The sequence below is a fragment of the Eublepharis macularius genome, chromosome 2 (assembly GCF_028583425.1).
Source record: "Eublepharis macularius isolate TG4126 chromosome 2, MPM_Emac_v1.0, whole genome shotgun sequence".
Taxonomy (NCBI): Eukaryota; Metazoa; Chordata; class Lepidosauria; order Squamata; family Eublepharidae; genus Eublepharis; species Eublepharis macularius.
Window position 1 is genome coordinate 192,279,013 of NC_072791.1, and position 234,760 is coordinate 192,513,772.

Sequence of the window (234,760 nt, forward strand, 5' to 3'; positions counted from 1 at the left end):
ACTTAGTGTCTCTGTATCTCTTCATGAACCTAGCTAGTATCGCAACCAGTTTTTGCCATCACTTCTCAAAACGATGCTGCTCACTGCATAAGTGCAAAAGGAAGGTAATTCATTCTGTGTACTGTTGGTCATGTAAGTGATTCATCTGTCTATGTAGGCACAAATTGGGGAAGAATTGTGAGGGATTCCATGCTTCATCCAAGTTGGTTAGTATCTTGACCTGAGTCACTATAACCTTGGGAGATTGTGCCTCTTTTCCAATTAATGAGATAATTTAGTTCTTGAACTGGGCAAATTAGCAGTAAGCTTCAACAGCCACACAGCTCACATGCAGGTACAAAGCTGATCAGCATAGCAATGCACTCAGCAACAAACTTTGCTAGGGACCATTAAGCCTATTGAATCAGAAGCTTGCCTCTCACACAGTCGAGAGAATTTGAACAAGGTATGCAACGGGTGAGCAAGTTTTTCACAGGGTTCTTGTAATAATCTTATACTTTAAGAACTTGCTCCAAATGACGTACAATCATTTGAGGGTAAAAGTTCTCTGGGTTCTGCTTCCTTAAAGCACATATTAAAAAGCCCAATTCAGATGACTTGGTGTATGCAATGAATTTGTGGATCTCTGGCAGGGATTTTGCTGCTGACCTTCAAACAGCCATCTGAAATTCTGGGATAGAGCTAGCAGGCATAGTCCTGAACAGCCTTCAATGCATTCATTATACTTGTTGTGTTGTGTTGTGTTGTGTTGTGTTAGAAAGATCATTGGGGCAGATTACTAAGACCTGTGATCTCTCTGAGTTATGTCTTACTAAGCAATCTCCAGAGATCTTTGGAGACCTCCTTGATGAATGTCGCACACATACTACCTCACATGTGCATTATATTTTTCATGGAGAATTTTTTTCTTTTGTGCGCCTGGAGCAGTTTTTCAGAATTTGGGTTCATCATTTTAAGGACCTATGAACAGCTGCGCTGGATCAGACCAATGCTTCATCTGTCCCAGCATCCTGTTTCAGACAGTGGCCAACTAGAAGGACTACCAATAGGCCATTAAGGCAAAAGCCTCCCTTTCTGATATTCAAACAGTGCAATCCTATGCAGAGTTACTTCCATTGAAATCAATGGGCTTTGACTGGAGTAACTCTCCATAGGATTGTACTGAAAGTCTTATGCTATCTGAACATGGAGACTCCATTTAGTCAGTGTGACTACGGAAGGATCTGCCCTTCATGTATGTGTCTAATCTTTGAAACCAACTGGACGGATGTTTATACTCTGACTCATCCTCAGTGGGCGCAAGCATCATTTTTTTCCTCCAAATGTGTTGAGAATAGTGATATCAGAGCAAACTCCTCTGTGCTGATGGGAAGTTTATCCTGCTGTAGAGCTATATATTTGGGATGGGTGCAGACAAAGTCCTAGTTCCTTCTTTAATATTAGCAGCACTATTTGTTCCTGATTTTTAAAATTTATTTAGATATTTGTACCGTTTTGTTCTTCCCAAAGCAGATTATAATAGTCCCTCTTTCTCCATTTTATCCTCACAACAGCAACCCTTTGAGGTAGGTTAAGGTGAGACTGAGTGACTGGCCAAAGGTCACTGAATGAAATTCCATGTCAAATTGGGTCTCCCAGATCCTGATCTGACAATGTAATCATTACACCACAGTGGCTCAGCTTTCAGCTCTAGTGCAGGTGACTGCTAATTCTATATATGATAAACATCCGCATACGTTGCACAAATTTAACAGAGCTTGTTTTGGGCTTCTTCAGGAGATATAAAAAGCAAAATTTTGTTATTTGATCCAGTGTCAGTAGTGTGAAATCTCATTTGCATCTAATGGAGAGGAGGAGACTTGATTTTCTGAGTAAAGAACACTGAAACGTGTTTTAAAAAAAAGATACCTAAGGAAAGATATAAATCTATTTAAGAAGCCAGTTTAGATGTGCAGTCTAGCACTGGAGAGTTCGAGTGCTGGGAAGATACAAATCCCTGCAAGTAAAATGCTATCCTGATGGAAGATGTCTAGATTTCCTGTAATAAATGTGTGGCAATTGCGCAATTATTTAAAATCAAGAGAACATAGAAAGCTCTAGATATGTGTTACTGGATTTGTTGAGGGGAGCCTGTGGCTCGTTTTAGAGGCTTAGGTAATAGGTGATGTGAAAGACCCCAGAGAGTTGGTGCCAGTCAGTATCAACAATGACCTTGGTAGATCTCCAACTAGGGGGAACTCTTACCTCTTCAAGGAGCCTATTCCACCCAATGAGAGCTGCTGTGGAGAAGCCCTGGGCTTTGGCCAATGTCAGGTGTGCCACTCAAAGTGTGGAAACAGTCAGAAGGTGGCAGCCGGTAGGCTGTAGTTAGCACACTGATATGGTTCACTGATATTGGTTCACTAGGCCAAGAGAACACATTTTCAAAATGTGATTGCCTGCACTGTGGCCCCCTGCTGGGGTATTCGCAAGACTGGTTCAGCATGCCAGAATCCATGAAAGCAGTCAAAATTGATTTTGGCACAAAATAGTAATCAAAGGTGAACACATGATGCTGTCTTCTACTCAGTCCACTAGTCTATCCAGGTTAGTATTATCTACTATGACTGGCAGCAGCTCTTCAGGGTCTCAGGTGGACCCTGATGCTTTTAACTAGAGCTGCTGAGGACTGAATCTGGGGCGTTCTGAATACCGAGCAGATGCTCTATCGCTGAGCCACAGGAAATAGACAAAATGGCTATCCAGAGTATTCATTTTCATGACAGATTATCCTCACTGGTCCTGCTTAACATGTAGATGGACACAGGAACTGTGCAGAGCCTGAAAACACTTGCAAACTATATGACTCCCAGATCTAGGTAGTGCTTTGGTAAGAGACTTTCTGGGAATCCCATGTACTGCACCTTGAATTCTGCAGTGGAGGAAAAATAGAATGCATAATCTGAACAGCAGAAACTGGAGGTACATATTATATATATATCGAGAGCCCCCACAAAACTAACATTGCTCATTATTATTTTATTATGTAATATTTGACATTTCAGTAAAACGGGGAATTCATTCTCCTGTTGGTGTCAGCTATCAATATTACAAGAAGTTCCGATTTGGTACCAGTTCCACATAACAATGAAAAATGGTTAGCTCCATACATTTTCTTTCATGATGTACATTTTCTGATGGAGGCTTTGTACCAGATACTGTGCCGACTCTGGGTTGTTGTTTTTTAGCAAAGCTGTGTGCTATCATGTAAGTATGAAATTGCCAGGGTTTGACATCTATGAAAAGCATTCAGAAGGAAGAAGAAGAAGAAGAAATAACAGTTTGAAGTTGGCAGTGCAATCAATGATCGTTGCAAATGGTTTCTAATCTTCCTCCCCGACAGCTGTATGTGGACCTCCCTTTTGTTTAGTGTCAGAAAAAAAAGTCTGTATTTGTCTTGTGCATGCCCCGATCTAGGCAGGCAAACTTTCAGTAGAGAGCTTCCAGAACAGGTCGGTAAACTTCTCCCCATTCTGAGCAAAGCTGAGTTGTCATAGAGAGATCCAGCTGAAGATCCCTGGCTCAGTAGGAAAGCATCTGCCTTGTGTACAGAAGTCTCAGGTTCAATCTGCAGCTTCTCCCAAAGGATTGGATAGCAGGTAATGTGAAATGCCTCTACCAGCTTGCTAGTGCAGGTCAGAGTAGAGAATGCGGTCCCTGATCTGGTCTGCCTCAGAGATAAACTAGACGAGATGAATTACACGAGGTCATTCTAGTGTCTAGAATCATGTCTGTTCCTACCTGGCCGTGTCCATTTTACCCCTGATGAACACGTGTTCTGTAGTCCTAGTCCGTGCATGTGTTGGGTAACTGGTGTAGTCGCGGTTGCGAGTGTCCATAGACATAATCAGTCAGTTGCCATTGCATAGCGTTGATTTTGAGTGGCTTCCGTTTCCATCTCTCCTCTTTTTGTTTTTTTCTTAGATCCAGCTTACACTCAAACTGTTTTGCTTTTAATCTGGCAAGTTTTAAATTCTCCCATTTTCTTGTTGACGCTGCCTCCTCCCCTACTCCTTCTTCCTGCACCCTCCTTCCCTCTTAACTTTCTCCTCCTCCTCTTCTTGTAGTGTTTTCAGTCTGGATAAGGAGGAGGTGGAAAGATCATGGCAACAGAGTTAAGCATCTGAGCAAGCCACTTTCAATCTCCATTATTCCCTAAGGGGAAAACTAGGGGAGCTATCTAGGGAGATAGGGGTGGCATTTTGCAACCAAAATCCACCAAATTTGCAGGGGAGCTAGTCATATTTGTCCCCTAAATAACCCCCAAGGTTCAGGGAGAATCAACCCCGGGAAAGGCATGATCCATGGTTTCCCCAGTTCCTGTCATTTTCTCTTCACAATAGTAAAAAGCAGGGTAGCTGATGGCACCTACTTTGAGGGGCTTCAAAATGACCTCCCCAAGGTCCAAAACCCACCAAATTTGCAGGAGACCTAATCCTCACTGTTTCCTAAAGATACCCCCCCCCCCAAGTTTCAGAGAGAATCGACCCTGGGAAAGGCATGATCCATGGGTTTCCCCAGTTTCTGTCTTGTGTTTCTTCACAGTAGGAAAAAGTGGGGTGGCTGATGGCATCTTCTTTGGGGGGCTCTAAAATAACCTTCCCAAGGTCCACAATCTGCCAAATTTGCAGAGGAGCTACTCCTCACTGTCCTCTAAAGACCCTCCAAATTTCAGGGAGAATTGACCCCAGAAAAGGCATGATCGATGGGTTTCCCCAGTTCCTGTCATTTTTTCTTCACAATAGTAAAAAATGGAGTGGCTGATTACACCTTCTTTGGGGGGGGGGGCCTAAAATGGCTCCCCAAGGTCCAATCTCCCTGAAAGACCCTTGGGAGGTCTTTAGGTGACAGTTGGCAGTTGGTCCCCTGAAAATTTTGTAGATTTATTTTGCAAAATGCAACCCCCATCTTCCTGGATAGCCCCCATAGTGTTCTCCATGGATACTAATGGAGATTGGAGGTGGCTGAGGACAAACAGGCAGGAAAGAGTTGATTCTGGCTGACAGCAAGAAACGCTGCCATGGCTTCCAACATGGGGATTGCCCACCCCCCTGTGCATTGATGCCCCCCTTCCTGGCAGGCTAAGCTGCAAGTTTTCAGCAGAGGTGTGGAATCCCTGTTTTCAGCCCCCCAGGAAACCCGGCGGGGTTTTTTCCCTGATATGTCCAATTGAGTAAACAAGTCTCAGAAAAGCTGCAGAGGAAGGTTTGTGCATGCGCAAAGAGAAGGTGCATCATGGGATACTGTCTCTTGTCTGGGAAGAATGGGGAAGAAACAAATGCCAATCTGAGCATAGGATCGAGTGCAGTGTAGCCGCACAGGGAAATGTGTAAGTGCATTCACGTGTCATAGACATGTAATTCATCTTGTGTAGTTTGGTTCTCAGTATGAGGTTATTTCAAGTGTTCATTTTGTCCCCCCAATCAAAGCAATCAAACACTCCATAGAAATTCAGATGATGGAAAGGCCCATAAGGTCCATAATCTCTGTGTGTATGTCGGGGTGGGGGGTGGATAATAAAATGGGAGAGGTAGAAAAATCCAGAAGCGCAGAACGAAACATGAGGGCTGAATTAGTATGATTGTGAGAGGTGGAAAGATCTCCTTCAGGAGTAATGTATCATGTAAAATGTATCTCTGCTTTATAATAAAAAATGTTAACGCAAAAGCTACAACACCAGTCAATTTCGTACTTATTTTCACATGGATAATGGATGTGCTCATCTGAATACACTAAAATTTCTCAGTCATCTTTGAACATATTTTCATTTGTTTTAAATGCTTTCCACCTTTATTACTTATCGAATATACTGAATCTAAATTACAGTTTTCTTTTTAGACTGACCTGATTCCCCTTTCCCATCTTGTTTAATCTTCTTGAATGCCTGTTCTGATCATATTGAAATAAATAAATAAATAAATAAATAATAGAAACAGCAGGGAGGAAGAGATCATGCATTTAAAAATGTGTTTCTCTTTGTAATTGTGTTTATTCTTAATGGTAGAAATCTTTGGTGGTTTATGTTCAATGGGATACCTCAGTAACAACATTTCTTTTCATAAATCATCCTTTGTAATTATGTGTGAAATACTGCATTTTGAGTGTGGAATGATACTATTGATTTTAAAATCTAATCAGCGCTTAGCTCTGGAGTCTAGAATCTGTGCATGGCAGAAGCCCGGTCCGCTAAGGAATTGCAGGAATCTCCCACCATGAATTTGCAGGGGCAAGTGGAAAAGACTTTCCAAGTAATCAAAGCTCAAATTTTGTGCAGACTTGATTATGGTCACATCTCATTTGATGTACTGGCATACTTAGTAATGTTCGATCAGGATTGATTCTCATGACCATTTTTAATCAAGCAATTTCAGTCCCAAAGAGGTGTGATCGACACTTTCTGTTTCTAGAGGAACCTAGCCTTCTGGGTAGTGAGAGACTCATCCAGGCAAAATGGACACAGCGCTACTATCCCAATCAGTTTCAAGGACTTTCTGCCCAAATGGCGTTTTTTATCCTCCTTCTACACTTATTCTTCCTCCAGTTTAAGAAGCATTTCTCCAATGGAATCTAATCCAGTGGTAGCACTGGACAGAGCACAGGGAAAAAGATTAGCCATAACTATGTAGACAGTCCCCTGCTTTCATGAACCCTGCTGAAACAAATATATTCATTTCAAGAGCTGCTTCTGTTGGAGGAAGGCTCCTGCGGCTGGAGGGAGGCTTCAGACTTTGCCAAGAAGAGCGGTAGGATAGTTTTCAAATTCAAACAGGAATTTGTTTTTCTGTGGATCATTCAGTGGACATACAATAACAAAGAGTGATCTAGTCACTGTGCTTATGAATGGTCCAATGTGTTGCCATTTTGGTTTCCTTTTGTCATTGTTACAGTTGTTAGAATGCTTCATAATACAAGGTGAACAACAGTCTTGACCTGCAGAAGAGCATTCACTAACTGCTGATGCTCAGTTTCTAAAAAAAGCAGATGCTGCCGGAACTTGAAAGGGGTTGGAACTTAGAACTCAAAGCCCCTCTCTCCTGTAATCCCAGATGTGTATAGGGGTTGGCTGTACAGATATGAATGGGGGGTGGGGGAACCACTCAGCTGATGTTCAAAGGTACTCTTTAATATCAGTTTGCAAGTTCTAGGGGCTAGCCTTATCAGTGACAGCTGGATGTTAGGCCAAGCCTTGATATGCCCCGGCTCAGGCCACGTGCTGCTAATAGGCATGCCAAAGTCATCTCAAAGTGAAATTCAGTCATGGTTTCATTGTGTAACCACTGTATCAAAAATGACTGTGTGGTTTTGAGGCACAAAGTGTTTGATAACCTACGTGAGCCATTGTTGAGTAGTTGTTAGAATGTTGGAGCAGGACTTGGCAGACCCTACTCTGCCATGGAAGTGGACTGGGTTTATTTTTATCAAGGTAAAATAGAGGAGGGGGGAATGTTGCAAGTCCCTTTGGGTTCCCATTGTGGAGAAAGGTAGAGTATAAATGAAGTAAATAAAGTTGCACCGGATCAAAGTCAAGGAAAGCCTTGGATAATTCCAGTAGTCTAGATGTCATCCCAAGCAGAGTTACTCCCTTTTCAGCCCACAGAAGGGTGCAGTCCCCCTTGAGATAGCACTGCAAATGCTGTATTAAAAAAAATCAGTAGTGGGATGAAATGGGAGAAGCACCAGCCAGTGAGTTCTGTGAGGATACTAATCAATAATGCCACTTGCAGTGTTACAGAATAAAAAAAACCAAATCTTCCTAGTGCAGAACAGCCAATTATAAATAAGTTGCTTTGCACATGCAGTTAAAAAAAAACAGTCCCCCCAAATCTTGAGATTTTTAATCACTGTGTCCTGGTTCACTCTGTGCTTTTGATATTGTGGAGGAAGCTGTACAAAAATACTGAGTAGGCAGGAGGTTACAATGCTTTGCTTTTTTGGAATAGGATTTCTAGGCATTAGGGTTTGACCTGAAATTCCACTGTTTGTGCCTCCTTTGGTGCAAGAATCGAGGGGCCCCAAGTTGAACCTGCAAGAGTATTATGTGAGATTGTGAAAGGCAAGCAGAGCAAGGTGGCCAGAAAACAGGCCCAATTGCATTCTAGAATAAGGGGTATCCTTTCACTGGGGCTGCAAGCCTTGATCTTGATCCCGTGGCCTGTACTATGGAGCATAGCATCAGTCTCAGAGTTTCTTTGAGCAAGGCTATTCTGGCTCTGATTTAACTAACACAACTTTCTCTTGTCCCCTTTGTCTGAAGAGCATAACTTTTGAAATACTGGAGGAGATTAGTCTACCTCTATGTGCCATACATGGGACTGCCCTTGAAAACAACAGCTTGTATAAAATAAAGTTGCTGAGCTTTTAATGAGGTCATGTCCATTTGAGCATACAACACTCTTTCTGGAGGAGGTGCCTTGGTTTCTGATATGCTTCTTAGTTCAGTTGCTGGTTCTTTCCTTTAAAGCCATTTATGCCCATGGACCCTGAAAAGCTGCTCCTACTGGCACGAGCCCATACATCAGTTGCCCTCTGTCTAGCAAAATCTATTGATTGTGCAGCGAGTTAAAGTGGCATGTTTGGTGGTTACCTATATCTGAGCTGATTCAAACCCAGGCCCCTGCCCTTTGGAATGAGCTAGCAGCTGAGGTCTGCATGGTTTCCATATTCCAGGTTTTCAGAAGGGCGCGCGAAAATATTTTGTTTCATCAGGCTCTTTCTTAAAGTGGTACAACGAAGTCTGGGGTGATAGCATTGTCTCCTGGGTTTTTCATGGTAGCTTGCATGAAAGGATGTACATTTATGTCTGTGGTATCTGAGCTTTTTGCATGCTTTTTATGATGTTTGTTTTTATGATGTGGTCCTTGTGTCTAAGTTGTGAACTGCCTTAGGCTACTAAGGAAAGGGAAGATGGAAATGCTTCAGATCAGAGTAACAAGACCGACCATGTCCATGCATTAGCATTGTATAAATGGCTTCTTTTAAGCATTGGGAGGAATGCAACCAGTATCCCTGCAGCTTGGAATGATGTTCCAGAAGAATCAAGTAGGCTATCTGTGCGCAGGAAACACTGATGGTAATAGCAGCATTGCAGACTGAAGTCTCTAAGAGGAAAACTATCTGAGAACCAATTCCTGTAAAAAAGACAGAAAGCATATCCTGTTTGCTGTGAGAGAATGGCCAGTGTACCATGTGAAGTATACAGAATAAGAAAAAAAAGTGAAAGATTCTTGATAGCTCACAGGAGGCTGCATCTCTATATGAGTTACTGTTCTGGATTGCCTTCATCCAATCAAGAGGCACTCCTGTGACTCCTGAACTCCAGCTGAAGTTCAGAAGACCTTTGGAACTCCAGAAGACCTTTGATGAGGAGATGGGTTGTTACTAAGCTTACATGTGCTAAAACTCATTCTTTTCAGATGTAAGAGAGAAGTGGGCCTCCAAAGTTGAAAACAGACTTTGCTGTGTTCAGCAGTTGCATAAGAGGTGTCCAGTTTTCCCCGAGAAAGAATGCAGAGGTTTGAAACACAGTGGGAATTCAGAGAGATTTCAAAACCAGTAGATTATTTCTTTGCACTAATTCATGGTGCCTATTCATCCCTTTTCTGTCTCCAGTCTCATACAGAAAAATACATAACGCTTCAACGTCAATCAACCACATGATGTTGGAGTTCCATAACTGGAACCCCCAGAATTTTAATTTACCTGCCGCAGGGGACACACCCACCAGTGGCTTTTAAGGGCAAATTCTTGCTGGTTCCATCCTCCTGCATATTTCTGACTCCTTCTTTATGTTGTTCCTGGGGGGTGCGAGGGTCCCTTGTCCCCTGGGAGCAGCATTTGGGGAAGAATTTTGTCTGCTGTGGGAAGGGGAACCAAGGAAGTCACGTTCAGTGGATCATGCAACTCCAGTGTCGTATACAGTTTAATACTTAGCTTATCCATTATAAAAGAATGGAAAGAAAATATTTCAGGGATTTCATATCAAAATAACACCAATGTGTGAAGTATAGCTAAAGTGGAATTCATAGCAATTGAGAAGAGAATTCCTTTTTATGTTCCCATTTTTTCATAAATTCCAGATAGACCGGGAAGAGGCCTGTAGCCAGACTTGTGCTAATGTTATCAAATAAGCAGACTTTATAGAGTCTGAGGCAACTGGGTGAATATAACATGTGAATGGGGATGTATGCCTCCTAGCATACATTCCTTTCTCCCCCCTCAGTGACATGGAAAAGCTAAGAAACTGGACTTTAGTAACAAATATTACAAGGAGCGGGGAATGATCCCCCTAACAAGTGAGCGGCACTGTCATATTGACACATTGAGTGGTATAAATAATTCCTTTCTCAGGAGAAATATGAGAGAGGGAGATACATGTGTGCAGCAGCAGGCACACAGATGCATGTGTTAGGGTTAGAGTTGCCGACTCCTGGTCAGGAAATTCCTGGAGATTTGGGAACCCTGGGGAGGGTGGGGTTTGGGAGGGGAGGGACCCCAGAGGGGTATAATGCCATGAAGTCTAGCCTCCACGGCAGCTACTTTATGTATGGGAACTAATCTCTGTAGCCTGGGGATAATTTGTCATTCCAGAAGGTCACTAGGTTTCACCTGGAGGTTGGCAAACCTAGGTTGGGTTGCTGACTCCAGCATAGGAAATTTCTGGAGTTTGGTGGCAGTGCCTTGGGAGGATGTAGTCTGGGGAGGAGAAGGAGCTCAGCAGTTATGTAAAGCCATAAAGTCCACCTTCCAAATACAACAGAAAATCCATATTAAGAAAAATACAACAGATGCTACGATCAGCAAAAGACAGTAGAGACCCCCTCACCTCTGCAGGAGTATACCGCATACCCTGCAGCTGTGGACAAGTTTACATCGGGACCACACAGTGTAGCATTCAGACAAGAATAAAAGAACATGAAATACACTGCAGAGTTGGCCATTCGGAAAACTCAGCAGTGGCTGAACATAGCCTAACTCAAACAGGACAGAGTATCCTATTCCAGGATGCTAAAATACTGGACAACACTTCCAACTACTTCATCAGATTGCACAGGGAAGCCATCGAAATTCATAAGCATAAGCACAATTTCAACAGGAAAGAAGAGACTTTAAGAATGAATAGAGCATGGTTTCCAGTCCTGAAAAACACCAGGCTAACAAAATACTCTACATCCTACAATAGCCCTGCAGAGAAGATTAGCATATCAAGCGCCAATGCATATGCAAAAGAACCTCCTCAGGATATAGTGAAGCCTCCCGCCATTAGCATTCCACACCCTGGGAAACTCTTACAAAATGAGTCAGCCCAAACCCACCTTCCTGAGTAGATATAAATTACCTGCCAACATCTTTTCCACACTGTGACACTGAGAGATCTCTGTCTTTTGGTACAACACCTCTGAAGATGCCAGTCGCAGCTGCTGGCGAAACGTCAGGAACTACAGTGCCAAGACCACGGCTATACAACCTGGAAAATCCACAACAACCATTGTTCTCCGGCCGTGAAAGCCTTCGACAATATATCCACCTTCCAAAGTTGACATTTCCTCCAGGGTGAATTTCTGTATCAGTTGTAATTCTGGGAGAACTTCAAGGCCCTCCTTAGTGTTGGTAACCTTAGTTTGTGACTATGTGTGTTCGTGTTTGTAAGAGTGATTTTTTAGTTTGAGCTGGAATAAGATCCCACAGGAGGATCACTATAAGGCTGAGACAACACAGGGAAATAACAGTGCAGTTTTCCATAGTTCAGTCTGGGGAAGGGCCCGGTATTACTGGTATTTGCGAAGATCTGCAAAGGTGGCGCATTTCATCAGAGAAATGATCATGCAAAATACAGTAGCGTTAAATGTTTACTGTCCCACTGGTAGACTGAATACATTTCCCTCCCTAAAATTCCTTTTAAAAGTTCAGCTTCTTGCAGATATTTTGCTTCTCCAAGAAGTGTTGATGAGAAGTGCTGGGAAGTGTAGATTACCATATACATTATATTCATTTAGTTGTCATTAATCCCAGACTCCTTATCATTTGTTTACTTGAAATCATTATCACGAGTCTGACTACTTAAACAAATTGCTTTGACAATTCATGGTGGGGGGGGAGAGGGGGAAAACAACTCAAAGCAAGTATTTACCTTGTTTGTATCCAATCTGGCACACAAAATTCTTAAGCAATATATGAAGTGTAATGGACCACAGACACTGAAGTGTTTTCCTTTTAAAATCAGCAATAGGATAATGTAATCTCTTACAAGATTAAATGCATCTTGCAAGTATTATCGGTAACAGAGCTCTGCATTATCCCTTGTCAACACAAAGCCATGGACAGGGCCAGCAAACCCCCTTAGGCACCGAGCCCAGTAGGTAACACTTTTGTTTCTGCAGACTGCACCCAGATGAAAACAGCTGCCTTCATCATTGGAAAATGCTTGACTTGGAATCTCTCAACATTCTCTGGAACCTCTCAGTAGTTTATGATTGGAACCTGTCCTTGTAGCAGCTGTTTTATGATTGGTACTTCCCTTCAGTTGATATTTTGTTGTGGCTACCTGTTCTCAAAATTCCTAAAGTTTCCATGGGTTCAACAAAGTAGGGGAGCCTTACTCTGGGGGGTCAAGCATGCTGTTTGTGGGAGGATGAATTCTGCTTAGAGGTGCTAGACCTCCCAACCCAGGTTTTCCTGCTGCTGCTAAGCTGAGTGGTGGGAGAAAATAGGGGCCAATTAGTGTCACTGGTGACACTAGTATTTGGCAAAAACTCTGTGGTTAAACTATAGAGATGTGGCCACATGCTAGAGTATCACTGGTGATGTGATGACATCGCTTCTGGTGGCAATGGAAATGATGTCATTGCATTGCTGGGGCATCACTGTGTCACTGGCAAGGGCTCCTACTAGACTGATGAGTCTCCTGTCAGTTGCCAGTCTGGTGCTGGCAACCCTAATCCCAATAGAACTGTATCTAGAGTTAGGAATGCCGGGATGAATTCAGAGGTGGTCTGGGGCAGAACCTATGAATCAGCAACATGTAACATGTAAATTTAGACCAGAGAGAAGAGTATCAGAGTATCCAAGCCTTTGAGTCAGTTTCTGTTTTTGATGCTGAAGGGGGTACAAGATGGGTGCATTAGCCTCTGATATTGCACCCATCTTGTAAAAACTAGTGGGAATAAAGAGGTACATTGGCAGGAAATGAGTTATTGTGCCTCTGTCGGAGTGCTAGATTTGAAGGGTGTGTTTATCTGGCTTCGCCTTGGAAAATTGTAGTTAATAAGGGTGCCAAATGATAGACAGATGAAACACGTTGCCTGTTTTTGAGAAAGGTAGATGTGATGGACTAGATGGTCATCATTCCTAGATAAGGTAACTGCCCCCACCAATTCCTGGCCATAGGACCAAGCTAGTTTTAGTAGTTCTGGTACACACTGCATCTGGAGTTGAGCAGGGAGAGATTTCCTAGTTGATTATCCTAGACCCTTCCATTGCTTGTGATATAGTAAATCCTCCGATTCTGCTAAGTTGGGAGTGGGAGATACAACCATAGGGATGATTCATGTTACATTTCCTAGTCATGAAGTCAGGCCCTCTTAAAGAGGCCAAGGCTGGTTCTAACTTTGGAGGCCCCTAACCATAATAAAAAAACATAACCATAAGTCCTCAGGGTCAGATGAGCTGCATCCTAGGGTACTAAAGGAACTTGCTGATGTAATTTCGGAGCCTCTATCTATGAGCTTTGAGAATTCTTGGAGAACAGGTGAGGTGCCAGGTGATTGGAGGTTGGCAAATTTTGTCCCCATCTTCAAGAAGGGGAAAAAAAGAGGATTCAGGTAACTACCCACCTGTCCATATCTGGAAAACTTCTAGAACAAATCATCAGGCAGCCATTCCTTCAGCATTTAGAAAAAGAGACCATGATTACTAAGAGCCAGCATGGGTTCCTCAAGAACAAGTCATGTCAGACTAACCTTATCTCCTTTTTTGATAGAGTTCCTTCTTTGGAAGATCTGGGGAATGCTGTGTACATAGTTTATCTTGATTTCAGTAAGACTTTTTCATACGGTTCTGCATGATATTGTTGTTGACAACTTGGTACTATGTGGATTGGATGACACTACCCTTAGGTGGATTTGGACAGATCATACCCAAAGAGTGCTTGTAAATGGATCCTTATCCTCTTGGAGAGGATTGACGAGTGCCTCAAGGATCAGTCTTGGGCCCTGTGTTGTTCAACATCTTTATAAAGAACTTGGCTGAAGAAATAGAGGGGATGCTCATTAAATTTGCAGATGATGCTAAATTGGGAGGAAGATTCAGTGTTCCTACTGAAGTACAATCACACCAGTCAGATATGCCTTTATATACCTGCCATCTGCACAGCTGTACCACATAAAACTTTCTCCTGCCAAGCAATTTATTTGACTTTTCAGCTGTGGTGCTACTGATCATCCCTTGGAGGAAATTGACAGGTGTGTGTGTTGGATTGCAGGACCTTAAAAAATAATATGCTCTGTTGGACCTGGTAGTAATGTCCATTTGTTTGGCAATGGACGAATTGTACAGAATTGCTCAATATGCTGTCTGGATGCTGGTCCCTGATTACCTTCTGCGCTTGTGGATGGAGACTTAGAACAGTAATACTTTCTCACCAACCTGTCTATGTCTGTGGACCGTCCTTGGGCAAATGTGAAAACATCCTTACACAAATTAATAGTATCTGTAAATGATTCCATGACTAGAAAATGTTAAAAATGAGCTGAATGTATGTTTATATTGCCATGTTGCCAGTGTGCCACATCTGCCTTCAAAACAGCTATTTAATTTAGCACGGAAATCTGGAGTAGATGGATTTAAAGGCAGCCAGCCATTGTTCTGGAAGCTCAGGGTATAAAACTTTAAGAGGATTGGTAGGCATTTGGGTTCAGATATGGATTGGGTACAAATATGGCCTGTAAGAGAGATTATATATGCACAGGATTGATTTCAAGTTAATGGCCTCTGATCCTGAGCTCCTTGTGCATTGTTGAAATGCACGTGGAGCTCCAGCCAAGGTGGCTTCCCCATTAGCTGCAGGAGAAGGAGTTTCATGCATGCCTTTCTTGATGGTGAACAATGCAGTGTTTTAGAGGAGTGTAGCTCTGTGCCAACAGGGAATTGTTGGATTAAAGTTTATGTCTTTGTTCATGCCAAGCTTCATAGGATTAGGGGATGAGGACTATTAGGTATGGGCAGATCATCTGTAATAATTGCATTTACCACTACTCTGTTAATTAATAGCTGCCTGTTTTCTGCAAAATAGGACTTTATGGAAGAAGCCTGAGATTATTGGAAAGCTGGTTTGGTTCCCCTCCCTCCTTTATTCTGACCTGAGAGATCTGATACTTCCCAACTTGCCTTGAATACAAAAGGTTAATTTATATTTCTGTTGGAACCGAATTTTCCCATCCAAATTTAATTTGATCAACAAACTTCTTAAAAAGTGAGGCTGTTCTTAGCATTGCTTTGCTAAATAGTTTGTGATGCAGAATTCATATGTATCAGGAGCTAACTGCATATAATTAGGTAAGTTCCTGAATGCTAAATGACAGGCTCTTTGTATTCTAGAGTTTGCATATTTAATCAGCACTTTAAATGCAAGTTCTCAGCATGAGAATTTTTACTGTTTGGGGGGGAATCTGAAATTTACTGTGAACGTTTTGTTCTAGTGTGAGTTCAGTTCTGCAGCTATTTCCTTGAGAGTAATCATATTGGATTTAAATACTTGGAAAACTCTCATCAGTTCACAAATGAGCCTAAATTACATCCAAAAATAAAGGGAAGTCTTGTGGCACCATAAAGACTAACACAGTTTTTATTCCAGCATAAACTTTGTATGCCATGTCTTCAGAAGCTGAGCGTGGATTCTCTTTGTGCAGACCTTGTGATGCCCTCCTCGCATCAGCGGGCTCATATTATATATTAGTATATAATATTGATGTATTAAGATTCAAAAGAAAACTTTATGAAACTTTCATTTTTTTCTTGTGGTTCAGCTCAAATCCTTGCGGACTATTGTTTGAATTTTCTTATTTGAGTTTTAGGGCCCCCCTTTTTCCACCTTACAGTTTTATAGGACTGAGATGCAGTTTTTTGTTTGTTAGAACTTTTTATTTGGCTATTAAAATATGTCAGCTGCAGTTCAATATCATTTGTAAATAGACAGGTTTTTAAAAAATTGATTCTGTAGTACTTTTGGAGGAAGGGGAAGAATTGATCCTGGTTGATTTGTAACATGCATAACCTTTTCTTCTTGCCCGGATCCATAAAGCCTGTGGCCTTATTTGCAGTATATCTTTGTTGCTGTTTGTCATTTATTTTTGAAGAGCTGTAGCAAGCCGCAGCCCATATAAAAACAAAAGTGGCCTATCACTTGATGACAACTGATGCCAAATTCTAGAATGTAGTCTTGTGTAATTAAAGCCAGGTGCTTCTCTGTTAAGTGGCATGGCTCTTATGAGTAAATTTATTAAAGAGGGAAAGTGGGGTTCAAGTCTACCTGGCTTAGTCTAGAAGGCTTGACCCATCTTCCAAGGAAGTACACTCTGCCTGTAGTTGGGAGAATGACATTTCCTATCATCACTGCTTTCCTGGCCATATTCGTTGAATCATCTTCATTATTGGGGTAATGTTTTTGCTACAGGGTGACAGATATGCTGGCCACAATGGTGCCAGCCAGCCTGGCTCCTGGCAAAAGTTTGGTTGGTTCTGATCCAGATCCACGTGTCCAAATGAAGTCCTGGCTTTGGTGTTTTGTGGCTAAACCACATGCCCCGTGTTGGATTGTTCCAAGCTTATATTCCTGGTATGTTTCAGGTAGGCAGCCATGTTGGTTTGCAGCTGAAGAAGAGAACTTTGACTCTAGTAAGCTTATACCCTGAAAAGGTGCTACTGGACTCTTTTTGATTTTGCTACCACAGACTAACATGGCTAACTTCTCTGCACCTGAAAATCTTGTTGGTTTCTAAGGTGCCACTGGACTCTAATCTTGCGGTTGGTTTTTTTTTTTTTTTAAGTTTTCAGTTCCTGAGCCATTTGATCAGAAATGACCTTCCCTCCCCCTGATATTAAGAATGTCCCCGAGTATCTGACAGGATCGCAGCAGACCATAAGAAATCAAGGTACACGCTTCCTCGTTACATCAAAGTTATCAGTTGAGGGCGCAAATATCCCACCTCAGCAATCCCAACAATTCATTTTCAGCGCTGAGATGATAGAAGAAAATAGGTTTCCATGACATCTGTTTTGTACAAAGCAAGCAAGAGGCATTGGTCAATTTTGTCTTGATGTCACACTGTCAGTCTGAATATAAGCTAAAACAAAGAATTAAAAACCAAGCTAATCCGGAGGTTTATAAAATGGCAAATGTATCATGCATTTTAAGGCTAAAACTATTACACTAATCTCTTCTGGCTTTTTCACAGATGATGAGTTATAGAAGATTGTTCGTGATTCTAACTATCTGCTATTTGTTTGCGTCTTTTAATGGTTTCATTTTTAAGAAATTGGTTTCCTCCTCCTCCTCACACATTGTTGACTTGTATGACATATAAAAAGAACAGAGAACGAGGGCCACAAATGCTGGATTCTATAAATCCTTGCCATTCCATCATGGCAAATGTGATTCATGCGGGAAGCTTGAGGGCCATGGTATTTACAGCCTTTCTGAAAGGAACACCATTTATTTATTTAAAATACATATGCCTCATTCTTTTAGCTATACCAACTCTGTAGGTGGCTCAGTATATATTTGGGGGTTTAACAGTAATTTCCAAATCTAGGGAAGTCTGGGAATTGTAGTCTGTGAGTATAAATGTTATCAAGATCTGTAAGAATTTTCAACACCTGACCAAATTACAATTCCCTACAATTTAGGTGAAGTCATGGTGATTGTGGCATGTTACGGATACGGGTTTATAAGGTGCAAGGGCCTGAAAGGACAGCTCTTCTCTTTTTAATGTTCCAGCTTCTTGTGGCACAGGCACAATTAGATGCTTTCAGAATTTTATGTCACTCTAGTCACATGTAGTACAACACAATGCATGGTGTGTTGTCACCATGGTGTGCATTTCTCAGTCATTGCCTCACATCTTGGCTGTTCCTAGTGGTGGTGGTAGGGTTGATGGGGTGTGTGTGGGGAACGGCACTTATCTTGTGTCCCGAGCATGGTTCTCTTTGCTCGTGCAAAGCGCATGTGCACTCCCGCGCTTGCATGATGACGACACTTCTGGGAAGTGACAACATCATGCTAGCCACCGGCATGCTTCTACGCTTTGTGCGGGGTTAGTTCTAGACCATTTGGGGCCAAAATTGGTTCCAACAAAGCGTAGGAACATGCCCGTGGCCAGTGTGATGATGTCACTTCATCGTCACACTCTCCAGGAGCTGTTGCACCACACATGTTCCTGGAATGCCTGCCAGTGGTGGGTGATCTCTGCAGGCAGCCCAAAACCTCCCACCAGTCACCAATGACTGGTGGGCAAGAAGGTAAACCGCTGGGAAATTGCCCGCCACCAGTGGGCACCTGGGATCCCTAGGTAATGGATATAGGCCAACACACAGCAAGATGATATTAGGTCACACATTGGGTTATACTACAAGTTACCAAGAAGATCAGAGAAATCCCGAGGCCATATTATATAAAAATGTAGACTGCCCAAGATAAACTGCCCAGGAGCTTCATGTGATTGTGATAATTGCTCTAGGAGACCTTCTACAACATACTTCCTTATGAATTCTGCATATTTGAAGAAGGTTCTTTGGCACTTCTAGACCTGTAGTTGTGTTATATAGCAAAGGGACTGTATTTGGTTTTGTTTTCTTGGTCCATTAATAAAACCAACATTTTTGTGAAAGGGCCAAGCTGCAATGTTACTAAGTGGGGTTGCCAGCCCCCCACCTGCATCTGCCACCCCTCAGCTCTGCTCACCTGGTGGGCAGGGGGAGGCACCTGGGTGGGGGGAATGTATGAGTACTAAAAATCACATCCAGATCAGTGTTTGGAGGTGATTTTTAACTAACTGTGCTTAGCTGCTACCTGTGGTGCCCCCGTAGTGCAAGAGTGATGAGGGAGTGCAGGAGTGTGTGCACGAGGAGTAAGGACCCCGCTGCTGCCCCATGTTTTTGTACCCAACGCACCTGGCATCCCTATTATTACGGATTAGGGACCCCTGTTATTAGGAGTCCCAGACGTGCAGTTGTCCTAGGCCTACCACTTGCCTGCTTATTGCTGGAAGGCTCCAAGTAATTTTCTCTGTTTTTCACAGCTGTTTAGAGCAGCAGCAGGAGAAAAATAAATACAAATAAGGCTCCAGTCTAGTTGCTGGCATATCACTTCCAGGTCGTACCCTGGAAGTGACAAATGTAGCTCTAGGAATTTCTGGAATTTACTTTAGTTCTGCAGTTCCTAGAGCTGCCCATTGTCACTTCCGGAAAGCACCTAGGAAGGAGCCTCATAACAACGTAGTGATATACTAAATAGTTCCAAAATTGGCCTGAGGGAAGAAATAAATCTGCTTCCTCTCTCGGCGGTACTCACACACTCCAGAAGAGTCCCAATTCTCTTTGTTTAGTGGCAGGCAGGAAATGTCCTATCAGAGTCAGTGGCCATTTTCACACGCCTGTAACCTCTGGAAAATCGTGCAAAACTCACAGCACGAAGCATCTTCTTAGTGCAATTTCCCATCACGGTCCCATTTAATGGATCGTGATGGGAAATCACGCTAGGAAGATGCTTCGTGCTGTGAGTTTTGTGCGATTTTCCGGAGGTTACGGGCATGTGAAAACAGCCAGTGTCTCCCTTCATTTAAGTGTTATGCTGGAGACCAGCCTTTCCTTACAGTAGCAGAAGATCCAGAGCAGCTGGAGAACAAAAATAAGGGAGGAAAGTTTTTGCGCAGCCAACTTCTGAATTTCTCCACTGGTTTCCTTCTTCTCTGGAATAGCTGTATTTCTCCTCCAACAGAAATCACTGAGCTCTTCAGTAACCCTTCAGCTGTCTCCTCCACTGGCTCTGCCTATCACTCTTCTCAAGAGTGAAGCACAGGTCCCTTTTTTCCTGTTTCCAGTCAACCTACTAGAAGGGCGCTCCAGAATTACCTTCCACTAGATGGCAGTGTTCCTAAACCTGGACCCATCATCTAGGGAAAAGTGAGCTATAAATACATTCTCCATGATGAATACTAATTTAGGTAAAATGTTCATTTTAAAGCAATTCATCACTCTATCCAAGAAGGATTTAATATTGCCATTCCTGTAGTTATTCTGACAATAACATTAAATTAAAAGAGAGAGTTGTATTTTAACAGGTCTTCTCTCTAACAGAATTACAAAAATTATTAAGTATCTTATAGTTTTAGTAACTCAAGTTAGGCTTAGTAACTTAAGTTACATCATTAGATAAATTAATGTCAAATTGATTTTTAAACCATTAATTTTGTGTCGTAATAATTTAGGAAATAACAGTATAGCATGAATACTGGCACAATAAATTATTTGTCATGGTAACCACTGTCATCCATGTAAAGTGAATTTTTGTAAAGTGATTTTAAAAAAAAAAACTTGCTTATTTTAACTCCCAGTGTATGCTCATTAGATTGTATATGTAGAGAAAGTGGTTATACAAATGTAGCAAATAAAAATGTAGAAAAAGAAAGTTATGTTGAATTCGTCTTTGCAGTTGTATAACTTCCAAACAATATCCTATAATCTTTAAACTAGTTTTTGGTGTTTTGTATGCTGCTTTCATGCACGTGCTAAAAGGGTTACCAAATTCAAACATTTAATTAAAAAATGGCCACTCAACTTGGTCCTCTACTTTGATTCGTTGAAGTTTGTTCTTTTGGACTGCTTCCTCTGCTGGCAATAAGGAATTTGTCTCAGATACAGCTGTATGAGTTCAGGAGAGGCAACAGTAGCAAAACGACTCACCTACTGGTTAATTTCTGCACTCTTCAATAAGTCATGTTTAATTTCTTGTGCTTTGTTTCAGCTGTGTATCGAATTTTTGCTTGTTTGTTGCAAGTCTTTCTATATCAGATTTTTTGCAAATTTCTGTAAATGTTGTGCTTGTATGCCCTGTTGCGTTGTTTATTGAGTGCCCCAGCTGGTGACCATATTGACTTACACTGTGTAATCCTTCTTGAGTCTCAGTGAGAAAGACATAAGTAACATTAAATAAATAAATATGGTAAGTTTTTCATCATTGATTTATATCCCATTTTTCTCCCCAGCGGTGACCCAAAATGACATACAACATCATTCTCCTCTTTATTTTATCTTCACAACAACCTTGTGAGGTAGGACAGGTGGAAAAAGTGTGACTGGCTCAAAAAACTTCCATAGCAGAGTGGGAGCCAGGGTCGTCCAAATCCTTGTCTTAAGGACTTCAGTGCACTGGCTGTTTATTGTAGCTTGCCTGTGTGAAGACATATATGCTTCTGAGCCTGTGCTGAACAAGGTTTACTTATTAGTGGAAACTGCTGTCAAGCCCTTCTCCCCCAGACCTGGGCCAAATCCACACGCCCTTGGAGCGTCCCGGCGTTGCGCTAAATGTTCACTAAACATCTGGAAGTATAGCGTCTTTCTAGCGCGATTTCTGAAATCGTGCTAGAAAGACGCTATACTTCTGGGTGTTTAGCGAACATTTAGTGCAATGCCAGGACGTGCCAAGGGCGTGTGGATTTGTCCTGGTGCACAGGTAGACTTTAACCTCAGAACCTTTCACCAGAAAGAAGCTCTTCACCGCACAAGGCCAAAGGGCTGAGGGGGACATAATATCCAGGTAGTTTTAAGTCCACAATGTTTCACTACAGAAAAATGTGGGTTAGAGGTAGGGTTGACATATCTGGGTTGGAAATTCCTGGCGATTTGAGGGGAGGAGCCTGAAGAAGATGAGGTTTGGGGAGGGCAGGGACCTCAGCTGGGGTATAATGCCATAGAGTTTATCTTCCAAAGCAGCCATTTTCTCCAGGGGAACAGATCTCTGTCACGTGGATGTTACTTGTAATTCTGAGAGATCTCCTCCACTCTCTGGAGGCTAGCAATCCTAGTTGGAGGGTTGGATATTGCAGTATATTTCCACCATTGCAAAGGCACTTCTACTAGTGAAGAGGGAAATTCTCTCTGTTTCCCTCTTCCCACCGCAAACCCCCTCACATTGTACCCAGTGCTTTTCCTGGGTGTTTCCTGAACTTCAGTGGCAATATTTGGGAGGCTACAGTGGGAATAGGAAGGCAGCGCTCTGTTCTACTGGTGGAGCTGACCATTGGCTTCAGTTCAGGGTTTGGGGAAGATCTAAATACATTTGAAGCAAGGACAGTCCTCAGTCTGAACATGTGCAAAATACCTTTCCCTCACTACAGATTTTTTGCATAAGAGGAATGAAAAGAAAGCAGACACCTTTCCGGCGGCGTCAACAAGGGCCCCCTTTGACCTGGGGCGCCCTTTGATCCTGCGTGATGATGTCACTTGTGGAATTGACATCATCATGTGAGCCATGAGCACACGCGCGTGCGCTACGCATGCACACAAGCGGAGAAAGGAAGCCAGGGTAAGTACCGGCTCCTAATCCCCCGCTGGGAGACTACAGGGATCTGGGGATCCCCTTTGAGGGACTCCAGGTCCCTGGCGACCCTAATGTGAAGTGCAAACATTGTTTAGTCAGGTAATGTAACTTTTACACATGGTTCCTCTCTGCTGTGAGTAGGATATCAGTCAATGGTCACCTTAGAATATAGGGCTTACATGAATTTTGGGCACCTGAAAATTTTTAAGTAATTTGAAGCACATCAGAATTATATTTAGGGGTTTTTTTTTGTCTTTCAGCAATATGACAATATGGCAGCCTGCCTCCCTTGAAACTACCCTTATACCCTTTCCACATAAAATTTTTGACTATGGACTTGCATCAGCTTTGCAGCCTATTAATCATACGCCATTAAGATATAGCAAATGTAAAAAAAGTTAATCAGTTAAAGTTCTTTTACAAACATGCCCAAATACTTGACTGGAGAATTTTACCTCGCTCCAAAATGAAAGCTATGAAGGAAATGGGCCAATACGATGGTATAAAGTATTCCCTATCAACCCAGGGAATGGCAGGAATTTAATCAATACAATGACCTTGGAGAATCAAAGCGGGTCTAGGTCTGGTTGCACCTGGATGGATGAACCTCCGGAAATCCTAAGTATGCCACCTTGAGTACCCTCATGGAAGAGATATCAGAGATGAGTCATGTTTGTTTACATGATTTATAGCCTGCCTTTCTTACTGAAACTCAAGGAGAATTTCACAGTGTAGTTCAATATGATCGACAGCTGGGGCATTTAACAAACAATACAGAAGGGTATAGATAGTGGAAATTTGAAAATAAGCAGAAATCTGATACAGAGCTGAAACAATGTTGAAACAGAACATAAACAATTTGATGTGATATAATAAATGACAGTAACAGTTTAGTCTGCCATCCCTGTCCCTTTATTGAAGCATCTCTTTGAACCATTTCCTTACAGCAGAGTTTTATTATCTGTGTAAGAAAGTCCTCCTGCATGATCCGGGTTTGCACAGTTTGCAGGAAAGCCAGGAGACTGGAAGCTTTCCTGACCTTTTTGGGCAGGCTGTTCCATAAGGCAGGGACACTACAGAAAATGCGCATGTATGTGCAACTGTTGATTTTGCCCAAGTGCAGGGTGGCACCTGCAGAAGGCCCTGTTCAGATGAGCTAAGCTGCTGTGGTACAGCATAGGGGGAGAGGCACTCCAGTGCCTGTGGTGGCAAACAAGCCTATGGGCCACTTTTCTTGTGGCCATTGCAATATCTGTTCCATGGCTGCTAATGTAGATAAATTCTCACATCCCGTGACCAAAGAGAAGTTGCAAACATGGGATTTCTCTACTTGCAGCACACCAGGGGTAATTTATGGTATCAAGTGTACTTGCTACCTCCTATATATTGGCAGTACAACTAGGACAGTGAGGCTCCGTATACAGGAGCATATGTCTAAAATTAGAAGTGCTGTTACAGATGCACCTTTGACACAGCACTTTATTCAGCATCACAGAAATGAGCGGGAATTTGTCTACACAGTCCTTCAGGTACTAAAACCAAATGGTGGGAAAATAGATCGAAAAGCACTTCTTCGGTTGGAAGCTAAATGGATTTTTAACCTCAGGACAATGGCTCCTAATGGTCTTAACCAGGAGATAGATTTCACCCCATTTTTGGGGTAGCTTTCTAATGCAAAGTTGGTCTGGTTTTCCCTTTAAACCTGATTCCTTGAGTCACAAATTGGATGTTTGGCAGGCTACTTAATGGCTGCCCGCCCACACAACTGCCGACAAGAGAGGAAATTTTGTTTAACTAAAATTAAGAAGAAACTTGATTCTTGTCCAGCAGGTTATTTTGCAGTAAAGGAAATACGCTTTACACCAAGGTAATGTTTTGTTGCAATCTTTATTGAAATTTTGTTACACTGTTTAAAATAAAATGTACATTGTTTTGTTTCAGTTTGTGATGTAACCAACATATGTATTGTATATTTCATTGTAGAGTTTATTTGTGGCTTTTGATGAAGCTGTGAGCCTTGCGAAAGGGGACAATTTAGCCAGGCAAACCCGTTGCCAATCTCCTGCTGGGAGCAGCCGGAGAGAGTGGGCGCTCCCCTGTCCTTTTGATTTGACCCTCGGCATTTATGAATAAAGCTTTGGATTGCAGCAGCGGTCTTTTGGCGTGTCCTTAGTGTGCCTTTGTCTTGGAGTTTGGGACTGTTCCCCCTGTCTTTTTGCCTTGAGTACATTACTGTAGTCAAATCTTGATGTTACCACATGTATATCCCTGCTTTTATTTTTATGTAGCTACTAGCAACAAAGCCCGTTGTGGGAAAAAATACAACGGGCTCTAGAAAGGGGAGGACGGGCAGGCAGGCATTTCCTCCTCCTCCGTCACTGATCTCAGCTGGCTGATGGTGGGGGGGGCATTGCCACCTGCTCCGTTCCTGATCCCAGCTGGGTGAAGGTGGAGGGCGGACATTTCCACCTGCTCTGCTCCTGATCTCAGCTGGGTGAAGGTGGGGGATGGGCATTGTCACCTGTTCTGCTCCTAATCCCAGTGGGGTGAAGGTGGGGGTGGGGGAGGCATTTCCACCTGCTCTGCTCCTGATCCCAGCTGGGTGAAGATGAGGGGCGGACATTGGCACCTGTTCTGCTCCTAATCCCAGCTGGGTGAAGGTGGGGCAGGCATTGCTGTCTGCTCCGCGCCTGATTCTGGCCTGGGCTTTCCACTGTGACACACTCTCTGGAGATCTGGCTGCCTCATCTGGACTTCCCTCCACAGCAGCGCCCTCTGGTGGCGCACCAGGGTAGGAAGTGAGTTGTCTTGAATACACTTAGCCTTTTATATAGTAGGATTTATACCCTACTTTTCTCTCCAATGGAAACTTGAAACAGTCCCCTCAATGTTATCCTCACAGCAAAAATCCTGTGACTAGTGTGAACTTCCATGGGGGAGTGGGGATTTCAACCTCCTTCTCCCAAGTCCTGGTCCGACACTCTAACCACTACACTGGTATGGCTTTCCTAGTAGATTCCAGTTTTGTATCTCCCCAAGATGGCACCTTCTGAGTAGAGTCTCATCCTCTTTTGAAATGTTTTCTTTAAATCTTTCTTATAGCTGCGTGATGGGAATACCTGAGGAGCCATTGGTCAGTCTTATGGTGAGAAGTGGCTTGTTCTTAGTTTAAGTATGGTAGAGATGTTGTGCTTGAACAAGGTGTTCCTATTCTCCTCCCAGGAACTGCACAGAGCAAATATGTCTGGAGGATGAAGATGATCACACAGAGCTTGCTGTTTCTTTGGCTTGTGGCTGTCATCCTTGAATTATTTCAAGACAACCAGAATGACCTGAACGACATAATGTACTGCTCTTTATAAGGAAAAATATGGTCATTTCAGTGAATAACATGAATTTTAAAAAAAATGTTGCCGAACAGGACAGAAGGCCTGCAGGGAGGGGAGGGGGGAAATCTTTCAGGAAAATATTCCTAACACTCTGATCCTAAATATATTCATGATAGAGTGGATCCTATCCATTACATTGGATTTCTGGGTGACCTCGGGCCAGTCACATGCTCTCAGCCTAACCGACCTCAGAGGTTAGGTTAAAAGGATAAAATGGAGGAGGATAAAATGGAGGAGAGGAGAAATATATAAACTGCTTTAGGTTCCCACAAGGGGAAAAGCCAGGCTATAAACGAAGAAAATAAATGTAAATATGCTCATTATAATCATTGCCATGTATGTTTTACATTTAAATGTTGCTTCCTGTTCACATGATTTTGTTATTTATTAGACATGTCCCTATTGTTACAAAGGCAACTGAAGGGGAAAAAAAGATGAGACTCATATTAATCTAGAGGCAGGGCTTCAGTTAACTGCAAGGCCTTGGGAGTGGAATGTCTTCCCTGCCTTGGTTAACTTGGCATCTAGCTTTCTGAATAGAGTTGTCAGTCCCCTTCTGGCAATCCCAGGGAGACAAGGCGGGGGGCTTATCAAAATGGTGTTGCTGGATGCCATTTTGCTCCCCACCTTGCTGCCCGTATGGAGTGGCTAGGGACTAATACAGAAAGTGGCAACTTGGCCACCATACGTCTGAACATAATGCACTAGGTAAAACATTTCCCATTATTCACAGGCTTTTAAAAGATGTGCATAGTTTTTCTCCTTGCCGTTTGTTTAAATTTATATTGAGCTCATGTCCCTAGTTTAATTCTTTCTTGTCTGGCCTATACTATCCTCATTCTTATTTTTTAAACTTGTATTTATTTTAAAAATGTGTATGCTGCCTTTCCACCTGATTAGAGTCCTTGAAGGAGCAAATAGTAAAAAAGACATTAAAATAAACTTTTAAAAACAATACATATATATAATCAGCAATTAAAACAAACATTGAAACCAGTTTTTAAAAACAATGCAGATATGTAAACACCCGTAATTAAAACAAACAAGAAGGAGTGGACAGTAAGGAAATACCAAATGAAACAGAAAACTCTTCACAGTGATCAAAGGGGATAGATAAATCTGCCTGAGGAAGGAATTCTGTATGTTTGGTGCTACGACCAAGAAGGCCCTTTCTTGGATTATCACCCGGTCTAGCCTCAGATGGTGGGGGAGCCCAAAAAAATGCCCCTAAATTTGAACATATTGGTTGGGTAGAGATTTGTATGGAAGTCAGCAGTCCTTACGCTGTGCAGTTCCCAGGCCACATAGGGCTTTAAAGGTCAATACCAGCCCCTTGAATTGGGCCTGGAAACAGGTTGGAAGCCAATGTAGATGGAACTGTTCACGGTGTTATATTTTCCATTTTCACTTTGTGGAAGACAGGGTGGGATTAGAGCAGCAGGTTCAGCCCCCAACCTACATACGTTAATGGGAATGTACATCCTTGCTTTCCGGACATATCCAGATGGAAAGAATGTGCATAGATGAAAGAGTAGCAATGAGTGCCAAGGCTCTGCCCCATCCTGTGTATGATCATATGTGTAAACTCTGTGCACATCATGTCCTTGTGACTGAGAGCATTAAAAAGTAGCCATGTTTTCAGTTGGGGGGGCAGGGGAATGGAGCCTGCTTATGTAGAGTTTGTACATGAGTGGGTGCTGTGCTCCTGTTGATACATGACAGAGATTGGGACCAACATGCCTGTTTCTGCCTTCCCTTATTGCGCGTTGTCTTCACTCTAGATAGGTTGAATGAACAGTGCTTGAGTATAGATCCCAGCTGCATGCTGTATAGGAGTACGTATATATGTACACTGACTGACCTGTGCTCCAATGAATGTGCATAGGTTGGGGATAAAGCTGATGGCCACGATCCTGCTCCCTGCTTCCATGTGTGTTCTTTCTACCTGTTTTATGACATCTGAAAAGGGCTTAGTAGTTAACTCTCCCATATGACCTGGAAGATACTGTTCCTGGTTTCTTTTTCAGCACTGTTCCCCATGCACAGGGCTGGCACACTGACAACTCACCGATAAGCCTCCCACAACCGTCTGTCAAAGCTTTACCGTCGTTTGGGAATCGCTCTGCAAACCAATTCTGATATAGCCCATTATTAATAGGCTTGATGCTTGTGCCAATAAAATGATGAATTCATTAGTTTTACATCAAGTACTTTTCAATGTGAACAGAAGTACCATATGGTAGTCCTAGTCTGTAGATATCAGGAACAATTTTCGAGCTCAGGTTGTTCTGCATTTCAGTATCCTTCCGCTTTCTTCCTGTTTTTGCTAGCGATTGTAAAGGAATTCACATGTATCAGCAGAGTAATCAACACAATTTAGTTGATTAATTGTTGGGCGAGGCTGGTCCAAATTCTGCAAGTGAGGGTTGCCACCCTCCAGGTGGGACCTGGAGACCTTCTGGGATTACAACTGCTCTCCAGACTATAAAGATCAGTTTCCCTGGAGCAAATGGTTCTTTGAAGGGAGAGCATTGAAGCCTGCTGAGGTCCCTCCTTTCCCCAAACCCTGCCCTCCTCAGGCTCCAACCCTAAATCTTCAAGAATTTCCCAACTTGAAATTGGCAGTCCTAAAGTCCCCACCAGGTACAAGTTTACATGCGAGTTCCCATCTCTGTCCTTTTAGTTGTTTGGCTGCTCACATCATTTGCTTGAGAGCAAATTTGGTGGTTGGGAATTTCTGTCCGGGAAATGGTGGTTTGAATAACACTCCTCAGCACTACATTCTCAGTCCATATAGCTGCTTCTTAAAAAAAAGAAATGATTAACAATAACATGTAGTTTGGCCAAGGCATAGAAGGGGAGAAAGGTGTTTAATTTTCTTTCGTTCTCTGCTTCCAAACTTAAAAGTTCTTTTCTCTCCAATTTCTAAGGGCTGTTCTGTCCAGGGCCTGTGCAGGCCAAACTGAAAGGGCAATTTTTAGGACTGTGTGTTGAGGGCAATTTTATTTTTGGTATCTTGCATATTACTGTAATAAGGAATTGGAAGAGAACCTTGATTATGGTCTTTTGTTCTGACAATTAACTTTTATTTTATGTTATCTTTCTATTCCTTCAGGATCTCAACCCCCCTTCTATATTGATATTTTGATAATATGTAAATGTATTTTAATTTTAATTGAAGATTCAGTCATAAACAGATGTTTCAACTAATTCTTTAATTGTCCATAATAAAGACACCTGTGCCTAATAGGTGTATCCAAATTGTGAAGGCACTTTCAGCACAAGAAAGCTGAAATTTTGTACACGTAGGCTCCACACAGGTGTGACATTCAGAGATCTGCGAATAGATCTTAGAATTTCGAAAGGAAAATAGATTGTGAGACCTAAACTTGGATGAGCACTGTGTTTTGTGTGTCTTCCCCCTAACCTTACTGTAACCCTCTGAGTCCCAAGCACCAGGTTCAAATTCTAGCATAATATTCACAAATTCAAAATGTAAATCCAATTTACTTAACTACATTCCCAAAGCTATCAATCCTGGTTCACTAACCAGTGACCCCAGAGTGGAGTCCTACTCACAATCCACTTTGTAGAGGGTGCAGATGTACTGTGGGTTCGTTCAGACACGATGCCTGGAACAGAGTCCCAGATACCCAGAAGGCCTTCTGGCAACAGCAGGAACTCTTCTTGTGAAGTTGCTTGATGAATCTTCAAGCATGTTTGCTGCCCTAGGAGCAGTTCCCCCTTTCCTCCTGGCAAGATGAAGTGGGGCAAATCTGTACTAGGGTGTTGATGTCAGGCTGTCAATGAAGAGTTCAGTTGTCAGCAATTCCCGCCCTTTGCTCTTCCCAGCTTCTTCTGCTCTTCCTAGCCACTACTGCTCTCCCAAGGAGGAACATTCAATTCTCCCCGGCTAGCAGTTTCAGCTCTGTGTCCTATTTGAATCCACAGCTTGGAAACAAGCTTTGCCTTTCAGCAAGCACTACATTCAGCATATCTGTCTCCCTTGTCCTTTTAGCTAGCCAAGTCCCGCTTTTATACCACCTCATAGTCATGGTGGCCTTTTTCAAAAACATGTCCCATGAGCCTTTGCTAAACATGCAAATGAATACAAGCCTCTGTACACATTAGCTATCTGCTAGTCTGGTCTGGTTTATAGTCTATTGAAGTATCTGCAGTCTACTAATCAGACCTAGGTCCCAAACCCTTTTTTCAGTAAAAGCTTACATTGCATTCAAGTGGGAGACGGTTCCTTCCCCATTTTTACATGAATTATCTGGCAAGGTGGATGGTTGTCCAGAGAATCTCCATTTGGATGCCATTTCTTCTGGCATGCCATTGTTGGAGGCTGCTTGAGTGTCATGACCCCTTCTGATCAGTCCTCATACCCACCAAGGGACTCAGATGGCTCAGAGGAAGAGCCTGAGGAGCCAAGGCCAGGAAACACGAAAGGCCTACGGGATCAGGAAGCTCTGGTGCTGCAGAGGCACCTGCAGATCATATTCGAGCAGTGCCGGAGGCTACTCTGCCGAATCTGCAAGTGAGCCATTGCCACTGAGATAACCACTAGGACTTTGCCAGGCAGGACAGGAACCCAGGCCACAGCCCCCCAGGACCCAATCCCACTGTGCAGGAATGGAGGCAGAAAGCCCAAGCGGAGGTGGTAAAAAGGAGGTGAAGTGCCAAATTGGCGGCACACAATCTCCCTCTTGATCCAGAGCAGAGTGCTGAGAGTGGTACTTCCTTGCAGAATCTCGGCCAGAGCACAGCACAGCACAGCCTGAAGTGCTCCAACACCTGCCAGCATGTGCAGGTGTTAGCCTGATCAACACCCAGTCTATTTAGGCTGAGGGTTAAGAAGGCTGCCTTGCTGGAGCAACCAGTCCACTCGGTGCAAACCCTGTGCTCCAGCTCGCAGCGCCATGCTCCAGTCTGCCCTCCAAAGTCTAGCCAGCCGAGCCGGCAGCCCTGCTGCGAAGGAGCCCAGACCTGACCAGCCTGCAGAGTGCAGGACAATTTAGGCAAGGAGGTGGATCTCATTCCCGATGGGTCCAGCACTCTTCAGCGGGACAAGGCTTTCCCTTTCGTGTGCAGTAATAGCTCAAGCTCCTCAGGCAGCCCCCGGAAAAAAGGAATAGCATTCGAAGCATGGGCAAGCAGGAGTTCAGGTGAAGGGCAAGGAGAGCAGAGACAAAGGCAGCCTAGCAACACCAGGCAGCTTGCTTTAGACCTCCTATCTGGGGGAAGGTTTAATAAAAGAACTCACAGCTTGGCAAGTCCGAACTGCGACTCGTAGAAGCACAGAATGATCATAGCACAAACATGGCTATAGCAAAAGGACTCGAAAAAGCTGGATGATGGTGTGAAATGCAAGTGAGGGAGGGTATGCAAGCCTAGACTACCCTGCCATTTGAAAATGTGTGTGAATTTGTCAGGAACTCCAGAGTCTGTTGATAGGACCAGTCCTAATAACAGCTATGGATCATATGGCCTCAAAGCCCTTTTTGGGCCCAGAAAGAAAGAGGGGTGTACATTAGCCCTGCAGAAAGCTTTCGGGTTTGCCGTGCTTGGTATAAGCAGTCTTACAAATCTGCTGCTTTCCTGCCATCTTCTTTGTGGTTTGGTATTATACCTACAGTCCTAAATCATCTATGGACTCTTTTTAGGTGGGTAACCATGTTGGTCTGCAATAAAATAGTAGGATTTGAGTCCAGTGGCACCTTAAGAGAGCAACAAGATTTTCAGAGTGTGAGCTTTCAAGAGTCAGAGCTCCCTTCCTCAGAGACCAACAAGATTTTCAGGGCATAAGCTTTTGAGAGTTAGAGCTCCCTTCTTCAGATACTGTGTCTGAAGAAGGGAGCTCTGACTCGCAAAAGCTTACGCCCTGAACATTTTGTTGGTCTCTAAGGTGCCTCTGGATTCAAAATCTTGCTATTCATCTATGGATTCATTAGTGTAGTTTATGTTCATGAAGCAAATGTAAATATTTGTCATCTGTTGAAAGAAGCATAGAATTGGATGCTAAAGCCAGGAGAATGGTGCCGTGCCACCTCTCGAATTTGTTGACTTTCCCTGAGAATAATTGTAGTGACTGAGCTGTTATCTTTTCTGGTCATGTAATAACATCACAAACTGCAGCCCCTATGATGGGCTAGAGGCTCAAAGACCAAAAAAGGTATTATTCTTGAAAGAGGGCGTAAGAAAAGATCCTGAAATATATTTTTATACACTGATACACTGTAGAAGTGGCTTATCTCATATGACTTAAACTCATGTATTTAGTATGCAGACTGACTGACAATATTCCTCTTGTCCTAATAACGTTAAACATTTTCTGTAATAATAATTCATCAGAGTTATGGACTGAAAATGTTTTATGGATGGTAGAGGGATAATTACATTCTTGCTGCCCCCCCCTTCATTTCCAGCAGAGGAAGGAAATGTCTACATGAGCATGTCCTTTTAAAAAATGTATTTAATTCCAAGGGCTTATATTATGAGGTATCATTGAATACTTGTGATCAGACTGATTTTGATTCAATGAAATGTCTGTATATTTTTTTTAAAAATTTCAGTGCTGAACTCCTTGGTTTTGTCAATGAAATTAATACATTATCAAGGGCAGGGCTTTTTTTCTGAGAAAAGAGGTGGTGGAACTCAGTGGGTTGCCCTCAGAGAAAATGGTCACATGGCTGGTGGCCCCGCCCCCTGATCCCCAGACGAGGGGAGTTTAGATTGCCGTCAATCTAAACTCCCCTCTGTCTGGAGATCAGGGGGCGGGGCCACCAGCCATGTGACCATTTTCAAGAGGTTCCGGAACTCCATTCCCCCACATTCCCCCTGAAAAAAAGCCCTGATCAAGGGTCCCCAAATCTTTGAGGAGCCTAAGAAAGAGAGTCAAAAAGCACAACACACTTTTAGGAAGCAATGGCCCTTGCAATCCAAGGTAACAAACTGCTACCAGTTTGCCGTCTAGCTAATTCTTAAATTTAGTGACTGTAGCAACAAAATGTCTAGCCATACTGGGTGCTAATCAAGAAGATCACCCTGCAAGGTAGGACAGCTGCAGACTGGGTTCCACAAAGGCAGGTATTTGGTAGCTGAGGCCAAATAGACTACGACATTGGGTTCAGATTGAAGAGCCCAAACCCAATAACACTATGACAATTAATAAAGTTTATTAAAATTGTGCAGAAGATTACATATATAGAAATTGGATTTGCAGGGGGAAGGGAGGAACTGGGAGAAATGGCCACCGCCTCTTTTGCAAATGGATATGCCATTCAATTGGAGGAGCTGACTCCAGTATGGAATATTCCTGGAGATTTGGGGGCAGTGTCTGGGGAGGGTGGAGTTTGGGGAGGGGAGGAAGTTCAATGGAGATGTGATGCCATAGATTCCACCCTCCAAATTGCCATTTCCTCCAGGGAACTGATCTCTGTAGTTTGGAGATAGTAATCTGAGGTAAACTCCAGGCCCCACGTTATCTTGGTAATCCTATGTTAGATACATGCATTCCCTATATAAATATAACATTCTAAGAACCCAATTGACACTTCTGTGGCCTTCTAAAAACAAAAATAGTATATTTTATAGTATATTTTATAGTATAGTATATTTTATAGGCAACTGTTTCATGATCCTGTCATACATAAATTCACTTATCTCACGAGCAGGCATTGACAATTTTCTTTGGATTTAGGAGCCACCCCCCAAATTTTGGAGCTAGACTTTTTCAGCCTTCAGAGTTTCATATTTTAATAACCATAGATTCTAATTATTGATAATCCTAAAATCCTCAGTTACTTATTTTTAAAAAGGTATAAAAATCTCGTAGTGTTTAAATAAATATAGGGTAACCCTTAGAGTTGCCAGGTCCCCTTACCCTCCCAGTGGGAGCAAGACCCAGCACTTACCTTGTCCCAGCTCCATGACTGTTTTCGTGTGCACTCCTGGCGTGTGCATGATGATGTCACTTCTGGGAAGTGATGTTATCATGCTGGCTGCTGGTGTGCTCCCACGCTTAGTGTGGGGCTAATTCTGGCCTGTTTGGGGCCAAAATTGGCCTCAGCAAAGCCCGGGAGCATTCCTGCCACCAGCACGACAACGTCACTTCAGGAAGTGACGTCGTTGCACCCACCAGGAGCTCGCACAACACACATGCTCCCGGGGTGCCTGCCAGTGGAGGGCTTGCCACTTCCCACTGATCACTGGTGGATGAGCAGGCAATGTGACACACCTCCAGAAGTTTGCCCACCACCAACAGGCACCTAGTAATCCTGGTTGTCATCATAACAAAAAGCTACCTTCTATCCCTCACTTAAGTAAGCTTAGTATTTCTACTGACAACCACCAAGAAACACTTAAAATAAAGGTATTATGAAAATACTCGGCACCACAATGAAATTTCTAGGTGCCATGGTGCTCTTGCATCTGGGATTTGTTGGACCCTGCTCATCGTGAGTCCATTAATTTGCGTGTAGAGTTAGTACCCTGTGGTCAGGTGAGCTGCTCCTAACTGTGCAGGACTGGGCCAACTGACATTCTAAGTGTTACTCCCTGATTATTTATCTTGTCATGAAAAAGAACTCTTTCCAGTCTTCCTCACTATGATGTGTGATTGGTGTCTCATCTTCTAGGTATTAGTACCGTTGACTTCTTTCTATGTCTTCTTGGGAGAGGCGGGGGAGTAAACACAAACATTGTTCCTCATTTAATCACTTTCTCCTTTGATCCTTTTGTGACTCACATGCAATGATTCATTGATAGTGTTCCCATTAGCCTATTCTGACATGTGTTCAACACTGGGAACTTCTCAAACTCTGACTTAAAGCTTCTGTTGCGAAGAGAAATTCTGAGCATGCCTTTCCAAAATTTGATAGTGTCCATTGTTTCACAGCTAGTTCAGGTGAACCACTGGGTTTTGAGAGCCAAGCTACAAGTGACGCCTTACACAGGTTGGACACTTGTCAGCTTATCTGGGAAATGTAGGCGTCCTGGTTTTACAGCTTGGCTCACCGTTACCGAAACAAACAATATAACCGTCACCTACTAACTAATATAACACTAAAGATACTTGACACAGTTCTATGCAAAAATACAAAATTTACTAGTACATAAAGTGAACTCTAAGTAGACAATAAAGCAAATTCTGTTTAAACAAGCATGGTAGAACGTATATCACACCCTCACCTCAACAAAAAAGGGGGGGGGGAAACATTCAAACCAATCTCCGGTGTCCACAGAGCCAATACAATTATAATAGGGCTGGAAAGCCTCTACAAAAATTCATCCAAGTACCAGTATACTTCTTACAGAATGTCGCCAGAATCACTGATCAATAAGAATTCGATTTCTGAATTGTAATGAACATATTCAAATTGTAACCGCAACGGGTCAGCTAGCAAGAGGTCCCATTTCCTGTTTCCCCTTCTTCAGAGCAGTTACAAATCCAGCGAATCAAAACAATTCATACTCCACATCTAACATAGTTATGGCTCGCTCACCAGCATACACCGGTGTAATTCTGTAAGAAGTTGAGGTGAGGGTGTGATATACGTTCTACCATGCTTGTTTAAACAGAATTTGCTTTATTGTCTACTTAGAGTTCACTTTATGTACTAGTAAATTTTGTATTTTTGCATAGAACTGTGTCAAGTATCTTTAGTGTTATATTAGTTAGTAGGTGACGGTTATATTGTTTGTTTCGGTGGCTCACCATTACAGCTGCAAAACCAGGATGCCTACATTTCCCATCAAAACTTGAGGGAAGCTGACAAGAGTCCAACCTGTGTCAGGCGTCACTTGTAGCTTGGCTCTCAGGTGTAACATTAGCATGCTTTGATACTTGGTTGGATCCTGACTGTGTTTTCCATTGATGGAAGATGACTTCACCAGAAAAAGAAAGGGAACTGTTTTTCACTGATTCCCCCTCTTGCTGTAGTCCCTCAGTTTGCTCCTCGTTCTATTCCTGGGGGCTTGTCAACCTCTTGGATCATCAGTTCAAGAGCATTACAAGCAACAGTAGGCAGGAGGAAAGTTTGCTTCCATAAGTCTCTCTCCACTGATCCTACACTGGGTCTCCTGCACTGGACTGTCCACTCAGTAAAAAGGCAAGGAACTTGAGCCTACCTAAAAAATTAAGGCCACCCCCTTGCCTGATCAGAAAACGTTTTGATGCAGAACTGTGCATGTTGTGCTGTTTGTAAATAGGCTTGCACAGTCCCTGATTGCTAATGGTGAAATAATGGGACTTGGACAAAAGAGCAAAACGTTTCCAAAGAAGTACAATAATTTAGGTGTGTGTGTACACACATAAATAGTTGTGTGCACGTGTGTGCACACACATACATGCACCAATGGAGCTTAAGAAAATAATTTTGGCTGAAAGTCTGCAGTGTGTTTGCAGTGTGAAAATCAGCAGACCAATGGCTAAACTTTCCCAAGAAGCCCAAAGTTTTCATCCCAAGCCATATGAGCTCCTAGAAGCATTGTATGTTGTCCTTTCATTCCCTCCCTTGTTTACGCAACAAGAGGGCTTTCTACCCAGATTATAGGGCTGTGTCATAAGAAATAGCTCAGAGAGATGCCTTGGTAGGGACAAGAACTATAGATTACACCATTGGGTACTGTCTGCTGATGTAGATATGCTCCTGCCAGAGAGATTCCACATTGCGAAACATTCCGTGTTAACTAGTAACGCTTTAAGATGGGTAGATGTGTTAGTCTGTCTGTAGCGGTAGAAAAGAGCAAGAGTCCAGTAGCACCTATGAGAGCCGAAACAGACGTTAAGAATTACACGTGGTTGTGCAAGTGCCAGCGTTCCTGTCTGTTTTGGCCCGCCTGTGCCCGTTCCCGGGTTTTTGCGCGTGTCCTGCCCCCGCCGAACCTGTGTGTGTGTGTCCGCATCTGCACGTGTCCCTCTTCACGACCAGCGAGTTGCCCACACTGAGCAGCTCTTTTACATTCCAGTGGTTGTATACATTTAACTGACTGCCAGATGGCGCTATTGCCCGTGCCTCGCGAGTGAATGGGTGACGCAAGCCACGGCCTCCCTTGGCGCGATGCCCTCTTCTGTGGGCCTGCTCCGATTGGCTGAATTTTGTGGGTCGTGTCAGAGGCGCCACCGCGGTTGAGCCCCCCCTCCAGGGTGCCCTGCTATTTAGGCCTGCAAAGTAGGGGGGGGGGGTCCTGACTGTCCCTCGCCGGCTTGCCGGTGTTCTGGCTTCTGCTCACGTTCATCCCGTGTGTGCTCAAGCATGCCCCATGCAAACTTCTACCGGTTTTTATTTGTATTTTACAAATTTTATTTGTGGCTTTCACTTTGTTTGTGGTTTATAATTTATATACGGGGTGGCCGAAACACAGGGTTGGAAAAGAAACTCAGGTCCCCCCAGGCTTGGGGCATACAGTGCCCGGTCTTTCCGCCTGGTCTACCGTGACTGTTGCAGCGACTGTTGCAGCGTTGCGGCCGCTTTGAAGTTCCGGGCTCCAGGAGGTTTCTGGATGCCAAATCAGCTCTAAGCGGCGCGTGTTGACCTGTGAGATGTCTCCGGACCTACCAGCTTCCAGCGGCCGTGCCGTGCCCCGCGATTGGCTGCCTCGCTCATTTGCCCGCGCACACAACGCTAGGCTTCCCGTGTCCAGCGCCAGTAGCCTCGGTGGAAAGCATGGCGGAGTGGGTGCCGAGCAACTGGGGGGAGGAGTGGGCTGAGCAGGCAGCTACGGCCATGGAGGACAAGGGACTGACTGCACACGAGCGTGACACGGCTGAGGAGACCATGGTGCCGTTCCACCTTGAGTCTCTCTTCCCAGACCGTGCTGAGCTCGCGCACATGGTCCGCCAGTCGATGACCACAGCCTTATTTTTCGGCTGTGGGTTGTGAGCATGCGCCAACGGAAGCGCGTCACAGAAGCACAGCCAAGAACCTGTGGACGCTCGAACGCGAACACGTGTAGGACGGGGTGCCGATTCTGCCAAAACACATGGACAGCACGTGAACAGCAAAACCCACAGGAGACACGTGTAAGTACAATCGCGTGGAGAACGCGTGAAATTCGTATCATCTGTTTCGGCTCTAAGACTAACAAAATGTGTGGTAGGGAATGTGCTTTTGTGAGCCGCAGCTCACTTCTTCAGAATACAGATAGATAATGCGTTGCTTCAGAATAATTTCATCTCTGTGCTCAGCTTTGTGTTTGTTCCAGATTTTCTGCTACCATACTCTAGTGTTAGCTGCTCATGTGGAGAACACTAGATTTTTCTCACAAGGTTACCTGGGAAGTGAAGTCCGAGTGGTCCTTCCCCTCTCTGTTAGAACTGCTGCCTGAAGAGCCACAAGAGGGCTTTGTTTGGGGGGCGGGCAGCTGCTACTTTCTCCCAGGGCGTCCTGCAGGCTGCCTGCTCTAGGAGAGCTGCTCTGGAGAAAGCAGCCGCGTCGGTGAAGCTCCAGCTGCAGCGACAGTGGAAGGATCTGCTGCAGATTCTTCTGCTGTCGCTGCGGCTGGAGCTTCACCAATGCTGCCGCTTTCTCCAGAGCAGCTCCCTGGGAGGGGTCACAGTGAGAAATTGGACTATAAATATATAATAATAAATAGAACTATGGCTTAGTATAAGAGCCAAGAAAAATAGTTTTGGGGAAGCACAGCCTCCCTTTATCTCTTCAGGATGGAAAAAAATCAAGAAAGGTGAAGGGAATGTCTTCTTTCATACTGGGATTCACTGGCATTCACACAGACCACATGCTAAGAGCTTGTTTCCTGAGGTAAAATATCCAAATAGCCCCCTTGCATTTCATCATGATAGGCTGGATTTCCCCAGTAAGTGTGCCTTTGCGACCCCACTGAAATGAGCAGTGCTGTGTTTATTGCACAATTATTTTTTATTTCAGTTTGAATTAGGGGTGCTATTCCACTACCCGGGGCAGGGGATCCCCAGCTCCCACCACCATCCCCCTCATCCCCACTTACTTGTCCAGTGTGGCCCACACTTCCTGGGGTGCCCCTCAGGTGGCATGGTGCACCCCCATGCTCACAGCAGCCCAATTCAAGCCAAATCGCACCCAGCAGTGGGCCGATTCAGCCCCTTGGTGAGTGCGGGAGTGCTCCCAGGCCACCCTTTGACCCGCGTGATGACATCACTTCCCAGAAGGGACATCGTGCATGCCAGGAGTGCATGCGCATGCAAAAACAGGCACAAGAATGCAGCAAGGTAAGTGCCGGGCTCCCAATCTCCTGCTGGGGAAATCTGGGGACCTGGCAACCCTAGTTTGAATTAGCACAGGAGAACTTCCCAATGGATTGTGTTCCCTTCGGTCAGATTTGTTTTCCACTCTGCCAACCTTTATAGAGCTCTAAAGCTATCACCTGAAACAGCTATATTACCTTTCTGCATGGTAGGGCAACCTCTGATTTGTCATACAGTTGTTCTTACCCTGGGGATTGAAATGCAGTAAAAGTTCTTGAATAGTTGGATGTTTATTTCATAGAGGCTAGCCAAAGAAATGCACTTGGCTTTATAGATGGCATCTATCAAGGTTCATTAGTAATTTTCTCAGATCTATTATTTTACTAATATCTGTTGTTATGATTATCGACTCTGGTCAGTTTATCCAAGGCAAAGTGAATGAACATATTAGTAGGAGTATTATTATTTCTCCTGAGATTATATAATTTGCCTAAACTACCAAAGGTACTGTTTTAGGACCAAAATAGCAGTACTACCTGCAGTTCAGGTACACACTTCTCTTTCTCTGAATTTTGCAGGTCACATGATCCCAACTTTGTTGAGTGTGAAAGGAACACTGCTATGTTTTTAAAAAATATTTTGGAGTAAAGGTTGGTCAATGTTGTAAATGTTTAGAAATGATTGTAGCTATCCATTTCAGACTTTCTGATAGTAGACAGCATGATTTCAGTCCAGTGGCTCTTCAGAGATCAACAGGATTTTCAGAGTATAAGCATTTGTGAGGCAAACCTCCCTTCTTCAGATATCTGTTTAGGAATGAGTTATCTTTCATTTCTAAAAGGAGGCCAACTGTTGCAAAAAAAGTTCAAAGAAAAAAAGTGATGCAAGATGCATACCATGTGAATAATTTATTTTTGCCTTGATTTGATACTTTATTGCATCTCCATGCTGTAAATATCCTAGATGAAATTATAAATGAAAATAACCGATAACCAAGTACTAGGTTCTTTCCCCCACTCCTGCTGGTAGGATTGAGGGACCTGACAACTCTAGTTCCCTGTCCTACAGCGCCATCCAGGAATGGCAGTGACAACCACGAGGGGCAGATGGTTCTATGACAAGCCCCTCCTGTTCGCCTCCCTTTTTCGCCTCCCTGGAAATCGCTGCTTCCGCCACTGCTAGGTGGCTTTCCCTTTGCCCCAACCTCACCTCCCAGTGGCAATGTCGCCCACCGGTAATTTGGCGAGCCTCTTTGCCCCTGTTCCCCTGTTCCATGCAGCCCCTTCTGCTGTCCTGTTGTTACAGTTTTAAATGTAACATTTGTTTTGTTCTGTTAGGTATAATTATAATAATACACTTTATATTGTTACATGTTTTAAATTTTGCAATGAGCTTGGTCTGCATCCAACGACACAGTTACATATACTTATTTTCCTTAAGTGGGGGCAGCAAATTTTACTGATTTCTCCGTAATGTGAGGCAGCCCCTTTAGGACATGGAAATTTTGTTGGAGGAGAAGAGTCAGCAGAACTTCAGGGCAGACTCTAGTTGGGAGTCTGCAGTGGAAGGGGGAAATGAGCAAACATCACCCCTTCTTAAGAAAGCTTAAGGGCACTTATGTTTTCTTAATATCATTGGATCCAGGCGTCTTAGGAACATGAAGAGTGTAAAAACGTTTTGGTGTAGTGGTTAAGAATGGCAGGACTCTAATCTAGAGAACCGGGTTTGATTCCCCACTCCTCCACTGAAGCCAGCTGGGTGACCCTGGGTCAGTCACAGCTGTCTCAGAGCTCTCTCAGCCTCACCCACCTCACAGAGTGATTGTTGTGAGGATAATACACACTTTGTAAACTGCTTTTAGTGAGCATTAAGTTGTCCTTAGAGGCGGTATATAAATTGAATGTTATTATTGTATTATTATTAAATAAATAGATATATGGCCGTAAAAGTTGTGAGGAGTTTCGCTGTTGTCAGATTATCAAGTGACAGAGACTGATAATGAATTGGGTCCACCAGATTATGACTGGGCAGTTGGATGGAAATGAATGGTTCTGTTCTCCTAGAGAAATTAATTTAAGAGTGGACTTCACTTAGACGAGAGAACTGCATCCACAGCTCCCAGAAAAATGGTATTTTTCTTAAGAACTAAAAATGCGAAATCTGCAATCTTCTAACAGTAGTAATTTGGTCACATTAGAGTTTTAGTTCATGTGAACCCAGCAGGGCAACAGTGTCAGCAAATGGATTGTGTAGCCCCCAAAGGGTTAAACCCTGGCTCATATTTAGATAGTCTAGCTATTAGCCAACTATAGTCATTGTGAGATTAATTGTAGTTGGATTAGGTCAGCTGAATTTTGTAAGAACTCAAATAGAAGTTACATGGGGCTGTATTATATCTGTGTCCACAAAAGTATCAAAATAGTTGGTATAACATTGATTGCTACAGTGAATGCAAGGAGTGCCAATAGAAATGACATATCCTGACTAGCAGAAGAAGTATCTGTGAGAGAACAGCAGTTGGAATAATTTTGGTTCAAAAGGACGTCTTATCCAGAACAATTAAGTATTTTGCGATTATTTTTCTCCACTCCTCCATTCTCTTTTCCTCTTTTTATTCATTCCTGATTCTATATTTGGTGCCTCAGGCATGTACCATGTTCCATTTTTACATCTATGGTCATTTTGTGTCATCTTTCTCATGTGTATGTGGTGTATCATTTTCAACAAGTTAAGCTTAATCATCCTAAGTGTATGAAGTGTATTCATTTTTCAATTGTTTAGTGACTATTATCACTTAATGTCATGCCAGTAAATGATAGCATTGCAACTAATTGTATCACTAGTAATAAAGAGAGCTGGTGGAAGTCGATGTTCACATTATAGTCAAAACGATTTCTTTCAATAAGGAATAAATCAAGTCTATATTAAAAGTAAATTAGGACGATATTAAAAGCAAGGATGTGTGATTGCCCCTCAGTTCAGAGATTGTCACTTGGTTGTAAATTGTGAATGATACCTTCAAACTTGGGGGGGGAAAGATTTGGATTTTGGGTTTTTTGAGCACTGGATCACAAATATTCTGCATGTGTGCAAGCTTGCATTCCTTTTCCTGTCCATTATTCTTCACCTGTCATGGATGCCATATGATAAAATTGAGAAACAAAAAGAGATGTTAAGATCCTGTTGAGGGCGAGGAACTACAAATACTTTATGCATTGTCATGCTTGCTGTGCTTTACATTGGCTATTGTCTTACCCTTACTTCAACCTGGCCATCCTATGTGCTCAGTGAGGAGGGGGGCTTTAAAAAGGGATTTTATTTATTTTTTAAAAAAGTATCCCTCCTTTCCAGGGAACTTGCCCAAGGCAACTTACAGAATAAAATATAATACAAACATAGAACATTAAAAGTTAATAATTAAAATCCATTGTTAAATATGTAGAGCATAAAAGCAGAGAAGAGCTTAAAATAACAGTTTTCAGACTCGATAAAATGGTGTTAAAGATCAACTCCTTAATTAAAAGTCTGAGTGAACAGAAACATTTCGACTTGGCACCAGACAAAGCAGTGTCAAAGAGAGGCTTTCCTTTGTTGCTTCGGCCGTGCTAGAGCGGGGTGCGTATCTTGCCCAGCCCTGCTCATTTTGCCTATCTGATTTTCAGCTCTAGTTCAATGCAGTGACTTCTACATCAGCTGTTGAATTGTGCCAACTGATGAAAATTGACAATCGAGCATGCAATAGTAAAAAAAACAAATAAATAACCATATAACTATATAAACAGTATGGATATAAACATGTGCTCAAGACAGCGTATCAATTGCCTTGGCAGTATTTACAATATATTTGGTAAAGACAACGAAAGAACATAAAATTTAATAAATTGCTATAACTTTGAGATTGTCAGGTATTGACTTCACGTATTTGTTTTGCTTTTCCATATAGTCCATAAAAGGCCACCATTTCTCATAGAAATTGGATTGGAAGTTCTGGTTCTCAGTGGCTGAGATGCGGTCTATGATTTTCTCCATTGTGAGAAATTCCCATAATTTATTAATCCAAGGCTGTACTGTGAGTGGGGCTTTGGATTTCCATGATTTTGTGATTATGGCTTTGGCCACACTGATCATAATTGAAATCTGATCTTTTTGGATTATGGGGATGTCCTCATTTCCCCACAAATTAAGAAAAACAAGTTCAGGACGTGGTTGAATGACATAACCAGTTATTTTCCCGTTCATGTTGAAGATCAGGCTCCAGTGACGTGAAATCAAAGGGCAATTCCACCAACAGTGGAAAAAAGAGCCTGTTTGTTTGCAGCCACGCCAGCATTGTGGGTCGTATGAAGGATTTATGTAGTGTAGCTTGAGTGGGGTTAGGAACCACCTGTGCATGATTTTTCTGAAGGTTGTTCTGATATTAATAGCATTAGTGGAGCATATTTTTGAGGACCAAATTTGTGCCCATTGTGAGTCGGAAATTATTGTATTGCAGTCTGACTGCCACCAAAGCTGATAGTTTCCTTTTTTACTCCACTTTTGGGAGTTTAGGATTTTATAAAGAATAGAGATGAGACCTTTTTCTTTTTTACTACGAGAAATTAACAGTTTTTCAAAATCAGTATGAGGTTTTTTAAGTTGTGCTTGTATCGTTGGGCTATTAAGTAAGTGGTTTAACTGAAAATATTCAAACCATGGTAATTTGATGTTGGCTGATGACTCCAATTGGGATTTGGGTTTTAGAAAATTTTTGGAGGTAACATCCCATAATCTTGTTAATTTTAGTGCTCTCCACAAAGGGAAAGATTCTTTAGAGTTGTCTGGGATGAACCATTTTTGTTGTAAAAAAGAAGATAGTGGAGAGTCGTTGAGGGCTAATGCTGTTCATTTTATGTCCCATATTTGTAAGGTAGAATTTAAGAGTGGAAGCTTTTGGATTAGGTTTGGTCTCTCTTTAGGAGTATTCCAGATTAAATCTTCCATAGATACGGAAGTCAGAAAGGCTTGTTCAATCGCAATCCAATCTTTTGATTGGTCTGAATTAAGGCATGCAATAATATTCTTCATTTGGATGGCTTCATAATATCCAGTTAAGTCTGGCAAGCCGTATCCTCCAAGTTTAGATGGGCGAGATAAGATAGAAAAACTTAATCTGGGTTTTTAATTTCCCCAGATGAAAGAGTTTATAGATGTCTGCCAGGATTTCAAATCCTTACTTGGGATATGTATAGGTAGATTTTGAAAAAGAAAAATAAATTGTGGAAGCACAATAGATTTGATCAGATCAAATTTTTCAGACCAGGAAAAGTAGAGTTTGTTCCAGCTCTGAATTAATAAATTCAGTTTTGTTATCCAGTTTGTATAGTTGTGTTTGAAAAGGTCCTTAAGGTCTTCTGGGATTAAAACACCTAAGTAGCGCCAAGGTTTTTCTAACCATTTGAAAGTAAATGAGGTTTTAATGGCCTTGCAGGAAGAGGCATTAATATAAATGGGGTATATTTCAGTTTTGGCTGCATTAATATTTAGGCCTGAAATAGTGGCAAAAAGCTGTAAAATATTGTTTAAAGCTTTGAGACAGTCTAGAGGATTTGTTAAATAGATTGCCATGTCGTCTGCGTATAGACAGATTTTATGGGGTTTTGTCCCTATTTTGACACCCTGAATTCCCGGGTCAGCTCTAATAGCTTCTGCTAGTGGTTCTATGGATAAAGCAAAAAGCAAGGGTGGCAATGGGCAGCCTGTTCTAGTGCCTCTTGTGAGTGTAAAGTCTGATGAATTGTAACCATTAATTCTGACTTGTGCCTTGGGATATTCATATAGTGCATCTATGGCTGTAAGAAAGCAGTCCCCAAACTCCATATATTTTAATATTGTTTTTAAAAATGGTATTTCTAAGCGATCAAATGCTTTTTCAATATCCACCGCCAATATTATAGATTCAGTCTTTGTATATTTACAGAAATTGATGATTTATTGTTTTTTTTAATATTGTCTGTGATGGTTCTGGAGGGGATGAAACCAGATTGATCTGTATTAATATATAGCTATATCTTCTTAAGGTATGAATTGGCAGTCTCTTTCTGATTGGACATGATCTGGTTAATGTACCTTCAAACTCTTTTTAGCATAATCTCAGTTACAGTAACAGTACACATTTAAAAATCCATGCATTTAAATATGTTGAGTTAGATCCAATGATTCCTGCTAAATTGGATCCAATACTTAATCATTTAATTATTAATCTCAGTGCTAGTGAACTGTATAATTTCTGTACTTCTAAGTACATTGGGTGGGTTGGATCCAATGACTCCCTTCCGTTAACAGTGAAATCCTAAACAGAGTTATTCCAGTCTAAGCTAATTGATGGAGTAACTCCACTTAAGATTTCACTGAAAGTCTTCTCTGGAGGGAGACAGCAGAAGGGAGTCACTGTTACAACCCAACATATTGGGAAATTAAAATAATTGTGGGAAATGTGGGGTAATTTTGTATATTCTAAAACAAATGCTTTTCAGTCTGTAAATTGGCACACTGAGGGAGGTTTAGAGCCCCTCTTGTGAGCCCTCCATCTTTTCTTTTTTTGGAAGGGTCAGCTACTAGTGTGTAAGGGCAGAGACCAAGGGTGTTATGCCTTTTCCCTTTCTTTGCATACCTTCAGCAGAGTGGTGAGATGAGGTTACTCACTGTAGGCACAAACACGTTCAAAGAACCTACCCCTTGCAAAAGCTTTTCCATGCCTTCTGTTTTTCCTCTTCCTGGCATAGCCTGGTCATTAAGTTCTTTGTGGATGCTTGTGGTGTGGAACCTCCCTGGATAACAACAACAACAGTGCTTATATACTGCTCTTTTAGACAGATTAGCGCCCTACCCAGAGCGGTGAACAAGTTATTGTTATTATTATCCCCACAATACAGCTGGGGAGCTGGGGCTGAAAGGAGTGGCTTACCCAAGGCCACCTACTGAGCTCCTGGCTGGGATTCGAACCAGTAGGGTGCTGATTCGCAGCTGGACCTCTTAACCAGTGTGCTACAGGAGATGAGTGAGATCATAGCTCTGGGCCCTCCCCTTCTTGTTGTGTCACTCTGATGTTGCATGTCTGTGACTTCCCTTGACTTACCACTATGCTAGCAGCTCCATGCATCCTGTGCTGCTGTTGGGGGTTGGTGTGCCCTAGAGCTGGTAAAATTGAAGTCCTCTGTCCTAAGTCAAGCAGAGGGAAAGCATTCAGAGGCTAATTGTGCTCTCTCTTACCACTCTTGTTCAAGTTGACAAACTGGAGCTTGTATTGATCTCCTAGCTGGAGCATGTCAGCCCATCTGGGGAAGTACATATGTTTTAGAGTGCGTTGCTAGATCGGAAACTGTGTCTTTGACTTGGTGAAGATGTGAATAGCCAAGTTTATTTTAGACCCTTAGTTGACAACCCAAATGGCTAGGCGAGGCTCAATTGTGGGTCTCAAAGGCAAATGCAGACATTAATAATAACATAATAATATTCGATTTATATACCACCCTTCAGGACAACTTAACCACCCACTCAGAGTGGTTTACAAAGTATGTTGTTATTATCCTCACGACAATCACCCTATGAGGTGGGTGAGGCTGAGAGAGCTCCGAGAGAGCTGTGACTGACCCAGGGTCACCCAGCTGGCTTCAGGTGGAGGAGTGGGGAATCAAACCTGGTTCTCCAGATTAGAGTCCTGCCGTTCTTAACCACTACACCAAACTGGCTCTCATTAGAGACTCATCACATACAAACAGTACAGCCTCATTAGAGAATCATTTGAAACATTGATTTTTATGTACAGAAATGAAAACGTCGCTGCTGTCTGGTAATGCACATGCAGATTGCTCCATTGAGGATGCCATCATGTTCAGTAGGTAACTGATGCTAAATTTAAACATGCATGCCGTTATCAAAATGGAGGTAGTAGAAAAGGCAGGCAGCAGAGAACAGGTTATCAGGACAGTCCAACAGTATAATTCTAAACAGAGTTACGCCTTTCTAAGCCCATTGAACTGAATGGGCTTAGAAAGATAAACATTGTTTGGAATTGCAGCACAAGACTCTTACATTGACATGCCTGCAAGTCTAAGCCCCAAAATGCCTGAACTTGGATGGTCTAGCCTTAATGAAGTGAGTATGGTTCCACGGAGAATGTGCAATTTATATTTTTGGAACACATTTTATGTTCATTGGCCACAGAGGAAATAGGCACGACCTTGTTGAGAAAAAGAGGATTGAACCGTTTGTAAATTGAGGCTCTTTATTGATGTTCCTGAATATTGGGCGATGCCATCATGAAAGTTTGAAAACACTGAAGAACTCCAGGGAAAACACCAACATCAATAACAACAAAAAATTGGCACAGCTGCCTATTTATTTACTAATTCAGGGCAGATTTTGGATGCCAGTTTCACGAGAACTGACTCAAAGCTTCCAAAGCTTCACAGGCTCATTTTTGTGGTTTGCATAACAATGCAGTGTAATAAATCAAAGCAACGTGGAATCACTTTAAATCATTTCTCAGATGAAAAGCACAATATATATGCTAAAGGCCAGCCCTTAAGATATTGGCATACTGAGACACAACAATAAGAATGCTAAACGCCGAACATTGAGAGTATGGTTCCCGATCCTGTTATTTTGTACCATGCGATCCTCCTTCAGTGCCAATACAGGGAGTTGTACTTCAGCGGACCTCTGGATACTCCAGAGCTGAGATAAGTTAATTCAGTCATATCAGGGACACACCAAAGTTCAGTTAGTTCAGTTCAGTTAGTTCAGTTAGTTCAGTCATATCAGGGACACACATTGGCTACCCATCAGTTTCTGGGCTCAGTTCAAGAATTTAGCTATCACATGCAAAGCCCTTCATGGCCTTGGTCCCTCTTATCTCAGGATTGCCTCTCCCTGTGCTGCACCACAGCACTTTGCTCATCTGAATAAGGCCTTCTGCAGGGCAAAATCAACAGCTGCCCATACATGCGCTTTACCCCATTTCATGGAATGGCCAGCCTGAAGAAGTCAGGAAGGCTCCCAGTCTTCTGACTTTCTGCAAACTATGCAAAACTGAATTATTCATGAGGGCTTTTTACTCAGATAATATTCCTATGCTAGGATTGCTAGATCCCCTTACCCTCCTTACTCCCCTTGTTCTTTGGTCTTGTGCGTGTGTGCTCCTGAGGCAGCATGACGATGTCACTTCCAGGAAGTGATGTCATTGCACAGGGCCCAGGAGTGCTCCCGCTCTTGGCAGCAGACAGATTTGGGTCCCAAATGGGCCCAATTCAGCTTGTTCGGGGCCCAAACCAGCCTGCTGCAAAGTGCAGGAGTGCTCTTGGACCCTACATGATGATGTCACTCCTGGGACTGATGTTGTCACGGTGCCCTGGGAGCATGCCCAGGAGGCCTGTTGCCCTGCCTTTCCCCCTAGCCAGCCAGATGAGTGGGGGGGGGAGGGTGAGAGTGAGGGATCCCTCACCCCAACAGGGACCTGGGATACCTGGCCTATGCTATAAGAAATGAATCAGATAGATATCTTGGTAAAGAGACAGAAAAGAATTTTCAAGGGGATCAGAACCTCATGCCATTCTGTATGTTGAACACTGAAAGATAAACTCACACACAAATTCAGGCATACCTGTTCTTCTATCATGGAATAATTTTAATTATCTAACAAACAGAAAAGCTGTCTCCTATCTGCCTGAAACTGCCAGCCTCCAGGTGGTGCCTGGAGATCTGGAATTACAACATCTCCAGGTGACAGAGGTCAGTTCCCCTGGAGAAAATGGCAGCTTTGGAGAGTAGACTCTATGGCATCCTACCTCTCTGAGCCCCTTCCCAAACTTTGCCCTCTCCAGGCTCCACCTCCCAAATCTCCAGGAATTTCCTCACCTGGACCTGGCAACCCTAATCCCTTGGATGAGGGTACAATCCTTGAAAATTTCATCCCAAATGATTGACAATCCAGAATGTTATAGACTGAAATGTGTTTCCAATTTAATAAAGAATGAGAGAGGGAAAGAATTCACACGTGTGTAATCCGGGCTTTTTTTCAGCTGTAACGTGGTGGCACCTCCGGCACCTCTTGAAAATGGTCACATGGCTGGTGGCCCCGCCCCCTGATCGCCAGACAGAGGGGAGTTTAAATTAACCTCCGCGCCGCTGGAGCGGCGTGGTGGGCAATTTAAACTCCCCTTTGTCTGGATATCAGGGGGCGGGGCCACCGACCATGTGACCATTTTCACCAAGTGCGATTTAAACTTTAAAAAACTCCCCCCTTGTTCCAGCTGACCCAAAGTGACATCATTGTGCAGTCTTAAGTTCCACCACTGAGTTCCACCACCTCTTTTCCCAGAAAAAAAGCCCTGTGTGTAATAAGTATAATAAAGAAAATACAAAATATTAAAGAGTAACATTTCTGTGCCCAACCCTAAGTCAAACTATGTGGCAGCAGCCACAGGTCCATCCTGTGACTATTTAGAAGCAATTGTAGTTCTTTAAAAATGGTCATGAGGCCCTGATCTGGATCTCATATGCAGCTGTCCCAGAGCTCTTGCTTCCCTCAATGCTTTTTCAGGTGCCAAAACAGGTGCTGTTTCAGCACCTTAAAAAGCATGGGGTGGAGGGAGAACAAGAGCTTCAGGGGCTGCCGTGCCACACGTCAATCCAGATCGGGGCCTTGTGGCAAATTTGAAAGAACTACAATGTCGTCCAAAATGGTTTCAGCGGCCATGGAATGGACTTGTGGCTACTGCCACTTGTCGTTCGGCCCCAAGTTGCATTATCTCTGAAAAAAATGGCATTCATATTTGTGATTTTCCTATTTACCATAATTACCATAAAGTAATTATGGTAAAGAGGAACTATATGAATTTGTTTGGTTCTGTTTACTTAAGCATTAAATTTCCGGTTTCTAAAACGGCAGAGAAGGTATGCCCCCCCTTGAACCAGCAATAATGAAATCAGCCTGCCTTGTTTATTTTACAAGATTGCTCATGTCGCGTGCAGAGTTCATATTCTTGTCCTTGTTCAAAACTGGACTGTGGGTCTAATAAGATTTTGTGTCTTCCATTAAAAATATTATTTTCTGGGAATTGCTGAAAATAATTGGATAATCTGCAAGTTGTGTGTGCTATCTGCAAGCCTGGAAAAAAATGGGATTTGTTTTGGTTGTCCTTTTCAAAACACTTGCTCTGGAGCAATACCACTGAAAACTATGGAGCGATGCTAAAGTCATTGGTTTGTGGCTCAGAGCCTATCAATGGAATATCATTTTTAGCCCAGCATAAACCTCAGTTTTTCAGCTAGAGAGCAATTGATTCACTATGCTCCCAATTGAAAGTGGCACCAAAGTGATTCATGGCAATATGCTGCAAGATCTAATCGGGTTACTCTTGTGAATTGTTAATGAATTATTCACAGTTTTTTCAAAAGAGAGCAATAAAATTTTCGGATGGAGTAAAATGGGCTGCAAGAACAGCAAATACAGACGTGTGATTGTGGTGTTTGGTACCCAGATACATTTGCCCTGTCATAATACTGGCATGATTTCAAGAGATGTTGATTTCTGGCTTGCTGCCAGGGAGTGCTGAAAGCTATGCAGTGAGGATACAGTTTCCTGAAAACGAGCACAGCATATCTATATCTATATCTATATCTATATCTATATCTATATCTATATCTATATCTATATCTATATCTATATCTATATCTATATATCTATATATCTATAAATATATCTATATCTATAATATTTTAAATTATAGTGAGTATATATATATTTTTACTTCAGTTGATCTGACTTGTAAAACCATTACAATACCTCTTTCCAGTGTTTTCCAGGGACTTCGAGTACCTTCCTGCTTTGGAATTGCTTGTGGTTTCTTTCTGGTGATTTTCTTTTGTGACATATTATGGGGGTTGCTTTCAGCCCAGTAGCCTCGCATGCTTAAAGCAACATTTTGAGAACCCGGATATGTCATTCCGTCTGCTGTTGTCTGTGCCTCTCTCTCGATGCGTGCAAACCGAATTACATAATGACTCTGTTCACCTTTAATTGTCCAGAGACACAACCAACCGTAATGGCAACCCAAGGGTTTATAGTAATGCAAAGAGGAGCTGAAGGATGGGGCTTGCTCTGTTTGGGAAAGGCTGGATTGCTTTAAGCACTCAGCTTACTGTTTTCAGATAGCATTAGCAGCATCACTGATGTAACTCTGCCTGCCTCTTTCGTTACTAGATGCCTGTTACTGCGTGGGGGAAAAGAAACCCCCTTTATCTGAGATCTGATCTCTTGAAAGAAGTACTTACTGCTTGAAGAGACCTGATGTTTTCCTTGCCAGCCCAGAAGATGCCAGAGAGATAGATAGCCGAGTGATGCTTTGTTATAAGGCAGAGTATGCAATCTGTGGGGCTTTCTGCAAATAGAAAGGTCATGCAGCTCAGCATCGGTGAGCCATTCCAGTCTCTCAGTCATCAGGTATGGCCTTGTCCTTTTATATTAATCTTTCCAAGACTGCTGGTTAGATTTCATTTCTAGTTCATTTGTGAGCGGCATCTTGATTGCTGGATTTGAGGCAGGATTTAGAGGGCAGATGCTTGTTTAGAGAGGAATAGCTATTGCATAGAAATAAGGAACATAGCATATTAAAAGGGTATTTTAATAGAAAAAAGCAAGGGCTTTTTTGTGCCATGCATACTGTCCTGTTTGTATCTGATAATATATATATATATATATATATATGCTAGTAATATGTTGTAAAACATCAGAACCTGAGCACCATCACTAATAATGTGGGATTTTTAGCATCATTGCATGTCTTTATAAAGTATATTCCACACGGCAGCATGCTCATTTGGACAGGGCATCACTTCTACCCAAAACACGTCGTGATCCTAGTTATGCACAAGAGCTGAAAACAGACCATCTCTCTGGGTAGGTAAAGTTTGTGTGGATGGGGGAGATCTTTTTCTTCATTTAGAGTACCAGATAAGGATTTTACTTTATTTTTAAAGAGCTGCTTGCTTGCTGCCCTCAAGTGTAAAGGTTTTGAAATTTGCTTTGCCTGTTACTTTATTGCCAGTGAGAACATGCAAATCCAAATGGCCTGATAAGTGGAGTGGCTTAAGAATTTTTTAAATATTAAAAATGTCTCTGTGCGTGTGTGTGTATTGCTACTGTAAAAATAGTTATGGACTGTAGCATTCGACCTTTTGACAGTGCTGTTGTGGTCTCAGATTATGGGACCGTTGTTGAACTTTCAGCCACAGAAAGCAGCCGGGTCTGTATTTTATATAACCTTTCAACCAAACAGTGTCAGTTGTAGCCTATTTTTATGTCCTGGGGTGGGGGAAAGAAACTCGAAGCCCTGTAATCAGCTTAAGCTTGTCTGTTGCAAATGGCGGTGGACAGCCCAGGGAAGGGGTCTCTCGTTTGCACATCATGCCTACTATGTAAGGAGATTATATCTAAAACACACACATGATTTTTTTTATCTACTTATATGAGTCTAGCTTGTATGGTGGACATATTAGTAACCTATTAGGGTATGTTTTAAAAACTGGACATGACATTGAAGGAACTCATGCTTCAGTTTCATGGTTTTCATACAGTACTTTATATACAATCGATGTTCGGTTTGATCAGGGATCAGTTTTCTAAACCTTGAATCTTAGGATCCAAGGGATCAGGGATTTTAAAATATGCATCCTTATAACTCAGAAGTGAAGACCTATTAAAAGTGCAATGATTTAGATGTTTCCTTGAAATGAATTTTAAATTTATATATAAATTTAAATTTATATATAATTTATAAAAGCTAGGGAAAGAAATTGTGTATGTGTGCGTAAAATATTTCTTTCCCTAGCTTTTCAGTTAGAAATGCATGCTGGAAAACCCAGCTGAGGTCTAAAGCTATGGCTCACAAAGTGGTCTAATTCATTAAAATATCAGTTCCAGTCATTTTTAATTAAAAACATATATTAAAACAATTTTTTGGCTTGTTCATAGTAACTGTAATTGATATATTTGCTGGTGTACTTATCCAGCTTATGTTTTGATTAACACTAGGGGTGGCAGACACATTCTTAAGCTTGATTAGTTTTGGAATGGTTTAAATGTTACTTTTTCAGTTGCTACAAACCTTGTTTAATCGCTTAGAATTGATTTTTTTTTTTTGAGAATTTTAATGCATTAGCCACAAAGAGTACATTCTGTTTCTTGGCAGCTGACTGGAATTCCAGAGAGCACAGGTATACTGGTGATTTTTCAGGCTACTCTTGATTTTCTGAAAAACACCAAATCACATAAGCTTATTTCTTCTTATTATTTTTAAGTCTTACGTATAACGGAGCTAAAACTGCTCACTGATTTTCGTAAGCATTTCCAGCAATGATTTAAAAAAGTGACCACATTCCAATTTGTTTTGGCAATATAGATCTGTGAAAATGTTTGCCTGTTCATTTCCATTGCTCTCTCTACCTCCCTTGGCTTCATGTGTCTCAGTGACACTATCATGTTCAGTATCTGATTGGAAGATGTAGATATATCATTCTATTCTCTGCATGGTCCTTGATTGGCTTTGATCAGCCATGTAACAAATCCATGACGCATTACCCTCGCAGTTTCATTTGATGTAGTGGGTTGGTCAGGACTGGTGAGACCTCCTTTCAACCATGTGGTTCATTGGGTGATCTTGGGCTGTCACGCTTAGCCTAGTTTATCTGACAGGTTTATTAGAAAACAAAATACAAACAGGGAGAACTATGTAAGCTGCTCTGAATACCGTGGAAGATGGGTGGGATAAAAATGTGATAGATAGTATAATGTCATTTCGTTCACATCTGTTCTCAGTTACTCATCTGATCCAACTGGAAAGAAAAAAGAAGCAGCAAATTGGGGAGAAAATGACAATGAAATATCATCTGATAGGGGAATCAGTGAAACCGAAAACAACTTGGAAGTTTAACATTCTCATATTCAAAGTGTATTTCAGGAAATGCCCCATCCCCCTAAAACCAAACTTGTATAGAAACCTGTGTTGAGGCTTCTGTGCTGGTATAAAATATAGTTATTCTTTGCCATCTGTATTTGTTTTGAAGGGCTTCTGGGCTGAAATCACAGCTGAGAGAGAAATGGAATAGTCTTACTTCTGTAGATGGTAAAGAACATGAGTTTATAAATTTTCAAGGTCTGCACAAGATTAAAGCATTTGTGTATTAAGCAAAATCCAAACTGAAAATACCTTGTTTGTTAAGGTTATAGTTTTTAGAAGCTATTACAAGCCCATAAGGAATCTCTGGGAAAGGGAGTAGGCGGTTGCACCCCACACCCAAAATCTTGTTCACCTTCATCTGTCTTGAGTCTGAGGGAGAAAGGTGTGCTATACATGAAGTAAATAAATAATATTTTATAAACTCTGCAAGATTTGAGGAAGCTGATTTCTCCTCCTCCTCCTTTTCCTTTTATCTGACACTCAGTTGTTCTCAACAATCTGTCCCATCTAGAGCATTTTCGGTTTTCATCAGGCAATTTTTAAAGGGTTGTTTTTTTTTCTCTTTTGGGTTAATTTACAAGGTCACAAATTTCTGCCTATCAGGGTATGTGGAAACCTCTGCTTTGCCTGTGATGGCCTGGTTTTGCAGCTTTTGTCATCCATGCATGGACCATCCAGTTGACTATTTGACATGGTGATTAAGCAATCCAAATTGAAAAAGTAACTTGTTGGCATTTTTTGAAAATCTTCAGATCTGACAGCTGTTAAGTCTCCTAGCTGCCAAACTTAAGAGTTAATGGAAGTCACAGAGAGAACAGACAGTGATTCAGCGATAGGGATGCTTACCAATCAGCAGATTTATAAAGATAATTGCCACCAAAGAATATGTGCTCACAGGTCTGTTTTTCCAAGTGGTGTTGTCACACCCAATCACAGGTTCTCATTGGTTAGGACTGAGTTTCAGTTTTCGTAAGAGCCCTTGCTCCAGTTTGCTTTTCTAATCTTTCAAGCTATGGCTGTGAGGCAGAGGGCAAAAATTTTGGTTTTGCAAACAGCCGCTATTGACTGGGGGATATAGCAAGTGATGTACCATGTATTTATCCCCCCCCCCTCCTGGCAATACAAAGTTCTACCATTAGGGCAGATCAGTAGATGCAAACCTTTGCTTTCGCATTCAGGAAGTGAGTGCTGCGAACTGAGAAGGTGATGTGGAAGAAAATGCTATGCTTATCCTCCTCGATGCCAGGCAGTCCGTGTCATTCGGTTTCAAAGCAAGTGTACTGCAATCAGTGACAGTAACATGGGTGGAGTAGTAGAAAATAACAAGAGTCCAATAGCACCTATAAGACTAACAAAGGTAGGGTATGAGCTTTCGTGAGTCACAGCTCACTTCTTTATTATTATTATTATTTATTACATTTCTAACCCGCCCTTCCCACAAGTGGGCTCAGGGCAAGGTACAACAGTTATAAAATACAATAACAACAGTTCATAAAAACAACAATTCATATCATAAAATCCACAGATAATAACTGTCCTAAGATGGGGTCAGTTCCATGTTCTTGCCCATCAACATACAGGGGGAGAGAATTGAACAGATAGCATACTGCAACCCATACATGGGTCAGCTAACGAAGGGCACTACATGGCCCCATGCTGTACCCATACGTCAGGCAGCGGGCCAGTGGACACTGTATAACGCTACACTTGGTGGGAGTGCAGTGGGAGGCTCAGTAAGGATCTCATGCTGGCCTCAACCATATGTCTGGTGGAACATCTCCGTCTTACAGGCCTGCCAAAATGATACGAGATTCTGACGGGCCCAGGTGTCCTCAGACAGAGAGTTCCACCAGGTTGGGGCCAGGACTGAAAAGGCCCTGGCCCTGGCCGAGGCCAACCGAGCCTCCCTGGGGCCAGGGACCACCAGCAGATGTTTTCCAGCTGATCAGAGCATTCTCCAGGGCACGCACGGGGAGAGGTGGTCATGCTGGTTCCAGTCCGTTTAGGTCTTTATAGGCAAAAACCAGCACCTTAAACCGAATCCGGAATTCCACGTGGAGCCAGTGGATCTGCTGCAGAATTGGTGTAATATGTGTCCTGTAAGGAACACACGTCAAAACATGCGCAGCAGCATTCTGGACCTGCTGTAGTCTCTGGATCATACCCAAGGGCAGCCCTGCATAGAGCGAATTACAGTAATCCAACCTGGAGGTGACCGTTGCATGGATCACTGTTGTTAAGTCCTGGGCTGAGAGATAGGGGGCTAGCCTTATCCATAGATAAGGAGGAATCCAAGATCACGCCCAAACTCCTGACCGATGGAACGGGCACAAGTCGTCCCCCACCCCCCAGGCTGGGAGATGGATCCCCACCTCTGACCGCCCACGGCCCAAGTACAGGACCTCCGTCTTTGCGGGATTCAACTTCAACCTGCTTTGTGCCACCCATCCAGACACGGCCTCCAAAGCTCTTAACAGGGCATTAGGGGCAGAGTCAGGTTGATCATCCATCAGCAGATACAACTGGGTGTCATCCACATATTGATACAGACACAGCTAGATTGTGAGTCCATCTGTCCTTATATCTTGGAGAGTGGAGTGATTACAGAAGTTGAATTACGATAGTCGGTGAATGGCAATAGCAGGGGTGATTGGATAGGGTGGGGTCTGCAGAGGGATAGTGGGTGAAGAGAAATCAGCATGGGTAATAAGACAAGAAGCCTAGGTCTTGATTCAGTCCAGGTGCATGCATTGTCTTGAGCATCGTTATGAGTTGCAATTCAGCAGTCTCTCTTGCTAATCTCCCTTTCTAATTCCTCTGCAGGATAACTGCTACTTTTAGGTCAGCAACTGAATGTCCTGGAAGGAGTAGGAGTGGGTGGAGTAGACAGCAGTCCTAAGCAGAGTTACACCCTTCTAAGACCATTGAAGTCAGTGTAACTCTGTTTAGGATTGCACTGTTAGGGTCATCCCAAGTGGGATGTGAAAGAGCAGCAACGAATAACTGAGCCAACTCATCAAAGTTTCCTTCAAAGAACTGTGAGAAAAGAGGATCTGGACTAGGGATGTCAACTACAGCCGATTTCGGAGATTTGGGGGTGGAGTTTAAGGAGGAGCTGGGGATGTGATGTCATACAGTCTGCCCTCCAAAGCTGCCATTTCCTCCAGTGAAGATGATCTCTGTATCCTGGAGAACAGTTCCAAAAGAATTCCAGCCCTCCCCCATGGCATGCCCCCCATTTTCCTGATAAAATACCCCCCCCCCCCAGTGGCATTAGCACCAGTGGGGGAGAAAAGGAATATCTTAGTTAATTAATTATATTAAAAACCAAACTAGTCAGATAGGAGCCTTCATTTATTTATACTTGCGTATTCGTTCATACATACAGAAAGTGAGAAGTGAGGGGTGTGTGTCTGTTTTTAAAGAAAACCGGAGCATGTGAGGGAGGGGGGGGGCTAAACACTGCTGCTTCCCAGTTCTTATACTGCCATACTGTGATGAGTGAAGCATTTCTCCCAACCAAAAAGCATTTCAAGCACTAAGGCACAGTTCAGTAAAGAGCAGAAGGCAATAGGGTTTAGCTCTCTTCACTTCCCTCTTTTTTGTACATGAACAGGCAGACTTGTACACACAACCCCAATTAATTATCACTTGGTTTTTGTGCCCACTTTCTGCTTTCTTGGGTTGCCAAACACCTGTCTGCCCACTCGGCAATTGATATTTTAATTGCCTCTAAAACAGGGACCTATGTGTCTGAAACTTAGCTGTGATAATCACTTGTGTGAAGGGTACAAACCTGGTAGGTTTATTCCAGTTGGAGGAGGGAGGGAGAGTTAACAGCCAGAATGATATTTGCTATTGAAACCATTGGAAAAACAATAAAAATAAAGAAAATGATTATTGGAAACAAAAAAGATGTGCACATTCCAAATTCACACAGTATGCATTGCTCTTCCTTCCTTCCTTCCTTCCTTCCTTCCTTCCTTCCTTCCTTCCTTCCTTCCTTCCTTCCTTCCTTCCTTCCTTCCTTCCTTCCTTCCTTCCTTCCTTCCTTCCTTCCTTCCTTCCTTCCTTCCTTCCTTCCTTCCAAGCTTAGCAGTTGCAGAAAAATGTATCTTGTCATGTAGAAGCAATGAAACAATTACTGTTAGCAATTTGAGAACGGAGTTTGAAAGATCTGTTCAGGGAAGAATTGAAAGGATTATTTATACGGTTATGAGTTTTTTTTTAAAAGGTCAGAATCTACTGTGGTATATAGAACAGTTCTCTAAACAGTATTAGTGTGTCTTTAACGAATACTTCCTATTTCTCTGATCTGGCTTAGATGTCCTAGGTTTGTGGCTGAAATAAGCATTGTGCTTAAGGCCTGGTTGTTTGTAAGCAGGGTTACCAGATCTCCTGCTCCTGGCAACTCTGTCCACCACTACTCAGCTAGGTGGTGGTGGGGAAATACTGGGCAAAATGGGAGGGGGGCAGTCAGCATCTCCAAGCACTACCAGCATAACATGGAAGTGATGGCAATAATGTAATTCCTTATAATTCCCAGTTCTGGGTAGGGAAATATCTGATGATTTTGTGGGAGGGAGATTGGGAGTTTGGGCAGGATTTGGGGAGGGACTGGAGCTCAGCAGGTTATAATCCCATAGACTCCACTGTTCAAAGCAGCTATTTTCTCCAGGGGAACTGATCTCTGTCACCTGGAAATCAGTCACAATTCCAGGAGATCTCCAGCCACCACCTGGAGGTTGGCAAGCCTAGTCCTCCCTCTCATCTCCCACTAGTTGCGAGCCATGGGTTGGCAACTTTATTTTTAAATATTTGTTGCTGTCTAATTTTACTAGTAACATAATATTTTGGTCTCCAGTAAAGTTAGTGGTGACCTCATATCTTTGTGTTAAGAATTTTATTGGCATTTACCATTTTCAGTTTGTCAGGCCTTAGGCAAAAAGCTCAAGTACTCATTTGTTTAAATTCATGGAAATACTGCATGGACATATTTCCAACGTGATGTTATTTAGCTGGCTAGCTGATGAATTTGTTGAGCATTTGAAGTGGTTCAAGAGAACTGGGTAGCTAGGTCTTCTGCTACAGTGGGAGATCTTCTGCCATCCCTGCCTGCACCTCCTCCAGTTGCCTGCATTGCTCAGTAGAGTGGTGGGTGAAAAAAGGGGGGATAGGCATCACAGCAATTCTGCACCGTAGAGTTTCAGGGGAATCTCAGAGTGTCATGCCAATGCAATGGCATAGCTTTCAAGTTTATACAGGAACTGATGTTGTGGCATCATTGCAACACCTGTTTGCATGTCCCTGCCACCGTAAACTTCCCATTGCTAAGCCGGCAACACTAGGTGATCTACAAGATACAACTTGAAACCACATCTTTCCACATAAAAGTGCATGTTAATGCAAAGGATCATCATTACCATGAGCACCAGCTCAAAGTGGGAAAGGATTAACATCCAGTGCCAAATTATTGGAAGAAGTATTATCTTATATATAGAGCTAAGTTGTTATTGCTCTCTGCCTTGTGTCACTTGTCTGTCCTTGATTCCCCTTGCAAGTTGAACTGTTGTAATGTCACAGAATATATATAAATATTCCAACTATTCAGACTGAAGAGAATGTTGACAAGGTGTACTTTATCTCAGCAGCAGGCAGGATCTTAAAGGAATGATAGGTAGAGATCTGAGGGAAAGAGGGCAAAAGAAGAACTAGAGGAAACGGGCATTAAGCAAAAATTTATGCAAGGCTTAGGGATAGAAGCTCGTTGTCCTTTTTTAGTAAAAAGGGAATGACGTAGTAAAGAAGTCGATATTAGAAACTGAAGAAGGGTAATTTTTCACATGTAATTTGAACTAACATGATAAATCTTTGGTTCCAAATCTTTATTGTCCTCTCCCCCAACCAAGTCACAAAATTGTTCCAGTAATAACTATCTGCAGAGCTCTTTTTGAAGGAGAACTCATCAGTACATCCTATAATAGGCATTCTGCTGTAACAGCAAACAATGTCTGAATATTACCATGATAAAAAATTAATAACTTTTGCAGTAGTTCAGTGAGCTAGAACTGCTTTCTCAGAAGCTTTGCAAAAAGCATTCTTGCAATTGGGTAAAGAACAAACCTTGGGAAAGTTTTCTGCCCTACTTCTTCCCATTATGTAGGCACTTGTTTTTGAGACTTCGCATGTCTGTGAATGAGACACCCTCTTTACTAGTAAGACTGTGGCCCAGTCCCATGAGGATTTAGTTCTAGGGATGAATGAGTTCATCCTTATTTTGCAGAAATGTGTAGGTGTTATCTCTAGATGGTTCAGAAAATCAAGTTAACATGTCAAAAACAATAGTATATGTGGTGTGGATAGGGCTGCCAAACTCCAAGAGGGGTCTGGAGATCTCCTTGAATTACAGCTGGTCTCCAGTTGACTGAAATCAGAAATCAGTTTCCCTGGAAAAAATGGCTGCCTTGGAAGGTGGGTATTGAGCTGCCTACCCTCCCCCGGCTTCACCCCCCCCAACTTTCCAGGAATTTTCCAGGCTGAAGTTGGCAACCTTAGGTATGGAATTGTATTTTCAGTACTGCAGGACTAGTAGACCCACTGATGTCCAGGGTTCTCTGTACTTTTTGGGTCCAATCTACTAAGTTGTTTCTCCTGTTGCTTGGATCTCTTAATAATACTCACCATTTTTATATTGAATTTCTATGTACAATGTTAATAGTGTTGAAAATGTATGTGTTTATTCTCCTGCCACATCTACATCTCATTTCCACTACACCTACTGTATGTGGTGGAAATGAAGATGTATGCACACTAGCAGATGTGAAATTCACAAAACATTCCCCATGGACATTTTTATGTAACATACTCCATGGTGCAGAGTGGTAAGCTGCACTACTGCAGCCCAAGCTCTGCTCACATCCTGAGTTCAATCCTGGTGGAAGCCGGGTTCAAGTAGCCAGCTCAAGGTTGACTGAGAGCTAAGCTACAAGTGACGCCTGACACAGGTTGGACACTTGTCAGCTTCCCTCAAGTTTTGATGGGAAATGTAGGCATCCTGGTCTTGCAGCTGTAATGGAGAGCCAAGCTGTAAAATCAGGACACCTACATTTCCCATCAAAACTTGAGGGAAGCTGACAAGTGTCCAACCTGTGTAAGGCGTCACTTGTAGCTTGGTTCTAAGAGCCAAGCTACAAGTGACGAATGACACTTGAATAGCAAGTGAACAGACTCACGTGTATTCCTTCCTGTTCACTTGCGCTCTATTTGATCATGTAGTGATCAAGTGGAGCGCAAGTGGAGCGCAAGTGAACAGGGAGGAATACACGTGAGTCTGTTCACTTGCCATTCATGTGTCATTCGTGTCATGTAGTGATCAAGTGGAGCGCAAGTGAACAGGGAGGAATACATGTGAGTCTGTTCACTTGCCATTCAAGTGTCATTCATCACTTGTACCTTGGCCCTCAGCCTTCCATCCTTCTGAGGTCAGTAAAATGAGTATTCAGTTTCCTGGGAGTAAAGTGTAGATGACTGGGGAAGGCAATGGTAAACCACCCCGTAACAAAAAGTCTGCCAAGAAAACGTTGTAGTGCAACATCCCACCATGGGTCAGTAATGACTTGGTGCTTGCACAGGGGACGACATTTACAGTTACCTACCATTACAGCTTACAGAAGAACAAAAAATCAGTTTTTATCGAGGAGCAAATGTTAATTGCTATGACAGTCCAAGGTTAAACCAGCCAAGGGATAGAAATCTAACTAAAGAAGATGGCAGGCAGAGGTCACTACTATCAAACTACCTTAATCCAGAATAGTGTAATGGGCCACAATCACAATGGGCCACAATCACAAAACAAGATAAACTGCAATTTAATTTTCCAGATATTTCTATTTTTATGTTAGTGCAAATAAAAGGTTAAATACAGAGAACCAAACACAAGCAAAAGTGTAAGTGAGACCCCACGATAGGCTGGGCCCACCCTGTAAAATTTACCAGCTACACTGTCCCTCCATGTGCCTGCCCTGAACCTATCTGATCAAAAGCAGATAGGTTCTGGAACCTATCTGATCAAAAGCAAAAGCAAAAGCAAATACTATATATATAAAATAATTAAAAACAATAAAATCCACAGATCTCATTAAAAAGTGGAGCAGAACAGAGGAAAACAAGCAAGGGACCAGCAGGATAGTTCACCAGCTCCTCAGCCACTCTCATAGGCCTGGCAGAACATCTCTTGTTTTACAGGCCCAGTGGAATTGTAATAAGTCTCACAGGGCCTGGGTCTCAACTAGAAGAGTGTTCCACCAGGCTGGAGCCCAAGCTGATAAGATTCTGTCCCTGACTGAGGCAAAGCGAACATTCTTGGGACCAGGGACCACCAGCAGATGTTTATCTACAGAGCATAATGCCCTCTGGGGAACATACAGGGAGAGACGGTCCTGAAGATATTCAGATCCCAGTCCATTAAGGGCCTTAAAGGTTAACACCAACACCTTGAACTTGACCTGGAATTCAACTGGGAGGCAGTGCAGCTGGTGCAGAACAGGTCGAATATGTGTCCTAAATGGGGTTCCCATGAGGACATGCGCCGCCGCATATTGGACCATTTGCAATTTCCGGTTCAGTTTCAAGGGTAACCCTGCATAGAATGAGTTACATTAGCCCAATCTGGAGGTGACCATTGCGTGGATCACTGTAGCTAGGTCATGTGCAGAGAGCTAGGGAACAAGTTGCCTGACCTGCCAAAGATAGAAAAATGCTGTTCTGGCAACCGATGAGACCTAGACCTCCATAGACAAGGAGGCATCCAGAATCATACCCTGGCTTCTCACCATCGATGCAGGAATCAAAGGCACCCCCTCAAAGGTTGGGGCTGGATTCCCAAGCTCAACAACCCTTGACCCAGATACAGGACCTCCGTCTTCACAGGGTTCAACTTTAGCCGACTCTGCTTCATCCACATAGTCACAGTGCCCAAAGCCCTGGCCAAAACATCTGGGGTGGCATCCGGCCGGCCATCCATCAACAGATACAACTGGCTGTCATCAGCATATTGATGGCATCCCAGTCCAAAACTTTGGGCTAACTGTGCAAGGGGGCGCATATAGATATTAAATAGCATTGGCGAGAGAATCGCCCCTTGAGGAACACCACATACCAGTGGGTACCTCGGTGACATCTGCTCCCCAAGCGCCACCCTTTGTCCCCGACCATGGAGAAAAGAGACCAGTCATTGCAAGGCAGCTCCGCATATCCCCACATTGGTGAGGTGGTGGGTCAGGAGGCTATAATCGACTGTGTTCAACGCTGCCATCAGATCCAATAACACCAGCATCCAGATGCCGACGAAGGTTGTCTGTGAGGGTGATTGGGTAGTCTTAATGCTGGAGATGTAAAAAATCAACCAGTGGTGGGCAACTGTGTTAAAGGAATGCATGCATACAGTGAAATATCAGTATACTACTTCACAGTAAACTACAGTGATTGCACGTGCAATATGAAGTGATAGAATTTGAAAGGACGTAAAGCTAGGTAAGTCGTTTAGGCCAAGCACAAATCTAAGCAGTGTACAATGCAGTAAACCACTAAGCAGACTTACCATTTTAAACCCCTTGACTTCAAGACTGCCCATTATTAAGGGGAATAATTCTGAGCTTTTCCCCCAAAGATGTAATGATGATCAATGAACAAACCACTTGGCACAGTAAAGACACTGGCAAGATCCCTGTTCAGAGTAAGGGGTATTTTAATATTCTTCAGTTGGGTTGTGCAGGTGAGTGTGGAAAAGCTAATCCCTGTTTGGGAGCCAGTGTGCACTATAGCTAGTTGCATTCTTCTTCTGTAGTGAGAACATTTTCATTTGAAATTAAGATAGCCTGGAGTGCATGACTCATACCCATTTATTTTTAAACCTTTGCTTGTTTGAGAAGGCAGTGAGATTCTCCCCCCCTCGCCCCAATTTCAGTAGATGAAACTTGTGCACGGAAAAATGGGAAGCAATATTACCGAACATGTATTTTTCCTGACAAACTTCAAAAATATTCTAAGCATGTTAATTAGCCTTGGCAAGGGACAAAAAGCTCAATAAGTTTGTTCTGTCTATCCAAGCTTTCTGACGCATTATATGAAACCACACACTTTTTGAAAAGATAATATATCATGTCTTCCTCGGATTTCTCCTTCAGCATAACTGATGCTTTCTTCAAAATGTGTATTCGAGCAGTCTGGGTAGAATTACATTATGTGTATTTGTGTGTGTTGTAGATGTGTATGAGGAACTCATTTATTTTTATAAGTCTACTAACATTTTTTCTGCTGCTCCCTGCTTTACATGGGATCTGTCTATTCCTCTTCATGGCGGAAAGACATCTGATTAACTGCTGGCTTTTATATTCTCAAAGGCAGTGCGGCATTTTTTTCTTCTTGCTGACCCATCAGCCCTTGGTGAACACTGGAACTTCTTTTTGCATTCCAGACTCCCCAAGCTACAAACATCATAGACTGAAATATCTTCTCTCATCGTCTTTGTTTTCTTTAAAATCCAACTTGAAGAAGAGTTCTAGGAACTTTAAAAGCTTGCACACTGTTTTGTGTTGTTTTGGTTGATCTTAAGAAATACAGGATTGCATGACTTTTGATTTTGTCACTCAGTTGCTAGGAAAGCATAATGCCAACGATACAGTTCCAAAATAAATGCACAGGCTTTTTATGTTCCAGTGTGAATATGGCATTTTGGACCAGGCCTCTTGCCTTCATAGAGCAGGCAGTTCAGATATATTTAGCTGGATAACATATTGCACATCCTCCAACACTGCTGAACATCCTGACACAATAAGTTGCATCTTTTCTGTACGGGGATTTTTAAAACTCCCATTCATACTGAATGTTCTGCTTTGGATGCAAATGGTATAAACACTAATGAGTCCTCCTTCTTCCAGCATCCTAGCTTTTGATAGAACACAGCATCCTGGGAGAAATTGAGAATTGCTTATATTAGGTGACTGGAAAAGTTGGAAAGCTTGTAATGCTTTGCAACCAGCCTTCTCGAGTGGCTTGTTGGCTTCTTTGTTTATTTAAAACTTTTTCAACATAAAAAGCTGCTCAAATTAGCTAACACCAAATTTTTAAAAGTTTGATGTAAGAGGCAGCAAGACTCTCATCTGGAGAACTGTGTTTGATTCCCCCACTATACAGTCAAGTGACAGGAAGTCCTTGGAACCAGTGACTTGAAGATGAAGATAGATCCCAGGCATTCAGTCACTAGCTGGAAGAATCCTAGGAAGGAGAGGGAATGAACAAGCAAATGAATGGGTGGCGAGGTGCGAAGGATTGCACTTCTGAAGGAGTCCCATATGAAGAAGGAAAACAAAGGAGTGTGAAGGATGGAAGCTGGTATAGTTGAGACGAGCACAGACTTGTATGTATGTGTGAGATATACTCTGAATTGTAACGGTAGAAGAGACTAGAAAATACCTCCTGGAGTTCCAGGTTACCACTCCTCTTTAGCTACCTGCTGACCCAAGGGATTCCATTCCAATTGACCCAAAACCAACTTACAGTTGAGCCAAGCGAAGGATGCTCCCTGTGTATTATAGCAGTAGTTTATTTAAAGGTGCGGTAAAAGCAGTCATCTTTCCCCTTCCTCATGGGAGATGCTCAGTACAGACAAAGGGAGGAAGAGTGGTTGTAAAAATCACACAAAAGCAGGAACAAGATCAATACAGGATTCAAATATCCCTCACCCCATTGGTGACAGTGCAGACTACATTCCCATCATTCAAAGCCTTAAAGAGGCAACACACATTTCTGATAAAGGGAATTCAAGCTTCTAAGCTGTGGCTAACAGCACAATACCACCAGAGGTTAAACAGGACAATAATTTCATCACAGGACAATAATTTCATCAAATCACTCATTTCACTTTAACCTGCTGTTATATTCTTGCAGCTATTTGAGTATTCTTGGATCAGTTAAATTGGATGACACTATTAAGAGACCTTTGCATGTGGGATTCTCTGATTTTGTTTATATTAATAAACATAGGGTCTCAAATAAAAGCTATGGTTAAGGAACCTTAACTATGGTTTGAAATAATGTCTGAATTTCTAAACCATGATCTGCAGTGGGCTAGCTCACAAGAGGAAGAACTCATGGTTGGAAAAGGGTTTTTAAACCATCAGTTGTGCTAACTATAGGTTTGGTGTGATGTCTGAGACTGAAAAATCATAGTTTCCTTGTAAGACTGGGCTGAACTAGGCGAGACCTTGTAGCTGAGTCAGACCCGGAGATGTGCCTCATTTTGAAGCAATAGGTTTGCACTGGGGAACTCCTTTTAACAGTTCTGCAGGGCTCAAAAGCTTATAGGGACCACTGTGGCATGGACTCCCGCAGGAGCCCCTCTTTCTCAAATACAGTGGTTGTCCCCACCAGAATTGGGCCCCTATGGCACTGTTAGAAGCAGTTCCCTGGTGGAAACTCATTGCTTCAAAGTGGCAACATGTCCCCTGGGCAGATTCATGGATATGGTCTCATCTAATTTGGCCCTCTGTCCCCAGAGGCTTTTGAACCATGGATTGAATTCATGAAGCATAGAACTGAGAGGATGGGAAAGAAAAGGAGGTAACTGCTCTGAACTGTTATAAACTCAAACTGTAATTTGGCTTCTAAATTAAAGCAAGCCTTGGTTGATTGTGATGTCTGAATTGCAGTAGAGACTTGAATGCATTTAATTTGGATAATGATAGGTTACTAACTTCATCCTTATGTGCAAGATTGCAGCCAAAATTCTTTGGGAAGCCCAAAGAGATAGTTCCCTCCAGTGTTGTGGATTGTGTCATACTATCTTTGGCTTAATGAAGTTGCCTCTCCATTAATTTTATGGAAAATTCTTAATGAGTTCATTAGCTTGCCTTTCAGTTTGCAAACTGTATGGTTTAAGTACTTGGGATTTAAGTTTTGAATAAAAATAATATGTTTGTAGTTCAGGAACAGAACAATCAATTCTGTAGCCAGAAGATCTTTTGTCCTGTGTTTGTTTTCAAACCTTGCTTTATGTATTACATTCTGATCTTCAAACCCTCTCTTACAATTATTGCTTGATGTCTGGGAATATTCATGAGCGTCCAGTTGTGGTATATCAGCAAATATACCAAAAGCATGTGTACAGAAATATTGCTTCCCCGCTAAGAAAAACATGCGAATATAATGGGTTGGATCCCACAAACTTTTTTGCTGTTGAAAAAGTAGGATGATGTTCTCTTTGGCCACAAAGCATCTGTGCTGAGGATCATGGGAACTGAATGAGCAAAAGCCAGGTGAGATGGGTTTTTAAACTAATATTAAGGAGGGGAGTTAGATGAGATGCATTAAAGAAACTGACTGAATCTGACCTTATCTTTCTCAGATTCTATTTACTGGAAGATGATCCTAAGACTTACTCATAAAAAATTACTTATGTTGAAACTTTTAGAACATGAGTACATTAAATCCTTTGTGCCATTGCACGCATGCCAGTTTGGTGTAGTGGTTAAGAGTGTGGGACTCTAATCTGGTGAGCTGGGTTTGATTCCCCACTTGAAGCCAGCCAGGTGACCTTGAGCTAGTCACAGTTCTCTGGAGCTCTCTCAGCCCCACCCACCTCACAGGGTGTTTATTGTGGGGATAATAATGGCATACTTTGTAAAGCACTCTGAGTGGGCATTAAGTTGTCCTGAAGGGCGGTATATAAATCAATTGTTGTTGTTATGTGTGTTTGTGCATGTGAATGAAAGAGTATGATACGAGCAAAATCGTATCCACAAAGTACTGTTGATATATCTGGGGTTTAATTACAACATAGCATCAACACTAACTGTGAGGCTGACTAAAAAATCAGTGTCCATTCTGGCTTCACCAGAGGATAAGATACAATTGGAGATATTGTTCACCTCATTATGGGCTGAAAATTGATGTAGCTGCATGATGGAGCCATCAGGTGGTAGATTTGCAGTCTGGCTATAAAAGGTATTAAATGCAGAGCCTGGTTTGGCTGATTGGCAGATGCATAAAATGGCCGTTAGACAAGGTTAACTATGAGCACCTCAAAAAGAGGGCCTCTTCTGAATTTGTGAAGACAGTCTGGGAAGGTAGCAGAAAGCTTGCGACAATATTGGGAGATGAAGCCTGGAGGAACACCCTAAATTTGATATTTATGAGAAATTATGTTCTAAGTGGTCTTCATTTGATGTTTATGCAGTAAAATGCAGGAGAGATGGGATGCTTGCCTAAAAGAAAGGCAGCCTTTTTTGCCTCTTCAGAAGACTGTGTTCCTACAGTTGCTGTTTCAGCTGCTAGTTGAGTGCAGTGGCAACTGGGCTGCCACATAGCAGATTTCCCTGCATTCCCTCTGTCCTGTTCTCCCCTGACACTGGAAAGTTTTTGTTTTTAAAAAATTGGTAATTAGCATATTATTATGAGGTTATAATATTATAACAATCTGCCTGTCAAGTTTCATTTTTTAAAAAGCAATTCTAGGCCCTTTCATTGTGTAGATACAGGGCTCATTTCTAGGGGGAACGTGCAGGAACGCAGTTCTGGCAGTTCTCCAAAGAGGTCACATGTCAGGTGGCCCCGCCCACCTGACTTTCGGCCATTTTGGGCCTGTTTCAGCCTGGATTGGGGCCAAAACGGCCAAGATCGGGCCTCTGATGGGTGGTGAATCACTATCCCACACAGCAGTGGCCCGATCCTGACCATTTTGGGCCCCTTTTCAGCCATTGTCAGCCCCTTTTTGCCATTTTGGATAAAATTTCGGCCCTGAATGGCCAGGATTGGGTTGGGTCCAAAACAGCCAGGATAGGTGATGTCAGGGGGCGTGGCATATGCAAATCAGTTATGCCAATGACACACTTCCGGCAATGTCAAGGGGTGTGGCATATGCTAATGAGGTATGCTAATGAGTTCCTCCAGTTCCTCCACAAAATGACCCCTGTGTAGATATGAGGGGAAAGGCAAATATACACAACAAAAGAGTTAGGAGACTTTTTTGAAAAACTGAAAGCTGGAAATTCAGAGAGCCTGATAGACAAGGTTGTTACAATATTATAACACCATAACAATAAGTCAATTTTCCTTTCAAGCTCCTTTGATCCAACGGTGTTGAGCAGCAGATACAGAGTCTTTATTTCTTAAAGGAACTTATGATGGAGAGATACTTGACCATGGCTAGAGAAGTTCTTGGTTCTCTATCTACCAGCAGTTAGGGAACTATATTAAGTTTTAATACAGTAGGAGGTGATTCAGTTAAAATAGGGGTAAACCATAATTTGCGATAAAAGTTATGATGAGGACATTCCAATATCATATGGGACAGGGATATTAACCTTTTCCAAATCATATTGGAATATGTCAGTTGCTGATTGGAAAAAAAATACCTGCCCCCCTGCAGTGGAAGGGAGTAATGGCTGCCATCAGGGAGAATGAAATTTATGAGGGCAGGATGGAGAAGATATGGACTCTGAGCCAAGCTATAAGTGACGCCTGACACAGGTTGGACATTTGTCAGCTTCCCTCAAGTTTTGATGGGAAATGTAGGCATCCTTGACTTGCAACTGCTGTCCAATGGACTTTTCAACTGTCACTTGTCCAACATTCCGCCAAGCTGCCTACATTTCCCATCAAAACTTGAGGGAAGCTGACAAGTGTCCAACCTGTGTCAGGCATCAGTTGTAGTTTGGCTCTCTCTGATTCACATACGTGCCACTTTGGCTTTGCTGTGATGTTTTCTAAAACATCAGAACAAAGCAGGTTTGGGAAAGATCACAGGAAGATCAGGAAAACCCAGGAAGTGCACCGAAGTACCATAATGCTGTGGAGAGTCGAGGGGGAAGTCCTGTCCAGTAGCATCCAAGCTGGGGCAAACAACCCATGTGTAAGTGACCAAAGAAAGATGGCTGTTACAGGGAAGAAGCCTCTGGCCAACTTATTCTTTTGTGGTGTGCATTTATCTTTCCCTCATTGCCCATTCCAGTGCAAACAGAAAGAATAGCCCTGATGAGACACCCAACTGAAGAGAAATCATAGATGAGGAAGGATGGCCAATGGCTGCTGGAGAGGCAGGCAAGGCAGCTGCACACCAGTTGGAGGCCCATTGCCTCTTGAGTTGCTACTGTGCAGTTCCCCTCAATGTTAAGCCTGAGGCCGGTGCCCCATAACTAAGACTTATTAGGGTTGCCAGTCTCCAGGAGGAGTCTAAGATCTCCCAGAAGTACAACTGATCTCCAGACTACAGAGATCAGTGGACCTGAAGAAAAGGCCTGCTTTGGAGAATGGACTCTGTGGAATCACATCTATGCTGAGCTCTCCTCCACCCCCAATTCCACCCTCCTCAGGCACCACCCGCAAATTTCCAAGAATTTCCTGAGCCAGAGTTGGCAATCATAATTATGAGTGATCTGTCTGAAGAAAAATAACAGATGAGGAAAGACAGCCAGTGATAGCTTGTTCACTGTGAGTATGACATCACAGCCCTCCATTTTTCTTTACCTGTAAGGAAGAAGTTTTCATAATTCCAACCAGAGCTGGGCTGCTCTTCAGATGGTGAGTGTAATGTGTAGTCCTTCTACGCTGACTTGAACAATAAGTGTGCTGAGGACCACAACTTTTGATTACCCTTGGGTTCATTACTACATTGATTTGTGTTTTGTAGATTAGTTCACCAGAAAGACACTTCTTCTGTATGCCACTCAGCCAAAATGAAAAACTATATTGCCAAGAACTAATTTTATTTATTTGTATCTCATCTTTCTTCAATCTTGGAACTTAAGAAAGCATATACAGAGTTCCCACAAGGTCTTCATCCATGATCTGTATGACTTAGCAAGGTTGTAGTTTTTATGTACTTCTAGCCTTGCCCTGGGACCAAATTGCATTTTTAGTCATACCTGTCCCCAAATTTTATACTTTTAAATTATCTCTGCTTTTTCTGACCTTGCTTTAAGTAGATAAGTATTCTTGCTCAGTCTTCCATTTATATAACTCACATTTTCACTGTAGATTCTTTTTATATCAGCATAAGTTGATGGATGTAATATTTGTGCATAGGGAAAAAATGAACCTTGAATACAAAATTAATTCTTGAGCTTGATTGGCAGTGATTGTAACTGACTAAAGGTTTACCACAGAGTTGAAAAAAATTACAAATCCTATCATTTCCATTTCTGAATTTCTGACTATTTTGTATAATACTTTTAAAGTTAACAATAAAAAGTTAAAAATAAAAGTGAGACACAAATTACATGTCCATATTGTTTTCTAAATCAAGTCCAAAACATTAGGAAATGCAAACTGCATACATGGATATTTAAAACCAGCATAAATTAGTGCCTGGAAAAAAGATATATAATTATTCTTGACTGCTCAATAATTTAAATAAGAGTATTGGGGTATGGGGCTATTTATTTTTTATTAGAATATTTATATCTCACTGGCCACAGTGGCTCAGGGGGGCAAACAAAGGCCCTTCCAGCAGGCAAAACAAAATAATAACCAAATCAAATTTGTCAATTTCATCAATCCATAAGCCACCCTTCATTGCCAGGCATAACTCCTTTAGTCATCTTCCAGACCCCTGTCTGAATAATACAACCTGCATTTATTGTCTGCAGTTTTTATTGAGACTCAAGGCGGATGACAGAATGATAAAACAATGCAAGATAGAACATAAGATAGTAATACAATAAAAATGTGTTACAAAATTATAGAATGAAGCAGTAACAGTATACTACATCCTATAAACAATGCAATATTTTAAAAAAGCTGCCCCATCAGGTCTCTCCAGCACTGTGACTACTAAACCATACATTTCCTTTTGGCTTTTTGAAGTTATTCAAGAGGTCTTTCGAGGGCTGTTACAGTGATACATGTTATTCCACTCTGAACTGTATTTTTATAATTTTTGGCATTCTGTTTTTAAGATCAGGGTTTTTAGTTGTATTGTCATAAGCTGCTTTGGATCTTTTTGTGGGAGAAAGCATTTTAAATAAATAAATCCCCAGGTTCAAGCCTGAAATGTAAGAAGATTTGAATGCCTCTTAGGCTGTGCAGAACAGCCCATGCTCAACCACTGGGATGTAGGCAAAGCTTCCCAGCAGAGAAGTAATGACTGAAAAGATCCCCAGTAGCAGATGTATACCATGTATTCATGTTAGAACATGTCATGAACATTTGTTTGTTGTACTGGTTTAAAAAATTGCCAAACAGTGGTCATCCCAGATCCAGGATTTTTTTCTGTACTGGTTTCATTAGATAATTCACCTTCCCTAATTTCATGTGCTGTTGGGCCTGTCTGCATGATCACCAGTACCCCACTGCCACAATACCCAACCATTTTGTGAGTCTTTATTTTATTGATTGATTTGGAAAGTCTTTCCTTCTTCTGTTGGAGTATGCATTTTGCGTCTGTTATTTCTATTAATAATGTCCCTTGCCACCTGCCCCAGAGAGTTTCAGCAGGGGTGTCTCTTCAGAGAAGCTGTTTAGAGCATTCCAGTTAGTTGTTCTATCACCTAAACATAATGTTGAACAAGGCTCTGGTTTTAGGCAGAGGTTCCTATTATACACAAAAGTTATTAGTGTGAATAATGTATTTATTTATTTAGAATAGTTCTATGCCAGCTCTTCAGAGCCCTGCTTGAGGTGGCTTGCAATGAAAAAATCACAGTATTATAATACAAGCCTTTAAAACACAACCAATTAGAGAAAAGTAGCATAAAATCTAGCCATAAAACAGAAGCAGACCATTAAAAAACTCGTATGATTAAACCACTAATAAAAAGCCTGGGTAAAAAAACCACATGTTTTAACTAGTGACTAAGAGGAAGTAAATTAGGCACCTGGCAAGACTCAAGGAGAAAGGGCATTCCAAAGTCAAGATGCTACCACATAAAATGCCCTGTCTCTAGTTGCCACTCGCCTCACCTCTGAAGGCAGGGACACAGACAGCAGGGCTTGAGAGGCAGATCTTAACTGGTGGCCTGGGTAGTATGGACCTTAAAGGTAAGAGCCAGCACTTTGAATTGTGCCTGGAAACAGATGGGCAACCAGTGCAGATCTTTCAGCACAGGAGTGATACCAACCCCTGACAGTAGCTTGGCTGCTGCATCTAACTGAAAATTCAGAACCATTTTTAAAAACAGCTCCACATGAAGCGCATTACAGTAATCTAACTTGGGCATGATCAGAGCATGGATCACTATGGCCCGATCACTTTTTTGAGGGACGGCTGTAGCTTGTGAACCACCCAGAGCTGGTAAAAGGCACTACATGCCATGGCCAGACTTGAGCCTCCAAACATAGTCCATGATCCAGTATCACCTCCAAGCTATGAACCTGCTCCTTCAGAGGGGAGTACAACGCTCTCCATGACAGTAGACAGGATGGCTCCACAATCCCCAAATACCTTCTCTATTGGCCAATAGCACCTCAGTCTTGTCTGAACTGTGCTTCATTTTATTGGCCTTAAACCATCCCATTACCTTCTCAGGGCATCTATTCAGGACTTACACAGACCCACCTGTCTTAGCTATTAAGAAGAAATAGAGCTGGGTGTCATCCACATGTTGGTGGCACCTCATGCCGAATCCCTGGTTGACCTTTCCCATTGGTTTCATGGAGATGGCAATGGCAGTACTTTGTAGGTTCCCTTACCAGATTTTACCAGTACCTGTACTTGAAATGTAGCCTTTCATTTTATCGATTTTATGTAGTAGCACAGTTTATTGATTTTATGTAATAGCACAGTGAAGATTCTGTTGTTCTGTAGGGAAAAAAACGGAAATATAGACTTCAACCAAAGCCTTGATTTCCTACTTGCAGACATAAATTTCCTGCTTTCTTATGCATAGCATGTCTGTGTCTGGAACAAAATCTCCATTAAAAATTGTTGGAAACTTTCCTAAGATTAACGGCTGATGGAGCAGTAGGAGCATTTCCTTTTCTCCTTCAACCAGCTTTGATGAAAATCGATAAATGTGTCAGACAGCTTGAGTGCTCCGTTGGTTTTAAATAACTGTAAATAGGACTAGGAGGTATAAAGCTTCCACATTTGGGTCAGGACTGTGTCTGTGTGTATGTGCAAAGTTTGTAATACTGGACTATCAGTGACAATGTATGATTCAGTGTGCCAGCATGGTGTAGTGGTTAGAGTGTCAGACTAGGAGGATCCAGGCTTGAATTCCCACTCTGCCATGAAAGGTTGCTGGGTGATCTTGGGCCAGTCAATCTCCTCTGGTCCAACCTACTTCACAGGGCTAAAACAGTCTAGGAATATATACAGACAGCAAATTAACACTGCTGGATTCCTGTATACATCTTGAGAGCTCTGGACAAATTTATTTCATAAGAATTAGTAGTATCAGCTTTTGAGTCTAACAGGGAAAGAATTCCTCAGGAATGATGGTCTGTGCATCTAGTGGAGCTTCATAAAAACAAGATCCATTTGTCTGTACCAAAATAATGGAAAAAGTGTTCCCCAAGAGATAAGACATAATCAGCAGCAGAAGTCTGCAGGAGAAGGGGGGAAATTGGCAAAAAAAATGTTTCCCCCTCCCAGTCGTGAACAACAGAGGGAAAATGCTGCTCTAGACATTCTAGAATCTTTTGGCCCTGGAAGGAGATGATGCATGCCCCTTTTCCAAATGCTGCACCCCATTGAAGGTAAGCCTGTTGGGGCGAGTGGCACCCTGCAGCAATTTGGTGAAGTCCTTCAGAGAGTGACAGGAAGCACAGAAAACAAGCCAATACAAAGTCTGTCTGGCATGCAATGGGCAGCTCCTAACAAACAGATTGGTGCAAAGCTCGTCTGAGCCCTTTTGCCTTGGTGAAAGCTCAGACTCAGAGACTTGCAGATCCTGGAACTTTTACAGTGCACTGCAGTGCACCCTTCGATAAAGAGAAATGAATGATGCTGAGCAGCTGGTGATTCTTTAGAATATGCCTCTGCTCACATATGGTGGTCTGATTCATTGTTCATTTAGTATATTTTAGGGTCTGCAGTAGGGGTGTGCAAGCCAAAAAATTTCGGCTAAAGCCGAAAGCCGAAAGAAGAATCTCTTTCGAATAAGCCGAAAGCCGAAATGGCCAGCCGTTTCGGCTTTCGGCTTTTGGCTTTGTTTCGGCTTTCTTTCGGCTTTCGGCTTTTTCAATGGGAAAATGCCTCCGTCTTCCCAGACGTCTGGGGGAGGCATTTTCCCACCGAATCAGCCCGAAATTGGTGGGGACCTTCCTCTAACCCCTCTCTAAACCCCCCCCCCAAGTTTCAGACCGATTGGACTTTGGGGGGGCCATGTTATGGCCCCCCAAAGCAGGTCCCCCTATCCTCCCATAAGAAAGCGAAGGAGCAACATATTGTTAGCATGCTGCTGCTCATCTTCTTCATTATATCCTATGGGGAAAAATGAAGAAGCAGGCTTCCTTTGCCAGGGGTGGCATTTTGCATGCAAAATGCCCCCTTACCCTCAGGGGCCCTTCTCCCACCCTTCCTCCCACCCCCCACCAAGGCTCAGCCTGCTCCCACTTGGGGGGGGGCATTTCATGGCCTCCCCAAGTAGGTGCTCTGCTCTCATCTCTACCACTGACAGCTGGGGGAGGCTTGTCTTGCCAGGGGTGGCATTTTGCATGCAAAATGCCCCCCAGCCCTCTGGGGCCCTTCTCCCACCCTTCCTCCCACCCCCCACCAAGGCTCAGACTGCTCCCACTTGGGGGGGCCATTTCATGGCCTCCCCAAGTAGGTGCTCTCAGCCCCCAAAGTCCACCCCTTACAGCCCCACACAAACCCAATTCCCTCCCAGCTGCCACACACAGACCCAAATCCCCACATTAGCCCCTCACAGACCCAAATCCACCCCCACCTGCCCCACACCCATAACCCCAGGAACAGGCTGGCAAAGGCCAGCCCTCTCCCTTTGTTCCCTATGCTGGGAACTTCTAAACTCTCTTTCCCTGGGCAATTCTGCACAGCCCAGGGGTGCCACAATGGTGGGCACACTTCTGAGTGCCAGCTGGTCCCTGTGAAAGAGCACCTGAACCACAGACACCCTCCCTCAAATTCCCCCACCACCTACAGAGATGGCTGGCCAGCCAGCCCCATTGTTCCCTATGATGGGAACCAACTGCACAACAAAGAATAAAACACGAACAACACAAAATAAAGTTTTTAAAAAATTATTTTCTCCCTTTCAAAGTACAAGTAGGCAAAGCATTATGACACATTACACCAGCAGTCCCCCACACAGAAAAATTAACACAACTCACTTAACATCAGAGAATCACAAAACACGATTCCTGTCAAAAACACTTTATTTCTTGAACAGCTTTAGGTTACACAGCAGGGGGGCACACCAAAGGGCATGGCAGCAGTATCTTACACAAAAATAACACAACTCACTTAACATCAGAGAATCACCCCAAAATATTGCTGTCAAAAGCACTTTATTTTCTTAACTGCTTTAGGTTACACAGTAGGAAGGCACAACAGGGCATGAAAGCAGTGTACTACATAAAAATAACACAACTCACTTCACATCAGAGAATCACACAAACATAACTGCTGTCAAAAACGGTGAAGTGGGTTGTATTATTTTGTGTAGTACACTTCTACACTTCTAAAGTGTTTTTGACAGGAATCGTGTTTTGTGATTCTCTGATGTTAAGTGAGTTGTGTTAATTTTTCTGTGTGGGGGACTGCTGGTGTAATGTGTCATAATGCTTTGCCTACTTGTACTTTGAAAGGGAGAAAATAATTTTTTAAAAACTTTATTTTGTGTTGTTCGTGTTTTATTCTTTGTTGTGCAGTTGGTTCCCATCATAGGGAACAATGGGGCTGGCTGGCCAGCCATCTCTGTAGGTGGTGGGGGAATTTGAGGGAGGGTGTCTGTGGTTCAGGTGCTCTTTCACAGGGACCAGCTGGCACTCAGAAGTGTGCCCACCATTGTGGCACCCCTGGGCTGTGCAGAATTGCCCAGGGAAAGAGAGTTTAGAAGTTCCCAGCATAGGGAACAAAGGGAGAGGGCTGGCCTTTGCCAGCCTGTTCCTGGGGTTATGGGTGTGGGGCAGGTGGGGGTGGATTTGGGTCTGTGAGGGGCTAATGTGGGGATTTGGGTCTGTGTGTGGCAGCTGGGAGGGAATTGGGTTTGTGTGGGGCTGTAAGGGGTGGACTTTGGGGGCTGAGAGCACCTACTTGGGGAGGCCATGAAATGGCCCCCCCAAGTGGGAGCAGTCTGAGCCTTGGTGGGGGGTGGGAGGAAGGGTGGGAGAAGGGCCCCAGAGGGCTGGGGGGCATTTTGCATGCAAAATGCCACCCCTGGCAAGACAAGCCTCCCCCAGCTGTCAGTGGTAGAGATGAGAGCAGAGCACCTACTTGGGGAGGCCATGAAATGGCCCCCCCCCCAAGTGGGAGCAGGCTGAGCCTTGGTGGGGGGTGGGAGGAAGGGTGGGAGAAGGGCCCCTGAGGGTAAGGGGGCATTTTGCATGCAAAATGCCACCCCTGGCAAAGGAAGCCTGCTTCTTCATTTTTCCCCATAGGATATAATGAAGAAGATGAGCAGCAGCATGCTAACAATATGTTGCTCCTTCGCTTTCTTATGGGAGGATAGGGGGACCTGCTTTGGGGGGCCATAACATGGCCCCCCAAAGTCCAATCGGTCTGAAACTTGGGGGGGGGTTTAGAGAGGGGTTAGAGGAAGGCCCCACCAATTTTGGGCTGATTCGGTGGGAAAATGCCTCCCCCAGACGTCTGGGAAGACGGAGGCATTTTCCCATTGAAAAGCCGAAAGAAGCCGAAACGTTTCGGCTTTTTTTCTTTCGGCTAAGCCGAAACGTTTCGGCTTTCTCCGAAACGTTTCGGCTAACCCAAAAGAAGCCGAAACACTTTTGTTTCGGCTTTCTTTCGGCATTCAGAAAGCCGAAACGCACATCCCTAGTCTGCAGTGGCTTAGTAATAGAGCATTTGCTTTGCATGGAGAGAGTCCAAATTTCAGGTAGTACTAGTAAGTGATTTTCCAAGACCCTGGAAAGCTGCTGCTGGTCAGAGCAGGCAATACTAACCCTGATAGACCAGTGGCCAGGAGACTCCATCTAAGACAGTATCATGTGTTTATTTTTATCCTACTTTTCCTACAAGGAACTCAAGGTGGTGCACATAGCTGTCTCCCCATCCATTTTGTTCTCAAAACTGCGTGAAGTAGGTTAGGCTAAGAGAGTTTGAATCTGGGTCTCACAAATCCGAATCCAATGTTCCAACCACTATGCCATGCTGATCGATTGGTTTCAGGGACCAGGTCTTTATCCATGTAGGCAGAACGTTCTTTTGCGGTGAGTTTTTAATTTGGCATGTGTCAAGCTGCCTAATGTCACTTACTCTAGATAAGCGTGTGACTTGTTACATGAGAACAGAGACATGATAAGTACAGCTCTTATACCTGAGATTTTGTACTCCAAGACTTAATTCCCCCATCCTTTCAGTGGCAGGGAGGCCACTCCCCTCATTGCTAAAAGTAGTATGGAGGGGGGAATTTGGCTTTGAGGGCTCGGGGCATTAGCCTAGTTCTCCACCCCAATGTAGGTCCCAGGCTGAAAAGAAGCAAGTGGCTTAATTCTCTACAGTAATTTCCAGCCCCAACTAGCTGAGGGCTTGTGTCTGTGTGGGGCACCAGGATTACTTGGCAGCAAAAGGGCAACATGCATACCCAGTCTTTGGATCTTTTTTATTTTGTTGGGCAATGGGATTGTAGGGCACCAGTCAATCATTCCAACCCCCTGATTTTGTTTTGCAAGTGTAGTGGCTCTCCACTTCCCTATCCCCTCCCTCGATACCATTTTGTTTTCTAGAGTGTCCACATATGGACTGGGCAATATACCAATATAGGAAGAGATGGTTAAATAGTGTGAAGCCAGAGTGGCTGCTGTAAGCTGAGCATCCATGGAAACCATCTTGAGCTGGAATGAGATTTTAAGAAAAGACCACTTAACTACATGAGGTGAACTTGTAATAGGAAGCTACACCCAGGTTACAGTTGAATTTCAGCATACCCAGAGAACAGATTTTCCTATCTTATCCTATGCGTATCCTGTGTTAGCAAAATAAGGAAAACAATTGAAATAGCACATCTGTTTTGCATAAATGAATGCATGGATTGGTTTAAAAATAACTTTCCTGCTTATCCTATGTTAGCAAAATAAATCAGGATTCCACAGGCACCTTAAAGACTAAGATAGGTAATGAAGAAAGTGAAATATTGGTTTTTAACCAAAGTGAAGTACCAAAAAAAATGGAATAAAACAATCACTTGAATTCTGCATTGTAGAAGTTAAGATCTGTGAGAAGTGTTGCGAAAACAGAAAATAAATATATCCAGGTTTTAACTTTTTGGACAGAGTTGGCAATTTTGAGTTTGGTGATAAAATTAGGTACCTGTTTACCAGTGCATAATTAACATGGAATTCCCTATCCCAAGATGGCTTTTCCCTAACAAAGACTTGATGATGGATCATTTGTTAATTTTGTAAGCTGATCTTAAGAAATGCATAATCCATTTGATTTCAAGGAAATATTGTGGTTCATTTCAGTATTGCAAATAGTATTGTGGTATCTAATGATGCACTAAATATCAGATTTAATTTTCTTCTGAGTATATTTTTTGAAAAGGGGAAAGCAAGATCTCCTTATTTAACAATATAACAATTATATATTTCTGGGTAATATAACCTGAGTTCTACTGTAATGAATTATGCTTTATTTCTTGGCTTTTCTGTTTTCTCAGATGCATAGAAGTATAAGGAAAACAATTGAAATAGCACATCTGTTTTGCATAATTGAATGCATGGATTGGTTTAAAAATAACTCCGTGCATCTTTAGGGAACTAAACCAATGTCAGCTTAATGCAATGATACACTAGGCTGACACAGAGTAGATCCTGTGTAATTGATTATGTTTTTCATGGCTCAGTTGATTTGATGCCTCAAATGATTTGTTGGAAGGGAACCTCTGCTTATCCTCTTTTAGCAAAATAAAGCAGGAGTCCACAGGCACCTTAAAGACTACGTATTAATAATAAATTTTGGAGTAAATGTTGTTAGTCTTTAAGGTGTCATTGGACTCCTGTTAAAAGCTTGGATGCAATATTTATATTTATTTGCAGTTTTTAACCAGCTTATAATGTAATAATAATAAAATAATAAAAACAAATAAAATCACTATCAAGTACTTTACCAGAGCAATACAAATAACACAGCATAAAAGCAATATCTAGCAGCATAAAATGGCAATAAAGCGTTTTATCAGGGAACAACAGAATCAGGCTATAAAAACAACCACTAAAATAAGAGTTTCAGATGGGTCTGCAGTAGAAGAGCAAGATTGAAGTCTAGTAGTACCTTAAAGACTGACTAGATTTCCAGGGTATGAGTTTTTGAGAGTCAACACTCTATTCTTCAGATATAATTTAGAAGTGGAACTATTTCGGGTTCCCTTCAATGAAAAGGCAGATGAAAGAGAAATGTTTTGGCATGGCACCTAGAGGATAATACCCTGTGTGCTAAATTTGTCTCAGATGTTGATAGAAAAACTACCTTCTTCCTTCCTTCTGCTCATGGCCTTCTGTGTGTCACCTGGCATTGGAGAGGCATTTGGATGGACTTCGGCTGGCCCAGTGAGGGACTCCTTCTTCCCAGAAGGGAGTGCCGTAACTCGACACCAGCACTTGACTGAGAGCCAAGCTACAAGTGACGCCTTACACAGGTTGGATGCTTGTCAGCTTACCTCAAGTTTTGATGGGAAATGTAGGCGTCCGGGTTTTACAGCTTGGCTCTCCATTACAGCTGCAAGACCAGGATGCCTACATTTCCCATCAAAACTTGAGGGAAGCTGACAAGTGTCCAACTTGTGTCAGGCGTCACTTGTAGCTTGGCTCTGAAGCAACATTCCTGCTTAGCATCTTACAAAGAATGCTAAAAAGACCAGGTTTTAAGATTATGACCTGAAAAATCTTCCCCTACTCCTATTTTTTAAAAATAAAATCTGTAACATCTATCCTGATGAAGAGTTCTGGTGAGCTCAAAAGCCTGTACAGTGTTTTGTGTCATCTTGGGTCTTAGTTGGATATTGTTCTTGTTTATAAAATTTGTTACTTTCGAGTTAATGGCAAGAGTAAGCTCTCATTTCCTGTAGCAAATGAATTGCATGCTGGCTGTACAGAATATCTGTGTTGTCTGAGCTCACTGGCATAGCAGGTCTCCCAAAGCTAAAGTTGATTAATGCAAATTTGAGCACTGTTGCGAGGGAGAGTATTCGGAATCATACTGAATATTCTCAGCTTTGCTAGAGAGGTGGGGGAGGGAGGGAGCAGCTGAGTGGGCAGGCCAGCCAGCAGAGCTGTCGTCCTCATCCTGATGTATACACAGCTCTAGGGAAGATATAAATCTGGAATGAAAATTAATTGCTTTCTACTTTGTTGCACATCCTGTACTGTGTGGTCCAAGCCTACTCAAAAGGAGCACATCCATCCATTAACCTTAATACAGAAAACTGCCACAGTAGCATTCCATTTTTTTTTAAAGAAAAGGATGGTTTTCAAATAAATACTTTGGAGAATGTGGATTTAATTGCTTTTTTTAAAGTAACAGCCTCAGCAGTATGGAGAATGAAAGTTTCTTTGAGGCAGATAAAATTCACAGTGTTTTCCTGTGATGAATTCAACCATACAAACAGATGAATTTCAGGAAGTGAGAGTAGCAGCAAATATTAGGCGTGGTAAATTGGTTTAGGGGAACAATGTCATCTTAAGGACTGTTCAAGGGTAAGGCAGCCACCAGGGATTTCTTTGTCTCAGCAACCCAACACTGAGCACACATTTATGGTATCATTCACTTTGAAAAGATTGGTTTCCTTATGTGCTCTTGGTTCTTCTTAAGCTCAAATAGAGAGCCAGTTTGGTGTAGTGGATAAGAGCGCGGGACTCTAATCTGAAGAGCCGGGGTTGATTCCCCACTCCTCCACTTGAAGCCAGCTGGGTGACCTTGGGCATGGCTGCCTTTTTTGGGCTTCCCTCCATGGCAGCACCCTCTAGAGGAGCACCAGGGTAGGAAGTGGGTTGTCTGGAACAAGCTTAGCCTTTTATAAAGTAGGATATATTCCTCAAAAGTCAACAACTTTACATTTCTAAAGGGGATTTTTTTTGCATTGAATTTTTTAATAGTAAAAAAGTGCACAGCCCATCCTGTTTTTGTTGTGCAACTGTATGTACAACTCAGTGGAACTCGTTAATTCTCCTTATGCCCCTGGCAGAGTGCAGGTGTGCTGCAATGTGCCTGGGTATTATTGAAATGAGACACACCTAGGATAGTGACATCCTGTAGCCTCCCATCTTAGGTTTATTAGGTTTACTTTATTTTGCAAGTACAAAATTATCAATAATGTGCAAGTTGACGTGTGTCTTCCACCAACCAGTGTCCCCCATGAATCTGTCTAGTAAGAACTAATAAAAGAAATAAGAGATGAGATGTGTCTATTTTTAGCACTTTCCCATCTCCATTAGATTTCATTGTTTGATGCTTGGGTGCGGTCTTATTTCACTAAACGTTACTGGGGTGACACAGGCATGTTTTCTGGCAAATTCTGGTGAGGCCCAGAGTGTATTTTAACAGTAACTTGGTAGAAAAAGCAGTTTGAAAGTGCTGTGAGAGGTGTTCAAAATGGAAATCTTGCTAGAGTGCAACTCTGTTTCCCGACTTTGAATAGGGACAGCTATTCCACGAAATAAAGGACTTTGAGCACTTGAGTATTTAAAAATTTGATGAGCTCTCCATTCTTTACTCCTCACAGATCTGTCATGTCTCAATTAGAGGTGGGCATGAACAGGAAAAAACCCCGAACACGATGTTCGTTGTTCATTGCCATCCACGAACAGGGAATCACGAACAACCATGAACATAACCCTGTTCACGAACATGTCTGTGGTTGGCTGTTCGTGGAAGGGAGGGGGGAGACTTGGAAGGGAAGAAAGTTTCCTGTGCTGTTTGCAAACGGCGTGGAGAACCTCCTTCCCTTCAAAGTCTCCCTCCTTCCAGCCAGCTGGAGGGAGGGAGGGGGGACTCTGAAGGGAAGAAGGTTCCCCACGCCGCCGTTTGCAAATGGCGTGGGGAACCTCCTTCCCTTCAAAGTCTCCTGTCTTCCAGATGGCTGGAGAGAGGGGAGACTGAAAGGAAGAAGTTTCCCCATGCCATTTGCAAATGGAGGCAGTTTCAGGTGGCTAGCCGTGTTGCAGAAATGGAAGTTTCTATAGCTATTCTCACGAACTGTTTCTAAACTGGAAATTTCATACTAAGTACTAAAATTTACCCACCCCTGTATTTTACTGGTATCAGTTTCATAGTTCAATACCCTTTTTATTATTTTCCATGCTCTTGTGAATTCATTATTGCTTCCAAGAAATGTGGGCTTACTCTGAATTTGATTGATCTATAATTTATTCTGGCAGAAGCCAGTTTTTAAAGAAGGTACAGTGTATGTAGTGAAAGTATTAATAGTTATTATTTCCATCTTGGTTTCTGATAGAAGATCAAACTCGTAAAGGTAATTTGCACCTTACATTGTTCAAGTGTGGTGATGACAGTGTAGTGAAAACCTTACATGTTCAAATGATTTTATTTTATAGAGAAATGATGAAGAGGCAGTAGTGGACAGGGGTGGAACACGCTCCATTCTCAAAACCCATTTTGAAAAAGAAGACTTGGAAGGTGAGAGTTTGTTATTTCTGTTTCATATTTCAATTTCCTTTGAATGAGTTGGCTTAATTTCATCTTCAAAAATGTATCCAAGGAAATCATCTCTCAGTTATCAAAACTTCAAGTTCTGGGTTCTGGTTTTCCTGATGAAATCATACCAATAATTTATTCATGCTTGGACAGTCAGCATTTAGCATTTGCTTAACAGCATACATATAGTAAGACACATAGTAGTAGTACCCTGAACAAATCAATTCCTGGTCATGTATATTTTATGTAAAGGAACAGAAGTATAAACTGTAATACAAACATCAGTTCTTTAATAGATGAAGACATCATTCTGCTAATCTCTTAATTAAGGATTAGGATTAGGGATGTGGATTTCCCCCCTCTCTCCTCAGTTTAGTGTGACTTCCTCTCTTTTCCTGTGAGGTTTAATGCTACAGCTACACCATTGCAAAACAGGATTCCTATTTTAACCAGAAACTAAAACTAGGGGTTGAAGTAGATAGCAGTGTTGAAACACGTGGTTGATGGTAGACAGGGTGACAATCCTAGTTGCCCTCCTTCATCCAAAGTTCTCTCAGAAGGAAGGAAGCTGTTCTGCTTCATCACTTCCTGTGTGAAATAACAAGATGGCTACCCTCACCTCCTGTAAAATTGGGAGTGCAAGGGAGGGGATTCTAATTTTTTTTCATTTTATACAGTGTTTCCTGGGTGAGAGAAAAGCTTTCTCAAGTGTTATAAGTAAAGTGTGTGTTCTTCCCTGAGGTGGTTTGTTCACACACACGCCAGTCAATAAGAGAAGACTGTGGAAACAGCAGTAGATCACTTCCAATAGCAGCTCTGGGTCATTATTTGTAGGTAGTTTTCGAAACCCTGCACTATTCTGAGCTGTTCTGTATGAGCTCATTTTATGTGGTCAGTACCAATTACTGGAATTGGTCTCCTTGCAAGTAGGGGGAATTAGTGGCGAGGAGGAAAGCTCTGCGAAAAGGGTAACAATGGGATACTCCCATTGTTTTTTTTTATGGGGTCCCCTCCCCAAGGTGCTTGGGGTCCAGCTGTCGCCAAGGTACCCACTGGCCTGTGATATTCCTCAAGAAGCGATTCTCTCCCCAATACTATTTAATATCTATCTGCGCCCCCTTGCCCAGTTAGCCTGAAGTTTCGGGCTGGGATGCAATCAATATGCTGATGACACCCAGTTGTATCCATTGATGGACAGCTGGCTGGATGCCACCCTGGATGTTGTGACCAGGGCTTGGGACACTGTGACTGTGTAGATGAAGCAGAGTCGACTGAAGTTGAACCCTGTGAAGATGGAGGCCTAGTATCTGGGTCGGGGGTTGTTGAGCTTGAGAATCCAGCTCCCAGCCTTAGATGGGGCGCCTTTGATGTCTGAGTCAATGGTGAGGAGCCTGGGTGTGATTTTGGATGCCTCCTTATCAATGGAGGCCCAGGTCTCGTCGGTTACCAGATCTGCGTTTTTCTATCTTTGACAGGTCAGGTAACTTGCTCCCTACCTCTCCACCCATGACCTAGCTACAGTGATCCATGCAAAGGTCACCTCCAGATTGGACTTATGTGACTCACTCTATGCAGGGCTACCCTTGAAACTGAACTGGAAATTGCAAATGGTCCAATATGCAGCGGCGCATGTCCTCATGGGAACCCCATTTTGGACACATATTCGACCTGTTCTGCACCAGCTGCACTGCCTCCCAGTTGAATTCCAGGTCAAGTTCAAGGTGTTGGTGTTAACCTTTAAGGCCCTTAATGGACTGGGATCTGAATATCTTCGGGACCGTCTCCCTGTACGTTCCCCAGAGGGCATTATGCTCTGTAGATAAACATCTGCTGGTGGTCCCTGGTCCCAAGAATGTTCGCTTTGCCTCAGTCAGGGACAGAATCTTATCAGCTTGGGCTCCAGCCTGGTGGAACACTCTTCTAGTTGAGACCCAGGCCCTGTGAGACTTATTACAATTCCACCGGGCCTGTAAAACAAGAGATGTTCTGCCAGGCCTATGAGAGTGGCTGAGGAGCTGGTGAACTATCCTGCTGGTCCTTTGCTTGTTTTCCTCTGTTCTGCTCCACTTTTTAATGAGATCTGTGGATTTTATTGTTTTTAATTATTTTATATATATAGTATTTGCTTTTGCTTTTGATCAGATAGGTTCAGGGCAGGCACATGGAGGGACAGTGTAGCTGGTAAATTTCACAGGGTGGGCCCAGCCTATCGTGGGGTCCAGAATGCAGCAGCTCGTGTCCCCAGAGAACCCCATTTAGGACACATATTCGACCTGTATTGCACCAGCTGCACTGCCTCCTGGTTGAATTCCAGGTCAAATTCACCCGGTGTTAACCTTTAAGGCCCTTAATGGACTGGGACCTGCCTATCTTTGGGACCGTCTCTCTCTGGTCCCTTGCCTGTTTTGTTTTGTTCCGCTTCCTGTCCAATGAGATCTGTTGATTTTATTGTATTATGTTTTTAACTATTATTTATTGTATTTTAAACTGGTTTTATGATGTTCTGACCCACCCTGAGCCCACTTGCAGGAAGGGCAGGATATAAATCCAACAAATAAAATAAGTAAAATATTAATAACCTGAGCTCCAGCAACAACATAGTTTGTAGAAGCATCCTTGCTCTCATCCTCCCTTGAGGATCCCAGCCTCAGTGTTTTTTACAGCTAAGGTCCTCCCCCATCCAAGTTTATGTAATTCTGTCTACCCATACGGTTATAGATTGCGTTCAAATGGCTGGCGAGAATGGTCTCCTGCAGAGGCTTTGGTGGAAGTTGTGAATGTGTATGAATGCTATAAGAATGTGGTTTGTGTGTTTTCTTTGTGGAGAGGCAGATCATGACTCTTTATGAAAGAAAAAAGTTGGGGGTCCTGAGGGAGGAATATAGCTGCAGGGCTATTGGGCAGCAAAGAAGGGTGCTTGCTTTACTTTACGTGTGACAGGCAACAGGGATCAGTACTTGGTTTGTAGTGCAGAAAGTGTTGATGTGGCAGTCCCAGGCTTCCTTTGCTAAACTGCAAGGGGGAACATGACTCAATGACTGCTCGCTGTGACGAGAGTGGCTGAAGTTTGCCGAAGCCGGTTCTCCTGCCTTGTATTGCTGCCATACAATGACAGGTGAATTTGTGATGTGGCAAGAGTTTGTCTTGAGTTGGTTGCCTCAAAGCAGGCTGGGGTACCAGCTGGGTTGCTGATAGGAAGGTAGAGGAAAGAGCAACGGCTCTGATTCTAGGAACTGGCAAAACAAAACAGGAACTGAAGATTGTTTGTGGGCTGATTTGTGTTTTCCAAAACTAATGATAGTTCAACTTGGTCTGTCACATCTGAACCAACTCAGTAGAAAAGGGGGCACAGTGAAACAGAAGACTTTCCTTATCTGTGGGGTTTTCTGCACAGGGCTTTTTCATGGGTTGTGTGGCCCCATACTGCTTTGATTTATCCCCTGATTTTTCATATTTTTTTGCCTTTAGTTTTCAGGCCCCCCCCCCCCAGTTCTTTTGGGACTGCTTTTACCCTGATCTTGTTTTAAAATTCATTCTGAGTTTTCTATTTTCCTTATGTGTAATTCTTTTGGTTTTCTTTGTCCCACTGACTTCTTGATGATTGGATGTTCATCATTGCTGAACCACTTCCACAATGGCAGTGACTACAGACTTACTTTTAAAAAAAATGAAAGCTGGGAATTCAGTGAACCTGCTGCATCTACTTTTACAATGGTATATTGATATAACGATATGAAACTAATTATATTTTTAAAAAGTTGCAAAAAGCCCTGGTGGCCAACATTGGGAGAGTATCCACTTCTGGTGCCAGAAAAAGCAGCATGGTTTGAAAAGGACTGCTGCTTCAGGCTCCATCCCCACAGAGATCAGTTTGCCCTGCTGGTGCCAGCCTCTGCCTCTTGGCTCTGGGTTGGCCCTGGTGGGGCACTCGGGTTTATACCGGGGGAGGGAGACTTAAGGATATATGATGGAGCTGCTCCCTCTTTTGGCTTTCTCATGCAAAGACAGACAGTGTGTTCATTTTTTATCTTTTTAAAAAAAGTTCAGCCCTTATATCGATATATCTATATAAGCATGCTCCAACTATAAAAACTGACTTCTGTGTTTTATTAAGCCAGAGGAGTCTAATCCTCTGTTATATTCCAGATGAAAAATTTGTCTTTTTCTTGCAGCATCATTCCCCGGTGACAACTTTGTAAGGCGAGAGATCTAGAGACTGTTTTTCCCTTGAATAATGGGATGTTGCTCTTCATGACACATGATACTTTCTGGAAATTTGCAGTTTCCTCAAAAATAAAATAGAGTTGTTTGGGTATGAAAAAACAAGAAAAATAGGCTTTGTACCTTTGAGCCATAAAACATGAAGGTATTGCCAATAAAATATGAAATAGTTTTATTTATTTATTTATTTATTTCAAATTTGTATCCCGCCCTCCCCACAAGCGGGCTCAGGGCGGATACCAACATATTAAAAATACAATGAAAATACAATAAAAATTCACATTAATTAAAAACAACACATTTAAAACAAGATGGTGGACAGCCTTCACAGGGAGGGTTTTATACACCCCTTTTTTCCAGGCCAGCGGAGGCCCAGCCTCAGCCATATGCCTGGCAGAACAACTCTGTCTTGCAGGCCCGGCGAAAAGATAGTAAGTCCTGCCAGGCCCTGATTTCAGCAGACAAAGCATTCCACCAGGTGGGAGCCAGGACCGAAAAGGCCCTGGCTGTAGTCGAGGCTAGGTGGGCCTCCTTGGGGCCAGGGACCACCAACAGTTGTTTGTCCCCTGATCGGAGTGTCCTCTGGGGAATATATGGGCAGAGACGGTCCCGTAGATACCCTGGTCCCAGTCCGCACAGGGCCTTATAGGTCAATACCAGAACCTTGAATCTGATCAGGTACTCCACTGGCAACCAATGCAGCTCGCATAAGAATGGTGTTATATGTGCCTTATTTGGCACTCTCATAACACGCGCCGCTGCATTTCGTACCAGCTGTAATCTCTGGGTCAGGCTCAAAGGCAGCCCCACGTAGAGTGAATTACAGTAATCTAGCCTAGAGATTACCGTTGCTTGGATCACTGTAGTTAAGTCACGGGTTGACAGGTAAGGGACAAGTTGCCTGGTCTGCCGCAGATGGAAAAAAGAGGACCTGAAAACCGCTGTGACCTGTGCCTTCATTTTCAGGGGGGCATCCAAGATCACCCCCAGGCTCTTAACCCTTGGAACTGGCACTAATGGTGCCCCATCGAGGGCTGGGAGCCGGAGTCCCGAACCTAATCCCCCGTGGCTCAAGTACAGGACCTCTGTCTCCCTCGGGTTCAGTTTCAGCTAACTCTGCTTCAACCAACCAGTCACGGCTGCAAAAGGATGTTCCAGGACATTTGGGGCTGAGCCGGGCCACCTGTCCATCATCAGATACAACTGGGTGTCATCTGCATATTGATGACACCCAAGTCCGAAACTTCGCACCAACTGGGCAAGGGGGCACATATAGATGTTAAACAATAAAGGGGAGAGTATTGCTCCCTGCAGGACCCCGCACACCAAAGGGTGGCAGGATGACAATTTCTCCCCAAGCGCCACCCTCTGTCCCCGACCATGGAGAAAAGAGATAAGCCACTGTAAGGCAGTCCCTTGTATCCCCACATCGGCGAGGCGGTGAGTCAGAAGATGGTAATCGACTGTATTGAACGCTGCCAACAGATCCAATAATAGCAGCGCCGAGCCGCCTCGATCCAGATGTCTACGAAGATCATCTGTGAGGGCGACCAGCAACGTCTTTGTCCCATGTCCCGGACGGAACCCTGACTGGAAGGGGTCTACATTTTCAAACTAAATGTAAGTTTAGCTTACATGGTAGCTGCTGTAGAAGTGTAGAACGCGAAGTTGATGACACCATTGCTTCTTGTCAACCTCTCCGGCCCTTGGTACGGAAGCCAGCCCCATGGTTTACCATGGAGCTGGCTGACTTAGAGAGTTGGTAGACGTCTAGAAAGATGCTGGCAAAAAACTCATGTGGAAGCAGATAGAGCATGCTACAGAACCCACTGGAGGACCTATGAAGCGGAAATGAAAGTGGCAAAAAAGAGTTACTTCTTAGCAACCATTGCATCAGCTGGTTCTCGACCATCCCAATTGTTTAAGATACCCAGACACCTCCTAACCCCTAAATCTGAATCTTTACAGTCCCAAGAACAGAAAATTAGCTGTGAGGCCTTTGCTAAGTTTTTTGCTGATAAAATAGCACAAATACTAGATGCTAGCTGCAATGCAAACGAGATGGAAGAAACGCATAATACACCATCTAGCCTACATTTGGACTGCCTTGGACCAATTACAATGACCTATCTTAATAGGATCTTGATGTCTATGAAAGCTACTACTTGTGCACTCGATCCTTGCCCATCCTTGCTCTTAACATCAAGTAAGGACCACATAAGTGAACCACTGAGGTCTATTGTAAATCAATCGCTAACTCAGGGCAGCTTTCCCCGGCAGCTCAAACAGGCTATATTATCTGTCTATTACTTAAAAAACCATCCCTAGACACAAATGATGTGACCAGTTATCACCCAGTGACTGAGAGAGCAGTAGCTGACCAACTCCAGACCTTCTTGGATAACTCTAGCACTCCGGACCCTTTCCAGTCAGGATTCAGACCAGGGCATGGGACAGAGACAGCACTAGTAGCATTAGTGGATTATCTCCATCTGAATATAGACAAAGTCCATGCCTCTTTATTGCTTCTTCTGGATCTAGCTGCAGCCTTCGACACAGTAGACCATTGTTGCAGCAATATAGATTAAAAGTACTTTATAGTAAGCAATACTAAGCAATACAGAGCAATACACTTGTATTGTATGTGAACTTTTAAACTTTGCATGAACTGTCTCTGTGTTGTTGTTTTTCAGAATGTTAGGTAACTAAAACAGATGTCCTTTCATCCTTCAATGCTAATTAAAAATAGTGGGCTCCGTCTAGATTAATGTTCCTGTATCAGAGAATAGACCAATAGTGATCTACCAACTTAACTCTTTCTGTAATTTCTGACAGATGTATAGTTTTGTTTTGCAAGTTGGATATAACTTCATTTTTTGGCTAATTAGGTTATACAATAGAAATTATAAATGTTCAATGAAGCATCAAACCAATTATAGTTTGTTTATGCTGTCACGTGAAAAGATCTTAGATATTTGCATAAGATAACCTATAAAACATGCAAATTCAGATAGTGTGTTAGAGTTCTGATTGGAAGAAATCTCATGAGGATTTAGGTGAGAAATTCATTTTTGCTTTGTATTGCATAGAAACTTTGTTTTAAACTTAGAATTAATTAGGAAATGTTAGCAAACCTGATTCTTATTGTTTTTCTGTGTTCTGTTTTTGTAGGATTTATATTAATAATTATATATTTTGATAATTTGCTTCATTAAGAAACTAGGGTATATTTCAATAAAAGGAAATAAATTCTAGAAAGGTGTCTGTGTACTTTTGATGAGGAGCAAAGCAATAAAAAACCTATATAAATAAATGTACTGATAAGCAGATTGTTCAAAGAGCAGTTCTGTTTGACAGGTCTTGAACTAATTGCTGCAAACTATCGAAGAGAAAAGTCAAATCTTTCTTCTGGGATAGCGGAAACTTAGTTTAGGTGTGGACAGGGAGTCCGTTAAACTATGCCATCCTGTTGAGGTGTTTAGAAACAGAAGTGGGCATCAAAGGATGAGCCCTGGACTAGTTTAAATTGTTTCTCATGGAACAGACTCAAAGGGTTGCCATTGGAGACCAGTTATCTCCAGAATGGGAACTATCTTGCAAGGTTGTGGGATTCTGCAGGGTACAATCTTATCTCCCATGTTATTCAACCTCTATGTAAAGCCTTTAGGAGAACTCATTCGCAGCTATGGAGTTGGATGTTACCAATATGCAGATGATACCCAGCTCTACATCTCGCTATCTAGGTCCCCACAGGATGCGGTAGAAATCTTAGATTGCTGCTTGACAGCCGTGGTGAAATGGTTGAAAAACAACAAATTGAAATTGAACCCAGACAAGACTGAAGTGATGCTTGTTGGGAAGACAGAGATCTTGAAGGATATTGTATTCTCCACTTTCAGTGGAGATCATCTGACCCTTGCAGACTCGGTTAAGAGCCTAGGAGTTATACTGGATCCAGTGCTACTACTAGAAAAACAAGTTAAGGCAGCAGCAAAAAATGCTAGCTACAACCTCACTCCATCCTGGAAGATGGCTTCTTATCTCGACATGGCCGACCTGTCCAACTGGATCCATGCTATGGTAACATCAAGGCTTGATTATTGTAATGCACTATACATAGGTCTCCCATCTAAGTTAACTAGGAGGCTCCAATTAGTATAAAACTCTGCAGCTCGACTGTTATCAGGAGCGAGCAGCAGCATGAGCATCACTCCCATCTTACAGTCACTCCATTGGCTACCTATCAGTTACTGTGCTCTGTTCAAGGTATTGATTATTACATATAAAACTCTTCATGGCCTTGGTCCAGCATACCTACAGGACCGTCTCCCTCCCTATGTTCCTCCATGGCTGCTTCGCTCATCTGAACAGGGTCTCCTGCAGATGCCAGACTGCACATGGGTGAAACAACAGCCCATACATGGGCTTTCTCTGTGGTGGCCCCTACTCTGTGGAACAACGTGCCTGAGGAGGTCAGGGGAGCCCCCACTCTCCTGGCTTTCCACAAACAATGCAAAACTGAATTATTCAAAAAGGCTTTTTACTCAAATGGGAGGGCTGTATTATAGGAATGGGGTCTCAGATGCTTCGCTAATGAGTTAGGGACCGTAGACTTCACCACTATGTTGCCTTACATATTAGCTCTTCTTTAAATATGTACTCCTATGTACTACCTGTGCTTTTATGTTGTCTAATGTCAATCCTAGAATTGATTATGTTCTCTTTCAGTATTTCTTCTACTCTGTATTGGATTCTTGCTAATGCTATGTCTTTTAAAACTTGTATCTATTTACCCTATGGCTTTGTTTATGGAAATGTCCTTGATACTCTATAGAAACGTACTTGATACTGATTGTACTAATCTCATACCACCTTGAGTCTCAGTGAGAAAGGCAGACTATAAATCAAATCAGGGCTTTTTGGGGGGGGGGACACTCCGGAACGGTGTTCCGGCAGCTCTAGAATCTGCCCACGTGATTCCTTCGGCCTTGCGGGCTCTGCAGAGGAGGTTAAGTTGCTTTGAGTTCATTCTGTTTTCTTGAGTGAGTGAGTGAGTGAGTGAGTGAGAGAGAGAGCGAGAGAGAGAGAGAGAGAGAGAGAGAGAGAGAGCTGGCTGAGCATAGGTTCTGCAGAGGAGGCTTGGCTGCTTTGAGTACATTCTGCTTTTTTTTCATTCCTAAGTGAGTGAGAGAGAGAGAGAGAGTGCAAGCAGAGCTGCTGGGGTCGGTTCTCCAGAGGAAACTAAGCTGCTTTGAGTTCATTCTGTTTTATTTTCATTGGAGGAGTGGGTGGGTGGGGCTGTGTATCTATGCGTGCTGCTTTGAGTTCATTCTGCTTTGTTTTCAGGGGGGCTATGTGTGTGTTGCTTTGAGTTCATTCTGCTTTCATTTCATTCATGGGTTTCTGTGTATGTGTGTGCTGCTTTGAGTTCATTCTGCTTTCTTTTCATGGGGGGGTGGGAGCTGTGTGTGTGTGCTGCTTTAAGTTCATTCTTCTTTCTTTTCATGGGGTGGGTGGGGCTGTGCGTGTGTGTGTGTTGCTTTCATTCTTTTGTTGACTGAAATTGACATTGTTATGGCTCCCACAGCTTTTGAATGCAGATTGGTTCTGCGTTAGTTAAATATATCAGTTATGGTTATTTGTATTAGTTAAAATATCAGTTATGGTTATTCCAGTTTTATGCTAGGAATGGATAGCTGTGTCCAAGTCAGAGAAGGCTTTCAGTAATATATTCATCAGCATATAGGTGTTCTTATGTCTTAATAGCTGTAACTCAAATGGTTCTCCTCACCCTCAGCTGATTAACATCACTGAAATTGCAGTGGACATATGGGTGTTAAGGAAGTGTTTATGAATATTGTTTGTCTGGGACATTGGAATATTTATGAGCATTTCACAATGTCACAACAGCTTAGCCATTGGTAAGGTAGAGCTGGTAGGCTAAAAAAAGGCAATTTTAAACCAAGTATAAATCTAATGCAGCTAAAGGTGAGTATCTTCTTTCGAATTGCAACGGTAAAGCAAAACCCTCCCTGAAAATTTGAAAATTCGATATTCATTAGATCAGGAATTTCAGACGGTGGAATTTTGAGAAAGAATTTCGGAATTTTTTTTTCTACACTGGCTGAGGGAATCTGTTAGAATTTAGATTTGTGAGATGGGTTTTGAATTTTTAGAGGCCCCCTCCTTCTTGCATATTTTAAAATATGATTCCAAAGAAATGAAATGTTTGGGAAAGGGAATGGAAGATTTCACTTTTTGCAGAGGATACAGAAAGGGAAAAAACCCTTTATCATAATAGTGTAATTTCCCAAGCTTACTAACATTTATCTTGTTGTAATGCATTGTGCTGGGTTCCAGGAAGCAGTGTCACTTCCAGGAAGTGGCATCACTTCCAGGAGTGACGTCGTCACACATTTCCGAGAGTGTGCGCACATGTGATAATAGAGAGTTCCACCACCTCTTTTCCCAGGAAAAAAGCCCTGAATGAAATAAATTTTCACAAGGGGATCCAGGCTAGTGGCTTACACTATATGAAATGTTTTGTAATTAATGTGAAGCTTTTCCTTCAATGAGTTGAATCACACCAGCTTTTCTGTGGGTGAAAAAGGGAGGGGAGGAGGTTCTTTTTGACCACCAAAAAGACTATTTTAGGGTTTGTGGGATCTGCATCAACAAAAAGCCATGTGGGACAGGAGTTGTTGTAAGAAGAGGAATTGGGTAAGAATAATTGAAAAAGTTGGCTGGATCCAACCCATTGTTTGACATAATTTTTTCTATTTTTATTTGGCAGGCCCTGAACATATAGGAATGAGCAAACGATATATGGTGTGAATATGTACTATTATTTAATCGTTTGTTTAATCATTCTTTTATAAATATGAATCTATATCTGTCACAAATTCTTATCAGCTTCCTGAGATACTTATCACAGTTAAAAAGATGGGAAATGCATATTTTAAATAATAAATAATGACAATATTGAAGCTGTACAGAATTAGTTTAGTATAATCTGACCAATAGATTTCATTTTTGCCTGTTAAAAAAGTGTTAACTTTTTATTGGACCATTTTGACCAGCATGAAGGAAGAATATGAATTAGCCACAAGAAAGAATTTGAGAAGGTGGAACAACATAGTGACTAGGGTGATGTGATTCAGGGAGATGTTCATTCATAGCTCCTCTCAGCCACATTCTCTGCCTTAATTCACACATTACATGGATGCATAGTGTAGTGGTTAAAAGTGGTGGGACTCTAATCTGGAGAACTGGGTTTAATTCCCCACTCCTGTACTTGAAGCCAGCTGGGTCAGTCACAACTCTCCGGCGCTCTCTCAGCCACACCCACTTCACAGGGTGATTGTTGTGGGGACAATAATAACATACTTTGTAAAACTCTCTGAGTGGGTGTTAAGTTGTCCTGAAGGGCGGTACATAAATTGAATGTTCTTGTTGTTCTTAATAATAATAATTAAACTGAATATAGTTAGTGTGATTGTCTGAATGCAAACTGCTCCACTACCTCTGGTTAGTTGGGGGTCTGTTGAACTGAGTATCCTAGTCCCTTCTCAACAGCAACCCAGCTGGTATCCCAGCCTGCTTTGAGGCACATTGTTTTTCATAGACGAAAGCTTTTGTGCTTTTATTTGGTACTAGCTTGATACCCGTGATTCGCTATGGTATTTAACTACTTTAAATCCTGTTATAATACTTATGGGTATGCACCATTTTTTTGTTTTGTGGGTTTTTTTTAGTTGGTTTTGTAGTATAATAGGATATACCGAGCTTCACAAAGGTGTTTGAATAAAGCGAAGCGTGTTGAGAGGATGAGGTGTGGAATGTTGTGATCCCCAATCAGCCTGCGTATGCAAATGACCTTGAAAGGCTGGCTCAATCAGGGAAGAGTGGCCGAGCTGGCAGTGGGCAGGGGCGCAAGCAGGCAGTAGCCTGCCAGCCACACAGGGATGCTGTTTCCCTTTGGGAAAACACATTTTACCCCTTTTTACCCCTTAGGGGGAAAATTTCTTAACATCGTTTCTTAGTGGGTGTTTACATCATGAAAGGAATGTTCTCCCCAAATTTCATGTTTCTAGGTACAGGGGTTTGGGCTGGGCGGTGATGAGTCAGTCAGAACACTTGTCTTTATATAGATAGATTCTTGTGCAGTTACCACTTGGACAGATATATCTGGTAGCTACTTTCAAATCTACCATCCAGGCAGAACAGATGGTTGCTCAGATCAACAACATATTCCAATATAATGTTCAGTAGCTGTTTGTAGCTGTTTGCATAGGTGATTAAACCTGGTGAATGGGTGAATAGGATGCAGACTTTTCTGATTGGTTTTCGTGAAGGCAAAAAACCAATACTGACCGGTCACTGTGGGATAGTTCTCTGACATTGTAGTGAAGCCCGGCAAATTCAAGAAGCCATTTTGGGCCTCTCCAAATTCTGTTTGATCTACAATCTAGAGGTGTCTGTGGTTTTTCCACTGGCTACTTCCTTTGACACAATGCTTGGTTTATTTTAAGCTAAACAGACCACAAATACATGGTCAGCACATCATTGTCAGTCAACACAAATAATAGGTCCCTATCATATAAATGGAATTTTGGGTAGGACAATGCTATACATGCTACGTGTTGAGTCTAGAGATGCTCAGACACCTGCCAGTTCACCTCATGTCCTGTTTTCTGGTTAGACTCAGGAACAAGGAGCTGATGTTTTGATTCTCTGTTCATCAACCTATTTGTGGCTGTTTGACGAGTGGTTGCATTGTGATCCTTTTTAACCATGCTGAACTGACTTTTTTCACGTGCATGTTTTCGTACAGCTCGATTGAGTTCTGCTGCCTTGCCTCTTTGCTGTGTAACTGCTCTCAGCAGGCAGTCATTTAAATAAACAATTAGATCAATTGCAAATTATATTAATCTGTCATCACCTAACTCCATGTTTTAATATAATCCTACCCTTCAGTGTTTGTCTAAGTAGTCTCTACTGATGCTAATGGTTGCTGGTTGGCTTGAACCAGCAGGGTCTTTGGGCTTGCATAGTTTTGCAAAACCCAATGCAAATAAATTCAACAGGATTTATTTCGAGCCTGTTCAGCATAAAAAGGGCTGGCTGGGTGATTGGTTCACATGACTGACACCTTTGAACATGAGTAAACTCAACTATTGAACACATTTGTTGTAAAATCCACAGCTTCCTTGTGAAGTCAAGAGTCGACCATTTTATGTTTAAGCTAATTACTTACCAGTGGTTCACGGTAATTAGTTGATACTCCACAATATAGCATGTTGTTGAAAGAACTCAGATATGACCAGTGTGCTCAGGTTATTTGCAAAACATACTGCAAAAACAAACAGGGCTGAATTTTGTGGCTACTGTTTGCTTTTGAAGAAATTGCTCCAGAGGCTTGAACTATCAGCCTGTTTTGAAGTAGCCTGTCTGCTTATCTATGCTTCATATATAAATTTGTAATTAAAGAGGTATCACAGGAGCAAAAGTCTTCTAGGCCTCTATCTTCAAGGGAAATGAGCAGGAAGAACTTCCTCACCATTTGCAAAAAATAGCAATATCTAATGTTGATAATTCCTCTGAGCTCATAAGTGCCATTTTAACATTTTAGTAACTTGTATTCTTCAAATGGCGCGATTTTCTGGAGGAATCAGAAGAGCATTTTTATTTAAAAAGCCAGAATCTGTTAGTTTGTCATCAGATGAAAATTGTTTGGTCTCAGTCTATCGTATTCACAAATGTCCTTGTTTCCTGATGATTCATTTTTGAATTGACAGCGCTCATCATCTGTTCCTCTAAGAAGGGGGAACGCTTGAGGAGCAGACGATCAGCCTTCTGCTTCACTCAAAACATATTTGGACTGAGACCTGTGCATCGTTCAATATCATTCCCACTAATTGTGTGTATGATGGAGAAAGTATATGAATTGTGGATATCATTACAATGAATTGGCTTTATTATTCTCTTTCAGTTAGATTAAAACCAACGGAAAATAACGGAGAACCGAATTCCGGTCTTGTTTACTATTACTAATACCCTGCTGTAACTATAACAGTAGCCTGGTTCACATGTTACTATGAACATATGCATGTACATCTCTACATTTGTTTATAAGAAAGAGGCAATGTACATTCACTTTACAAATGAAAGGGGGGACCAGGAGTTGGATAAATTCGGGGTTTGAATCACATGTTCAGCTATACTTGCATTGAACGTAACCTGAGAATTACTCTGTACTTTTATAAAGTAAAATCAATTATACATTGTACACAGTTTGTACATGCATTAACTTGTGAACAGGGCTAGTGTCAAGTAGTGGCTGTCATAGCTGTACGTCTAACCAACTTTACTGTAGCGTAAGCTTTCGAGAACCACAGTTCTCTTCGTCAGATGCATCTGATGAAGAGGACTGCGGTTCTCGAAAGCTTATGCTACAGTAAAGTTGGTTAGTCTTAAAGGTGCTACTGGACTCTTTTCTATTTTGCTACTGCGGACTAACATGGCTAACTCCTCTGGAGCTATAGCTGTATGTGAAGCCTTTTAATTGATGTGGTAAAGAGATACAGGGATAACACACTCAGAACATAGGCCATGGCTCAGTGGTGAGGCATCTGCTTGGCATGCAGGAGGTCCCAGGTTCAGTCCTCGGCATCTCCATTTAAAAGGATCAAGTAGTAGATGATGTGAAAGTTCTCGGCTTGAGATGTCAGAGATGATCTGCCAGTCTGAGTAGACAATACTGAACTTGATAGACCCATGATCTGACTCAATAGAAGGCAGCTTCATGCGTTCAAGTTCTTTGCACCAATCAAATCTTTCTCAGGTTTGCTTTTTTAACGGCAACCTGTTCTGATCATGGATACCCAGCCATGTTAGAGTAAATAAAGAGATGCATGGATGTGAAAAGCATATTATGCAGACGTTTGTTTGTAGTTTCCTTAGACTTAAAACAGGTTCAGTTCTGGATGTTGTTTGAGCTAGTGTGACACTTCAGCTGAAACACTTTTCTTTTTGTGTTGTAAATAGCCTAGTGAGGTGTACTTTTATAGCACACCGCGAGTCTGACGAGTTTCTAGTACCTGTTAAGGACTTGTTCACACATTTTGTTTCAGAAGCTGTTACCTCCGAGCTATTATCAAGCACCAACAACTGTTGTTTCTGTAGCTAGGGAATCCCAGCAAATAGCCCCTTGCTGAGTATCTTGGGTTGTTTCCACAAACCTGAAATAATAACAACACTTTTTAGAAAGTGTGTATAGAGCACATCAAGAAATAATAATTACCCCCAATTCTCCTTTTTTTCCTCCCTCTTTCACCTTTTGATGAACTCCTTTTAATGTGTAAGTAAATTAAATGGTGCATCAAGTGAAGGTATTAATGGCTCAGGAAGACTGAAGGGGCAAGCAACCATTTGCAAGCAGGCAAAAAGGCCAATCAGTCCATGTGTTTATATGTTCAAGTTCTTGGCATGAATTGTTAACAGGAATGACTAGGGGGCAAAAATTACTCTAAAAAGGGTCATGACCCCCACTGTAATGGATAAAGGAGGAAGAGCAGGATTGTGCCCACTGGTGGAGAAATTTCTTTTACCCAGCCAGGAGTTCTTGGGAAGGGGTCCAAATGAAGAAGAATGATATTGAAGATATCTCTTTATTAGCAATGGTACATCATTGGTCAACACACTCCAAACCTAGCAAAAGTGAGGTCATAAAATGGTTGCAGCATTCCTCCAGGCACACCAGAATATATAACCTCCCTTCAGATATTCATCATCATCCAATCATTTATAACCAACTTAATACAATAGCATTTCTTATCAAGTTGGGTGTCAAATAACTTTTCTTGCATAACCGTAACATGTTTATCAAGCATACTGTTACTCTCTTTATGTACCCACTAAGTCCAAGTCAGCATTCTTCAAGGTTATCACTAAAGTACATTCAAAAAGGAGGGAGTAGGTCAATAGCTTTTCATTCTTTCCCCCTTCATCATAGAGCTCAGGTTACTGTATCATACCCACCCTATGCAGGGTGGGGTCCACTGGCTCACCTATCAGGTACAAAATTGAATCTGTAGCCCTTTGGGTCCTTATTAGAGATGAGCACAAACTGAAATATGAACCAAAGTTCATCACGAACTGGGTCAGTTCATAGTTCATGAACCGGTGGTTCGTCAGAGTCCATTTCTGATGAACCGCCACGAACTTTAGGCTGGTTCATTTGGTTCATTTTTTGGTTTGTCACTGCAGATAGCCTGGTGCCCATCAATCAGTTTCCTAGGCAATGGGGGGGGGGGCTTTCTGCAGACCTTCTGCTTCCCTGGAAGCAACATTTTCATGATCCAAACAAACCGGTTCACGAACAGGCAAATTAATGAAAGTTCATGGTTTGTGAAATGCAACGAACCACATGGTTTGGCATTTTTCTGGTTTGTGCCCATCTCTAGTCCTTATCCCTAGGGAAGGGTTCTGGCCCATGGGTTCCTGATCCAGCAATGAGCAAATGGAGAGACTCCAGCAAGGAATCTTTAAATTCAATAAAGCTTTATTTGATTAAAATTTGCCCCAATATACTCCCCACATTCACACTTCACACACTCACCCCAAAATCAGGTTGGCCGAACCTGTTGGAATGTACCAAAGAATATAGCTCAGATGAAGGTGATGAAAGGTAAAACTCTACCCTTGTAAGACTCAGTCTTCTCCTTTGCAGGGCTGATGACCTGGTCCGCTTCTGTTCTTTGCCTCTTTTGCCCTCCCCCCTTACTCTCCAGAATGCAAGTGTGCCCAGTTCTCATGTGGTCCTTGTGGATGTCTTTGTTGGTTGTTTCTCCTTATCTCTTTGTAGGCAAAGGAACTTTGAAAATCTTGTGCATGACAGAGATAACTTTCTCAACCCGGTGTCTCATGAGCCAAAAATGAACGTCCAATTCTCAGTTCTTGTTTATCTGACCAAACTGTCCATTTGATTTATCTGTAAACTTCTGCTTCTTAGGACTTCTGTGTCCTGCTTTTGTAAAACACCTTTATCAGAACAAAATATGGACTGACTGCAAACTTTGATGTCATCTCTCTGAGTTGTGAGTGACCAGCTCTTAACAGGAATGATGTTAGCAAGGCACGTTTTAACAGAGCCAAGAAAATGATACAAAGAAAAAGAAATAGTAAATAAAATATATTACTATAAGGCAGGCCACATTACAGAACATTAAATTAAGGTGGCGGTCTTACAGTATCCATTTTTTTGAACATGAATGAATTTGTAAATCTCTCTTAACCCAAATATAGAATATAATTCAGAGATATCCACTGCCAGGCAAAAACCTGCACTTGCCAGGGCTTTCCTGTTCTCTTTGCAATATGCAAAGGTCATTGAGCACAATGCAAAATGTTTGTGTATATGTGTGTGGCCCTGGACAAGGGCTAAGGTATTTAAGCCCCAGTGCAAAGAGCCTGGCATGTAGCAGTGAATTGGGTACATATTGCATGGATATATACTTATGCACTTGCTTGCCCTGTGGTTATTACTGTCAACCTTCATAACGCTGATGACTTTTGAAGAAAGTAAGACCTGCAATAAGCCCCCACACCCAAGAGGGGACCAGCACATATGCTTTATGTGCAGGTTCAATCCCACATTTGAAGCAGTGCGCATACTGCCATAGGTGCTACAACCAGACACGTAAAAAGGTTCTTGATCCAGAAAATGTGTGCATGAAGCCTGCTTCATCACAATAGCCCTTCTTGTGCTGAACCCTAGGTGTATGAGTTCTGCCTATACATCCGTGCTTCGTTCTCCAGGTAAACATTTTTTAAAAAAATAATAAAAGTTTTATTTAAAAAGAAAAGATAGAAATGACAGTTAAAAGTGCAGAGAAACTTATATAAAATACAAAACACTACATTTGATTTACATTTGAGCTACAACAGAAAAGTATATTCAAAATATGTAACAGCGTAACTAGCTTATATAATAGTTTTCTTCCCCTCTCCTTGATTGCTTATACCCAAACTTTGATATCACTAATTTTTAATCAGTCATCTCTTCCATATTTTGTATCTGTATTATGATTACCTTAATTTATCTTAGTTTCGACCTAAGTAATCAAAGAAATCTTTCCATTTTTTCTGGAATTCCGATATGGGTCTGTTGTGCATGTAGGAAGTTAATTTAGCCATTGATGCATATTCATACAGCTTGTCTATCCACTCAGGGACATCAGGGCAAGAATCTGGTCCCCAGTTTGCTGCATATAGTACTCTCGCAGCTGTCACCATATACCAGAAGAGATCTCTCGGATCTTTTGTAACATTATTTGTAAGATATTTAATAGCATATTTTTCAGGTTCAGCTCAAACTTGAGCTTTAAAATCTTCTCCATCTCTTCATGTATTTCTCCAGGTAAACTTGATTTAATTCATGGTTTCCCAATTTGCATGATTTTGCTAATATTTTTATATTGTTATTTATTAATAGAATTTTAAATTTCAGCATGCCATTGAACATGACTGTTGAACACCATTAATTTAATTAAGGGCACATTTGTTTCATGAGACAGCACATCCTTTATCGGCAACTGTTAAGAGGTCACATTTGCATTTTCTGCTATTTTAGAAATATAGGTCAAATTATCCACTGCGAGGCACACAGCTTTCATTTACATTTATTTCCTAGTTTAATTTTTTTAAAACCCTGGTTTCCTATGCTTAATTTTCTGAGCCAGAAGGCAGAACACTGCTCTGCGAATGTGTGGGTAACACTGGAGTCTGGGCACCCTGTACTTTCCTCGGGCTTTGTTCATTGATTTGACAGTGTTGGCAATCTGTTGGCCATTCATATTTTTGTATTGTCGAAGGCTTTCACGGCCGGAGAATGATGGTTGTTGTGGGTTTTCCGGGCTGTATTGCCGTGCTCTTGGCATTGTAGTTCCTGACGTTTCGCCAGCAGCTGTGGCTGGCATCTTCAGAGGTATAGCACCAAAAGACAGAGATCTCTCAGTGTCACAGTGTGGAAAAGATGTTGGCAGGTCATTTATATCTACTCAGGAGGGGTGGGGTTGAGCTGAGTCATCCTGTAAGAGTTTCCCAGGGTGTGGAATGCTAATGGCGGGAGGCTTCACTGTATCCTGAGGAGGTTCTTTTGCATATGGATTGGTGCTTGATGTGCTAATCTTCTCTGCAGGGCTATTGTTGAGTATAGAGTGTTTTGTTAGCCTGGTGTTTTTCAGAACTGGAAACCATGCTCTGTTCATTCTTAAGGTTTCTTCTTTCCTGTTGAAGTTTTGCTTATGCTTGTGAATTTCAATGGCTTCCCTGTGCAGTCTGACAAAGTAGTTGGAAGTGTTGTCCAGTATTTTGGTGTCCTGGAATAAGATACTGTGCCCTGTTTGAGTTAGGCTATGTTCAGCCACTGCTGATTTTTCAGGTTGTCCAAGTCTGCAGTGTCTTTCATGTTCTTTTATTCTTGTCTGGATGCTACGCTTTGTGGTCCCGATGTAAACTTGTCCACAGCTGCAGGGTATACGGTATACTCCTGCAGAGGTGAGGGGGTCTCTACTTTTCCACACCGGACACTGAGAGATCTCTGTCTTTTGGTGCTACACCTCTGAAGATGCCAGCCACAGCTGCTGGCGAAACGTCAGGAACTACAATGCCAAGACCACGGCAATACAGCCCGGAAAACCCACAACAACCATCATTCATATTTTTGTTGGTAATTTCTGCTTCCTGTCTTTTCCATTCATCCTACCATTTTTGATAGGAGGAAGTGACGTCACTTATTTACCCATTCTGGTTTTGTTATCTTAACTTTCTTTGGAGAAGATCAAATAGTCTGTATTTGGGTTTTGGAAAACATTTTATGCCAAAGACTGACAACCACTGATAGAAAATGTTAAAGAATGACTTAATTATATTATATTGATTATAATCCTATGCACTTAAGTAGATGCAGTTTATAATGAGTGAAACGATTACTTTAATCCTTCTGTGCTATCACATACCACTTAGTTCTTTGAAGATCAACTATCATATGGTTTATATGTGTGGTTTAACATATATTTATGGGTGTTTATTTCCTAACCATCTGCAGTTTAGGAAGGTTAATTTCAGCTGCTGTCACCCACGTCCTCTGATATGAAGTCTACAAAATGGCGATTCTCCATTTGTAGTACCATCTCCTTCCATATGTGCCTGTGTGCCTACAGCCTTCAAGGCAGCCATTTGGGGGCTGTCCCACCTCAGAGTGGCCTGTCTGGCATTGACCAGAGCCCAGGCCTTTTCCATTCTGGTCCTTACTCTGTGGAATGGGCTCCCTGAAGAGGTGAGAGGAGCCCTACCTTGGGAATCTTCAGGAGACACTGCAAGAATTGCGTTTGCCAGGCTTTTGAGGGGGCTAGAATGGCAGGCACCTTTTAAGGGGGGAATTTTTAGGGACTATTATTTTGGTTTTAACTGCAAATGTTTTAAATTGTTAGCTGCCTTGAACCATAAGGAAAGGTGGGGTAAAATGTTTAAATAAATGAATAAACAAAAACATCAAAATCAACAAAACATGATAAGAGTTCTGTGATATCTTAATGGCATATGTTTTTGTGGGCCAGAGTCTCTGTTAGACACATGAAGTGATAGCTATAGTGGGTAGATCTACATATTGGATTGTATCCTACCAATTTGCTACTCAGAGGCTGTTCAAAGAGCCACACTCATCAGAGGAAGGCTCCTTATATTGGAGAATAGCTTTTAATTTTGCTAAGTTTTGATAGGTTTCAAGCCTCTGCATATGGAAAGAAGAAAATTATTTGTCTTAAAAATGAGGCAAAGAGAACAAGAGAAAATGGTAGGTGAGTCACAAATGGATACAGAATCCACTTGAAAAAAATCACGCTCCAATATGCATTGATATGAATCATTCTGGACTAGCAGCCGCTGGTGACGAATAGACACAGCAAGATCAATAGTGTAAATTAACACCTACAGGGGGACATTGTTTTCTGCCAGGAGCTTGCTATTCCCGGAATTTGTTGAAAGCCAAGTTCTACAGTTTCAGATTTGTTCATTCCAATTCAAGAGTTTCTCAGAATCTGATAACTGGTTATTCTGTTAATCTAATCTATTCATACATTCACTTCCCATGTAATTTTTAAAAAACCAATAATAAAATCTAACTAAAACACAATAAAATATACAATAAAAGCAACACTATACCACAGGAGTAAATTTTCCTAAATAATTAAAAGAGAAATGTCAACTTCCTCGAGGGCTCATTCAGCATTTACTGAACTACAGTGGAAAAGTGCTGTCTGCATGCACCTTAAAGGAAGCTAAAGCAGTTGTAGATATCACAATAAAACATAAAGAGTCCAGTAGCACCTTTAAGACTAACCAATTTTATTGTAGCATAAGCTTTTGAGAATCAAGTTATCTTCATCAGATGCATAGTACAGAAACTGGTCAAATATAGAAGAGGAGGGGGGAGGAGGGGAGGAGAGAGAAGATGTAGTTAGGGGGGAGAGGGTGGGTGCAACCAAAACATTCCTTTGCTAGTAAATGTAAACATCTCCTTTTGGTGTGGGGGTCAGTTGGGTGAGGCTTCAAAGGAGTTTGCTGTGTTAGTTTGCAGCAGTAAAACAGCTAGACCATCCAATTCCTATGTAGGATAAGCCTTCGATAACCACAGCTCTCCCCATCAGATGCATCTGACAAAGAGAACTGTGGTCCCCGAAAGCCCACGCCAGGCGCCACTGGGCTCCCCCAGACCCCGCCTCTGTAAAGGAAATCTGTTACCTGTGATAATGTGATAACCATTCATAGTCCCTATTCAGTCCCAGCTTGACAGTCAAATTTGCATATGAATTCCAATTCAGCAGCCTCCCGTTGGATTTTGTTTTTGAAAGGTTTCTGTTGAACTACAGCGACCTTTAAGTCTTTGATGGAATGTCCTGGTAGATTGAAGTGTTCTTCCACTGGTTTTTGGACGTTTCCATTTCTAATGTCAGATTTGTGTCCATTTATTCTTTTGCGTAGAGGTTGGCTGGTTTGTCCAATGTACAGAGCAGAAGGACATTGTTGGCACATGAGGGCATATATCAGATTGGAGGATGAGCAGCTGTAAGAGCCAGAGACAGTGTAGTTGATGCCATTGGGTCCTGCAATTGTATTCCCTGGGTAGATATAGGGGCAGAGCTGGCATCTGGGTCTGTTGCAGGGCCTGGTACCTGTGCTGGTGACTCTGCTGGCCGATTCATGATTGTGGGTGAGAAGTCGTTTAAGGTTGGGGGGCTGTCTGTAGCAAGGAAAGGTCTTTCCTTGCCTACAGGAGGCTGCTGAATTGGAATTCATATGCAAATGTTTACATTTACTAGCAAAGGAATGTTTTGGTTGCACCCTCCCTCTCCCCCCTAACTACATCTTCTCTCTCCTCCCCTCCTCCCCCCTCCTCTTCTATATTTGACCAGTTTCTGTACTATGCATCTGATGAAGATAACTTGATTCTCAAAAGCTTATGCTACAATAAAATTGGTTAGTCTTAAAGGTGCTACTGGACTCTTTTTGATTTTGCTACTACAGACTAACACGGCTAACTCCTCTGGAACAATAAAACATGGTTTTTAGCCAGTGATTTTATCAAAACCCAGTTAGCTGTGATGTTTGAACTAAATTGGAAGGCATCAAATTGGGACTTCCAGCTGGGGTTTGAGCTTAATAATTAACTACAGTTTGTATTAATTGTGGTTTGTTATATCTGAATTCACAAACCATAGTATGTGTCAAACCATCTCTTGGGGCTACCTAGCCACACACATGACTGTGTAGAGAAGATGTCCTTTCTTGCTGGGAGGTGGAAGATGATGCAAGAAGCAGATAAACCAAAGTTTACACACAAACTTATTGAAGATTGTCGAAGGCTTATACGTATACCCTGCAGCTGTGGACAAGTTTACATCGGGACCACAAAGCGTAGCATCCAGACAAGAATAAAAGAACATGAAAGACACTGCAGACTTGGACAACCGGAAAAATCAGCAGTGGCTGAACATAGCCTAACTCAAACAGGGCACAGTATCTTATTCCAGGACACCAAAATACTGGACAACACTTCCAACTACTTTGTCAGACTGCACAGGGAAGCCATTGAAATTCACAAGCATAAGCAAAACTTCAACAGGAAAGAAGAAACCTTAAGAATGAACAGAGCATGGTTTCCAGTTCTGAAAAACACCAGGCTAACAAAACATTCTATCCCCGACAATAGCCCTGCAGAGAAGATTAGCACATCAAGTACCAATCCATATGCAAAAGAACCTCCTCAGGATACAGTGAAGCCTCCCTCCATTAGCATTCCACACCCTGGGAAACTCTTACAGGATGACTCAGCTCAACCCCACCCCTCCTGAGTAGATACAAATGACCTACATCTTTTCCACACTGTGACACTGAGAGATCTCTGTCTTTTGGTGCTACACCTCTGAAGATGCCAGCCACAGCTGCTGGTGAAACGTCAGGAACTTCAATGCCAAGACCACGGCAATACAGCCCGGAAAACCCACAACAACCATTATTGAAGATTGTTCTGCAATTCATGATTTATTGTGATATCTGAATACAGCCTACGTAGTCCATTTAAAAATGTAATTAATTAGAACAGAAGGACTGCTGAGAAGCCCAATATTCTGTGTTTAGAAATTATCTGATGAACGATAGTTCTGTCAACATCAGCTTCATCCCTGGTAAGAGCTCACCACAGTTCTGATTGACCGTACTGTTACCAGCCTCCAGCTGACTGTGTAAATCTGTTGTTCAAACAGCTGCTAGGTTAGGTAGAAATGTTTTTAAGGTTCTTTACTTATTTTAAAAAGTCCGAGTGTAATCTTTTTAAAAACTTAAAAGTTATAATTAAACTAATTTGACTTGGGTTTTGACTGACATTTCTGCAGGTACAAGGGCTTCTGTCCATGGAACACGATTTTCCTGCTTTCTTCTCCCTTGGCATCCTAAAATGCCTCCCAATTCTGTTCCCTGTGGGGTCCCCTCTATCCCAGGAAAAGGATTTTGTGGGGGTATGTTTTGGGCTGCCTGCTGAAATGTTAGTTTGGATCCAACCCTATGCTTGCTTTTGGGGGCACCACAACCACATGACCCTCCCCCCCCGCATCTGATTTGACATTATAGTGAACAGCTTGGGAAGTGTCCCAGAGCATTTATATATCCTGGAGGACATCAACAATATTTTAAAAAGCAGCTGCTAGCATTCTAACATTTAGCTTTCCTAACTGATATAACAAGAGAGAAATAAGATATTCACTAGATTTTTCATAGGCCATTAACTGTCACATGTTGAATCCGTGTGACACTAAGGGAACAATCCTAAACAGGCCTACTCAGAAGTAAGTATCCTATTTATTCAATAGGGCTTAGCCCCAGGAAAGTGTTCTTAGGATTGGAGCCTGAATCAAGCATGGAGTTGCTCTGAAAGAACCAATCTAGCCATTTGAGAATTTCCAGTAGAGTGGCCTTTTGCTTCCCATAGATTAAGTAGCAGTTTTCTTTCTGAGAAAAATAGTGTTGGGAATGCATAAACTTAATCTTCAGCCTCAGATACCGGCACACTGCTGATGCCTGGCATTGCTAGCTCATCTCCTGCACTCTCTCAGTAAAGAAAATAAATGAGAAAAGAAAGAGACTCTACTTTAGGGAGCTGAGAGTATAGCAACTGCTCTGGAGCCCTTAGCAACACTGTGTGACATCAACCAGTTACAGAATGGCATGCTGTCAACTCCCTTTTGCCAGTTGTATATGGAAGCAGCCAATCAATGCATGCCAACATGGCTCACCGGCCTGACATAACAGATCAAGGGAAGGAATAGAGGGGATACAGCATCTTCCAGTGTAGGGAGGACTGTGGCAGGGCCAATAAGAATTCCTGGGAGTTCCAAAGATGGGGGTTGAATTCCCATTTTACAAAAGCATTTCCTTTTGAAAGGTGGACACATAGGGAAGGAAGCATGGGGTTGGATCCAGCCAGCTTTTCACTCAATGCCACCTGATTTTCCTCCTTACTGCAACCTTGATTGTACAAAACTTTTGTCTCTACAGGTCCAGTAAACCACAGTGTAGCCTTTTTGATGGGCAGAGGGGACCCTCCTTCCCCTTTCACCAGCAGAAAAACTGGTTGGACCCAACTCATGGTGTCTCTAATCCTGTCATCCAAATATGTCTATTGCTCACTTGGCAGAGAAAACCCTTAACAAAATCCCAGGGCCTTTCACAGGGGTCTGGTACTTAAGTAAGTAAGTAAGTAAGTAAGTAAGTAAGTAAGGAAGGAAGGAAGGAAGGAAGGAAGGAAGGAAGGAAGGAAGGAAGGAAGGAAGGAAGGAAGGAAGTGAATTGCTTCTTTGGACAAGAGAAGGGGAACATGGACCTTAGGACAACAATGAGAGACTTCACAACAGTGTTCCTGTCATCTCCAATAGCTCAGTAAAAAATCAGAGGGAGAGGTTTGAATCCCATAAGAGAAGGGAATAGGCAAGATTACATTTTTGACAGTGAAAAGCTGATTACCAGCAAAATCACATAATTTGTGTGGTTTATCATACAAAAGCAGTAATGAGTGGCATTGTGAACCTCTCATGAGCCTGACCCTTCCTTATAAGAACATTCAATTTATAATAACTTTTGATTTATATACTGCCCTTCAGGACAATTTAACACCTACTCAGAGCAGTTTAAAAAGCATGTTATTATTATCCCCATGACAATCACCCTGTGAGGTGGGTGGGGCTGAGAGAGCTACAGCACAACTGTGTAGATAGTGGGGGGTGCATTCAGTGTGAGTCTGTGAGTCCCATTCTGAAGACCACCAAAGGTCCTAATAAGTAAGAATTGCCTGAAGATCCCTACCTCCAAAAAACAACAGGTGCATATCTTTGAAACAGTTCCAACAGTTACTGAACAGCATTGGGGATAGAATTTTGAATGCACATCGGGTGAATGGTGTTGATGACCGTCTTGGTCCAGGTGCCTGCACCTTTGAAGGCTGTGACAACCTCAGAGAGACAGATTATTATTTTGCCCCCTAGTCAGTAATAAAGAGGCAGACACAAGGCTTTGGGTATTAAAGGGGCACTTTTATTTAACAAACAACATCATGTCAATATGGCAAGGGATCTAACTGTGGTACAGGTCAGGCCCTGGTGTCCACACCGGGACTGCTGCATTGACCTGTCTGGGCAAGCCCCACTGCCCTGGGTGCGAGCCATCCATGTGCATGGCTGCAACCCAGCCAGTCTGGCAAATGGTTCCCCCCTTAAAGCTCCAACCACTCCGCCATGAAGCCCGAGGGAAGGACTTGTACAGTGGGTCCCTGCAGCAGTCTGCCCTCTCAGCTGATTGCCATGAAGCCCACCAGACGAACCTGACAGACCTCCATCCCCCTAATGGGGATATGCCAAGGATGCTCACCGGCCCACTCCCTTTTCCAAACTCTATCCTGCCACGGGCAGGGCCAACCCTCTGCTTAGGCCTTTACACCCAACAGGTGGCTTATGGACAACCTGAGCCCTTGCTGTAAATCATCCAAGAATATGTTGTTCCCTACCACCGAGAGCTGTACACCATCACCCCTGTAGAGGTCAGCCACAGCAGCACAAATTCTTGGGTGGAGCAAATATATATCAAGCCCCTCTCCTATAGCTTTAAGGAGAGCTCTATTGGCTCTGCACCTAGCTTCATTCATTCCCCTGGCATTCAAACCTTCCCGCCACTTTCAGCGCAGAAGGATAGCCGACCAAATAATCAATACACCAGGCCAGAACTTGCCTATTAGCTGCAAGTCCGTCTGCGCCTGCAATTACAGGGCCTTACCCTTCACCAAACCTAGGTCATTCCCACCTAGATGGATGACCAAGATATGAGGTAGAGGACCTGTCCTCCCCTTAAAGAGTAATGGCAATAGCCCTGGCCACCTGAGGCCATGCCAACCCTGCCACTCAACTGTGGCCTACTCACTGAGACCAAGTTGGGATCAAATCGGCATCCTCTTGGCTTGGTGGGCTGCCCAGAACACCATGCTGTGTCCAGAAGATGAAGATCCTCAGCCTCTCACAGCAAACCACAGCTCCTGGAGAGAGAACACCATTACAAGATGTTCATAATGATAAGGGATGAAAATATGATCGGTATGTGGAGGATCGCCAACCTACCTACCTTCTGGATCAGTGGTCCTGCGTACCCCATGGCTGCTGCTGTAGAGGCAGCCTCAATCCTGAAGGAATGGGTGCCAAATATGACGCCTGCCAAACCTAACTTGGCCAGCGCCCTCCCAGTAACCGCCCAAATTTGGTACTTTGTAAGAGGTGTGCCATTATTATGGTAAAACAACACCCCAGGCTCATCTCCCCAGGCCTGAACATACCACTGAAGGGCCTGCACGGGGCATGTCTGGATCCACACAAGGACCGAACCTTATTTCGGTTCCTTTTTGCCTTTGATCCATTTTGGAGCAACGAACCTCAAGGGTTACTACTGTCCACTAAATTTCAGGTCTTGGGCCATCAAGTCATGACCTGACCTGTCCTTAAGGGACAGGGGGACCAGCTCGCTAACCCTCAGCACTCCAAAAAATGTAGTTAAAGCAGCTGCATGAAAGAGGAGTGCCTCAAAGCCTGAGTGGCAAACTTTCACCCAAACTGAACCCAGGCCACGGAGCACGGAAGGGGAGATAAGTTGCCTATCATCCCGCCATGCACCTAACTCCTGGGACCGTCCCTCCAGCATTTTCCTCACCCTGAAATCCCCGTTAGCCTCAGTTAAACTCCGAGCTTTACTGGCAAAAACTAATGCTGCGAGTTGGCCCCAATGGACTTCATAGCCAGCCCCTTACCTTTATGGTCCACACAGAACTGCATAAGGTGTAGGCCATACCTGCTGCAGACCTGCTTCCTGCCTAAAGCTGGGGAACTGCCGCACCGCTTGGTCATAAGCCTCTGGGTGCTAGGGGCAATCACTGACTGGATTGCCCTGTATGCCTCTCTTCTCCAATCCACCATAGAAACTGTGGCATCCAAGCTGGCAGCAAGTCAGCTTCAGGGGCAAGCTGACGAAACCGTTCCATCTACAAGCAAGACAAAGCATCTGCCATGTAGTTGTTTACCCCAGGAATGTGTTTCGCCAGAAACAGTATATTCAATTGTAGGCACTCAAGAGTGAAGACCCTAACCAGTTTCATGACCCTGTGTAACTTGGATGAAAGGGAGTTATGCACTTCCTTATTGTCACACCAAAAGTGGACAGAGTGGTTAGCAAGGTCCACTCCGCACAAACAAACCGCTACAAGGATAGGAAAAAATTCCAAGAACGTAAGGTCCTTTGTCAGACAACTTGTCGACCAATCAGCTGGCCATTGCTTCACACACCAATACTCCCAAAATATACCCCGAAGCCATTAGATCCTGAGGCATCCAATGTTACCTGACGGTCTGCTTCCAGCAATAGCTCCTCCCTCCAAAACATGACCCTATTAAAGGAGACCAAAAAGTTCTCCCAAACTTGAAGGTCAGCCCAAATGCCCTTACTAATATGCAACCTATAGTGCGGCATTCAAAAGGAGTTCATGGTGTCACATAAGCACCTGAAAAATGCTGTCCCTGGTGCCACAACCTGGCACGCAGAATTCAGGTGGCCAACTAGCTGCTGCAGCTCCAAGAGGGAAACCTTGCATTTCAATCTGAATGAGGCCAGCTGGGCCCGTAGGTCCTTTAATTTCTCAACTGGAAAACGTGAAATTTGCTGGACAGTCTCCAGCTCAATGCCTAAGAAAGTCAGCACCAAAGCTAGGCCCTCTGTTTTCTCATGCACTAAGGGGATGCCCAATTCCTCAGGCTGACAAATCCAGCCAGGAGGCGGGCACATTGCCCAATGCTAGCAAGGGCCACTAAAAGAAAATCATCCAAGTAGTGGACCATGTCACGGCATTGAAGCCGGTAAAACAAAAATAAATAAAATAAAAGAATGCAAACCAAGCTAAACTATATGTACAAAAACAGGCAAACAATTAGAACATACAACAGGAAGGGTGGATCACTGAGGGAATGCCAGATGAAAAAAGTTTTCACTCACTGGCAGATGACGGAAACAGAAGGGGACAGATGTATCTGTCTGAGGCGAGAGTTCCAGAATTTTGGTACCATGTCTGAGAAGGCCCTCTCCTAGTTTGTGACTTGTATAATCTCAAAAGATGGAGTACTTGAAGCAAGGCCTCAGAAAATGACCATAGTGGTCAGGTAGATTCATAAGGGAGTGGGTAGTCCTTCAGGCATGAGTCACTGCCTTTTCAGTCGCATCTCTGAGCTTATGGAGCATCTTTCTACAGGAAGCCTACTTGACCTCATTTTTCTTTTTATAGCAGGTAGCAAATACCTAAGCGGTATGGAACACAATTGGGGTAGGTGGCAGTTGATTAGTGGTTAAGCACTATAGTTTGTTTGGTCTACTGAGGCTATAGTTGCAATTTCTTTTAATGGTATTGATGAATTCTGGCTGTTGAATTCTGAATTTGCTTTTTTAAATTCTTAGTTGTCTTGTGGAAGGAGTCTTTTTAAAAACCAAAGTAAAGGCAGGACATACATATTCTAATAAATAAATAAGGCTTAATCATTATGGTTTGTGTTATGTTTTCTACCAGTTTAGCCAAACAGAAATTAGACTAACTGGCCTGTAATTATGTGGCTTCCACCCTAGATCCCTTGTTAAGAATTGATATATTGTCTGTTCTCCGAACATCAGATAAGAGGCTGATATTAATGACACAATGAATATTTTTATCAGTGGAATAGAATTTTCACTAGTATGTTCTGTGAGAACTCTTGGTTGTATACCACTGGGACCTGGAGGTTTGTCAATTTTTACTGTTTTTTTAAAAAAAATTATATGCAGTCTCTTCAGAGACTTGCTTGAGAAGGCTGACAAAATAAAAGATAAAATTATAAAACATTAAAATAATTAAATTAATAGCATTAAAACCAGCTGGTAATCCCAGTAATATTAAGTAATACAAACACTATGTCTGTTTGTCCAGTGGTCTGATGCAGTCTGTCCTGAATACAGGTTTATTATGCTTCAGGACAAGTGAGGCCTTACTCTTCCTGTTTTTTTCTTGGCTCTCATTCTGTCTTTTCTTTGGTAGTTGTCACCCGCTAGAATCCTGTAATTTCTCCCTTTTCTCCCAAATTGTTGGTTTCTGGGCTGTAATTATTATTCAGGAATTTAGAGCCTGAATCTTTGTTCACAGATGTACCCCCCCACCCGACCTGTCTTCCTTCATTCCAATAAGTGGCTGTTTCATCTGATATCTACAAGCATCTCCAGGAAGTTTCCTATTGTTTATTTTTTTTTAGAATTCTACCAGGGTTATGGTGTGATCTGCTGTGAACTTGTTAAATCCGTGCCACCCCCGGCAGCAATCAGTTTTAGTCCAAATGTATCTAATTGTGTCTATTTTTCTCCTCTTGGCTTGGAAAGTGGAACAAAGACGAAAGACGTTAAAGCGGGGTGTTAAATTGTTTGGCAAAGATGGTTTGGGATAAAAAAGAAAATGCCCTTCTCACAAGAGTTACTCCGTTTGGCTTAAAGGAAGGGTCATGGTTTGAACTTTTGCTTTACTACAGAAGTCAAGGGTAATGTCTGCTCAACCAGAAGTCCTACATTTAGAGAGCTGCTGTAGCACAGCGGTAAAGTGGTTCAGCTGCAAATCAGCACTCTACTGGTTTGAATCCTACCACTACCATGAGCTCAGTAGGTGGTCTTGGGTAAGCCACTCCTCTCAGCCCCAGCTCCCCAGTTGTATTGTGTTCACTGCTCTGGGTGAGGCACTAATCTGTTTAGAAGATTTTTATAAGATCAGTTGTTGTTCTTATATGCATCAGAGAAAAGAAAGAGCTTTCATTTAGGGTTTATTCATTTGGATTTGAGTAAGATAGTGAGCCTGTTGTTGAAGATCCACACGGTTCAAATATATTCTCAAGTAGGTGCCTGTTGAGTGAATATGTTCTATCCCTTGTAGCTGCCGTGACACTAATGCCAGCAGAGGCTGCCTCCCTAAGCCCTATTCGCTCCTGTAGGCTGAGCATGCTATGTACCTTCTCCAGGAACACACTGCCTGTCTGGATCGACATTTCACTGATTAAAGAAGACCTGGATATTTAAGGGGGGGGGAGTCAACTTAGCTGTTTTGTTCTGTATTGTAATCTCCTCTCCCCCATACTATGAAAAAATGCTTAAATATTGTTTCTTAAATATTTTTATCCCTACACTTACAGTCATTCTTAAACTGGAGTAACTGATTAGGATTCCACTGCTAGTTTCATCATAACCCAATACGTATGCAAAGAGATTATTAAAAATTAAAACAGGAAGAGTGTCCTTCCAATCCGTCATCTGTACAATGCTCTGAGAAGGGGGGAAAATCATGGAAGGAAAGCAGTGTTTTAATAGCTTGCCTGGAGCTTGTTTATTTCTATTTCTGCAGAGGATTCTTGTCAACCCAAGTGTTGATGTCTTATGACAAATGATGCCTTACTGTGTTTTCTGCCCCCACTGGAGTCCCAGTGGAATTCGAGGGCACATAGTCTTTCAATTTAGTATAGTTTGTTTGTTGGGGAGGGAGAATTTTGACATGTCTGAGTCTATGCTCAATCTGTTCTAGCTGTCAAATGACCTAAACGAAAATAAAACCGGGGATTTCCACTGAAGAAGTGTCATTTATCCTTAAATGAAAGATGCTTTTGGATTCTACTTCCCTAATTGCACCACCTATATCCCAGCTGCTGTCACTTCATACTTACGCTATGATGTTTTCACCTTCTCCATCCCTTCTCAGCTTTTAACGTCAGCCTGCTATGTGATATCCATTTTAACATTTTACTACACCACTTCTCTCATGTCTCTCATTCTACCATTTTTTTCTAAAGAACATCATCCTCTCAGCATAATGCATCGCTTCAGTACTATTGACCAACCATTGCCTGTCTCCATATGCACTTGTAACCAATATCCTGTTTTATAGGTCACAGAACTTTGTTCATTGGTGTTCATGTGCCACTGGGTGGAAGGAAAAGTCATCGACGTCATAGGCACCGTGGACACAAACACAGGAAGAGAGACAGAGAACGAGATTCAGGGTTAGAAGATGGGAGAGAGTCACCTTCATTTGGTAAGGTCTATTCTTATGTAGTTTATACCATCTGTCAATGATCAGAGTAATGGTGCATACAAAAATGATCCTGATGCATTCTGACAATGTTTCTGGACTGTTTTCAAGGTAGACATTGCTGTAATCGAATCCAGAGGTTACTAGACAGTGATAATTTTCCAACAATCCTTGGTCTGTTAAAAGGGAATACAACCGAGGTACCAGCTAAAGCAGATAAAAGATGCTTCTGGCCACTGTGGATACCTGAACATCTAGCAGTAGCATGCCCACGAGTACTCCCAAAATCCCACCTGATTCCTAAGGGAATCACAGCAGGCATAGTCACTGACTAGAATGTTCATGTGTGTGTGTTCACAGCAGGCATATCCCCTGCTCTCAAAGATAAGTATTTCCACCCCCAGCATCAGCATCTCTGTCTTGGTCTGGGCTGAGCTATTTGTTCATTGTTCAGCAATTTTGTTCTATTTGAAGAAGTTGGAGAGAATAGAGTATTGCTGCTCTACATAGACGAATGAAACAAGTACACAAATGGTGTTTAAATGCCAGATGGGCCGGGGGGGGGGGGGTCTTGATAGGCTTCTTACTTCACTCACCTGGGACAAGGGAAGCCCTGCCCCCACCTGCCATCCCCCAGCTGCACTCACTTGGCCAGTGGGCAATTTTTAATGAATCTGGCTTCACATGACCTGCAGCTCCCCTGTTGCGCAGTGCAATGGGGGAATGCGGGAGCACTTGTGCATGCACTTCTCCCCCTTGCCCCACATGCCTTCCCCCTGCCAGCCAGGTGAACAGGGCTGGGGGGGCAGCAGATGGAGGTGGGGGTTCCCCTACCCCAGGTAGGGTGTGTGGAAAGCCTAAATATAACTGTATCAGCTGGGGGAATCATGGGGGAATGAATCATTAGGAAATTTCTCCCTTAAGTGCCAGGATATTTTAAGTTCTTAGAGTAGGTGCATTCATTTCCCTCCCCCAAAGGGTATCCTTCCCTCTCCTTTCACTGATGCAAACTGCACACAGGGTTCTGTGCCGATTAGACAATACGTGGGTTTGGGTGTGGGTGTGAACTGTTACTTTTTAATCCTATAAAATAACGAGTTGGATCCTTACAATGTTATTGCAAGGGCAAGGACTTCTGCCTGTGGAGTGTGACTTTCTCAGCTCAGCCCCAAATCTGTTCCTGGAGATCTGCTGTCTCCCAGGATTAGGATATGAGGCTGCGGTGGGTGGAATTCATGCTCTGCAGGTGAAAGTCCTTCCTTACACTACGATTACCAACTCTGGTTTGAGACGTTTCTAGACTTTGGGGTAGTGGGGCCTGTGGAGGGCAGAGATTGCGGTGGGGAGGGAGGTCAGCTGTGAAGTGATTCTATGGAGTTTGCCCTACAAACTAGTAATTTCATCTACAGGAAGTAAGCTCTGTAGTCTGAAGATTAGCTGATTAATTCCAGGAGAACTTCAGGCCCTACTTTGAGGTTAGTAACCCTACCGTGCACTCACGGAAATGCTACTCTGGATCAAGCCCAGTATCTTCTGTGCATGCTTTGTTATTCCCATCAGCATGCTGATAGTGCTGTCCTGAGTACATTTACCTTGGAGTAGACCCCACTGAATACAGTAGGACTTACTGAATAAAAAGGCTTGTGCTGCTTTATAGCTTCTTGGTCTGTGGAGTTTTCAGCTGTACAAAAACATTTAACTATCTGTGCAAGGGTCCTAGAATTGTTTTGTAGTTACAAGTAGAGGATCCTGGTGGATCTTACTAATAGAAAGTCATTTCTGGCTTGTGCAATAGTGTAACTTGCTGTTCTGTAGGAAAAAGGCATGTAACGAATGAAAATACTTTTGAAGATATAATAAGCAGAGAGACAATAATGAAAACGCTTGTGGGAAAACCTTATCACACTACACTGTAGTACAAAAGAATATTTTAGCTTATTTCAGAAATGGAAATGCCAATATAATTTTAGGTTGTGGAGCACTCATGACAAAAATCTTTTATTTTCAACTGGATTTTAAATTATATGTGTTGATACTGTAGAAGCAAGGTGTTATGAAGGCCAGGGATTTAAAAGGGGGCTTGAAATCCTTAACAGTTCTCACATAAAAAAATATAAAGTGGATGGAAGCACCTTTAAAAATAAAACTTCAGTGGGAATTAAGAGGATTAAGTTGGGTTGGGTCACCAAGAATGAATACCGATTTAAAACCAAATGACTGGGCTGAATCTATTTTGAATGAATTGCCATTATCCCAAGATCCTAAAAGTAGAAACAGAAACACATCCTCTCACACATTTCAAGTCACCAAAAAACAGATGCTCCTCTTCCAACAAGTGCATTATTATTTTGAAGTGTCTTATCTGTTTGCTAAAAGGAGAAAAACAGCCAAGGACTAGTGAACACTTAATGGATAATGAAAGTAATTGATAAATACAATCAGGTTCCGCCCCCCCCCCGCCCCCCGCTAACCAGAAATGACTATTGGATGTACAACATTTTTAAGAAGGGCAGCCATTTTACTTTCTATATGTTCCAGCAAAACAAAACAAGTAATCTTGGGGCACTTTAAACCTTTACCAAAAGGTACTTTGGCATAAGCTTTTGTGTGCTAGAGTCCAGTTCTTCAGGAGTGGATCTAAATGATGCTATCATTTTACATAGTCTGAACAACAAAAACAAAACAACAATACCCAACAAAGAGCCATGGAATACAGGAAGTACAGAGTAGGATGTAATCTTGGAAAATTCCGCTCTAATCAAGAAAAGTACAGATGCCAGTTTTGCTAATACTTGTATTGGTGGCTGGAGGAGTCCTAGTTTTTGTTAAAATAGTTAACTCCCATAGTGACTAAGAAATCTTAGGTCCTTCTCCAGTCTTTCTGCTGAGGATCCCTGGACACACTGGCCACGGATGCCTTGCTGATTTCAGAGGATTTGGAAGAGTGTTTGAAGCCTTCCAAGTGGAGTGCTGACCATGCCTGTTTGGTCCCCCTGTCACTATTTGTGAACTGAGAATTTGCGCACTAAAATGCACCACCACCAGTAGTGTGCTGTCATTTGAGGAATCTTTTCATCATTATTAATCATACTGAGGACTTCTTCTGTTCAGCTTTCAAGAAAGCCTGGGGTGTGGTTTGAAAGCCATTGCTCTAAGCATAAGGTTTATACTTGTTTCATGTACCTGTTAGTAATCAATTTGTAACACTCGTTCTCAAATGAAAGGTTAAGAACAGAAAGTTTATATTAGTCTTACAGTGCAGTCCTAAACACAGTTATATACTTCTAAGCCCATTGAATTTGATGGGCTTAAAAGGATATAGCTCCACTTAGGATGGTAGTGTTACAGCCTGATTGTAATGCTTTTTATTCATATGTAACTCTCACTGTTTTTGTTGAGATTTACTTCCAAATAACATTTCATGCAGTTCAAATGCATCTGTACTTCCTTTTTCCAGAACAGCACAAGTCCCACCAATGGGTGCATGGTCAGTTGAACCTCCAGACCCAAACCCACCGTCAGGAATTAGATGTAGTATGTTAAAAACTGAGAAATTTGAAGGGACAGTCATGAAGGATCCAGATGTTTATCTTCTGCTGGAGGAGAAAGTCGCAAGTTGCCTAGATGAACATGTGCACAAATACGACAGGACAAATTGACACATATACATGTGTACCCATATGTGCATGCACAAACATAAAATTTTGATAGTAATGGAAAACTGACAGAATTATACCTCAGAACAAACTTGTAACACAGATACTTATGTATAGATTTACCAATAGTGTTGTTGTAGCCAGCAGTATTTTCTTTTTATTCTGGTTTATTCTCAAGACAACGGTCGCTTCTTTTTCTGTCTTACTTCAGTGTTCTGCTCATTGCATTTTTCTCCTTTATTTTATTCATATCTGCATAACTTTTTCTTTTACTTGCAATGCTTGTGTCATGCCTGAGGTGGGGTGAGCCACCTTACGCTGCCACCACTCTGGGATTTAGAGTCCCTTGGGAAGGCCCAAAGTACCCTCCCAACCCTTCTGACCTCCGTAGCTTGGCCAATAAACAGGCGTGAGGACCCAGCAGAGTAACAACAAACAAAAGGATTTATTTACAAGGAGGTCAGTTAATAACAAACAAACAAGGTAATTCATAGGTAATTGGTACCTGGGCAACTGGCAGCACAATACCTTCTGCTTCATGCAGGCACCTTACCCTCCTTTCTTCTCCCGGGAGGAAGTACTTGGGATTGATAAGAGAGCGATGCACGGTAGTCAGGAGAGAAGCAGTATCTTGCCCAGCAGCAACTTCACAGCCATCCACCATCCACCACCTTCTTCTGGTGGTGCTGGGGAATAAACTCTGGATCAAATGCAGGCGACGTAGTCTGAGGCCTCTCTGGGATCATGTGGTGCATGTCAGTCCTGGCCTTGGGGCACTTATTCCAAAAGTGGCCCAACTGGTTGCATGTAAAGCACCGTGGCACCTTCTTTTCCACCGTGGGCGACTTCCCACCAGCACTTGGGAAAACAGGTTGTTGTTGCTGGGACAGCTGCCCTTTTTCTTCTGGCTGCTTTCTGGACCGGGGTGGGGACTTAGGAGACTCCCTCTTATGCCAGTCCCGATGAACGCTATACCTCTGCCCTCTGTAAGCTTCAGCCAGTCGCTCCGCCCACTGGCCTGCTTCTTGAAGGATAGAAGGACTCTTGTCCACAAGCGGGCACCGAATGTGCTCAGGAAGAAGATTCAGGAACTGGTCAATGCACATCAGGGCCTTGACATCAGCCAGCGTCTTGGCTACTGCAACTTCTACCCACAAGTCATGGGCTTTTCCTAGTCTGTGTATTAACTGCGGGTAGGACTCTTTACCTTCAAGCCTGATCTCTCTGAAGCACTTTTGGGCCCCTTCCTTGGTGAATCCCACTCTCTCTCTCACTCTTTGCTTTAACAGCTTGTAATCTGTTCTCTCTTTGCCTTTCATCTGGCCGGACACTGAAGCCAGGACACCACTTCAAGTGCGGTCTCAGCTTTTCCTTGTACTGCTCTGGGGGGACCTTGTAGTCAATGCAGACTTGTTCAAAATTCTGCTGGAAGGCCTCGATGTCCTCTCCTTCCTTGTACAAGGGGTACTTCCAACTGTCCTCTTTCACCGGGGATCTGGAGGAGGAGGACCCTTTGTGAGCTTAGCCATCTCAATCTCATGCCTCATTCTCTCTTTTTCCAGCTCTAAGCGAGCTTGGTTCTCTTTCTCTTCTTTCTCAAGCTTCATTTTCTCTTTTTCCAGCTCTAAGCGAGCTTGGTTCTTTTTCTCTTTTTCATTTTCTCTTTCTCATTCTCAAGCTTAATTTTCTCTAGCTCAAGGTCTGCCTGCTTAAGTTGCAGCTGAAGACTTCTTCACTCAGGGAATCCATTGTTCTGGCTGTCTCTTCCTTCTCAGATATGGGCCGAGCAGCCCTTGCTTGGGTCTTGCTCCTAGGAACAGGTGCGTCCTCTGATTTTGTCTTCCCAGTTTGGAGGAGCATGCACTACCTATTTTAGCCTCACTGTCCAGTTGACCCAACAGCTAAAACATAAACAAAAACCCCTTTCACCACACCTTTAACAGATCTTTACTTGGTCTTGCAAGCACCTTCAGCAAATGTGGCTTCCTTAAGCCAAAAGCAGAAAAAGGGGGGGGGGGGGTTGGTAAAAGCCAAATGTCACTCTGCCTTACCAGGGTCCAAAATTAGTCCATCCTACCACTACAGCCACGTCATGCCTTAGGTAGGGTTAGCCACCTTACACTGCCACCGCTCTGGGATTTAGGGTCCCTTGGGAAGACCCAGAGTACCCTCCCAACCCTTCTGACCTCCGTAGCTTGGCCAATAAACAGGCGTGAGGACCCAGCAGAGTAACAACAAACAAAAGGATTTATTTACAAGGAGGTCAGTTAATAACAAACAAACAAGCAAGGTGCATTAGCAACAATAGATGGGTGAAAGCAAAGTAAACAAAAGGCCCTAGTGTGACTGAACTCACTGTCACCCTGTCTGCCAGGCCTGTCTTCTTACCCTACCTGGATGAGGGCCTCTCTCCCTAGCAGAAACCTCCTCTGGCCTGTTCCCTGGGAGAAAGAACCCAGGCTTTTTTCCCTCCCAGACTTATATAGCATTATCCCCCTGTGTTATGATTGGCCAAAAAGGGCACCAAAACGGCCCAGGGGCTCCTGGGAATTGTGGGCAGGCCTACTCCCACTGCTAACAGGCTTCTGAGGCCTTGCTAGGCCTTCCTGGCACAGCCAGATCACGACAGCTTGGAAACTAATTTTTTTTACCTTCCTTTGCAGTAAAGCTCTTCCTTTTAAACAGAATTGCATAGGAGTGGGGGAGAGATATCTGTCCTTGAATACCAACTTAATCATGAGTCAGAAGGTTAATTTTATCTCTCTTCTCATAAATGACAGATTTGCTCTCTGGATCCAGGGCTTGGTCACAGAATAAAGACATACTGGAGTTACTATACAGGTTGTTAATTTGTTGATAAGCTTCTGAATCACCAGCTTTATCTTGAATCTGTTTATGAGTTTGTTTACATGGATGCTGAATGGGAATTGTTAACTGCTTTAGGTTTCTATCACTGTGCGCTGTCTGCAAAAGCAACTAGCTCTGCTGGAAACTGTGCAAATGATATTGTTCATTGCACAGTGGTAAAATGAAAAATAGAAATGAGGGAGGGCACCTGTTTTGTTTTGGTCCACAGCCTCTCACTGTATTAGTGCAAGATGAACAAGACATCACACGTGACAATTCGTACACATGTTCACCTTGTTCACGGGTTATGTTCACGTGTTACAGTGAACACACATACATCTCTTTGTAAGAAAGAACCAAAATACATTCACTTTACAAAATAAACTGGAGATTAGTACTTGGATAAATGTGGGGCTTAAATCACACACTGAGTTGTACATGCATTGAACAAAATATAAGAATTGTTCAATACACATATAAAGGAAAATCACCATAAGGCAGTTTTATGTGTTCATTTCCTTTTATTAAGGAAACAACAGGAGGTTAGCACCTGGAAATTCTGCGGTGTGAAGCAAGGGAATAGGAAACATGATAGTCATTATTCCTTTGTGTTTTCGTCTACAATGTCCTGGGAGAACAAATATTTTTACAGATTATATAGAGGGGGGTTTCTACAAAATCTCTTTAAGTCTTCTTTAATATTTGCCCTTTGTTATCACAAACACTGACCATTGTTTATGGCTGCAATCTGAAATGATCTTAGCAAGTCAAGACTGTTTACTTTTAGAATGAGCTTTCTTGAAAAGGGTACCTGGGAAACTCATTCTGCATTTAAACAATTTTGGGCAATTATTTCTTCTGAATCTGATCAAGCTACTACTTTTCTTTGACCTTTGGGCATCTCTTTTCTGGGTATGAAAACAATGTGTGCAGAGCGGCCATTCAACCATCCCTTTTTCTGTTTCTGGGGTGACTAGAAACCCTAGATAAGTACAGGGGAGTTGGTGTGTCAACAGGCACTATACCTGCTATCACCTCCCAGACTTGCTCAAACAAATCCCTAAGATGTTGCCAGCGCTGTCAAGGCTCAGCTTGCACCAAACACGACTCTTGTCCCCACCGCCCCCTAATTTGTTTGCCAACACACCAACATTTTCACAAGTAGATGCTGCATTTTTTGGAGGGGGGGGGGACATGGGCCAAAATAATGGTTTCCTACCTCTGCTTTAGTCGGTGCTCCAGCCGTATTTAATCCTCTTTCATACCAGTTAAGCTTTCTTTTCATAACAAAATCCACATCAGCTGGGTTACTGTGTGTTGCTTCAATTATACTGATTCGCTAGTTCTTATGAAAAGTGTGCCTTGAAAAGTTTGACACATGCACGCGCGTGCATATACACACACAGAGAGGGTTCTTAAATTCAGGGAGCTTGTGGTCTTGTAGCATATCAGAGGCTATGTCAGCTTCTGTTTTAATATTCACATTATTCATCAGTGTTAAAGATGAGTTAATCCCATGTAAGGGGTGAATCATCGGTGTTATGTGCTACTGAAGTGCCAGGGCTTAGAATATACTTATTCTTATATGTTAGGCCTCTTATTATTATCTGCAGGAAGACAGGGCGTAGTTGTTGATTCACATATTGAATTGGATCCCAGCAGCTTTCCCACTCAATCTCAACGAGCCCCTGCTTACTGCAGCCCCAATCTCACATGGCTTTTGTCCATGAAGGTCCCATGGGGTGATTAAAAGGGACATCCTCCTCATTTGTTTTGATCAGTATAAAAGTTGACCTCACCCCCACCCCCACCCGCTTCCTGAACCATATCGTCTGTCTTGCTTATATTAGAGTTGGTATCCAGTTCACAACGTATTCAAGCTATTTTATCAGCAAAAAACTTTGCAAATGTGTCACAGCTAATTGTCTCTTCTTGAGCCAGTAATACTTCAGATGGAGGAGTCAGGAGATGTTGAGATACCTTAAACAATTGGGATGGTTGTGAACTAGCTGGTGTAATGGTTGCAGAGAAATAATGTTCCCTTGCCATTGTGACCACCACTTCTTAAATATTCAAAGGGGCTTTGTAGCACACTCTGTCAGAGTCAGCATGAGTTTTCCTCCAGTGTCTTTCTAGATGTCTTCCAGCCCTCTCTAGATCACCCAGCTCCTTGGTAAACCATGGGGCTGGATTCTATTGCAAGGGCTGGAGAGGTCAACAAGGAGCAATTTTGTTAATGCTTGAAGGAATTTCTAGTTCCAAGCTTCCACTGCAGCCTCAACCGACCATATGTTTGGAATTCTAAAAACCCCCAAAGCATTTTGGAAACCAGAAGGATTCACAAGCCTCCATGGGGGGACCATTTTAATGGGTTTCCCCAGTTTTGGGGATGTTGGAGCTGTATGCACTTTTGTCTTCAGTAAGTAATGGTTAGGCCATGGTTTAGGCTGGATCTCCAATTCTCAAATAAGACCTTTCTTCAAAGCTTCAGTGCAAAAAATTGAGTCCAAGGTGTGGTCCCTTTCATGTGTGGTCCCTGTGACTATTTGAGAGAGACCCAGGACTGCCAGGGAAGCTATGAATTCCTGGGGTGACCCTGAAGTGGAACATTCAGCATGGATGTTGATGTGACCTAGAACAGTCTATGTGTCTCCAGCACCACATCCAAGAATACTTCTACCAACTCTGAAAGAAAGCAAGTGGCTGGTAAACAAATAGAATACCTAATCTGTCATTAGACCCTACGGTAAGGAGCATACAGTCCGTGCCAGCTATAGTTTCTGTTGGTAGCCTGTGGAAATTGAAAGACTCATGAAGTATAATGGCAACCCCTCTTCTCCAGCTAGTTGTGCAGGGTTGGTGGAGGACTGCATAATCAAGCAGAGTTTGAGTACTTTGCTCAAGCACAAAGCCAAGCACAAAGACGAAATCTTTCTGAAACGTGTAGATAACTAATATGGCATGTTTTTGGAAATCTGGCTTGCGTCCAACAGTGTCAAAAGAACACTGATACTCTTCCTCGCTTTTGCACCAGCTCCGTTCCACTGTGGAAGAGAGAGGAGGAGCCACTTTCAACACCATCCTCCTCTTTGCTGCCCCCTCCTGGACAGGGGCATCTAATTTTTCATCTAATTTTTGTGTACAAGTATTTGTGGCGTTTGGCCTGGAAGAAGAATTGCCTAAATGATGAAAAATTGCAGCTTCCTCCTGAAAATACTTGACACTATAGCATTGTTAATGTAAAAATAAAGTTTGCCAGCCTCCAGGTAGGGCCTGGATATCTCCTGGAAGTACAGCTGATCGCCAGAGGACAGAGATTGGCCGCCCTGGAGAAAATGGCTGCTTTGGAGGAGTGGACTGCATTATAACCCTCTGAGGTCTCTCCCCTCCCCAAACTCTATCCGCTCCAGAGTCCACCCCCAAGTCTCCAGGAATTTCCCAACTCAGAGCTGGCAGCCCTAGATGTGAACCTGTTCAGTGCCTGGATACAGATCACTGGGAAACTCTCGCAGGCCACTCCAAACTAGCCAAAAGAAGAGTGGAGTAAGAGTGATGAATTTGGTTTGTATGGGTCAGCTTGACATAGATCTGCTTTCCCTTTACAGCGCCTGCAAAGCAGCCGTAATGTGTGTTGCATTTCCTTTGTGTTTTCTGTCTGTCACCTAGGCAACCAAAAACCTGCTCTCCTGGAACTCCCAACTGAAATGCTAATAAGCTTGTTAGCAGGTGGTGGTGGGCTGGCCCTTGCCCTGCTATTAATTGGCTTTTCACAAGCCCTACCTCTTTAGTCTACTTAAATATTGATTGGTTTACATCGCAGTGTTTTTGTGGAACCCTTATGACCAATACTGATGAATTAGATTTTTAATAACGGAAGAGCTGGGAACTTCGTGCTTCAGTTTTACTTTTCTGCTACTTAGAATGCTAGGCTGGAGCAGCTCCAGAGATCTCAGAACCGTACCCGTTTTGTAACGGCCAGAATGAGGACTTCTAGAAATGTGATTGCCAAAATAAATTATTGCACTGTTCAAAACATCTTCTTTCCTTTTATGTTTTGAGCCTCACCTGATCTGATTTCCTAATAATAAACCTCTTTTTATCCATTACTTCAAGGGACCTGTGGATTTGAGTCTGTGTCCGCACTCCAAATGGCAGAGCAAAGCAGTGCTTAAGTACTTAGGAATCGTTGATCGTATTCTTTTTTAGAGAAGCCATACAGGGATAATGGAATCCTCAGCATGTTTTAGTGAATCAGCCTGGAACACAAATAAATGGGCAAATCTATAAGCTCCTAAGTGCATAAGCACACTGCCTTAGCTCACATACTGGTAAATACGTGTATGGTTAGGGACAGTTAAGAAGTATCAGGAAGTAATGGATTAAGATGTATTAAGTATTAAATCATCCCTGTTTGGTTCCTGCAGAAGAAATATGAACAATTCTTGAGCTAAATATTCTGTTATTTTACATGCTCCTGGTAAATGGGTATTTTTGGCCCATATGATGGATCAAAGCCCACCCAAATGCCAATAGGGTGGAAGGAAAAGTATTAATTATTCAGGCCCATCTGGAGTGGTGGCAGCTGATCATTTCAATTTTGGGGGTTCTTTGAATTTTAACAGAGTTAGCTGCATGCCCCCAGATTTCTGGTAACAATGCCAGGAAAAGAAGATTTACATATTTGGGATAGAGGAGAGGGAAATTGGCCTTCTAACTTAAGTACTAAACATTACATTTCTCCATAAAGTAAAATGTTCTGTATTAGAGTAGACTAGGCCATAGGAGATCTGGGATCAAAATTGTGTTGTACCATGAAACTTGTTGGGTGACTCCAGGCCCATCATTTTCTCAGCCTAACCTCACAATCTTGTGAAGATAACATAGGTTAGAACCATGTGTAACCCCCAGAGTCCCGAGGACCAGGTTCAATTTCTAGAGAGATGTTTACAAATTCAAAATGTAAATCCAAGTTATTTAAATATAACAGAACTGTGAAAACGTTCCCAAAATTACCAATACTGCTTCACTAACCAGTGACCTCAGAGCAGAGTTCTTACTTACTTACAATCCACCTGGTAGAAGGCGCAGGCAGTTTTGTGGGTTTGGCTAGGGGCAGCTCTGTAGTAAGGTGTTTGTCTCAGGCAGTAAATGAAGAATTCAGATGTGAGTAATTCCTGCTCTTTGCTCTTCATTCCTTCTTGGGCTCTTCCCAGTTACTGCTGTTCTCCCAAGGAGAAGAGTTCAATTCTTCCCAGCTAGCAGTTTCAGCTCTGTGACTTCTGAAAACAAGCTTTGCTTTCCAAAAAGCACTAGCTTTAGCACTCCTCTCTCCCTTCTGGTCTTTTCAGCTAGCCTAGTCCTGCATTACACCATCTCTCCTAGTCATGGTGGCCTATTTCCAACACGTCCCATGAGCCTTTGCTAAACATGCAAAATAATACAAACCTAGGTACGCATCAGTTATCTGCTAGTCTTGTCTAAGTATCTGCAGTCTATTAATCAGATCTAGGTCCTAGGCCCCAAACCCTTTTTTTAGTACAGGCTTACACATGTATGCAACTTGAGGTTCTTGGAGGAAGAATGAGATCAATATATAGTAGTTGATAGACAATTTTTCCCTAATGAGATACACAAGTCTGTAATTGAAAATTTAATTTTAAAGGTCTCTACTGCTCCCTCCACTATACTGTTGATAAGTTACTGAAAAGGTGTCCTTGTCCACAGTGATGACAAGTTGTTGAACAAATATTTTGTGAATTGAGTTGCTGGAATGAGGAGCAAAGCCAAGAAAGCAAGGTTTATATCTTTTTGTGGAGGGCAAGGATTGGGAACATGGATCTGCAGTGGGTTGTTGATGAGGGCTCTCTTCCTGTGAATACCTGGATCCAGTCAGGCATCTCCGTCCCAGGTTGCAGTTGTAGCAACACAGTGACGCTTGAAAATGGAATTTACCCAGCTATGTTTTCTCTGAAGTCATGCTTCCCCACTCCCAAATTGGTTCTTTTGTTTGGAGTTTAAAACTATTTCAAGTCTTTTTGCATCTGTGCAGTCGGAGGCATGGATTATTATAAAGGCAGCCAGCTTGTAGGCAGCACTGGCGCATGCTCAGAAATTGCTAGATTGATGGGACAGATGGAAAAAGTTGCTTTCTCAGCCTGTTGTTTCAGTTTGGAAGACTGCTAAAACCATAGCTCCCATTAATTTATTAGGAATCATGCTGGGGAACGCTAGAGAGTAAATAGAGGACAGACTCCACAGAGGCAGATCTTTCCTGTAAATTAAAGAGCCATGTCTCTCTCCCCCACCGCCCAATCTGCTTTTCAGGCTTGGAGAAGGAATAGCTGGTGGAAGGAAGCTATGGGGAAATGTGTGTGTGTGTTGGGGGAGTCCTGCTGAACACTTGCAAAAACCTTTTGAACATTTTCAAGTGTTCAGCAAGGTTGCTTGTAAAAAGCAGGCAGTTTCCGACTGGACCCAGAGGTGATTGCCGAGTTTGAATAAATAACTGCCAACATTAGTCATCATTAACATAACAGCAACTAATAACTATAAATGCATTCGTTCCAAGCATGCCAGGGAAACATAATGGATCTAAAGACTACAAACTTTACATATTAGATCATCTGTCTCATTTAATTCTCCCCTATATGGCCCAAAAAATTACAATTATTGTGAGTACTCCAGGATCAGGGAAGCTAAGATTGCAATTCAAGTTTACTCCTATTGAATAATTCTGCAAAGAATTGCAATGTAACGGTGCTTTATAAACAAGTTGATCCCCATTAAGCCCATTGAATTCACTGAAATTAGAAAAGTGTTGTTCTGATATTAGAACTGATCCCCAGACCACAGAGATCAGTTCCCCTGGAGGGTAGTTTCAGAGGGCAGACAGTATAGAAAACCATAGTCTAGGAGAAATGGAAGTCCTAGAGTGGCTTCAGAGAGTGGATACTCTAGTATTCCACTTTTCCTAGGGTGTACAGTAGATTCCATGAGAAAACGATTGTTTCCCGTAAAGATACTATGAGCCAGAGGCCAGCTAAGGATTTAGGATGTGATGGGACTGCTATTGGCTGGCTTCCTCCTATCGATCTCCAGAACTGATTTTTCTCTTTAATACTAAAAAAAATCTTGAAGAGGATTTTGAAGGGTTTTTAGGTTGAGTGGAGTATAACTGGATAGCTGCCAGTTATTATAACACACATATTTTGGAGCAAAGGCTTAGTATAGCATACAGAGCACCTGCTTGCAGAAGCCTAGGATTGATGTAAGGTAAATGAAAAAAAAGAGGGGACTGATATGAGGTGGGGAATTTAAATTTAAACTTTGAATTTTGGGATGAAATGACATCACAGGAAGGGGAGGAGTTGATGATGACCTTTGACCTGGACAGGGTGCAATACAATGTGACATCTCAGGATGTGATATCACATCCCTGCTGTGCTTCCCAAGCACCACCCTCAAATCTCTGGGAATTTCCCAAGACGGAATTGGTAACCATATTCCCAGAGTCAGTATTGCACAGGTTTTTTTTTTATATAGAAGGGACACTGTTGCCCAGGTATCTCATGGTATAGGCACCCCTGCTTTCTGTGTTACTATGAAAAGGCTAAGGGCCCTTTCACACTCGGTCTTTTAGTCGTCTCAGTACCTGTTTCATGTCCCATGTTGGCAGGGGTTTCACACTAGCAAGGTAGTCAGGGACGCAGCTCTGTTATTTGTCCTCGACATTCCCAATTTTTCTCCCTGTGCGCACACCGTGACTTTTTTTTAATCAGCTGCCCAGTCACGCTGGGCCCGATTAATGTCAGTATGAACGCTTCTTTCACCTTTTTGCTTCTCTTCTCCCACCTCTCCTCTTCCTCGGTTGTTGATTGGTTGGTGTGGATCTGGCCACTCCCATCCTCAGCAGCACCCAGCATGTTTTTCCTGCAATTGTGTGGGATTGCACAATCACATTTGGGCTGCTTGCTTCTCAACATCCCACTCACCTTTTAAAGTCAGAAATGATTCCTAACCTTGCTGCTTATTCTCTGCTGGCGTTGAAAGCCAGGAAAGGGTTAAACGGCTGCTTTTCCCTTCCTCCCCTCCCCCTTTTTAAAGCCAGGAATGGTTTGTCCTTTATGTGTTGAAATGTTACTCCGTATTCCCTCCAGGCTTTAAAAGGCAGAAAATGGTTAAATGGCTGCTTCCCTCTCCCTCCCTCAGTGGTATGAGCACACTCTTTTACTTTTTTTTTCAAAGCTAAGAAACTTAGCTAATGTTACTCCTATACTGGCTTTTACTCCTATACTAGCTTTACCCGGTAAGGTAAAGAAGCAGCATTTTAACCCTTTCCTGGCTTGGCTTTTTAAAAAAGCAATGAGAGTGGTACATGTTTCCCCCCAGAACTCTGCCACCAATTGCCTCTCCAGAGGGCAGGGGACAGCCCAATCAGCAAATACAGGGGGGGATGGGTTCCAACATTGCAACGTTACTACGCATGCTCAAAGTTTTTTTTTTTTTTTAAAGTGTGATGTCTATTGCAAAGCCCCAAAAGCCCGAAACTGCACCGAGGCTTCAAAGCCAGTCTAAAATGAAAAACAAGACGCCAAAGTGAAACTGCCACAGACAGTGTGAAAAGACCGGGTGCCAAGCCAAAGCCATTGCGATTGTGGTGACAGTAATGGCACTTTAAACTGCAAGTGTGAAAGGGGCTTAAGTACCCCTGCTTTTTGAATTTAATCTTGTTTACTTCTTAATGAATATTTAGTTACACATTTTCAGTTCTCCTCATCCCTGCTTTATTATACTCATATTGAACCAGCAGGGGAGGGCAGGGAGGCCACTTTCATACCATGTGTGGTTATTCTTCAAGAGTGCTTGTTTGCAATTTAATCCTAGATATATTCAAGCCCCCCTAGTATGAAATGGAACCTTTGGTTGTGTTGCTCATTGCCTTTCCCCTACCAGCACAACTTTTCCAATCCAAAGGATAAAAATTTCAGCCTTGTTAGTCTGTAGTAGCAAAATTATACCATAGTCTGGTATCACCTTATAGACTAATAAATTATTTCAGCATGAGCTTGGAAGGTTTGTTGTGTTAAATACTTACATACCAAACTGTGTATACTGAGCGATGCTCCTCTATTATTGCTCGCTGGAAAGGAAGCATTTGCTTGGAAATCCAACATCAAGTGGTAAAGCTTCACATCACGTCAGTGAAATTACTCCATGGGCACAGATGAATGCTCTTGTCTACTAATCCTTTCCCCTTCTCTTGGGGAACAGCAGTCACTCCGGAAGGATTCCTGGTTATTGTCCCAGCTGTGGCTGAGAGTGGCAGAGAGATTGCATTCACCAGCCTATTTCAGGAAATGCCGATTCCATCCGAAGTGTAATGATGAAAGAGATTTGTTGTTAGGATGCAAAATAGGTTTTAAGGCTGTCATGGCCTTGGAGGACTCATAATAATATTAAAAACCCCTTTGCATTATCCAAATAATGGAAAGCAGGAAGCACTATGATGATTGCTTGAATCTCTTCTGCTCTGGGATTTCACCAAGCAAAGCAGCTACAATCCCAAATACTAAGAAATGCCGGTATTTTAAGGCATGATTATAATCTAAGCAGCAAATACGTTATTGGGCATATTACCAAGGAAAGGATATGTGGGTGATCTATTTATTCACATGTATTTGATTTAAAAAATAAACTTGCCATGCAACAAAGCTGAATTTGTGACAACATGGTGCATACAAGTTTTGAGAATGAGCATTAAAGTATGTTCGAGTTGACAACAAGTAATTATTTTTATTAGGTGCTGTAAGTACCTGTTTGTAAAAGTTAATTATATGAATACGAGACTGCTGGATAGTCTTCTTACATTCAAATAACTTCCTTACATGACACAAAAGAATGTCTAGACGCAACCAATAATTCTGAAGTCTAATTGCTTTAAAGTTCTTTTTTAAAAATGGTAGTCATACTCTCTCAGATCAGAAAGAGGTTGCAGGTAGCTGTGTTGGTCCAAAGTAAAGTCCAAAAATAAAAGCCACACAATACTTTTCATGAAGACCAACCAAAACAACACAGAACAAAACATTTTGCATCATATTTAGTTGGTTTTAATAAAAGTTACCCTACGGCTTTGATTTTTGCATTTTGCCTCATATTATGGTATTAGCTTCTCAGCCTTTCTTCTTGTTTTTGTTATCCCTTAACGTCCCTTTGACGGCCATCCTTTCTTTTTTTCCCCCAGACACACCTTCACAGAGGGTACAATTTATTCTTGGAACAGAAGACGATGATGAAGAGCACATCCCGCATGACCTGTTCACTGAGCTTGATGAAATTTGTTGGCGTGAAGGGGAGGATGCCGAGTGGAGGGAGACAGCCAGGTGAATATCCTTTAAGGCAGCTTTTGGGTTCACTTTTGTCATTCGGGAAACAAACATACATGATGAAACATTTCAAAGTCACATGGGAGTGAAAAAAATGGCCACTTTTGTTTCAATCAAACACATCCTTTAAATCCATGCACAGTTGGTATTGCAACTACACATGACTGTCTTCAAAACCAGATGTTATCATCTACAGTTAACATTTTGTAGGTCAGAGCAGGTTTGGAATAAAAAATAATGAAATAAGCAAAGGGGAAAAAAAGACCTTTAGCTGGGAGCTCTCTCTCTCTTTCTCATTCACACATGCGTGTGCACATACGAACACTCAACAATGAAGATATTTCATTCATCTCCACAAGAAAGCAGAATGAGGCATTGTGAATGTAAATTAGGTTTAAACCAAGGTTCAAGAGAACCCCTGTTGTTGCCAGTCTGTCTTTTTATTTAACTGACTTGTTCCTGATTAGATAATGTAATATAGTGAATGATTACTGTTTATCGTAATGAAGTAGAGGCGCCATTACATAATGCCTTATACGGGACTAATCCTGAAATAATAGGCTTTGGGGGGTAAATCCTAAATCTGACATAGTTCTCGTAAAGCAGGCATTGATCTGGCGATAAATCTAGGGACTGTGAAGAGAAGCATTCCTTTCCCTCAGCAGGCAAACGTATTCTTGGTATGCTGTTTGTATTCATCTGTTTATTTCAAACAGGAAGATTCTGAAGTGGGAGTTCATGGCATATAAAAGACACTGTCCAATTTGTTCAATAGTAGGCTGGGAGGGGAGAGGGGAGTAATCTTTCCTTCTCTCTTGAGTCCTTTGATAGGTGTTAGATGTTTCTTAAGATATTTATTCAGGGCTTTTTTTCTGGGAAAAGAGGTGGTGGAACTCAGTGGGTTGCCTTTGGAGAAAATGGTCACATGGCTGGTGGCCCTGCCCCCTGATCTCCAGACAGAGGGGAGTTAAGATTGCCCTCCACACCGCTCAAGAGGTTCCGGAACTCCGTTCCACCGAATTCCTGCTGAAAAAAAGCCCTGTATTTATTAATCTTTAGTTCAGTAGCCTTCAGCTTTTGGGGGCCAATCTGATACATGGGACCTACTTTTCATTTTCATTATTTGTATTACTTCCCTATTACTTTATCCAGATCTGGCCCTCTTTCTCTATTGGCCTTTCTCCCTTTTCTCTTGAGGTTTTGTAGAATTGCTGCCCCAGTTGTGGGCTGGATTCAGCTAATGGGCTGAGTTAGGATTAGACAACTGCATAGGTACATATATGTTTTCTGTTTTCTCTTTCTAAGAAAGATCATTGTAGTGCCATTAGTGTGGCTTCTCCATTGAAGATCAGTGAGACATCGTATGTTTTCGAAAAGAGGCTATTCTCGCTCAGTATCCCTGGAATCCTATGTTACTAATGGTGCTTAATCTTGGGTTTAATTCTGAATCATTCAAGAAAAGACTGAAGTGTCTAGTCATTTTTAAACAAGTTATAATACTTTGGGAATGGATGATGTCCTTTCCTTATGGTTGAATCCTGCAACTTGGTTCAGCTTACTTCATTTACTCACTTCCCTGCTGAGAAAGCAAAGTGGCTTATATTATTCACCTCTACTCCATTTTATCCTGACAACAACCCTGTGAGGTTAGGCTGAGAGTATGTGACTGGCTCAAGGTCACCCAGCAAGCTTCCATGACAGAGTAAGGTTCTGTGCCAGAACTGTGACCTTCCTGATCCTAATCTAACACACAAACCACGACGCCACACTGGATCTGGATTTTCGTTGGCTCAAGTCACATCCCAATGATGCAGGAGGTTGGAACATACCTTGTGCTGATAGAACATACTATCCTTTGGTAAGCAGTTGGTAGAATACAACGTGATAAGGGTTTTAAAATTTAGTTCCTAATGATGTTTATAATATATTCTATAGTATGTGAATTGATATTCATGTTACTTTCATATAACTATCAGCTATCAAATGCAGAGTTGTAACTAAAGCATTGCTCATGTGTATGAGATCCATATTCAAATCTCTGTTCAGTGTGAACCTCCATAGGAAAATGACTAATTTTCAGCCTAACTCACTACCCACAGTTCTGTGTTTTAATCTTTGTCCTTTGAAAAAAGAAGGGATACAAAAAATAAGCCTAGCAAATAAATGCTTTTTTGAAAGTTAGTAAAGAGTCCAGTAGCACCTTTAAGACTAACCAACTTTATTGCAGCATAAGCTTTCAAGAACTACAGTTCTCTTCATCAGATGCATCGAGAACTGTGGTTCTCGAAAGCTTATGCTACAATAAAGTTGGTTAGTCTTACTGGACTCTACTATTTTGCTACTACAGACTAACACAGCTAACTCCTCTGGATTTTTGAAAGTTATGCAACTATTATCTGTACATGTTCTTTGCTACTTCGCAACTATTATTGTTACGTGTCCTTTGCCTCAGACTTTGCATATATCTGAAAAAGGAATTGTTCTAACCTTTCAAAGAGCAGAGAGGGAGATAGGAGACTATGCTTTTTAGAATAGTTGAGACATATTTTACAGCACAATTTCTAGAAGGGCTCGGGAAGCTCACCTGGGTTGATGTTTCAGAAGATCCATCATAACTAGGCATACTCTGCTGTTTTGAACAACAGTAGATCATACAATGGTAGAATCAGCTTGGTACAACAGCAGGTGTGGACCGTTGGAGTTGGGCAGCCTAGAGTCAGTTTGCCATTCAGCCATGAAGCTCACTAGCTAGGTTTGGGCTTAGTCCTATCTAACACATTCTGTCTCACAAATCTTAGGAGAGAGAATTGGATAGAAATATAATTGTAGCTCCAGAATCCAGAAATGATCCCCAAATCCCACTCGCAAATCTGCTAGCTCATGTCGAAGTGGCATGGCCTTCCCTGTTTCTATGGCAGATCTGAACCTGGCCATAGAGATCAGAATGGTGTGGAAGGAATAGAAGCACACTAAGAAGCGGGGGAGCTTCCCTATTAAATAACTGGCACTGTCTTTTCTGCTCCATCTTTGGCAGTTCTGTAAGGCCAGCAGCAAAAAAATGGGTGGTGGTATCATCCTTAGGTCAGGGTACAATTCACTTGAGGGTCCTGACCTGACCCCTAACCAATAATTGGTCAACTAATAACCTACCTGAATTTCCCACTTTGGGAGCCTTTTAGTAACTTGTGATCAGATTCACAAGATACTTGTTGTTCAGTTAGTCAGAAGAATGGTTACAGATACCAGTAAATGGTATGGGTGAGAAATTGGCTGAAGTTCAATACCCCCGGGAAGACAACAGATGTAGCTAAAGTAAAAACATAATATTGAGGAAGTTATTGCAGAGCATAAAAAGCATTTAAGTCCCTGTTTTGCTGATCTTAATAATCATAACAGCCTATCCGTTCTTTAATGTGATTCAGCAGTTTAGGAGTACTAATAAACAATAGTATTTATATAATTACCAGTTAAATATTCTTCATGTGTTAAATCTTATTTCTCTCCCAATGATGATGTGTCTGGTAGATTACTTTCAGCAACTAATGGAGAAGTTTGTCTCATTCAAGGCCATTAAGTGAGCTTCATGGCTGATCAGAGATTTGAACCTTGTTTTCTCAAACCAATACCCTATAGTATACTTCTGTCTATCGGAAAATATATGCAGGCAATTCAGAGGTCACAGGAGCCTGGAACAATGCATTGAGACCATGGAATTTCATAATTAGATGGCACAGACCAATATTATCTATTGTGCCGAGAGATGCTTCTTTTTGCCACTGATCATGAGAAACAAGATCCATTCCCTAAATTTGTATCTCATCTTTGCTCAGATCAATGTACCTCTTTCTCCCTTCTTTGTTTATAACAACATGCAATGTAGATTAGGCTGAAGAGAGCGAGAAAGAGAGCACAACTGACCCAAGGTTGTCCAACAAATTTCAAAGCCAAGTGGGGATTTGAACCTGACCTGAGTCTCCCAGACCCCATCCAATTGCCTAGATGCATCCTCTGATTCAGAATAATCTTGCCGCTGGTTCTTTCTTCTGAAGTCCTCCTTTTTCCTCACTCTGTTGTGTGTCTGTAATTTTTAGTAAACCTGCAGACATTTTGCTATTTAAAAAAAAAATTAATGCAGCACTTAATAAGTAAAAAAGCTTTTAAATAAAATGTATTTGCCGATGAACCTAATCTCAAAGGATAAATAACTAGAGGATATTGATCCAGTCTATGAATAAATAGAGTCTGTGGAGAGGCAGCTTTTCTAAATAAAATACAAAAATACAAATAAAAAAAATAAAAAAATATTTTTGAAAATATTCAGAATTATATTAGGAGGCATTTTTTTTTAAAGTTAGCAAATACTGCAATTGGTGCAATAAGCGCTAGGTGCGATTCTAAAAGACTAACTAAACATCTTGGTGATATCGGCAGAGAGAGGATAACCATTGGACATTTGCAAACAGCCTCACTACTTGCAACATGCCTCATACTAAGGTGATACTTCACTGACTCCTAGATTCTGGGACAAGATCCAAATCAGTGAAGGGCCAAAAAATTCTAGCCCAAACATCTGGTGGACTGTGATAACATATCATAATCATCACAACGATAATAAAACAGTTTCACAATACTTTCCCCGAACCTTTTCACAAGCATTATCTCAGCATCAGGGTCTGCAATTCATTTCAGTTTTGGTGCTCCAACCTTTTAATGTAAGGACGTGTTACCCATGATTCTCCCAATACACGCAGTCACCATTTTGTGCGAACAGGGCAACATGCCTATTTTCTGTTTTGGTACACATGAGCCTGTATCCTGAAAGAGTCTGGGTTTCTAGTTAAGTTATATGTATCCAAAGTTTGAAAATACGTGCATTGCCCTATTCAGCCAGAATGGTGATTGCACACAAGAGGATTACGCATTATATATACAATTGGATTGCAAAAACTGTAATAACTAAAAAATGCTAAGGACTCTTCAGCTGATGGTAAGATCCCACCCCAGGTGTTTTTATTTAATATTATACTAACAGTTCTCAGATATGAAATATGGTATATTTTGAGGTTGGATAGATTGGACCAGGGATTTCCAGTTGGATCCTCAGTTTCTGCATTTTGCTATTTTTCTTGCATATCTGGCTTTTCAGCTGGAAAGAATTCATTAAGCTGTTTTCTTGTTTAGGTGGTTGAAATTTGAAGAAGATGTTGAAGATGGAGGGGAGAGGTGGAGTAAACCATATGTTGCCACTCTGTCACTTCATAGTTTGTTTGAACTGAGAAGTTGTATCCTCAACGGCACTGTGCTGTTAGACATGAGAGCAAATTCTTTAGAAGAAATTGCAGGTAAGTGTATGCTTTGAATCAGTAATATGGAAATATTTCTTTCCTTCATCTGTATTTTTAAAGAACTCGCATTACTTAAAATGTGTCAAATTTACGAGAGGTATAATCTGTTTTAAACACAGAGAAAACCGTATCATAATTTTTATTATGTTTTATAAGTTTTATTTTATATATTTTGAGAATGATCTTGCAAGTTAGATTTCTGGTGGGAATTTTGGGGGAAGGCCTACAGACAAGATCAATTTATCTGCCAAAGATCATCCATGAATGGGCACATTCATCCCTTATTCTCTTGTATGTGTAAGAAACGGCTGGGTAACTGTCTGGCATGGTGTGGTTTTTTATCTTTCCAGTATTATTCCCAAGGTACTGAAGGTTTCCCTGACCTGAATAGCCCAGGAAAGCCAGATCTCATCAGATCTTGGAAAGTAAGCAGGATCAGCCTTGGTTAGCAATTGGATGGGAGACCTCCAAAAAAACCCCAGGGTCACTATGCAGAGACAGGCAATGGCAAACCACCTCAGTTAGTTTCTTGCCTTGAAAACCCCAGCAGGGTTTGCCGTAAGTCGGCTATGACTTAATGGCACTTTCCATCACTACCAACACTGAAGGTCAGAGTCCAGGCAATACCTAAACTTGACTGAATGGAGCAGGAAATACTAAACTTGAGTGGGTGGGGTCTATAAGAGAAATGAGAGACCATTAAGAGACCATTACCAACTTCAGAAGATCACGTGTCTTTGTAATATGATCATTAAAGTCATGGTCGAAATTTACTGAATTAATGGAGAAACATTAAAATGTTCAAAGAAAGTGGTGCATGGATAACACTGAACATAAGAAGGTTGAGAAATCAATGAACAATTAGAACGAATGCACCATGACCAGTAATTATGCCTCAGATAGCATTACTGCATCTTTTCACTCTGCCTGTCACTTTTAAGAGATGGAAGCAGTGTGCGGGAACATGCCACTGGGATGTCTCCTGCTTCTATCATTTTATCTCTTTGTCCATCATTCTCTTTTGTCTGCAGTGGAAAGCGGTAGTTTACTTGCATCTTATGCAAGTGCAAAGGTTACGCGACTGATGGAGCTATAAAGACAAAAGTCTCATTAGCTGCATATTTGCTATCTATCAATTTAATTATTATGGCCCTGATGGAGAAAGAGGCTTCGTCCTTGGCAGGCATAATGTAGAAAAGCTCTTTGCTGCACGCATTGTGTGTTTTGTGGAATGCCTTTTTGGGTGGACTCCACATAGAATAAAACCCAATAATGACCTTCTTTGATCAAGTCGTATCACACCTCCAGATTGAACTGTAATGACTACTTCAGATAGTTTTTTGATTTTTGCAAACAGTAATGCTGATCAAAAACAAAAAGTCAGCATTTTAACTTACAGTAACTTACAGTAGCAAACAAAACTGCATTAAGAAAAACTTCTCTTCAGCTGTCGCATGGTGGGATCCAACTCATAGCCTTCTTAGTATCATCCAAGAATGAAAGTAAAAGAATTCTAAACTCACAGTTCTTAACAAGGCGTGAACTATCAACAATCACAGTCAAAGGTCACCAGATGTGTCCTTGGAGTCCAGTTGCATTGTACATTGCTGTCTAATTGCTTTGGTTTTTTGATATTTTGCAGTCCACCTTCAGTCTCAGCAAGAAAGGCAGGCTATAAAGTAAATAAAGAAATAAACAAGTGTATATTCTTCCCCTGGTTGCCCCTGCAACCACCTCCCTTTGTTGCAAGTTTTGATTGTTGGCTCCTTAGGGCAGTGACCTTTTTTGTCCTTATGATTGTTGTTGATTATGATAGTAGCCTGTATCCTGGTAAGCCACTCAGTAGGGTATGAAGTTTTCCTCCAGCCTAAGGAGGCTCCCTCCAACTTAAGTGGTTTTTCTGCCAGTGGAAGAGCCAGTTAAGTTGCAGGAAGTCTTCTTAGCAGGGCTTTTTTTCTGGGAAAAGAGGTGGTGGAACTCAGTGGTGGAACTCAGGAGGACCACACAAGGACATCACTTTGGGTCAGCTGGAACAAGGCGGGAGTTTTTTAAAGTTTAAATTGCCCTCGGCGAAAATGGTCACATGGCCGGTGGTCCCGCCCCCTGATCTCGAGACAGAGGGGAGTTTAGATTGCCCCCCACGCCAGCAATCTAAACTCCCCTCTGTCTGAAGATCAGGGGGTGGGGCCACCAGCCATGTTACCATTTTCAAGAGGTGCTGGAACTCCGTTCCACTGCGTTCCTGCTGAAAAAAAGCCCTGCTTCTTAGACTGGAGGAGGGATTTTGACTTTGTGGAGCAGAGCCAGTGATGATGATAATCTCCCTTCTCTTAAACCCTGAGTGCTCCAGCTTATTGGCTAGGACTGAGCAAGCTATCTGAGACATATGCAATGGATTGGATGGCATCCACACACCAGGGATACTTGAACGATCACTGTTTCAGCTCGTGATTTTTTGAAAATGAGTTCAATAGTTCATTTCACAATTTTTTGATGAGCAGTTTGATAGTTCATCAATATGTTCATTGATATTCTACAGGTTACTTTACTGTATTCCTTTACTGCATTCCTTCCTTATCATGCAGTACAGCACCATTAGCTTTTTGTGCAGGCTTGTTCTCACATAGACCAACCAAATGCTACTTCCCCCCATCCTTGCTGCGTAACTGCTCAACTCACCAGATAATTGTTTAAATAGACAATTTGGTCACTCACAAATCATATAAATCAGTCATAAATAAAATGCTGCGATTAAGTATTCATTGTTCGTCTAACTATTTCTTATTGACACTAATGGCCGTCAATCAGTTTGCATCAGCATGGCTTTACGCACGTGCAAAAAACCCAATGCAAACGACTTCAGCAGGTGCTTGCCCCTGTTTGGTACAAACTGAATGGACTGGATGATAGACACGCATCTGATCAATACCATTAAAAACAGAAAGTTCAACTATCAACTGTCGAACAGTCAAATATATTTGTGGTGAAATTTTCCTGTTTTTATGCAGCAGCTATGACTCAAAATTGTACTACGTAGACAAGCCCAATCCAGTTGCAAACAAGTACTAGAACACAACAAGAATGCAACATATGGTGCTGTATGGATGCAGCCTTGGTCTCATGTCCAGTTGAGATTTGACTTTTATTCTTCGAACAGCAGCGTACCATCCCATAATGCAAACAGTTTTTTGAAATGGAATGTGACTGTGTGTTGAAATTCACGTGTCCTTAGGGATGTCCCTTGGAAACATATTCTCTGGAGTCCTTTATTTTGGTGAGTTTGAATTCTTTTCTCCTGTGAATCATTCACTATGGTGTGATAGTTTAGGAATTAAAACGAGACACAGATATGAACAACAACAACAACAACAACAACAACAGAGTGCTTATATACCACTCTTCTAGACTTAGTAACCCATTCACTACGTGAACAAAGCAGTGAACAAAGTCAGTGCTGTTATTATTCCTGCAATTAGGGCTCATTTCGAGGGGGAACGCGCAGGAATGCAGTTCCAGCAGTTCCCCAAAGAGGTCGCGTGTCAGGTGGCCCTACCCACCTGACTCTCAGCCGTTTTTGGCCCGTTTCAGCCTGGATTTAGGGTTGAAACGGCCCGGATCGGGTCTCTGATGGGTGATGGATCACTCTTCCACTCAGCAGCAGCCTGATCCTGACAGTTTGGGGCCCCTTTTCGGCCATTTTCAGCCCCTTTTTGCCATTTTGGGCCCAATTTCGGCCCTGAATGGCCAGGATTGGGTCCGAAACAGCCAGGATAGGTGATGTCTGGGTGTGTGGCATGTGCAAATCAGTTATGCCAATGACACACTTCTGGTGATGGCAATGGGAATGGCATATGCTAATGAGCTATGCTAATGAGTTCCTCCAGCTCTTTTTCTGTGAAATGACCCCTGCCTGCAATACACCCAGGAAGCTGGGGCTGAGAGGAGTGGCCTAACCAAGGCCACCTGCTGCGCTCATGGCAGTTGTATGATTCAGATCAGCAGAGTGCTGATTCATAGCCCCGTCACTTAACTACTATGCTACAGCAGCTACCTGAGAATGGATATACATCAGGTTGAGGGATGGTACCAGATTTGTGGACCTGCTTAGGTGTCCTAATTGCTGCAGCATCCAGAAATCTGCTGCCTGAAAGGCAAGCTTGTTGTGACAACTGCTAGGCATTTAGAGACTCTGCAAGCAGCAGGAGTGAGTCAGACTGTATCAGGGTCCTGGCCTCTTTTGATTGCTGCCAGCCTGCTGTCACGCAGTATCACTCAAATTACAATGCTGCATTTTTTATTATGGCTGCTAAGCATTCTTCATTCCTGGAATCCTACCATCATCCTGAAATTACCATACCATTTGTTGTTGCGATATATTTGTGGGCTTTCCAAAAGCAAGTTTTGATACGTTTTACATTCTATAGCCTTTTTTCATTCTTAAAATTTGATTGTAGAGGAACTTAGCTGTTCCTGCTCTTGAATGTTCACGTGTTGTTAATTCAGGATCCAGGAAAATAACGAGCAGAGCTTTGCTCATAGATTAGATCTGTGCTGCCTCCCCCTGAGCTTTCTAAAGGGCTGGAGGTCCTCTAGGAATGGTATAAGAAACAGCTGGAGATATAAGGGGGTGATAGTGGGATAGGAAAGTTGGCAAAAATCCCCACCCCTTATGTGAGTAATGATATCTTTTCATTCATGACAGGGGATGATAGTATTGGATCCAGCACAGTTCTTTTTTTTTACTATATTGCTTTGTATTAAATATAAGAAGTGTTTGCTTGATCAGGCCTAGCTAGACACCATCCTACTTCCTACAGTGGCCAATCAGATACCTCCAGAAGGCCCACAAGCAAGATATTGAGGTCAGTCCTTTACCTGTTCTTGCCTTCTGTCAACTAGATTCAGATCCTGCCTCTGAACATGGAGGTTTCATTTTACCCATTGTTGAACCTATCTTCCAACCCCCTTTTAAAATGCCTCTGAGATTGTGGCTGTAAAATTCCTTGGTTTAGATCCAACTTTATACTATCTGTCACACTTCTATCCTACCCTTCCTCCAAGTGGCTCAGCATACATGGCTCTTTCCTCCTCCATTGTTTTATTCTCAAAATACCCTTGGGAGAAAGGCTGGAATAGAATGACTGGACCAGGGTCATCAATAAGGCCCAGTGGAAGTCAGAACCAGGGTCTCCCTAAGTCCTAGGCCAGCACTCTTATCACTACACCAAACTGGCCCTGTGTTATTCTTCTGGGAAAATTAGTTTTTAGCATATGTTCTATCCTCAGTGTTTCTATGGAAGGGGACCCTTGCAAGGTAGAAAATAGCTGACCATTCCCTGTCTCCTCCACACCCCAGGCTATTTGCTCTTACTTTAGGCTTACCATTCCTTTTTTCTGGGATGGAAGATCCGCCTCCACTGACTGGGGCTTCCTGCTGCCACTCAGTTGGCCAGTGGGGGGAAGGATAGGGGGGAAAGCATCATCAGCACCCCAGTGTGCTGATGTCATACCCCATGTGTCCAGAAGTGATGTCAGCACATTTCTGGGAGGCAGTGGAGATGCTCTAGCATTTGAGGAAACTGATTTAACTCGAAATGCTGGAACATCCCCAGTGTCTGCTGGCAATGCACTGACATCACTTCCAGGCACACAGGAAGTGATGTCAGCATGTTGCTAATGATGTAATGATGCCGTCAAGCCCCTCTACAACCCAGTAAGTCCCTTCACCCCCAATTGGTTGCAGCTGGGAACTTGGCAACCCTATCTTGAGAAGTAAGATGTTTGGAATGGGAGGAAAAGGTTTTGTATTCTCAGTAGTTTTCCTAATAGCAGCTCTTCCCCACAGAGTTCCATCCTGAAGTGGGCCAATTTCCATAGCCAGACTCTATCCTCTTTATGTAAAACTTGTGTCTCTAGGGTTGGCAACTATGGAGCCTCTACTTGCTGTCCTCCTACTTTAAACATTGTTAAAAGTCAATACAAAAAATTTAACAAAGCCGAGCATTCACAGTCTGCTGCACCTTGCTATTAGATCAAGGAAAGAGCCTTCTCTGACCTTATGTAATGACTTCACTGCATTATGCCTTTCCTATTATTTGAAATCAAATTGGCATGTGGAAATGTTCTCTTTTGATATTTTCATCTAGTTCCTTTGGATGCGTTCAGATTCTCAATTTGCCATCTGGTTTTTGACTGCAACCACTCAATGACTCCATTAAATTTTTGTACTTATCATATGCCATTTTTCTAGCTCCATTCCAAGGTGTTTTCCAAACATCCTAGCTTGGTGGTGTATACTATTTATGTTACTATTTATGTTACAAGTTGTTAGCTTTGTTTTGTTGTTGTTGTGGACAAACATCCAAATCTATGAAACAATTGAATCCAGAGGTTCTTCAAATATGAATCATGACCCCAAAGAAGATAAGGTAAGTTGCAGGGTCAAGCTTCTGAGTTGGGACAGTAGAGTCCAAGCTCCTCCTTCTCCCACTGGTAGGAAACGGAGACAAGAAAGTAGAGCTGCTGCATCACCTCATCTTGGTCATGAAACTGCCTTATGTTGACTCTCTTCTTGGTCTATCAAAATCAATTTTGTCTATTCTGGGATCTTAAGATTTTCCATATCACCTACTACCTGATCCTTTTAAGTGGAGATGCCAGGAATTAAACCTGAACCCTTCTGCATGCCAAACAGATGCTCTATCCTTGAGACACTATTAATTCTCAGTGACTTGGCTCACTTCAAGAAGACACCCGTTGTCTTTTGGGCCTGTACTGCCAATGACCTAGAATGCTTGATACTTTGGTGGTGCACCCCAAGAAGCAGAGTAAGTTTGGAAGTATGTCTCATTTCACAAAGTCTGAAAGCTACTGGTTGAACGACTTGTCTGTGTTTGATGTTATTGATTTGTAGACAATGGATTAGATCCAAAGACCCTCTTCCATAATTAGAAGGGCACTTACATGACAGGAGAAATAAGGCTGTCTCAGTGACAGAGCACAAGTCTTACATGCAGAAGATCCCATGTTTAATCCATTTAACTCAAGGGTCTTGGGGAAAACCTATCTTGCCAGGAGATACTAGATATCCATAAAAATATTGAGCTACATGGACCAGTGGTGTGACTTAAAAAAAACAAAAAAACAAAAAACAAAAATAGAAGCAACACCAGTAGCTTAAAGAAACAAATGTCATCGGTGGCCATTTTTAGGCAAGTACAACAGCACTGCCAATACTCATCAAGATTAGTCGTGGCAACATCCACCAGGTGACTTGCAATATGCAACTTGCATGAATAACTCAGGCCCAGCTGCTTTTCTACTCTTCAGCAGCAACCTCATGAAAGCCAGTGTAGTGTAGTGGTTAGAGTTTCAGACTAGGACCTGGAAGACGCAGATTTGAATCACCAGTCTGCCATAGAAGCTCACTGGGGGACCTTGAGCCAGTTACACATTCTCAGCATAACGTACCTCTCATGGTTATTGTGAGGATAAAATGGAGAGGACAGTGATGTAAGCTGCTTTGGGTTCCAGTTGTGGAGAAAAGCAGGGAATAAAGGACGTAAATAAAGAATAAATATAGCTGAAGGGGGTGGGGACAGATAAAAAGTAGGTGGGTGAGTGGAGAGTCAAGAAGGAAACAGGGAGAGATAAGGGCCCTTTTCACACTTATGGTTTAAACCACCATTTATGAGCATTCGCTGTGATTGCAATGGCTTTGGTATGGCACCGCCACATTCCACACTGTTCGAGGCAGTTTCGATTTAGCATCTTGTTTTTCATTTTAGACGGGCACTGAAGCCTCGGTGCAGTTTCAGGCTTTCAGGGCTTTGCAATTCATGTCGCACTTTTTAAAAAAACTTTGAGAAGGCATAGTAACATTTCAGTGTTGGAACCCATCCTCCCCATATTTGTTGATTGAGCTGTCCCATGCCCACTGGAGAGGCAATTGGTGGCAGAGTTCTGGGGGGAAACATGTACTTTTCCTGCTTATTCCGCTCTCATTTATTTTTTTTAAAGCCAAGCCAGGAAGGAGTTAAAATGCTGCTGGTTTATCACGTCTCCACAGCTTCCCTGCTGTTTTGTTTTTCAAACAGCAGTGCAAAACACTTGGGTTTTGGGGGGGGGGCATTAGCAGAAGACACTGGGAGAGAGGGAAAAGCAGTCAGTTAACCTTTTATTGGCTTTTAAAGCCAGGAGAAATGAACAGTAATGTTACAACACAGCAACGTTACAATTCATTCCTGGCTTTGAAAAAAAGAGAGAGTGCACATACCCTTGAGGGAGGAAGGGAAAAGCAGCCATTTAACCCTTTCCTGGCTTTTAAAGCCAGCAGGGAATAAGCACCAACATTAGGAATTGTTCCTGGCTTTGAAAAAAAATGAGAGAGTGCATGCATACCTGAGAAAAGAAGGAAGCCAATGGAGAAGCAGCCTTATGACCCTTACCTCGCTTTACTGATACAAATGGCGGAAAAGGAGATCAGAGAGCTGAGTTGGGTGGGAGTGTTTAATTCCACACAGGGAAAAGGAGAGGGGGGAGAAGAGAAGCAGAAGAGGATTATACAGTTTGCACTGACATTAATCGGGCCAGACATGACTCAGCAGTGGCTTCAAAAAAATCGCAGTACATCCACCGGGGGGGGGGGGGAATCAGGGATTCCCCAGACAAACATCGGTACTGAACCCTATGTGAGTCTGAAATGCCTGCAAATATGGGAAGCAGAACAGATACTGAAACACTTTAAAGTCCCAGTGCGAAAAGGACCAAGGATATGGGGACTGCCAGGAGGTGGGAATGAGAAAATAATGTGAGGAAGGGGGTACAGGGGGAAAAAAGCTGCCCCCAACAAGTCCCTGTGGATTCCCTAATGTGCAACTGGGCCTGGCCTAGCAGTTGGCACCACACAGCTGGGCTATAGTTTTCCCAGGTAGAGGAAAGAGGGAAAGCTGAGGACTAGGTAAGGGGGGTAGATAAAAGTAAGTTAGCCATCTGAAGGAGGCAGCAAAAGGGAGAGGCTATTGGAGCTTTCAGAGATGGGTAAAAGGAAATAGTGGCAGAAGGGAACATGAGATCCCCTCCCCCACCCAAAAGTCCTGGCAGGTTCTCTACTTTCCTATTGAGGTCAATGGACTTAAAAGAGTGTAACTCTGCTTAGGATCATACTGTTAATTAATTTCTATCAATATTTTCCAAGAAATCTATCACATTTACCTCAGTCCAAGGTGATGATGACCAAATGAAAATGCAAGTAATTATTTATGTAGCCAAACTTCTTGGTTTTCTGGTCGTTTCTTTTCTAACTCATTTTGGAGCTTGCTTTGTTGTAGCTAGTTTCATACTTTTTATAACTTCAGTGATTTCTTTTTTAAGTGCTAGAAACACAAGTATAGATATGCTACTCTAAAGTATATTCCATGTTCTTCTTGTCAAAAGTTTCATAGTTTTTTGTTTTCAGCAGTGTCATAATGTAACTCTTGCAACTAACCTATATATGAATAGGAAGCTGCCTTTGTTGAACTTTGTAGAAGCTGCTTTTGTATGGCTGAAAGATTTCGCTTGAATAGGTATATATTAGCAGAGTGGTTTTGCATTACTACAGAGCAGAGGGTGCCCAGGAGCATATGTACTGTAAGAGAAAGAGAACATACCTTGGAGACATTGCAGTGGCTGAAATACTTTTTAGAAAATTGTTCTGGAGATATCCTGGTGAGAAAAAAGTGCAGAAATATAATCATTTCTTTGGGGAGAATTATCTGTCATGCAGAAGCATTTTATGTGTCACTTTTATGTAACAGTTAGCTTAGCTGGATTTTCTTACCCAATTTAGTGGTAAATATTATAAACCAAAGGAAAAACAAATGTCTATATAAAACATTAGTATTATGGTAGTAGGGAGTAGGTTCAAATCCCCATTCATTTGAGTAACTTGCTTGGGCCAGTCACACTATTGCAGGCTAACCTACCTTGCAGCACTGCTGTGAGAATAAAATGAGGAAGAAGAGAATCAAGGGGTCACTTTGAGCTCCTTTGAGGAAGGATAGAAAAATGTGGTTTTAGTTATTTCTATCTCATTCTTTCAACAAAGCACACTTGAGGCAGCTGACAGACAATAAAAACAAGTATCAACAATAATTTAAATGACATTTTTATAAAAGAAAACATAACTGTAAGCATGGGAGATTACATAATGTTATAATGGGTTTCAGAGTTACTACAACTTTGGGGTATATATTTGTAGTTGTATTTGAAACACATTATTTTAATCTTGATGCATTTCTCCGCAGCAGTCCTGTTATGAGCCTGGGCCTAGTGAGGCCTAGTGGCTCTGGGGAAGCCTGCACAAAAGTGACTGCAGGGTCTACGTTTCCCAGGTTCCCTTTGGCCCCTGTGATTGGGAAAGAGGGGATTCTGAGGGGGAAATTGCACAGATAGGAAAGTAGGGAGATTGTGCCTGATAGAAGGGATAAAAGGCCTCACCACAGAGGAGGGTGTTCATTCCAAGGGAGCAGAGCTGAGGAAAGGCTGCAGCTGACAAGAGTGATCCCTCATTCAGAGACAGTTGGAAGCCAGTCACCAGGAGACCGTTAAGACCAGTCTAGTTAGATGCATTAGGATGTGTTAGTTTGTTTATTCACCAACTTTTACTATTCTCTTTATTTTACAAAGTTTTGAACACCAGTTATTAATAAACCTTTTAAATAAAGTTTTTTATTATTCTGCCTGAGTCCTCATGCCTCATTCGGCCACATAATAAATCAAACCTACTGGGAAAGAGTAAACAGAAGGGGTCGGTTGGGTGCTCTGGGTTCTTTGGAGGAAACCTGTACCAGAGTGGTGGGAGTCTATAGAGAGCTTCCCTGAGCCTCAGTCAGCTGTAACAAGTCATATTTATTTATTAATTATTTTACTTGTTTACTTCCTTTATACCCCCACTATACTGGCGCTTCCTCCATACCATAGTTTATTATGATCCACTATCAGTTAAACATTACCAAAAATTAGCAGTACATAATACGTAATAAAAATAATACCTAAAATAAAGTATGGTCTGGTATTCCCTCAGTGATCCCTTCTTCCTGTCCTCTGTTGTAATTGTTGTAATTGTTGTTGTTTTTTGTATTTTAACTTCGGTTTTAATGATGTGTTTTAATGGGTTTTAAGACATGTTTTTATTATTAATGTTTTTAATCTGTTAACTGCCTTGGTAGCCTTGATGAGGGCTAGGGTTGCCAGCCTCCAGGCGGTGGCTGGAGATCTCCTGGAATTACAATTCATCTCCAGGTGACAGTGCTCAGTTCCCCTGGAGAAAATGACTGACTTGAAAGGTAGACTCTATGGCATTATACCCTGCTGAAGTCCTTCCCCACTCCAAAACCTATCCTTTCCAGGCTCCACCCCCAAAATCTCCAGGAATTGTCCAACTTGGAGCTGGCAACCCTAGAGGGCAGAAGAGGGCAGTATAAATTTTGTAAATAAAAAATAAATATGGCAAAACAGTAGCACAAAGACCTTCCATAAACATATTGTGCTTCTATTATGGAGAAAAGCAACAAAAATCGCAACAAATCAGCTGCTAGAAAATCCAGAACTGTAGCAGGGAAAGAGGAGAACAACAAACTGACAATGATGTTGTCTGGAGCCACAATTATAATTCCGTATGTGATTAATGGTAATTATGTGACATTGGCCTAGAAGGGCTTTTAGCCTGGTCTCAGTATAAATGGTTCTTGCATACTTAAATGTCATTTGTTAGAACACATCTTTGTAGTAATATAAAGTGAAGCACATGTTGTATCTTCCCTACCTTGTATGGCAAACTAATTTGTTCTTCATACATACAAAGCTCAATGTTTTTTGAGCACCTACTTTTAAATTTTGCTCCTGTTCCCTTATTATTTACAAGAATTGAAGGTTTGACTTATCCTGTCTCCTTTTGATGTACTAAATTGAGTATCAGTTCGTGCACACTTCTTGTTTCACGACAGCTCTTATCAGGAGATGTGAGATTGTGTTGAGAAGAATCTCATGAGCTATTTTGACAGTTTTTACAAAGAGTTCGTGACTGACTTGCGTCACAGTTTCAGTAGGGCACGGTTTCTAATGAACATGTAAAGATGCTTAATGCCTAATTGATTTAGTTGGTTTAGAATGGCTGCAAATTCTATGAACACTGCCCTGTGAGTAAGCAGCATTGTATGGAACAGTTCAAAGTAGACTTATTATTTTATTTTTATTTGTGTCATTTATGGTCCGCCTTTCTCACTGAGACTCAAGGCGAATTACACAGTGTGAGTGTAGTACAGTCAGTATCAAGGACAATTTCATAAACAATGTTTAGGATTATATCCTGTGAATCTTTCTTTTTTGTTTTCCAGCTTTTCTCTTATCAGGAACAGTCCACTCATTTCTTCCCAAAATATCTAAGAACAGTATAACAATTAATATCATTGTTGAGTGCCTTCCTCCCTCAGTCTTTGCTCCCTGCCCAATTCTGCCATAATTTTGCAAGTGCCTAAATCTTACCTCCTATACATATAGCCTCATCAGATTAGCTGAGGAACCAATTGTAACTGACTTTTGTTAATATATAATAACCAGAGCTTTTTTCCAGCAGGAACGTGGTGGAACGGAGCTCCGGAACCTCTTGAAAATGGTCACATGGCTGGTAGCCCTGCCCCCTGATCTCCAAACAGAGGGGAGTTTAGATTGCCCTCCGCGCTGCTGGAGCAGCGCGGAGGGCAATCTAAACTCCCCTCTGTCTGGAGATCAGGGGGCAGGGCCACCAGTCATGTGACCATTTTTGCCGAGGGCAACCCACTGAGTTCCACCACCTCTTTTCCCAGAAAAAAGCCCGGGTGATAACATTTCTTAACACTGTAAGAAAACTCAAATGGTAGTAATAGGAGCTATTTTTGTGTCTGCATATACCAGGGTATGGTTCTTCCCACTGGACTTCAAAACTCTGAACTCTGGATTGGTTGTTCTGTAAGAATTACCTTGTATGTAGTAGCTGATAATTCACAGCCAATAGCCTGATTCATCTGATGTGCAAACTAATCTGGATGTTACATATGACCGTTCACACCACAATAAAACAGCAACCCTCTGTACTTGGTAGGCCCTTACTGCATCTCCTGCTCTGCAGATGTCAAGAGTTGGGAGTGGTCCCCCCACCCACCACTCTGAGTGGATTGATTAGGGTTTTTTTAAAATTGGATCTTACTTTAAACTGGCTTCTCTTTTTGTAACATCTCTCCTATTCCATACTTTCCTTTTTGCAACTTTTAATATAAATGAATATGCCGGTCTTCTAATATGCACTTCACGCTGTGTCTCCTGAAAGCTTATGCTGGAATAAATTGTGTTAGTCTTTAAGGTATCTTAAAACTCCTGTTTTATTCCATAACGTCTCTTCATATGTTACAGTTTTATCCTCCTAGGAGCTCAGGGCATCAAACATGGCTCTGCTCTCCATACTTTTTTCCTTACAAGAACCCTGTGTGGTAGGTTAGGTTGAGAGCAGAAGAGAAAGTGACTGGCCATAAGTCAATCAGTGAGTTTTGAGGCTGAGTGGAGATTTCCACCAGGGCTTCCCTAATTCTAGAGTGACACTTGAACCACCACGGAAGAAGATTGTTGTGGGATAACACATTGTATCATGTTTTATGTTCTGCTTGGATGTCTTTTAGGGCTAAATTTTTCTATAGTTTGTTTTTAATGATACATATGCTTTTGATAATTTTTATCATTTTTGTGAGTCACTTTGAGCAGGTCTTTGGAGAGACAGGATAGCATTTTTGCAATAAACAAATCACAGCAGTCTCATTTGTCTAACAGGCTTATGAAGACATCCATGGATCATATATTCTTTTATCTGTTCAAACTAAGTATCCATCAGTAATGCTGGTAGGGGGTTTTTTGGGTGGTGAAGGTAATGATGGACTAATGATGATCCCAACACCTTATGATGGTTATCTTCTTCATCTTTCAGACATGATCCTCGATCAGCAAGTAAGCTCAGGACAGCTCAGCGAAGATGTTCGTCACAGAGTACACGAAGCGTTACTCAAGCAGCACCATCACCAGAATCAGAAGAAGCTAAGCAATAGGATCCCTATAGTGAGATCCTTTGCTGATATTGGGAAGAAACAGTCTGAACCTCATTCCATGGACAAAAATGGTAATGTGTCAATACTGTTTCTGAACTTTTCATTACTTACGCTTTAAAGAAGGTGCTTAGTTCCAAACTGCAAAGTGGTTGGCCTCCCCATCTTAAACTTTTGCACAGCTGCATTGTCCTGCGCCAGTGGCATAACAATGTTGCAGTAACACCTCGCATAATACTGTATGCCTCCCGTCACAGCAGAATGCATGTTTTTCTAAGTTTTCCCTGGCCCCATTAAGATCAGTGAAGAGAGCAGATTATGGTTCTTTCACTTGAACGTGTTACAGCTGAGAGACTCAGAGTTTCTCTACACAAGACATCTTACATGAGGACGGAGACACAATGTTAGCTGGGAAGCATAGTTTAAAAAGACAGAACTGAAGGATCTGTCAATTTCACCTCTCTACACAGAGCCTGCCCAGACAGCTCCTCAGAGGGTTTGTTAATTTCATCTGCTCTCCTGGAAGACTCTGTGAATGAAAATGAAATTAACAAACCCTCTGAGGAGAGATCTCTGCAGGCTTTGTGTAGAGAGGTGAAATTGACAGAGCCCTTGGCTCTATCTTTTAAAACTGCTTCCCAGATAATATTGCGTCTCCCTACACTTGAGCATCCTTGTGTAAGATGTCTCATGTAGAGAGACTCGTAGGAACAGGGCTTTCTTGGCAGTGATGGTCCTGGAATTATGGGGTTTGATTTATTTATTTTTATTTCTCCACAGTGGGTACCCATAGTGACTTACAACAGCATTCTGTCCTCCTCCATTTTATTCTGACAGCTGCATTCCTTTGAGGTAGGTTAGTCTGAGAGAAAGTGACTGGCCTAAGGTCACCCAATGAGCTTCTGTGGCAGAGTGGGGGTTTGAATATAGGTGTCCCAGATCCTAGTTTAGCCACTACACTACACTGGCTCTTACAGGGGTACTACTGGTGTTACGTGAATGTAGCTGTGCTTATACCATTTCCTAGTCAATTAAGCACTGGCACAGCAAGAGTTTGCGATTCGGATGGAAAAGGATTGACCTTTCAGATCAGGCTAATTATCCTAACTTTGAGAGGTTCAGTCAAGCGGTTTTTGTTAATGCTTATCCTTGTCATAAGACAAGCCCTCAGCTGAGTGGGAATCAATGGGCATAGTACAGGTAAGCTGCTCAAGGACTGCAACTGAAATGTCTTAGGCTGTGGCCCGTAGTCTTACAGCCAAACTACATGAGATGAATTACACGCGTATGGCACGTGAACACACTTACACGTGTTTCCTTGTTGCTTTCCTGTTCACTCACGCACCGCGGTTACACAGTGCACTTGATCTTGGCCTCAGACTGGCATGGATTTCTTCTCCATTCCTCCCAGACGAGGGATGGTATTCCATGATGCACCTTTTCTTTATGCATGCTCAAATCTTCCTCTGTAACTTTTCTGTGAGGGAAAATTGTTTACTCCATTGGATGTATCAGTAACCCCCCCCGCCCATTTCCTGAGGAGGGGGTATCTGAAAAGTGGGGTTTCCACACCTCTGCTGAGATCTTGCAGATTGGCCCACCAGGAAGGGGGGGCATCTATACAAAGGAGGGTGGGGAATCCCCGTTGTTCCCAGGAAAGACTCCTCATTTCCCCCCCTCTATATGTAAGACCAATCCATTGAAACTGTGGGGGCTACCCAGGGGGATAAAGGTGGCATTTTGCAAAAAAGACCTACAAAATTTTCAAGGGACATACTCCCGACTGTCTTCTAAAGACCCCCCATGTTTCATGAAGATTGCATCCCAGGCAGTCATTTTATGCCCCCCCCAAAGAAGGTGCCCCCAGCCACCCCATTTGTTTCTGTTGTGGGGTAAAAATGACAACCACTGCAGAAACACATTGATCATGGCTTCCCCAGGGTCCAATCTCCCTGAAACTTGGAGGGGGGTGTCTTTAGAGGACAGTTAAGAGGAGGTTCCCTGCAAATTCTGTGGATTTTGAACCTTGGGAAGCCATTCAATGCCCCCTTCAAGAAGGTGCCTCCAGCCACCCCATTTGTTTCTGTTGTGGGGAGAAATGACAACCACTGCAGAAACACGTGGCTCATAGCTTTACCACAGTCCAATCTCCCTGAAACTTGGGGGGGGGGGTCTTTAGAGGACAGTTAGGAGTAGGTCACTTGCAATGTCTGTGGATTTTGCTTGCAAAATGCCACTCCAGCTCCCTAGATAGCTCCCAAAATGGTCCCCAAAGCCCAATCTTCATGAAACTTGGGGGGGGGGTCTTTAGCAAAGGTCCCCAGAAAATTTGATAAAAATTTGGCCCTAAAATGCCCCCCAGGCCCCCAGAAAGCCCCAAATAACATTTCCCATTGGAAAGAATGGCCAAATTTTACCAAATTTGCTCTGTATTGTCAAGCCAAACTGGAGATGAATACTCCTACCCCATCCTTTTCAGGTTCAGGTGAATTGGTTATAGGGTTGCCAGTCCCCCAACATGGGTGAGTGATTCCCTGCACTGCCTCCATTTCCTGCTGCTGCTCAGGAGAAAATTTTTAAAAATGGCTGTCAGACTGATGCATAACATCACTTCCCAGGAAAACCTGGAAGTGATGTCATGTCTTTCTAGGAATTCCCAGAAACTCTATAGTAAAACCATAGAGTTTTTGGCAGTTTGTAGAGAGAACATTACACCATTGTTGACATTCTTCCCCATGCTCCCCCCCCCCCCCCCACACACACACCATTGCCACTGATCTCCTGCTGGCATCTCTATTTGGTTATCTACTTTTGGTTATCAGTTTTGAGGGGACACCATTTTGCTTCCCTGAAAGGAAGATGACCAATCATGAATCTAAAATGATCTCCTTAAAACAATTATAGACACAAACACAGCATGCAAATTTAGGACAGCCCTCTGTTTTTGTACAAGAAAACTAGTCTTCTTTTCAGGCAATAGGGTAATTTTGGTTTTTCCCCTTTTCCTTCTAAGAAACAATAATCTTTAGCAGTATACTCTTTTATGGGAGGAGTAGTTAGGGATTCATGTTACTAGTTGTAAATCAGTTACTGTATAAACTTACAGTTTCATATACAAAGTGCTGAGGCAAAATGTTCAACCGTGAAGAGGTGGTTCATGGTTAAGTCAGTGGCTTTTCCCACTTAAAGGGAAAAGCCACTGGGAAGCACTAGAAAAAAAGCTGTTGGGAAAAACCACTGTCTGCATGATTTTTATTTATTTACTTATTTTGATATTTATACCCTGCTTTCCTCCCCAGTCAGCCCCCAAAGCAGCTTATAGCATAGTCCTCCCCCCTCTGTTTTATTCTAACCAACAACCCTGAGAGACTAACCTCCTATGTCACCCAGTCATCTTTCATGGGAAAATGGGGATTTGAACCTGGGTCTCCCAGTTCCTAGTCCCACATTCTAACCTATGAGATCCTGGGGAAATGCAGCCAATCAGAATGGTCTGTACTGAGCTAGATGACCCAAATGGTCTGAAACAGTATAAAGGGGGCTTAATTCAACGATGCTTGCAGGAATGTGCAGAGAACTAAACAGTAACTAAATAGTAAGCCTAGCTTATGTGTGTTAAAAATACTGACATCCCATATCTAGAAAATAGTGGACTGGGCCCTGCCAACTTTTTCATTCAACCTCATCCCATCCTACATAGCTTTAGTTCATGCAGGTCTTAATAGTCCCAGCATAGCCTTCTTAATAGTCAAGGGAGACTCCCTTGTCCTTTTATCTCCAGTGGAAAGGATGGTTGGATCCAGCCCAATTTCTGTTCAAAGCAGCTGACAGCAAGTTACATAAGAATCATAACGGTATAATCAGCCCAATTAGAATGAGACCTAACAACAGCAGAGCAGGATTTAAACAGATGGTGCAATAAAAGTCCCTGGTATCTGAACAGGAGCAACTAAGAAGTTAGTTGGGCCTTCCACTAAGTGGTGCTGCTACTGAGAAGGTCCTTATTACATTGCCAGCTCTCTTCCTAGAAATTATGCGCTGAATTTGATGCTTACAAAACATATGTGACCCATTCAACAATTATTGCTATTCTGTATTCCTTGAATATTTAAGTGGGGCTAAATTAAAGCATCCTGATGCCCTAAACTATGTCAAGTATGGGGTTGCCAGGAGCCTGCTGAGGTTGGGGCAGTTCCAGCTCCTGACCTATGTTGTCTGCCCTCTGTCCAGTAAGCAGCAAGAGGATAACAAGGGAAAAATGCTGATGATATTTTAACATCACTTCCAGGTGACCCAGTAGGCTTGCTATCCCCTGCCCTCACCTGCCACCCCCCCAGCTCCATTCACCTGGCCACTGGGGGGTGAGGCACAAGGCGGGAAGAAGTATATTGCTTGTCCATCCCACTGAACTGGCTTCAGTGTACCCAGTGTTCCCTCCCTTGTGCAGGAAAAGACATTGTTTTCCAGCATGAAGGAAGAGCTATGGGGGGGGGGGTGCTGAAGTAAAAAAAAACCCTCCCATTTGGACGCTTCAGCTCACCATGACTGGGAAGTGTGGGACGTAAATACCCTGTCCCCAGTCCCCTGCATTGACCCCTGTCAACCTTATGAAGCTGAGGTGATATCACTCCTCACCCCCTTACATCACTCTAGGAACTGACAAAATCTATGGTATTTACCTTAGAGTCTTCTAAAGCTCATGCTCTGTCGGACACCATCTCTATACTAACAGTGCAGTCCTAAGCAGAATCACACCCTTTTAAGCCCATTGAATTCAGTGTGATCCTAAGCAGAATTACTCCCTTTGAAGTCCATTTCTTTATTTATTTACTTCTTTTATATTCCACTTTTCTCCTCAATGGGGACCCAAAGCAGCTTATACATTACATTATTATCTATTTTATCCTCACAACAATCCTGTGAGGTGGGTTAGACATAGATTTAGAAAGGCATAATTCTGCTCAGGATTGCACTGTAAACCTGTGTAAGACTCCCATGCAGCACTCTAGGAACTGACTCAATCTGTGGCATTTGCTATAGAGTTTGGGGGATTTCTACCGTGTCAGAGGGCAGTGATGTCCCTTCTGGGTCTTCACCTGAAAGTGACATCAAAGTATCAACAATGCTTTCTTCTCTAAGGCATTGACCCCAAACAGCTCCTGGGCCTGGCATTCCTAATCATGTTTAAGAGGCCCCGTAGCATTACCAAACAAATGTGTATTTTCTTACCCAATTACGTAAAACTTGAAATTAGTATTTTTGTTACTTTAGAGGTCTTGAACTGTAACTTTCTTAGTTTGTGTGTAAATCTAGCTCTGCATTAAAGCCATTACTGGGTGCAAACTTTTTGCACCCTCCAGTCAAGTTGGACCAACTGTTCCCTCAGTAGCCAGTACAACAAGAACAAGTCGTCTCTGTTTGTTTTCTGTTCATCCTGTTCAAGTTTACTACCTTTGCTCATGAATTGCTATTAATCCACAATCTTGAAATAAGGGTCATATAACTCTTAATCATTTTTCACTTCATAGTGAACCTTTCTTCTCCCTGTGTTCTTGTGCCCACAAGTAACTGTATGTGATTTGAACTCTGCTATTGTGTAAGTCATCTTCACATTTCTTTATTTTGCTCTGTCTTTGTTGTATCTGTCTCTAACAGGCTCATCTCATCTTTGTACCTCCCTCTCTCATCTCCTAACCTTTGGGTTCTGTAAGCTTCTTGAAGGTCCAGAGGTAGTGTAAAAACCCTATATTGCATGAGCTTTAGACCAATTCAAATGTTCATTCATGTTTCACATCAGTTTTCTTATAGCATGAAGTTTTTCATTGTTATCTTAGTCTACCTCCTGATATTCAGAATCCCTAATAACATTTTCTAGAATTTTAATAATAATAACATTCGATTTATATGCTGCCCTTCAGGACAACTTAATGCCCACTCAGAGTGGTTTACAAAGTATGTTATTATTATCCCCACAACAAACACCCTGTGAGGTGGTTTGGCTCTGAGAGAGCTCTGGAGATCTGTGACTAGCCCAAGGTCACCCAGCTGGCTTCAGGTGGAGGAGTGGGGAATCAAACCTGGCTCTCCAGATTAGAGTCCCGCACCCTTAACCACTACACCTAACTGGCTCTCATATGAATAGTATTCCAGCACAATTGGGCTCTTTTACACATACAACCCTGCCCCCCCCAGCCTTTCTCACAGGTCCAGAGGAGCCCAGGCCACTTCCATTTTTTGATAGCCATAATAAAAATAAAAATGATGACTAGACATGGGCATGAATCGAAATACGAATCAAATTTCATGATGAATCAAGCCGATTCATGTATCGCAAAAACGCTTTTCATGGGGTTGCGTTTTTCATGAAGTCCATGACTTTTGGGGCTGATTTGTGAATGCTTTGTGATGCCAGACAAGCTGGTGCCAATCCATTGATTCCCTGGGCAACATAGGCCCAGAATGTCTGCAAACCTTTTGTTGCAGTGGAAACCCCAATCTTAGCCCACATAACTTTGATAGGCAGCTCTCCCTGCCAACCTAAGATCTCCCATTCTGTTCTATGAGAGCAACGAGCAGGGGGTATTTGGGCCTTCTGTAGCCATGGGAACACCAATCTCATCCCTCCAAACCCTGTTAGGCAGGTCTGTCTGCCAACTAGAGAGCTCCTGTTCTGCTCTATGTGAGCACTTCTTATATAAGGCACAGCTCTGTGCCTCCTGCTTTCAGTTCCAGTAGACAGAGGGAGAGGGAGGAGCTGTTGCTGGGATTTTGAGTGAGAGTGAGTGGATTTGGAAGCTTTTGGCTGGATTTGCTGCTGCTTCAAAAGAGACTGAAAAGACTCTTCCTTATTTTCTGCTCTTGTCCTTGCTGGGAAGGTTGTTGGGTGAGGGTGCCTTTGAAGTCTCCCTGCGAGTTTGGCATCTCTGGGTATGAATGGGGCCGTTGTAGGGCCCTGGGATCTGACGAATCACAAACCTACCAAATCGTTTCCTGATATGGGACAATTTCGTGAAAATTCGTGGTTCGTGGAATGAGACAAACCATGAAACTCAGGGTTCAGTTTTTTCCCATTTTGTGCCCATCTCTAATGATGACACGTTGTGTGCCCCCCCAAAAGTTGCAAAACACATTAAATAACAAAAACGTCTGTGTAAATTTGAGCTCCCCTTTGAACTTGAGGCCCAGGTCAAATGCTCTTCCTGCTCCCTCCCCCCACAATTAGGCAGATGTCAGGAGATTTTGAGGGTGGTGTCTGGGGAAGATAGAATTTGGGGAGGATACGGTGGCATTTCTGGGAAATTCTCTAGGAATTTCCCCATATTTATCATAAATATCATAGAGACATAGCCTGAAATGTTGCTATAGAAGCAATTTTCCTGCCATTTTCCTCCCCCTCCTCATTTCTTAAGGGGGGGGGATAGGGGCTGAGGGTGGGGAGTTACGTGCTGCAGATGTTCAGATGGCAAGCCTACCTCTGATGTGCACACTGGGCACACACAAGTGTGTATGTGCATGCATGTACACACTTAGAGTTTTAATAAACTACTGTAAATGTAGACATAATCATTCCCTTTGGCTAATGTCATTCAATTTCGGAAGGAAAAAAATCAAATTCTGAGGTAAATTTTAACGGGCTGCTTCAGACCATAGACTCATCTAGCTTAATACTCTTGGCATATCAGAATTACTAATATATATTGGTTTGTCATGGCTTCTCCTAAAGATTCAAGGAAATAGTGGTTTAGTAAGAGAACTGAGGATTATTTAACAGATACCTACCTATTCTCATCATAGGTTGCCAGGTCCCCCGGAGCCCAAACCAGGGAATGGGTGTGTGTGTGTGCATGTGCACGCATATTGGGAAAACTCACACCATGCGTGCACAGCACTCCCACATGCTCCAAAGTACTTCCTTGCCACACCGAGAATAACGTCATTTCCGGTGTGACAAAGAAGTGAAGACACCACACAGGATTTATTTATTTATTTATTTGCATTTGTACCCCGCTCTCCCCACACGCCGGCTCAGAGCAGCAAACAGCAATCAAACACATTAAAATCCATTATATATAAATTGCACTAAAATGAAACATTACATTATATTAGCACATAAAAACATAAAAAATCATACAAATCAGTGCAAGGTGCAACAACTTTTCCTGCAACCCATATGCTGAAGCCCCCTCAGATAATTCCCATAAATCCCATGGGATGGTGATGGCATACCTGTTAAGAGGGTTGGCAGACAGTCGGGAGAAGGGGTCTAGGTTCTCCGCTCAACAAGTGACTGGGTAAAAATGAATAAACAAGGAGCCCTGCTCAACCCTGGCTTCAACCATATGTTTGGCAGAACATCTCTGTCTTGCAGGCCCAGCAGACAGATAGCAAATCCAGCCGGGCCCTGGTTTCTACCAACAGAGAGTTCAACCAGGTTGGCGCCAGGACCAAAAAGGCCCTGGCCCTGGTTGAGGCCAGGCAGGCATCCTTTATCCTTGATAAAGGAAGTGCTCTGAAGCACATAGGAGCATGCTGTGGAGCTCCTGGGCCCATTCCCCTCATCCCCCCCCAACCTAGTGAGAGGTAGAGGGGGTAGATGCTGGGAGCGGGGAATCCCCCGCCCCCACCGGAGGGAGGGGACTGGTAACCCTATATTATCATGTAACTATATTGCAAAGGAAGAAGCAAGAAATATGTAAAAATTTTACATCTGTGGAAGTAGCCAACCAGATACTCAGTGAAAGCATCTTTACTGCAATAACACTCAAGCAGCTTTCAGTAGTTTCATAATGGTGACTTTAATACAAGTTGAGGTGTAATCCTTACCAAAAGACTGAACCAAAAGTATGGAAGTTGTGTATTGAGCTGCAGAAAAGTGTATTAAATTTCTATTCTCAGCTCCTCTCCCTCCAGTTTGGTTAGTCTGGTTCTAATTATTTTCAAAAGGTTTGAGTAGGCAAAACATATTATCCTGTCCTTACAAGTAGTGAACAATTTGCCTTGAAAAAAATATTATGAAAAAGTTTTTGATAGTGCATAGAATATAATGAAATGTGAATTCTCTAATTTAAATAGCTACTCCATTGAATGTTTTATAATTGGCTTCATAATTGTTAGAATCCTGTAATAACAATTTTTTTTAGCAGGTCAGATTGTTTCCCCACAGTCTGCACCAGCCAGCCTTGAAATCAAAAATGATGTAAGCAGAGAAAACAGCTCAGTCGACTTTAGCAAGGTAAGATTTTATTACTTGGAACAGTGAATATTTGTGTGGTAACCATATTGTTTAGTTTGTGAAGTAATTCATGTTGCATTTCAGTGTTGTTAACCTGTATTGCATAGATTTTAGCTAAAAGAAAGGGAATTTTGAAAGTAAAGCTATCAGGAAATCTCGTTTTGGAACGTTTCTTTGCATAGTGTTATAAAGGCATCCTAAATGTTTAGAACTTGTAGAAATGTAGCTTGTAAGCCATCCTTGTCTCTCAAAATGGAACCAAGGAAATATGAATGTATTCATATAACAGAGAGAGAAATATACAGGCATCGTCCACAACATAGATAATCATTTCTCCCAATTATAGTTGTAGCCACTTGGGTAACAAAGAATTAAAGTCGCCTGCTAGTGGTACAATCCTAAACAGAGTTCATCCTTTTCAGTCTATTGAAATCAATGGGTTTAGAACAGTGTAATTCTGCTCAGGAGTGCACTGTAAACCTAAGTAGTACTAGCTGATTGGCCAGTGATGGTGATGTTAGAGAACCAACTTGCCTGGCAGATCCCAGTAATCGATTAATTCTTTAAAAACTGAGGATTCATAAAATCAATGTCCTCTCCTAATTGTTAGTCATAGCTGCACCCGAATTTCCCATGTTACATTTTCCGAAGCAGGGATGGCTTGTGAAGGAAATCTCATTTGATAAATCAAGAAGTAGTTCTCAGATTATATATCATTCCATTTACTGTACTTCTAATTCATAGCACTGGCTCCTGGGCAATTTCATTATCCGTGACATAGCTGGTTAGGAGAAAATGAGTTGCTATGAATTGTATCTGGATTTTCTGATAAAGCTATGTCAAAGCCAAAAATTTTGATCTTGTCCTGTTTTCTGCCTACTAACTAACTGCACAATAATACTAGGAATAGTTTTTAACTACATACGTAACTTATCTTTGGATATTTCATTTTACATTGTAAACAGTATGGCTGATAAATAATGCATGAGAAAAGAAAGCGGCCGATGGTGTTTTACTTATTGAAATATTGCTGGGAATTGTCCAAAGGGTACTACATCATTAAAGTGTGTTTGAAATAGATATAGATTGGACAGCTACAGCCATGAGAGTTGACCCCAGTTGGGTCAAACGAGGATTCAGCAAGACATCTTGAATCAAGATTCTGTTCTCTTAGAACTGATACAAGAAGCACTTGGATTCTGTTGCTGAATGTGCCGTGCAGTAAGTGTAATGAAGCTAGAACTAGTTATGTGCTTGCTCCATCTGGTGCCAGACAGAATATGAGAAGCAGCCTTTTGTACCAGCTGAAGTCTGTTAATTGTGCGTGCAGGGACTAGGAGACCAGCAGAAAGGGCATAACAGTAGTCTATTTGGGATGAAACAAAGACATGAAAAAGGACATCCGCATCAGGAAGAGAGAGAGAGAGAGGTGAGGACGCACTCTGGCTATCTTTCTCACAGTGGTTGCAAGCAGAGTCTTCTTGGGCTTTTCTGTTTCTCAATGTTAGTCCCAATTTAAAACATGCCATATCAGTACATTAGGCAACAATTTAAATACACTGGATGAATATCTTTAATATATATTTTAAAAACTTGTCCTACTCTAAAGGGTCAATTTATTTTTAAAGCACAGACTTTTTAAAAAGACACATTTTTTAAAATCCAGGTGAATTATCACAAAGTTTGGCAGTTTCTTCAAATATAACTATCCCCAATGTTAGCTAAACATCAGTAATTAATAGCAAATTCAAAAAGAAGGTATTGTAATATCCTTGAAAGGCATTCAGCTCCAGGCCTTGGAGACTTTGCAGTAAAACAGATATGCTGAAGGGCTGTGGCCTTCTCCTCCACTCAGGAACTGGTTCAGACATATGCGCCTAGAGCACTAACACTCTGTGTGGGCAGGGAAACCAGACAAGAGTGTGCTGGCCCTGCCTCTGTGCAATTGCTTGGGTGTCTGTAGAGTTGAACTGCATGGAGGAAGTAGCCCCGCTGTGGGCCAGCATGTTCCTCCCTGATCTCCTTCCCTGGGTGGTGGTAACTCAAGCAGGGGAGCATCTGTACCAGGCTTCTATTAAACATTCTTTAGTGTGCATTTGCACTAAAATCAGTTTGTGAGCAAAGACAAGCTAATTAAACTGGAACATAAAGCAAGAACACATTTCCCCCCCCCCCAACCGAATTCCAGTTTCTTCAGCATGTATTTATGCTATTGCATTAAAAAAATATGTACGGTTTAAAAAATTCCCTTGCTTTTTAAAAATCTTGTAAAACAATGGGCTGGATACAGACTAATGTTTCTGAGGGTGTAAATTCTACCCACGGAGCACAATTTTCTATTCTCCAGCAGCAGCCAGAAATAACCCCTGAAATCCTGGGTTCCCACCCCAACCAGGATTCCATGGGGCATTTCAAAGCCAAACTAGATTTAACAGTGTCTCAACCAGGGGGCATCTCTGCCATTTTAGGGGTGAAATTCCCTCTGTTCACGAAAGCCACAGTGTCCCTATGCTGCATGGGAGGAGTAGGGGATCCAGTACCTACTCCCTGCATGTGCACTGTTTTCAAGAGCCTAAATGCTGGTGGTTGGGCTCTTGAAAATGGCACATGGCCATTTTCCTCTCCCCAAATGCTATGGTCCTCATCCTGATTGGGCCCCTCCAGCTTTTTGAAATGGGGAATTTCATCCCTTAAATGACAGAGGCATCCCCATGGTGGAGTCAGAGATACTGTTGAGCTTGGCTCTCAGACTGTCTCCAGGACTAGGGGCAGGATCCAAGCCAATATATTTTATAGCCACCTGCAGCTTTGTCAATCAATGAAACAATTTTGGTGGCTGCAGCAGCTAACCCAAACTGACAGAAGGTGAACTTGTGTAAGATCATTTTTCCTACTGGGACATCACATCTCTCTGCTCCAGATACCTCATGCCTGTTTCTACAGGGATCTTATAATACACATTGCTCACCTAAACATTTACAATCACAAGTTGCTTATCCATGATATATATATTTGTGCTTGAAAAGCAATTGGAAGCTTTCCATACCTGCAATTCACAAAGCCCAAGGACCACCATTATTTCCTTGTATTATATGTAAACGGCCTCTCAGAATACAGAAAATTGTCAGGGTGTCCTTCATGATGACTGAATTTGGAGAGAGAGATCAGTGCTCTGCATTGCCAGAGGTTTGTTTCACTTGCTGGCCAATTGTTTGGGGGTTTGGTAGAAGATATTTGTTAGATTCCTTTCCTCTCCATATCAAAATCCCCTAGCAGGCATAGGGGATTTCTAACAGTAGAAATCAGCATACAGCCACACACACACCCCTGCCCGTGCACCTCTGATTTCATCCAGTCCTCATTTTCTGTCTGCACTTCACATCAGACAGCAGCAGTTGGTGGGGTGGGGGGTGATGATGTGACACAGGTCAGAATTCTGCACGGAAACAACTGGAGTTGGATCCAACCAGTTTTTCCACACTTGAAAAAAGGAGGAGTTGGTCCCTTTGACCAACTGTGCTGTGGATCATGTGATATGTGTAGACAAAAGTCATGTAGGACAGGGAACAGAAAGGAATTGGGTGAGATTAAACAAAAAAGTTGGCAGGATTAAGCAAAAAAGTTGCCAACCCCTGGATTAGAAGAACATAGTAATAATGTAAACATTTTCACATTATTATTATGCATGCTTTGTTAACTTCCAGAATTGTTGTGCTTTACTCACATTGAAAATCAGGAGGGCTGTTATTTAAATGTGGAAGGAGGGGTGTGGGAGCAGCCTTTTATAAAATAGATCCCAACATGGCTTCCTTTCCACCAGAACATGAGGCTTCAATTACACTGTCTTTCAATTAAAAAAAAATCTTTCTACATCCTTTCCAAACATGTACATATGCTTGACTCCATCTGTGGTGTACCCCTCACTAAAAAGCACTGTTGCGTTTCAAGCTATCAGTGATGATTCCTTGATATTGGATCAATATGTAAACTTAAAAATTATTTTTCCATAAGGAATGTGTACATAAGATGGCAAAACAGTGAAATCGAGGCTTTGTTCGGTTTAAGTTTGGGAGACGTTAAAATTTTGAGATGCATTTCATGGAACTGACAATTGCATTATGCTTAAATTCTGACTGTGTGCCAGAGCCATTTGCAAGAAAACAACTTTGTAAATACCATCAAAGACTACACACACTGGTACTGACAGATGGCTGTAAGATAGACATGAAAATGGTCACTTTAACAGTTTATGTTGGATTTGGTCACTGTTTTTATGTTTAGATTGGTAATAGGAAAGCACTTTGGGGGAGGGAAATCCCACAATTTGAAATTCACAAACTATGAAACGGTGATCTTAATTTGAATGTGATGTTATACACATTCTCTTATTTTTCTCATAATAATGTTTATAAAGGTACAAGAGGTAGAATGTGAATAAAATACGTTTATCAGCATCAGACAGTTGCCGTACATAAATGGTACTATGAAGATAATGGGTTGGATCTAATGAAGCATTTCCACAGGTGCAAGGATTACTGCCCACAGAACATAACTTCACCTGCAGCACAAAATCCCCTCCCCTTGAAATCCTGTTCTTAGGGTTCCCCTCTCCCCCAGAAACAGGATTTCAGGCTGCCACAAGAGAGGAAAACTTTAAAAATCATGTTCTGTGAGTGGAAATTCTTACACCCAGGCAAATGCTGCACTGGATCCAACTTAGTAGTAGTCTCTTCCTGATATTAGAATCATGCATACCACGAGCTTATCAACCACATCTAATGGAAGCATGTCCTATGTATGGTTTCCCCAGTATACACGGTCACCATGTTATGTGAATAGGGGCAACTCATGTATTTGCCATGCATGTTTAGCTTTGGTACAAATGAATTGATCGCTGAATTTTTTACGGTTCACATTCACATAAACTGAGGCTGTGTTTGCATGGTAAATATGTTCCTGTTATGTATGATTGGTAGGCTACTGGTACATATCTGTAAAGGACACACACACAAAAATTATACTATGGCCCTTATTTTAATCCATACCAAACAAAATAGGAAGAATGTTTTATCTGTTTTTAGGAAGCACAGAAATTTAGGGTAGCAGGGTTTTTCCCCATAGGACCTGTTTATTTTAATGGAAAAGATGGGTTGCCATTTTGTAACTACAGTGGGAAGCCAATTTCATCACTGAAACCATAGTGAGGTTGGGGAGAGGAGATTAATGATGTAATAAGCTTTATTGGGTCTCCATTGGTGAAAACAGCAGGTAATAAATATCTAAATAAATAAACAAATCCTCCTTCTTGCAAGACCCTTTCAAAATGGGCTTCTATTAGCATTTTTAAAATGCTCAGAGAATCTGGGATCTCCCAGTGCCTCTTCTGTTGTTCTTCAGTTCTTTTTTAGCCTGAATGAGGAAAAGTAGCTGTTCAGGAGTAAACGTTAAATTTGCAGTTACCTTTGCAAATGTATACTCAACAGTTTGGCCATAATACTATGGATATTTCTGGTAACTACCTGACAGGGCTTTACCCTTGATAGAACTTGTTTCATTATGGCTTAATTTAAGGATCTTTTAAAAATCATTTGTTTTACAGTCTATCTCTAGCACATTTTTAAATTATAATTTAAAATTATAATTACATACATACAGTATAATTACATAGGAATTGACATTTAGATCACATAAATCTTTATGGCTGCCCAAAGGACAAAATCAGAAAGTGACTGCTGTTGCTTTAAGGTGGCATCTACTAGTTTGCTAGTTTAGAAGTTCGTAAATAGGGGTGAAACTTCCTTTTGTTCATGTTACTCAATGGAAAAATCTGGCTTCCTCTGCTACCACAGTCCTTCTTTTGATAGCCAGGCATTGACTTTGATAGAAAATTACTTCCTTTTTTAGTTGTGTTTTGTTTCTCAGACTGCTAAAGCACCTCACCTCAGTCTCCACATAGTTACAGAATTGCTTTCCTAGTTACTGTTCTGGGATCAAGAGGTGTTCTCCAGCTTTTGAGTTCCTCAGCTTGATTGCTCTTCAGAATGTGCTAATTAGAGTGCCTTGTTTACAGTTTATCATCTTGGGTTGCATAGGTAGAAAGTTCTCCTTTGGGCTTGATTCTAAATGCTTTGTAGTGAGAGATAAGAAAAGTCTATAATTGGCAGCGTAGTCAGACTTCATGATACTACAAGAGTGCAGCCCAGTTTTGCCTATTGAAAATTTTACATAGTCCTCCACTGATAAGTGATAAGTAGAGAAAGCTGCATGGGATTGCAGGCAGGCAGACAGGGTAAGGTACACTGCTGGCTGGCTTTTTTATCCAGTGTATCTTGTGTTATCCTTCACGTGTGTTATGTGCCGTTAAGTCACCTCCAACCTATGGCGAACGAAAGTCCTCCAAAACGTCCTATCATTAACAGACTTGCTCAAATCCTGAAAACTGGAGGATGTGGCTTCTTTTATTGAGTCAAGTCATCTCATTTTAGGTCTTCCTCTTTTCCTACTGCCTTCCATTTTTCCTAGCATTATTGACTTTTCCAGAGAATCTTGTCTTCTCATGATGTGACCAAAGTACGATAGCCTCAGTTTTGTCATTTTAGCTTCTAGGGAGAATTTAGGCTTGATTTGATCTAGAACTCATTTATCTGTCTTTTTGGCCATCCATGGTATCTGCAAAATCTCTCTCCAGCACCACATTTTAAATGAATCAGTTTTCTTCCTGTCAGCTTTCTTTACTGTCCAACTTTCACATCCATAGTAACAAGGAATACCATAGTTTGGATTATCTTGATCTTGGTTCCCAGAGAGGCATCTTTAACATTAAGGATCTTTTCTAACTCCCTCACAGCTACTCTTCCAGAAACCATTCTGTTTCCCCATATTCTGTCCTGACAGTAGCCTCTAGTCCAAAGTACAGGTTGTGCATCAAAACCATTAGATGTTGTGGCACTCCCATTTCTTTTAAGACTCTCCATAGCTTTTCATGATCCACACAGTCAAAAGCTTTGCTGTAATGTATAAAACACAGGCTGGTTTTCTTCTGAAATTCCCTGGTATGTTCCATTAAAGGTATCTATTGGTATTCCATCTACTCCAGGTTCTTTGTTTCTCCCAATTGCTTTGAGTGCTACTTCACTTTCTAAGATTTCTGGTTCTTCATCAGAAGATTCTTTGTTGAAGGTAACTGTCATCCTTCCATCTCTTTTGTATAGTTCTTCAGTGTATTGTTTCCATCTTTCCTTTATTTTGTCCTGTTCAGATACTGTAATTCCGTGATGATCCTTCACTTAGGTGGTTCATTTTCTGGGGGAGGGGCAGGGGAAATTAACCATTGCCACTCCTTCCCTGTGCAGTTCTCTCCAGCTCTCTCTGCTTCTTGGTAGGAATGATTGGAATTTTAAGCTGACAGAACAGTAATATGAAGCCCAATTTCACTGAAAAATCCCATGCATAACACTATTGCAAAAGAAAGGCTATAACCCCTTTGACAGTCTTTTCTGTAGGGATATTAACTGTTTATATTGGTTGTATCTTTTATATTTAGATCAATGCATTGTTGCATCATATATCAAATGTACACTCATATAAATTGCTATTAATTTAATTGGGTCTTACAATAATAACATAACAACTACAACAATAATATTTGATTTATATACTGCCCTTCAGGACAATAAATGGCCACAGTCCAAGAGAGAGTTAAGTGATTTGTATGAGCTTAAGTTTATTTAACTCTGTGTTATATTATGGCCAAGACCAAGATTTCCCTGATAACCTTTATGTGTATGCTGTAGGACAAAACAAGGACATAAGAACTGCATCATACCAGTGGACCATCCAGTCCAGTATTTTGTTCCATGCAGTGGCCAAGTCTTTCCCTGGTGCTGCGCCCTATCACTGACATTCAGAGGTGTCCTGCCTCTAAATAATGTGGTTCTGTTCAGTCACCATGGCTAGTAGCCATTGATGGACCTCTCAGCCATGAATCTGCCTGTTAAAGCCATCTGTGCTCACTACACCCATTGATAGTGAATTCCATAATTTAATTATTAATTGAGTAAATAAGTATTCCTTTTATCTCTCCTAAGCCTATTGCCGATCAACTTCCTTGGGTACCCCTGAGTTCTAGTATAATGGGGGAGGGAGAGAAAGCTCTCCCTAGCCACTTTCTCCACTTCCTGCAAAATAGATTAGGCTACATTACAGGTTCTTAACACAAAAGGATAATTAACCCTTTCTATTGTACAATTAGAGAAATATTAATGGTTAACACATGGGGTGTCCACTGATTATTCAACTGATTAACCCATTAATCAATTAATTAATCCATGAATCTTGCCATTACAAAGATCTTGAATGATGGTAATCTTCTGATCAGGTACCTTTAAAAAAAAAACAACAGATTACCTTTTGCTTGTGCTTTAAGGAGACAACATTAAACACCTTTAAAGTCATATGTTTAATGCCAACAGTGATTTGACTGTTTTAGATTCATGAGCTTTCAAAGATGTTTTGCCCCACTTCAAAAAATGTTAGTCATGCATAAGTCTCAATGAAATTAATGGGCCTTGTGTTGGTTTTGTTGGTTTCAATGAGATTTAAGCATAATTGTCTCAGACCAGGGCTTATGACTTTTAAGCATGCTCCCTTGTTGACATTGGCAGCCAGGACACACATATGACTTGTTCAGAGTATCAGAAGTGTTGGATAGTTGCATGGCCTTACAGAAAGCATCAGTGTGGATGGGATGCTCTGACAAGTGTACTTGCTTTCTATTCCTGCTCTTAAGCAAAGAAACTTTTTGAAGTGCATTTCAAATGACTAATTAAAATTAACTAGTAGCTTGTGAAGTCAGTGGTTAAAGATTTGATTGATTAGTCACAGCCATGGATTGTATAGGTCTTGCATACTTAGCAACATATTAACTATGTTCATGCAACATGCAGACTAAATCAAAGTTGCTTGATGGTTGGAGATGCATGATGTAAAGAAACTGTGTTGGCAAAGTGAAATACAAAAAAAAGTTTTTGTGTGTTGGTTGTTGTGGGTTTTCCGGGCTGTATTGCCGTGGTCTTGGCATTGTAGTTCCGGACGTTTCGCCAGCAGCTGTGGCTGGCATCTTCAGAGGTGTAGCACCAAAAGACAGAGATCTCTCAGTCTGACCTGCCAACATCTTTTCCACACTGTGACACTGAGAGATCTCTGTCTTTTGGTGCTACACCTCTGAAGATGCCAGCCACAGCTGCTGGTGAAACGTCAGGAACTACAATGCCAAGACCATGGCAATACAGCCCGGAAAACCCACAACAACCATCGTTCTCCGGCCGTGAAAGCCTTCGACAATACATCGAGTTTTTGTGTGTCTTAGATGTCTTTCCCGTGTGTGTTTTTTCCCTGTATGATTTTATTTTTCTTGTTTTGAATGCTCAGGTGGACCTACATTTTATGAAAAAGATTCCTCCTGGAGCTGAAGCCTCAAACATTCTGGTTGGGGAGCTGGAATTCTTGGACAGGGCTGTCGTTGCTTTTGTAAGACTGGCCCCCGCAGTGCTGCTTTCTGGACTAGCAGAAGTTCCAATCCCAACAAGGTAATTTGTGATGGAGGCTGAAAAAATACTGTATAACGACCACCACAACAATAATAATAGGCTAACTAAGGTGGGGGTATGAATGTATGTTTACTGTGGTTAAAAATGCAAGCCTGTAAAGCAAGAAGGAAGGGAGCTGGATGGATGAGTGAAGCAGGTTGTGATTGGATGGTAACTGCACTCTAGTCAGAGTGGTTCTAAGGGAAAGAGTTCAGTGTACATTGTTCAAGTGTAGCTCAGAGCTGTTTCGGGGGAAAGCAGGAGAAGGAGTGAAGTACATAATCTGTGGGAAGTCTCTGTGTCCATTTCTTTGTGGATATTATTAGCCTAAGGAGCAACTGTGGGAGAAGAAGTCTTTGTGTCGGAGTCCATTTAGAAATGTTCGAAGATCTGAACCTATCTTGAAATGAATTACTCTTAAAGCATTATGCATGTGTACCTATAAATAAACTCTATTTTTAAGTAAATTATTTTTATCTAAATAGGATCCTTTTTTGTCTCACAGCATCCTCAAGAGCTGACTGTTCAGTCAGCCTACCAAATATAATGAAGCCTTCTTATACTATAAGTCAAACTAAGAGAACCAAGGCGAGTGAGCCTCTGATGTCAGTAAAAAACATTTGGGAACACTAAGGGAGACAGCATAATACAGGCCATTTCAGAGCTTTATAGTGAAGTGCCATAACAGGTGTTACATACAGCAGATCTCATGGAGGGAGCAAAACACTACAATGCACAGTTTATTGTGACATACGTTTTCACACAAGAAATATTTGTGTAGAGTTAAAGTGTCAGTAGGCTCATGTTTGTTTGTTTGCTTGCTTGCTTGCTTCCTTTGTGAAACTGACTCACATAGCTACTTCACTGTAATTTTCGAGAGTCTGTAATGCAGATTAAATGCTTCAGAGCATGGGCCTGCAAGGTATGACTCCGGTCCAGAGCAAACGACAGCTCAGTACAGGCCCAAATATGGCTCTTTAAGAAGAAAATGAAATCTTACAGTTCAATCCTATGTGGAGTTACTCCAGTCTAAGCACGCTGAAATCAGTGGGCTTAGATTGGAGTAACTATGCATAGGATTGCACTGTCAATATTAAGATGTATGGGAGAAGTAGGTAGGATGCTAGAAGAACTGTTGTGAGAAAGGAATGTCATGAAAAGATTTTTATGGAACTCAAGGGTTTCTTAGATATGCTTTCCAGAAGTGGATATGATAGAAGTGAAGAGCTGCTGGTAATCCAGTTATGGACCATATGCAGATTTATGGTGCTGTACTGAAACATATACAGATGCTGGGTACTACTGTATATGTTTATTACTTATTGTTAGACCTTGTGTGTGCTACTTCCTAATAAAAGATTTACAACATCCAGCATTTGGTTTATGAATACATTATTGATTAGTAGTCAACATGTCAGTTATCAGTAATATTAAGTTGTATATTTTCAGTTATACAAACGAGCTTTCTAATACTGGCTCGTTGTTGGTCTTGTGTTTTGAATTATGATGTTATTTGCTTCTTTAATTATAAAAGGTTGCTTCCCCTTGCTGTAGAGCTTGATTTGACCTTCTTGCCTTTCGTTTAAAAGTCTGTGTTATAGCAAGTGAATGGCCTCTGAATATTTTTTCCATTTATTTCTAGATTTTTATTTGTTCTCCTGGGACCAATAGGAAAAAGCCAGCAGTACCATGAAATTGGCAGGTCAATTGGAACATTAATGACCGATGAGGTATTTATCTCTAAATGCAGTTTATTAAAACTTATTTAAAAGTAACCTCTTTTAAATCCTTAAGTTTTATTTTACCTACAGGTATACCTGATAGCACTGTGCTTCAGGTTGTAGCACTTCATTCAACTCACATCAACATTCAAAACCATTTTAAAGAAAGGAAGGAAAATAACTGCACACTGAAGCAGATTTTGTATAGTGAGCTACCCTGAAAAATGGCACAGAAATAAATTGAATGTCTGGTTGAGGAGGAGTCATGGAAACATGCTCCCTGTGAGTTGAATCCAGCCATCTTTTCCGCTAGTGAAAAAGAGAAGAAGGAGTCCCTTAGGCCACCAAAGTATCAAAGCTGGGAATCAAGGGATCAGCATAGACAGAAGACATCTGGGATGGGGGCTGTAGGAAAGTGAAATTGAATGAAGAAGCTGGATGGATCCAATCATATATATTTTATTCTGTTGCGAACAGGTGTTTCATGATGTTGCGTATAAAGCTAAAGACCGCAATGACTTGGTTGCTGGGATTGATGAATTTCTTGATCAGGTGACTGTTCTCCCTCCTGGAGAATGGGACCCAACAATTCGTATTGAACCTCCCAAAAATGTTCCTTCTCAGGTATGTACTTATTGTACATTAAACAAGAAAATAATTTTTGAAATGGGCAGATGAAGGTTGCCTACTATTTTTGTTTAATAAAAGCATCTATTAATCTTAAACAAGAATAATAAGAAAGGTGTCTCCAGTTTTACACATTCTTTCATTCTGTCCATTCTTTGAGGATTCTTTATTCTTGTTGCTTACTAAAGCTTGGATTCGCCAGAGGATATCCCCCAATGGAAGGGATTTCTGTCAGTGGGACATGTTTTTCTACACCCCCCCCTCACTGCAGCCCCAAATGTCCTCCCCAATACTGCTCTGGGGCAGGGAGACTCCCAGGAAGGACATGAGATAGCAGGAAGGAAGAACCGATGAAAATCATCCATCCATCTGTGGAAGTCTTCTAGTGGATTCAAGTCTATATTATATGTGAAAAATCCTATCCTGTGTAGAGGTGGTTGTTTTTTTAAGATTTTAGTTAGTTAAAGCACAAATTCCATAATCGTAATGGGACACTTCATGGTTAACCCAAACTGACAGAAGGTGAACTTGTGTAAGACCATTTTTCCTACTGGGACATCACATCTCTCTGCTCCAGATACCTCATGCCTGTTTCTACAGGGATCTTATAATACACATTGCTCACCTAAACATTTACAGTCACAAGTTGCTTATCCATGATATATATATTTGTGCTTGAAAAGCAATTGGAAGCTTTCCATACCTGCAATTCACAAAGCCCAAGGGCCACCGTTATTTCCTTGTGTTACATGGAAACGGCCTCTCAAAATACAGAAAACTGTCAGGGTGTCCTTCATGATGACTGAATTTGGAGAGAGAGATCAGTGTTCTGCATTGCCAGAGGTTTGTTTCACTTGCTGGCCAATTGTTTTGGGGTTTGGTAGAAGATATTTGTTAGATTCCTTTCCTCTCCATATCAAAATCCCCTAGCAGACATAACTAAAGACAGTAGAAATCAGCATACAGCCACACACACACCCCTGCCCGTGCACCTCTGATTTCATCCAGTCCTCATTTTCTGTCTGCACTTCACATCAGACAGCAGCAGTTGGTGGGGTGGGGGGTGATGATGTGACACAGGTCAGAATTCTGCACAGAAACAACTGGAGTTGGATCCAGCCAGCTTTTCCACATTTGAAAAAAGGAGGAGTTGATCCCTTTGACCAACTGTGCTGTGGATCATGTGATATGTGTAGACAAAAGTCTACACATTAGATCAAGATGGGTAGCTGTGTTAGTCTGTTTGTAGCAGTGGAAAAGAGCAAGAGTCCAGTAGCACCTATAAGACTAACAAAATTAGTGGTAGGGTATGAGCTTTCGTGAGCCACAGCTCACTTCTTCAGATACCAAGAAGTGAGCTGTGGCTCACGAAAGCTCATACCCTACCACTAATTTTGTTAGTCTTATAGGTGCTACTGGACTCTTGCTTTTTTCCTCTTATTTATTTAGATATTGCTGTTCTACTTTTCTCCCCAGTGGGAACCTAAAGCAGCTTACAACATTGTTTTCTCCTCCTCCATTTTTTTAATTCATACATCAACTGCCAGGTTAGACTGAGAATGTGTAACTGGCCCAAGGTCACCCATCAAGCTTGGATGGCAGAGTGGGGAATGAGTCCCTGTTTTCGCAACTCTTGATCTGATGCTCTAATCACTATACCACACTGGCTCCCTCTATTGTAGGTATGATGCTAAAGCCCAGGTGGTTGTGATTAATTGATACAGGCTTCTGTCCTTGCTGTTCTGAAGCTGTTTCTGTCAGGTTCTGGCTGGCCTATCCAGATGCTACCTGTCATTTCAAGTTAAAAGCTAATGTGTTGTTTCTATTACATGTGAAGGAAAACTGCAAAAGGGTACTGAAAGCATGAACAACAGGCTAACTGGCTATAGTAGTTTCTTTACAGCCCGTTGTTCGGAATGAAAAAATAAAATCACATCTTTCTTCCATACAGGAGAAACGTAAGATTCCAGGTGTGCCAAATGGAACTGCAGCTCATGGTGACCCGGAGCCACTTGGAGGTCACTCTGGTCCAGAATTACAGCGTACTGGAAAGTTAGTAATAAGTCCGTTATATGCATTATTTGTATATAAATAGTTTTGCAAACCTTGTAGATTTTTTTTTAAATCATTGTCAGTCATAGTGTTTGAAACCACTGTGTATGCCAGTACATACACATGGAACTCTCCACTGAAAATAATAGAGAGCTTATATATTATGAAATCAACATTTATCCAAGGAAACCAGGGTGCGAGCGACTGTCTGAAAGCCAAATACTGGTTTCGCAAACTAACTGTAGTTTACCTGTCTTAGTGTCATGTCTGAACCAATCCTAAGTAACATTCCCAGGTACAATTCAAAGCTTTGCATGTATCAGAGCATTATGGCTGTTTAGAGAGGTTTCATCAGTTTCATATTTCATTTTAATAGTGGCATATCTTAAAATAAAAGCTATTTAAAAATTTAAGTTGGGAACAACAACGAGCATTGCAAGTTTAAAAGTTTATCAGCAAATTTTAACTTAAAAAATCCTTTCTGTTTGTACCTGTTCTTTTCTCTATGTAGGCTTTTTGGGGGCCTGATTTTAGATATCAAGAGGAAAGCTCCATTCTTCTTGAGTGATTTCACAGATGCATTCAGCTTACAATGTCTGGCATCATTTTTGTTCCTCTACTGTGCTTGTATGTCTCCTGTTATCACATTTGGCGGTCTGCTGGGAGAAGCAACTGAAGGTCGTATAGTATGTGTTGTACTTTAATCTGAATCTTACATATTAGATTTAATGGTTGATGTTCTGTAAGCTTTACATAGAGAAATATGGCCTTAGAATATTCTGTTGGTACTGACGCCAAAATTAAGTCAATAATTTTCCTCTATCCTTTTTTTAACATGCAGAGTGCAATAGAATCTTTGTTTGGTGCGTCGATGACTGGTATAGCCTACTCACTCTTTGGTGGGCAGCCTCTTACCATTCTAGGTAGCACGGGGCCAGTCTTGGTGTTTGAAAAGATATTATTCAAATTTTGCAAGTAAGTAACCTGCTTTCTTCCCTCCCTGCCCCCACACCACTGTTTCCATCTTCTATTGTATTATTGTCTTCAGTTGTATTTAAGGCTAAAATATAGTGCCAAATCTTGCAGCAGGAGATGTTAAATGCTTTGTCTAATTTCCTGTGTGTTTTTAAAGACATATATTGATTTGTTATGAGTTGTTGGTATGGTGGTGCAAACCTTTAGTTGTGCAGGGGTATCACATAAAGGCAAGGCTGGTGGAGGTAGGGCAGAGACCAGGAGGTGGGAGGGCCACCAGCATCCCTAATACATGACATCCTTAGGTCTGGTTGTACGATCTTGGAGCCCATCTGTTTAGGATAGTTTTAGACCAAAGTTTCTTTTGCCAAGTTCTTATTAACGTAGATGGGTGTCATATGTATAGCTTATGTAATGTTGGATCCTACCATTTTTTTACTAGCAAAAAAGAGAGGAGGGGCCCTTTTAACCTGAGAAAAGGCTTGCCAGCGAATCATAGGGCCCCCTAGATAAAACAACAGGGGACAGAGGAATCATCTGAAAATGAGCAGAAAAACTGGTAGGATCCAACACAGTGCAATCCTAACGAGTTACTCCATTGGTTTCAATGGGCTTAGACAGGAGTAACTCTTCTTAGGATTGCACTGTTAGTTGGAAGTGTTGCACAAGGATTGCACTTGGAAGTGTTGCAGATCTAAGATACTAATCCAGAGACCTACATGTGCTATATGTTTGTCTATCTGTCTGTACTCTTCCTTTCCCTTGTGGTTGACAGTGGCATACAATGCAAGATTAAAAACGTACAAAATATATTGAATCCCCATTAACCATCCCCGCAATAAACTACAGCAGCTCAACCTCCATGTTAAAAGCCTGCTCAAATAAAACAGCCTTATAGCACCTCCTAAAAACTTCTCAGAACATTGCTGCCCTCACATCCTCAGAGAGCCCATACCACAAGCTGGGAATCCCTAGAGAAAACAAAGGTCTCTAGTAAACCTCTAGCAGGCAGCCTTAAATGGAGGAACAGCTAGCTGATGCCAACTGAAAGTCTACAGTTTTAGCAAAGGGACAAGCAGAGATAGGTAGCACTAATGTACACGTTGAGCTTTTCCTAAGAGCAGACTTCCTCATTCATTTCTCTGGAAGGAGCTTTTCTGCGCACATTCCTTTTCCTGCAAAGCACAGACAGAATGGCTCCATTAGCACATCTTAGTCCTTGACGGCAAGCAATTCCTGAACTAGGATGATTGTATTTGTCCTCTAGGCAATATCAGCACTGTGAAGCAGGCTAGCACACTTTCCCACAACAATATGCTCAACCACATTACGGAAGCATGTTATATGACATGGCAGCTAAGCATAAGTAGCTGTTGTCGTTTCAGTCTTTTTCTGAAAAAGGCGTTTGGGGAATTAATCGGTTTCCTTGAGACAACATTGAATTCAGCAAGTTGAAGCCTCTACCTTTTAGTATTTCTGTGACCATTGCAATGATACTTTTATGCCCTTCTAGGGAATATGGATTATGTTACCTTTCTTTGCGGGCGAGCATTGGCTTATGGACGGCCACCCTCTGCATTATTCTTGTGGCGACTGACGCCAGTTCCCTAGTGTGCTACATCACTCGATTTACAGAAGAAGCTTTTGCATCCCTCATCTGCATCATTTTCATTTACGAGGCCTTAGAGAAGCTCTTTCATCTCAGCGAGACATATCCAATTAACATGCATAATAGTTTGGAGCTACTGACACAATACTCGTAAGTATGATTTCATCAGTTAACCATGGGGCTTGTCTTTGTGATGGGCTGTGTTTTCCCTGTGAGGAGCAGGAGATGATGGCCAGGAGGGAGAGCACTTTCATTTTCACATGTATTGCAGATCTGTGCAGTGGCTTGGACAAATTCAGAAAGGAGAAACCTGTTGTCCTGTGCCATAACTAATGACCACCATGCCATTGTGAAACTGCTTTCTGTTAACCTGTATTTATTCATTCTGGTACTTATACTCCCCAGATGGGAACCTAGGGAAGCTTACAACACCATTCTCCCCTCTTCTATTTTATCCTCACAACAACAGCCCTGTAAGGTAGGCTCGACTGAGAGACGGTGACTGACCTGAAGCTACGCAGTGAGTTCTCATAGCAGAGTGGGGATTTGACCTTGAGTCTCCCAGATTCTAATTCTAACCATGGCACCATGCAGGCTGTAGCAAGCTGTGATAATAAAGGTCTATGAGAGGAGATGGATCCAGATGGTTTCACATGATGGAATTATCAACAGAAAAACTAAAGTTGTTGCATGAACAACTGCAGCATGATACCATTTAAAACAATTTGTGTTTCAAGATGGATAGGAAATGTAGGTGTTACTCTTCAAGTCACAAAGTTGCAGCTGGGAAAAGTGACCAGGGAAGTAAGCTATCAAAAAATGAGCTCTTGTAGATTCAATTATGATATGGGGAAACCACAAAATTCTCATGAGCACAGGATGATATTTAGTTCCAGCCTGAGGCACATTCCAGCCAGCCTCACATTACCAACCAAGATGGATCAGGGAGGCTTTCTCAGACTAAAAAGTCTCTCCAGATTTCTCCCTCCACAGAGAAACTCCTGAGTTCTAAAATAGCAGCAAAAAAACAGGGCCACTCTCACCAGGGCCGATTCCAGATGACTAACCTTAAGGCGCTTCATGCCGCCCTCTTCCGGATCGCGACGGGGAAAATGCGAAATATCGCGTTTCCTCGTGTGAGTTTTGCGCGACGACGCGCAAAACTTGCGCGAGGAAACGCGATATTTCGCATTTTCCCTGTCGCGATCTGGAAGAGGGCGGCATGAAGCGCCTTAAGGTTAGTCATCTGGAATCGGCCCTGCTATCTGAGAAAGTTACAATGAGTCAAACCAACAAAATGCATGCATCTGGGACTAACATAAACTATTGCAAAGGAAAAAAACCATGTTGAAAATATTTTTCCATCTTCCATTCTGAGAACTGAACCATTGCTGCTGTTTTATACCACTCATTAGTGCTTTTAGCTCAGTACCATCATCTCTTCCAGGCAGTGGCTCTCCAAGGCCAACAACACTGTCAGACCTTTCCCAGTTTGGTACCTGGAGATAACAGGGATTGAATTGTAAATTATACATGAGGCTGCCTCCCTCTTATAACACCTTCTCTCTCAAACAATTCTAGACAGCATATCTTAGTTCGCCCCTCCACCATGTTTATCCTTACGACAAGTCTGTGAGATAGCTTCAGCTGATGCGAATTGATTAGCCCAAGGTTTCCCAATGTGCTTTGTGAGTGAGTGGGAATTCGAACTCAATGTGCTTTGTGAGTGAGTGGGAATTCGAACTCAGATCTTCCTTGACATTCTAACCATTACACCGCACTGGCCATCAGTAAGCTTGAAGACTGATGAAATGCAAAAACAGAGTTCAGCGTTCTTTAGCCGGAGCACAACCTGTTTTCAAGCCTGAATTAATCAGATGAGCATATCTGGGACAAGTTTGTCTGGAACCAAAGCAACTTACAACAATGCAATTTAAATAAATAAATGATGAGGGGGAGGACTCAAAATACCATAAACGGAAATAAAAATTGTACCATAAAAACAGTAAATTACAATTGAATACCTCCTGAACTACTCCTGGATCCCCAATCAGGGCCACAGGCTGCAAGTCATGGCCTAAAAGTCAGGGGCTAAAATCTCTTTGGCTCTTGACCTTTGGCTCATGCCTCTGATCACAGCCTAGCTTACTTTACCTGCAAACAGGAAGGGAGACAGAAGCTCCATGCAGTTCTTACTAGGGTTTCCCTAGAATTACCCCTTCTCTTTGCTACAGATTAACCCATTGCCCTGTTGCTGGGCACCAGAGATGGGAGTACCACAGCTGCCTTCCATCTCAGGCACTCAACTGTAAAGTGAAATTTTTGCCCAGCCAGGGGAAGAGGCAGCAGCAGAAGTGAGTGAGGAAGAAGAGGAGGCTGGGAAGCTGAGTCCAGGATTTGAGTCACTTATATGTGCATCTAGAAGTTGAGTTGCGAGAGAGGCAGGCTCACAGTGCTATGAGTACATTTTGATCCTTCTTTAGATCGAGTTGGAGCCAACCAGATTTTCCACTGGTGACAATGGAATTAGGGAGTCCTCTTTGTCATCCATACATATCATACAGAACAGCATAACAATTTCTTTTGTATTCAACTATGAGTTGTAACAAGTTTATGCCTATTTGTGTATATCTCATTATTGCACTGTTAGGTATGCAAATCAATGCTGAATAATCTCACGTACCCCTAATATCAGTAGGCCAGGGCCTTTTCTGTTGTAGGCAGCTTGCAAAATTCTCTGTCTGTGGCATGTTGTTTGGGCAACCAGTATCAGCAGGGGAAGAGATGTGCACACGTACTCTCTTTGCCTCGTGCCAAAAGGTTTCCATGCAGTGACTTGGTACCATAAAATTGTAATTTAGAAAAGTGAGGCTAAAAAGGAATAAAGGCAATGCTCTCAGAGTTTATTGATTTGTTTGGTTATTTAAAACATTTCTGTGCTGCCTCTCCATCCAAAGAGGATGTCCAAGGTGGAGAACATCACATTAAAACATTTCGATATTAAAACAAAATTAAAATAAGATATGTATAAAATAAACAGTTCAACAGAATGCATATACACAATCACACGTAGCACAACCGGTGAAGAGGTCCAATAACAGTTACTTAGGGAACTCCAAATAAAACAAAAAAAGTCTTCTTCCACTGGCAGTGAACGGTAGTTTAGTATGTGCATTGTCATTTTATATATGTACAGTAAAACTCAGTCATACCTATCTAGTAAAACAAAAAAGAAGTCCATTGGCAACTTAAAGTCTAACATTTATTCCAGTATGAGCTTTCATGGGATGGAGCTCATTTTTTCAGATACAACTAGAGAAATAAAGCCCTTTACCTCAGTTTTAAAGAAAATTACAGAAAAGGAAGGAGAAATGGAAGAGCTGAACAGAGAGAGGCCTAGTGTAATAAATCTCATAGTGGGTGTCAGTCTTTAAAGTACAACTACACTTCTGTGTTGTTTTGCTGCAGCAGACTAACTTGGCTACCCGTCTGGAAATACCAAGCTGGTGTCAGGAGGACCTGACCTTGTACCAGTCATTTACAAAATAACAAAACACGGGGTTGAAATGTTAAAGAATTATTATTATTTTGTAGTATTCTATCTAAAAGCCTTTGCTTTAGATAGAATTTTTTTGAAAAATGGAAATAGAAAATGGCCCAGCCATTTGTGGCCTAACAAGCCCCACAGGATTTGTTTGACAAATAAGGAAAACTTGATTTCTGGTCTCCAGTCTCATTATTATGACCTTTTCCTTCCTGTTTTGCCCTTGTTTGTTAATAGGTTGTCCCTCCCTCTCCATTCCTTCCCTTCTTTGTTCCTCTTTGTTTTTGCTTTTTAAAAAAACCGATTGTGAAAAATAGTAGGAGAACTTCCTCAAATGAGGCTTGGTGCTATAATCACCAAAACTTTTGCCTTTATTTCTTTGCTGAAATGGCCTTCCTCTTTTCTGTCATGTGATGAGTTAATTTTCATAGGAGCTGAAGGAATGAAAACACATAGGCTAAATGATACGTGGCTTTTTTCTTAAAAAAGCAAGATTCAGAAATGCATTTAAATCCTGCAAGTTTCATGTGGACAAACAAACAATATCTGGTTGAAAATTTAAAGTTCAGGGTTTTTTTTCAGTATAGCTGCCTCCACCCCGCTCCAGGCACCCTTCATTCCCAAAAAATGGTGAATTTGTGTTTTCTAACAAAAATAATTCTTTACCAGAAGTTCCTCTATTATTAACAGATTATATTGAATAATTTCAGAGCACTTTTGGCACAGTAATATGCATATTACAATCTGTCCCTGACATGTATTTAAGAATTAGGAGCATAACATCCCACACTCAGAGGTATTCAAGGTGCCAAGTTCATGTCATACTGACATATCAATTCAAGCTGAACACGTCAATGGATGCAGTCAGCCAAGATACTGCTCATCTGCCATTGGTTTCAACCAGGCTTTTGTGGAAGATCTGTGCAAGGCCCAAGGAAATGAGCGGAGGAGATTCAGAAGCAAGGCACACGTTTGTGACTTCCTTTATTGACTCAATCATGTTGGGTCTTCCACTTTTTTAAACTGCCTTCAACTTTTCCAAGAATTATTGTCTTCTTATGATGTGACAGAAGTACAATGGCTTCAGTTTAGTCATCTTAGCTTCTAAGGAAAATTCAGGCTTGATTTGACCTAGAACCTACTTATTCATCTTTTTGGTGGTCGATGGTATCCCTAAAACTCTCCTCCAACACATCAGCGCTTCATATCCATACACAGTAACGAGGAATACCATAGTATGAATTATCTTGATCTCCAGCAACACTTCCTTACACTTAAGGATCTTTTCTAGTTCCTGCATGGCTGCCCTGCTTCTTCTGATTTCTTGCTTGCAGTCTCCTTTGGTTGATAATTGAGCCAAGGGATAGAAAATTATTAACAATTTCAATTTCTTCATTGTCAACTTTAAAATTTTGTAATTCCTCAGTAGCCATTACTTTTATCTTCTTGATGTTCATCTATCATTCTGCTTTGGCACTTTCTCTTTTAACCTTTATCAATAGTTGTTTAAAGTCTTTACTATTTTCTGCCAGCAATGTGGTATCTACTACATATCTCAAATAGTTAATGTTCCTTCCACCAATTTTCACTTCATCTTCATCTACATATAATCCAGCTTTCCTTATGATATGTTCTGCATGTAGATTGAACAGATAAGGAGGTAAAATCCATCCTTGTCTGACACCTTTTAATAACTTCTATCAGGCTGCAATTGTTTTTTATCAGGCTGCAATTGTTTTTTGCCCTGAGAGGACAAAACAGTCTTATCACTGACTGTGGGCATCTGACCCCATGCCTAGACTAGCAACAGCAGCGCCTAGAACAAAATTCAGGTCCAGGAGCCCGTTAAAGACCAAAAATATTTTCCAGCACTTTTGTGAGTCAAAGCTCACTTTGTCATCTGATAAAGCAAACTTTGACTCACAAAAACTTATCACCTAGGAAATTTTGTTTGTCTTTAAGGTGCCACTAGATCCAAATTTTGTTCTACTACTACAGGCTAACACAGCTAGCCACCTGGTGATGACTATGTAGTTGCTTGCAACATGCAAGGAATCTCAAGGACTGGGCTTAAGTTAAAAGCCAGCTGCCAAGAGAACAGAATGTACATTGTGGCAAGATGTGTCAGTACCAAACAGAACAAATTCCATAAATGGATCTTCCGAGTGTCTTTTTTAAATTGGGAAATGGCAGCCACTGGGCCACCCAATTTGGACTGGCTCTGTGGTACAGAGGGAAAGTTTATTAACACTCTCCATGTAAAAATGTCTAGGCCTCTAGACCTGTAAAAATTTCTAGGCCTCAAATCAAAGAGCTGACATTTGGCCCTTGGTGGGAGCATAGAGGTAATTGGTATATTTTTCCCAATATTCCCCAGAGAAACATTTAGGGTTGAGAAAATGTCAAGGGGGAGGGTTAACTCCCATCTTTCCATGCCATAACCTTGAACCAAATCAAAGCCTTTTGTGGCAGCTATATACCATAAGAAGATCTCTGCTTGATTAGACAGTGGTCTACTTAGTCCAGTGTCCTGTCTCACAGAGAGGCCAACCAGTTACTCTGGAGGGCCAGCAACAGGTCATAGAGGCCAAGCCTTCCCCTGATGTCCTGGCACTGGTATTGAGGTTCACTGCTTCTGAATGTGAAGGTACCTTTTAGTCGCCACAACTAGTAGCTGCTGATAGACCTATCCTCCATGACTCTGTCTAATCCCTTTTTAATGTCATCTGTGCCTGTCACCTTCACTACATCACCTGACAGCGAACTCCACATTTTAATTGCTCATTGTGCAAAGAAGGATTTCCTTTGGTCTATCATGAATCTACTGCCTATCAGCTTTGGATGACATCAGGTTTTAGTGTACTTTAGGCAAATACACAAAATAACAGGCCATCTCCTTAGGCCTCCAAGAAATAAGAAATAGAAATGGGCATAACCTGAATATGACCCCAAAAAAACCACGAACCAGTGGTTCGTAGTTCGCGAACCAGTTGTTCGTGGAAGCTCATTTCCACAAACTGGTCTACTGGTTCGTTTGGATCATATTAAAAGCAGTTTAAGTGGTCATTTCCCCAAGGAAACATCCATTTAAACTTTTCCTGCCCCTTGCAAGCAGCAGGTCCCTTTAAACGCCCAAACCCCACTCCAGCCCACTCTGTGGCCTTCCCGCCCCTCGCAGGAGGAGGGGGAGGAGGCAGCGGGCCAACAGGGCGGCTGGAGCTGTGAATCAAGGTAAGTGGGGAGCTGGGGCTGGGGGGGGGGCTGATGCTGGGGTTTGTGGGCCATTTAAAAGGCCCTGCTGCTTGCAAGGGGGGAATCCCCCCCACCTCCTGCTAGCTGATAGTTGGAGGGGGGAATCCCCCCCCACTGCCTGCTAGCTGATAGTTTAAAAGGACCTGCCACTTGCAAATGGCAGGAAAGGCCCCTTTAAACAATCAAATGTCCCTTTCCCTGCTGCTAAGCAGCCAGAAAGGGGCATTTAAACCCCATGAACTGGTTTGCGAACCTTGAACTGGTTCGCGAACTTGGCCCAGTTCGTGGGAGTTCGTGGTTCCCGAACCACATGGTTCTGTTTTTTTGTGGTTCGTGCCCATCTCTAATAAGTCTCTTACAGTTACTTCTGAGTCTTTATTTTTCATTTTTTTTTTAATTGCCCATTTGGAACATCGTACACCAACACATACCTGTTTGTAGTTCCTACATTTAGCTGGACATTTGCAAATGAATGTGGGGTTTTAAAAGCAGCTGTGAATCAGGAAAAGATAGCATGGTAAGGCCTAAAGAGGGGATGGTTCAGACATAATAACAATAAACAATGAGTTGGCATTACATGTACTCCAACAAATGATGGTTTCTGAACCAAGATAGAATCTGGGACCACCATTTGAAGTAGTTTTACAAACTGCTTCTTCCCAGATAACTCTGGATGTGCTTGTTATTCCTGATATTTGGGAAATAACCATAGCTCAGTCATAGAGAACTTGATTGATGCAGAAGTTCTTTCCGAGTCCATTCCCTGGTATTTCCAGTGAAAAGGATCTAGGCAGCAGATTTGGGGAAAGGCTTTCCTCTGTCACAGTAGCTCGAGGGACGAGCGTTCTTCTGAAAGAGTATAAGACAGCTTCATATTTTCCCAAATGCTCATTTAATTAATTTTAATTCCTGGAAATCTTTGAATTAGTATTAAGAATAAGCTTTAAAAATCAGTTGTGTCCACCATATTTCACTCTGGTGGAGGAGAGTTAGTTTCCATATATGATGTAGACGGGTCTTATAGAGAGAGACAATACTCTCAAAATCCTGTGGGACATGTCTGCCACAAATTTAAATCCTCATAGATTTAAATTTTTTCATTTCTGGGATTTCATTTGCATTATTGTATGTCCCATTAAACTAACTAAAAGGAAGTGAGAATGCTTAAGTATTGCAAAATATAATCCCTGGTGACTAAGGAGCATTTAAATGTACCACAGTGTGTAAAGCTATAGTGGATAGAAATACAATAGTTGCAACTCTAACTAATTTATAAGAGAGATTATACAAACCTTTGTAGTCTTTCTAAATCCATTGCAACACCCTGCTATCTCAATATATCTCATTCTCAACATAGCCACATCTGTGATACTGAAATTTAGACGCTGGAGCCATGAACAGGCAAGAAATAACTTTCTGCAAACCTGAGAAAACCTCCAGGTTTTCAAAAAAAAAACCTAGTCTAAAAAAGAAAATACACTGTGGAGTTAAAAACCCCTCCCAAATATAGAAGCAGCACTTGCAGTTTTAAGAAAAAATGCTCTCTGTGCACATTGCTAGGCAAGCACAACAGTGTTGCCAGCCTTCAAGCCTTGGTTTCTGTCCATAAAAGGCAGGGAAAACAGATGGGGCCTTTTCAAGGGCTGTTTTGCCTTTGAGGTAGGACTCATTGGGGCCAGGCCTGGAAACAACCACCAGGCAACTTGATACCATGGCTCACCCAGGCTTGCTACTATTCAACAACAGCCACCATAGTAAAGCCAGTGTAGTATAGTGGTTAGAGTGTCAGACTAGGATCTGCAGGACCATAGTTCAAATCCCCTTCACTGCCATGGAAGCTTGCCGGATGACATTAGGCCAGTCTCACACTCTCCACCTAACCTTCCTCACAGGGTTGTTGTGAAGATAAATTAAGAAGGAATGACTTAAGTTAATTTTGATCTACCATGTGGGAAAAGACAGGATACAAATGTAGTAAATAAAAAATACGTATAGGTGAAGATAAAATGTGGGTTGGTTGTAGGAGAGAAGGAAGCAGGGTTGGAAGATGCAGGCTGCCAGAAGGAAGGAAAGAGGAAATAGTGTGGGGAGGGAGATACAGGGGGAACTGAGGTGCTTCTCACAAGGTCTTGCAGGTTCCCCACTGCTCAACTATACCTGCCCTACCAGCCACCACTGTGCAACTGAGCCGGACTTTTCTCCGGGGGAGGCTACCAGGGATAGGGAAGATAGGAAAACTGAAGGTGGCTGGGGGCGGGGGGGGGGAGGATCAGAGTAGATTGGGTGGGGGTGTGGAAAGGAGAGGAGGAGGCAGGAAAGGGGGAGAGGATATGGGGACTTTCAGGGAAGGGGGAAGGGAAGATTAAATAGTGGGGGAGAAGGAAATGAGATTCCCCCCAAATCCTTGTGGGACCCCAGCTTGTGAATTTCTAATCCCAAAAGCTAAAATTCTCCTGCTGAGGTGGAATCACAACAACAGATACACGTGTATTTATGATGATGGCATCTTGTGTGTATCTTAGAGGCTTTGCTGGTTCACAGGCATATGTTTGCACAAACTCCTTGCTGTTTTACCTAACTGTTCTTGAAGTGACAAAATATGAATGTGGTAGGATTCTGTACAAATCTTAAGGGGCACTTTCAAGAACTGGGCTTTTGCCAATGTTACGTTGTTCATTTAGCACCACAGAAATTTGGTGCTGTAGTTTCTCAGTTTTAACAATACAAAAACAAATATATTTTTTCCTTTCAGGTGTAACTGTGTAGAGCCAGAAAATCCCAGCAATAACACTCTGCAATATTGGCAGTCTAAGAATATCTCCTCCTCTGATGTACCTTGGGGAAACCTGACTTTGTCAGTAAGTATGCGTAACAGATGAAGATGCAAGTGTCATAAAACTCCCTCACAAAAAGGTTTCTATGGGAAGGTGTTGGTGGTGGTAGTGATGATGATGATGATGATAATGATAATGATGGAGGAGGAGGAGGGAGATGGAGGTCAACTGTGTCCAATATTGCTGGCAAAAAGTCAGTTACCTTTTGATTTAATAAAACTTTATGCGGATTATTCTTTATTACTTCTAATGCATATTAAAACAAGCTCCTACACCATAGAACACTGTTTAGAAAACTTCTTTGTGTACTAACAGGGAGTATTATTGAGATTAAATCTACATTCATCAAATAACAGCAGATTTGACCTAAATTCTACCAGATGGTAAATCTGAAGCTGCCTTGTGTAAAAAGAACATATAAGCTCCATATTTTTCCTAAAATACTCTCCCAGATGTTCAGGATATAGCGAAGAGTTAAAACAGAAGGTTTGCAGACATCCTTGTTTAATATCCCTTTATTGACATCGCTGTAGTTCATGAACAAGCGGACGGAAGGCAGAGGCTTGGCTCCAACAGGGTATTTCTACCATTTCTGTCACAGAGTTCAACTCCCTCTCCTTCACCTTCCTGTTACAAAATGCTCCCTGAATTATAGCATTTCAGGGGGGATTTTGAGCTGCAGTGGGAGGGGTGAGGTGAGAAAGTAACACTTTGTGGGCAGAAATCCTTCCGCCCGGACAAATGCACGATTAGATCCCAGCCTGCCCATGACCCAAATCAGGAGAAGACTAACCTCAGATTTTTGACTTAATTGTTTTTTTGCTAGAAACTATATGTTGTGCTGATGTATTTTAAATTAAAGCATAATTGATCTCTGTTCAGTGGTCCAGAATAAGCCAGTTCACTGAGGAAAACAAATGTGTTCTTGGGTAAGACTGCAGTCTGCCCAAAAGAACATTTATTACGAGAATTCCACTATCCAGCAGGCACTAGATACTCCACTGGAAATTGAGCAGTGATTCTTTGGTCGACCATGAGCTACCTTCTGTTCACCTCTTGTCATGTTCCTTTTATCTACTCTGCAATGGTTCCTAATTCCTGGCCATTAAAGAGTTAGAAGGGTTATAATTCACATCCTTTGTGGCAGCCTGAAAACATCATAAAGAAAATTCAGTGAGAATGCTGCCTAATGCAGCCATTCATAGAATACAGCAGTAGGTTTCAACAACGCTGCGAAGGCACTTCCAGTTTTGTTGCATAACCACTATGCCCCAGCATTGCCACAGTGTTGGCTTTCCGTTTTTCACTTGTTGAACAGACATTGCTCTGCCATTGCTACTCTAAGATTGTGTTACCCACAATAAGTCCCCCCCGCATCTGCATGGTATTTATAAACCCAGAGACACCTAGAACAATATGTTCATGTTTGCACTATTCTTAGAAGTGGGTCTGTGTGGTAAAATGCAAGTATCTGTGTAAAAATTTACATTACAAGGTAAATATTGCATTTGTACTCTGAGAATACTCAGAGGCTAACCTAAAACTAGCTTTACAGGCAGTCCGGTCGAAAGGTTGCAGGACAGGTTTTTCCTTCTAACTCCCACTTTGCAAAAGCTAGCAGGATGTCAATTCATATGTTGATGGTGTTAGCCAGAAGTACCATCGCCTGTGGCATGGGAGTGGGATGCCGCATGTAGTCAAACCTTCTGGAATCCAGCTGGCCAAAAATTAGCAAGGGAGAGATCTCATATAGTGAATCTGTGCTTTGTGAGAGAAGAGCACATGGTGGGATGGGAAGAAAGATTTTGGAATTCTTTTGAGGAGAGTCTGGTGTCAAGGGAAGATGCCAACAAGATGGCTGAGAAAGGCCGAGATATGAAAAGAACCTGAACAAAAAATCTGGGAATTTTAGGATTATTTAGGGAGGTGAGTTTTAGAGCAAGTGTAAGAGAATGTGTGTATCCATCCACTTTATTTTAATTTGCTCAGATGTTTTTAGTCAGATGTTGCTCAACTATATGGCTAGTTACACAAGTGAATTTAATGGTTTTTTTTCTTTTTTGGAAATCAGTGTGTGGTAACTTGGCACTCTCACAAAGCCTAACAGCTCACACTAACCAAGATACAAAGAAAAGGCAGGTAGGCCCGCTTAGCTCTGAATAACTTTAACAAGTGAGATTTTCAAGGTTTTCCCCTACATCAATGGTCACTCAGAGTAGGAGAGTGATTCTTAATTTGAAGAAACGTGTCTTAAGAAACAAAAAGAAAGGGTCTGGTTGCAGCTCACCAGACGAGAATACCTAGTGGGAGCAGAAAGCCGTCTTAACTATCCTGGGCCAGTGTAGGGAATGGAATAATGCTGAATATGTCATTAATGTCTGGCAGTTTGAGATGCGGCCTGGCTAAGTAAATGCCACATCTTCTGTTACAAAACAAGGCCTGTAGGAAACCTGTTTTGCCACAGATCTGTTCTCAAGAAGAAGGTAAAAATCACGTCAGTAGCGGACATAAAGTCTCTTCTAACACTTTTGTGTCTTGGAAATCATGGAAGTTGCTGTGCCTAAGATCCCCTTCCATTTCTATGCATTTGTATTATTTGCACAAATAGATGGCCCTTGTGAAAATATGGAACTATCATTCACCTTTGTGAGTGCATTATTGCAATATCCTTGCAAATTTTTCAGCATCAGCGTTTATTTCTAAATTCTTCTGTGTTATGGGTATGAGCTGTTGTTCCTTCACATTTGTAATACTTGAGTGTTCCAATTTTGCCTCCTAAAAAGCGTATCCTATCAATCAGTAACTGTTCTGCTAGGGTTAGGGATATGCAGTATCCCACTGCAAATCCTTGGTAGCTTTATTGTAGCTCTTCATACTTTTCTTGAGATGATTTCCAGAAATGAAACCCTCCTAAATTTGCATCAAGATTTCACATAGGCCACAATTTGGTGCTTTGTGCTTACAATAGTGCTTGTCCCAGATCTTATCAAATGTGTCATCTGCTTTAAGAATTTCCTCTGGGAATTCTAGAATTCCTAACGATCCAACTTGTTAACAATTCAATTTCTTACAAAGATGCTCTACCGAAATAGTTGAGAAGGAAGGTGAGCAAATACCCTACTTTCTTTCCACTGTTTTGTTTTCCACAGCCAGAAACATTTCTGTTTTTCTTTTCTCCCCTGAAAGTGCACACACTGAAAACCTCCAACTCACAACCCCAGTCTCAGACCTGTGTCCTCATGCAAATGCATATCAATGCAAACTAGTATACCCATTGCTGTCGCCCTGTATGAAACTGAGGCTGACCAGTGGGAAGAGGGAAAGATAACTTATTTAGAAAAATAGAATGGCAAGTTTGTTGGAAATCTCATTGGAAGCCCATGGACCGGGATCTGATCCGACGAATGAAAGGAAAGCCTGATTTGGATGCAAAATCTGATTACATTGGATTTTGAAATTATCTCTCATTTCCTCAGATTGCCTAGTGGCACCCACAGCACTCTGTGATTAACCACCTGCATTCATACTTATGTGGGATCACTGCATACAGGCAGAGATCTGACAAAAAATTGCCAGAGCATTACTGAAATTCATTTTGCTATCCTCAAAGTTCCTTGCAAGTTTTACTGCAAGAACAACTTTTCTACTAAGAAAAAATGTGGTGGCAACTCAAGCTAAGCTATTAAATAGCAAGTTTTGCTTTTGGGATATATGTTAAGGGTTAAGTGTGTTAATGTGTTCAGATATTTCCTATGTGTTCCTAAAAGTTCTCCTAAAATTAATTTTGTTTTTACCCAAAATACAAAACAATTTTGTGGAGTCTATTGCCACCTTGTGGCAAAAGAAAATCTTTCTTCACAGTAGACAACCAAAGGGATTATTTGGATTGGATTCCTGTAATCTGATGTTTTACATAACATAGGATTTAGAATATGATCTTCAACTACTTACTTGGCTCTAATCCAGAGAGAAAGGTTTCCGGATTATAATCCGCATAAAGCCTACAATTTTTGTGAGTAACAGCACAATCCTTTGCAGAGTTGCACCCTTCTAATTCCATCGAAGTCAACGGGTTTAGAAGAGTGAACTCTATTTATGACTGCATGGTGAGCAATACAGTTGATTGGAGAGCGAGGGGAAGAGAAATCTGAACTACTTTCCCCTAAAATCCTCAAACTGTTGGATGTTCAGTCAAACCAGACCAAAATGCTATGTAGAAATACAACAGCAGGTAGCCAGACATTTGCAGATTTAGTACAGCAGGATTCTCTGATTCCTACTCCTGCTGCAGACCATGAACCCCCAAAACATTTTTTCCTAGGGTTCAGCAAACCCTCAGGGGTAAAGCAGAGGTCTGCAGTGGGGAGGGGAATTTGTGGAAATCGCTTGTCCCGCAAATGGAAATGGGAGGAACTGTGTGATTGGATGTTTGCTAATATATGCATAGCCGTCAGCCATCAAAAGGAGAACATAATGAAATAACAGTTCAATACTATTAAATAAGTGTAATCACTGTTTAGGGAAACAGTGAAATATATGTGTGTTGTGTGGTAGTCAATAGTCCTGATTGATTTATTTTTGCTGTATGCGTTCGGCCAGCTTTTTACGATGTACTGGTAGAGTTGTTTGTGATCCAAAATATGCTAGCACAAGAAGATTAGGACCTTTATGCCTATGTTATGAACCAGAAGATTGTAAAATGTATCTGAACCAGAACTTGATCAACATATCTACGGACACTGGCTGTACTCTGAGGTTCTGAGTTGTTGCGATTCAGGAGACCTGTATTTGGAATTCTGCTGTAATATTTCGTGCATATCTGCATATGAAACTTCCCTGCCTTGCATGAGCAAGTGACAGCTAGTGATGGCTGAGGAAAACTGTGGAGGATGTCTTTAGGTGTGCATGCTAAATTGACTTTAAATTGCTTTAAATTGCTTTTAAACTGATAAAGGGCTGGCTCCTACAAGTCTTATCTGCTATCCATGGTGCTTTCCTTGGAAATAAGGAACCTTTTCCTGCTGCAAGAAACTTTTCCATCAGTGGAAGAGTCTCCTGTATCTGTGTTAGCATGACAGATCTGCAGATCCAGCCCACCAGTTCACAGATCCTAGTGAGCAATTTTATCTTCAAATATAATAGGTAGAAGTAATGTGTACAAATCAGTATGAACTTTTTGAAACAGGCATCAAGCATTAAAAATAAGGTATTCAGAAGTTGAAATGGGAGACATTAAACTCCTTGCCTGTCACCCCATTTGGTCTAGGGTTGGTGGTGCTTGTGTATGTTGGTCTCCATAGTAGCTACGCATTTAATAATAATAACATAATAACATTAGATTTATATACTGCCCTTCAGGATGACTTATCACCCACTCAGAGCGGTTTACAAAGTATGTTGTTGTTATCCCCACAACAAAACACCCTGTGAGGTGGGTGGGGCTGAGAGAGCTCCAGAGAGCCGTGACTAGCCCAAGGTCACCCAGCTGGCTTCAAGTGGGGAATCAAACCCAGTTCTCCAGATTAGAGTCCCACGCTCTTAACCACTACACCAAACTGGTGTAGTGTCAAAATTTTTTTAAATAGAGCTATTCTTGGTTATTGTTGACTTTTGCTTCATAACAGCTTTTGTACTTACATGATTTTCTGTATTTGGAGGTAGATGTTAGCTTTATATTTTCATAGTTCTTCCCAAAATAATGAACAGAAAACTTAACATGAGAAATTATTTAGATAAGCAAGATGGTGAGACTGTTTCACATGTTACACAGCTCCCTTCCTTAGTTAAATGTACACTCAAAATGTACACTCAACATGCAGAGAGAGAAAATGTCCAGGTTCTTGACCAGTGTGCACACGGTACACAGGTTTCAAAACATGGTTTGTAACATTCACATGCTACATACTTTGAAATGTACATGTTAAATAACTTAAGCAACAGTCCTAAAGACATTTTCCTGGGCATAAGCCTGATCAATTATCGTAGGATTTACTTCTTAGTAGACTTGCTGAGTCTTACTCCTTTAGATGCATATGTTAAAATGTATGACATGAACATTGTGGTGTATTGGTTAGACTGGGATTGGACAGGGATCTGGGCAATGTGGTTTCAATCCCACCTTGCCACCACCTCCTCAGTGGTGTACTTCGACCCGCCATTCTCTCTGAGCCCAGCACCTAGGGTTGCCAGCTCCATGCTGGGAAATTCCTGAAGATTTCAGGAGTGGAGTCTGGAGAGGGCAGGGTTTGGGGAGGGTATGATACCATAGAGTTCACCTTCCAAAGCAGCCATTTTCTCCAGGAGTACTGATCTCTGTCTATGGAAATCAGTTGTAATTTCAGGAGATCTCCAGGTTGGCAATCCTACTAACGCCTCATCATGCTGTTGAGAATAACATATGGAAGGAAGAACTATGAGCTTCCTGAAGGATAGTGAGATAAAAACCTACTAGATAGATGTGGATTTTTAAAGTGGAAGTCAGTAGTGTCGATAACAATGATGAAATGATTGAGCCAGTCATTTGTGATTCTGTCAGCATTTTCAGTCACAAGAACATAAAACATGTCTTTACTTTCCATGTTAGCAATGTAGGTGGTATCAAGGGAAATTTATAGGACGAGCCTGTGGACATGATGGTCCTTACGTCCCAGATGTTCTCTTCTGGTCAGTCATCTTATTCTTTTCTACAGTTACAATGTCATCCACGCTGAAGCAGTTCAAGACCAGTCGCTATTTCCCAACCAAGGTAACTTAAATATTCCTTTTAAAAAAAGTTGTAATACAAATCTTGTTGCCAACACAAGATACAAGTCTGTTGCTCCCAAAGCCAATAACTCAACTATTATTGGGATTCGCTGAGTCAGAATTATATTTTATAATATCTTTTTTTCAGTTTATTAATAAATGTCTTAGATCTTACTACTCCACTCTGCTAACGACAGGGCTTTTATACAACAGAAGAGTTTCTTGTGCCGCTGGATCAGCCCCTGGAGTGCTCAGAAAGCTCAGTCTTTAGTAGAGCAGGTTCCTAGGATTCAACCCAATACGTTAGTGTTTGGTGATACAAATACTGAGAGAGGAGAGAACATGTTATGCCATTGCTTCTTTCTCATTTAATTTAGCTTACAGCAAAATACCTCAATTACAGTTGTGTTACCATCAGATCTTAAGGTGTAAATCTGACACAATACAAATTAACGATGCCTTAGACATTTTTGCACCTGAAGCCAAAAATCCAAATGGTACCTTCTCACTGTGACACGCCCCCCCCCCCCCCCACTAATTTCTAATGGTTGGCAGAGATGGAAACAAAATGTGTTCCCTTCTGCTCACTGAAGCGGAAAAGCCTTCATGGTAAGGCCGCCCCCGCGAATCGCCCACTAGGTGTGCCATGTGCCCCTCCTGCTTAGCCCCTGCCTGAGCTTTGTTACTTTGCCAAAAAGCTTATTTCTCAAGGATGCTGTTTTCTACTGCTTTGAAGCAACACCGCCTCATGTACTTTGTAAGATACGACATCGCGGAGGCGTCACTGTACACTGTACATCCAGTTGAAATGACTTGACATATTAAATGTTAAAGAAAAACTTGCAAGTGAAAGCTCTGTTTTATTTACTTGTTACAGCCCTGTCACTTTTAAATGTATCAGCCGTGGTTACGTGCTTCTGTTCAATATGGACTTCTCAGGTCTCCCACTGTGCCACAAGGCTTCCCAGCATCTGCCATTCTCTCTGCAGCTGCTCAGTGGGGAGGGGTGCTGCCATGCCAGTGGTGTGATGTCACCTCCAGCGCAAACCCAGAAGTGATGTCTTCATATCTTCATGGCGCTCTAGGTTCCCCTGAAGCCTCTGTGGCTTTAGATCCTATAGTGTGATGTCAACATGCTGATGTACCTTCCAGGCTTGTGCCAGAAGTGACATCATGCTGTTGATGCAATGTCATTCCTCCTGTTGCCAACCCCTCCGTCTCCTGCCAGTTGCCAGTCAGTGCCAGTGCCCATGGCTGGCAGCCCTATGGACACCTGTATTAAGGACACTATTTCTGTAAGCCAAAATGTCCATTTAAATTGTAATGTTGCACTATTACTTCTTCAAAACAGGGCCAGCTCCAGTTTTCAGAGAGCCTTCGACAAATGCTCTCCAATGCACTGCCATACTTCTTCTATTCCTTCTGCCCACCTCCAGCTTATCTGTGTTATCTGTCTGGAGTCAGTGAGGGAGGACAAAAAGGAATCAGAGAGTTACCATTCTGTTCTTTTCACTGGTTTTCTGACCAGGAAATGGGGGATTGCCCCCAGAAGCCTCTGTGACATTGCAGGGCCTTCTTGGGCAATCTCTGTTTTCCCAGTGAGAGGCCACAGGTATGGGCTATTTCATGTGACTGTGGCTTGGAGTGTTTCCCCGCCATCCTTCCTAACAAGAAATGAAAGCTTGTCCCAGAGGGTCCTGCAGCAGTCTCCCATTTCCTGGGAGCAGGTGGGCCAAGCATCTCCAGTTAGTAAGTGGTCCACTCCTGGTTCATGGGCATGAGAATGCACGTCTCCTGGCACCCACCAAGCGCCCCATGCTTTGATGCTTGATTCAGAACATTCATCCTTGTTCCATATCTCAAGCAATGCTTGCGCATTTCACTCCTACTTTTCACCTTCCAGACATGATCAACAAGAGGGGTTAGGGACAGTTTGCTTACTCTTGTCAGTGGGTTTAGAAGGGTGAGAATAGGTGGATCCACAGACCAGGCAGACTACATACAATAGGGGACTACATACAATACAATACAATACTACATACAATAGGGGACTACATACAATAGGTTTGTGCTCATGGCTTGGTCTGAAGATGTCCATGCAGATCTTTCCTCAGTAGATTAGGGTATTTTTTTTAATATGTGTGCCTTCTTGTCACTGACTGTTGGCTCAATATTTCTAGGTACGGTCCGTAGTGAGTGACTTTGCTGTCTTTCTCACCATCCTATCCATGGTTTTAATAGACTATGCCCTTGGGATTCCATCTCCAAAACTTCAAGTTCCCAATGCTTTTAAGGTAATTCTATATCCAATTGTACTAGTCTCTGCTAAGTTTTAAATGACTGGAAGTGATTCCTTTCTGAAACGAATCAACACGTCATCAAGATAAGCATGTTAATACGCAGATCACAATTAATTTTGTTCAGGAAGAAGGAGAATTCAGAAAGGATAAGCTGGACTAGCAAGCTCTGTAGGAAAAGATATCATGATTACGCCTGTCTAATAAGAGACTACCTTATTTTAATAGCAATGATTAGCTAGAAATGACAGAGCCTTCTCGTCTGGGGCCCCCTGGTTGTGGAAAGTCCTTCTGCATTCAGTTGCCCAGCACCAAGCCCTGGGGGCTTTTGACACCAGGTTAAAGCATATTGATTTTCCCAGGCATCTTATTGATTGACTGTTACATTGAGTATGTAGATTATTTCCACCTTTGTGAGGTTGCTAAGCCTGGCCAATTAACATATTACTATTTCAAGATATTTTGCTACCTGCTTTTATTTTCCCATTTAATTTTACATTACTTTTAAAAAAGGATCTCTGCTGGCTTTAAGTTCCTGAGCTTTGTATAATGAGTTATGTTGTTTTATTTGTTTATTGTATTTTGGGTTTTATTTTAAACCACCTTGAGAATAACAATTGGCAGAGAATTTCGGCTATAAATGAATAGGTTTAATGTATGCATTATTATTTCTCCATTTCCAGTGCTTTTCCATGAGCCCCCCCTCTGATCTCGGAACATCAAGCTACTGTGTTGCAGAATGTTTGTACAAAGGGTTGTAGTAAAAATTTTGCAGCAAGGCAGTTATATGAGTGTGACCTAATGCACAATATTTGGGGCTTTTAACTTGTACTTTTTCACAATTTTAGATGGAGAATATGCTTGTTTGTCTGACATGCCTGTGTTGATGCTCCGTGCAATTTTGGCTTAATGATCCCCTCAAATTCTAAATTACCTTTGTTGTCCTAGCCAACCAGAGATGATCGTGGCTGGTTTGTCACACCTTTGGGACCCAATCCTTGGTGGACCGTGTTAGCTGCTGGAATTCCAGCTCTCCTTTGTACTATTCTGATATTTATGGACCAGCAGATTACAGCTGTTATAATAAACAGAAAAGAACATAAGCTAAAGGTAACTTAGTAAACTTGCAAAGTCAATATATTGTTGCTAGCTATTTTTCAACAATTTCCTTCAGTGCCTCTTTTTTTTTTAAACGCATTTCCCAATGCCAAAGGTACAATTGATACATTTTCCTCAGTTCAAGGATCCATTGTGTGTGTAAGCAATTTGTTGAATGCAACATAACTAGCCCTTTATTGAAATGAATGGAGAAGACACTTCATGCAGGAATTTCATATGTATGTCAAAGTACACTGGGCAGGACATTGAAAATGCAAAATGTAGTTGCAATTGAAAAAAAAAAACTACGGTGATATCCGTTTTAATGATAAGTACACTCAGTTGCTGAAATGAATTTGCCTGGTACAGCGTTTTTGTTATTAGACAGTAGTGCCTTGTGGCCTATAATTTTAATCATGCATTTCCTCTTTCTGAACCTCCACAGAAATTTCTTGCATTCCCATGCTCAATATCTAGGTTAGGTTACATTAGAATACAAACAATGTGTCGGATTTCATGATCCATCAGTGGAAGGCTCTGACAGTTGCCTGTCTTCCCAGCTATCTTCTCCCAGCAGTCCTTTTTGACCCTGGGAAAGTTTATTCCTGGGGTCGTGAGACCTATGTGGAGTAATATCCATATGGATCAGGAGGCTGCAGTATGAAGGGGGAAGAGAATGAAACCACTCACATGTGCAGAGCTCTGCTAACAAAAGAAGAAGGGAGTGATTTGACCTCTTTCCCCTCCCCTGCTGCAGCCTCTGGACACACATGGCTATTACTCCATGCAGGTCCTGCCACCTCAGGGGGCAAAGGCAGTCTTAGTGATTCTGGGCTCCTGGAAAAAAGTGAAGGATGGAACCCTCATCACCCTCAATATTCCCACCACTCTCAGCAAGAATAAAGTGCCTGATTTTCACAATGCATGACCCTTCAAAACCCTTTTCACAATGCATGACCCTTCTCAGTGTTTCTGCAGTAAGCCTACCGTTGTTGTTGCTGGTGGATTCAACCGACTGTTTGGCTGCTGCTGGCAGTGCTGCTTCATTCTGGTTTTTACTTCTGAAGCAAGTAGTAACTTTCTGTAAAGTTTCATGTCATTTCTTTTCTGCTTTTTTGCCCCTCCATTTTTCTGCTCCTCTTGGACAATTTGATTTTATTGCTTCTTGTTAACTTTGCCTAGGTAGACTATAACATATTGTTAGCTACACTGATGACACATGTGCATCATTTTTGAAAAATTAGTTATGAGCAATGAATAGCACTTGCTCAATCAATCACCTTTGAGTATCATTTTTTAAAAAAACTATCTACAAGTGCACCTGGAATAGCTCATTTGCAAAGAGCAGATAGATATCTACAACTACTTGTGGTCCAAATGTTTTGCTGTCGGAGATAATTGCAGTAGACGAAAACACTATTAGAGTTTTCATTCTATACAAAGAGTGATATAATCAGTAGATTCTTCAGTAGGTCATATAGTATATCGCCTCCACAGCTGCTGCACCCACCTCAGTGCAGGGCCAAGGGCAATAGCCTAGGTTGCCCCATATAAGACTGCCTCTGGCTGTGGGAAGGGGAAAGCCAGGAAGATTGCACAATCCTAACACAATCCTTGCACAAGGAATAAATCTTTTGAGGGTGAGTATAAAGTAAATGTCTTTGGTAATCCACTGCCAAATCCATGGGAGTAGATTCATTAAGACAAATATGTCTTAAATTTCAGGAGCAGCCTAAGGCTGTTGGACTGGAAGTATGTAAGACCATGTCACAGAAAGCATCCACAACATTTGATTAGGCAGATATATCTGATGAAGTTGGCTCCTATCTAAGGAAGCTCTGGCCACAAAAACATCCAAAAGTCAAGTGGCCCCTTAAAAACTAGCAACATTTATTCCAATGTGAACGTTTCATTACAGTGAGGTCCTAAGCAGAGTTACACCCTAGAAGTCAAGGCTTAGAAATCTGTAACTCTGCTTAGGATGGCGCTGCTAAATGTATTACTTGTAAGCAAGTGCAACATTCTCTGTTACTTTTCCTGCCCATATTGGCATCTGCTTCTATATGGTGGCTGAAGTTTCTGTCGGTTCCGCCTTTGTCCATTTCTGATTTTCCCCACTCCCCTTCTGCTCCTATTGTGGAGAATGGGAAATGGTACAAATTAAGCTTCAGATGGAGTGGTTGGGTCGCAAGCCACACATTTTTTTTCAGTAGCACTTACAGATGGAAAAATAAAGCAGAGTTCATCACTTTTCCGATAGAAATGTTGGAACCAATTCCAAGGACAAGCTTGTCTGCATATATGCACAGATTTCTGAGCCTCTTTGGTAAACAGTAACACAGTCTTAAAATCATATTAAAAATGCATTTGCAGCCATTTGTGACTTCTTGGTTGTTTTGAACATTTTCTGTGTTCCCTTTTTTGTTTGGAGGGTGGCTTTTTTTTTGCCCTCTTTGTCAGTCTGGCTGCTTGTGTCAATCCATAGCGTTTTGTGTGGTTAACTTGACAGATGCAGGGAATTGCTGCCAAGTTTTGGAATGCATTTTCCCCCCACAGTGGCATGTGGGAGTCAGATGGTCTTCCTGGCTGCCCTCTTGCCTTCCTGCATATTCATTTTTGCTGGGGTCTGATGTAGCAGCATCACCTGTTGCCTTGCTTCCTTTCCCTCCCATATGTCAGTTTCCTCAGGCTTCTGTGTGGAGAGGAGGGAAAAAAAACTCCCCGGCTCCGTAGAGAGATCTGTGCAGTCATGAATATACTTCCCCCAAAATGTGTCAGGAGGTAAAAGGTGTCTCTGGCTTCAGTCCACCCATCGCTTTAAAGAGGCACACTTGCATTTAGAGAGCCATTTCTGTGCCCTTTGGTTTCAGCTGAAGGGGAGATGCTCTGAGATGCAGGGCCTGCACATTCCATTCAACAGTAGCTCCTTGCGGTGGCTATGCCCAGAGCCTCACTCTGCATGTTATACATTTTCTATCCCATTCCTCATTTCTGCTATTGTGCTAAGGACTAAGCACATGGGTTGGGATCCAGGCAGCTTTTTTATCACTATCTCACCCAGTTCACATCCTTGTTACAGCTTCTATCCAAGATGATATTTGTCCATACAGGTCCCGTCATCCCCAGCTTAGCCTTTTTTACGGTCAGGTGGAACTCCCTCATCCATTTTTCACCAACAGAAAAGGTGGTTAAATCCAGTCCAAGCATTGTGTGTTTACTTGGATATTTAGACCCCATTTTTCTTTACAGTGTGGACCCAACAGCTTGCAATATTGTTCTCTCATCCTCCATTTTATCTTCACAACAAAACCCCTGGGGAAGGTTAGGCTAAGAGAAAGTAACCGGCCCAAGACTGCTGAATAAACTTGTATGGCTGAACGGGGATTCAGAGCTGTGCCCCCTAGATCCTGTTACACCTTGCTGGCTCTCATGAGATAAGATTGAAATGAAGTCTCTTCTTCTGTTTCTGTAGATAAAGAAACTTCAGCAGGTGCAGCCTTCCTGCCTTATAGGATGTGTGCCCTGCCAAAGTTCCCTCTACTGAACAGCTCTTAACTGTAGTCCAAACAACAAGTACATCTTACTAGCCCAGCGTGATAGAAATATAAATATGGAGGTTGCACTGAGCATGCCACTACATGGCCCTCATGTAAATCTTTAATTTAAATACTTAAAAATTTAATATTAACACTATTAAAAATGGAAAATTCACAAATAGAGCATTTTGTCATTGTCTTCTGTATTTTAGCTATATCACCCTTGGAGTAAAAGTCATCCCAGTACTGTCACAGTATACACTGAAATATATGAAACATTACAAATGGAGAGAGGTATGAAACTCTGCAGAGCAATTGAGAGCCAGTGTGGCATAGTGGATAGTGTAAGACTAGGATCTTGGAAACCCATATTCAGATACGTATGAGGAAAAGTTGAAGGATCTGGATATGTTTAGCCTGGAGAGGTGGTGACTGAGAGGTGATACGAAAGCCCTCTTCAAGTATTTGAAGGGTTGTCACTCAGAGGATGGAGGAGAGTTGTTTTCCGCTACCCAGAGGGTTGGACCAGAACCAATGAGCTAAAATTAAACCAAAAGAGTTTTCAGCTAAACATTAGGAAGAACTGCCTGATAGTTAGAGCGGTTCTTCATTGGAACAAGCTTCCTTGGGAGGTGGTGGGCTCTCTTTCCTTGGAGGTATTTAAGAAGAGGCTAGATGGCCACCTGATGGTTATGATGATTCTCTAACTCAATATGAATGTACACAGATCAGGAGAGAGAGTGCATGAAGGGATGAGCTAGTGCTAGGCTCTCATGGCCCTTTCTTACATGCTCAGGGTAATGCTGATCACAACTTTAGGGTTAGGAAGGGATTTCCCCCCAGGCCAGGTTGGCCAAGGATCCTGGAGGTTTTTTGCCTTCCTCTGGGCATAGAGCAGGGGTCACTAAGTGAAGTGAGGGGGGAGGTAGCTGTGAATGTCCTGCACTGTGCAGGGGTCTGGGCTAGATGACCCTTGGGTTCTTTCCAGCTCTATGATTTTGAGTTTCTGTGTTTCCCATTCAGCCATGAAACTCATTGGATGACTCTGGACTAGTCTCTCTCTCCCCTCCCCTCCTCCTCTTTCTCTTCCCTTCCCCCCCTACCTTACAGAGTTTTTGTGTGGATAATATATCCTAGCTTAGCCTAAGCTCATCAAAGCTGGGAAGCTAGGCATGGTCAGCCACAATTAGTACTTGGATGGGAGCCACCAGGGAAGACGGGGTGCTATGCAGAGGAAGGCGCTGACAAACCTCCTCTGCTCGTCTTTTGTCTTGAACACTCCGGCAATGGGGTTGCCATGAGGCAGTTGCAGCTAGATTGCAAATTATTTATTAAATATGGTGGGAGGGAACTCTGTACACCACCGCAGCTCGTTGGAGGAAGGGTATGATAAAAGCTGGAACAAAAAAAAATTGACCCCGTTCAAGCTGAGGAATATGTGGAAGTTGAAAAGATGGAAAACAAAAAAAATCATCTTCGTCTGCTTTTCCTGTTCAATTTGACACTGCTTCATGGTGAAATAAAGATAGAGGGTTACTATTCTCTCTTGCTCCTGGTAATTCAAGGGTCTTTGTGTTGGCGCTTAAAGATGTGGCACTGCTTGCTCCAGAATTAATGTTTGTAGAGTAGCAGCCTTTATCACAGCTGCTCTGAGAAGTGAATCACAATATATGAGAGGACTTGCATCAGATACCCGCATTACAATGTCATTTGAATTTTCAGAAGAACTTCAACCCAGTCTTTAGAAATTTCAACTTCTCTGTTAAAATGCATAGGACAGCTCTGACAAGCAAGGGAACTCTGGACTAGCATTCCTGTAGCCTCCTTTGGGAAATCTATGGCTTCATAGAATGTATTGTTCATTCAAGAGTGCAATAAGAGCTCAAACACAATACAAAAAGATTAGTTATATCACAGGGGGATAAGAGAATGAACTGTCGCTTTCTAGTTGCCTAATGGTTGGTTGATTTCTTGCAACATAGTTAAAATGGCTGTTTATTAGGAATGCCTGCTGTCTCAAATGTATGCTGAAACCAGATAATTACTGTTTCTTCCCAGATAACATCACCATCTTTTGCTTTAACAGAAAGGCTGTGGCTACCACCTTGACTTGCTGATGGTCGCCCTCATGCTCGGCGTCTGTTCTATTATGGGGCTCCCCTGGTTTGTTGCTGCCACGGTCCTCTCCATTTCTCACGTGAACAGCTTAAAGCTAGAGTCCGAATGCTCTGCTCCAGGAGAACAGCCCAAATTTCTTGGCATCAGGGAGCAAAGGGTGACAGGACTCATGATCTTTGTACTTATGGGCTCATCTGTTTTTTTGACCAGTGTTCTTAAGGTATGCCACTCTGGAAACAATAAACTGTATGCATAGGTACATTTGGTTTACTTTTGAACTGATGCCTTCTTATGAATGTTTGCATCACCTCCCTTTCCCTTATCCTATCTGGATCACTGTTGCTGAAGTCTAAATATGACTTGTCAATTTTCGCTAAACAACATTATTTATAACTACAACATTTGTTTGTATCCCTGCAGCTTTGAGTGTTTTAGAGTAGACACGGGCACGAACAGCAATACGAACAGAAAAAACCAACCAACAGCCTAATCTGCTGTTCTCAAACAAGCTGTTCGTGAGGCCCCATCCTAAACGAACAGATGGTCGTTGCAATCCTCACCTCCCATAATTCAATGGATGAAGGACCCATACAGCTTTATCTATATTCAAATGTATGGCATATAGATGACAGCTGAGGATGGACTTATTTTTAGACATTTCGAAACCTTTTATAGATGTTTATGTGTAAATCTCTTTTGCCATTTTTATTTCTATTGTGTATGAGGCTTGTTTTATGTTTTTCTCTTATTTTCAAATGAAATTATTTTTTCATTTTTTAAAAAAAAAAATCTAGGCCACTGTTCCATGGCAGAACACATGCTTTGCTTGTAAGAGTTCCCAAGTTTTATACTTGGGATCTTCGACTTTTGAAAAAGGCTCTTACTGTTTGGAATAGACAGTACTAGGTTATAGGCTAGTGGCTTGACTCAGTAGAAGACAACCACATATACCATTAGTCTGACTGCACTTTCTTGAGGTGGTCACTGTAAGTCCTACATGCCAGGTGTGAATCATCAGCTCTTCATATTGTCAGATAACAAAGCAGACATTGGCTGTTAATATAAAAAATTTTTGCAGTGGTCCAGTGCCTCATACCATAAGCTCCAGGTTTTCTCACTTTTATATTTATGAAAGAATGGTGAAATCCCATCTGGTATCTGAACTTAAAAGCACAGATACCAAAACCAAATCAATACCTCCTTATTTTTCAGACATTGATTAGCTATAGATATGCATTGAGGAATTTTGAAAGAAGTGAGTGCTTGGATATTTGTTCCTTGTATTAAATATTTGTTCATCTTGTATCTAATTTTCCAAACTGTGGTATGGGCCTTGACAGAGGAGGGAGTATCTGGAAGGAAGACTTACAATTCCGTGCACTCTCTCTCTGTCTCTCTGTCTCTGTCTCTCTCTCTCTCCCTCTCCCTCCCCCTCCCCAAAGCAAAGCTATTGCTTTGTTCCAAAGTTTTCTTTGGAGGGTGTCATAGACATTCTCTATCAAATACTGAGCCTGATCTCCATGCTGATCAATAAACTCAGAGAATGAGGCCAGGTTCAGATAGGGGGTATTCTTCTGCAGACCTGAGGAACATAATGGAATATCCCCTTCAGGGTGATTGTGGGGGCAGATAAGAGAGAGCAGGAGCTACCACCACCACCACCTAAGCTGAGCAGGTGAGAGAGTGACGGAGCCAGTGCTGCACATGCCAGGTAGGCAAGAGGAGGGAGGGGATGGCTGGAGCCACCACTACATGAGCAAGACAGGCATATGTGGTGATGTTGCAAATGGGGGTGGGGGAGCTGAAGCTGCCTCCCCATTTGATCCAGGCAGCCATTCGTGCAGGCGGGCAGGCTGACTGGCAAGTGAGCAGCCCTGGGGTGGGGGGCAAAAGGATAGGATTCACCCCCAAAAGTCTCTCAGATCCCCATTTTCTGTTCCACTTCTAGAGTCTGTTCCATGGCTAGAGTCCCTATCCATAGATCCACATGTACATCAGCTGCTATACTAACAGGTGGAACACATGACTGACACCAGATAGGGAGGGGTATGTCAAAGCTCAATTGACTTGAGAAGGATAGGGCTGAAGTACAAAAAGTCTGAGGAAACTCTAGTCTAACATCCCTGAAGAATGGACGTGCATCAGTGGCAGAACATCATCCAAACAAAGCCTTAAATCTTGGCACCTAATCAGTGGCAATCCCAGGCAGTCAGCAACATGCATCAAGCACTTTTCTAGCCTGCTATAATCTGTCATCACCCAAAAATCAGTTTTGACTTTTCTATTTTCCTCCTAACAGTTTATTCCCATGCCAGTGCTTTATGGTGTATTCCTTTACATGGGTGCCTCTTCTCTCAAAGGAATTCAGGTAAAATGGAGTATGTAAATTATTTTGGTCCTTTTTGATAACCTCTTTAAAAAATTTAAATTTTTTATAGAAATTTAAACAGCACAGCCTGAAAGGAGTTTACTCTGGGGGCCAACCTGGAACATTAGGGGACACAGTTTCACAATTTGCACTGGCAGCAAGCATCTGTGACTTGCCTTGACAAGAAGAAAACGGACTCCACAGTTGTTTATGCTGTAGGCCTACCATCCTGCCCTGTGAACTGCTTACTTCCCTGCTCAGTAGGTCAGGAGCCAGTTTGATGTTGTGGTTAAGAGTGGCAGGACTGTAATCTGGAGAGCTGGGGTTGATTCCTCACTCCTCCACTTAGCCAGTTTGGTGACCTTGGGTCAGTCACAGCTCTTCTAGAGCTCTCTCAGCCTCACCCACCTCACAGAGTGATTGTTGTGGGGATAATAATAACATACTTTATAAACCACTGTGAGTGGGCATTAAGTTGTCCTGAAGAGCAGTATATAAATCGCAGCAATCTTTAAAATGTGATTCACAGATATTCCCAAAAATATCCGGATAATTCGGTAATGTAAATACTGATTTATCCAAATGTATTTGAATATGCCAAATATATACATATATCCAGATATACCCAAATATATGGGGAGTATATATTCAGTATTGCTGAGCCAAATCGCACACTCCTAATCACAGGTCTTGTTGATAGTTTCAGGTAGGTAGCTGCGTTGGTCCACAACAGAACAGCAGGATTTGAGTACAGTGGCACCTTAGAGACCAACAAGATTTCAGGATATAATCTTTCAAGAGTCAAAACTCCCTTTTTCAGGTCTTGTTAAGTGTGGCAAAGTCTTTAGCTCTGATTTAAAGTACGCCTGCCCAAAAGACTGGCTACCATAATTTTAAATCTGTGTCAAATGTGGCACTTAAATTTACACTTAAATTTATCATGTTTCTGTCCCACCATAAATGTGCATCTTTCTCTGTATTCTGGCTCCTGCCTGTTCAAAATATTAATCTACATCAGCAAATATGTAGTTTTTTCTGAAGAAAATTGTGGTCCTGTCTTGGAAGGAACACTATGAGCATCACTGCCTCTGCTTTCATACACAGTGAACAATGCACTTTCAATCCACTTTGAATGCATATTAGTGATTGTTTGCAAGTGGATTTTTCCATTTTAGACAATAAAATCAGTGACAAAGTATAGAAGAATTATGTTTATTTTTACAACAAGTATGCTTGATTTCATATATTTGTCCCACCCCCTTTTTAGAACCATAATTCTTACTGTTTTCAAGATCTCTTCTTGTAGTGATCTGTAAAGCAATTACCACTTTTCAGCGATGAAAAATTAATCATGTTCTTTTCTTGTGGTAGCTCTTTGACAGAATCAAGTTATTCTGGATGCCCGCAAAACACCAGCCGGATTTCATCTATCTGAGGCATGTTCCTCTTCGGAAAGTCCATCTCTTCACAGTAATCCAGCTGAGCTGTCTTGTGCTGCTGTGGATTATCAAGGTCTCCAGAGCTGCCATAGTGTTTCCTATGATGGTATGTACCTACATTCTATAGAGTATAATCTATTCTTAGTAACAAGGAAGTTGGCATGAGAAGTGCAGTCAAGTTGTAGTAGCCAATATATTATGATGTTGGAAGAAGGGCTCCACTTAAATCTGATGTTGGCTTGTATTAATGTGGTTGAAATTGGTTTAAGGATTCTTCTTTTCTCCAACACTTCTGAGCGGGGAGATCCAAGAGTACTAGAACGTTTTTTTCTTTATAAATCAGAGGCTCTTTAAATCTTGCCTCTCAGAATTCGTTCTTTGGTTCTTGGGTACAGGAACTGTTGGCACGGACTGTGGCTAGTGTACCTAGACAAAATGCCCTAGACAGTGACCAGAGCTACTCCTTCCTCTAACTGCAATACGCTGCTTGCCAGCCATTTAGACATAAAAACTGCCAGATCTGAGTTACTTCCTTCGTTTTCTGGAATTCCTTTTATTTTAAGATTATTCTAACTTAATTTGCTTTCCGTTGCTGCTAATCTTCCCTCTATAGCTGTTTCACTTGATTGGAGATTTTTAATTTCTTCCTGAAGAGTCATTCCCAATTCAAGAGCAGTCTCTGCGGTGTGGGTGGCTTCCGTCAGGCCGCCAGTTAGTTCTTTTGTTTGACTGTGGATTGGTTTTAAAAGTTCAGTTACTATTTTTGAGCAGATGTTCTGTAGGTCACTTTTGCAGATAGGAGCCTCTCTGTATTCAGTGGGCTTTTCTCTGGTCACCATTTTAGCTCTGGAACTTGCTTGCATTATTGCAAGTATTATTGACTCTCCCGCCATCAAAAAGGTCTCCATTGCTCCCAATTTTTTGGAAGCTGATTTGACTTTTGTTGTTGAGGATTTTCCCATTTCAGGTAGGTGTTTTTTTGCTCAGATTCGCACCACTTTTTTGGTTATAGAAGGAGAAGTTCTGGGAGCTTCGTGATCATGCATCTGCCATTGTTCAGCATTGATCCACCCTGGGAGGCATTTAGGACTGCAGCAGGAGGTGGAAGATGGGTATGTCATGCTCTGCAGACATCATTCCACCTATGGAAAACTTCCAGTAGATCCGAGACAAATCAAGTCAAGTTTATTGCTGTTCGTAACCAGCATAAAACAGACAGAAATACGAGCATAGTAATAAAAATATCTAGATTTCAATCTATGAGCAGAATCTAGGTCGTTCCCAAACAAATAAAGTATGATAGATTAACTTAACTTAAAAGTTATTCATATCATGTTGTTACTAATTCTCTATGGATCCTATAAACTGCTGCCAAAAATTTGGCACACACGAGTGTAACCTGAGGATTAGAATCTAGTAGAAGCATCTTACTAGTTACAGAGTCTGAGAGACCTGACAGTCTTTCCTGTATGGTGTGAATAAATCCAGCTCGTATTTGATGATAAAACCCACAGTCCTGCCTCCATTGGTTTCCACCCTCGTGCTCAAATACATGCACACATATGCATCTTACATGCACACATTTGCATGAATGTCTATGCACCCATATGAATGATACCATTGCCCATGAATGTTTCAAACCTCACAACTTTGGCCATTTGTTTGTTTAAAACATTTATTAGCCGCCTCTCTACCTTGCACGAACTCAAGGCAGCTTACAATTTAAATAAAATAACAGCCAGGGCTTTAGTTGGGTGGTTTTAAGAGCAAAATTTATTCATAGCTGCCAATACCATCTTACCATATTATATTTTACCATATTATATTTTGACTAGGTTTTAGCATTGGTGTTTGTCAGAAAACTCATGGACTTATTTTTTACCAAACGAGAACTAAGCTGGTTGGATGATTTGATGCCAGAAAGCAAGAAAAAGAAGCTGGAAGATGCTGAAAAAGAGGTAGGCCTGGACTTCTTTTCTTTTTTCCTCTCCTTTTCAGCTAAAACTGTCTAGTTGACATTTGGTTACATTATATATATATAGCAAAATTGACTACCTAGATTTTTTTCTCCCCCGCCCCCCAGTAATCTGAACCTTGTCTGTTATTATTGTAAAAGATTGTGTGTTCTATAAGCCCATGTGACATTTCCCACAAATGTTTACACACACAGTTGATGCTCATCCAGGCACTTTTGAATGGAGTGATTACATCTTTTGATTATCTTTTGCTATAGACAGGATGAACATTCCCATCTAGAGTCACTAGTTGACCAGAATTGGATCATGATCTAAAGTGATGGGACGTACTAAGTTATAAACAGCACAATCCAGTCATCTTCTAAGAGTCATGCAGTGACTTGCAGACCTGGTGTTCTCCTAGGCTTGGGGTATCAAGGGTGTGCATGAGCTCCCCTGTATTAAGGAAATTACATGTGGACATATCCTGAGATTTTCCTGCTTCTAAAGTAGTGTGGTATAGTGGTTAGTGTTCAACTGGGATCTAGGCAACCTGGGTTCAAATCTGCCACGAAAGCTTGCTGGGTAACCTTGGGCCAGTCACTGCCCTCAGCCCAGCCCACTTCACAGGGCTGTTGTTGAGAGGACAAAATGGAGGAAGTTTTATGCCACTTTGGGTTCCCACTGAGAAGAAAATGGGTTATAAATACTGAAATGAAATTTTTAAAAATAATGTATTTCACAGGGATGTTTTGAGGATAAAATGGAGGAAATGTTGTAAGAAGTTTTGGAATCCCTTGGGGAGAAAAGCAGGATATAAATAAATAAATCTTTCTACCTCTTTTGAGAGGCAAGGGCATAAAGGAAATAAGAGGAATCTGCATTCATTGGCATGCTGAGCTCCCATATGATGCCCTGAGTGCTGCATTCTATTTATCGCAGTGTGAAGTGATAAAAGCGAAGCCGAGGCGTTTCCCTCATGGTTGCCACAGGAGTCCATTACTCTTGATTCCATGTTTCTTCTTTCATGTCACTGGCTTCTTCTCTCCGAATGGTGACAGACAACAAATATACATTTTCATTTGCATCTTCTTTTATTTTCAGTTGCTTTTTTTGAGGAGTTATTTTTACATGTTATGGCATTGCTAAATATTTGAGGCTATTATTAAACCTGTTCAGCTGTCAAAATCCTGGGAAAGCTGTGAAGCCTGGAACATGACAAAATTAACTAGAATTTTTTTAAAAAAAATCAGACATGGAGCCATTGGAATGTAATTGGAGATACATAATTCTGCTGGCTTTAAAAATAAAACTGGGCCTCTGCCTGCAAATGGAAATGAAGCTGATAGGTTTTTAAAGAAATACTAATGTAACGGGATTGAGATTTTCATTCTACAAGTCTGTCTTCAATATAAGAAACAATTCTTTTCTATGAGGAGCATTATTTGGTGAGATGCGGAACAAAGTTTGTTCTTAGTCTTCCTACTGGTAATTGTGGTAATCCTGAATCCCAGAGATGCTCTCAAAAATAGTGACCTACTTATAAAGAATGGCTTAATGTGAGCAGCCATGCTCCCATCAGTATCCACCATAGACATGGAAATAGGTCACATGGTAAATCTCCCAGGCCATACTATTTTTCTCAGACTGCTTCCAGGCAGAATTTTTACCTACACTGATGGTGGGAAGGCCCCCCAGGAAATGGGAGTGTCCAGATGATGTCATGCCCAATCCAGGCAACTCAGTTTCCCACCTTTTAATCTGGAGAGAATAATAACCTTATTTTCTCATGTTTGAAAGAGAAACCATTAGGTGGCTGTGGAAGTCCTACTCATAGTCACTACAGGGAGGATGGGCTGCTTTCAAAATGGCACGAGGCAGCTTGCTGCAATGTGATATTCCTCCTCCCCAGCCTGAGCTCTTGTGAGCGCTCCCGCCACGCTGAGTCTGCCCTCCGCCATATTGCTCCCTGTGAGGACAGTCCCTTGGCCTCAAATGGGGGTAAGGTAGGGGTTATGTTCACTCTTCCCCTCCTCCTACCCCGCTGAGCTGTGACTCTCTTGCCATCTCCTCCCCAGCTTCATCGGGAGCGTCCCTTTTATTTCCTTTCCCCCACCACCACAGCCAATCCCCTAATCTTCCCAATTCCCTGGCTTCCTCATCTTCCCCCAGTGCCCCCTCCCCTCTCCTAATGACCTGTCCCTGCTCCAACTGTACCCTGTCCGTGTCTGCCCCCATCCACTCAGCAGATAGTTCCCACCTCTGGAGTCCTTCCCTGGACTCCCTCTCACACCTTTCTCGCCTCCCCGGTCAGGCCCGCCCCTCTCTGGCTCGGCGCGGCTGTTTCCACTGGGGCCAGACATTTGGCCCAATAGAAGGGGCCCGCCGTGGAGGGCTCTTGCCCATTGTGCCTGGTCATGCGGGAAGAGTTGGTATCGGAGCCTCTGTTGGCTCCAAATGCCAGTTGAGCGGCAGGGCCTGGTACTTTCCTCCAGCCCATGTGCTCCTGGCTGGCTACTTCTCCTGCTGCCACTCATCCGCCTTTGGCTGCAGGCTGGCCTCCTTCCAGGTGAGCTGGGCTGTTGGTTCAGGGTCCCTCAAGGGGCGGGCTCCCTGATCAGGAGGGTGGCAGCAGATCTGAGTCTGGCAGAGCCGGACAGCCCTTTATAGGGCTTTTATCTTTTTCCAGCTGAGCATTACAACATGACTCAATGGGGAAAGAGAGGAGCAAGGGATGGATCTGGAGTTTGGGGCCCACCAAAATCACTGCTCTGTCTGTGCTTTTGAATAGGTGCAATGCGGGGGGGGGGAGGAGTGGAGTGAGGGGGACGCGGTAGCCAATGGACTGGGAATAGGTGTGTGCAGTCACCATTATTGTGCCACTTGCTGCTGCTACCATAGCAGGGACTCATTTTCACACCTCTGTGTAGATGCAGCTGCTGTCTTTTTCTTTCTCATAAACAACATACTTCCAAACATGTTGAAGCCACACAGTATATTCCTCCTCTCTGATCAAATAAAGTGTTTAAAATATTTTTACTGTTAATTTTTTTTTTTAAACTTGCTTGATGCGCAAGTGGAGACACACAAGGGATACCTGGTTTGTATCTGTCGCAATCGTTGGCAAACCTGGGCTCATGTGGCAGTTAAAGATCCCTGCTGTGTTTGCTCTTTATATTTTTCACCTTCAAACAACCCGACAGCGAGCAGCATCACATGTAATGCATCATGAATCATCCGCTTGGTACATATAAGCCTCCATATACAGTATCTTCCTGCAGTTGTGGCTGTTTATATCACTACTCCCCAAAGAACTCATCATTATCACCTATGATCAAGGGGCACAATCCACCCAAAGTTCCTTTATGCAAACCCCACTGTAATTGAATGAGAGTTGCACAAGACCAAAGCTTTCCCGGAGATTGTGCCCCAACGTAGTAACACTTCTTACGGAGTTTCCCATCTTTCTTGCAAAGAGTTATTTTCAGCAGTGAAAATTAGCTTTTGTCAAAGAGTTGTCCTTTTAAATACAGTTTCCTAATTTTTGGCATCTGTCTCATCACTTCAAAAAGAGTTGTTAAGGGCAGGTCCAGTGATATGACACCTTGTTAAAAACAATTTGGAAACAGAAATGGAGAAATACTGTTTGTTTTTCTTTTTTGAGCGTTGAATCGGCAAAAGTGAAATCCCAAGCAGAGTTACTCCAGTCTAAGCCCATTGAAAGCAACTCAGTAACTCTGTTTAGGATTTCACTGTATTTGTAGGCAAACAGTTACAGCAAGACCCTTTTGTTCATCTCTAAATCATTTTCTCCTAGGAGGAGCAAAGTATGCTGGCAATGGAGGAAGAAGGTACTGTCCAGTTACCACTAGAAGGACACTACAGGTAAGCCATTTTGATTTAATCTTTGTTTCTCCATCGACATTCAAAACCTAGGAAATGTCAGTAATGTGCAGTAGTTAGCATGTCAACTCCCCACTTCCCTGTGAAGCTCACTGGTTGATCTCAAGTCACTCTCCTTCTCAGAGCCTACGTACATATTACAAAGTCCTCGGATCACATCTGGTTCCGTATGACTTGTGAGATTCCCATAGGAACTCAGCTTCCAGACATTTGGGGACGGAACTATGGTGCTCAGACCATAAAGGGAATAAAGTTGAGATTAACATCTGTAAATGTTAGGCAAATTTTCATTAGGCAGTTTTCAATGCTTTGTTCTTCATGGTGTCCCCCCCACCGCCAGTTTTTCTTCTATTTTTGCTATCTGGTTCACTTGTTCCTTATTTTTCCTCCCCTCCCGTGTATGTAAATCTTGCTGATTAAGAGTTCACTTCATGCATCTGAAAAGTGGCCTCTGGCCCACAGAAACTCAGGAGACATGTTTTCTATTCCTCACTTAAATGCCGGAAAGTTTGCTGATGTAATGTGTTGTATGCATGTAGATGCTTATTCCATGAAATGAATAGGAAGCTGCTTTCTGCAGGAACTCTGGGGGTGTGCATTGGAATGCTTATGATTGCTGTGGAACAGGGGGTTAAGCTGTCAAGAGCCCTGCGGAAATGAATGTGTCCTTGGTATTACACTATTTCTAGGGCAATAAGTAATTCTAACTACAGTAAAGGCTTTGATATCCAGCACTCATGGGGAATAGGGGTTGCCGGTTAATCAAGTCCGCCAGATACTCAAGCTCATTGCTCTCCCATGGCAACCCTACCCAGAGGACTCAGCTGTGATCAAATTCACCCAGTTGGGAACACCATTGCAACAACCCTATTCCTAGTGGGACCCTTTTCCTTCCTCCAAAAGCCGTCCTGCACAGCAGGCAGACAAGCGGGTCAGCCGCCTGGGCCGAGGAGAGCAGCACCCAAGGATGATATCAGCTGGCAGTGCCCGCAGTCAGAAGCCCAGCAACAGTCCAAAGCATTGTTGGCCAGCTAAAGAGGCAGAGTTGGGTGGGCATGCACGTGAAGACATGGATATGGTGGCTGAGAGGAAAGAGGTTGTTTTCTGAGTGATGCCGGTTAACAGAGCATCCTGGATAGCAAAGCTTGTACTACTTGTACATTGATACATATTTCTTTATTTAGTGACTGGAAAGTAGGTTTGTGTGTTCCTTATAGTCTATAGATTGCACAGGACTGCAGATAAGGAAGCTTGATTGCTCTCTCTTTCTGTGTGTGTGTGTGTTGTGTGTGCTCATTTTGTTCTAGAGATGACCCATCCGTAATCAATATTTCTGATGAAATGGCAAAAACAGCGGTGTGGAAGACACTACTGATATCATCAGAAAATAACAAGGAAAAGGAGTCCAGCTTTCCTTCTAAAAGGTTTAATATTTTTTTCAAAAATAATCCTCTCATATTCCATCTACTTTAGTAAAAATTTGTTTTGGATCAATTTTTATTTATTATTTATATAATGGGTTGGATCCAGCCAGCTTTTTCACTAAATCTCTCCTAATTCCACTCCTTCCAGCCCCTGTTGCACATACCTTTTTTCCATACAAGTTCCAAGAGCTCCCCAACATAGTCTTTTTTGGTGGTCAAAGGAGACCCTCTCCTCCCTTTTTTACTAGTGGAAAAGCTGGTTGGATCCCACCTAGCCAACACACACACACTACTGGTACATTTCTTCCTTGAAGAAATCAGATTATCAGAATCTTATAAACGCTTCTAGGCACATACTGAAAACACCAACAACATGACCGAGCAGCATCAGTGCATGAAAGGAAGGGTATATGAACTTTTATGTTTACACAACTGCCCTACCAACAGAGTCTCTAGGATCATCAGGTCTGTGGAAGTGCTGTACAATCCCACCTGCCCAGACCCTGTTGTCTACAAAGTTTAGTGGTAATCCTGGAGATTATATAGGAGCGGGTGTGTGAACAACGAAAAAGATCTACCTGGAGTTTTAGGATGTTTATGGGTGACTGCTTTTCCACCAATGATAGCATTAAATACCTCGTGTGTGTGTTTCTCATAGGAGAGGTACTTGCTAGTGCAGATGGGCATGAATGTAGCACTAATGTTTCTGTACTTTATATCACTGTTGCTGTGCCACTCTCACTGATCCTGCTAGACTGGTTGGACTAGCAACAATTGTCAGGAGTACAGTAAAGCTGCTTGGTAGATTTTCATGCCTCTCTTATGCAGAAGCAAACATATAGAAGCAACATTACCAGCAACAGAATAAATCCCTAACTGAAGACAAAAGAATAGTCAGGTGATCTAATGGACATTTCAAGTGCATGATAAATTTGTCTCTTCCCTTTCCTAGTGGTCTTCTATAATTTTCAGGGAGTAGAACACATTCTATTTAGCTTTATTATTCTACAGAGTCTAGTATGTGAGAGATTTTCTTTTTCTTCTTTTTCCTCCAGCACCACCACCACCACCACCAGTACGTTTTATACAATGAGTTTTGTGCTAATCATATAGCCGTGGGTGACCCCACCGTATAGGTCAAATATCTACATAATGGGACCACCCCTGATTACAGTAGATGTTTCTTTAAACCTGGGGCCATCCAAATTACCAAGATCTTGTGAAACTACCTCACAGAATTTTGGTCATAATTTGTTCCATTTTGAAACTAATTTAATTGATCTCAAGGTTATCAGACAATTCTACTGAATTGTTGCCACTGTTGTTCTTTTTCTTTTTAAGGCCAACTAAACTGCAGGGGATCAGTAAGAAAAATGTAATGATGCAGATTAGTAGTTGGTATATAAACCATTTTGTATTGGCTGGAAATGATCTGTTGTGTTCCAATGTGATGTGTAAGAATAGCAGTTGCACGGACTGGTTATGGTAGTTATAGCAAAATGATCACAGGTCCATTTCTGGTGGCCCCTTAAAAAGCTTTAGCGTTTTGCCTTGGAAACCCCAGCAGGGGTTGCCCAAAGTTGGTTGTGACTTGATGGCACTTTCCACCACCACCAAATGCCTCACAACATAAAAGTACAATTTTGAGAACCCAAATAAGCATGAATGGTGTTATCTAGAACATGTGCTGTCATAGCTGCCAAAGTGCAGAAAAGTTGGCTTAGTGATTGATAGGAGCTGGTTCTCTGTTCTCCAGCGGAGCACAGTTCTGGGTTCTTTGTGACTGGATAAGAGGAAAAGTTGGATGGATAATCACGTGTATGCATGGGCTTCTTGTTCCTGATAGTAGCTGTGTTCATGCAGGGACTGATCATACTCTATAAATTACAAAATCATAGGACCATTTCTATTGTGAAATCCTGGTTGTTACCCTTGCAGAGCTAGTCCCTTCTAACTCCACTGATGTCAATAGACAGAGGGATATAACGCTACATAGGATATCACAGCTGAGTATAAATGCAGTAGTCTAAGTTATTTCTCCCCTTGCCATTCATCTTGAATTAACACTGTTTTCTACTTAATTGTTCCATTATCACATTTCTACCATAAGCTCCCCTTCCTAATCTCTCTAGAAGCTGATTCCCCAAAGGTAAGAGGACCCTGTCCCCAAATCTCTGCCTTGATTGCTTTTGCCACTACTAAATGGTGTTCTTTGGAAACATTAGCTAACATTATGTGTAAATTTTGGGGAGACAAAATTTAATGGAACTGTATTGAAAGCAAGTTCAGAAGCTGCTTGAATGTCCCCATGTTGGTTCTTTAACATCTTGCATAACAAGCAAACATACTCAGTTTTTAACTTTAGAACAAAACAGTTTCATTGAGATGTTTGTCTGCGCTGAGAAGGAAAAAAAAGAAATTCACTACGTTTAACTTCCAAACATTCACTGAAATTAAATTCCTCTACTTGATTTCTAGCATTTTGTCACCCCAAAAATGGCGTGTTGCTTTTTCAATGTTCTTACTTTTCTTAAGCAGCATAAACAAGATGACTGGACCACGTTCAGATAGATGTCACTACCTTTACCCTTTAGTTTGGGTGGGACTATGTGACCCCCTGGTTCATAGGCTCTTTCCTTCTGCTAATCACACAAACTGGGCATCTCATAGTGAAGGCCTGAGTACCTCTGGGGTACTATTCCACCACTGCCCCCCCAATTCAATGTACGAACTGAGTTTTTGTTTCAAATATTTTTTAGATGGAATTTAAAAAGTCCTTTCGATGGCTTCCTAATAGATTCCATATTAAATAAAACTTTTTGGTCAAAGCTAACAATATGACTTCATATTTTAATTTTGGTGTCCTCCCATTTAAATGGATACAGCATACTTTTAAAAATTAAAACAAGCTATGAAGGTTGAAAAGGGTGAAACTAGGCTGAACTTCAGCCACACTGGCTTGCTACAAAAGTAGAAATTACTCTTCATCAGGATGGATGTTAAAAAACAGGACTGGGCGGATGGGGGAAAGATGTTTCAGGCCCATGTTGGCATCCTAAGTTGAATGCTGGGCATTGTTGAATAGACTGGTTGTTGCTGGATGGGTCTAGTATTAGGTTTTACTTTATGCTTTTTGCAAGGAAGAGGAAAACTGGCATTAGTCACAGTTCATCCCATTCTATATCTGTATAGTCAGCTGCATGTTTTAAATGGCTGACATTGGCTAGATTACATTGCCTGCTTTTTGCACCTGGTCAGTAAGTGGTATCTATCTGAGAAGTGATTGCCAGACCTAATCACAAGATTAGCTAAGTTCATGTACAGGCCTTGAAGGAACATAGAGACACTAAGCAGTAAGTCTCAACTCTAAATCTCAAACTGTATTTTTTTTAACATTTTGGTATGTTTTTTGTAAAAGTTGGTCTGCCCATGAAGTGTGATTCCCAGATAACCTTCAAATTTCCCTGTCCACTTGGAACAGGATTTCTGGGGGCATTTGAGGCTGCTATGGGAGGGGGGAAATTATGGTCTGTGGGTGGAAATCCTTGTGCTCATAGCAATACTGCTCTGCATCCAAGCTGTTTTATAATGTGCCATAGTCCAATGGGGAGCTACTTAAGTGTCAGGAGATGAATGTCCCCATTATGGCACATCAAAATATAATGCCGTAAGATGGGGGAGAATGATGAATAAAAGAGAGAGTCAACTTTTTAAGCAGTGGCTACAGAAAATGTACACTGAGGAAATACCTGATAGAAGTTACGTCTATGGAACTGAGGTCCTTGGTTTGAATCATGCTAGTATGGCATAATGTCCATCATGCAGCCTGTTACCAAGCAATGCCACCACTGCTGGAATGTAAATCATTGCACAGGTCCTGATCCTGTGGTATGTACACATGGATTTGGGGCAGTGTAAACCTTAGTGTGTGCTGTGACGTGAGGAAAGCATTACTGCCTGAGAGAAAACTCCTCTCAGAATGTACTGTGGCACTTATAGTCGCTCTCTTGGATTTCTTGCATAAGTGTAATTGAAACTGTTCGTGCCAGATCTTGAATCCAAATTAAAAAGAAAAACAAACAACACTAGCCCTTTATTGGCAGCGGGGAGTAGTGATAGCTAATATTCAGTACACATTTTTGTTACTAGATACTAATATATCATTTTTGTTTTTTAAAAAGGTGCTGGTTCTTATGTACATGGTTGCACTGATTTCCACCTGTTCCCCCATCAAGACTTAAGAGAGCCCCCCAAAGATGCCAGTACTCAGTACTGGTGAATACTACCACAAAAAAAGCCCTGGATATATCTTTCCTGTATATGATGTACTCCATCATTTGAGTACTGATTAAAAAAAATCACACACACTCCTACTTCTGGGTTGTAAATCTAGTGTTCAGTGACCAATATAATGCAAAACGTGCTCATTTGCCTAGCTGCATTTCCCCAGTTAGCGCATCTGGGACTTCGTGGGTAGCAGCCAGCACTGCTGTTCTGACCCCCTCCCCAGTATTGAAGTCGGCAGGTATTCTTGTAGTGCCGTGCTACTGGGATGTACAGGTAACTAAAGCAACTGTGTGCACAGCACCTATAATCCGCATATGATTAGTCTATATTTCCATCCTAGCAGGGTGCTGATTGGTTTGGAAAGAACCAGGACTTGGATCCTATAAGCAAGTTTCATGCAGGCTAGATAGTCTCTGTCATGGAGCACACATCCTGTTCCATGAAAACTTAAATTTGCACAAGATCAGTGGTTTTCAGTAGGTCTTTGCAAAAATGGAAGTTTTAGCATATGAGGAAGTGCTCTCTATGACAGAGGTCACAGGACTCATTTATAGAATCCAAAGCCCAAGTCACCGGCCCCGCTTGCAAAGTTGTTTGTTTCATTTATACATACTCCCCAACAGCATAGAATAATACCAAAGGGTAGAGTCTCCCATATAATTGCCCAAGGGGGCCCTCACTAGATCAGCTGTTTGTTAAGAGATGGCATTCTAGCCATGCCAAGGAGGTCCTCCTAAACAAGATCATATTTATTTACGGTTTTTGTACCTATATCCCACTTTTTCTTGTGGCCCAAGACAGCTTACAATTCTAAAAGAAAACCATAAATAACCTTCCCCCAAGAAAACATCTAGAGGTAGCAAAGAAGCCAGCCTTACAACGCCTCCTAAAAATGTCTAAGGATGACACCCCACTCAGGAAGCCCATTCCATAAGGAGGGAGCCACTATTTAAAAGGAACTGGCACTAGTTGATGCTAAGCAGGCAATCTTACATGGAGAAAAATCAAGTGGGAGCTACAGGACTACAGCTGATATGCATTGGGAGAGATGGGCTCTTTGATATGTGGATCCTAGGCCATGAAGGGCTTTCAAGATCAGCTCCTTGAAATGAACTTAGCAACAAACAGAAAGCCAGTGGAGGTGTTTTAAAATAAGTGAAATGTGTTCCCATTGGCCAGTTCCTGATAATGACCAGCCTTCTGAATTCTGGATGAGCTGAAGTTTCTGGACGGTCTTCCAGGGCAGTGCAACATAGACTGCATTACAGCAATCCTATCATGAGATTATGAAAGCATGGAATAGCCAGGTCAGCTGAGTCAAAGAAAGGGGAAAGTTGGCATACTGAATGCAACTGACAGAAGACACTCTTGGCTACTATATCAATCTGTTTTTCAAACAACAAGGCTAGGTTCATGGTTCCAGGCTCTTAACCTTCCAATTCTACTCCATCCATGTCAAGTAGATCTAGTTTCCCCTTCCCAAACAGCATTACCTTGGGCTTCTCTGGATTCAGCTTCAACTTGTTCTGACTTAACTACTTGACCACATCCATAAAGTACTGGGTCAGAACTGAGATGGATGCTTCCAGAGGCTTAGCGAAAGAAACATAGAGACGTTTGTCATCTGCGTATTGATGACATCCAACCCCAAAACTCCAGATGATCTCATTCAGCAGCCTCATATAAATATTGAGGAGCACTGGTGAGAGAATGGAGCCATGAGGCATTCCACAGGACAAATCCCAACCTGTTGGTTCTGCTTCCTCTCTGGATCCAATGAAACAAGAAAGACTTACAACCATCAAAGAGCTGCTTTTCCAGTATCTGCTCTATATGCCAGCTGATGATAAGGAGTGGTCAAATGAGTCGAAGGCTGCTAAGAGGTCTAACAAGATCAGCATGGGTGATTGTCCCTGTCCACCTTTAAAGAAGATTGTCCACCAGCGCAACCAAACCAATCTCAATTCTAAACCAAGGACTGAAACCAGATGGAAATGGGCCAAGGCTATCTAGCTTCCACATTGGACTTAGCAGAGTGCAGAATGCTGACAAGTAATTCTTGTGCTACTCTATATAGTGAGACCACAACCCCACAAAGAGCTGTAGAGGAACTCAGAGAAACTAATGGAGGGGGAAGCAGTTATGCAAATTGTCTGTATGTTTGGAAATGGGACGTGTGATGAAGGCATAAGTAAAATCTGTATATTCTCGCTGGCCAATGTACTTATCTGGGGTTTAGAAACACTGGCTGGGAAGAAGTATCTCTTCAAACTTTCCTCCTACTAGGACCTTCTCTCAGAGTCATTCATTTGACTATTACTCACTTCATTACAGCAAAATAAAACAGAAGTTGCATGGCAACTTAAAGACTAAGAAAGTGTATTCCATCATAACCTTTTGTGAGCCCCAGCTCACTTCATCAGATGCATGAAATGTTCATCTTTTAGCTAGATGTACGGCAGCAGCTCTGGCATTCTGGAGCAGTGCACTGGAGGAGGGCTGTTACTTTGTTCCTATTCTGCCGGTAATAGGTTGTCTCCTACCAGCTTTTCTGCTGGTGCAAGTGGGAGGGGCGGGCCTTTTGACCTCCCCCAAATTTGTACAAGGGTTTCTGAGTCCCCTCATTGACCAAATGAGGGATGTAATTTGGGCAAGATCAACCATTCTCCCTTTTGCTCCAGTGGAAAAGCAGGTTAGATCAAGCCTGTACTAAGGTCCTTTGATGGATCCTCAGCTAGATGGCATGTTACACTTTTGGTGGGTTATTGATACGAAGTTGTGTAAAAAAAAAGTGTCTTGGTTTTTATGTTTTGGTGTTAGTTATGGCTAACTTTGTAAGCCAGGTTTAGTCAAAAGGGGGGGGGGTAAATATTTTTAACAGATAAAAGAGGATCCAGCTGCATCAATATCTATTGATTTGCTAATGATTCCAGTTGGAGGGCACAGATGTGCAAATTTTAACCAGACCAGTATTCAATTTCTTGTTTGTGCATTTTGTGCATCAGAAAATGCCAGCATTCTACATGGCCAGTGGTGTTTGCAAAGAAAATATTTGCCCCTTAAACACACAGTGATCTTTGCTTGCATGCTCCCCAATTTGTATATCAGTAACATAAAAAAAAACTTTGGCTGTTCTTCTGTTTTGTTCTTTGTCTATTTTCTTTTTCTCTGTGATGTTGGCAGGCACTCATCATAACCATGCTTTTCTTTGCTTCCTGGTTTTGCACATTGTGGCATGAAAAGCTAATGCAAATTGTATTGCTTGATGGATGAATCCCCCCCACTGCCACCCTGATGGCTTGCAATGTTTCATGTATGGCAAGACTGTCTTTCTTCTCTTTCTTTCCCCAATACAGCACTGAAAGCCAACAAGAGAAGAAAGCTGACTCAGGGAAAGGTGTGGACCGTGAAACTTGCCTATGACTTGCTCTTTAGTTTCTTTTTACAAAACAGTGCATGGAGTGCCACAATACGTAAAGTGACTCATTTCATTCTCGAAGCTGTCCTTCATCCCAGAGTATAAGCGCTGGTAATGCAAGTAGAGCCATCGGTATTTCAGCTCATTAGCCCTTCATCAACTCTGGTCCATAATCCATCGCAGAAATCAGCTGTATCCAACGAATGAATCTTGTGCTTTCCTTTCCGGGTTCTCCAGCCTTCTGAACCCATGGCATCCAGTTGAGAAACGAACAAAAGTTTCCTTTCACATTGAATTTCTGTCTCAGTAGGCGTGGGCACTACTTTCCTACTTTGCTTGTGTAATTTATTTTCATGGCTTCTCCATTTCAGGAAGAAAAAAAAATCTTGGGGAAAAAAGCCCTTCTTTTTTAATAGGTTAGCTTTCAGCCTGTCGTTTCAGAAGTCCCAAGGTAACAGCGACAATTGTAGTTTTAGAGCTATTTTTAAATTAGTGGCTGAATCCTGCAAACTCTTCACCACAAGAACCACCAATTTAAAATCATGGCTTCTCTGTATGCGTGTGTGCGTGTGTGTGTGTGTACGCGTGCGTGTGTGACTTAAAAGAATCAGACCCTATATTTGTGCAATTTTCCTTGATTTAATACTGGATATTTAATATTTAAATTTCTATGTAACTGGAGAATAAAGTCAATATAATATATAAAGATATATAGGATATAGTTAACAATTTCTCATCTTGTTTGGAAAAAGTCACATCTTAGGATGTGTGGTATCCATGCAGTATTTGTTGTGAATGCAAGCTGTCATTACAATATCTTATACTGTACTATATTAAATGTTGCAGTGGTGATTCCAACAGCTGCATTGTAGTGGTAAGTAATCCAATTTCCCCTCTAGCTTTCTGGATTATAACCCTTCACCGAAATATGCAGTAATAGCTCCCTCTTCTCCATCACCAAGGGTGATCAATGGAGGGGCGGGGAGAGCATTGCTTGAAGCATCTGAATACTGCCATTGAAATTCCTACATGATGTGATGTGCTTGTCTGGGTATAGACAAGTACTGATTTGATCCAGATTATAAATCCTACATATATTTTTGCTAGAGAGCTTGTTTTGTTATTTTGTCAAATGCAGGCTTTTTTAAAAAAAGAAATGCACTTGCAATTTGCCACTCCAGGAAACAATCCAGCCAGCATTAAAGCTTCACCTTGGTGTCAGTGAGGCATAATTTAGTGTTTTTAACTGTGTCATCAGGACCCAGAGAAATAATGTTTGGCCCTGAATGGGACTAAAGCGTGCTTAGCTATGCCTGGATTGCTTCCTTAATTTATTCCATACTGCAAATTGCATTGGCTCTCATGATCCCACTAAATGAGAGTTTTGACACTAATGTCAGAGGGCCAAGTTATTGCCATAAAGACCCTGTTTGCAAAAATGATACAAAAACCAAACATGAGTGTATGTTTCGGTTTGGCCTTCGTGAACAGGAATAGTTGAACTGAATTTCCTGATCCAAGGCAAACATTTCCACAAGTTTGGAATACAAACTCTTTTTGTATATGCCATATAGATTTTATCAAGGTCCTCATATTTTATTGTTTAAGTAGTTTTTAACTAATGAGAACAGCAAGATTGCACCCCTGGACAAGATCCATCCTCACCTGAGTGTACAGTTGCATGACTTCTTACTGAATCAAGGTAGCTATTTTCCCTCCTTCCCTTCTCAGCCAGTTTCAGCCAGGGGCATTTAACCATTTCCTTCAATAGGAGAAAGACAGTGCGCCTTCCCTGTGAAGATCCAGCCATAGCACTCATCCTTGTGAATTCTGCACGGGTTACATGTGCTTGGAGTGTATGTAATGTTTGGGGGTGGACCTCAAGAGGAATTGAGACTGCTGATCTCATTGAGGAAGTGCACTTGGTGGGTAAAAAGAAGGGAGGGAAAGGGACTTCTTGAACCCTTGGGAGAGAGTGGATCTGTCTCCTGTGATTAAAATCTAAGTGGGACAGATGTCGAACATTTTACAAACGTTTTTGATATGTATTCATTTTTTAAAGAACTTTCAATACTTTTTATGAAAAAAAGCATACTACACAAAAAAAGTAGATCTTATGGAATGTTTTCAATTTACAGGGCTTGACAACCAATCTCATAAATGCACTTTTTAAAAACTTTCTAAATTCTCCAAGATAGTGCAATAAGCCTTAGCTCTGCAGGCATGCATGGCTCTGACGCCACATAAAACAGCTTGTGCCAACACAGCTACAAGGGAATTCTGCACAGACGGGAATAGAGAATCAACCCATCTGAGAATCCTTTGTGTTACTGCGTGCATATGGAGTTCCAGCAGATGTGAAAGTGATCTCTGCAGGTTTGCAGAAACATTTGGGGTTCTTTTTTGGTGAATCCCTGTGGCAGAGATCTGTCCATGTATACATGAACATATGGAAAAGAACAAGGATGTCCCAGGAAAAGAAAAGGCATGGTTCCTTTGATAAGGGCAGCTAAATGGTTCAACTTGAACCATTTCAGCTTATCTGATCAATGCAGTCAGGGAGTATGGGATGATTCAATGGATTGCAGTTCCTGATGGTTCAAGAGAAGACAGAGATACTGATCCTCAGTGCCATTGCTGGGGTATCCAGAAGAAAAGGTTTTGCCAGGTTGGGTAGTTTGTAGTGTTATTTTCACTTTGTAGATGCAAAGCTGAGATTAAGAAGGCATTGACAAGGCTGCAATGAAGGAGGCAGTTCCAACAGTGACAAACGTTAAGTGGGCCCTTGCGTGGTGTGAGTGCTACAGTATGCCAGCACCATATTGGCATATCAGCTTGGCAAGTTTATACCTCTGAGACTACACTGAACCATGGCATCAATAGTGGTGGCCCCTGAGAGCCAACTTTGGAAGTGGAGACTGAGCAAGAAGCATGCACATCTGCACAGGCTGCTGTGGGTCAGTGACCATCAGAGTGTAGTGTAGGCTCTGCACTTCAAACCGTAGGGGCCTCCACCACCACCACCCCCTACCCGAGGCCCTGTGCTTCATACACTAGATCACCGCAGCTGCTCATGGGCCAAAAGTAGGCTAAATCAAGAGGACAGAATAAAAAGCATTGGGTTAGATCCAGCCAGTTTTTCCACTGGTGAAAAAGGAGGTAAGGGAGGGACCACCAAAAAGAAATGTTTGGAAACATGAGACCTGCAAGGACAAAAGCCATGTGGAATGGGGGCTGTGACAAGGAAAACTTGGCTGAGATTGAATGAAGAATCTAGCTGGATCCAACCCATTACATCTAAAATTATTTTGTGGCCACCGATTCTTCCTTTAGACTTGTCTTAGTATTCAAATATTTCAGATTCACATTAGGCAAATTATATTACCTTATACAAATCAAATATTTGCATTTAATAAAAATACGTTTTTAAATTGGAAGGGGGAGGATAGCTGCATTCAGACTAAAATGCTTTGGTATTGTGTTTTTCTTATCCACTGTAATTTTTGAAGACAAGGCTAGTATAGCACTGCAATGCAGATTTATCCCTGGAAAGAGACTGCTGAATAAATTGCTGACTTTCTGTAACAAAACAATCAAAGAGAATTAGAAATAGAACCTGTCTTGCTTTTCTGGATACTATCAGATCAGTGTATTCAATGGCATTCTGTATTTCTGTTCAGTACTTCCAAGTATTTTTTTTTACAGTTATTCAGTTTTTGTGAGAATTGCAATGCTACTCCATTGTTAATCCCAACATTTTGAAATCACAGAAAAAAAGAGAAAAAAGCAAACAGTAGTGTTACAGTTACTTAAACTTTCATATTTCCTGGTCACAATTGCTGAATTTCTTGGATGTAATTTATTACAAAAGTTTAAGTAATGTGTACATGTGAATAGAATATTGTGTTTTTCACATCTTAAGAGATGCTAATGTGGAAATAAAATATTTATCCTTACTATTCTTCAAGCTTCTGTCTTTACTGCGTCTGTCATATGTTCTGCAGGCAACATGCCATCCACCTGATCCAGTGAGAGCAACCCAAGAGGGAAAATAGATTTTTTTGTGCACGGATGTGCCTGCCCACAGAGCCCTACGTCCACTGCCTGGGCTTCTTATTGGGCTCTGACATATATACATAGACTGCCTCACACCTGATCCATAGCATTAACTCTGGTCATTACAGTCTTTTAAAGGGGTGAAGCTAGAGGCTTATTTAGCAGGTGCTGTGCTATTACTTGCCATCATGAAAAGCTTCAGATGCACATTAACGAGGACATTTTTTTTCTCCAGGCAGCTGGTAATCCTAAGTGAGAGTAGCATGTGCCGGACTCAAAACAGGTACATGTTGCCTTGCCCCTCCTGCTTATCTAGATGGTGTTTTAATGCAAATCATGGACACACAGGCAGCAAGTTTGGGTCTAGACTAAGATTTGTTCATTTAACAATGCAATCCTAAAAACACTTTTCTAGGAGTAAGCTGGTATGCGTAGACCTGGGCCATTTCCACACGGCTTACCTTATTCTGCAAAATAGCGAAATCTCACGAGAAGATGCTGTTATCGCGTCTCCTCGTGCGATAGCAGCTTCTCATGCGATAACAGCGTCTTCTCGCGAGATTTCACGCAAGATTTCGCTATTTTGCAGAATAAGGTAAGCCGTGTGGAAACGGCCCTGTTGAGAAACGCAGTGTAACAGAGGCAGCCTTGTAAGCCTGTTCACTTCAAATGGGCTTACAAGGGCATAACTCTGTTTAGGGCCATACTGCAAATGCACTGCACTGTTAATTAGAAAACCTGGTTGGCATTAAAGTCATAATCTGTGCCCCCAGGACAAGAACAAAACAGTTGTGCTTCAGTCATTGTCCTTCAACTGTGTGCTGCTCTGGCATCCGCTTTTTAAAACAAAATTGTCAACATAAAATGGCTTTGATTAGACACAAGTCATATGATACTATTACTAAGGGTGTACAGGGGGTGATGATGCGTTTCTCCATTTGTTTTCATTTTAAAGCATGCATTCATTTCCTGTGTTTTAATTGCCTTTTTTATTAACTATTTGTACATTTGCGTGTTGCCATTTAGTTTTGTTTCCTGTTGATTTCAATGGCAGGCCTAGACCGTCTCCCTTCTGCAACTTCGCTTTTGCATCCAAATGTCATGACTTTTCAGGTATCCTACAAGTCCATTTTTAGGCATTCTCCTAGTCCCTTTTTAGGTATGTCTACTCGTCTTCCTCCTGTCAAATTTCAGAGAGAGAGAGGACAAAAGCCACGCCTTTTAGAGGCAATTTTTAAAAGTACACAGAATTCCCATTGCTTAAATATTTCTTTGCTGCACTTTCCAATCAGGCAGCCGTGCTGCTTTCTTGCTGTCCCTCATCACCACCATTTTTTTGTTCTCTACATATTGTTCCAGTTTAGGTCTCTGATTCGGAATGCCATCGCTGCATTACATTGCATTGCCAATATAAAGCAACGGGGTAAACAATGAAAAACAACACAAGTGAGATTTTTAATTAGTTTCTTATTTGTTTTGTTTTTTGCCCCATTTGTCTCTTGTAAAAAAGTAATGGGACAAGTGAGGTTCAAATACACACTGTAGTATGATACTATTTTCTTAGATATGTTCACATCAGCCTAATAGAAGGAAATGTGCACGTAAATGGATACTCTGCTGCATACATTTCCCCAGGCTAAAAAACAACACAGTCAGGTTGTTATGACGTTCCCTCGTCCTTACAATGTAGAAATGGCACCAGAGGCGTTTTTAAAATTCAACAATAATTTAGAGGAGAAAGGTCAGGTGAAATCGGATTGAAAATGTCTGAGATAATTCAAAACACACACACAAACACACATATATATATCTGAGGTAAAATCAGAACATGCATAGACTTCAGTTCTTAAGCTCTTCACAAATACTTAAATGCTTCTGTTTTGAGGCTTGGTTCCCTTCTTGTTCCCCAAGCTCTCTAGTATATTTTTAGTATTCTTTTTCTCCTCTTGGCTTACAGAGGTTGGTACCCACTTTCTAGTACCCCATTCCCTTTCTCTTCGCACACCAGTGCTTTCCTTCATCAGAAGGTCTGAAGGTCTCCAAAGGCAGTTTCCAACCACACTTGACCAGGGATCTCTCCACTCTCCAGAGCTACCTCCCTGTTTGACTGGGCAGGGGAAACCTCTTCTCCTTAGAAGATCTGTCCCCTTTCTTTGGCCAAATGGGAGTCTACACCTACTTCCCAAACTTCCTTGCCAACTTTTTCTCAGTTCTCCTGTTGGTGTTAAAAGTGCTGTACCTTAGGACTCCTGTCCAGGGCTGGATTGAGGGGGGGCAGGGGGGGTAGTCTGCCCCCAGCGCCGCCAGGGAGGGGGCACCGGGAGCAGCTGCCAGAGCGCGCGGGCAGCCTTGCATCCCCCCACGCTGCCTTTCGCCTGCCCTGCGGGACGGGCTGGCCGGCTTGACATGCACCCCCTGTCCTGCAGGGCAGGCAAAGGGCAGCACGGCCGCCCACGCCATTTGCCTGCCCCGCAGGAGAGGGGGCAGCCGGCTGGCCCCTGTCCTGCGGGGCAAGCGCATGGCATAGGCAGCCTCACAGGCCCCCACGCTGCCTTTGCCTGCCCTGCAGGATGGGGTGCGCGGCAAGCCGGCCACCCCGTCCTGCTGGGCAGGCGAAAGGCAGCATGGGGGGGGGGGGCTGCGAGGCCACCCGCGCCATTCGCCTGAGGGGAAGTGAATGGCGCGGGCGGCTTCCCAGCCCCGCATGCTGCTTCTGCCGCCCTGCGTGATGATGTCACCAAAATGACATCACGCTTCGGCGAGAGTGCGCGCGCGCTGAGCGCACACACCAGGTCAGAATAGGGTTGCCCCGGGCACCAGCAACCCTAGATCCAGCCCTGCTCCTGTCCCAACTCTTCCCACTCCATTCCTTTCAGCTCTGAGTGAAAAAAAACCTCCTCTTTCCAGCTCATGCTACCCAATCAGATGCCTTGGAGTAGCCTGTCACTAAAAATTGTTTCTGTGAAGGATTAACCCTTTAGAGTCCTGTAGCTGAGTGTACAGTATATCCAGGCTTTTAAAAACGTGCAGTCTGTCACAGTTGTCTTATTTAGCACCAGTATCATTTATTTGGGCATGAGGTGAAGAAGCTAATTCCATCACCTGTCCAAGAAGGCAGTTAGAGGTTAAAAGTGCCAGTCTATGTCTACTGCAGATTGATGTAACACACCCTTATACATTGGAAACCAAGTCTCAGATTAAGATAATATTGTGTGAGTGCAGTCCTGGGTCTGCTGGCACAATTGTGTTTTATCACACAATACTAGAGTTTTGGATAAAACTCCAGGAGCATTTCATGATTGGTTTCTGTATGTGTGGGTGTGTTTGATTATAAATAGTTTACAATTGACCACTGAGGTCAATTTGGCCTTAGGGCCAAAACACGTCTGGTCAATTTTTGTACTGTACCATGGTCTGTTTGTATTGGTCATTGCACTGTATCATCATCTGTGCATTGGGAATGTTCTAGCAAGTTTTAACATATGTATGTAGCCTGCGATTCAGGCCTTATGTTTTAAATTTTTAAAATCTATATATGTGTACAATTATAATAAATACTTTCTAAATATATTTTATTTTAGGTTGTAACTTGACCCCTTTATTTTGTTCCCTAGCTAGTATAAATAATTACAATCTAACTGGGTTGAAATTTACAAAAGTATGGTGTGGACTTCTCAGTCCAAGAAATGTACCAGTTCATTATTTGTCTTCTTGGACATTGAGATAGCTGTGTGTGCATGAAATCATCCACTAGAAACCAATTAAAGCATATGTTCTGGAGTTAGAGCAGTATTAAGCGCTGAGTCAGGATTGGTAGTACTTGCAGGCTTGGAGCATCCCACTATATAACTAGGCCTGACCTTGAGGAAATGAAAGGTCAAGCCCAGTCAAAGAGTCCAATCTGAAAAGCTCCCGTGCAATGAATGCAAAACGAGTGTCAAGAATTCAGAATTTAAGAAAAAGTAAGTAAGGAGACAAGGATCTCAGAACTGAATCGTTTGCCAGCTACGTGGTCCAAGCACAGGGCAGAATCCAGCTATGTTGACCCTCCCACTATTGGAATAGTAAGCAGATCTGGAAGAGAGATTTTACCTCATTCCCATGAAATTAAAATCCAAGGCGTGGTCTGTTTATGCTTCAGAATTGTGGTAAAACATTGAGTTGGTAGAATGTACTTCTTCAGATTGCTAATGAAAGCGCATTTTTCATTTTTCCTATATTAAGAATTCCTGTAAGTGGAAAAGTAGCACTACATGTAAAAGACTAGGATTCTTCTGTGCTAATGTTTAGAACATTTTAAAATAGTAGTGCAGTAGTGCACCACAATCTGAAGTGGTGTAGCCTGTTCTCCCATTTCAGCATTCTGCCTCTTCATTCTGTGGCATAGGTAGATCTGAACTAAGTCCAAACACAATCACTTTAATTATTTGAAGACTGGAGTACTTTAGTATGCAGTTATGTAGTAAGCCTTAGAAAGAGAAGTACATAATGATGTTCATGGTTTAAACTGAGGCAAGTATACCTTAAAAGACTGCAGAACCATCCTCCCAATCACAGCTTATATCTTTGTTGTTCTGACTGAGGAAGCCATTTTAAAAGCTGAACATACGTTATGATGGATTTAACCAGGTTTCCTGCCAGTAAAAAGGGGGAAGAGGGGGTCTCCTTTCAAAACCCAAAAAGCTATGTTAGGGTGTCTATGTAGATGCATAGATAAAAGACATGCAGGATGAGGGCTGAAAAAAGAAAAGGAATAACAATGACAACAAAAACATTATTTATAGTCTACCCTTCTTGCCGAGACTGAAGGGATATTACAAGGTGTAAATCAACACCTTGGGACAATGGCTGGGACATTCAGTGAACAACGTAATAGGTATAGATCATAAAAATTTGAAAACCAGCAGAAATCCGATGCAGGACTGATACATAAGCAATTTGACATGACGTACTAAATGGCATGGAAACTACACAATAGGTACATACAGCAGCAGACAGTACTGTGTGCAGAAAGAACACTGTGCAGTTTCTATCCCTTTATCAAAGCATTGCTGTGAACCATTTCCTTACAGCACAGCCTTATTATCTGTAAATAAAAACCCTTCAGTTTTGCAGAGTTTATGGAAAGCTGGGGGAGTGGGAGCTTTCCTGGCTTCTTCAGTCGGGCTGCTCCATAAGGTGGGAGCTTTTACAGAGAATGCATATGTATGGGCTGCTGTTGATTCCACCCATGTGCAGGGTGGTACCTGCAGATGAGCAAAGCTGCTGTGGTGGGGAATAGGGAGAGAGGAAGTCCTGTAGGTATGAGGGACCAAGGCCATGAAGCGCTTTGTATGTGATAGCCAAAACCATGAGTTGAGTCTGGTAACTGATCAGTAGCCAGTGGAGTGACTGCAGAATGGGAATGATATGCATGCTCCACAAAGCTCCTGATAATAACTGAGCTGAAGCATCCTGCACCAACTGGAATCTCTGAGTTGACTTTGAAGGGAGATCTATGTAGAATGCATTATAGTAGTCAAGTTTTAAATGTTACCATACTGTGAATCCAGCTGGCCAAGTTGGCTGTGTCAAGGTAAGGGGGCATCTTTCATGTTTACAGAAGGCATTTTTTTCAGCTGCATTAACTTGCTACTCTAGTAACAATGCTGGATCTAGTACAACCCCATGGCTCTTAACTGAGTCTGCAAGAGTCAGCCAAACTCCATCAAAAGTGGGAGCACTATGTTCTGCTTTCCCAAGCAGCATTACTTTAATCTTATCTGGGTTCAGTTTCAATTTGTTTGCTTTCACCCACTTGACCACAGCTATCAAAAAGTGATTCAGGACCTCTAATGCATCACCAGGGGATCTGGACATAGAGGTGAGTGTCATCCACATATTGAAGAATTTCTATGAAGAATTTCTGCTAAAGGCTTTAAATAGAGGTTGAATAACATGGGGGATAAGTTTGCGCCACGTGGAACCCCGTAAGACGATTCCCACACTGAAGATAGCCGGTGTCCAACAGTAGCCCTCTTACATTTCCTGAGGAGTGACTTAAACCAGTCCAAGGCACATCCTGATACCTACTTCTGCCACCAAATGCCTCAAGAGGATAGTATGATCTACTGTGACAAAGGCTGCAGATAGATCCAGGAGGAGCAACAAAGAAGCATGGCATTTGTTTACACTTAGAGATTGTCTGTGATGGAGTGAATGTGCTATCTGGACCCAACCCTATATAATTTTTTTAAATGTATATATATATATATATATTACAAATTTTAAATACTTGCAAAAAAACCTTCCATCATCCGGTTCTCCGGCCGTGAAAGCCTTCGACAATACATCTTCCATCATAACCTTTGAAAAACATACATGAAAAAAATTACAAAGACATACTGCTATGTCTTTATGCCTGTATCTGAAGGGAGCTTTGACTCCTGGAAGCTTATACTCTGAAAATCTTGTTCATCTCTAAGATGCCACTGGACTCAAATCCGGTTGTTTTACTGCTATGAACATACAAGTATGCTTTCCATCTTTTGGGCTATTAAAGTACAATAAAGATCAACCTGTAAACTGAGTTCTAAACTCCAATAACCTGTCAATGCATGAACATCCTTTACAAAACAAGTTTACCTTGTCTACCATCATTTCAATAACCAGTAATTCAACTTGGACATTTTAGCAATTTGTCACATTTTAAAAACCCATTCTTTAATCATACTTTTTTTAGTACTCTGCCAATTTTCTTAGCAATTAGTATCTTTGCAAGCTAATCTGCATTAATTTGTTGATCTTTCACAGAAACTAAACTCATATATCCTAATCATGTTATTTTAGGATCTTTAGATGATACAATATTGTTAAAGCACAGGACATGACAACCATATGTAGATTTGGTGTGAGAGCCAGTCCGCTTGAAGCCAGCTGGGTGACCTTGGGTCAGTCACATCTTCTAGGAGCTCTCTCAGCCCCACCCACCTCACAGGGTGTTTTGTTGTTGTTGTTATAACAGCATACTTTGTAAACCGCTCTGAGTGGGTGTTAAGTTGTCCTGAAGGATGGTATATAAATCGAATGTTGTTGTGAAAGTGAGTGTGGAAGTCTTATCACAAGTCTTCTGTCTCCTACCAACCAACTCTCCCACTGGCTCCCTCTCACATAATAGAAATGCGAATTAAACCAAGTCTGCATCCTTGCAAGGACATAGTAAACAGTAACACTCAAGCCTGCCAAAGAAGCTACTTTAAGATAACAGCCAACAACCAGTAAACCAGAAAGAAGAAAATAATAGAAATCAAAAGAAGAATTAATATTAAAACCAAGATAAATTAAAATAACTCTTCATGGAGCACAAAACATCCCACCACCCAACTCAAAGCGGAGACGGAAAACCATATTCCATATTCAGATCATGTTTGTTGTTTTAGTCAGGGTAAAAGTGACGGTTTGTCTCATAAAATACTGGAACATCCTTTTTTTACTATTTTTAGTAATTGTTGGCTTTTACTTCATAACTTGTGCTCTGGTTAATAATTCTCAGGGGGAGATTCTTCCATATCTGATGCTAGACACTGATCCAACTATAACCTTGTTGGTTGCTAAATTTCTGCCTTTTGGACAGAAACCAAGCCTGGAATACTGGTTAAACTCTTATGGCTGCCTATCAATAGCCACTGGGAGCATTCTGGTTAAAGCTACAGGTGATCCTTTTATCATTTTGGATTTTTTAACCCCCTGCCATGTATTGGATTTTTAAAATTTTTAGATTTTTCTGCAAACCTGGTGCATTTTTCAGGTGTGTAGAAAGATCTTTTTTGTCTATTCATTGCTCCATATTTAAGTATGCACAGATCAGTGCCTCTTGACTATTAGTATATATGATGATTGGACTGAATTATTTTGACTTTGTTTATTCTTTAAAAGGCAGGCATC

At 42.1% G+C, this 234,760-nt stretch overlaps 1 protein-coding gene across 3 annotated transcripts; it reads left to right on the plus strand.

The window, feature by feature from the left end:
* Window positions 1–51,602: 51,602 nt before the first annotated feature.
* On the plus strand, window positions 51,603–222,786 carry SLC4A10 (solute carrier family 4 member 10). 3 transcript variants are annotated; one of them, XM_054970422.1, is made up of 26 exons: window positions 51,603–51,683; window positions 83,884–83,965; window positions 116,280–116,426; window positions 133,167–133,305; window positions 138,490–138,650; window positions 152,647–152,835; window positions 161,902–161,993; window positions 163,324–163,422; window positions 171,423–171,580; window positions 173,223–173,310; window positions 173,779–173,925; window positions 175,880–175,980; window positions 176,492–176,666; window positions 176,822–176,955; window positions 178,469–178,714; window positions 188,113–188,218; window positions 194,778–194,939; window positions 197,119–197,232; window positions 198,184–198,345; window positions 203,956–204,207; window positions 206,287–206,355; window positions 207,727–207,900; window positions 209,630–209,752; window positions 213,567–213,634; window positions 214,960–215,076; window positions 222,720–222,786. In XM_054970422.1, the coding sequence occupies exons 1-26, from the start codon at window positions 51,603–51,605 to the stop codon at window positions 222,784–222,786; spliced, it is 3,453 nt and encodes a 1,150-aa protein (XP_054826397.1). The 3 variants fall into 3 exon arrangements, with proteins under 3 accessions (XP_054826397.1, XP_054826398.1, XP_054826399.1); XM_054970423.1 differs by lacking the exon at window positions 163,324–163,422; XM_054970424.1 differs by lacking the exons at window positions 51,603–51,683; window positions 83,884–83,965; window positions 116,280–116,426; window positions 133,167–133,305; window positions 138,490–138,650 and having other exon boundaries at window positions 161,905–161,993.
* The last annotated feature ends 11,974 nt before the right edge of the window (window positions 222,787–234,760 follow it).

Bases quoted from the DNA above. Each gene is read 5' to 3' on its own strand.
- SLC4A10 (XM_054970422.1), top strand. From the start codon at position 51,603: ATGCAATCTGTGGGGCTTTCTGCAAATAGAAAGGTCATGCAGCTCAGC. The intron at 188,219-194,777 runs GTAAGTATGCGT...TTTCCATGTTAG, and splicing joins GGGGAAACCTGACTTTGTCA to CAATGTAGGTGGTATCAAGG. The intron at 206,356-207,726 runs GTAAAATGGAGT...TTCTTGTGGTAG, and splicing joins CTTCTCTCAAAGGAATTCAG to CTCTTTGACAGAATCAAGTT.